The sequence below is a fragment of the Xenopus laevis genome, chromosome 3L, assembly GCF_017654675.1.
Source record: "Xenopus laevis strain J_2021 chromosome 3L, Xenopus_laevis_v10.1, whole genome shotgun sequence".
Taxonomy (NCBI): Eukaryota; Metazoa; Chordata; class Amphibia; order Anura; family Pipidae; genus Xenopus; species Xenopus laevis.
The window spans coordinates 66,521,645-66,783,903 of NC_054375.1; the positions used below are offsets into that span (position 1 = coordinate 66,521,645).

The window sequence follows — 262,259 nt, forward strand, 5'->3', positions numbered from 1 at the left end:
CCTCTTGGTGCGTCTTGATGAAGAATTTGCCATTTAAGGTATAACTGGCTTGCAAATGAGTTGCATAATTTTATATTTATCAACATTAAATTTCATCTTTCACCTAGCCCCCCAGATGTCTGTTCACATTCTGCTGCACGGGTTCCACATTTTGGATAGAATTAATTCTGTGTCATCAGATAATACAATACACTGCTTATAAGCTCCCACTGTCTTCCTAAAGTTGCAAATTGAAAGACTTTTCCTTATTCTTAGAGTGTAGATCCCTAAAATCACTCTTTAAAGGGGTGGTTCGCGTTTCAGTTAACTTTTAATTTGTTATAGAATGGCCAAGTCTAAGCAACCTTTCAATTAGTCTTCGTTATTTGTTTTTTTATAGTTTTTAATTATTTGCCTTATTTTTCTGACTTATTATTATCCCTTATTTTTCAAATCGGGATACAAATACTCTATAAAGCTACAAATGTATTGCTATTGTTACTTTTTATTACTCATCTTTCTATTCAAGCATCTCCTATTCATATTACAGTCTTTAGTCAAATCAATGTGGCTAGGGTAATTTCGATGCTTACAACCAGATTGCTGAAAGTGTTAACTGGAGAGCTGCTGAATAAAAGCTAAATTACTCAAAGACCTATGATTAAGGGATTCATTCCCGAAACGCGTAAGGTTCTACAGCAGTAACCCCAATAAATCCTATTCCAGAAGTGCCGTCTTCTTGTTTCAAGTTCACTAAATTACTCAAAACCCACAAAAAAATTAAAACCAGTTCAGAATATCACTACTGTCTACAAAAAGCCATCTCAAAGGTGAACAACCAATTTAAGGTCTTTTAGGTCCATCTACCATTCATTTTGTCATTAGTACTAATATGTACTGTTTGGTCATGCCCAGCCCCACCCAATAAATTGTCCACCACATCAACCACATGCCAAACCCTGACACCAGGAAAACAGCACATTATTTGGTTGTAGCGATATGCATGACAGATCACCCTATCTGCATTTCTTAATAAATGAATCCAATATAACCACAATCTGACTAGGCCTAATACTGTTCATCTCCTTTTAGAGGGAACATAGTGTAAACACATGGTGAGTATACAGCATATTATCAAGGGATACAAGTATTGAGCTGGTATACTGTAGAGAGATGCCACATCAGCGAATTGTAAAGTATGATGATATGTTCAAGTGGGATGTGGATTACCGTCTATTGCATGTACAACTATGGCAATTAAAGATACACACACATTTTGAGAAAGAATCCTGGCAACTTTAGGTTTATGAAGGAGAAACTGTACTGGGATAGTATGCACTGTTGCTGCCATTTATTAAGCAGAGCTCTCTAAAGCCAGGTTAAATTTTACCCTAATTCTTCTGGTGTTTGTTAAGATCACAAAACTATGCCGTTTCCATGACTGGCACGTCTGCTTCTTCTTTGTGCTAATTATAATTCTCAGATGTTCTAATCTATTTTATCCTTTTTCATATTTAATTGTAAATAGTGCCAGTAGGATTCCAGGGAAAAATACATGTTGAATATTTTTGAGTATACTACTTTATATTTCTCCTACCTAAACAACAGCCATTGCATTTTTTTTCATTTGGGAATGCTCTCAACAAACCAAGCCAAATTCCCTTCTTTGCATGACCCTTCCTGGAGGAGATCGGCCCCAGTGTTTGAACTGAAGGGTAATGCAGTGCATCTATTCTTTCCTGCATTCAAAGCCCAACAAAGATCAGATGGAGAGTGAAAGTTTTATTACTGATAACCCCCCCAAGAGATTTAATTCATCACTTAACCCTTAAAGGCCCAGTCAAAATCACTTTCCAATTGGTCTTCATTATTCCTTTTTTATAGTTTTCAAATTATTTGCCTTCTTCTTCTGACTCCTTCCAGCTTTCAAATGGGGGTCACTGACCCCATCTAAAAAGTAAAAGCTCTTTAAGGCTACAAATGTATTGTTATTGCTACTCTTTATTACTCATCTTTCTATTCAGATCCTCTCCTATTCATATTCCAGTCTCTTATTCAAATCAACGCATGGCTGCAAGGGTAATTTGGACCCTAGCAACAAGATTGCTGAAATTGCAAACTGGAGAGCTGCTGAATAAAAAAAAAGCTAAATAACACAAAAACCACAAATATTAAAAAATGAAAACCAATTGCAAATTGTCTCAGAATATCACTCTCTATATCATATCAAAAGTTAACTTAAAGGTGAACAACTCCTTTAAGTTCAATCACTACTTGTAGATCATAATCCCCATTTTGGTTTTTTCTTCACTTATGTCTTTTTGCAAACTCATAACTTCATGATATGGTATTGGTGTCAATACATCCATTTTCATGTTCGGGTTTTGTGCATCAATCAATGCATACATGTGTATTTTCAGTATCTGGCATTTGTCTGTGCCCAGATTGACTTCTGTTACAGATAGGGATAGGGACTGTTCGGCGGTGAACTTGTTCGCGCCCGCCGCAAGTTCGCGAACATCGTGCGACGTTCGCCAATAGGCGTTCGCGTCAAAATCGTTCGACCATTCGACCATTCGATCGCTAAAATCAAACGATTTTCGTTCGATTCGAACGAAAATCGTTCGATCGAACGATTAAAATCCTTCGATCGTTCGAATCGAACGATTTTCGGATGTTCGAAGTTCGCGAACTGTTCGCGAACTGTTCGCATTTTTTGCCGGTGTTCGCGAACGGCGTTCGCGAACATATTATCGGCGGTTCGCTACATCCCTAGTTACAGATCCTGCTGAAAGCGTTCTTTCTGAGTAAGCCCCCATGCCTGATTCTAGACCTTGAAATATGCTGTCGTCTGTCCTGACCTTTGTCCTTTTTTAAGATTTGTTGTTAGCTGCCTGTCCAGATATAATCCATTACTTTTGATTTGTCTATATTTTACACTTTGTTCTTTGCCACCCAGCTCTGCTTGATGTCACTGGTTACTGCAGGGGTTTAAGATCATTGCTGGTCTTTAATCAGAAAAATCCACATCCCCAAATCCCAGTTGGTGAACACCATTATTGTCAAATCTTTCTAGCCTTTCCAAATGTCAAAAGCTGCTTATGCCCTTCTGCCTCTGGGATTCTCCCCTTGTTAGGGCACTGGAAGGTTTAAACCAAAGGAATCTAAACAAACCAACATTTGCATTATTATTTTTTTACATAGCATTTATAAGAGTTTGCAAATTTTTTTTATGAAAATTTTAATAGATGATGCTCTAAAACAGATGTAGATTAGTGTGAACAAAATTAAGTTATTTATTACAACAAAAAGTAGTTAAATTATATTGCAATGTGGGAAAGCTTAGGCTGCTTCTGTACTCAGCTTATTTAAATAGCCATGATTTCTATATAGAATATTGTATCTCTTACAAAGGAAATGAGTCAGAAACTTAAAGAGAAGCAAAATATATTTTAGTATTTGGAGTAGAAATTAGGACTCGTGGAGCAAGGTTGCTACAATGTTTTAGATATCTGTGTTGTTGATGTTGGTGCATTTGCCAGCATTTTGGGGTACTCTGTAATATTTAAATTACTTTTTTACAGTATACTTAACCAAGGGTTCCTCCGCAATCATGGGGGGAGGTTTCAGATGTCAGCTGTCCAGCACCATGGACAGTGGAATCATTTGTGAACTACTGCTATGCTATAAAAAAATCACATCTTACATAACTGCAAACAACAATATTGTAGTTTCATGGATGTTGCAGTAATTCCCCTCCAGAAAATTTTAAAATATATAAGAAAGATCACATTTCTATATTTATGGATCTTTAAAAATTCTGGAACTCATTTTAAAGTGTCAACTTCACCTTACACTAAGTTGAAAGAGATAATGGATATATATAATAGCTTATAAAAACAATTGAACCATAAATTGGTAAGAGGGGTGGCCCATTTATTGAAAATTATTAAAAGATCAGAATATATAATATAGAATGTATGAACATTCAACAGAAAAAAATGCTGAACGATGCACTAAAAGATACAAACATCTGTAAAACCGATAATAATTTGAGTTGTTCGAACAATTACTAACGAAAAAAAATCCAGTGTTTCTAACAGTATATCTCCAATCTTAAATGGGCAGTTGTTTATACTGGATGTCTTTAAGACTGAGCTATAAAGAATTCGATTTTTAACTTTATAGATTTTTTAAAAGGATATTACATATTACCCTAAATACTATGTGGGTTATTTATCAAAGGGCAAGTTTTTGAGGTTTTTTTATACCTCGAATAAAAACACAACTAAAATGTTTTCTAATTTATTAAAAAACTTCAATGTAAAGAAATTAAATCAGTGTAATCGGGTGAAAAACTCGAATACTCACAATTGATTGAGTTTTTGAATGAAAACCTCAGAAAAAACCTGAACATCATAAAGTCTACAAACATTTTCAAATTAATTCAAGGGACCTCTGTCACATGACCTCAACAGGTTTTAGCTGGAGTATTTTTTGGATTTGAGCTATTTACTACTTCGGGGTATAATAAATCTTGAAAATTTGAGTTTTATTCTAAAAAGTAGAAAAATGTCAGTTTTTTTTTCACCCAATATTCAAGTTTTTACTGAAAACTACCCTCGAAATTTTTCTTAAAAAAAAACACTCCGCCTTTATTAAATAACCCCTTTAATATCTGAAACCTGAAGAATTTTGGATAAAACTTTCCCCAACAGATTGGAGACAATAAAAATATTGAATCCCAAATCATAATTCAAGATTGCATTTTTTTGCAATTTGAAAAAAAATGGCAAAGAAATAAGTATTTTTGAAAACGCGAATAGTTATGATTTATTTAAGAAAAAAACACTAAAATTAGCATGAGAACAACTCAGAAAGAAAAGAGTGTAGGTCATTTATGAACCCTATATTTGCACCTGCATAATAACCCATGGCTACCAATCAGATGTTTGCTTTCATTGATCTTTCTGCAGCTGGCTGAAAAATGCACCAATTGTTTGCTATGGATTTCTGCCCAGATGCAAAGTAGCCTAGTTTTTATAAATAAGCCACATTTATTAATGAGGACAGTCAGTCAGTTTCACAGTCCAACTGCTTTTCTGAATAAATTCTTTTGGGCATAGTAATTGTTATTAAGGCAAGCTTTGTAACATCATCCCAAAATGTTGAGTATGTGTCAGAATGGGGGACCGAATGCCCATTCCAAGAACATTGGGTGAGATGAGAGTAGCACAGAGACATCTAGGTCTAGGAAGTGCTGAATGGAAAGTGAAAGTAATTGACTGTCTGCCTCTATGCCTAAGGCATATAGGAGGGGCAGTCAATATATGATTGACAGCTCAGATTTTTAAATACATTTTTTAAAGTTTGGATGTTTAAATTAAAAAAAAAGAATTTGGGTTTCATGGTTAATTGGCAAAACACTTTTATTATATGGAGATCAGTCTCTATTAAGGAGATACATTTTTCCTAATTTTTAATTGAATCTGGCCCATTGTTAGAAAATATATTTTTCACCAAAAAAATACCATGTTCGTTTTACAAATTTTGGCAGGGTATGGAAACTATGAGCACATTTCTGGGGCCATGTTTTATGTGTTATTACAGTTTTGCTAAAAGATGAAATGCCCTTGAAGCTGCTAGTCTCAGTTTTCCCAAGAGACCTGTTTTTCTTAAATAGTTACAATTGAATCTTTGCTAGTGATGGGCGAATCTGTGGTGTTTCCCTTTGCGGGAAATTCGCAAAAAGGCGAAAATCTTTTTGCATGCCACAAATACAGAGTAGCAATAATTTAAATAAATACACAAGCCCCTTACCTATGGTTCCTTTATTTTTCTGAAATAATAAAATCTTTTATTTACAGATACAAAGAAATAATAACTAATAGTGGCTTGCCAATTTTCCAGTTATTATTACTGTAATGATCAATATAACTTCACTGTACTGTCATTATAATATCTTCATCAAGAAGTATTTCTTTAGTGGAAGTGACATGATATCAAAAAAATTATTTTGATGACAACCACGTCATATCTTATTTTTACTTCTGTCCTTCGGATTTTATCAAATAGACAGTTGGAATCTCAAGACCCATAGGCAGTTTGCTTATTTTGGCTCAAACATAAAAAGCCAGTGGAGTAAAAGTAAATCTCAGAGATGAGTATAGTTTAAATAAACACTTCTAATAATTACATAGTTAAATCGGGTTGAAAAAAGACAAAGTCCATCCATCAAAGTTCAACCCCTCCAAATGAAAACCCAGCATCCATACACACACCCCTCCATACTTTCACATAAATTATACATACATTGACAGTCTACCCTCATAATCTAGGTCTTCCGTCCCTCTAACCAATTTAGTTGCATGTCTCTGCACTCTCTCCAGCTCATTTATATCCCTCTTAAGTACTGGAGTCCAAAACTGCACTGCATACTCCAGATGAGGCCTCACCAGGGACCTATAAAGAGGTATAATTATGTTTTCATCCCTTGAGTTAATGCCCCTTTTTATGCAAAACAGAACTTTATTTGCTTTAGTAGCCACAGAATGACACTGCCCAGAATTAGACAACTTGTTATCTACAAAAAACCCCTAGATCCTTCTCATTTAAGGAAACTTCCAACACACTGCCATTTAGTGTATAACTTGCATTTATATTATTTTTGCCAAAGTGCATAACCTTGCATTATCAACATTGAACCTCATTTTCCAGTTTGCTGCCCAGTTTTCCAATTTAGACAAATCACTCTGCAAAGTGGCAGCATCCTGCATGGAACCTATAGTTCTGCACAATTTAGTATCATCTGCAAAAATAGAAACAGTACTTTCAATGCCCACCTCCAGGTCATTAATAAACAAGTTGAAAAGCAAGGGACCTAGTACAGAGCCCTGCGGTACTCCACTAACAACACTGGTCCAATTAGAAAATGTTCCATTTACCACCACTCTTTGTAGTCTATCTTTTAGCCAGTTCTCTATCCAGGTACAAATACTATGTTCCAGGCCAACATTCCTTAATTTAACCAGTAACCTTCTGTGTGGCACTGTATCAAATGCTTTAGCAAAGTCTAAGTAAATCACACTACCATCCCAGAATCAAGGTCCTACTCATAAAAAGAAATTAAGTTACTCTGGCAAGATATATTACGCATAAAACCATGCTGGCACAAACTCATAGTATTATGATTTGCTATGAAGTCCAGTATCTTATCCTTTATTAACCCTTCGAGAAGCTTTCCTGCCACTGAAGTCAGACTAACTGGCCTATAGTTTTGAGGCTGAGAACGGAATCCATTTTTGAATAGCAGCACCACATTAGCAATTCGCCAGTCTCTCTGCACTATGCCAGACCTCAAAGAATCCTGAAAAATTAAGTAAAGAGGTTTGGCAATCGCAGAGCTAAGCTCGCTAAGTACCCTGGGATGAATACCATCTGGCCCTGGACCCTTGTTTATCTTAACATGTTCTAGTCTTTTTAATTTCCTCATGTGTGAACCATGCGTCATTAGCTGTATTAATAGAATTGGAACTATGAAGAAGGAAACCTTCATTAACTGGTTCCTCATTTGTGTAGACAGATGAAACATATGATTTCAGAATCTGCGCTTTTTTTTTCAACCAGCTGACCCCCCTCTGATATTAAAGGTCCCACCCCTTCCTGATTCATTTTTTAACTATTAACATATCAATTTTAGCTTGCCTTATAGCTTTTATTTAATGATGTATGATTCCCACTTAAATAACAAGCACAAAAAAACAATCTGAATTGTTATCTCACTCAGTAAAAGATTTATTACCTTGTGATAATGTCCCTTTCCGTTTTCCATGAATGAGGTTATAGTGAGGTTATGATAAAGATTTTGTGTGCGCCTCATTTATCAGCTCAATGGCTGTCCACATACAGACAGTTTTAGTGATGGAAAACATCCTTATCCCTATATAGTTTGGTGACATTAAATGTCATCATATACAGTCATATGAAAAAGTTTGGGAACCCCTCTCAGGCTGCATAATAATTTACTCCACTTTCAACAAAAAAGATAACAGTGGTATGTCTTTCATTTCCCAGGAAAATCTGAATAATGGGGTGTTTTCTGAATAAAGATTTTTAGTGAAGCAGTATTCAGTTGTATGAAATGAAATCAAATGTGAAAAACTGGCTTTGCAACAATTTGGGTACCCCTGTAATTTTGCTAATTTGAATGCATGTAACTGCTCAATACTGATTACTGGCAACACCAAATTAGATGAATTAGCTCATTAAGCCTTGAACTTCATAGGCAGGTGTGTCAAATCATGAAAAAAGGTATTTTTAAGCAACTCTCAAAAGATCTGACAACAGAGACTGTTCATGTTCCATGTTCATCATGGTTTAGGGGAAGGCTACAAAAAAGCTATCTCAGAGGTTTAAACTGTCAGTTTCAACTGTAAGCAATGTAATCAGGCCAAAAAAAATACAGGAGCGGCATATGCAGAGGATTGTGAGAATTGTTACAGACAACCCAAAGATCACCTCCAAAGACCTGCAAGAACATCTTGCTGCAGGTACAATATTCTGGAATGGTCGTCACAGTCCCCTCAGCAGCCATCATATTTAACTGAACTGATTTTAAATGGACGAATGGTCAAAAATACCGCCATTCAGAATCCAGACAGTCATCAAAGGCTATAGGAGGGACATCTAAAGGCTGTTACATTTGCAAAAGGAGACTCAACTAAGTATTGATGTGATATCTCTGTTGGGGTGCCCACATTTATGCACCTGTCTGATTTTGTAATGATGCATATTGCATGTTTTCTGTTAATCCAATAAACTTTATGTCACTGCTGAAATTCTACTGTTTCCATAAGGCATGTTATATATTAAAAGGAAGTTTGCTGAGTACAGTATGGGGATTATTTATCAAAATCGGAATTTATCAAATTTTCTGAAATATGTTATTTCCCCTTATTTATGAATGCATTTTCCCAAAAAATTCCAGTGCAGAAGAAATCGTGAAAATCAGACAAAAATTCGGATCGTATGATTTTTTTGGATTGTCTGCCAGAAAACTCAAAATTGTTGGGATTTTTCCCACAAACTCTTCGGATTTTTGCACGAAACTCAGTGCAGATCTATATATCTTTGGAACTTCTCCCATTGACTTATATACTACTTCGGCAGGTCTGAGAAGCGGATTTTCGGATACAGGCTTTTCCCATCCTCGGGGTATAATAAATCATGAAAAATTCTTGCTTTTTTTTCACTAAAAACTCGGATTTTATAGTAAAACAAACCTCTAGTTTTACAAGATATTGGCATTAGAACTTTAATAAATAACCCCCTATGTGTAGCATGTGGTTGTTTAATGGTATAGAGGCATATTTGCATAATTTGCTCAATCCTATTAAAACTGCAGCAGCGTGTAACTAACATTTATCTCAGATAGAGTTGTTTACTATATTTTGATTATATGATAAGAGGCTCTCTCACAAGTTGTCCCAACATGTTTTCAAGGGATAAGTGGTTGTAAGAAATAATATTAGTTTAAGGGGCCCATTCACTAAGCTCGAGTCAAGGATTCGAATGAAAAATACTTCGAATTTCGAAGTATTTTTTGGGTACTTCGACCATCGAATGGGCTACTTCGACCTTCGACTACGACCTTCGACTTCGATTCGAACGTTTCGAACGAAAAATCGTTCGACTATTCGACCATTCGATAGTCGAAGTACTTTCCCTTTAAAAAAAACTTCGACCCCCTACTTCGGCAGATAAAACCTACCGAAGTCAATGTTAGCCTATGGGGAAGGTCCCCATAGGTTTGCTAACCTTTTTTTGATCGAAGGATTTTCCTTCGATCGTTGGATTAAAATCCTTCGAATCGTTCGATTCGAAGGATTTAATCGTTCGATCGAACGAAAAATCCTTCGATCGATCGAACGAACGTTTAGCGCTAAATCCTTCGACTTCGATATTCGAAGTCGAAGGATTTCAATTCGAGGGTCGAATTTCGAAGTATTTTTAACTTCGAAATTCGACCCTTAATGAATCTTCCCCTAAATGTTTAGGTTAGTGTGTGCTACATTCACATAATGATTATTAATTTCCTGGATAGCAGCCTTAATTGGTTTGGAAATGGTTTTCAGAATATAGACTTGCCAGGATGTTATATGACCTTGTTTGGGTAATCCTTTGGTGTACAAAAATGCACAGTTAATGAAGGTGCAAAAAACTTTAAACATTTCAGGAAGGAACATTAGAACTTGGACTTTCATTGAGTTCATGTTCAGTTTGTGAACAGTTTATCCACATATGATAAAATTTGCAAGAACTCTCCATGGATTTTTTTTAATTCCTATTGTTTGGGGTTCTGTCCAAGATCTTCTAGTCTGATGTACTTCTTTCCTTTCTCCTGCATCCAGCCAGAGAGATTTCTTAAAGGATTTATGACAGTTTGGCATACAGACTACAAGTGTTGCATGATCACTGGGAAATCTTTATTTTTATCTTTTTGAACTTAAGTGCAAAATAAGCTTTTTAACTTTCATATGGGTGTGCTCCCTGGACGCATTAAAATGCAACTTTGTGCCATGTCTTTTCCACTAATGTGTAGATAATATGAACCAAAAAGGTTGATAGATTAGAACTCTATGAATACTTTGAAGGGAGGTGGTCAGTATTCCCTATTACTTCAATTCATTTGATGATGCTAGCAGTCACCACTGGAGTGGCCAATGTCCTCAGTAGACCTGCACCCACAAATGCTAAGTGCACTATTACAATTTCTACTGGGAAATGGGGAGAAGCTCAGTTTCATAGTTCGTCACTATAAAAGTAGCCCGTGAGATGACCTTGGTGATTGTACAAAGTGACTAAAAATCAAAAGGAGATTGCAGTGATCCTACTTGGCAAATTCCAATAAAATGTTTTATAGTACTCAACAAATCACAAAGGTTAAACAATCCAACTAAATATAATTCCCTAGTAAAGAATAAACAATACAGTTCGCCGATTGTCTTGTACCCTTCACATCTTGTACTCCCACAACTTTAATACATATATAGTGAGAGCCCCATGCAGAAAAAATAGCTGATATGCTTCAATGGTTCTTATAAAATGAGAAAAAGATAAAGCAAAGTATATGTGTGCTCATATCCACACACTGTTAACTACTCACAGTGTAGCATCTTACTTATAATGTATATTTCCCATTTACTGTTGATAGTGGTTTTAGTCATAATTAGTACATGTAACATAATAGAGAAGAGGGAAAACTGCATAAAGGGGTCACTATGAAAGCGACAATTTGTTCTTTACTTGCCCTGCAGCAAGTCACTGGTCTTTGCACTACAGCAGTGATCCCCAACCAGTAGCTCGCGAGCAACATGTTGCTCTCCAACCCCTTGGATGTTGCTCCCAGGGGCCTCAAAGCAGGTGCTTATTTTTGAATTCCAGGCTTGGAGGTGAGTTTTATTGCATTAAAACCAGGTGCACTGCCAAACAGAGCCTCAATGTAGGTTGACAATCCACATAGGGGCTACTAAATGACCAATCACAGCCCTTATTTGGTACTCCAGAAACATTTTTCATGCTTGTGTTGCTCCCCAACTCCTTTTACTTCTGAATGTTGCTCACGGGTTGTAAAGGTTGGGGATCCCTGCACTACAGAATGGAGTGAAGGACTGTGCTTTCCCCTTTAGCACCAAGGAATGCCCATTAGTGTTCTAACATTTGTTTTTTACTTCTTTGTTCTCCATTAAAGCAACAGACATTTTACATTTTTGCCATAACCTCTAGTTAGCTATATTTATTGAGCTTATGTGTAGAGTATGGTACAAGGCTCTGATTCAGGGAATTGAATGACACAAAGCAGCGCAGTTCAGATTAAATATAACTGTTCACTGTGAAGCCAAAGCCAGAGATGTTCTTTTCCATTTTATTATGAATGTGAAACAACCTTGTGTTTTGAGTTAAATTTTGCAGTTACCAAAAACAGAACCTTTTTAACTCTGAACACAAAATGCTAAATGGTGTAGAAAGGCTGTTTGCCAAAGCAAAACAAGTTGGCCCAACGATATACTGAATCACTCACTGAATAAATTCAAGTTGTTGTAGGAAAATGTTGATTCAGTGTAATTATGGTGACATTTAAGGAGAGGTTCACATTCTTCCTCCAATAACTTAACCAGAATAGTATAGTGGTGCTAGGCCCCTGGATGTATGGCAACGTCCCATCAACAATTTAAAAAAATAAACCGCACAGCACTTTTGGAGGGTGTCAAAGGGAGTTATGGTTATATACTAGCACAATAAATGGGGTAGGTGACCCTGCCTAACTTTAAGGGGCCTACATATCATGTTGTGTAAAACATTCCAGAAAGACTCACCAGTGACCAATCAGCATTTAAATTTCAAAAGCCACCTACAAGTTCGAAAATAAATGCAAATATCTGATTGGCAACATCACTGATATTTTTTTTCTCCAATGTGTTACACAGCATGATAAATAGGCCCACGAGTGTTGTGCAGTCCCATTTTCTGCATTTAAATTGGGAGGGGGTCATTCTTCCTTTTAATAAAGCACTGACAATGCCCCATCTAAAAATATAATGTGCATTTTTGGTCTCCAAAGGGATATTTCCAGAAAAAAAAGTCTAGAGAAGAGTGACAAAGTTGAATTTCAGTTATGAGGAATGATTGTTGAGTTTCGACTGCTAACGCTGGAGAAGGGGCCGTTAAAGGACCAGTAACATACAAAAAAATTAAAAAATTTGTTTGCAAATTTAAAGTTAAAATTTGCAAAGTCTTTATTAAGAAATAACTTACAGATTCTCCAATTATGCTCCTCTTCAGAAACGGCGACAAGGCAACGATCTATCATGCGGTGCTCAATTTCTCCTCCCTGCCTTCTATAGGAGATAGCCAAGGAGGAGAAATCAAGTGCCGTGCGATGGATAGTCACCCTGTCGCCGTTTCTGAAGAGGAGTGCAAGCAGAGAATCGGTAAGTTATTTCTTAATAAAGGCTTTGGGAATTTAAAGATAAATGTGTACTGGTGGGTTTTTTTTTCGTTTTGTAGAAACGATTTTTTTTTTTATGTTACTGGTCTTTTAAAGGGATTGTTCACCTTCAAACAACTAATTGGTTTCAGATAGTTCACCAGCAATAATGACTTTTTCCAATTATGTTCTCTTTTCTATGTGTCACCGTTTTTCTAATATTGAAGTGTAAAGTGTAATTTTTCACCTTCGAAAGCAGCTCTGGGGGGGTTGCTGACCCTGTAAACTGTTCTAAATTGATATATTTAGTTGCTACATCTTTGTCCCTGCTGAGCAGAATCCCTGGGTTTCAGTACAGGCAGCTGTTGGAATTGATACAATAGTTACTAATACTCCAGAGATGCTGCTGAGAAATGTATCAACTAAATGTTGCAAAATTGTAACAGTTTAGAATCTGCACCTGAATTACTGAGCTGCCAGACTCAAACCTTCGTTCCCTATTCCTCCCTAATCCGACTCAAACACCAGAGACAACAACATTCAACTTTAAACTTAGATTTTGAAAAAACAGTAAAAAATAAATAATGGAAAGTAATTGTTAAAGGTATTTATTTCTGGGTAATAATCTGAAGAATACTGAACTGAAAAAAGTGTTTCGAAGGTGAACAACCCCTTTAAGGGGAGATATGATACTTATATAAATATATATAAAAATATTGAAATGGACCACACAACAAATTTTCTAATGTTTTATGCTTTATTAACACGTAGATCCTTCCAGCAGACAAGATTCAGATGAGAAAAAAGGAGCCTCAAACTCAAAATGCAAAAAGGGTTTTTTTCCAGCAAGAGTTGTGAAGCTGTGGAATGGAATGCGGCCTTAAAGGGGGTTTATTATATTTTTTAAACACATTTGTCTTTCAAATCCCTCAAAGTTATTGAAATGAAAATAATTTTGGTCAGTTTAACAAAATATTCCAAGGAAAATATACTGCCTACTAAATATATACATTTTATATAATGCTCCCTTTCTATACTTTATCTGGCAAATCAAGAGAAAAATATACCAAGAAAAATATTATTCCAAATGTAATAACACTTCAGTTTATAGTGCAACTTTCATAAGTCATTTCTAACACATTTTATTAATATGTTGGTGAAGCTTATACATAATGGATTTGAAATGTCATTTATAGACAAGAAAAAAAGTTGCACATCCCATGAATGTCTCCTTAAAATGCATCATATTACATCATATTGTAAAAGGTTTTGAAAATATATATTGTAGTGTTGTAAAACCTAGTTATTCTATTAAAAAGTAGCACTAACAGTAAGGGGGTTATTAACTAAAACTCTAATTTATCTAATAGTTTTATTAAACCAATCTCGACCAATCTCCCATCCATGATTTGATTTTATTTATCAATAAAATAACTCAAAAAAAGTTGAGTTGGGAAAAAACTCGATAAAATCCAGTGAAAACCCGCACCATACAAATTTTTTGGATTTGATACCTGAATCTCTCATTTTTTTCGGGTTATTGTCCAAAAAACTCAAATCAGACAAAACCCAGTGCAGATCTGATATCTTTAAATTGTAAAAGGGACATCTTCCATTGACTTATACGTGACCTTGAGAGGTTTGGGATGGGATGGAAAAATTTGTTTTTGCCCCAAAAAATACTGGTTTATTAAATAACACCTAAATATGTAGCCTTACAGAACATTTGTTTTTTTAGATGGGGTCAGTGACCCCTATTTGAAAGTTGTAAAGATTAAAGAGATACTGTCATAGGAAAATATTTTTTTTCAAAATGAATCCGTTAATAGTGCTGCTCCAGCAGAATTCTGCACTGAAATCAATTTCTCAAAAGAGCAAACAGATTTTTTTATATTCAATTTTGAAATCTGACATGGGACTAGACATATTGTTAATTTCCCAGCTGCCCCAAGTCATGTGACTTGTGCTCTGATAAACTTCAATCACTCTTTTCTGCTGTACTGCAAGTTGGAGTGATATCTACCCCCTCCCCCCCAGCAGCCAAACAAGGTAACCAGATAGCAGCTCCCTAACACAAGATAACAGCTGCCTAGTAGATCTAAGAACAGCACTCAATAGTAAAAACCCATGTCCCACTGAGACACATTCAGTTACATTGAGAAGGAAAAACAGCAGCCTGCCAGAAAGCATTTCTCTCCTAACGTGCAGGCATAAGTCACATGACCAGGGGCAGCTGGGAAATTGACAAAATGTCTAGCCCCATGTCAGATTTCAAAATTGAATATAAAAAAATCTGTTTGCTCTTTTGAGAAATGGATTTCAGTGCAGAATTCTGCTGGAGTAGCACTATTAACTGGTGCATTTTGAAAAAAACATGTTTTCCGATGACAGGATCCCTTTAAGAAAAAGGCAAAGCCACACCTTTCAATATATTTAAAGGAGCAGGAAAGGTTAAGTTACTGGGGAGTTATCAAATGTTAGGCACCCCCAGTGACGATAATCACTTACCTGATACCCCAGGCCAATGCTCCTGTTAGCAGAAACCTGCACTGGCCTGGGGTACTTCTGCAATACTCATAAATGTGTACAATACAGCTTCACCCAGCAGGCAGGCCACAAGTTAAAATCCCAACAGGATTCTGTGGTCAGAACTTTAGTTAAAAAAGGCTGCAGCAGAAATCATCACTTTATTAACACCTTAGAATTATAACTTCTACCTAGACAGCAGTGGAAATAAGCTAGTAAACAAAGGGAACATAGTGAACATCGGGGCTGATTTACATCAAAAAAGTACTAAACTCCTGGAGAGCAGCGGTCCATGCAACCAACCAGAAATTTGCTTTAATTTTCTAACTGGTAGTAAACCGATTAAGGGTGAGGGTGAATGTTAAGATTTGTCACCCACGATTAAATCAGTGCTTCCATGGGCAACAAAAACATCCAAAAAAGGTATTCCATAGCTTAACATATAGGGGCAATTTACCACCACAGAAAAATGCAAACCACCCAGCTCTAATCTCCCATTTTGATAAATGTGCCCCTAAAATCGCAATATGTAAAACCTATTACTCTCTGCGATCTGCCTTAATCACAGGAAATGTAAAAGTAGTAATTTCCTGCGATTGTGCCGGAGTGCCACGAGTAATATGTTTTATTGGTGGCAACCTTAATGTTATGCAATGAAAAGTATTTTTTGAGAGATTTTTTCCAGATTTAACCACAGGCGACAATTCCTACTGTGTGCCCCTAAAGCAAATTACTGATTATTCTTTGGTGTTAATCCAGTTAACGAGAGGATCAGCAACGTTATAGCCCTGTTTCCAGAAGCGCTGGAGTTTCCCACATGGACATTAGTCTTCAACATTGTTTAGCACAAGTATCATAAGTAATCTGAATTTGTATTCAGCATGAGTTACCAACAATGGCTAATTTACAATAACTACACACAATGCTAAGCACAAAAGTGAGTGCACAATTGTACCTATTAAAACAGCATACACCTGTTTTGTTGTATAGCTCTACCTAACACCTGGCTAGAACAGTGTAGGGCTTCCTTTTCATGTTCCGACTTCAATCCTTCTATATTGTGCCACTTTAATCATTGGCAAAGGAAGTTCCTGGAAGTGCTTAAGTGCTGTCCCCATGCCACACTTTCCCTCATATGCTCTAGTTGTATCCAATTGCTTAAAATTTCTTATTTTTTATTTTTTTTGCACTTCCAGTATTTGGCTCACTGATGCCTGCAATTTTTTGGGGATTTTGGTAAATATTGTTGTATTGTGGGTAAAATAAAAATTAGCATTCTGGGATATTTTGAATGCTTGAGGAGGCTGATGATCTTTGTAATATAGGGTCCAATTTATAAAGCATTGATGCAGTAATGCTTTCTATTTTGCTTATTGTGCGTCACTAGTTTACATCAATGTTTTAAATGTATATTTATAAACCAGCAAAAGTATGTCTCATATTCAAAGAGAGGTGGAAGTAGGTGATGATGTACTAATGAAGGTTTAGTCAAAGCAGTAACATGGTAATGAAATCCCATTATTTCAATAGCATTTTAATGATTACTGCAAAATGATCGATGGCTCTCAAAACATCACTCAGAACTTCTCAAAACATGTCCAAAAGAAGTTCTTTATCCTACAATGGGAAATCATAGGATTTGCCCAGGTCTGCAAAATATATACAAGGATATTCTAGGAATAGGCCAAAGTAAGTCTAACCCCTTAAGAAAAGCACAATAAATGTATCTAAAAAATGAAACACTTCTGTCAAAGCTTTACAAATAGTTCATGGTGGAAAAATGCAATATTTTCAAACATCACAGTTTTATAAATATTCTCCATGTGATGCCACACCCTTAGAGATAAAGGGATAAATTTGAAATAATGGATAATCGGTGCCTCGTCCACATATTTATTAAGAACACAGATCATACTTATTTTCAAATAAAACTCAAAATACTATAGGCAGTAAATAAGTGACACTGCTTGGAATAAAAATCCCATCTATTTTTAGAGTTCCTCAAGATTTTAGAATGTTTTGTTGTGTATGTCACAGCCTAGCCTCATTTAGATTAAACCAGAAACACACTATATGGTCAATAGTATCCAGACAACTGCCTAGCTAACATTTCATTACAAAACCCAAAGCACTTATATGAAGTTGGTCCTGGCTTTGATGCTATAACAGTCTCTACTCTTCTGAGAAGGTTTTCCAATAACAGGCCAGATTCAGTGAGAAAAGGGTTTATCATGTGAAACTCATGGACGAGATTCAATTTGAGTTGCAATTTAAATTGAGAAGACTTATCCTCTAATTGAATCTCATCTATGAGTTTTCACGGGATAAACCATGAGATAACTTTTTCTCACTGAATTGAATCTAGCCCCTTGTTAGAACATTGTTAGTGAGATCTGCTTCCATTCAACAATAAGAACATTATAAAGGTTGAACATTGAAGTTGGGGATCAATAGGGCACACAGTAGATACTCCAAACTACAATACATCTAACAGATGTTAGGTTGGTTTGACGGCACAGCTCTATGCAGGTCAATCAAGTTCTTTCATTCCCATTTCAGCCCATTCTTTAAGGACATACAGTATATATTTTTTTTATAACAATTTTTGCAGTTTTACATATCATTTCTTATGGGAACGTAAAGGGAGAGGGAAATAAAAGAGGGAATGAAGAAGAGTAGAGAGAAGGAGTACTAACATTGCTCTTTATTAAAGTAAGTCATGTATTAGATTATGCATTTAGTCCAGATTTTGTTACTGAGATTTCTTGTACATATTTTGTGCAGTTTTCTTTTTGTTTTCTCCTTATGACCTGAGCTGGTATTGGGTGAATGTTCTTTCATATAATTGAATGCGTTCTGCTTCCTTTATTGTTTCTTTTTGTGTTGGTAGTGTACTTTTTTTCCAGTTTTTAGCTAGTAGGCTCCTGTCTGCTAGAAGTATTTGCATAGTTATTTTTTTGGAGCTTTTGTCCCCTTGGTGGATGTCCTGGCCAAGTAAAGCCAATGAAGGTTGAAGACTTGAAGTGTAATATGTATGTATGTATATTTTTATTTGTATAGCACTCCTTGAGGGCAAAGCACTGTACAGCAAAACAATAAATTAAAAGTAACAAACAAGGGGTCATTGAAATAAAAAGCAACAGTAAGTGCATCATTTAAAATACAAAACCAATTAAGTGCTCACTGTCAAGGAGACAAAAGGCTGGAGGACCCTACCCGTAGGGCTTACAGTGGGAGGGTAACAGACAGACACTATTCGGAGGGCTATTAAAGTACTGTAGGTTACAGTTTGTATGTATGTTCGTGGCTTTCCCTATAAGTCAGTTAACACATTCCCAGAATTTTTTTGCAATTGGGCATGTCCACCATATGTGCAACAGGATACCCACCTCCTGCTGACATCTGCAGCAAAGGTTCGGTGAGTTGGGAAAGGCTTTGTGTATCTTTTTCTTTATACCATCTGCACATGAGCTTGATAGTTAGTTCATGGTGGTTAAGCGCTCTAGAAAACTTAGATGGTCGCATAAAGAGGCGGTGCCATAAATCCATGTTTAGTGGTATTTGTAGATCTTCCTGTCATCTTTCCATTGCTACTAAGGGTTTTTCTGTGTTTTTTTCCAGTAGTAAGTTGTAAATAATTGTGGTTCCTTTTTTCCTTCCTGTGGATGCCCAGCACTTAAGTTCAAATCTGGTCGGCTGATGTACCCCTATCCATTTGTTCGTTTGGAGATAGTGTTGTACCCTTCAATATGTGTAGAGTTGGGCGTCTGGTAGTTTATATTATTATGTGGTGGAAAAGCAACACCTCCTTCCCTTTGTGTGCCAGTCCCGGGTCCATTTGCACGTGTGCCCTGACCCGTTGCATGTTTCCCGGTGTCAGCAGGGGTCTCCTGCTTTACTAAAAATCGTTTTTTTAAAGCAATCCCAAGGCTCCTGATTAAAAGTCACTCATGCAAACCTATCTTTTTCAATTCTTGAGGAACTGTTGCTTTAAAATAAAACTCAGCAGTAAGGGGCAGATTTATCGAGGGTCGAATTTCGAAGTTGAAAATATTTCGAAATTCAAACCATCGAATTGAATTACTTCGACTTCGAATATCAAAGTGGAAGTTTTTTTCATCGAATTTGGCCATTTGCAGTTGAAGTAAAATCAATTTCAAACCCATAGGCTAACATAGCACTTTGGCAGGTTTAATTTGGCAAAGTATTGAATTCGACGTTTTTTTAAAGAGACAATACTTCGATTATCAAATGGTTGAATATTCAAACTATTTTACTTCGAATCGAATTCGAAGTCCAATTCGTAGTATCCTATTCGATGGTCGAAGTATCCAAAAAATTACTTTGTATTTCGAATTTTTTTACTTTGAAAATGACCTCGAATTCACTTCGACCCTTGATAAATCTGCCCCTTAGTGTTCAATCTGAATCTATGCAATGTTTATGTAGAGGGGTTGTTACTAGAGGCCTGACAATTGGCTGGCACACCAGCTTTAATATTCTTCAGCCACATGCATTCCAAACTAAAGTCCTTTGGCACCTATATTAATTCACATATTCTGTTTAACACTGAGACTGATATGTACAGTGGAGGGAGAGATGAAGGGGCCGATTCACCAAGGGTCGAATATCGAGGGTTAATTAACCCTCGATATTCGACTTGGAATTAAAATCCTTCGTCTTCAAATATCGAAGTCGAAGGATTTTAGCGCAAATAGTTCGATTGAACGATCAAAGGAATAATCCTTCGATCGAATGATTAAATCCTTCGAGTCGAAGGTCGAAGTAGCCCATTCGACGGTCGAAGTAGCCCAAAAAACACTTCGAAATTCGAAGTTTTTTTACTTCGAATCCTTCAGTCGAAGTTAGTGAATCGGCCTCCAAGTGTCATACATGTGTAATTATCCCCTGCAATAACAATGGGCTGAGCCCAACCCAGTTACCTGTTAGTGTTTTGGACACTGTTCATTTTTGGGTGAAAATGCCCAAAAGCGCAACTCCCCTTTGCTGCCAGTGGTACATGAGCTGTAGCTGTAGTTTGGCTGCCACAACAAGCAGAAGTAATAGAAAATGGCCTGTGTGTCTGCAAATACTAGTCAGTAGCGCTAATGCAGTGCAAAGTTACAAGGCAGGTGTAAGGAATAGAACACTGGCTTTGGCTAACCGAGAATGAAGAGGTTTTCGTTATGCGCTTTACTATAGAGCTGCTGTGTCTGTGTCAGGTATAAAGTGCAAGTGTACGAGTCCGACTCCGGTGCCAGGGAAGTCTCCCCTCTCCGCGCGCAGCACAAGCTCCTCTAATAAGTCGAGACGTGACGTCACCAAGCGCGCAGCCTTTTGAGCTCTTTAAAGCAGCGTGAGATGCTCCGGGCAGCAAAGTGAAGGAAGAAGCACAGAGAGAGTGAGAGAGAGAAGGAGCAGCAGTACTAGCAGCGATTGTGCAGCAGAGTTTCGTGCGCGCACCTCCGATATCTTATATCGACCCACCCCCCGCTCACCCCATACTCTCCAGTGTTACCCCCCGAGGGGCGATGCAGTTTAGTCTGTCCCATTAGAGCAGCGCCGCGCACACTATCCGGGATCTGATCGGCACCATGGACACCTCCAGGACCAGCTTGTTCTTGTGCTCGGTGCTGTACAGCTTGCAATTGGTCGGCTCTGCTCGGCCGGGGAAACAGCATAGAAGCTGCCCGACTCCATGTGAGTGCGAACAGGACGGGATGTTGGTGAGAGTGGACTGCTCGGACCGGGGGCTCACTGGGCTGCCCAGGAACATCAGCATCTTCACGTCTTACCTGTAAGTACAGCCGGCGGCTCCGGGCAGCATAATTATACTGGGACAGGTGAAATCCAGTACCTGCGCCCAATACATGATCCAGGTATACGCAGGATAGCAGTTCTCTGATGGTAGGGCATATGCTGATATATTGCACTAAGTCCTACAAAGTGTGACAGCATTGGCATGTTCATGATCAGTGCTGAGCTGTTAACTTGAATGTTCACTCTTCATCCTGCCAGCTCACTTGCACTGCTGCCTCTGCTTACCTTGCACTCTCAATGCACCTAGATCACTTCTACTCTTCTTATACACCTGGGGATCTATATGTCCAGTAGCTCATACCATCTTTATGCCTGACTTATTGCATATCTAACCCGCAGCTGTGCCTCTGTAGCTGAACTACACATTTAGTGCAGCAGCTGGAGGTGGGCACACTAGGCATGACTTATATAATGGGACATAAACCTGATTTTGCTTGTATGTCAGAGAACTTACTAAATCATCAGTGGAAACTTGTTTAAATTCTCCAGCGACAGGAGAGGATAATTGTTTCTTATACGTTAAAATAAATTGTTTGACTTATACCGAGATGCCGCTTGAAGGTGGTTTATTTATATTAAATCCAATAACAGACCCGTCAGCTGGTGCTTGTTTTTAACAAGAGAGGTTTCATATTTTGCACAATGACTAGAGAGTAAATTGAGTTCTATCAGATTTATACCTTTACTTCTCCAGTCACTGGTTATGCTTTGCTGTAAATCCCTTCTTATTTTTGTATGTAGCAACAATAAAAGCACTAAAGTGGCACCTGTATAAACAAAAGGAATTCTATTGTAAGCTGTGGGGAAGCAAATCTATAAGTCTCATTTACCTGCAGAAAGGACTGCTCTGGAGAGCCACACAGTCATTACTTAACACAGCTGTTGGCTTTACTACCCAGGTATTTGCTAGTACTCCTATTGGCTATGGACCTTAACACCCTTTCCTACTTTCCAGTTTATATAAACAACATCATCAACTTAATCTGTGATTTTAGATGGCGTCGTTTCCTTTCAGATAGATTCTAGCAAGTTTACTACTGTTTACTGCTGAGCGGTTTAGCCATTATTGTTCAAACATAGCTTCAAAGGGAGAGTGATTAACCAGTTCTGCTGATTATTTAACACTCCACAAGCAATGTTATCGCAAAAGGGGCTGATTTATATCACGCTTGGGATAATGTGGCTGTCCATTCCTCACTCCAAAAAGTTCTTAGTTAATAAAGCTATTATTATTTTTATGGAAACAATGAAACTAAGGTGGACTTTTCTGGCACTAATGAACCTGTCGCTTTGTTGATGTTTTACTGCAGGGCAACAACCATTACAATTAACGTTAATGTAAATGTTTATCAACACGGCTGCCCGCTTGCTGTGACATTCTTGACTGCTCTGTTAGCGATTCCTCAATAAGGATAATATTGCATTTAACTGGCTGCATATCTAATGTATCATAGATGCGTTGAAATCCTGAAAAGGTCCTTTTAGGATCAGACCTTTTTGGATGTCCCTGTAAGATAGTTTGTATATATATAGAGAGAGAGAGAGAGAGAGAGAGAGAGAGAGGGAAGGAAATACTGTTTGGCATTGGCACCAAAGGCATAATTCTAAATCTACAAGGCATATTTACTACACAACAGCTGCCCCAGTAGGTCAGGGATAGGATCACAAAGCAGATTCAGGAGGAGTGTTTGATTAAACTAGGAACTGGTCAGTCACATCAAGAGCAGTTTTGCTATAAATCAAGAGATCAGAGAGTAAAATAAATAGGCAAAAGCCCATGTGTAAATCAAGTACCAGTCAGTCCCCAAAATCAGGAAGATACGTGCTGTATGGACCACTTGGATAATTTAGCTTGTCACAGTTAAAGGGGGCACGTACTGCATAAGTTACTGATCATCGGTCAAGTTCACTAGCAGCCCCAGTGTAAATAAAGAGGCCATGCACAAATCAAAAATAGTCACATTTTCCACATTCAAGTATTTCTGCAATGATAATGACTCAGGATTTAGTGATTGTTGGCTGTTTGTGAACTATTTAAATGCCTCTTACTTTGGACATATTTGATATTTTGGGGGGCAGAGTTGCATACACTTATATTTATATATATTATAGGGTTATTCTTGTGGGGTTGTGCCTTTTGATTTGTGTTTATGCTTTTATCAGTAAAGGTTATTTATGGAATGTGAGCTGCCAAATAAATAAACATGAAAATGGACGAGAGTATGAGGGATGTAAAGGGTAATATTGTCTTGCTGTTAATATGTTCTTAATGACTTTAGCAAAACCAACTTCAAAATGTTAAAGTGATGTATGTACATGCCATTTATACTTATCCAGAATAAAAAAAGAGACCTAGAGGTATATATACTCTGCACAAAATACTTTATAAAATACTTCCACACCCAATTCAATTGTAAAGGCTTTGTTGGGGGGGGTTAAGATAATTTATAAGAAATTGTATTTACATTGACCAGTTATGTTGACTGCTAAGTAAATGATTAAAGTTTCTTCTCTACCCATCATCCTCAGAAACCAAAGTACTGTAGCATGACAGTTTGCTATACGACTGTAGATCCCGGGTGTGTGCTCATGAGACTGGTCTGTGAGCTGCACTATGGTGTCTCCTTGCCAGGGTTATATAAAGTGAGGCAAGAGGAAACATTGATTAGAGCTGCAACGTGTTTATCTGTACCTTTGGTTTATTGAACAAGGCTTTGAACTGTGGAAGTAATATTTAACTGAGTTAGGAAGAACAAAGGCTGAATTGAATGTGCAGTGCTGTAAATCTGGCGGGAAATAAGACCTGTATTTAGGAAATGCAAACTCGGTTGTGAAATCTATCAATCTGTGGCAACAACTGGGCACTATCAACTTACCAAGTTCCAGTACCTATTGTTATATTTTTTAAGTAAATAAGGCTTTTACCATTGGTTCAGATGCAATGTAACTATAGCTCCTAGCATGCTTTAGAACAGGAATAACCACTGACTCTCCAGAGAATGCAGAGTTTACCCTCCCAATATATCTTGAAAAACTCCCATAATTTGCTAGAGAAATCCTGGGAGTTGGATGCTATAAATCAGCATTCATATGCCTTAACAATCAGGAGGAAGACCAAGTGGCTTATGTAATAAAAGTGCCAAATTCCCACCATGTCTAGTAACTTATAGCAACTGATCAGTTATATAGGGAATATAAAATAAATTTGCAAAGAGAAAAACAATTCGTACCAATAAGAATAAAGATTCGCATTTCGCCATGTAACATTCTTCCTTAAACTGTTATTGCATTGCGCACTTTTAATAAAGTGTAATCTTTTGGTGCCAACATAACTTTTAAAGGAAGAAGTTTTATTACATTCACTGCACATTGGCAAAAACTATAAATTTTGCAATATTTCTTCCACTGTCGGAAAAGGGCGCTAAACAGTTTCCGGGTTTGCAAAAGTCATATTAAATCTGCATAAAGGAAAATTTGTTCGCGCAAAGGCATAACTTTTTGCATTGCTATTAGTTTTTCTGTTACCGAATTTTATTACATTCCCCCTATAATCTTTTAACAGGTTACCAGGAAATGCAACTTGTTGTTTGGTTGCTGTTGTTTACTAGACTCAAACTTTGATTGTATTATCCCCATATTTCTGCATTATGTTTGTTGTTGCCCACCAGTATATACTGTAAGTTCAGTAAACTACTTTGTAAAGGTTTATTTGAGGAGCTGTAACTTTGTTGTCTTCAGTAGTTTTCTTTCACTCACACCCATAAAGCAGCACATAGAATTGAACTTAACATTTAGTAATATATTTCAGCTAGTGTGAAAGTTTCCCTTCAGGAGCCAATTGTTATGTAATTCCAAGGAGCCATGATATCAGAATGTCTTAAAACGCTCAAACTGATAACTAGCAGACGTAGAAGAATTGGAATTTTTATTTGGTGAAACATGAAGATACACAGAATATTGAATGCATCATCACCATAATTTCCATTCCCTTTATCCTAAAAAATAAACCTTGCTCTTTTGATTCCATCCCCCTTCATATATTGTTTAAATCTCTTTTTCACTTTTATTTGTTCAAGTTTTGTTAAAAGTCAAATACACTTTTTGGAAAAGTGTTCTGTATTGTGCATTTTTGGCCAGCAGATACAGGCTGAGGGTTTTCACTGCCATTTCTACTGTTTTATTTTGCCATCAGTGCAAATGGAACTGCAGTGATTTCCAGTTATTTGCCAGTACTGAGTAGCAGCAAGCCCCAGGAATGATGGAGATTTGTTACTGTAACCCCCGCACCTAATGAATGCAAAGAGAATATTTGCTGCGTGAATACATCAGAGGTTTTCAGATCCTGAGTTCAAGGTCCCCTTTGACGTTAAATAATTGTTCTGCCTCCCACCTTACCTAAAAGCAAACCCACAGGTTTATGAATATATGGTTTTAACAGTCATTTCGGTATGGTTACAATATTATTTAATTATAACCCAGTAGTATCTAAACCAATATGCATTTCATCCCTTGTTTTCATGCCACATAGGGAGGGGGTTAGTGACAGCGTTTGAGGGCCATGGGGCTATATAAATCAGACTGAAAACAAGAAAGGGTTAAAGTAACATCTCAAGTACCTTAATCTTATGATTACAGGTCAGGATTATGTTTGAGCTGTTGGTATTTATTCAGTCTTGCACCTACCCTTGTTTTTTCAGTTACAAAATAACTAAATCACAATGTACATAGCTAGCACTATACAAACAGCGTTATATATACATATATGCAAAGAGACTTCAGCAGGAACCAGCCTGTCACACTTGCACACATAGTAGATCATTTGTATAAGGGCTGTCCAGGGTGGGCCAAGGATCAGATGAGGCCCGCCAAGGTTTTTTTTCCCATGCCAGCACACGAAAAACATGGACTGTGCAATGTGACATAATTTTACTATAATCTAGATAACCCTTTGATGTATAAGATATTCAGCCTCTATTTACAAACATTTGAAAAACAATGACCTACAATATATTCAGGACAGCAAGCAACCTGTACTTTATTTTCATTTGAACTCTTCTGCAATAGAATCTTGCTGCCAGTCCCCGTCCCCCCTCCACTGTGCCTCACACACATACACACACACACACACACACACTCACAAAAACAAGAGTTTGTATGTTCTCTCCATGTCTGCATGTTTTTTTCTTGCTAATCTGGTTCCCTCCTACACTCAAAAACATAGCAGGTTAATTGGTTCCTGATAACATTGACCTTACTGTGTGTGAATATGATAGGGACTAAAGCTGGCCATACATGAACAGATCTGCTCATCTGGTAACATCGCACAAACGAGCGGATGTTTTACCGATTTGCCCACCACCTGGAGGGCTATATTGCGGTAATCTGAACATTCGGCCAAAGGGCCGAACTATTGGATTACAACGAGGAGGAATGGGCTCCGGTGGGTCGGTTGACTGAAAATTTAAACCTTCCCGATCGATATCGTGGCCAGATATCGATCGGGAAGACCCTTTGGAAGCCCCCATACACGGGCAGATCAATTGCCGATATCAGCAAGGACTGATGTAAATGATGTATAATCTTTGTAAAGCACTACATAAATGTGTCTGTGCTATATAAATTACAGATTATAAATAAATAATAAATAAACCCAATTCTCCCCCTTTTCCTTATTGTTTTCACTTACTCAGTGGTCTGGTTCACTAACCAAGACTGTTACCTTATCCTTCATTAGGAAGTTCATTTCTAAGTACTCATTCTCTTGGGATCCATAGGCTGTCTGCCATCCCTGTGGGAAGGGAAGGGGAGTGGAGCGGAGGTAAGGATGCTCCACTGTTCCCAGCATGACTGGAAGTGCCATTTCCACATAGACTGGTTACCAGTCCATATACTATATTCAGGTTTGGATCCTGAGCTGTTTATTATATTAAAGTCTGCTACAATTTGCTGAATACACAACGAGAGGTCTGCAGTTTTTCTGCCTTGTGCTGTTTCTCAAACGCCACTGGACACTACCCTTGAGATCTTAAGTGCAATCAGGCTGTCAGCTCCCTGCCTTCATGCATGTGTGGTCGCTGCTAGCATCCTATTTAAATGCTGTGTGTTTGTTTTGATTCCCTAATCCTACAGTTCTGTACTTTTTTTTCTTTTACTGAACAACTTTGAAAAGTCCAGATGCTGTGGCTTCTTGTTTATGCAGGGTTGTTTCATTTCTCCCCTTTTTCAATGGGAGCTCAGATGAGCTGGTACAAAGCCTAAGGAGGGCTTTCATTAGTCAGGACAAGAAAAACAGTAGGCAGAGTAAATATGAGAGTAAATAAGAGACCTTTACTTACAAATGGATCAAAGTGCTTTAAAGATACTCAGGTGTCTCTATAGACATTCTTCTTTCCTAAAGGTATATTATAGCTGCCATGTAAGCTTGTATAAATATGCCAAACAGCTTTTGTAACACTGAAATGATTTGCTGTCTCTACCTGTACTATTTTAGATATAGTATTGCAAGCAGTACAGGAATAAACATTTAAAACAATCTGTGACACCACTTAAATAATGAAATATGCGATTCAGTTTGCAGATTGATATCTATTGTGGTGTCTAAGTGACAATCAGCGTCAATTTGCATCTTTATTGATAAGGTTTCAAAGTAATGTCTTGCAGGAATTATGATTACTTTCTGAAAAACATGCTCTGAGCCTGCTTTTAATTCTCTTGGATATTTCTCCCCCAGGAGACAAATTCACTTTCAAACAAGTCTTATTAAAGAGACAATTTACTGTTTTTACGAAACCGACATGTTGTAGAACTCTTCCAACTAATTAAAATAAGGGAACTGCTATGTCTAGGACATGCTACATTGAAAAGTTATTGCATCAGATGTTTTGCCTGCAGTAGAATTTTATTCTTTGGAATTGCCTCCCAACTATATACAGTCGGTGACAAAAAGTCAATTGATTTTATATATATATATATAGCGAAAAAATACCGCACTCAATAGGCTCAGTTAGAAGATAGAAAAACAAACGAAAGTCCAACGTTTCGATCACATCATAGTGATCTTCCTAAGGGGAAAAAAACTAACCCCGAGAAAGAAAACTATGATGTGATCGAAACATTGGACTTTCTTTTGTTTTTCTATTAAAATCAGTTATTCTAACTGAGCCTGTTGAATGCAGTTTTTTTTCTCTATTTTGATATATTCACAGTCCACAGTATATATATATATATCCTGGAAAAAGGCGAGCATTCACAGGTCTTAAGATGCAAAAAAATCGGGGCTGCAGCATTATAGGTTGGACAATCCTGCTAGGCATCATCACCTAGCGATGGCCCATAAGCGGTACCCAAATACACGGATTTCTCTATAACCACAAGAGAATCCTTCTCCATTCCTAAGAGGGAACACACTGTCTTTCTCTAATGTTGACCAGTAAAACCTGACAGGACAGTGGACCTCCAAATTTGCATTACCTGTGCTGCTGCACCTGCAATAACATCAGCATATAAAAAGAGATTCCTACCTTAAAGGATATCAGGTGCAGATTAATAACCAAAGCCTGCAGCATTTTATGAATCACATGAAGCTGACACTGGGATTAGTAGAGGTGAAACTGTAAATCAGTTCCTTTCCTTGTGTAGTTAACAATCACTAACAAGACAATCCCTCAGACTGAATGTAGATGAAAGTTTCTATACTATCATAAAAATACCCCTTTATTAGCATTAGTATTTTTCTCCAGTATGGGAAAATGAGGTACCAGGTAATAGGGAAAAATAGACAAATATATTCAATAGTCTACACTATAAATAAATTGTTGACTTGCTTTTTTGTCTTGTAGTCTGTAATGTTTAGACTTAGAATATCTAGCTGTAAGTGGAGGAGGAACTCTTGTGTGTATACTATCTCCCCCCCCCCACCAATGGAGAGGGCAAAATGGAATGGATCACCTTTGCACAAAATATTGTACTCTGCATTTGTATCAGCATTCAACTGAACTTTTTGTTATAAATCCAACCTGATATAAAACAGCACAATACAATGAGTATATGGTACATTTGAAGGTCTACAAGAGAAAACATATACATGTCTGGGAAAGCTGAAACATCTCCTGTAAAGCTGGTTTTCTTTAACATTCTATCACACGTGAATGCTGAATAACCTTATTGGAGGTCCGATGGCCGACATTGCTTGTTTGTGTTGGAAGGAAATTTGTTGTATTCCATGTTTTAAATATCACTCATTCCCAAACAAACATCGCCTGCCTCACTTTTTTTTCCAGAAAGTAGATGGTGGTCAGATTCAGTTTTTCCAAAATAATCTGTTTCTACTCGCTGGAAGAATGTATCTGCGTTACTTAGAATTTAGCACCAAACCCAAAATAGAATCAGTCTTTGTCACTGAAATGGAAACTGACAGCACAAATTCTTCAGAGCCTTGTGTGACTTTCAGAGGCATCAAATCTTAAAAGCATCAACGGGCAGATTATTTAACCTCTTCAGTCCGACATGGTGCTGCACAACTATATAACTTTTCCCCCGGAGTAGCATTTCATTCTGTTACCCATCTAAAGCTTTTGCACATTGGATTTTATTGCAACCGGTCCTTATTGCACAGGTATGCTAAAGTAGACAGGCTTGATGTAATTTTATTTAACTTTTTAGGTTATTACCTTCAAATTATTACCTTCAAATTATTACCAGGACACATAAGGGGCACACACACCCTTTAGTGCTCATGCCATGCACGTGCACCCTCATGTTCTCTGCACTTTGCCCTGAGCGCTGGATGGAAAGATCAATAATTCACATGCTGCATGGCTGCTCAGATACATGCTACAGGTTATATCAGCCATACTCCATGAATACATTGTCCCATCTTTTCCAGGACAGTCCTGAATTTCAGAAAACGCTAGGGCTTATTTATGTCCATAAGTGCAGTTGCGCTCACGCAAATTTCCCTGCAGTCAGTGGTGTGTAGAACCCCATTAATTAAAGGTACTCACATCAAAATGTGCTCCTCTGCCTTCCTGAATTGAGCACTGCCATACCTGATGCAGAGCAACTCTGGAGCTACCACAACCATCAGACCTGGTGGTAGCTCCAGGGTTCGTTCCCTCAGTGCCCTGCCTCAATGGGCATACATGTGTCTAAGTAATTACGCTCAAGCACCAATTGCACTGTGAACACCACAAATACAACACCAATCATTCATCTAAACCATTCAGCACAATTGTGTCAATTTGCGACAGAGTGCCATCGCAAGTTATGCTCTTAAAATAAGTCATACAAATAGGTTCACAGAATCTTATCGGGCATTACTCAATATAGGAAGTCTCACTGTGACATCTATTATGTTCTATCCACGCCTTTTAGAGCCCTGTTCTTTGTGCAACAGCAGGCTCAAATTCTATGTTCTGCCAAAGTGTGCTTTAAGCTGCTTTTTGTTTGTATATTTTCCTCCGGAGCTCACGGTATTCATAGTAAGTTGCATAATCATTTACTTTGTAGTATTTCCATGTGCCTGCTAAGAGTAAGGAGAGGCTCGGCAGGGTTATTGATCATACTTCTAAATTCAGAGATTACTGTTAATGAATGACAATTTATTGCCTTGTAGAAAACAGCTTTTTTTTCAGATGGCATTGCAACAGTACAGCTTTTTTCTTTTCTTGCATGCTTTTGAGAGTTGCTGCCATAGCACTAATGTGTTGAATGTTTGAAATAAATGAAATGAATTCTTCCTGACCTTGTGCAGAAAACTGTCATACTGCTATGTGTATATTATTTCACAAAGGGCAAGCATATTATTATATTTCTAACAACTGTCCAATTAAAAAGCACATGCCTAAAAATATGTCCACCAAGGCATGGAGCTGAAATGTTTTTTTTTATTTATTTGTTTTAGTCTTGCTTTTTTATTTTGATTATTCTGTTGTTCTCTAAACTTCACCATTACCTAAACTTTTTTAATGTCTTTCATTTTTATGGTTGCCCAAAACTCTACCCCATATTTAAAAATAGAGCCTACACAAATGATCTATACACAGAATTATGAAACAAAAATTAAATTAGATGGCTGGAAACCTAGTGTTCCAGGTGGAATTGTTTCAAGCAAGTACAGCCTGAATAGAGCTTCGCAGAGATGGATACTCTGCATTTTAGCAGGTACAAAAGGGGTGTTGCCTTTATATGGATGGCAGTCTCAAATCATATTTTTAATTCACACTAGGGATGTCTTTGGTATCGTATAGTATCATACGATACTATATCTTAGATTCAGGCAACATGAATGCTGCAGGTGAGTCCAGATCATTATGAGGTATGGAAATATTCATCATTCAAGCCATTTCCCTAAAAGTGAGAGCATTTGGATAAAAAAGGTGGAAACTATTTTTTTGTCTATATAGGGACACCCACCAATTACTTGCAACAGGGTTGCAACAGGGTTTTGCTCTGTAGAAAGCTTGGGTGGCTTGGGGGAAGATATAGGGATACGTTATTATAAGTATTACTTACCGGATACATATTCAATCCACATGCTCTAAATGAAATTAGTAATCCTTGTAGATACATGCTGCACACTGTAGCGGTTTTTGAGTAACCATGAAGGTTGTATCTAAATACATTGGTAATTAACCATGCAGGATACTGATTTTATGTTCGGTTTTAAAGAGGTGATTTATCAACCCATTTAGAAAGGCCCTCTCTTTCATTTTTTTAAACTAATACAAAGCTGTTCATAAAATAGGACATTTCCAAGCCTGGAGCTTTTTGATATTTTTGCTTGTATATTTTAATGTAAGGAATTCAAAAAAAAAAAAGAAAAATCTCTGCTAGATAATGAAACTTTTTTTTATTTTTTATAATTACTATATATTTATTGGCAGTTGAGAATTGTAGTAAATAAGCCAAGAAAAGTCTTGAGACGGTTAGTTTATTTGGCAAATTGGGACTCAGATATACTTTTGTTAAGGTTTTGGGGAGTAAGATTTATTCTTGGCTCTAGATGTAGATTCCTTTTATATGCAAATCCCTCTATCCTTTGATCTTTTTAATACCTGATTGTGCTATTTTCTGCACATATAAAACATACTGTATTTTGCTCATGTTAAAGGTATATTTGTGAAAGGGAGAACAATCTCTATAGAATGCTCCTATTCCCTTAGTTAAATATGATTCTTAGCATTTTCCCCTAGTGAATACTAATGCTCAAAATGGATATTAAATAAACTGGAGAAACTTGAGGCCTGTTAAAAAGTTTTAAAACCAACGTCATCCATCACCTACTGACAGCCTTCACCTGTGGGTACGATGCTGGGTGTTGTAGTTCTACAACAGACAGTCAGAGAAAAGAGTAAAAAAATATAGAGAAAGTAGAATCAAAGCCTGAGCCATTGCTGTAATATAGCTAGGCTTTTATAGAGATCTAAATGATAGGGGGGACATACTAATTAACAGCAGATCAATTTTTATGTTTTTATATCCAGAGCAAAGATGCTTTGAGTTTATATATCTCCAAAACTGATTCAAGCAAGATAATTGTTTTAAATCTGAGAATCTGAGAATTATTCTGTCTGGTTTTTGTGGAATGAAGGTCTGATCTAACTCAAGCCAGGCACAAGCTTGTTTCATATGGCTTTGTGCTGTAAAGCAAAAGCGTGAACTATAAAATACATATATTGCAGACATAATTATGGCCTGTTTGTATCACTGAACTGTCCGTTTCAGAGGTTGCATGACAAAAGGATAATTAATCTGTTTTGGGCCTTAAATTTGGAGTACATTTCCCTTGACGTAGGGTGCCTGCATCCAGCTGAGAACGCGTGCACCAAGCTGACCTTTTCAGTCTACATGCCAGCTAAGATTAGGCTGTAGTAACATGTTTGCTTGTTAACTTAGCTTTTTGCAAGCGTCTATTCTCTATGGCAAGCCAGGCTCTTCTTATCCTCACCTCCTTTTCTTCAAGATGAAAGTAATGGATTCAGTTTTATAGGGTAAAACTTTCCACAATTTCATGATAAACTCCCTCTAATGTCCTAAGTGAAATAATGACTTACAGGCTTTAGAAAATATTCAGCGTACTTCCCAAACTGGCAGTATAACTGAAATAGGTGCTGCCTGCTCACATTGACTTGTGCTTGCTTTGAAGATTTGCAAATGCCACTGTTCGGCGTGATTAATGAATAGAACAGAACATACACAATGCACATTGTAAAATAAAGAAATGTGTGCTGCACCCAGACAGATAGCCCTAAGGCAATGTTAGCCATATTTTGTAGATGATTTTACTTGCAAGAGGAGAGGACCAGTCAAAACCACACATGTACAAATTGAACTGAATGCCTGATAGGGCACACATTGACTGATGGTCATTTACGCACTGACTTATTTAGATTCCCCGGTCTTCCTGTGTTTGGCCATCTCCTTTAACATGAGAATTTAGTTAATGTGTTATTCCTTTTACCTGTACAGTAAGATTTAAGGGATTTTGCACATATTGATCTTAACCAGATACTGCCATAAGGCAAGTACATTGTTTCATGGCAGGGACAACCTTTAATAGTAATTCAGTTTTCAAATTTCTTAGCAAACACCTAGATCTATGTCCACACTACATCAAAATGTAAACCCTCAATATCACCTAGTTCTCTTAATTAGATGACCAGAGAGGATGCTAATTACTAGTGATGGGCGAATAAATTCGGCAGGCATATATTCACGGCAAAACAACCGTCAAAAAATGTTGGATGCGCGTCGGAAAAGTTGCTCAGATCAAAACCGTTGTGTGTCAACATTATTCGGACACCCATTGACTCTAACTCCAGCATCAACATTAACGCGGACATCAGAATTCGCAAATTTTTCACAGTTTCGCAAATTTTGCTGTCAATTTTTCGCCGAAGTGTTACGAGACAAATTCGCTCATCACTACTAATTACCAGCATGTTGTCAGTTATCTTGCAATTTTATATGCAGAGATTATTGTGTAATTATTGTTCTGTTCTGTTGTTTTTTTGCATTAAACACTGATAATATCTTACTTATGAAAGTATGTATTGTTGGGATTTGTAGCAATAAATCTGTAACGTGGGGCTGAGGAACAGTGTAAAGATTTAATTTAATGTTTATATAAATCCTTTACTAAAATGGCTGTATGGCTCTTCATCCCAACAAATACATCACATGGGCTCCTGTGCTCTTTGCGAAGCCAATGTGATGGCTTGTAAAATGGATTTCAAAAAGGTAAACCAGGGCTCTCCAATTAAAAGACATGTGTGGCTGAGGCCTACCAGGGCATTTTTATGGATTAAAATAGCCTAGTTTATTGAATAAAACACAAATTAAGCATAAAGCATATGATTTAATGAATGAATAAAAATGGATACTGTACCAGAAACAGGTTCAACAACACCAGTCAGACCACTGACCATTGGAATCATTTTAAGGAATACTTTACTAGAATATTAGTTAAACACTAAAAGATCTTACTTTGGAGACACACTAAATACTTTGCCTGCAATGTTATTTTCAAGATGGTAACAGTAGACTTTATAGAACGTAACAAGCAAAATGGGAATGTTTCAATTATAGGGACACTTGAAGAAAAATAGTAATTTTCAGAATAAAAATAAAATTACTATAATTTATCTCTAAATATATTTGTCCTAGCTTGACATATTTACTCCTCGTTTCTCATCTGCTCTCTAGCAATTTCTTGGTTTTTTTTCTTTTGCACAAACTGTGTTTCTTTACATTCTCTTTATGAGCCCTATGTGTTTGTTTTTAGAATGTCGTCTATCATTTGTATATAAATCTTAGTATATATTTTTCTTATTTGTTTGCTGCCTTTCCATTTTTCACTTAAAAAAACATGGACTGGGTTTTGGGATATATTTATTTGGCATTGGATTTTTTTTTATCTTTGTGGGGTGTAAGAATTTGCTAATGTAAATAACTGTTATACTGACATGAGTATACACTGCTTTTATAGGAGACAGCTCCACAAATGGGGACTTACAATTTATTTATATTATGTAGCTCAGTGGAACCATTCTGGCATCATATGTTCTTAAATTAAATGGGGGGTCCTTTCTGGAAGATGGATGATTGAAGGGAATTACATAGGGCAGGAGAAGCCTAACATGTATTGTGTCCTTGATTTGTGTGTGAGCACAATGCCTTATATGAGCCAGAGGGTGGACTTTATTTTAAACATTAGCAGTGTTTTAGTAGACATGCACACTACTGCCCTTGTTTCTACATGGATACGTTTATAGTGAATGTTGACCCGTGGGTTGGGTCAGTTTGGTCCGACTTCCACATGGTGTTCTAAGGCCACGGACCTCTGTCTAAGGTCGCCACCTGTCCGGATTTCACCTGGAAATCACGGTTTTTGGAAGGATTTCCAAATTAGGAAATGTGGACAGGACATTGACGTTAATGGAATGGCGATCAGCCAATAGCTGTTCGCCATGTCATCAGCCCCACCCCCGATATCACTAACCTACCCCCAACGTCATCCGCCCTGCCCCCCTGCCTATTTTTCCTAAATGGAAAAGGTGGCAACCCTACCTTTGTCCATCCAGCCAGTGACCTTCTACGGCCCAATTTCCACCTCCATGCGCGCCTTTTTTATATACTCGTGCCCCACCCCTTCCGTGACATCACAGCGGGGCAGGACCTGTGTGGGTATATCAAGAAGGGAGCAGGCAGGGTTAGGATAGGGCGCTGCCAGATCGGGCTAGGGTCAGGTGTGGGTCAACTAATATTAGTCGACCCACACATCACTATTGTATATCCATATGCAGTCACTATAACATTTACTTTAAAAACCGATTCATAATTTTTATTTTTAACGACTTTTGCTGTGACTGTAGTCACATAGGCGTGGGTAGTTTTGTGGAGTAATTCTCCTACTGGTCCTGTTCACTGCGAATGAAAAGAACGCGAGTGCCACTGTCAACTCTGCTTAGGTGATTTTGCCAGCAACACATTAAATTGGGTAACACAAACCAGCAACAGCTTTTTTTATGCGAGTGCTAGCGCGCTGTTTAAACACTTGAAATGTCCACATGTTTTTTCTTTTAATCTTAATGGTAGTGTATTTGGAACAATTAAGGATTGCTTGGAACGCTTTCCTAAAGATGTCATAGCAGGAATTAGTGAAAGGAATCTTACAATTAAATTATTGGGAGCAACTCTGACAGAATTGGTTTCCAGCTCCCTTTATACATTAATAAATATGTATAATATATAACTGCAGTCTGCTAAATGTCAATTCTCACTAATATTCAAGATACCTGTATTTGGGTAGATTAAAAAAAGATTCTACATTGCTAACATTGGCTTACAAAGCACTATAAATTCAAGTGATGAGCGGCCAGCCTCAATAATGCACCCATTAAAAGATTAACAAATAGTTATATAGTAGTGGAGGTTGACATAAGACTTCCATCAAGTTCATACTTTTGCTCAAATATACATTACTTAATATGTAGTTGATCAAGAGGAAGACTACCTGGATGTACTGTGACACTTTCACTTTATTTATAAAAACTACATTCGTTCATACTGTAAATATTCTCTAGACTTACAAATAACATTTTACACAATACTTGCTACATTTCTATGATACCATTAATTAATTTTTTCTTATGTGTAAGGTAACTGATGTTTTAACTACAGTCTATAGACCATAATGTCAGGCAAATATGGTCAATTTTCATTCATGTAACAGCTGTGGTTTCACTGGGCGTGATTCAGTATGGTGATTCAGTATAACTGTACCTTATTATATTGACAGATATGGTATCACCTCTGCAGTCAGGTTTGTATATGCACTGCCAAAGCCAGTGGTGGTGTGTATTTTTAGCAAAAGTACATGGAAGCCAGCAGGGCATATATAAATTAGTTATTAATGATTCTAATTTAGTGCAGGAACATAACACACAAGGAACTACATAACATTTAATCACACTCACAGCCTTTTTACCCTGCCACTCCTCTTAGCCATCCAGACTTATCTTACTAAAACACACATACACACAAAATTGAGTTTTTTTGTTAAAACATGCTTATTGAAATTAGGGTCTCCACCCAGAGGGTATTTTGCCTGCATAGCTGGCAAACCAGTTGTATCCAACAGTTACATTATATTATATATCATGTCCCATAAACCTGGCCCACTTAGTAATGTTCTTAATCCACTCAGCTATACCCCTCGACAGCCATTACCCAAATATGCCCCAATCTCTGCCCCCTTTATGTTACCACCCACCTCCTTCAATCACTGCATCAAATATAAATCTCTTCTAGTGTAGCCTCCACCCATAGCATGGTTGCTTTGATAAGTCTGCTTCCAGTTAGAAAAGGAAAACAAAAATCATATTGGTAATTATGGGCATTTGCACTGATGCAGTCTAGCACACATCTTTGTAAATCGGCCCCCTAGTGTCATAAGGCCATACCCCACTACTGCATTTTAGCTTCATACTATTAGAGATTTAATGACATTATTACATGCTAACAGGTTTGTTTGGTTTGGAACCAAAAAACTTGGCTATAGCTTTATAAAAGTCAACAAAAATCTATTTATTTTAAAATGTTAAGGTGACCATAGACGTGCAGATTTACCTTCACATCGGGCGAACGATTGTTCGGTGCCATCTCTCAACCTGCCACTAACCATTCAGATCAAATAAAGCAGCCGATGTTCTGCCCGTCACAGCAATCGTGCATAAGTACGTCCGACAAATTCTACTGGGAATCTCACAGCGATATCGTCAGATCGGCAATACATGCAGAGATATTATCGTCAGCCGACAGAAATCTTTTAACCTGGTCGACCATCCAAACGACCGATCTCCATGGGGAAAAAAACGTCGGGACTCTCCACACCCCCTCCGAAAATCGTCTATGGCCAGCTTTACTCTTCTATATCAATCTTCAACAGATTGTAATTGATTTGTTTCGTTAAATATAATTAAATGAGGCATTTAAATATTTATGGATTCCCCCACTACAATACTGTTTGCTTGATTGTCTCTGCCATCCTTAGAATTAGTGTAACCGCACCCTGACGTCTGTGTAAACCTGTTTATATAGATTAGTGATCTGCATCAGATTTGCTTGGCTGTTAAATAGTGGAAAAATGCTACAATTGAAAACATATTGCCGCAGGCTGCCATCATATTTCCTCAGATAAGAGGAAAGACACAAACCAGACATTCTGCTTAGTTCCCAAGTTGGTGTTAACATCAAATTACAAAAACATGAGCAAACAAGCATCGCTTGTGTGGTCCTTTTCATCTTCCATTGTGGGTCAGTTCCGTGCTTAGCAGTCGATCCACAGGTGACACAGACAAGGACGGAAGAGGTTACAGAAAACAACTTTATTTTCCAGCATGTTTGAAAAGCCAGTCATTTATATTTAACACTAAGTTATGAATGATGTATTAAAACTAATAAATGGAGGCTGCCTGTTATCTTAACTGTTAAGAACAAGCAGTAAAGCACTGTGTGTTAACTCTAGACATTTTGGGGGCCTGAAAATTAATTTACTGTGGGGCCCAGTAATATCTAGTTACGCCACTGCCAGCATTTTACCTGGTGTTTGAAAAGTGTTTTGCTGTGTGACATGCTGCACCTTGTAATATATAGAGTGCTACACACAGGGTGGCAATGGTGGAGAGAGTAGAGACATTCCATGGGCCAAATTAGTATTATTATCTCTTATTTATATAGTGCCACTTTTACCCAGTGCTTTAATATAAAGCTTAAAATCTAGGATCCCTATCACACACACAAGGGTCAATTTTAATTCAACCAGAGTAAATGAAGGACACCCTTTCAGATATGGAGAGAGCATAAAAATGTCTAAAAATCAAATTTAGGGGCCCAGCTCTGCAAGGTAGAAGTGCTAACCACTAAACCACTATGCTGCCCAGGTCCAGGGTCATAACTACAGAGGAAGAAGACCCTTCGATTGCAGTGGGCCCAATTCAAATACAATTTCAATAAATCTCTAGACATTTTGGGGGATCTGAAAATTATTTGCTGTGGGGACCAGTAATATCTAGTTACGACACTGCCAATGTCCATTCTCGATAGGTTAAATTGGAAGAAGATAAGGAGATGTTGCTGATAAAGAACAAGAAAAATGGCACAGAAAAGACAAAACAGGCTTCAATCAATGATAGAAATTTAATTTTAATAGATCTTGGGAAAACAGCAATCCTTTTACCTAATCCAGAGATTATTTAAAAGTGTTGAAGGAATAGCAAGTTGCTCCTAGATAAAAAATGTTTTGTACAAAACTGCGCATTGTCAATGGGCATTTTTTTGTGTGACAAGTTTTTACGCGGGCGTCAATTATTCTCTCCAAATGCATTAAAGTCAATGGGCATTTTTTCTTATGGAGACTTTTTTGTCAATTGCCGTTTTTTCTTATGGCGACTTTTTTTCTCCAAATGCAGTAAGGTCAATGGGCGTATTTCCTTGTGGCGACTTTTTTGTGAAGACATTAGGGTGGTGGCACACGTGCAGATTCGGGGAAGATTAGTCGCTCAGCAACAAATCTCTTCTTCGGGCGATTAATCTCCCCAAAATGCCTTCCCGCTGGCAAGAATGTGAATCACCATCAGGATGGCATACGGATCGATTTGGTTTTCCAAAGTCGCCCGAAGTTTCCTGGTGAGAAGAGGAGATTTGTCGTAGGACGACTAATCTCCCCCGAATCTGCACGTGTGCCATCACACTTAGGGGCCGATTCACTAAGTGTTGAATATCGAGGGTTAATTAACCCTCGATATTCAACTAGGAATTAAAATCCTTCGACTTCGAATATCGAAGTCGAAGGATTTAGCGCAGATAGTTCGATTGAACGATGGAAGGATAATTCCTTCGATCGAACGATTAAATCCTTCGATCGAACGATTAAATCCTTCGATCGAACGATTAAATCCTTCGAATCGAACGATTCGAAGGATTTAAATCCAACGATCGCAGGAATATCCTTCGATCAAAAAAAGTTAGCCAAGCCTATGGGGACCTTTCCCATAGGCTAACATTGACTTCGGTAGCTTTTAGATGGCGAACTAGGGGGTCAAAGTTTTTTTAAAGAGACAGTACTTCGACTATCGAATGGTCGAATAGTCGAACGATTTTTAGTTAGAATCCTTCGATTCAAAGTCGTAGTCGTAGTCGAAGGTCGTAGTAGCCCATTCGATGGTCGAAGTAGCCCAAAAATTTTTTCGAAATTCAAAGTTTTTTAACTTCGAATCCTTCACTCGAAGTTAGTGAATCGGCCCCTTAAAGTCAATAGGTGTTTTTTGTTATGGGGAATTTTTTTCTCCAAATGCATTAAAGTCAATGGGCGTTTTTTTTAATGGTGACCTTTTTCTCCAAATGCATTAACGACAAAGGGCGTTTTTTCTTATGGCGACTTTTTCCGTCCTAATGCATTAAGGTGGTGGCAGACAGGGAGATTAGTCACATGGCGAAATTTAAAATCTTGCCTGGCGAATAAATTCACTCATCACTATTCTAGAACAATCAAAATTTCTTTGTAAAAGTCTAAATTAAATATAAAAACCTTTTATAAACCCTATTGGTTTTCCAAGGATTGACAAATTACCTTTTTTTCTCATATTGCTACAGGGAAAGCTACTCCCTCCTGGCTGATATTGTCGTAAGGCTCTAGTCAAATATGACTGAATAATTCATTTAACTATGGAAAGGAAGTCTTAACCAGTTTAACTGTCAACAAGTAAAAGGGGAAAACTTTTAAAATGCAAATGTAATGTCTGCAAAGACATGAAAACGATTACATAAACAATTATGAATGTTACCAAATACTTTTTCTCTGAGGGGCAACATGTTCCTTAGTTTTTCTTTCAAGGTTATAATTGTATTCACAGATGATTGATGTGTGTTTTTAATACAGTGGAGAAAGTTTTAGCTGATAATTATTGTAACTCGTATATTATGATTAAAGAACATATTGTTTCTTTACGTGATTAGACCTCTCACACCCACATTTTACAACTATTATTCAAGTAAATAAACTATGTAATTCATACTTCCCAACATTCGAAAATTGAAAATGTTATAGTACGCCTGGATTTGCCATGTTACACCCAGACAGATTTCCCCATCTGCATAAAGCTCCTTCTTCCTGGGCTCCACAATTGGGGCCATCTATAAAGCTTTGTTTGTGTTAATTCATTGAGACCAATCATTTTTTGGAAGTTTCCATTGTTGTACTAGAATTCACTACCCACAACATTTATATTGTGATGCTAGTGGAAATTGACAGTATTTTCAAGCCCTGTTGATCCCCATTCAGTGTTGGACTGGCCCACTGGGATACCAGGAAAACTCCCGGTGGGCCCAGGTGTCAGTGGGCCTCTTGCTTATAACCATTTGGCCTATTTTATGGTCATTCCCTATTTCTTTTTGGGTACAAAGAGGCTTAATAATGGAAGAATAGAGTATAGTATGTAGAGAAAAGAGACTAGGAGAATGAAGAGGTTGAGTGAGGAGAGGAGGTATAATAGTGTGTAAAGCAGGCCCTCAGCCTAAGGTTTTCTGGTGGGCCCCTGGCATCCCAGTCTGACAATGTCAATAGTATTTTTTGCTGAAATTGTGTAAAATTAAAACTCCCTTTAAACCTGGCAACTTGTTTTTTAAAAAAAAATATGAGAAACGTGTGCTGTACTTAGATGACTATTAACCCTATTATCCCCAGATTCCGTACAGAACTAGCTAAGGACCAAAAGGTCTTTTAATCTACATGATTTATATACAGTATACAGACCAAGCTCCAAAAGAACAATTTATCTTCATTTATAGGAACAAATTCAATCAGTTGAAAATAACCATTACGGTATATTCATGGCCTTGTATTTTAAGAGCAGTGCTAAAAGTCATATTGCCTACTAGGATGAGTTTGTAAACTGCTGCATGACCGCTTCTCATAATTTTCCCAGTATTAGCTGTGGTTAAATGGATTTTGTTTTCATTAAGAATAAGACATATTAATTAAAACGTCGTACATTTGAGGAATTGCTAAACCTTTGCTCAGACTATTAATATCAGATGTCTATGTGGGAGATACTTTTTGCAATTCTCCTCCAATAAATAGTGGCTGCACTGAATCGGAAGGCTAGTACAATTTGAATATTTACAAAAAACTCTGTATAAAATCCAGCTAATGATTTCACCCTCTGCTGTGTAATGTGTCAGTTCCTGGCCTATTTGTCATTCTGAAATAAGCTTGGACCCTACACAGTTTACACTGCTATGCTGTAGTATGAGTAGTCTGTCTAAGGAAATTAGGATCAGATAGCTATCTAATCCAGTACAGGCCCTGACATGAATACAGCTGACAATGAGCATACTATAAACACAGACTGTAATGGAAAAGATTTGCACTTTTATACTTGTGGGCAGGGGTAAATCCACTATGGTATAATCTATAAAAAATGTATTATTTCGTCACCCTTAATACAAGAGAATCGAATGACTGACTGTGGACGGTGGGAACTTTACTTAAAGAAACACAATATCATATTTTAAGCAGAATTAAAACGCTGATATGTACACAATAATTGTCTGAGCAATGAAAACTCACACCTTTTCATGTGATAAAATCCACATTCTCATGCAAGTCCAAATAATGTTTGCAAACAGAGATATTGATTTTCCAGTAAGTGCTGCTTAGGATCTTAACTTCTTTATCTGTAGCTTTAAAGAGACGCTAAACCTACCGTTTTTTCTCAGTTTGATTTTACATGGAAAATATCTGAAAATCTGTAAAGGATAATCTATGATTATTTAGCAGATTCGGTCTTGCACAAGACTACCTTGTTAGTTGTCTTCTTGTCTTCAACTACATAAAAATACAAAAACGACATTACATCACTTGCGAGAGAATCTGATATGACCTGAAAGTAGCCAAGCCATGTACAGACCATTAGGGGACCATTATCTAGTAGTAGAGTGGAACCCAAGACACCCTGTTTTTCTTCTGCAGGTTCAAAACACACACCATCCACAGTGTGATAGTACACACAGCTAGTGAAACATGTTGTAATAAGGCCTCAATAAAGGGTGAATTGCAGACTAAAGTACTGAGGTTTTCTGCTTCATTTCAACATTGTGTTCTGGTTGTCAGAGGATGACTGATAATTAATTGTCATTGTTACATTCATTGATTTTTTTTAGTCAATTTCTGTAACATAATGGCCCAAAAATAGCCTAAAGGTGGCCATAGACGCAAAGATCCGCTCGTTTGGCGACATCGGCAAACGAGCGGATCTTTCCCCAATATGCCATTAACGAGCATGGCTATATCGGGGGTAATCTGAAGATTCGGCCGTATGGCCGAACGATCCGATTACGATGTGCAATGGGCTCCGACGGGATCAGTCGGGTCAAAATCAAACCTGTCCGATCGACCAAACGACCGATCTCTGCCGGACGAAAGATGTCGGCACTCACCACACACGATCCGAAAATCATACGAATCCTTGATTCGTACGATAGGATCTGTGCGTCTATGGCCAGCTTAAGGCCTGGTTCAAACAATTGACAAATAAGTTCCTTTGTCCCAAAGCAGGGAAACAATTTATGAATTTTGCACCTAGGGGGAGCATGTACTGCAGCAGCAGGGGTTTCATTCAGTTTGATCTGTGCTGAGTTTGTTTTCTCTGGAGAAGAGTTGCTTGAAAAATGATATGGTAATGCTCTGCAAATATGTTAGAGGTCAATACAGACAACTCTCTGGAGACGTATTCAGTCACAGAATTGTATTAAGAAAATACCTTATGCCTTTAGAACACAAGCAAGTCGTTCTGAACTAGTGGCATAAAATGGATTTTTTTGTGAAATCCTCTGTAGTTTGGTGCCAGAGTCACCTCAGAATGACTAATAGAAAAATATATGTTTTTTCAATTTTGGTTTAAGCAAAATATTAAGGACTACACTGATTCAGGAGAGACGTATTTTGCTTTCTTCTGGATCAATAGTGCAAGTTGGTAAAACCTCATGGATAAAAGGGAAAGTAGACCCTTTTGGGAACATGTTTCTCGTATGTCTTTATTGCCAAAATAAATATTTTGTCAGTTGTTTAAAAAAAAAAAATGCCCTCTTTGTTTAAACGTTCTAATAAAAAATGAACTTACAAAATTTTAGCATTCTGCACTGTCCTACTGGAAGAGACGACTGCCGACGTTTACCTTTACTACCTTCAGGCAGAGTTCAGCAGCGTTTAGTCCAGGGAGCCTGAATCCTTTGCACAACCCTTCTGATCCTCACTCATTTGAATAATTTAAATCATATTGTCATTCAGTACAAATAATGCTATGCTAAACGTGAAGACATAGGCTTTATGATACCCTGACTTTTCGTGGCTAAGGGGGACATGAGTGAATCTGATTAGGGTAATTTTGGCATTTTGGCTTAATTTGGCATAATGACTTGTGGAAACGATGTTCCCAAATTATGACCTTTCCCTTTATGGACTTTCTCTACTTTAACTATGAACATGTAATAATGCTACATTTGTGTATTATAGCCCCTATGCCATTTATTTTTACTTTGTATTTCAGTCAAAAATATTAACTGGTTTGCAGTTTTAGTATTGTTTAAGATGCTTAGTCTTCTCTAATTCTCAGAAAATGTCCTCCTACTCGTAATTCTCTAATAAGGAGGCAGAAGGGATATGGCTCTAACATAATTTTATGTGTGATGAACAGAGCTATAAAAAGAACTATTCTTAGAAGCAGCTAGTCTCTGGGTTTTCTCAAAGGTATCATAAAAGTGATCTAGCAAATGTTTCCGAAGTAATATTGGTGTCCCTTTTCGAGAGAAACCTACGGGTTCCCTTGTTATGCTGTAGCCCCTAGTGTGTCAGCACTTGTTCATACCCTTTTGTAAATTAGCCCTCTAGTATTACTTGTATTATTTGTTCATTACACAGCATATAGGCATTCTGGCACTCCCTTGTTTTCCATATTGTAGTGGCTTTCTGAAATGGTCACTCGCTGTCCAGAAGAGCACTTCTTGTCATGTAGAATGTTATATGGTTTAAGAGCCTAGTCATTTCTGTAAGGTTGGCTTCCTAATCTTAGTGTAATTGCACTGCTTCATGTTTATAAGTGCTTTCATTTTGGGGGAATGCAGTTGCTCGCTGCAAAATAAAGAAAGCTTGCATAATTGATGAAAAATAATGCAACCTTCTTAAGGGCTATTGGACACGAGTCTGTGACTTGCAAGTAGACCTTGGTGGGCGATTGTGACTCAGAGACTTGCTGTGAAACATTTGGGGTAATAGGCACATCATGTAGGAAGAGATCAACAACCTGGAGCAAACCACAATGTTTTTAGCAACAGAATACCTAGTATTTTTCATCCTTCTTGAAGGGGAAGTAACTTTAGTTATTGAGGTGGAGGAATCTATAAAGCATTTACCATAACTATTTAACTATATGTACATATGTTGCTTTTTAAATTGTGCCATCTATTGCTATGCTCCCATAAGAGTAACATATTTATTATATTTTTTTAAAAGATGGATTGGGTTTTGTTTTGTTTCCTTCTTTCGTGCCAGGTTGATTTTTCCCCTGCTCTTTTAATATTTACATTTTGACAGTTATTCCAAATGACTTCATTTGTTTTTTTCATTCCCCGTACTCCACAGGTAGCCTTAGATGTCTGATCATTTTGTTAACATTAAATCAACAAGCAGAGCTTCTGGGCGTCTTACTGTGGCTAGGGTAATGGATTTTGGCAGGACTTGTACAGCTAGCAACACAGCCTCTCACTGGGAAAATGAGCAAGCTTCACTTATTCCCAGTGGTGCCATCCTCATTACTATATTTTCTGTTTTAGGCTTCAAGGTAATGGCTTCATGCTGCTACCTTTTGCAGTATGATACTATGCCCTGGGATCAAATATTGTTTATATATGCATAAATAAACATATCCAAATCAAAGCATCAATTCAACAGTTATTTCTGGAAGATGAGTTCCGGCATTACATATGAATTGACCCTCTGAATTAAAAAAATAACGTGTTTGACAGCTATAAATGATCATTATCTGCTGAGAAGTAAATGGGCATTAACAGAATACAAAAGATATAGGAGCATGTGGGACTACCACCCCTGCTCTTTATATAATGAGTACACAATGAGGCTGTATTACAATATATTGTAATGTACTGTATTCATATAGTTTGTAGCTGTAAAAAAAATCTATGACATGATCACAGTATATAAAGCAGAGCTGTGTGTGTACTGTATTTATAGAAGCTCCAGTATTAGATTATGAAAAGATTTTCTGGCTTAGCAAAGGTTTTGTAGAAATGTGTACCCCCCTTCCACCCATATCTGTGGCCAGTGTGCTGGCCTAAAATCCCAGTTGCACAGATCTTATGGAACACTAATGATGTGGTTGGCCATTGACTTTATAAACAGTCAATGCAGTCGTTATAAGAGTTAAAGTCTAGGTTTCAGTTAAAGGAGAAGGAAAGGCTTGGTGCACTTGGGGGTGTCAAATGTTAGGCACCCCCAAGTGATTGTATTGACTTACCTGAAACCCTGGGCCTGGGCTCCTATCAGCAGAAAACTGCACCGGCCTGGGGTTATACCAGTGAGCACCACGGAGCAATCCTCTTCCGGCTTTTTCTTTCTTCAAATTTCCCAGGGCTAACACATTCGCAGTTGAAAGAAATAGCCGACTTTTTAGTTAAAGTTCGGATGATCATTCTACTGCACATGCACAGTCGTGCAAAGAAAGAGGAAGACGGAAGAGGTCGATTTGTAGTGCTCACTGGTATAACCCCGGGCCAGTACAGTTTTCTGCTGGCTGAGGGTTATACCCTGAGTGCATCAAGCCGTTCTTTCTCCTTTAAGGGGTCAGATAGAGAAGGTCATTGATTCTAAGTCACAAGCACAAAGAGCTTGCGGGATTCATAACTAGCATTTTTTCAAGCAATGAAACTGTGAACAGTCCTTGGCTTTGACAAGATGTATGACATTGATATGCTCAGATAGCAAAGTCTCCTCCTTGTGAACCAGTTGAGATATGCACCACCGTCTGTATAGCCAAGGGGGAATATCAGGGTCCCAGAAGTCCACTGGTCACTGCCAAATGAAACCTGTATTAGTCTTCCATATAGCCAATATTAAGATGAAAATAATCTTTATTCAGTGATCACATAACATAGTTTTTTGGAAGGTGGATTTACCCGCAAAATAGGTGGAAATATAAAGCATACACAATTAGTACATGAGAGAAAACTTCCATAGCTGAACTCGGTGGAGAGCTAAAAGTTCTGCAAACGAAACTAAAAGTACAACTGAGGATTGACGTGCTAATTGCATTTTAGACACTTGCATACCACCTTATGCTATTTCCATTTCATTTATGGGGGTCAAATATAAAAACGATATAACTTTATAAATGTTATAGCCCCAATTTTACCTGCGTGAAAATTGTGTACCTGTTGTGGGGTTCTGCAACATCCTACTATCACGGATGTGGGTCAATTTAAGAAGAAGAGCTTACAATCTAAAATATAATAGTATATGTTTATAAGTTGTTCCATGTAAAGTCTCCAGCAAATTTAAACTCGCTGTTTAGCAAGCTAAAAAATACAAACACAAAAATATATTTACATATTCCATTGAAAAGAATTTTAAAAATCGGAAGCTAAAGTTTGCTCAATCTGAACTCTATATTCAATATGGGGTCATATGGCAACTGTACTAACTGGCCTAACATGAAAAAAAACTGTAATAAATAAGCTCTTATCTATTAACAAAAGTCCATCTAAAATACTAACCGTTGCCTTTGCGCACCTTCTTAAGCCAGAGTTACAGACCCCACTTATGTGCTGAGATTGTGAAATCAGTGCTTAGCAGAAGTGGTTAAAGATTTTAAAAGCAAAGGCTACAAAAGCATTGAGCTTGCTACAAAAGACCCGCTGATCAAAATGGTGTTAAACACGTTACCACTGCTACAAACACACTCTTTTTTATTAGATTTAGCATGTTTTATTCTTCAAACCCTGCAGAAGCTAGTGTGTATTTTGTGAAGGACATCTTGGCAGGGTCGTAGACTTTGATTCCCAATTAACACCTTTAGTGTAAGAAAAAGACAAACAGAAATACCATAAAATGTTGCCGGCGCATTGTTATTCCGCTTGGTTGGTTTGTTAAAAGTCAGCAGCTGAACTAAAAAGCTCAATAGATGTTTTGTATGGAGCCTGGGGATGTGAATAAAAGGCAACAATTTAATTTTCAAATAGGCAGCTGGCAATGGTACATTAAATGGAACGAAATGTAAGTTTGCTGTTAATTTCTAGTAATTGATTATAAATAAAGGTTGTGCTAATCTAGACCACATCCTTTCGGCAGAGGTACAAATACACTGGGCCTGAGTGAGAGGGGCGTATCATTTTTGTGGGCTTTTTACAACATAAAACGCTGATGTTGCAGGAAACATTTTTCACTTATAAAAATATAATGGTCCCATGTGTGTTTCACAATGAAACAAATCATTAATTTGAGAGTAACACTTTTGCGGACAAAGGTAAACCAAAATCTTTCTGCTTGCCAGACGCATGCTGCACACTCTACACCACCTTCCATTGAATTAAAATTGCCACTTGCCCTTGGTTTTTATTTGTTGCTAAACTCAGGCAATTATGATGTCATCCTGCTGGTGACTGTAGTATATCCATTACCCTATTTGTTCAGTTTTAGTGCGGAAGAGGGCATTTAACTTTGCAGAGATAAATCTTACATTTAAAAAAAAAAATGCAATAAGAGGAATATGTAAATCTAGATGTTTCATCGAATACTGGCTAAAGGGTTAGCAGTTCTTTCTTTATACAATGACTGAACTAAAGAACTTTAGTGTCTGTAAGCACCATTGTCTCAAAGGCAGAGTTTGTTGGAAGCAGACCCCAGCCTGGCCGTGGGAAATACCTACATATCTGACAAAAGCCCTGTTTTTGAGAGAAAAGGCGGCAGAACAGAGAAAGTATGGAGATTTTACTGTTGCATTCTAATCAGCCATGATCTGCGCAATTTGCTTTGATCAGGAAGATAAACTCATTTTGCTATATGCTGGATCAAAGTAATTAGCAACCCAGTGCTTTCATGTTGCTTGAAAAGAGTGCAGAAAGGGAGAGTAGGAATAGAAATGGTGGGAGCAAAGTACATGTTTTTCGGCTCATCTAAGACCTTTGTTGTTAGGAAAAAGCATTACGTTTGAGACAAAGTAGTCCCAAGCTGTAGCCCTTTCCATGTCCTGGCACACAGTTTAAATGAATGATGGCCTGGTTATAAAAATAGGTTACGTTTATCAAAATATCCTTTCAAAACTCCTAAGCAGTGTGATTATTTATGGGTTGTTTTCTAAGTAAATAAACGTCTCATTTGGACGAATAATATAAAATGTCAATGAGTTCAGTTGACACAACACTGGCATTGCAAATAATAGCACTGTATGCTAAATGGAAATCCATGACACAACCTAAGAATAGAATTTCAGAATATAAATCATGTATGTCTGCCAATCAGTTTACATAGACATTGTTTATTCCATAATTTAAAAAAAAAAAAAAAGCTTTGATTCTTTGTTTGTTTTTGTTATTGAATTTTCCAAGTCTCCATGACCAGAGGAACCCTGCAGCTACCTCCTCCTCAAAGGTGGTGGTAGCTCCAATGTTCCCACAGCAGCCTGCATCAATAGCTGCAGTTGTATCTAAAGCATATTAACACTGAACGCCTGAACAATGACATGCAATCACAAAAGTGTTTCAGCACAACTGCTTTGCATTAGAGTGCACCGACAATGTTTTAATGCATTGGCTACAAGTGCATTTTGGGCATGGTCATCTCGCATCTGCACTGATGCTGGAATTATGGAAAAGACAATTTACTGTTGGTAAGAAACATGTTCGCTTGCACATTGCTCAATGCACTTGTGGTCATAAATGACCCGAAAAATGTTGAAGTCTTCCAGCAGTGGCAAATGTAGATAGTATTTCTCCAAGCAACATGCATTCTCTTTCTCATTTCACGTTCAACTCTCCACTCAGTACTGAGCACTATTTGATTTCTGTAAGCAATTTACTTGCCTGGCAAAAATGCCTGCCCATTTTTTTTCTTATAGAAACCTTCCTTCCACTTCCTTTGCAATATTCATTTTCCAGTTCTCTAAGTAACATTTCAATTTCCTAAACAACTTTCAGCTTCCTGAGCAGCATTGATATTTTGCTGATCAACTTTCCACATCAGGAATTCCCTGGGCAGTTTTCTACTTGCTTCTTTCCATTCTATTATCCTGAGCACAAATCAATTTCCTGAGGAAAATTATGTTTCTCTGTTTCTCTGTTTCTCTGACCAAAGTCAAATTCTTGAGCAACATTTATTTTTCGTGAACATCATTCAACCTAATGAGCACAAAAAGGCACATAGGCACCCTTGGACAAAGGTTATCAAATGATGGGGCTATGACTACTTTGCAGTAGAAAGTTGTGAGCTTTTTATAGTAAGTTGAGCAGATATTATAGATCTTAATAGTCAATGACATAATGTGGTTGAATCAACCTATTTAAATGAAAAGAAACAGCTGTGCAAAGGGAGTAAAACTGTATTAAAATATGGTCTTATTAGATATGGTGGTATAGTCTTACAATTTTATGTGTTAAATGTTTTGAACTTTTGCTACTATTACTTTCACCTGACTAACACTAAGGAGCAAGTTTTTATACCTCTTGCTATGCTACTTGATTTCATAAAAAGATAGAATCAAGCTACATTAATATTTATAAAACTCTGCAAATTACCTAAAATAATGTTTATGAGAATTGAAACAAGTTCGTATGTGTAGGTCACAACAGCAGAATGTAGTAAAGAGAAGTAATGGGAATGAACCCTGTGAGGTTATTGTGATAAAGTGTTCCTAATTTCTGTGCTAACAAGGCTGAGTCAGGCAACAATTTCAAACAGTCTTCAGAGTGAGCCATAAGAAGGATTTGAAGCATTATGCATGATACAAAGTGATCAACTGCACGTATTAGCATTCCTTCAATTGAAAATAACTGATCTGGAACTCCTGTAGCTGCTCTTAAACCTGTTTAGTGTGACAGAGCCTATAATGCATTATTCAGAAACACACTGAAGAACTATGCAAGACTGAAAAATGGGTACTGACCTTCACCAGCAGCAACAGACATTGAGATGTCTATCATCTGTTAAATCCCCACTGGACTAAATGCCTTTGAGTCTTCCTTTGGCACAAATGACAGAGAAACGAAAGCCTAGGCAACATGACCATGCCAGAATTCTTTGTGGCATATAATTTTTTTCTATCTCTACATTTCTCTTTGTTGGCACTAGTTTTAGGGTCATACTGGGGTGCTAAAAGAGTAGGCTTTAGATAAATGAGGTGCCTCCATTCAAGGCTAAGAAAACATTTAACTAGCAGTAATTACTATACCCAATTTATAAGACAGTAAACAAAACTATATACATTCAGTAAAATGTACTACTAATAGCATAAGTAGTAACGCAATAGTAATACAAAGCAATTAAGTGAGAGCAGTAACTATTCCCATAATACAAGGATTAACCACAAGAATGGAATGTTGGGTCGCCTCTAACACACAAATGTCCAAGGTCCCTTTAAAAACTCTGTGGACACTGGTGTCTGCACATACTGTAAACTCTGCACTGTCCTCTGATTACTTTTCCCAGTTTGATGTAGTAACTTTCTGTAGGCACTCCAGAGCTTTTACCCCTCATATTGTTGTAACTAGTCCTAGATCTATTGAGACTCCTGTCAGCTGTGTAGATTTAAGAACCATTTCCTATGACTGGGGGAAGAGCTCAAGAGCAATAAGGGACACAAGGGCAGTAAGAGGCACTAGAGCATGCCCAACATATTAAAGTGGTGTTCGGCCACACGAGGTCAAGCAATAACAGGTCTGTGATATCTATAGACGTCACGTGAGCTACACTCAACAGTGTATTTACCCCTCTCCAACAGGTGTGGATAATTTACTGAACTTCATTCATGAAAGCAAGTGCTGATTGCAGTTATTTACCTTAAACAAGGGCAATATTGTGGCAAACAGGGTATGGACATGTAGGGCCATCTGTGTAATGTTTTGGAAAAAGGGAAACAAAATCCAAGGGGGTTATTTACTATAATCTGATTTTATCTATTTTTTTAATAAAGAAAGCTCGACCAAACTCCCATCCACAATTTTACCTTATTCATCATTAAAATAACTAGAATAAACCGGATCATGGAAAGACACGTTAAAATCGAGCGAAAAACGCGAATCTTACTATTTTTTTAGACTTGTCTCCCATGTCGCTCAATTTTTTCAAGTTCTCTGGAAACCCCAAATTTTTTGGATTAATGGGCTAAACCCAGGGCAGACCACGAAATCTTAAAATTGGGATAGGGACATCTGCCATTGATTTACACATGACCTTGACAAGTTTGAGATGACGGATTTTCGCTTTTTGCCGCATCGAGGTATAATAAATGTCGAATAATTCAAGTTTTTTTTCCACTAAAGTTTTTAGTTTCTGCCCCAAAAAGCACAACCAGAAAAATTTGAATTTTACTAAATAACCCCCTAAATCTGTAGAAGAGGATAGCAGTATGAAGAAGATACCAAGTTATTTCTCCTATAGACATTTCATCTCAGACACTAAAATGGGGGGATCCAAAACATCAAAAAAAATTTGCAACTCTTCACTTTATCAAGTCCTGCAAGTATATAATTTTATAAGTTCCACCATCAACTATCTATTTTGTATTTTTAAACCTGTTCTACTTTGTCCCATTAATAACATCTTAAACTCCTAAATTCTTATTCAAAGCAATCTGTAATAAATATATAAATACATTAAAAAAGATCTTGTGTTCTTACTGGCATGTTATCGGATAAGAGGAGATACTCATGCGTCCTTTAAAACTGGTGTTTTCTCTGGAATATTTTCATTCTGTCTGGATGCCTTGAATAAAAATGAAATAAGAAAAGCTGAGAGATGAGAGTGTTCAGGTTTTACCAATTCAACAATAAATGTATCTCCTAGGCCTTTGTTTGAGAACATTGTGTTTGTAGCTCTGCCTTCTAGTTAAAATAACCCGTCAATGCCCCTGATAAAATGGCAATATACACAAGGTGAATGCTAAAGCTTTGCCTCAGAAGAGGTCTTTAATCCAAGCATTATGCTGTTTTCAGTGGCCTTAAGTACAGATGGAAGGAATAAGCTTGGACTCAGAACAAAGCAATTTTCAAGGGAAAATGTTAAGGATTCTCTGATTGTGAGCAAATGTCATTTCAATGCTATCAATATGCAATTGAAAGGGATTGTGAGGAACACCCACCCACTATAGAAAAAAGACAACTTTAAATAAAGAAGTAGCTTCTTTTCACTGGCTCCCTTCAGAGCATGGGATTCTGAAACATGTGGCTAGGGATAATGAAGATAGATCACTGGCCCTATGAAGGTTGTACTGAGAGCTCAAAAAGTACAATTGAATGCTGTAAAACAAACGGTCTAATGTAATATATTCTAGTGTAAAATGATGTATGCAACATTACATCACTCCCCGTTTAAGGTCCTAAAACATACAAACACATATGCTGATTTTTTAAGGTTCTGTCTTAAAGGAGAACTAAAGTTCAACTAAAGAAGTAAGCTAGAAAGGTGTTACATTATGTTTTGTGCTTCTGTACCAGCCCAAGTCAACCACAGTCCTTTAGCAGTTAAGATCTGTGTCTCCAAAGATCCCCCAGTAGCTCCCCATCTTCTTTTCTGATGATTCACTGCACATGCTCCGTGTTGCTGTCACTTACTGAGCTTAGGAACCGACACAATATACAATACACATCGAATATAAATGTCACAATATAAAGCTGATTAGTAATTAATACAGATAATTACTACATGGCAGCTCATAAACCAGTGCAACTAGCATCAGAATTTAATAATCAGCTCTGTAGCATCAGTTTATATTACAGGTCAACTTCATTTTCTGCTTGATTTCATTTAAACTTAGCTTAGCTTAGAAGCTTAGCTTCTCAACAGCTGTTTAGAGCCCACTGAGCATGTGAGTGTCACAGACACTTTCCAAGCTGCTGACCCCCTGTGACAAGTCCTGGATAATTGTTGCAATTGAGAAGCTGAAATTTTACACTGGTGCAATAAGTTCAGTGTATAAAATATGGCATTTTTAGCCATATTCATTTTTAGGGTTTAGTTCTCCCTTAAAGGAGAAATCAACCATAAAGTAAAAAAAGCCCTACCCCCTTCCCTACATAGACCCTCCCCCCCCGGCAAATGCCCCTAACTATTTACTTAGCCCTTGGTGCAGATTCTGCCAGAGTCACGGAAATTGCAGAGCGCAGCTCTCATTCCGAAGATTACCGTAGAGCAGGAAGATGGCTTCCGTGTACTCCACTGGACAGAATCTGCACCGAGGGAGTAAGTAAAGAGTTAGGGGCATTTGCTAGGCTGCGGGGGAGGAGGGGTCTATGTAGGGAGGGGGATAGGGTTTTTTTTACTTTAAAGTTGAATTCTCCTTTAAAGGTGTCCTCCACCAAAAACGATTTTTGCCTCACAAAAAATATAATAATAACAATATACAGGTATGGGACCTGTTATCCAGAATGCTCGGGACCTTGGGTTTTCCATATAATAGATATTTATATAATTTGGATCTTCATACCCTAAGTCTTCTAGAAAATCATGGAAACATTAAATAAACCCAATAGGCTGGGTTTGCTTCCAATAAGAATTAATGGTGTCTTAGTTGGGATCAAGTACAAGGTACTATATTATTATCACAGAGAAAAAGGAAATAATTTTTAAAAATGTGGATTTTTTAAATAAAATAGAGTCTATGAGAGCCTTTCTGTAGTTCAAAGCTTTCTGGATAACAGGTTTCCAGATAACAGATCCCATACCTGTACATTGATTCAAATGTTTTAATGGTTTTAACGTGATTTGTAAATATAATTGCTATTACAAGTAGGATCTGTTAGTGGCTGTGCAACTGGTTCTGACTTTGGAATTATTTCTAGCAAAACTGAGTAGCTGATTAACATACATCATTTCAGCTCATTGTATTTAATTTTAATAGGGCAAAGATGTGCACAAATGAAAAAAATATTTCCCTTAGACCATTGGAAAGAAGAATATAATTATGTGTTAATACAAAAGTTAAAATGTCTACCTTTGGCAAAATGGGTTGTATGGGAAGCACAGACTTTTCACAAACTTGCTGAAAAGTAGAATCCAGGGACCTCCGTTTACAGTGTAATTAGAATGACTTACTGACAAACAGGGCATACCAGCGCACTCATTTGTTATATTGCTTGCCCGGTAAAGCAATCAAAAAATGTTTTTTTTTGTTTCACAGCACTACACTGCAAGTGATGATTGATCAAAGTCAGGGAGGTGGTTAATAAAAGTTACATGATAGGAGGCCTGTTTTTTGTGAATGAGAAAATACACCGTATTGTGTAAACTCTCGAGCTTTTTTTTTTTTTTGTTCGTTTCAAGACTGAATTGCCTCTGGAGTTTGCCAGCGCTGAAGAGCTGTCTGTGTTCTCGTCAAGCTAATGATGAACGATATCAGGAAATGAAGCTAAATGTGTGCTTGATCCAGGCTGACCATTTTTTGATCTATTACAGTGTTTGTAGTATATTTAAGAATTTCCTAAACTGGTGAACTTTACAGTAAAAACACAAAGAAGTTTTCTAAGTAGGCTTGCCAATTAGTGTTCTGTGAGGAAGATCTAATAAAGCTAAAATGCCAGAGTTCTCATTTATTAAAGGAAGGCAAAATGCAATAAAAAAAGCTGCACTGTTGACCATGTTTTTTTACCTGTAATACAACATTCTTCCCCAGAATTCCAGCTTATTTGCCAGTGACAACTTGTCTGCATGGGAAGTTGTGAAACTTGAATGGGACATGGGCATGTTCCCTGCCCTTCACATGCATGTTGTTCCTCTCTATTAGTGGGAGTTTACCAGTTGTGCCTTCTTTGTCCATAAGTTGCAAAGCCCAACAAGTACTGGCCCAAGTTCATTGCTCTCTTGCATGTTGTACATATAAATACTCAGGGCCCAATTTAGAAATACTTGAATATTTGGCTTTTAAAAACACTATATACGAATACTTTGGCTTCCTGACGATCATTTTTTTCTCCCGGAGAAAGTAGTGTAATAAAAGTTTCATAGTTTTCTATCAGTAGCAACCACTTAACAGGTATTATTGATTGGCCACCTGTTTGAAAGCATACAGCTAGTTGATTTAATTATTTAATTAGATTCTTATATAGTTAACATGCAATACTGTAGAATGTTTATTCCTTTGTTTTTGTACATTGTCAGGAGAGAACTAAACATGACCACTTCTTTACTCATCATTTCTTTTCTTCCCGGCCTTAATTGTTTGCCTGCTCCCTCTACTGGAGTCTTGGCTCAACTAAAAATTAAAATTAAAAAAAAAAAATCTTCTTCCTAAAGATGAATTAGTTAGGTGATATTTACCTTGCAAATAGATCTTGATTCTGCTTAGACTACTAGCTCTTTGATGCAAACAAGTCTTTCATGTTCAAAGGGAGTTATTTTTTCTCCATTTTAATGGTTTTTACAAAAGGTAAACTGTGCAGTTCTTTGCAAAGTCAGACAGTTTTATGGGGTTGCTTTGGATCGGCTGTAGCTATCAATGTCTGAAAAACAATTTATATTTGCCAAGTGGATGGAACTCTGAAGAACAACAGACTAATTCCAAGGAACGTTCAGTGCCTTTGTATATAGCAGGTATTTCATTGCAAACAGGGCCGACCTTAGGGTTAGTAGTTGTGCCTTGTGCAAAATGGTGAGCGTTCCCCAACAAAAGCCAATAATGTAAGTACTCTTTTATTTACAACCTGCTTGAAAGACATGCCAAGGCTGGCTATAATAGAGGGGGAGGGGTTGCTTCCTTTATAATTACACCACTGTAAGGATTAATTATATCTTAGTAGGAATCAAATATAAAGCACTGTTTTATTATTACAGAGGAAAAGGAAATTATTTGATTAAAATGGAGTCTATGGGAGATGGCCTTCAAGTAATTCCAAGCTTTCTGGATAACGTGTCTCTGGATAACAGATCCCATACCTGTACCAAGTTATGTATAATGTAATGTTAAGCATGACCACAGGAAACTGCAAAACGAATGGCTGATATACTATTGTATGTGCCTTGGAGTCTGGCAAGTTTGTATAGTAAAACCACAAATCCAACCACTGGTCCCTCTGCCCAATCTCCCTTCCATGATTTCAACTCATGTATCAATAATGTTTCTCAAAAAAATCAGAGTGGCAAAACGTCACAACAAAAATTGAGCATCAAGTAAATGATAAGGATATTAGAAGTCACTGAGGGGTTCTGTGACCATATAAAGATGCAAGGCTGCAGGCTGATTTATACAGGGAGCTCTGAGTATCACTAATGTATTATAAGGGATAATGTACCCCCTCCTGTAAATGATATGGCTATTAGAAGTCTGAGGGTTTCCATGACCATATAAACGCACAACGCTGCACAATCTTTAACATATTTTACATGAATTACACTTAAGTGACAAAGGTAGCTCTCTATATGCACATCATATTTTACAGTTCTACCCCAAAATATATGAGTGGATGAGTACAAGACCATCGCATGTTTATATGTGGGTTGTTTTGATTTTTTTTGCCTGGGCTGCTTTTTACTCCCAGTTCGGCCCTAACATAACTTAATAGACAGTGGCATAACTACCATAGAACAGAGCTCACAATAACAGGATGCAGGGCCGTGCCAAGGTATTTTGACACCCTAGGCAAGGCCCTTTATCAATGTCCCCCCACTCAGTCCTACATTACCATTTCCCAACTTACCATCTATATTGCCCTCTGTACTTGTGCCAGCAGCCATAATGTTGCCTCATGTACCTGTGCCAGCATATTACCCCCATTTGTACTTGTGCCAATGGCAGTCAATCCCTCAGATTGCTCCCAAACCCCCAATATGTACCTGTGCCAGCATAAGACAAAACATCCATCATAATGTTACCCCCAGTCTGCAATTATGCCAGCGGCAGCCAAAAAAATCATATTGCCCCTAATTTAAACTTGTGCCAGACAAAAATCCATCATAATGCCCCAAACATTTGTGTACCTGTGCCAGCAGCTTTCATATCACCCCCATTTGTACCTGTGCCAGCAGCAGCCAGAAAATTCACAATATTGCCCCCAAATATTTACTTGTGCCAACAGGAGCCAAAAATCCACCATACTGCCCCAATTATGTATCTGCCAAGAGGGAGATGGGGAGTGCCAGCAGTACAAATCAAAGGCAAGAGGGGGTTGGAATAGGCGGTTTATAAAATTGAAAAACTATTAAAGGCCAAGAAAACTAGGGTTTAAAAAAAAAATCCCCTTTAAAACTGTGCCCCCCCATCATGATTGCACCCTTAAGCAGGTACCTACTCTGCCTACCCCTAGTTCCGGCCCTGACAGGATGACCTGAGTACACAGGAGCCCTGATCACTGGTTCAGCCGTATTTTAGTTCTCCCTTCTGTTCTGCTACAAACTGTAAACTGTTTTGCCACAAAATGTTGAACAAAGGAAAAAAATGGGTTTTGCGATAAAGTAATATACTAATCAATGGGAAAACATAATAAAAGTTGTCTGCGAAAGGAATATGTGTAAGCTTAAGGAAAAAAAATGTAAATAATAATTTTACAGTTTAATATTGTTTAAAGTGCTTTTAAGACCTGTAAGAATTGGAGTGATTTTTTTTAAATGAAATACCTTTTCCAACTGAATTTTGCTACATACACAGCAAATAGGAAAACACAATATCCAGGGCAAATACTTAAAATATTTTTGGTTTCAGAAAACATATGACATGTTCTAATATGCAGTGTTTGTACACTGTCCTAATCATTATAATGTTTCTTTCTCTCTTCAGAGCTCTGTGTATTGATATTCCTAGAGAACTGTACATAACCTGACTACACGTGCAGCCATTTCTGTCCTGCAATTTTCAGTTTGACAACAAAACTTCTGTACGCAGCAAGGGTAGACATATTGCCTGCAGCATGTGCAAACCTTTGATGGGAGATATTTCTGTCCCACAAACGTTGCAGGTCTCTGTTTAAAGTACTTAATCTCCTTACAGCTGTGATTAAGGTGTATCATTTCTGAAAATAAAATAACATTGCTGAGCCTATTTCACACAAAAAAAACAGCAATTTAAGTTTTTGGAGATCTAAAGATACCGCTAGTATTCAACAGATGATCATTTTATAAACATTTAATCAGAAATGATTTCATTGTACTACCCTGGGAACTTTCAAAGATTTAAAAAAATAATAAATAAAGAAATGGGGAGTGAGGTTCATTACCTCTATTTAATGTTTGAATTCTGTTTTAGAGCAAGATGGAAAATTGCGTATTATTATAAAGTATGGCATCCAAAAAGATGGCTGTATTGTCCAGTGCCACAGGGTCATCTTGCTATATTTCAAGACAGATTTGGTCTCATCTTCTTCAGTCACGTTCCAAAAATATAACCTAAATGAAACATTATTGTAATCAGATTGGTCAGGATTATTTTCCCATTGCTAGAGTTTTCAGTTATGTTATGTAACAGCCTGAAGAAGAGATCTGACCTGCCTTAAAAGACTGTAATGTTACCTAACGTGGTTAATCAGTATCACCCAGTCCTACTCCTTTCTCATCTATTCCCACCAACAAAGTACAATCTCATACCTCTATATTAGGCACATTCTCATTCTTTATGTAGGCATATTCCATTTCAGTGCCATGAAAAAACAAATTGTTGTGAATACTTTATTAACGCATTTCTTTTATTTTCATTGTTTTTACATCTGACTGTATTGTATGTGTTTCAATACAGGGCCCTATGTTTCCTATGAGAAAAAAATGTAAAGGAATTGTTTCCCATGTATCTATATGACACATGAGATAAAGGCGTGGGCTCTCACTGCATGGGTTTGTAAATTTGTAATTTTGCCGTTTGGGAAAAAAGCAGAGATCTCACAGTTGAAAACTAATATTGTTTTTTGTAAAAGAAATATCATCGTGGACCAAATGTCCACTCTTTTGAATATGGCTCTGTTTTGGGTGCAGATTAGGTTTCACTAATGAAGGAAGAGTGAAACTGATATTTTTTAGCTGTCCACCTCTTTGTAATTAGATTGCCCTGATAGAGTGTTTGCATTCACTTTGGTATTGTCCATACTGCCGCCTAAAGCTCCTTAAGTTTCAAAGGCCTACACAAAAATTGCCAATAGCACATCCTTTTCCATCCGTGGGATTGGATATCAATATCTCTTCTATATAGAAATACTGTAATTGATGTGCTTTCTAATATATGGGCGTGTTTAATGTCCTGCAACACATGATATTCTCTTTTTATTTTATTCCAGGATTATATATATAAAATAAATGATGTACTATTTAGTATTACTTATTTATATTATTATGACTTTGCTGGTTAATATATGACATACAAATGTCACACCATCCTGTTGTATATAATTAGTGATGGGCGAATTTGCGCCGTTTCGCTTCGCCGAAAAATTCGCGAATTTCGCGCGAAATTCGCGAAACGGGGAAAAATTCGCGAAACGGCGCCAGCGTCTCGTTTTTGACGCCGGCGCCCGTTTTTTCGACGCCGGCGTTTCGCGAATTTATTCGCTGGACGCGAATCGCGCAAATTCGCCGCGAATTCACTATATATAATAGTAGGGTTTAGAGATCTAAGGAGATAGGATTAGCAAGGATTAGATTCTAAGGAGTCATAAATGGGCAACTGAAAAAGGTGAAGTGGCATGTAGACAAAATAATAAGGAAAGTGACTGGTTATTGCGAAAAATAAAAGAATAGTTAAGGGCAAATTGGGGTGGACGAGGTTGAAAAGTGAAAAAGTATGGATTTAGTAATGGAAAGAACAAATATGGGTGAGTGAAAGCAAATGAAAACATGATGCTGTGGGAGGGAGATTTCTATAATGGGAATTTAGGGGCAGATGTATTAAGGGTCGAATATCGAGGGTTAATTAACCCTCGATATTCGACTGGCGAATTAAAATCCTTCGAATATCGAAGTCGAAGGATTTTGCGCAATTCGTTCGATCGAAGGAATAATCGTTCGCTCGAACGATTAAATCCTTCGAATCAAAATGATTAGATGGATTTTAATCCATGGATCGAAGGATTATTTTTCGATCAGAAAAAACTTGGAAAGCCTATGGGGACCTTCCCCATAGGCTAACATTGACTTCGGTGGCTTTTAGGTGGCGAACAAGGGGGTCGAAGTTTTTTCTTAAAGAGACAGTACTTCGACTATCGAATGGTCGAATAGTCGAACGATTTTTAGTTCGAATCGTTCGATTCGAAGTCGTAGTCGAAGTTCAAAGTAGCCCATTAGATGGACGAAGTAGCCAAAAAAACACTTCAAAATTCTAAGTTTTTTTTCTTCTATTCCTTCACTCGAACTTAGTGAATGGGCCCCTATGTGTTAGAAAGAAAGGACATAAATCAGATTGTTTGCAGGGGTTTCACAATGAGCAAACATACTTGAGTAGGCTATTAAGATGACTAAAGGTGTAGCAAGGAAAATATGAAAGACTGATCTGGTATTAAACAATGGTATGAACATGTATAGGCTAAACAGTTTTTACCCCCTTAACATTCTGATGGGTGTGAAAATGGTGTTAACATAAGGACAACTTTGGTCAATAACTGGCTTACCCCAGGTTAGTCCTACTAGATTAATACTCATTGAATTGACATCACATTTATGAATCCTTGTTGATTCATAATCCATGTATACTGAGCTCAAGCCTACACTATGTTTTAAACTACCAAAATGATCCTAGTATGGACTTCTACATATCCATGCGTTTGTGAGAACCCAAACACTCCAACCAACAATGACTTCTATAATTATTTATCTAGGAATCATAGCAGTAGTTTAGTTACAAATTCAGTTTTTTTTGTTGTTGTTGAAGACCCAGTCACATTTTCCCTACAGACACATCCCCAGTAAATGTAACCATTCACGGCACAAATAGTTTTGTTCTCGCTAAAATAAATACTTCTTTTCTCTAGTTACCAATTCACTATCATTTTATTATATTTGTATGTTACAGTTTATAAAAAGGATTCTGTAATCTTCATAACAAGGCAACAAGGAGAAATGTTATTAGAGCAGCACTTGTTATAAATGTTGTTTAACAGCAATGGATTGTGTGAGCCATGAGGTTATTACTTATGTTACAAGACAGACGGAGTGGGAACTCTTCCAGAAAACACGGAAACAGCTAAAATGTTGTTTCAAGGAACCAGGTCTGAACCAGAAATTGATTGAGTTCTGTGGAGAGAATAAATGGTTTCCCTTGCCAGCAACTACTGTTCAGCCCCATCAGGAAGTGTGTTCCAGAGCAGGATCTCATTACACTCTTATTTTATGGTTCATTTCACATTTTAAATACAATCTTAAAAAACTGCAAAAAGAGCAGAGTTAAAGTGGGAATATAGGTCAGTGCTCTTTTGGATTTATAGAAATGATGTTAGAGAGGATTTCAAAAAGTACACCAATAAATGATAAAACTGCATGTTTAACACAAAATCCCATGTTTTGATGAATATATTAAGAAATTCATTGTACAAAAAAATCATAGTTTTTGCTTACATTTATATCTAGAGATAAAGGGTATAGCATTTTGCAGCCAGCTCTATGTGGTTCTCATCACATGATTTCCTAGAACGAAAAAGATTCATTACAGGGTCTGAAATTAGACAAGAGAAATATCTGGACCAAACTTCTGTTCTGTCACCATTCTAGGCTTTATGGGTGAAAATAAAATTGCTGCCAGTTCTTTCTCCTTAGAGAGTAAGGGGGGCTGTAACTTGAGTACAGTAAAGCTGCACTGCGTCTGTCCCATCTGCTTTTTTCTCCATCAGATTTGTTTGCTTTCCTCTTGTCCCATTTCTTTTAAACTGTGTTTCACATTTTGCTTTTCTTTCTTCCCAAACAAATTATGTTTTCCAGTCTACCCCTCTTCCTTATTTATCACTGAGATACACTCATTCCGTTTCTGCAACGAGGTAGCACTCAGGTTCTGATTGTGCTAGTGGTTTGTTTGGTTTTTAAAGGGAACTTGTCACCAGTCTTTTTTTTATTCAAAAATCCATACCCGTTATAAACTCATCATATAATGCAAAGCAGGCAATTACTTTTACTTTCCATTCTGCCCTTTCTTGACTTTCTGACTCCTCACATTCCCCTTCTCTCCTCATCATCTAATTGGTTAGCCAGTGCACGTACCTGGACATCAGGTGCATAAACAAGATTTGGGAACAGGGCCGGGAACTAGGGGTAGGCAGAGTTGGCATGTGCCTAGGGCGCAAAGCTGAGGGGGCGCCAGGCACGTACCTGCTCTTTCGCCTACCCCATGTCCGGTCCTGTGTCTCCCTGGCTGCCGCTGGTAATTTGCGTTTAAATGCTCGTAATTTTGCGCATGCGTGCTGGTGCGTACTTTTGCGCTGGCACGTACTTTCGCGCATGCACAATTGAGCGCACACTAAGCCGGCGCCGTCTGGGAATGATGAAAAACTTGCCTTAATAACAATGTCCACAAAATGGCACCTGCCAGCTTCATTTGATTTCGAATTCCAAAACTAAAAGAAAAAAGATTTAAATAATTTATAAAGTGTAAGTGAAGTTTATTTTGCTTGACATCATAAAATAGGATTTGAAATTATTTCTTTGGGTGACAGGTCCCCTTTAAAGTACCAGAAGTGCTTTGTTACCCCAGTGATGAGCTCAACCTATGCTTGACAAAGGGGTTACACACCCCGAAACGTTGCATCCGCAATAAATGAGCAAGGGGTTTCCCTGCTAGAAGTAACCCAAGTTGTGCCAGTGTTTTCTTGCTTTTCTCAACCTATGCTATACCACACACACACACATATATATATATATATATATATATATATATATATATATATATATATACAATACTTCAAGATGGACAATGCAATAAAAGGATTTAAGTGTGCTGTCCATCTTGAAGTATTATACATAATTACTTGAGCACGCAGGTACTTTTTGAAACGTTATATATATAGATATATATAGATATATATATATATATATATATATATATATAATATATATATATATATATATATATATATATACAGTGGCGTAACTACCGGGGGGCAGGGGGTGCGATTGGGCCAGGGCCCGCACCCCCTCAGGGCCCCCCGGCAGCTCGCGTGTCACTGACTCCGGCGGCAGAAAATGACGTACGGAGGGGGGCGGGGGCCCGGTTGCACGTCCCGCGCCAGGGCCCGCCCCCCTTTAGTTACATTACTGTATATATATATATATATAGTGTTTGTTCGATTATATTGAAAAAGCTTCTGTAAATCTGATAAACTTGTGGAGTTAGTTTTGTTACACTCTCTGGTTAGGTGTCCTTTTATTAATTCTAAAGAACAGATACAGTAGACCAGAATATTGACAATCATCTACTAAGATATTGTTTACTCAGCAGTTACATATCATAACCTGCTATACTAGTTCCCAGGCAGATCTAATTATGAGTGTGCTCTTTTATTCTTATATATCTTAGCTACATGTATTTTTATTGTTTGTGACACTTGGATTGAACCACTCTTGACATATTGCTGCTGTGGGCGAATGCAAAGTTTTACAAAGAAAGGAAGGAAAAAAACATTGGATAGATGACACTTCAAAGTCTAGCTTTGATGATGGTTTAAAGTTTCATATAATTCTTATCCAACTGCTAAACACAGCATAACACATGTCTTTTAACATGTTCCCTTTTTACAAAACGGTCTTATTTTTTTATTGTTGTTTTTAATTCTCCAGTGAATAATTGAAGTGTCAGTGTAAAATTATATTCTCCGGTTCTCTTAATGGTTATTGCTGTGATTTCCAAAAGCTGTTTTACAGCTGTGTATCTAATTTCCTACCTAACGCTGCTTCCATGTACTATATAAACCAAAAAATGGGAAATAAATCAGACTCAGTAAAAAAGGGATCTGTAATAAATATAAATTCAAAAATGTAAAAAAAAAAAACATATTGAAGAACAAGGCAAACTATATTGTTTTTCCCTAAATGTAACATGCTGCGATTCCATTTAGCAGGCAGTTTTCCGACCATGTTGTTTATGTTTGTATAATGTTCCTTACAAGAACACAACTTTTTAAGCTAATGTTTTCCTCCTAAACTGATCATGCATACATCAAAGAACTGTATTATATAAAAAAAACTGTATAAATATTAAGTTTTGTATCTCCAAAAAATGGTAGCAAAGTGTCATTCTTAATTGTAATGTTTTCTTTTGCCCAACAGTGATCTAAGTATGAACAACATAACCAAGTTGCCTTCCAATGCACTGCACAACCTGCACTTCTTAGAAGAACTGTAAGTAAATCTTTAAAATCTTCTTGGCTTTGGTCTTGTACTCATTCTTTGCTAGTCATGCAAACATTACATTTAAATTTGATGATAAAAGCTGGAACTGAATTAGGAGAAAACCATAAAATAACTTTTTGTCATTGATTTGAACCTGGCCTGACATTCTCTATCACATTTACATACTAGAGGCCTATTTATCAAAGGTTGGATGTTTAGGGGCAGATTTACTAAGGTGCGAAGTGGCTAACACTAGTGACAATTCGCTAGCGTTGCCACCTGCAGGGACATCGCCGATTTACTAACAGACGCAGGCACCAATTCGCTAGCGTAAGAGACCGTCCGTCGCTAGCGGTCATTCGCAGTCAATTACCAGGCAACATTTTTGCTCTGGCGAACGGACGTTACTCCACAAATTCACTAAAATGCGGATTTTATAGAAAGTTACCTCTTTTGCCAGAGTTGCCTTTGCCACCTCAGACCAGGTGAAGTGCTATAAAGTAGCTAGAACTTCCTCCAGTATAGGAGCAAACAGGAGTACCCAAAGGAAACCCATGCAGACATAGGGAGAACAAAACTACTCCACAGGATGATTTCACACACGTGTTGCCTCCAATGACTTTTATGGCAATTGCCTGAAAGCACTAGTGCTAGTGCATTCCAGATGATTGTTGACAGCATTTCCAAGTGACAGTTTTCAAAAAGCGCTTCTACCTAATCTAACGCACTGAAGTGACTATTACGTGTTTGGGGTACTTAAAAATTCGTCAATCAACAAACCTCAAATTTACAAATGTGGCATTTCATTCAACTGCAAAAAAAACTGTCAGTTAAAATGGGGACCACATTTCAAAATGATGGTACTTGCACTGATTGCTTTTTATGAAAGGTTCAGGGAATATAAACATCGATTCCAGCTGAAGCATATAAGGTTAACTGAAAAATACAACGTGCAAGTGCGATTTTCAGGCACATATGACCGTTGTTTTAGCCTGCATTTGTTCCAGAATTCTGACAACTTTTTAAAGGAAAACTTGACTCCCAAAAAGAATACTTAAGCAACAGATTTCTATCATATTAAGTGGCTTATTAAAGAATATTACCAAAAATATATATATCAGTAAAAATTAAACCTTTTACATCTTTACCATGAACCACCATTTTGTGATATTCTTTGTGCTGCCCCAGAGATCACCTGACCAGAAATGCTGCAGCTCTAACAGGAAGAAGTGTAGAAGCAAAAGACAGAACTTTTAATTGGCTCATGTGACCTAACCTGTATGTGTCGAAGGAGGCATTGGACAAATTGCTAGGAGCATGTATGGGCAACCATTCCTTTGTCAGCATTGTCAGTGCATTGTAAATGAATATTATATATATATATATATATATATATATATATATATATATATATATATATATATATATATATATATATATATAGTTAAGGATATTATAAGTTATCGAGAAGTTACATGACCATATAAAAACATGAGACCGAAGGGGGGTACACTTATTACACTTATGTTTGAGCTGACCACATACATTTTTTAAGGGAGTCTGGACATGTAATGGTTTACATGCATGGCAGCCATAAAAGGGTTAAAAAGTACAACATCTTTGAAAGAGCATTTTTTAAACTCCTATCTACAGTGTTTTTTTCTTCTCTCCAAACACTGTCCTTCCAGCATTTCAATGTTAAAATGAAATCCTTGAGAATTATTCCTTCCCTATGAAGTAAGTGAGTGATTATGGCACAAAAGGTTGTATAAACATACCATAATAGTTCAGACCATCAGTCATTTGTGCAACTGATATGGTGAATATGATTGCAATATGAGAACTAACAAATGGATCCTATGTGGCACTTCTCTTTCGGTTAAATTAAATAAAGGATTAATTACAGTAGGAACAGCCCTCGTGTCATGGAGGGATTTATTGATTTGTGTAATTAGGTTTGTTTTATCAAAACTGAAACAGAAGAATCCCACTAGCAGTCTATCTGACTTCCATAAAATTAAAGATTCTCTTCCAGATGGTCAGTTAAAAGGGAGCATGACAAGGCCTTGCCCATGGGTTTGGATTAGACTAATGAGCTTTTGCATCATATAAGGTGATAAGTCAGTCTGAAACAATTTCTTGTAGACAACACAAAATATAGAGAGATAAATGCTTTTGGTTCGTACACTGAGCTCTTTTACTACTGTTTGTTACTGGAATGTATACAACTTAAGAAAGCAAAGCTTCTAATAGAACTTGGAACCATCATCTTAATGATGTATAACTGGATACGCAATAACTGTATCAGCTTAATCAGCTTTCATTATTGTTAAAGTGAGGACAGTTTAGCTAAATTTCCCCTTTTTACTATAAATATTTCTGTTTCATTTGTAGGCATTGATTAGCACTTAGTAGTCTCCTGTTACTATATATATTGAGTTTTTCAGTGTTATTTACTGTAAGACTGTCCTGAGCTGTTTTTCTTTTGGCTTCCTAAGCATTCTCCTCTCAATCACTGCTGTTAAATCAGAATAAAAGTCAAAAGCATGATGCTAGAAACAGAGGGTTTCAGATAGGATTTGGGCCACTGTGGTCTGAATGCAACTTGAATCTCAGCCATAAAGCATTACAGAACTGCTGATTAGGGCACAAGAGCAAATACAACTTTAAAATTATTTTTATGTCCATGTAAATCCCTAAAATATGTTTATGTATAATAGTGCTTTGCAGCAAACAATCAGTTAATAAGAAGTGATTAAGCTAGTTATGCATCCGTCTAACTTGCTCAGAAAGTGTAAATGGCAGGCTATTTTTTGGTCAGACTAGAGTGCACTTCTTTTTCCTTACGTTGGCTTCTTTTCTGTTCTTCTCAAACTATGCTTGTTCACAAGTTCTGCACTTGGGATTACTTTCTGTATTCACATGTGGAGGTTTCGTTCTTGTATCACTTCTGGAATGAGGCTGTGTTCTGTGATCCAGGCATAGGCATCAGAACTTAGAGGCCCCCAGAAATATCCACCCTGGTTCCAAATATTGATGTGGCAAGTGGCTGAGTAGCTGGGAGAAAAAAAAAAGTTCTGTGCCATAGCAAAGCTAGGGGCCCAATAATTTTTTTCCCCCTGGGCCGATCGATGAGCCGACCAATATCCAAGTCTTCTGCCAATATCGATCATCTCGTCTCCCACCATACACACGCGAATATTGTATGAAAATTTGTTTTGTACAATATTGTCAGTGCGTCTATGGCCACCATAACAGCTGAAATGATCTTTTGTGGTGCCTGGATCCTGGTATTCTTTTTAGTACTTGCAATGTCCTCATTTTGGAGATATAATGTGGCTATATCCCATTCAGTGCTCACATAGAGCTGGACAGGGAAGAAGGAAAAATGTACCAAACTTACTGTGGTTTTCCTTGGTAGACTTCATGTTAGCAGATTTTAAATCCTTATGTCATGGTTTATCTTGTGAAAACTCCATTGAAGCCTATGGGGAAATTTAGAATCAGGATTAAGTTATATACATGAGTACTGAGTATGATACAATTTGCTTGATAGCAGGCTCCAATGATTTTTTTTAGCTTTCCATAATTTTCAGGCCATACCACGTTTTTTTCATGCCAACCAGTACAGGTATGGACTTCTTTATTCAGAAACCCATTATCCAGAAAGCTCCAAAGGCTGCCTCCCATAGACTCCATTTTATCCAAATAATCCAAATATTTTTTAAAATGATTCCCTTTTTCTCTGTCATAATAAATCTGTACTTTGTTCTTGATCAAAACTAAGATATAATTAATCCTTACTGAAGGCATGGCCAGCCTATTGGGTTTATTTAATGCTTACATGATTTTCTAGTTAAGGTATGAAGATCCAAATTATGGAAAGATCCAGTATCTGGAAAACCCCAGGTCCCGAACATTCTGGATAAAAGATCCCATACCTTTTATAGCACAAGTTGCTATGTTATCAGTGCAGTATCATAAGCTGATTATCCTTATACAGTTGCATAATGTTTACCATAGAATATTTTTATTTCATGAGAAAATGTGATGTAATCATACAGTGAAAGCCCAGTTTCCAATTTCTGAAGAACATTTGGAATTTTATTCACACTGAGCTGTTATTTTTTTTCTTTCCGATTTAATGTGTGAACTTATCAAATCACCTGAAAAATATCATGGAGTACATTCCGGGGCACCAGTTATTTTACAGTATTAAAAATTTTGTCCTGGTTTTTTTGTGTGTGCCTTGAATTACTGTATTTATCAATTAAGTTGAAAACATGCCAGAGAGATATCCTTTCAATACCAGATTCCTAGAGCTAAATGACCTGCAGTTAATCACTAGATTATACCAGAGCCCTTAAATAACATTTTCTTAAACGGAACACTTTTCATCAGTCTGTTTTTTAAAAGCAGCACTCTGGTATACAGTTGTCATGAGGAATTTCACAGTTCCCAGCATTTTCGCATGCTAGTGAAAGATGGCATTTGTGTATCAGAAGTAAACGTTCTTACATATTTTAGAATTCCTCTGGAATTTATTAAATAATTCCAAATAATAAGATTTTTTGATTGTCATTAGTGAGTGCCATTGGTACCTATATAAATGTATACAGGTTTTCTGGATTATGGATTTTTCCATAATTTGGATCTTCATACCTTAAGGGTAGGACTCCACAATCGATTTTGTCGCAATCCGACTCGCTGCGACAAAATAAGGTAAAGGTAAGATAGAATTGTCGCATGTGTCGCAGCGTTGATCCGACGCGACACGACTGTCGGATGCAGACGCTGCACCTGCATCCGACAGTCGCGTCGCATCGGATCAACGATCATTTCATTTTTATTTTAAAAAAATGACATTAATTGAATAAAAAGGAGTCTATGGGAGACTGCTTTTCCATAATTCCAAGCTTTCTGGATAACGGGTTTCCGGATAACAGATCCCATACATGTATTCTTTTACCCCTTGTAAAGAGCACTCTTTTTTTAATTCAGGGTAGCACCAGTTCTGTGTTTGTACACAGTTTGTTTGAAGCTTTAAAGGGGACCCGTCACCCAAAAAAATTATTCAAAATCCTATTTTATCACATTAGTCAAGCAAAATAAACTTTAATTATACTATATAAAATATTTGAATCTTGCTTCCTTCAGTCTGGGATTTCAAAATTATAGCTAGCAGGCAGCAGCCATTTTGTGGACACTGTTATTAAGACAAGCCTTGTATCATCTCAGAATCTTATTTGTGCACCAGAATGGGGGACCCGATGTCCATCCCCATGCCCTGGCTACACAATTAAATGGTAAAGAGAACGGGGGAATGTGTGGAGAGCAGTGACATGTAGGAAGTGCTGAATGGAAAGTGAAAGTAATTGTCTGCCCCGCCTCTATGCCACTGGCATAGAGGAGGGGCAGACAATATTTGATTGACAGTTGAGATTTTTAAATGAACTTACAACAGCTATGAATGCTTTAATAAAAAATAGAAATTGGATTCCATGTTTAATTTGAACAGGACTTTTATTATACAGATTTTTGTGTCTGGGTGACAGGTCCACTTTAATAATTTAGAAAAGTGTATTGTGTGTGCAAAAATACTTTTATATTTTGAATTACCTGTTCTAAAATGACGTTCAGTCCCTAGAAATCAGCTAAATAGTGTACATTCCCCTGCACATACTATCCACCACCATCACCACAAAGTTTTCATATAAATATACACTTTTGGATTTGGTTGGTTTATGTTTTATACAGCGTATTTTTTCCAAAAGGCAGAGCATTGTCAGAAAACAGATTTTCTACAAATATGTAGGCCCATATGACAACATGTAGCAGCATATTTACTAAACGTCAAAATAGGAAAAAACTGGAAATTAATATTATTCTCCAGACTATCATTAGTGTTGGAGAATTAGTTGAGACATTGATCAAAACATTTACTGCTTTGATCAATGTGTCAGATTATTTTAATTCTATTCTGTTCTATGAGATTTTATATTTTAGCAGAAGCACTGAGATTAAGGCCAAGGAAATTATGTGTGCTGTTGAAATGAAAGCAATACTAGTACATAGGGTGCTTGCCAATTAAGTACAAATCATTTTCCGTGCTAATATGAATCAGTAGTTATGTGGGGAATGACCATAAAAAAAGTCCTACTTAAAAATAAGTCAAACAGTCTGTCTTGATGCAGACAATATTCACTAGAAAAAATGAACATGTGACCAGATACAGGTATGGGACCTGTTATCCAGAATGCCCAGGACCTGGGTTTTTCCAGATAATGGATCTTTCCATAATTTGGGTCTTCATACCTTATCTTATCTTCATATTAGTCTACTAGAAAATCATGTAAACATTAAATAAATCTAATAGGCTGGTTTTGTTTCTAGTAAGGATTAATTATATCTTAGTTTGGATCAAGTACAAGCTACTGTTTTATTATTACAGAGAAAAATGAAATCAGTTTTAAAATGTGGATTATTTGGATAAAATAGAGTCTGTGGGAGGCGGCCTTTCTGTAATTTCTCTGTATAATGGGTTTCTGGATAACGGATTCTATACCTGTATAATATTATTCATCACTAGAAATCCAAACAGTAGGGATGTAGCGAACGTCGGAAAAAAAGTTCGCGAACATATTCGCGAACTTGCGCAAAAATGCGAGTGGTTCGCGAACGGTTCGCGAACCCCATAGACTTCAATGGGAAGGCGAACTTTAACATCTAGAAAAGACATTTCTGGCCAGAAAAATGATTTTAAAGTTGTTTAAAGGGTGCAACGACCTGGACAGTGGCATGCCAGAGGGGGATCAAGGGCAAAAATGTATCTGAAAAATCTGCCTGTGTGTGCTTGGAAGAGATAGTGTAGGGGGAGAGCTGTTAGTGATTTCAGGGACAGATGATAGTAAGTTTGCTGGCTAGTAATCTGCTTGATACTGCTCTGTATTGGAGGGACAGAAGTCTGCAGGGATTTGAGGGACATTTTAGCTTAGGTAGCTTTGCTGGCTAGTAATCTACTGTTCTCTTTAAACAACTGCCATACGTTGACCTTGTAGGCATTGTTTGCCCAGTTTTTTTGGACGCAGCCACTGAAGCACAGTTGCCAGAAAAAATATGCCATATAAATGCTGAAAATAGTCATTTTTCGCCATACGTTGACCTTGTAGACATTGTTTGCCCAGTTTTTTTGGACACAGCCACTGAAGCACAGTTGCCAGAAAAAATATGCCATATAAATGCTGAAAATAGTAATTTTTCGCCATACGTTGACCTTGTAGACATTGTTTGCCCAGTTTTTTTGGTTGCAGCCACTGAAGCACAGTTGCCAGAAAAAATATGCCACATAAATGCTGAAAATAGTCATTTTTTGCCATATACGTTGAGTCAACGTATGGCAAAAAATGACTATTTTCAGCATTTATATGGCATATTTTTTCTGGCCTCTGTGCTTCAGTGGCTGTGGCCAAAAAAACTGGGCAAACAATGCCTACAAGGTCAACGTCGTTGACCTTGTAGGCATTGTTTGCCCAGTTTTTTTGGCCACAGCCACTGAAGCACAGAGGCCAGAAAAAATATGCCATATAAATGCTGAAAATAGTCATTTTTTTGGTCGCAGCCACTGAAGCACAGTTGCCAGAAAAATTATGCCATATAAATGCTGAAAATATAAATTTTTTTGGTTGCAGCCACTGAAGCACAGAGGCCAGAAAAATTATGCCATATAAATGCAGAAAATATGCATTTTTTTGGTCGCAGCCACTGAAGCACAGTTGACAGAAAAATTATGCCATATAAATGCTGAAAATATAAATTTTTTTGGTTGCAGCCACTGAAGCACAGAGGCCAGAAAAATTATGCCATATAAATGCAGAAAATATGCATTTTTTTGGTCGCAGCCACTGAAGCACAGTTGCCAGAAAAATTATGCCATATAAATGCTGAAAATAGTAATTTTTTTGGTTGCAGCCACTGAAGCACAGAGGCCAGAAAAATTATGCCATATAAATGCAGAAAATATGCATTTTTTTGGTCGCAGCCACTGAAGCACAGTTGACAGAAAAATTATGCCATATAAATGCTGAAAATATAAATTTTTTTGGTTGCAGCCACTGAAGCACAGAGGCCAGAAAAATTATGTCATATAAATGCAGAAAATAGGCATTTTTTTGGTCGCAGCCACTGAAGCACAGAGGCCAGAAAAAATTAAACCAGTAGGGTTTGCACCCTAGTTTGTAACGGTGGCGGAGGGAGGAGGAGGACGCTAAAGGACAGCTGTGTGTGGAGTCATGAGGCTTGAAGAGAAGGACAGCTGCATAGAAGTCAGAACAAGTCTTCCGGCGTGCAGTAACCCTCCGAGATCCACCCCTCATTCATTTTAATAAAGGTCAGGTAATCGACACTTTTGTGACCTAGGCGAGTTCTCTTCTCAGTTACAATCCCTCCTGCTGCACTGAAGGTCCTTTCTGAGAGCACACTTGAGGCTGGGCAAGACAAGAGGTTCATGGCAAATTGTGACAGCTCTGGCCACAGATCAAGCCTGCGCACCCAGTAGTCCAGGGGTTCATCGCTCCTCAGAGTGTCGATATCTGCAGTTAATGCCAGGTAGTCCGCTACCTGCCGGTCGAGGCGTTCTTTGAGGGTGGATCCAGAAGGGTTGTGGCGCTGCCTTGGACAGAAAAACATTTGCATGTCTGACGTTACAGACTGGCCAAAGGGCTTTGTCCTTGCAGGTGTGCTCGTGGCAGGATTACTGGCACCTCTGCCCCTGGAATGTTGATGAGTTCCTGAAGTGACATCACCCTTAAAAGCATTGTACAACATGTTTTGCAGGCTGGTTTGTAAATGCCGCATCTTTTCGGACTTGTGGTATGTTGGTAACATTTCTGACACTTTATGCTTGTACCGAGGGTCTAGTAGCGTTGCGACCCAGTACAGGTCCTTCTCCTTAAGCCTCTTGATACGGGGGTCCTTCAACAGGCATGACAGCATGAAAGACCCCATTCTCACAAGGTTGGATGCAGAGCTATCCATCTCCGCTTCCTCATTATCAAGGACTGCATCATCCACGGTCTCCTCCCCCCAGCCACGTACAAGACCAGGGGTCCCCAAAAGGTCACCACTAGCCCCCTGGGAAGCCTGCTCCTGTTGGTCCTCCTCCTCCTCCTCCACAAAGCCACCTTCCTCCTCTGACTCCACTTCTGGCACCTCTCCCTGCGTTGCAGCATGTGCCTGGGTTCGTTCTGGTGATTCCGACCAGAAATCGTGCGCTTCCAGCTCCTCGTCACGCTGGTCTACAGCCTCATCTGTCACTCGTCGCACGGCACGCTCCAGGAATAAAGCGAAGGGTATTAGGTCGCTGATGGTGCCTTCGGTGCGACTGACCATATTTGTCACCTCTTCAAAAGGTCGCATGAGCCTGCAGGCATCGCGCATAAGCACCCAGTAACGGGGGAAAAAAATCCCCAGCTGTGCAGATCCAGTCCTACCACCCAGTTCAAAAAGGTACTCGTTGACGGCCCTTTGTTGTTGCAGCAGACGTTCCAACATAAGGAGCGTTGAATTCCAGCGAGTCTGGCTGTCAGAAATCAAACGCCTGACTGGCATGTTGTAGCGCTGCTGAATGTCAGCAAGGCGTGCCATGGCTGTGTAGGAACGTCTGAAATGGGCCGACACCTTTCTGGACTGGGTGAGAACATCCTGGAATCCTGGGTACTTGGAGACAAAACGTTGGACTATTAAATTTAACACATGTGCCATGCAGGGCACATGTGTTAAATTGCCTAGTCTCAACGCTGCCAACAGATTGCTTCCATTGTCACACACCACTTTTCCGATCTGCAGTTGGTGTGGGGTCAGCCACCGATCGGCCTGTGACTGCAGAGATGACAGGAGTACAGATCCGGTATGGTTTTTGCTTTCCAGGCACGTCATCCCCAAGACAGCGTGACAACGGCGTACCTGGCACGTCGAATAGCCTAGGGGGAGCTGGGGGTGCACAGGTGTGGAGGAGGAGAAGGAGGACCCAGCAGCAGAGTAAGAAGAAGAAGAAGACGAGGTAGAGAGCGATGGAGGAGTAGAGGTGGTGGCAGAACCGCGTGCAATCCGTGGCGGTGACACCAACTCCACTGTTGTTGTTGAGCTACCCATTCCCTGCTTCCCAGCCATTACCAAGTTCACCCAGTGGGCAGTGTAGGTGACATACCTGCCCTGACCATGCTTGGAGGACCATGCGTCAGTAGTCATATGGACCTTTGGCCCAACACTAAGTGACAGAGATGCGGTAACTTGGCTCTGCACATGTTGGTACAGGTGTGGTATTCCCTTTTTAGAAAAAAAATTGCGGCTGGGTACCTTCCACTGCGGTGTCCCAATTGCTACAAATTTGCGGAAGGCCTCAGAGTCCACCAGCTGGTATGGTAAAAGCTGGCGGGCTAAGAGTGCAGACAAGCCAGCTGTCAGACGCCGGGCAAGGGGGTGACAGTCAGACATTGGCTTCTTACGCTCAAACATGGCCTTCACAGAAACTTGGCTGGTGGCAGATGACTGGGAATGGGAACAGGTGGTCAAGGTGGAAGGCGGAGTGGAGGGTGGTTCAGACGGGTCAAGGAGAGCAGAGGTAGAGCAGTAAGATGCTGGACCAGAAGGAGTGTGGCTTTTAGTTTGCCTGTTGCCTTTGAGGTGTTGCTCCCAAAGTGCTTTGTGCTTGCCGCTCATGTGCCTTCGCATAGAAGTTGTACCTATGTGGCTGTTGGGCTTACCAAGGCTCAGTTTCTGACTGCACTCATTGCAAATTACAATGCTTTTGTCAGAGGCACACACATTAAAAAAATCCCACACTGCTGACTTTTTGGAAGTGTGCGATCTGGCGGTAACAGTAGAAGTTGGCGGAGTTGGCGGTATTGGCGGCAATGGCGGGTGCGTTGGCCGGCTGAACACAGGTGCCGATACATGTTGTTGCCCTACTGATCCCTGCGGGCTGTCCTCCCTGCTTCTTCTAAGTCTTATTCTCCTACTGCCTCTCTGACTCTCCGTCTCTCCATCTGAACTACCCTCCTCTTGCTCTCTTCTACTAGGCACCCACAAAACATCAATCTCCTCATCATCATTCTCCTCAGATGCATCAATTTCTTCTGACACATCACAGAAGGAAGCAGCAGCGGGGACCTCCTCCTCATCACTCATTATGTCCATCTCTATCGTGTTCTCTGCCAGAATTAAATCTGGTGTAAGGTCCTCATCTCCTTCATCTTCTTCTGGCAATAATGGTTGCGCATTACTCAGTTCAAGAAACTCATGGGAAAATAACTCCTCTGACCCCAGTGAAGAAGGGGCACCGGTGGTGGAGGAAGTGTTACGTGGGGTGGCCATAGCAGTGGAGGATGAGGAGGATGTTGTGGTAAAGTTAGAAACGGTAGAGGATGGGGTGTGCTGTGTAAGCCAGTCAACTACCTCTTCAGCATTTTGGGAGTTCAGGGTCATTGGCTTTTTAAAACTGGGCAATTTGCTAGGGCCACAGGATTGCATAGCAGCACGGCCCCTAGCACGGCCTCTGCGTGGCGGCCTGCCTTTGCCTGGCATTATTTTTAAAAAAACAACAACAACAACAAAAACTCAGTTGGTTTTTCTGGAAACGATAATACACACAGCTAGATGGCGGGTTGAAGAAAACACTGTGCAAATAATGCCTACAAAGTCAACGTATACACTACTACAGCGGTGGATACGGATTACGTAAAATATATGAATGCTGCTTGAAAAAAAGTAACTCAAGTGGTTTTTCTAGAGACGATAATATTATCAATATTTAGACAAAATGTGAACAAGGTCACACAGCTCGATGGCGGGTTGAAGAAAACAGTGTGCAAATAATGCCTACAAGGTCAACGTATACACTACTACAGCGGTGGATACGGATTACGTAAAATATATGAATGCTGCTTGAAAAAAAGTAACTCAAGTGGTTTTTCTAGAGACGATAATATTATCAATATTTAGACAAAATGTGAACAAGCTCACACAGCTCGATGGCGGGTTGAAGAAAACACTGTGCAAATAATGCCTACAAGGTCAACGTATACACTACTACAGCGGTGGATACGGATTACGTAAAATATATGAATGCTGCTTGAAAAAAAGTAACTCAAGTGGTTTTTCTAGAGACGATAATATTATCAATATTTAGACAAAATGTGAACAAGCTCACACAGCTCGATGGCGGGTTGAAGAAAACACTGTGCAAATAATGCCTACAAGGTCAACGTATACACTACTACAGCGGTGGATACGGATTACGTAAAATATATGAATGCTGCTTGAAAAAAAGTAACTCAAGTGGTTTTTCTAGAGACGATAATATTATCAATATTTAGACAAAATGTGAACAAGGTCACACAGCTCGATGGCGGGTTGAAGAAAACAGTGTGCAAATAATGCCTACAAGGTCAACGTATACACTACTACAGCGGTGGATACGGATTACGTAAAATATATTATGGCTGCTTGAAAAAAGTGACTTCGGTGTTTTTTCTGGAGACGGTAATATTATGGATATTTAGACAGAATGTGAACAAGGTCACACAGCTCGATGGCGGGTTGAAGAAAACAGTGTGCAAATAATGCCTACAAGGCCAACGTATACACTACTACAGCGGTGGATACGGATTACGTAAAATATATGAATGCTGCTTGAAAAAAGTGACTCCGGTGTTTTTTCTGGAGACGGTAATATTATGGATATTTAGACAGAATGTGAACAAGGTCACACAGCTCGATGGCGGGTTGAAGAAAACAGTGTGCAAATAATGCCTACAAGGCCAACGTATACACTACTACAGCGGTGGATACGGATTACGTAAAATATATGAATGCTGCTTGAAAAAAGTGACTCCGGTGTTTTTTCTGGAGACGGTAATATTATGGATATTTAGACAGAATGGGAACAAGGTCACACAGCTCGATGGCGGGTTGAAGAAAACAGTGTGCAAATAATGCCTACAAGGCCAACGTATACACTACTACAGCGGTGGATACGGATTACGTAAAATATATTATGGCTGCTTGAAAAAAGTGACTCCGGTGTTTTTTCTGGAGACGGTAATATTATGGATATTTAGACAGAATGTGAACAAGGTCACACAGCTCGATGGCGGGTTGAAGAAAACAGTGTGCAAATAATGCCTACAAGGCCAACGTATACACTACTACAGCGGTGGATACGGATTACGTAAAATATATGAATGCTGCTTGAAAAAAGTGACTCCGGTGTTTTTTCTGGAGACGGTAATATTATGGATATTTAGACAGAATGGGAACAAGGTCACACAGCTCGATGGCGGGTTGAAGAAAACAGTGTGCAAATAATGCCTACAAGGCCAACGTATACACTACTACAGCGGTGGATACGGATTACGTAAAATATATTATGGCTGCTTGAAAAAAGTGACTCCGGTGTTTTTTCTGGAGACGGTAATATTATGGATATTTAGACAGAATGTGAACAAGGTCACACAGCTCGATGGCGGGTTGAAGAAAACAGTGTGCAAATAATGCCTACAAGGCCAACGTATACACTACTACAGCGGTGGATACGGATTACGTAAAATATATTATGGCTGCTTGAAAAAAGTGATTCCGGTGTTTTTTCTGGAGACGGTAATATTATGGATATTTAGACAGAATGTGAACAAGGTCACACAGCTCGATGGCGGGTTGAAGAAAACAGTGTGCAAATAATGCCTACAGGGCAAATAATGCCTAAAAGGTCAACTTATACACTACTACAGCGGTAGTAAAATAAAAAAAAGTAAAATAAAAAAAAAATGAATATTAAAAAAAAAAAATTAAAGTTGGTGCTGCTGAACTACTAGGAGCAGCAGATTAGCACACCAGTCCCACTCCCCAACACTGCTAGACTAATAGCACTGGGCTCTTATAGTAGTAGTAGTAGTAGTAGTAGTAAAACAACAAAAAAATAAATAAAAGCAGTCCTTACAAGGACTACTGTTATTGCAGCAGTCAGCAGATGAGATCAGAAGCAGGACAGCTGCCCACTGCAGCTACATACAGAGCACTGCAGTAGAAGGTAGATTACTAGCCAGCAAAGCTACCTAAGCTTAAATGTCCCTCAAACCCCTGCAGACTTCTGTCCCTCCAATAACAGAGCAGTATCAAAACGATTACTAGCCAGCAAACTTTCAACTGTCCCTGAAATCACTAACAGGCAGCAGCTCTCTCCCTACACTATCTCTTCAGCACACACAGGCAGAGTGAAAAAACGCTGCAGGGCTTCGGTTTTTATAGGGAAGGGGAGTGGTCCAGGGGAGAGCTTCCTGATTGGCTGCCATGTACCTGCTGGTCTGGGGTGAGAGGGCAAAAAAAAGCGCCAACAATGGCGAACCCAAAATGGCGAACGTCGCGCGACGTTCGCGAACTTCCGGCGAGCGCGAACACCCGATGTTCGCGCGAACAAGTTCGCCGGCGAACAGTTCGCGACATCTCTACCAAACAGTCAGTAAAAATGAAATGATCATTACTATGATCAGTTTTTTTATATCTGTTCTATTGTCTTATCACACTGTGTAGTTGAATTATATGCAGAAGGCTGCTTCACTCCCGGTAGGCATTTTCAATTATGTTTTTTAATTTGCCTTTTTCTGACTCTTTCCAGCTTTCAAATGGGGGTCACTGACCCCAACTAAGAAAACACTCTGTAAGACAACATATTTATTGTTATTGCTACTTTTTTTACTCATCTTTCTATTCAGGCCCTCTCCTATTCATATGCCGGTCTCTCATTTAAATTGATGTATGGTTGCTAGGGTAGTTCGGGCCCTAGCAACCAGAAGTTGCAAACTGGTGAGCTGCTGATTAAAAAGCTAAATAACTCAAAAACCTCAAACAATAAAAAGTGAAAACCAGTTGCAAATCGTCTCAGAATATTAAATCATTACATCATACTAAAAGGTACAACCCCATTAAATATTAGCATTTTTTAAAGTACTCTATTGAGTAGTTCTCCAATACCATGGAATGCTGCAATGTCATTGGTCAGATAGATAAATGGAATTACATAAAGCTTTGCCCAGGAAACTAATCAGGTTTGCAGTTTAATTGGCTGTATAACCAAGCTCAGCACTCTAGTAAAACCCCTGATATGACACAATATCTGATGGTAGTTTGAAGCTCAGCACTTTTCAAACCCTTTAGGTATATGTTTTGTCCTTTGCCACATTGCACTGCCTGAAAAATCAATATTACATATTTAAACTAATAGAATTACTATGGAATTCCACAATGCCATTGGGCAGATATGTTGGTGGGCCTGTACCAAGCACTGGCATGGGTATTAAACAGGTTTGCAATCCTACGTAGAATGATTTAATCCCATTGGACAGATTAGAAAACCTGTTGTTTTTGGGTACATGAAAAGTAACTGCATGAAAGGTTGGTCCCTAAAATTGGACCATTGCATGTGGCATGGCAAATTGAAACTACACACCTTTTAAACCTCTAGATACATGTTTTGTCCTTGACACAATGCCCATGCCCCTCAAATACTATGGAATAGTGCAACCTTATGGACAAGATTGGCAGACCTGTGGTTTTGGGGTATTTGTAAAGCCCCATTAGCACCTTTAAACACCCCTAGGTTCTTATTTTGGGGCAATGGTAAATCCTTGACTGGCAGCTTTATATCAGTCAGGCTGTGTAGCAGCCATCCATTTTGTTTGAGCAGATAACCACTCAATGATGCTCAAAACAGATTTACTGACCTTGTCTGAAAATGTTTTGTGCATTAATTAATAATATATTATAGACTCTATTTTTATTGTGTTCATTGTTTCTGTTATCATTGAGACCTCTTTTTATCAACTTTAGATGAATTCTATGCATGTATTGCAGTATAACCATTGTATATATGATCTTATTAAATTAATTACATCTTTTCTATAATGCTGGAGCTGATCTTTTTAAAAATGCTAAAAAATTCATTAGCAAAACTTCAGCTTGAAATCTGTACACATGTTATATCAATAAAAGGTCAGTAAAGTGGGACCTCCCCCCTTCCAACAAATATACTAAATTATCCTGAATAATAATACGTAAAGCATTGTAATGGGTGTTTTTCAGATCAGAAAATAAGTCTTTTACTTTTGTTATTATGTGTTTAAAGAATTTATTGTTTAAATATGTGGTCTCCCTGAATACATATAATATATAATATGCTCCAGTTACACTGAATGCTATGCGTTGTTCATACATGATATCTCAGGGGATGCGCTAGGCCTGGAAAGTATAAACGGGTCTGGGTACAGCACAATACAAAGCCAGTTTTTTTCAATAAAACATAAGATTAATTTTTGAAGCACAGTGAAAGAACAGTCCTTGAAACGTTGGTTATTCAGAGGAAAATAACTCTGGGCTTCTTTAACAGCCCAATGCACCCACAGTCCTTTAGCAGTAAGGATCTTTGCCTGAAGAGGTCCCTAATAGTACTCATCTTCTTCTCAGTTGATTGACAGCACATGCACCAGGCTGCTGTCCATTACTGCGCTTAGAGGGTAAGACCCCTAAGCTTATCTTAAGAGATGCCCAGAGCACACTAAGCATGTGCAGTGTCACTGACACTCAAAAGATGGGCCTAACAAGATCCAAGATAGGGAGCTCCTGTGGATAATGTTGAAGGCCTTGATCTTTGCTGTTATAGAGCTGCTGAACCTCTGGGCTGGTACAATGTATAAAATACAGTGTTTTTTGAGATGTATTTATTTTTAGGTTTTAGTTCTCCTTTAAACTCACTAAAAGTTCTTAGAAGGGGTGCAGCACTTAACTGGGCCTTGGGCAACAGTAGCAAGCACTTGTTTGTACAGATCTGGTGTTGTATGAAAATTCTTTGTTTCTGATGTTTAAACAAAGCGCTGATATCCTGTCTGATTAGAAAGGCGCTAGGAAGAAAGGTGGAGGAAAGACTGCCCGAGTGTTTCCAATAGTAACTGAAACTTTGAAACACTGCCTGCAAAAAGCTTGACTAAGGGAACCAGAGTATCTGTGAAGTCCAGTGGAGAAAGCCAAAAGAATATGCTGCCAAAAACAGTTGAGCATTGTTCAAAGGGGACATATCCTCTTTCTTCTGCGATATTGAAGAGTTTGTTCTGCTTACACAAAGGTAGGGCGCAGCTGGCAAGTCTCCAGTCGATTCAGTGTTCTTCGTTGCCATTGTTTAGTTGCTAAAAGCAGGTGCATATACAGAACAAGAGAGATATGAGGTGAAAAAAACATGCTCCTAAGAGGATCCAAATAGGTGGTGCCACGAACAATCCTGATGCAAATTCACTTCATTATAGTTCCAAATATCACCCTTCTTATATTATAAGCAAGATAAGAATCACCATTTAATCTAAATTGAGTGCAGGTGCAGAGAAATCTTTGAAGCTGTTATTTTAGGACGATGGAGAGAATTACTCAGTCAAAAACTGCCTAATTTGGCCCGGCCTTACGGGACTCCTAAAGGAAATCAGCCTCTTGCACCAAATAAAAAGCTTTACTTGCTTTTAGATAGTTTGCTGATGTCTCTCACATCATTAAATACAACCATTGAAGTTATTTCACTTCTATGATAATGATTATAATTTGCTGTTCTCCTTCTCATTTGTCTGGATTCTAAGGCCCCTCAACATTTCCAGACTGGGCTTTTAGCCAGCCAGGAGACTACTGGGGAGATGCTATTTCTATTACTTTTTTCTGTAGCCAATCAAATAATTCTCTGTTTATTTGTCAAGATTTTGTCTATTTGTCAAGATTTGTGCAGGAAACAGGTTCACAGTGGCCAGTAGCGATAAAATGACCACCGCTTGTACTGGTGTAATGTGCTAGTAATTATTCATTAATGAGTATCTAAACACACTGTACTCACACTGTACTCTGCACTACAAATCCCAGCATACTTTATTATAAAAGGGTTATTGGTGACAGAAGCTCCAAAAATTAGTAATCACAGTGCAAAATTGCTGCTTATGAAGCTTTGCAGGGTTTTTCATGGCCTCATAGTTAATTCTCTACAAAAACTTTACCATAGAAAATTGTAGAGCTCTATAAAAATATATTGCATAAAACAACCTATATAAACCATTTTCATAATAATGAACTTTTCTAGTAGTATGTGCCATTGGGTAATCCTAAATAGAAAATTGACATTTTAAGAACTAAAGGCAGTCCCCTGGGATCCTATGATTCACAGTGCACACAAACCAAATCTCCGCTTGCGCTCCTCTTCAGAAAAGGCGTCAGGGTGACGATCCATCTTGTGGTGCTCAATTTCTCCTCCCTGGCTATCTCCTATAAGTAAGGCAGGGAGGAGAAATCAAGCACTGTATGATGGATCACACGATCGCCTTTTCTGAAGTGGAATGCAAGCGGAGATTTGGTAACTTATCTCTAAATAAAGACTCTACGATTTTAAAGTTTAATATGTGTTGGTGTTTTTTTTTTCGTAGTATACAAACAAATTTTTTTTAAAACATTTTTGATGTTACTGATCCATTAATTCGAATTTAAATTTGGTCAGCCTTCCTGACTTGAGTTTTTTAAATTATAATCGAGTTTTTCTTATTCAAGTCAAATTCGATTCGAGTTTTCGGGTCGATTCAATTCGTCCGAGCTGAGAAAATGTAATTTTATTAATAAACTTCGATTGGTCGAATTTCGAATTTATGAGAGATTTAAAAAACTCACATGAATTCGAAATTTTACTCTTGATAAAGTGCCTCTACGTAGATAAACCCAATAGGCTGGTTTTGCATCCAATAAGGATTCATTATATCTTAGTTGGGATCAAGTACAAGCTACTGTTTTATTATTACAGAGAAAAAAAAAATCATTTTTAAAAATTTGGATTATTTCAATAAAATTGAGTCTATTGGAAACTTCCCAATTTCCATAATTTGGAGCTTTCTGAATAACGGATTCCCGGATAACGGATCTGTACAGAGTATAGTCTATGGAAAATTCAAGAACTAGACAATATATTTTTATAAGCAATATAAAACTGAGCTCATCCTTTTCAGACATTTTAAATAAGATACTAGAATAAGAATTTCTAATTCCAGTGGGAAAATATATACAACTAGTAATTGTATAATTGTATAATGCTTTGTACAAAATGTATTTTGAGAGATAAACATATTTTGCCTTTTAAAGACAACTTTCTCCACTGTGTTTTGGTATGTGTGGCCTGTCAGTACAGTTATGAAAGGAAAGATACATTCGGCATCTCGGAGAGTCAGGCCAGCATCCTATTAAAAACAAATCAAGAATTACATTTCAGAATTCTTGCGGAGCTGTTGAAGGCTAATGAATAGGTTCCAGATCATTTCTGGAAGACAAATGCAGTCCTTTGGACTCCAGCAGATGACTTCATCTGTTAGGACCAGTGAAGAATGAGCAGATAATATCTTTGCATGTTGCGATGAAAAGTGTTCCATTAAAATGTCTTCAGATTTATCCAGCTGCACGTGACTTAATTTTCATCTTTTTCCCTTCTATTTTATCCACTTTATATATCTGCCTTTAGTACAGTACTGTAAAGATTATTTTAAAGGAAATCCTCCTGCTAAAGTTGCTGTACCATACAGAACCTAGGGTAATTTTTCTGACCATTATCCCATTATCAAGAAAAGGCTGAATTACAGTACAGGTATCTCCCATAGACTACATTGAATACAAAACTTAAGATATCATTAATCCTTAATGGAAGATAAACCAGCCTATTGGGTTTATTTAACGTTTAAATTATTTTTTACTGGACTTAAGGTATGAAGATCTAAATTACAGACAGATCCGTTATCTGGAAACCCCAGGCCCCGTGCATTCTGGATATCAGGTCCCATACCTGTACTACAGTTAGGCCCATAAATCTTTGGACAGGGACATATTTTTCTCTAATTTTGGTTCTGTACCACAATGAATTTTAAATGAAACAATTCAGATGCAGTTGAACTGCAGACTTTCAGCTTTAATTCAGTGGGTTGAACAAAAAGATTTCATAAAAATGAGAGGAACTAAAGCCTTTTTTTATAAAACAATCACTTCATTTCAGGGCTCAAAAGCAATTGGACAATTGACTCAAAGGCTATTTCATGGGCAGGTGTGGGCAATTCCTTCGTTATGTCATTATCAATGAAGCAGATAAAAGCCCTGGAGTTGATTTTAGGGGGGTGCTTGTATGTGGAAGATTTTGCTGTGAACAGACAACATGCGGTCAAAGGAGCTCTCCATGCAGGTGAAACAAGCCATCCTTTAAGGGATACTGCCATGGGAAACAAGTCACATGACTGGAGCAGCTGGGAAACTGGCAATATGTCTAGCCCCATGTCAGATTTCAAAATTGAATATAAAAAAATCTGTTTGCTCTTTTGAAAAATGGATTTCAGTGCAGAATTCTGCTGAAGCAGCACTATTAACTGATGTATCATTTGTTCAACCCACTAAAGAGTTAAAGCTGAAAGTCTGTAGTTCAACTGCATCTGAGTTGTTTCTGTGGTAATGTCCAGAACCAAAGTTAGAAAAAAAAGTTGTCTCTGTCCAAAGATTTATGGGCCTAACTGTATGTAATAATGTTTTTTAAATCATACACCATGTATTTCAGAGTGATTGACTGCTAGGTAATATTCATATGCAGTATCCAGTTCTTTATTTTCCTGTATAAGAAAATAAACAGCCATACTTACTATTCCCAGCCATACCAGCTAACCAATGAATAGGGCTAATGGTTTAATGAATTTATTTTAGTATAGAACGTCTTCCCTGTTATTTAATCTTGGGCTCCGGAATGTTGAGGATTTAAAACTCCCAGAAGTCCTTTTTGTTTAATTTGCTGAGCATTTAAGCATTTTTAATGGTAGACATTGTATTGCAGCAACAAAAGTTAAGAATCCTTGAGTACATGAGCACCTTATATTTTTAAAATATAGTAGTACATGTATGGGATCCATAATCCGTAAACCCGTTATCCGTTATCCAGATTTCCCTTTTCTCTGTAATAATAAAACAGTACCATGATATAAGCTGTAATTTATCCCAATTAGAGGCAAAGATCTAAGAAGAAGTGTGGAACTAAGAAATGGTGACGTTGCAGCCGAGGCAGAACCTAAAACATTTTTTAGAATTATATTTATATAATATAGGGAACTAGGTTTGCCCAGGAGCAGTAACCCATGGCAACCGATAAGATGCTTGCTTTGAAACAGGTGCCCAGTAAATTCTGCCTGCTGATTGGTTGCTATGGGTTACTGCTCCTAGGCAAACTTAGTGGCTTTTATTACTTAAACCCATACCTAAATAAAAATTTGAAACCAAAAGGAAATTATAGGTGCATATGCTTTACATTATTTAGAAAACGAATGAATGCCTCCATTGACTGAATTATTTTTATTTCACTGAATCTGTAATATAAAGGCAGTACCTGTCTGCTTAATTTCTAGTTAGTGCAGTACAGCTGTACAGAGAAACAAGCTAAAAAACATATAGGAAATTTCTTCCAGGCACAAAGTGCCATGCTTAAACATTGTTCTTCTTTATTTGAGTCTTACTTTTGGCGTGCCTTGAGAGTGTACATGCTAGGCGATATCATTCTGCAGGCAGAGAGCCAGACGCACATTGTAAATTCTTTCATCATCAGACAGAATTTTGCGATAATGCAAGGCAGTGCCCCACAACTTACTTTTTTAAACAGACAAGATACACACAAAATCCCTTGCTAGAAGAACAAGACAGTCATTGTTCAGTTAACCACCCACTCATAAAAGAAAATGCTAACCTTTGTATTCATAAATCATCCCATGCTATGTCTGCCAATTAGCATAGGCTGGAGTTACACATCTAGAAACAGAATATGTCATGTAAAATGCCTCTCAATGAAAGACGTGATGGCATGAGCCTCCATCAAGAATTATCTATTTTTATCTACAGTGCATCAGCTTAGAGTTAGAAGTATGTGTTTGAAAGGAAAAGACCCACGAAATCGCCTATTACAATTAGTTTGTATAATTTTCAACATGAAATACGTTGTTTGCTAAAATTATTTCCTTTTCCTCTGTAATAATAAAACAGTACATTGTACTTGATCCCAACTAAGATATAATGAATCCTTATTGGTGGCATAACAATCCTATTGGGGTTGTTTAATGTTTAAATTATTTTTAATTATTTTTAAGTCAGTTTCATGCATGGAGACCCCTTTTATCCAACATTTTGGATAACAGGTGCTGTAGTAGTAACAATGCGTCGTTTTTTGGGCTGTACAATGACCATTGTAAATAGTGTTATTATTTTTTTTATGGGTAATAACTAAATGTAACATAATTGCATACCTCCCAACTGTCCTGTTTTTTGCAGGACAGTCCTGCTTTTGACAGCTCAATCTGCAGTCCCGCATTTGTACTGAAATGTCCCGACTTTCTATTTGATTTGAGCTCCTGCACTGAACAGCCAGAAAGAGATACAAAGTTTCTAACTTAATTGGCTTTTGGCAGAGACCCCTAAATAGATAGTTAGATACTTTTGTAACAGTTTTAGATAAGGAGGTCTCTTGGGAGAACTAAGACCCATATCTTAAAGGGCAATTCACCATCATTAGCAAAACTGTAATAACACATAAAAACCACAGAAATGTGTTCAAACTTTCATAACCTGGCAAATTTTGTAAAATGGAAATGGTAATTAGGGGGTGTAGCCACAAAATGGAAGTGGTCAAAAAATTTGCGCAGCAAATCTTTTTGTCCCTCTTTCTTTTTCCAAAATGTTGGAAAATATATCATTATATTCTTACAGTGATATATTTGTTAAATGATAGGAACTCACATATAAAATTTAGGCCACTTGCCATTTATTTAAAGCCACAATTTGACTTATTTCGTGAATTCTACATTTTGCGGGGGGGGGCACAGCTTGCACCATCGCTAAATGTCTGTAAAAGCTAAAAAGCAAAAAAAAGTAGAATCCTGGTTTAATGAACCACTATTGAGTCCTCTAAAATATCCAAAAAGGGAAATATGGGGAAAAAAAAATGCCTGTTAAATCATCACATTAAAAACTCAGTGGTGCTCATTTATAAACACTGGTCAAATTTGCACCTGGGCAGTAACCCATAGCAACCAATCAGTGAGTGGCTTTTTTTCAGCCAACTGCAGGTTGAGCAATGAAAGCAAACATCTGATTGGTTGCTATGGGTTACTGCCCAGGGGCAAATTTGCCCAGTATTAAATAAATGAGCCCCAGTATGCCATGTAACATTCATCATATTTATAATGCAGTGCAATGATTTTATGAAAAAAAATATTGTTTTAATATATGTGTTTTTAAATATTCCAATTAGGTAGTTATAATTGACAATTAGTAGATCAGATGTTCCGTCCAGTCAGACCTAATGTGATTGGAAGGGATCACGGGATACTGTGTCCAAACTTGAGGGTGCTATAGGTGTATCAATGGTTGGGCAGAATAGCTGAAAACGACATTGTTATATTGGTGCATATATGGCCAACACTTAAATAAATAGCCTCTAAATGCTGTAAATGCGTCACTTCAATTTAGAAAATGGTTTACCCCTATTCCATTGTAGCTCTCATGCCATGGAGTTGGTAACAGTCACTGGGTTCAATTACTGTACCTAATAGTTTACACACTTTGAAAAATAATAACCAATATTCAGTGACTAATGTATTGTTTGTAATCATTACACTTTATATACCATTGCTGAAAAAAACCATATGCTACCTATTTCTGCATTTTATGAGCTCTAGGTTTTCATGAGATATTTCTCATGTACCTTTTTTTTTGCAAATAATAAGATTTTTCTTTCCTAACCATTAGTGACACGGTGGGAAAGAGGTTAAATTTCACAAGTTCAATATGATTGTAAAGTTGTAGGCACATTGTAACCAGACATAATAAAGCTCAACTGTGTAAAGAAACAATTCCCTTCCGCCATAAAACAAACCAGGAACAATATGCCTTTTACAATTCAATCATTTGCAGCTCACACTTCTAGATAACTGCAGTATTCAAAAGAAGGTTTCATTCTCAGGAAAGATTTAAAATTTAAGACTACAGATACATTTTCCCACATTTTTTTCACTTTGATATTTTACATCTGTCTTTGTTGAGAACTGAAGTGGAAACCAGTTCCAGGGAATCAGAGTGATTCCTTACACAAACCTTCATTTCAAAAGTGGCCAGGTAATTTTTTTCCTCTGCTGCCTTTCTGCTTATTTTTGTTAGGTACACAATGTGATTGGGAGTAATTCTTTTAATGGGATTGGTTGTATGTTATTTATGGGTTGAATAGGTTGGAGAGTGCTGAATTAGGGAACACGGTGAACAAACATTTATATGATTTGTTATAACGTCTGCAGCAATATCAATAGGGATACCCAACTGAAATTAGGGAACTGATGCATTCATTAAAGCAGACAATTGGGACAATTTTTGCTATGTGGGCTGTTAGAGCTCAGGAGCAGCACTGAGATCTAACACCCCTTTAAATCATTAATGCCTGGTTCAAATTTCAAGTGGAGAATAAGGATTTTGACGATTCTTTTCAGTGCCAGAAACAAATGGTTAAGCCTAAAATGCCTCAAAAGTCTAAAATAGGACCTTTTTCAAGACTCTTGAAAAGGGTCCCAATGGGGACCAAAACGTCCGTTGTACATAGTATGCAATAATATATATTTATTTGACACTGCAAGACCTTAGTTCTTCAATAGCTTGAGGCCCACCACTTGGCCATTCATGCTCCAGATTCAGCAGAATGGCTGGAACATATCTGTATTATTTGAAAAATGCTAAAAAGCATTGATGTGAGATTGTTATTGTCAGATCTTGGGTCAATTTCTGTTCCTAACTTGTTCTGTATTTGAATTAGCAGCTGTTTTATCCAGTCGTTCTATTAGCCGAGGTCAAGTTAGGTTGAGAAAAACAATATGCTTGGTCTAGATCCAAGTTTGGACTCTTTTGCCCAGTGTTAAAAATTGCTAGGATTTTGAAAGACCATGTGGCACGGAACAAGTTTGCTTTTATAATCTTCAAACAAAACCATTTTGAAATTCTACAGCTCTGTGAAAGTGATGAAGTGGGGTTTGAAAAAAGTGATAAAGTATGCACAATACTGAAATCACTCAAGTAACAACACGGGCAGCCCTTAACAGACTTTTCCCACACAGCTCCGACAATACACGCCAATAACTGACCAGCAAAACTCCCCAAATGTTCAGTAGAAATTAGCCAATGAGTGCTGGCTGCAAACTGTGCTGAATTGTGTCTAGAGAAAACGAAACACTTGTGAAATCGTTTTGGTATTTAACAAAATAGCCTGGGAGAACCTTCCTGGAATAGCATACCCATTTATGTATGTAGCATGAAAGGCAATGCAGTGTTCATCGATGTTTATTACTCCAGCTGTAATTAATGCCATATTGTTCATTGTAATTTAATCTCTTTAAAACCTGGAAAAAAATTGTTGATTTTTAACAATGATGTTCCTGGGATGTTTTAATTGTGTAAGGTACATAGATAATCAATTTAATAGACAATTAGACTGAAACATTCAAAATGTTAATGTATTTTAACAGGAAGCTAAAATATGTAATGTGAAAGTGCGCCATGTTGGGTTACATTCTATTTTTTTCGGGTACAGAACAATCCTTTAGAGAATATTCGTATTTACACATTCAAGTGGAATCAGAATTTACAGAAGTGTGGGAACTGCCATAGTGTCACAGCCAGCTAGTATACTCTCTGTTGGTTGCATTCAGTGGTCATAAGAATATACTGCAACTGTTTTCTGTTATCAGTGGCGTAACTAGTTAATGCTGGGCCCACAGCAAATTATTTGTCAGGCCCCCAAAATGTCTAGAGGTTGACCTGTTTTACCAATATATATTGAAATTGTATATGAATTATGGCCTCATGGGGCCCTTATAACTCATGGGCCCCCCTGCAGCTGCAGGATCTGCTTCCTCTGTAGTTACGCCCCTGTCTATTATTCCTCTCTCTTTACTAAATTATAAGTAAACACTTGTAAAACAGTAGTGATGGGTGAATTTGTCCTGTTTTGCAGAAAAATTAGCGAATTTCCCGTATAATTTGCGAAACGGCGTTTCGATTTTGATGCCGGCATCCATTTCTGGATGCCGCCACACGCAGGCAAATATGCACCCGCGTCCAAAAAAACTGACGCCGGCGAATTTCTGTTACAGTTTTGAGAATTTATTAGCCACCAGCGAATCGCGGAAATTCGCTGTGAATACGCGCCTGCCGAATGAATCTGCCCATCACTAGTAAACAGATAGTTCCATGTAGACAAATGAATCTGTGACTTCAGAACTACTTAAGGGAAATAAACTCATGTAAACTTCTGTCTATGGACATATTTGTCTTTATGTGACATTTTTATATGATTATTAGACTTACAATTTACACACTTTTTAAGTTTTATCTTGTGTTCACTAGCCATGTACATGCACCTGCTTTGCAGCACAACAGAAAAACAGTCATAGATGATTGAAATGTTAAGTGAGGCTTTACGAGATCATTTTCCTTTCATCTGTGTCACATCAGGTTTTGGAAGGTGTAAGCGTTTCTTCACTTCGGTCTGTTTGAAATCTATTCACACATTTACTCTTATAATATGATACGGCAAATCAAAGTCTGTTTCCTTTCAGTGGAAATCAACAGTCCATTCAGACTAAGATCATAAGCAAAATGAGCTCTGTTTTCTAGCCTGCTGAGGACTTAAGCTTTACGGCTCATTCAGTGAACATGTATACTGTTCATGTCCATGTGTAAAACCATTATGTAAAAGCAAAAAAAATAAGAATGGACGTGAAGTAGGAACAAATGGAAAAGGAAAAAAAATAAATTAAAGATAAATAAATAAATAAATTAAAAAAAAAAAATATATATATATATATATATATATATATGTGGTGTATAGATACTGTACTGATAAGAGAATGCAGAATAAGAGAAGTGTCATTGTATTGATTGTAAAACCTGCAGTCATCTGGTTAATGTTTGATTGTGAGAGAAATAGAAGGTTGTATTACTCGAGCAGCGAGCCAAGTTAAAACAAAACATCACTATTTTGTTTCATAAGAAGAGGTATCCCAACACCTGCCTTCACACACCCAATGCACTTTAGCCCCCAGCAGAACCTAATGTACTATTGTATGGATTGCCAGAGGTAAAGTGATAGCCAGCTAAGGCGTTGTGCCCTACAGATGCAGCGGGAACAGTAAGATTTAAACCCATAAAACAGCAAGGTGCCATTGGTTTAACCCTTTGGAAAGCTAATTCAGTTCATCCAGTTTTAACCAAACTGCTCAGTATGGAAATGGACCACTGGGTCAATGGGAGAACAATAAGGGGCAGATTTATTAAGGGTCAAACTGAAAATTCGAATCGGAATTTTCCAAAAAAAAATTATCAAAACTCTCAAATTCGAATTGTGAATTATCCAAACTCGATTCAAGTTTTAATTCGAATTTCGAGATTTAGCATACTTTGGCCCTTTAAGAATTCGCCTATTCGCCACCTAAAACCATGTAGAGTTCATGTATAAATCATTGGGAGACATCCAGGGACCAATATGGACATGTTAGTAGCCTTCCTGACATTCGAGTTTCTTTCGAAGAACAAACTCGGATCGAGTTTAGTCGAATTCGATTCAAATTTGATTCGAGTTTTTGAGCTGGTAAAAATTAGTACGAGTTTTAGATATTCTATTTTTTTTATAAATAACCCCCCAGTCGAATTTCGCGTGTATTCGAATTTAATAGAATTGAAAAAACTCACATGAATTTGAAATTCGACCTTTAATAAATGCGCTTCTAAAATCTTTAATTTAAATGGGAAGTTTGTAAAGATTTACAGCTACTATAGATGTTAACTAATATAGTTCAAGGAAGAAATTGTTTACTTATTGGGATCAGGGAGAAATGTATTTTATTCCAAACTGGGTAAGTAGCTTATTGTATCTGAATGGACATCAAAAATGTATTTTGGGGAGGGGGTGGTTGAATGTCGGGGAGTTAGGGATTCAATCAACTAGCAATTTGGGGATTTCAATGGATAAATAAGCCTTCATAGACAATTCAATCAATACCAATGCAAACCATCATTTCAAGGTTTGAGCGCTGTTAACTAAATCAGTGCTGTCTGTTAGCTATATAGTGGGTCATTATTCTTTTACTACATTTGGGGGCCAGATTATCATAAAATAATTATGCCATCCAAAGACCAAGGTGTCATCAGTGGAGTTCTTAATAATTCTAGAGGCCATATCCATAACAAAGAGGGCCACATTTAGTCTGTAGGTTGGACAGCACAGTTCTAGACCATAGTGATAGCTGGAGAGCCAGCGCTTGGCTGCACATTTTCATTACTTGTGATTAGAGAAACTCTTCATATATATATATTGATATATATGTCTTGAAATTTGTGCCACTCAGTCTCCTAATCATGGCATCCCACACAATGATATGCTGTTTTACCAGTCCCTTGGAATCTATGATGAAACCACTCATTTATTTTACAATTTAGCACCACTTGTAAATGCTGCAAAAGAATTTGAAATTTGGGGAGATGATTGCCAATCACTCATCCTTGAAATGCTCGCTGTCTGCTGCAGTGCCAGTTCTAGCGGAGTCAAACAGACTTCTTTTCCTGGCACACATTAAAAGGCTGCATGTTGCTTCACAGAGTTCCAGAATTACAGGAAGCCTGAAACATTTACATTTCTGAGACAACTGCTGAGCTAGCGGTGCGATTTTCTTAAAATGTATTTACGTCTCTCTTTTTTTAAAAGTAACAAAACAAGACTGTTAAACAATTACCCCTGGCATGTTCGGTCAGTATATAGTCATGCTGTATTGAGACGAATCTTGTTTAAATGAGTTCCACATGATGAGAAATGCATTGACTATTTTTCTTAATTCAACCTTGCAGACGTCTTGCAGGAAATGACTTGACATACATCCCCAAGGGAGCTTTCGCTGGGCTCGGCAGCCTCAAAGTTTTGTACGTATACTAAGCATTTGTTGTCTATATTTCCATTTACTGTTCTCAATTCCTTCAGGCCACTAATTAAACTGTTATTGGGGGGAAAAAACTGGACATTTCAACTATAGGTGTAATAGTACATTTTTCAATGTTCTAAGATGTAAATCTTAGCTTCTGAATAATATTAATGCTGAACGCAGAAATTTGGGTGGAATATAAATTGTGCTGTTGCTGATCTACACATTTTAATAAAAAAAGACTTAAAGTGGGTCTATCATAAATAAAACAATCCATGCCGGAATGGTCTACTAACATGCATCATATGCAGAGAATAACCATAGATGGGCAGCTAATAAAGTAGCTGCTCATTGAAGCACAGTCCTGCTGTTTTTATTCCCCTTTATGGCATGGCAGCAAGAATTCACATTGGCAGCTGTTCACTTTGGCTACCCCAATAGCTGCACAACGTAGCTCTTTTCAGTCTTCTAAGATTTAGGATGATATATCTTCTCGAAAGGGGATCTAACCCCAATAAAAATATCCCACTGTGCCCCCCTAATTCTATAAAGTGGCAGATGCAAGAGAAATCACCAGGGAGAATGCTGCCTACCAACACTTTATAAAAGTTATTGGAGAATGTTGACTTTATTAAATGGCACTGTATTTAATCATCAGAAGGGAGAAAACATTGAAAATACAGGTTTTAGGCTAATGTCTTAAATAATGTTGGGGCCCCCATCTGTACCTTTAGCCGTTGAGGGTGTGAGGTGGGCACATATATCAGAGTGGGCATGAGATCATGGGCTCTTCTCCATTGTAGCTACACACTGTATATATCATTTCTTGTTGCCTTTTGTTGTACAATAAAATTCTTTGAGGAGGTGTTTTAGTGTATTGTCGTAAACATAGAAATAATCCTCTTTGATCTTTATTTCTTGCTCTTTTCTTATTTAGAATGCTACAGAACAACCTGTTAAGGCAGGTACCGAGTGAAGCTCTTCAGAACCTGCGCAGCCTTCAGTCTCTGTAAGTGCAGAATACTTGTCAAAGCTACTGGGTGGTAACTTTAGATGTGAAAAAAAGCTATTTTAAGCATAGTAATTTCATGTCTGCGCTCATACAGATGAAAATATATTGTTTTATGAATAATTCTCTATGGACTTTAGTAGTGTTATCTCTAGTCACATGTGCTTATGGTAAATCCAAGCATCCTTCAGCAGCTCTAGGAGTGAAGAATTCTACTACATAGAACTGCCAATGGGATTTGTTATCTGAAACCCGTTATCCAGGAAGCTCTGAATTATGAAATGGCCATCTCCCATAGACTGAGTTTTATCTAACAATTGAAATTTTTAAAAAATGATTTCCTTTTCTCGGTAATAATCAAACAGTACCTTGAACTTGATCCCAGCTAAGATTTAATTCATCTTTATTGGACGCAAAACAATCCTGTTGGGTTTAATTAATGGTTAGATGGTTTTTTAGCAGACTTAAGCTATGGAGATCCAAATTGCAGAAAGACTTCTTATCTGGAAGTCCCCAGGTGCTAAGCATTCTGGATAACAGGTTCTGTACCTGTAATAGAATCAAGGAGGCCCATTACAACCTGCCATGTATAAAATACCTGTATATATAGGGACATACACTGTATGCTTGGAATGAGTGGTTAGCCCTTTTGCTTCAGAGCAAAGTCTCTAATATGCACACCGTGTATCTTTCAGTGTAATCATTTCACAAAACTGCAAAATATATTTTCAGAAGCTGATCCTGTGTAGCTGATAACTTACTCATCTCACGTTGCGACCAAACAAAAGTGATAGTGAATTGACAAAGTTGCCTTTTATTTCTTTTTTTTATCCCAGTCCCTAAATATGTCGATATCTTGTGGTCTCGTATATCAAAACCATTCACTTAATGAAGTGGTGGAGAAGAAACCTCTTTAGTTAGTTAGTCAGCAGAGTTAAAAAAAATAGCTATTGAGCACATAGGAAGCATGACAGCTCTTAATGGTTGCCTTTAATGACTGGGAATCCGACATGAGATGGGATGATAAGCAGCAAGACAGAGAGGGCACTATGGCCAGGCAAACACCACTGCGACAAATGATGTCTTTGAGCAAAAGAAAACTAGGATTTCTTTGTTCATTCGAGCCGCGCTGTGCCCTTCAGATAAAGGTGTGCTGAATTTTAGTTTCCTGTTTCATGCCGTCTAGCAATTTTCTGTTCACCAGGTGTCTCCTGCATTTCTGATTTACACACGGAATGCATTTCTGAAACAAGTTAAACAATTAGGAAGACAGTGGATGGGGTTAAGGGCTTTAAGGCAACAAAGTAACTTTCACAAAGCTTTCACCCAAATGGAACCTTTTGTTCCCATCAGCATTTGAAGTCGGTAATGTTTTGTGTCCATTGTGAATTAGGATACATGGAGATCAGGTAACTTTCTTTAAAAGGCAAGAGCAGCTGTTAAATGGGAAATGCTGACAATAGTCGATACCTCGCCACCGCCACTATCTTGTCTGCTATTAAGAAACTAAAATTGCTTGAACCTTTTCTCCATTATAGAGGGAAGGAGCAAAAACATTCTGAAACACTTTACCTAATAGAGCTTGACTGTGGCCGACTCTGAAGCAAGTTGCTGTCTACAGTCATTCATTATTTTAAAGAAACATCAAAAAGTGAAAGTTTTAAAGTACATGTATAGGATCCGTTATCCGGAAACCTGTTATCCAGAAAGCTTAGAATTACAGAAAGGCTGTCTCCCATAGACTCCATTTTATCCAAGTGATTTCCCTTTTCTCTGTAATAATGGTGTTTTCGCTTATCCACTATTTAACCTGTGCCTTTTTTCAATTTCCGCCATAGCTCCACAGCAGCTTGTTTATATGAACTATAGTAGTGTTTCTGAAGCAAATAGATCCGTTTTACCAGTGCAGGGCAACACTACATGATTTTTTCATTACTTTAAAACACTTTCATTTTTTGGAATTACGGTTCTTTTAAGCCCTTGTTCTGGGTTTCAGCATTTCATTGCTTTCGTTTGTTTGTCTGTTATAAAATGCCTAGCATGTTTAAAAGCACTTCTTTTATAATTATTCTTCTTAATTTATATTACAACATGATGAATCTAGAACTTGCTTTAAAAAAAAAAAGAATTCAGAGGATTAATAAAGGCAAAAGCAGAGCATTGATTGACAAAGATTGCATTTTTACTCTATTCAGAATTTTGCAAACCAAAAACTTAATTATGGATTCAAGATAATTCACCAATGAGACTTGCCTTGCCTTACGTCAGCAACATTATTATGAAATGTTGGCTTTGTGGTATTACACTGTAATCAAACATGATCCAGATCAGTTGAGATTCTCATTGGGGAATTATTTTGCAGGATAACTTAGACACGAGTTCAGGAGAGCTGGGGAAAAATTATACTAAGTAATACTGCTTTAAGAATACAACCCTGGACTAGAGCTGTCAGCATGCGATAACCCTTGGAATTATGTTGCACTGGTTTTCTAGTGCAGCAACAACATAGACAATTTGAGCAACAGTTTAATCAGTTAACAGATCTGTCTACAATATGCCCATCTGAGGAAAAAGAATATTTTGGAAAGAACCCATCAGCTCCTTAAAAATTCAGGTAAAATGTGAGCTTAATTAGCTTGCTCATATTCATTGTTTAGAATACATGTAGACCAACCTTCTAACAGTTGGCCCAAAACATCATGCAAAAGTCATTACCTCAAATGAAAATTGTCTTTGCCTCAGGGTTAGTCTAATGGAAACATGTACTGTAAACATTTCAGGCTTTCTGTTTGCTGATAGAACTTTGACTTGTTTAGCTTTATTTTTCTGAATTTTCATTGCAAACATTGTCAGAATTTTGACGCCTACATTAGAACTGCTGGCGAGACCTTGTGAGCTTTCCAGCCATACAGTGTTAGATTGTCTGTATGGCCAGCTGTATTTCCTTAAAACACAGACTTCCTAAAAAATGTAATTGTTTAGTTAACCTTGCACTATTTGATTTTGTTTTGCTCAAGTTCTTCTCTAGTAGCAAAGGGCAATTTGTAACAATGAGCTTGTGCCCTGTATAATCCAGAAGATAGGTGACATCATTAAGCATGCCTGTATAATGGGTTTTATTTTTGTTTATCTGATAAGAAAGAAATTCATGAATAACCTGCAAAACAAAACAGTAATGATTTCATCAGTTTGTTAACTTTAAAGGAAGTAATTGGTTATAACACCTGCACTATGGTTTTGTAGAATAGCATTAGTTTCAGCCTCTGTGAGCTCTAAACCCCATCATTTCATAACCCCCTCCTCATGCTGAATGGTGCCTCAGGCACACAGTCTTGTATTTCCACTGGCTACACAAATCACACATGCCTAAGATACTGATTTAAACATGTCTAGGAGAAAAGAATGAACTTAGAAAGATTCTGAGATATTGATGGACTAAACAGAAAGCTACCATACAACTGAGACAGTATAGGTATTCCCCTGTACTAAGCATAATTAAGCAGAAAGATCTCAGGATAAAGTCACTCTTTGATGTGAAAGACAAAATGCTTCCGACTTTAGGCAAAAGAAAAAAAAAATAATCAGTATGCATGACTAATATCCCTATTCATGTTAAGACAAATCCAGTGACACATATTCTGATCTAATTTCTTGCCAGGACTAATGTCATTACTTAGTTGTTTCTGAATTCCATCACTGCTTAATGGGAATACCATAGTGAGATGCTTGGCTCCACACCAGAATTATCTTTTTCCAGTCTCTGAGCCAGACTTGGATGATGGTCCTTAGATGTAGAAGAAATATATTTTTGGAATTTACCACTGGCCCATTCATGGCTACATTTCTTACAGACAACAAAAGCCAATCAATGTGGATAAAATATAACACAATGCATGCAACTTATTGAGAACATTTTCTTCAAGCTCTTTAGCAATACTAATGTAATATGTTTTTTGGTTTTTTTTATTAGGCGGTTGGATGCAAACCATATCAGCTATGTTCCACCAAGCTCTTTCAATGGTTTATTTTCCCTCCGTCACCTCTGGCTGGATGACAATTCTTTAACTGAGATTCCTGTGAGAGCCCTTGAAAGCTTGTCTGCATTACAGGCTATGACCTTGGCACTAAACAAGATTCATCATATACCAGATTATGCCTTCGGAAACCTTTCAAGCCTGGTAGTTCTGTACGTTTAAACTGGGTTTGAAGTTGTTTATATGCAAATTGAATTATTTGCTTCAGAATATCACCTTTGTTTAAGGGAAAATATCACTTTGGGTGAATTATATGAACCATACTAAGTACAGATGCACAAATGAAATGTTTTGCTTTAGATACCTACCTGAAATAAAACAATGACTTCCAAACTTCATGGCCCCATTTCACCCACCCATTAGTGTAAAAGCACTTATTCTTATACACTCACGTGTTCTCTGAGCAGTTCTTTACTCCCTGCTTAAAGGGATTTCTCATCTTTCCATGAACAATGCAGGTTGCATATATTCTATTTCTCTTAATAACAGGGCACAAAGAAAGGACACAAATGAAAAAAATACTTTTTTATGCTGTTTTATATTTCTTACTGATTATTTTAATATAGCTTCCTTTTACTATTTATACATAGTATGTCACCATTCTCGTTGTCAGCCAGATGGGTAATAGTCACCTGTCCTGTACAAAAGCCTCACAATAAGTATAGTCGGAAGAGTAAGCGGAATGCTGGCTTCCTTACAAACTAGAAACCAATTCCAAAAAAAAGGAAGCACAGACCACTTTATTGTTAATGCAATGGGTGGATGCTTAAAAAGTATTCACCGCCACAAATTGTCATACCTTTTGTCTGCTTTTTCTCTAAGTAAAAGTGCTTGCCCTAGGTAATAATGCAAATATTGCAGACATGTGGCCAACATAATTATTTATCCAGACAGTCTAATTGGTACAGATATTCGTAGGCCCCTGTGGAAAATATGATCAGGTGTAGTCAGCCATACTGTGTAGAACCCTAACAGTTTATGCAGTTATAGGCTTGTGGGCCCAAAATCTGTTCCTTCCATGACCCTTGAGCAGATCATATAATGCATGGCCATCTTTATTCAGTCTGTTTTAAAGGCATACTGTCACAGTTAGGAAATTTCAGCTGTGCCATCCTAGTATCCTAGTCTTACACTTTTTTTGTGAGGGTGGGCAGCAGCATGCTAGGGCTCTAGCCCTTAAAATATAAGGCTTTGAACAAAAAATGTCTAGGAAGAAGATATCGGCACACAAGGCATTAGCGTTGCAGGGAGCACCCTGCTTATTGTGCAGAATGCAACGTTTCTGGGACATGCCCTTTGTGGGGGCGTTTCCCCGAAACGTTGCATTCCACACAATAAACGAGCAGGGTGCTTCCTGCAATGCTAATGCCTCGTGTGCCGATGTCTTCTTCCCAGACCAATTGTGAGGTTGCTGATCCTCTAATATTGTGCACCAGGCTGATCTCTCTAAGGGTGTGCGATTGTTCTAAATTGCTTATGTGAACAAAAATGTGGCATCCACCAGATATCCGTTCCTAGAGACAGCAGAATTTTCCAAATTGTGTTAGTCTCATAATTGGAAATACAGGGTCTACAGGAACAAAACTAAGCATTATGACTTAGCATAACAATGTAATTTACATTATGATTATTATAGTTTGTGAAAGCAACATTTTAGCCCTTTTGCAGGCAGTTTGGTGTGTTTGGCAACATGATATTTTCACGAATGTGTGGATTATACATCATCTCCATATATAGTACAATATAGTTAAATGGGCTATCATAATAATGATACAGGCAAAATACAAATAAAATTATTTTACAAAACGTAGTTCAGCATAAGGGTCTGGATATAATTCCAATTTCTCATTCAATTAAATCTTGAACATTTACTAGCAAACAGGGAATTCCAAGGAAACCACTGACAATCATAAGATAATGAAAACATTGCTGCTTTGACCAGTAAAATGAAACTGCACCTTCAAACTGTCCTGTCTAGAACATGTTGGCTTGCAGAATATTCTGCTTTATTTTAAATACAAAAGCATTTCTCGGCTTTCAGGAAATTGTATGTCTAGCAGGAATTTCCATCTCTCAATGGCGGAAATAGTCCACCATGTAAAATGTGCCGCAGGCAAATATTACATTTGGAATTTTATTTTCATCTCCTTTCTCATATAAATTCCCAATATGTCTTGTTGTAGTGAGTCCCACGAGGCACATAATAAGTCTGTGTAGCTTTTTAACATGGAATAACAACATTTCCTCTCCGTGTCCAAATAACATAACAGAGTATTTTAACACTTGACTTTAATAAGTTCTTAATAAAAGAGGCTGAGATTGGAAAACCAGACACAGTGTTGGATCGTTAATGAAGTGAATGAGCTTGTCTTTTCTCTAAGTGCTGCTTTTTTTTATCTAAATACTATTTAAAATGTATGTTCAAGGGAGAAACTATTTAGCTAAAGTCCTTTTTTTTGTATAATAGTTTTGGCAGAGTAAATCATGCAGCCATGTTATATATAAAAATAAGTCTTCTGTTTAGTAGGTCTAACCCCATGTGAAATTCTGAATAAACACATAGATCTTAATGTAGACAAAAACAGTAGGAAGCCCAAAATACCTAAAATGTGAGCTCACTAGTATCCTGATTTCTGTGTTCTTGTGGTCATCTGCCTTCTGCTTCATATGCAACATGCTAGTTTACCTCTTTATCAAAGAAGTGGCTGAAAAACAGAAGACATTAAAGGCATCTTATGCATTAATTCCTGAACCATAAAACAGCTGCCAATCTTCTTGCCGGAGGAACGTTCAAGTCTGAGGTGCATGCCCTCCAATAAATTCTTTGGCAGTGCTTGACTTGTATACAATAAGTGCATGCTTGAAAACACGTTTCTTTAGAAGCATCCATTGATGAAGTTTGCATAGGTTCACCGTGCGCAGCATGCTTTCTGACTGTGCTTTTAATGTTCCCCTGCAGCCATCTCCATAACAATAGAATCTACTCCCTGGGAAAGAAATGCTTTGACGGGCTCCACAGTCTGGAGACTTTGTGAGTTGACCTCTTATTTCTTTCAACCTTTTCACTGTTTTCATTGATATTCAAAAAAAGAAAAAAAAAGAATAAAAAATAGCTCAAAGGGCAAATGTGCTTTCTGGCTTGTCTAATTGCCAAGTGTTTGGTATGATTGTTCATATGATGACTGTATAAAACAAATCCTACCTATTCACAGTACCTCTGCCTTCTCTAGCCATCTGAACCATTATTCATGCTAAAGAAGGTCCATTAGTGCAACAAAAACCCACATACAACTATATACATTTCCACATAATTGCCTTTTCTTTGCTGGTGTAAACGAAGAGTATGTTACATGTTAGTACTCTTTTACCTATTAGCCCCATGGCGTGTGACTAATGGGAAAGTCAATACACTTGTTGTCTCTGTTGCTAATTCCATTAGAGGCTTATGTTTCAAAAAGTTAACCAGTTTACAATGCTTTATTCTTTCTGCTCTTAATCATATGATGAGCTCTTCGAAAGGTCTATCAAGGCAAAAGTAGAAACATTATACTGTATTTGTATACTTCAATGAGGTGCTGGAATTCAGGGAAAATAAACAAAACTTTTTCACTGTAACAGTATTTGCCTGTTTCTCATCATATGAACAACAACAAGGTTTTAATAAATGGCAATGTAATTGAGTATTTAAGGGATAAGATATGCTATAAATTAGATTATGTGTTAGATAGATTAGACATATAACTTTACGAACCTTTTAATAATGTACATACAACTGTTTGTTATGCTGGAACAGATGAAGGGACACTCACATAAAATGCTCTGTGCCAGTATTTATGTAAGTAATATCGATTTTCAGTTGCTGAAATGATTTGTCTATATTTTTTGTTAATTGCCTTGGGCATATGAAAATAGAGTCCATTACAGATCACCATAGGGGAACTCTCCAGCTCCCTGTTCACCTGTATAGGGGTTTTCAGGGTTTATTTATAAAAGGATTAAAAGAAAGCTTGCTCTATTTTCACCCTTTATGAAATATACCCCTAAAAATCCTGTATTGGTAAATAGACAACTGTGCAATTTCACTCTAGCAAAATGTGGTGAGCTCTGTTTTCATCCTTTGATATTTATTACCTATATATACCTTTGGAGGGGTATTGTACATTCTGTGTTATACTTTAACTGCCATTTTCCTTATTATACTCTTTCTGCATTTTTTGCTGTATACTTGCAGACAATAATCCCTAAATCTGCACATAAATCGAACTTGCCTTTTTTTTTAAAAAAAAAAAAAATTGCTATTTATAACAGTACAATTGTGTAAATGCGGCAACAATAACTAGAATTTATTATTTGTCATTTTTAAAAATCTCTATATAGGTCAGAACTAGGGGGGTTAGTGTAAAACAATATATTTACAACTGTGAGGTCAGCCTCTTATATTTCAAAAAGAGACATCACAGTCTGCAGAGGCTCCAACAGTAAATCAGACTTTTGTGAAAAGAAATTATACATTGTATACATTTTACACTTAGAAAAAACTGTTATGCAGAGAGGATTTCTGTGATTACCCTTGACACCTTCTATTATAGTTTGAGAAAACTGATTGATTAATACTCCATCAGTTTAATATACTGACACTTTAGATACATGCCTGTGCTTTTGTATCATTATTCACATTAAAAATGCATAAAGTTTGTTCCTTTAGCTAGGATAACACATTAGTTGCCCAATGTGAGCCTGTGTCTGGAATCTGTTTTGTGAGAGCCATGGCACACAGCAAAAACTGTCATTTACGTGAATAGAATCATCAGTGTTCTGGTTTTCACGCTAGTGACTGGCAGACTTCATATAAGCTGCACAACCACAAACGGGCATATCTACCCCATATGAAAAACACACCCCATCCGCATCCACAAAAAATGAGCAGTGGGTGTGCAGGTACACTCAATTCCATTTGCCATGTTATTTTTATCATCCTCTGTCCTTCTTGTCTGACTTGTTTTCAGTGCTGGCCTTTGACTGGCAATTTTTAAAAAAAATTAAAAAAAAAATCCTTCTATTGTATGGAAAATAGACACGTGGAATTTGAATACATTTAATATCTATAATTGGGTCTGTCTTGCAATCTGGCACCAGTAAGCTTAGAAAGGTTTAACAAAAAGTACATATTTTGTTTATTTGGCAACTTGTCCTCAGTTGTCACATTTTTTTCAGAGGAGTATTCTGCAACATAAAAAAAAAACATCTGACAGTTTTTCAAGGCCTCTGACAGACTTTGAAAAGTAATCTTTTTAACCATGTTTGTAATAATATGTTTGTTAAATCCAGAGATGACTAGTGTTTTCCTGTGTAGTAAAAATATCATGAAGCCAGCCAGAAGAGAAGAAAAAAAAAAATTACAGGGTTAGTTTTGGTCTTCAATTTCCTTATGGAGCATATGGCATGCTTACTGTACAACAGGAAGGCTTTATGTAATATTAGAGACTTCAAGTCTCTAACCTAAAATTAGCTGAAGCAGGGGGAAAAACAGTGTAATACTGATCTACAGTACTTGCAGTTTAATCCTGTATTTTATAAATAATGCCCCACAAATCTTATACCCTCATATTTATTTTAAAAGCTTCGTAAATTTGAAGGCAAACATTTTCATTTCTCCGTTGTATGTTTGTTCATTATAAAAAAGACTAGAAATGGTACAATACCCATTTCAATACTTAAGTGCAGTAATTCAGGGAACAACAATAAGCTGAAGCCCGGGGATTTGAACCCCATTTAGTAATTCAAACTGCTAAGATCATCAGAAATGAGAGGCGATATATATATATATATCCAATATATTCATTTTGGAGATCATATCTACAGACATCCAAGACAAAGTTACTAGTATTGTGCTCAGAATATATATAATTCCTGTGGGATTTATCAATATAATCAAATCTAACAATGTGAATCATCAGCCCTTCAGCTTTTCTCATGAAAACACTCTATCTAGTGCTGCCCCCAACAACCTCCTTATGTTGACATGGGAGAGGCTAGTTTAGCACTCATACAGTAACATTTGGAACCTTCATGCTCCTGAGACGCAGATATAGAAAGGGGACAACTTGAAAGAGCATGCCCATAGGTAGAACTTAACTTGCACAAGCCTGCTTTTCTTATAGATTATGGTTATGTACCAAAAAGCAGCAGTTACCAGCTTTTGAGTTTATTACACTATCGGCCAATGATGGGTTTGAACTTTACTAACTGCTTGTTTTATTGAGATAATATACTGTTTGTGTTAACAAAAAAGCATATTCAGGTATAAAATACGACTCAATGTCTGCTGATTGTGCTCTTTCACTTTGTTTTAGAGACTTGAACTACAATAATCTAGATGAATTTCCTGCTGCCATAAAAACCCTGAAGAACCTTAAAGAACTGTAAGTGTAAATTACAAAACACATTGTATATTATGCAGCACAGGCCTTGATGTCAGTTATAATATATTAAACATAAATAAAACACTATTGCAGAACATAAAAAAACTAGGAACCGTATCGAAAATAGAGTTTTTATATACAGTATTCATTATTTCTCAACATATAACTTTGCTTTCATTGATTACCATCCATCTTTTTTTTAGGGGATTTCATAGCAACAACATCAAATCTATCCCTGAACAAGCATTCATTGGAAACCCTTCTCTGATTACAATGTAAGTTAAATAAAATATAGTTGGAATTAATGTAGTTTGCATCTATGCAGTATTATAAGTATATACAGTAATCTATTTTCTAAACAAAATTGGAAACTGCAGGTCCTAGAGCCTTCTTTGCCCATGATCTTCCTTGAAATTCACACGTTTACCTAGTACACAGTACAATTCCCCACAACACAGGGCACATGTCTCATTTACACAGGCACAGAAGGGAACAGAAGGAAACTTTAGCAATTTCCCCAACTAATATAGAAGAATAAAAAAAATGATGTGTAAATAGTAAATAAATAGTAAGCAGAATTTGAATTAAAACACAAAAAGAGGACCACAAAAGAGAAAAGAGAAAGGGACAAAGGCAGCGTAAAACGCCCACTGCCTACACCTGGGGTGGATCCTGTTATTTAAGTTGAATTTGGCTCCAATTATAAAAAAAAGGTTGTCTAAATAGACTGTCCCTGCAATGCTCCCCAGTCTGGACCATGACCCATTATGATCAAATTCTATCTATTCTTTAGTATGCCTCATCCCATTTTTTGGGTTATAAATCTGGACCTTTTAGGAGTATGCATCCATTCTGATCCACCAATGAAAACTGACCCAAGAGGATTCACTTCCCCCATCTCTGTTCTTTGAACAGAGAATAGCAGAGGTGGGTAGAAAAAGGGTTTAAACAGGGAAGGATAATTTGGAGAACATAAGAACTGCTTACAGAAGTACACTTAAGTGAATATGAACATTTGTATATTTGTTCAGCCAGTCCAGTTGCTAAGAATTTGGCTCAGTATGGAATATCGGGCACAAATGCAGAGCTTTCTGGAGATAATGATAACTATATCCCTAGCATATGCCATAGGTTAATCCAACCTACAGTGCACCTAAAATGCATTAGTGAACAAAGTTTTATTTTTTTTAGGAGGATTTTAGTCTAGGTATAAAAAAAGGGGTTAAATAAGAACTTAACTGGCGTACAATACAAATAGGAAATACAAATGGTAAATTCAATGTAGTCTTAATGACAATAAATACATGCTTTGCATTATTCATGAACACAACCCTAAGAGACTGAGACAGAAACCAAAAGAAAAAAAAAACAACAAATTTGCCTTAGTGTGGCTGGATAATCCTATAACCAAAACCACATTCCACACTGGAATGATTAGACAATTGAGCAAGACATAAAACAGTTCACAATACTGGTAAATCAAAGAAGAAAAATTGTAATTCAGATGCTGAACAGCACATGATGTTGAAAAGTATAATCCCAAGGTCAGAACACCCAAATGTAAAGTCAAAAACATTTTAACCCATCAATACAAGGGCTGCTATTTATTTTAACATAAATATACCCGTGGATTGCATATTGCTGCTATGTTAAATGTCAACAAAACTAATGTATGGCCTGGTGTGCAATCATTTGGTGAGACTCAGCTTGCAAAATAATGTACCCACACTCCAAAGAAGGGGATGAGACCCTCATGTTTTTGAAGTCAATCCAGAATCAAAGTACAAATGGACGTGTGCCTCTTCATCAGGTGTAGTCTCTTTCAACTTCACGGTACTAAAGCAGAGGTTTCCAAACTTTTTGCAACAAAGGCCACATTTGGTGAGGTGAAAATGTGTGGGGGCCGACCATTCAGCCTGACTTCCATTCCGAGGAAGCTAGCTTAGGAGGTGGAGAAGTGGAGTCTGTTTGGACTTATTCTCTGCGCCTCATTTAAACAGGGAATCGTGTAGCCGTAGCAGTAATATTTGGGCACAATAGTCATTAGTGAAATGATCTGGCACTCGGTCTATACTGCTGCCTGTGTGCTGAAGGTGTTAGCAATAGACACGTACTGGAACGTAGCGACACACTGCATACTTCTTTAGTTTACTGTACTGGCACATCAGTACGTCTATTGCACCTTCAGCCCTAAAGAAGTATGCGAGAGCAGCGCGTCAATACGTGTCTATTGCTAACACCTTCAGCACACAGGCAGCAGTATAGACCAAGTGGCAGATCATTTCACTAATGTGCCCAAATATTACTGCTACTGCTACACGATTCCTGATTGCACTGTGCTGGCTGGCCACAATATTATGAATTTCATGACGGAGCCTGTGGGCTGGTGTAAATTTGAAAATGGGTCACGATTGGCCGATGGTCCGGACTTTGGACATGCCTGTACTAAAGAATCATTAGGCTTGATATTGCATTCTAATTTTTACAGAAGTACTGTAAAGGTTTAAAATAGTTAAAAAAAAATGGCACTCCCACATTGTATCTTATGAATTCCATCACCTGAGAGCTATCAAATAGCAGCATTCCGGTCATGCTACAGCTGTCAATTCTCTCTGCACCCTGTCTTGAAAAAAACATTCCCCATTGGAGATCTTATGCATGTGCTGATATAAATTCTCAAAAGTAAGATGTCTACAAAAATAAAGAAGCAAAAGTATGTACATATTATAATTCATGAGCTTTTTTTCAATTTTGCCACCATGAAAATATTCTGTGAAATTAGCTTCTATGGATTTTCAAGCAATTTGATTTATTGGTATGCCAAATTTGGGGCCTTCTTTAATAATAATATTTTTTTTTGTAGTTAAGCTATTCTACTGTATAAATGCAGTTATAATATTCTACAACTTTATCAATGTCCACTTATGCATACACACTAACAATAATTATGCCCATGCTTTCTATCAGAACCTTTTTTTTTATACTTATCTTTATACAGTAGCTGTACCTACCTATGTTTTATCTGATTTTCTCCTCATTTTTCAAATGTTATGATCGCATAAAATATAAATTTTTGAGAAGCACTTGATGAAGCGACTTGCTCCTGAAACGTTTGCTCGGATCTTACTTCAATAAAAGAAAAAGACGTTTTCGGTTTTTGCAGAAGCATTGTGTGGAGTGTGCCTTTGTATCAATTTTTCTGAGTCTATGGTAAAAAGGCCTTTGTTTTGCAGCAGGACCTGCATTGAGCACCTCCCAACAGGAAACAAACAAAATAATTTTTTTTCACTAAAGAGCGCAAGAAAGAAGTTAATTGTTTTTTGATTTTTGAGGTTACCCATTTTTTCCTCAATAGCCTACACTCTTGCGTCCAACATTGGACATACCCTAAAGTGAATATTGAGGTTCTGCGAAGTAAAGTCATATCTAACAGAGCTCAGTACAAACCATGGAAAATTTGGAAGAATAAAAGAAGCAGTTGGTCCTTCTAATGCAGTTTTAATTGTTTAAAGTTGTGTATATTCATCACGTGTATGCACTTGAAGGAGATTAAGGGGGTTATTAAGCAAAGATCTAATTTTATACCTTGCATGAACTTGAATGAACTCACAACTCAAGCAGTTTCTAACTTGAATGGAAAAAAACTCCAATCAACGAGTTCGGGTTGATAACCCAAAAACTTGAGTGAGTTTTTGCCGAAAAAAAAACCTTAAATCACTCAAATTGATCACGTTTTTGGGCCAAAACCCTCCAAAAAAAAACTTATGAAGGCTATTAATATCTTCAAATGGTTTAAGGGACATCTGCCATTGACTTCTACATGAAGTGGATAGCTTTTATTTTTACCCAAAAAAAAGATTTTTGACTCAAAAATAACCTCGAAAATTGTTGTGGAAAACACAACTCAAACATTAATAAATCTTCCTCTTAGTGTATTTACCTTGATTTCAAAAAGTACTTTCTTAATAGTGTATTTTAATTTGTATCCCTCCAATATAAGGTTATGTTCCTTGGTTCTTGCAATTTTTCTAATCCTGAAAATGCTGCCCTTTCAAACTCTTGTCATATAAACTCTCATACTTTTCTCTTATAAGTTTTACATGTTATGCTCTTGAAGTTTTTCATGATATAGTTTGTAACCCATAACATACATGAAGAGCAGAAGAAGGCTCTGCTCCCATTCAAGGAAAAGAGGAAAGTTATAACGTGTGGGTTGGACACGGTGGACATTTATAAAAGTGCTTTTAGCTGCTAAACACTACTTTGTCTTTCATAAATATTGTAATAAAGCTCTTTCATGAATTGCAAATTATCTTTTTGAAAGCATTTACGGAAAACATCATAACCAACCATAACCTTTTAATATTAAAATATTTTTTTGTTACAGTCACTTTTATGACAACCCTATTCAACATGTGGGAAGATCAGCCTTTCAACATTTGCCTGAGCTTAGAACTTTGTGAGTTATTATTCTAAATCATAACATTTGCTAATGAAGAGCTAACACTTTTTTATTGTTATGTTATTGTGTTTTCTTAAATAAATCCATCATGTGGATTAAGCCCCAAGGTGCTATAAATGATAAACAGGATGTCCATTTGTTGTTGCCTAATAAACAAAAAAAAAAAATAGGGTCCATTGAACATTTTGACGTTTTCACGGCACTTCATGAAGAACTATGGCAGCTTCTACTGGCAGTTTCCAATGTCTCATTCACTCTTCTACAAATGAAACTTATGGGTCTCAGGTGTTAAGAAGAACCTAGTGGACCATTCCAGTGTGTCATATATTTTAAGAGAGATTAATGTAAAGCAAGTGTACAGTCTTTTCACAGTGTACTATTAAACATAAATAAATAATCAATACGGGGTCTTTAACACCCTTTTCTAAGCTTGGTGTCATGCCCTGGACTTCCAGAACTTTAACCTGTGCCCAGCATATATTGATACGTTTTTTATTTCGCACAGCCTGTCTATTTACCCAGTTTTCAGTTTTATACTGAACAATAGTGATGGGTACATAAATTCGCCTGGCACAAATTCGTGGCGAATTTCCTCATTTTGCCTCCAGCGAATACATTTTGCGAATCTCCTGCGAAAATTTGCCAGCGTCAACAAATGTTGGACATGCATCCGAAAAGTCACTAGTGTCAAAATCGGCATGCGTCAACACTATTTGGCCGTCCATTGACTTTAACGCAGCGCCATAATTGACGCAAACTACTTTTTGGATGTGCGTCCAAAATTTGCAGGCGTCAATTTTCTAGTTTCACGATTTTTCCATATATTTTTTGCTGTTCCGCGAATTTTGCCCATCACTACTTAACAATTCTTTTAACAGAGTAAGTAAAAGTGGAGTCAGAGCATCTTCCTTGTTAGAAAGAGTGGAGTCAGATGATCACTTAGGCTCAACACTTTTATAGCATTACCACAGCCACAGCACTTGGGGTAAAGGACGTAAGGTCAGCGGCATAATGCTCCAAAGTATAGTAATCTATGTGATTTTTTTTTTCCAACACATCAGTGAGGAATTCTAAAGGATTCCATATTAATGCTTTAGATATACAGGTATGGGATCTGTTATCCAGAATGCCTGGAACCTGGGGTTTTTGGATAAGGGATCTTTCTGTAAGTTGGATCTCCATACCATAGGTCTGTGAAAAAATAATTTAAACATTAAAAAATCCCAATAGGATTATGACCTTCCCGTTATTCAGAACTTTCTAGATAATGAATTTCAGGATAACAGATCCCAAACCTGTACCAACATACCGATCAGATTTGGTATTGACACAGAGCAACAGCTACTCATCTCCACTATTTCAAAATGTAACCATTGGGTGCCCATCCATCACTAGGGTTAATGCATCAGCATTCCAGGTGACAGCACTACAAAGGTAGTTATTAAAATGTCTTTTTCTTATTACACTGATGCTGCCTATTGTACATACGTTGAGCAAAATAATGAGTTGAGTCGTATGCACCAGACAGTGAACATGTACTTTCCACATGTTTTTTCAGTTTGAATTAATTAGGTCCACTTGCCTATAATTAACACTACAATTATTATTCATCCTTTAATTGAAAAAAATGTTGTTTTCTGCTTTTTTTGTATTAAGGATTCTTAATGGGGCTTCACAAATCACAGAATTTCCTGATCTAACTGGAACTACAAGTCTGGAAAGTTTGTAAGTTATTATTTCTTCATGTAATAAAAACAAAAGGGAATATAAAGTTGATATAAGTAATTTCAGTTGCATTCCCTGTCTTTCCACAGGACTCTGACAGGAGCTCAGCTTGTGTACCTCCCCAGCGCAGTCTGCAATCAGCTGCCTAACCTTAAAGTGATGTGAGTTTCCTTGAGAAAATCTTTACCAGTGAGCTAATGGATGAGAAATGAGCCCCATGTTTTTAGTGGCCTCTTATTCCAGATTCTGTGCAAACCTGGAGTCAATTTTAGGAATAATGAATAGTAAAAGTAATCTGAGAGTATATTCTAGCATGAGTTGCTTGTGCTTCTAATAAAAATTAAGGGCTTATTTTAGACAGTAAAATTCTTGCTACCTGATAAAAAAACGAAAAAAATCTGATTCAATTTATTTGACAAATGGTTTGATGTGAAATCTTTTTTCTGGCAATGTGAAGTTGGCATATGGGCTACACACGAGTGGGGGGATCTGTTTTGGGTGCAGGTTGTCTTTGAGCTTCAGTGATGAAGTTTTATAGAATATCTGCCCTCCATTAAATGCTAAGCCCTACTACATGCATGCAATGTCTCCGTGGAGCAGGGAAATCTTTTTATGGATTCTGTCTGTGCTTGTTAAGATACGGTTCAAAGGCAATGAATGGGCCAAGAAATGTTGAGAGCAGCTATGAAAGGACATAACTTGTTCTTTCTTCCAAGCAATTAAAAGGAAGAAAATTAGTAGCGCAGGATGCAGAACACTGAGTAGCTCATTTACTGGAGACATATTGTGTGCTAAAGAGCATTGTGTATGAAAATCATTGACTGTTACTGGGCTTTCTCCACATCATAAAGTTTTCTTTTTGTAACTTGTTCCATGGTGAAATTTGCTATTCTTATGCAGCAATTAAAATTCTCTGGGGATTCGGCTTTCCAGCTGCAGAATACATATAAATATATTCGTCCTAAATGAACTAGTATGTTTTAGCAAGTATGCGAACATGAAACATGCCCTGGCCCATGGATTATGTAGAGAATTGTGCCAGAGGTTCATGACCATTATTTAAGCACAAATGGGGTTACGTAATAAAAGACACTAGAGTTCCACAACACCTTCCCCCATATATATAGTAAAATGCATTCATTTGCCCAGGTGCAGTAACCCAGGCAACATTTACTGGTTACCTCTTTAAAAGCAAAGATCTTATTGGTTGTTATTTCTTACTGCACATAGGCAAACTAATGCCTTTAATACATATGGGAGAAGGTGTCACTGAACTCGGGCTAAATAATCCATATTTGTTGTTTGGCACAAGAGGCATTGGTAAGCACAAATTATAACGCATTATATGACTCGAAATGCTTTATTATATACATTTAATGCTGAGTTGGGCTTCCATCAAAGCAGCTGTGAATCCATGAAAAATGCAACTGTTTAAAAGTGCTGTGAAGAGCACTCAACATATTGCTTCTATTGCTCAATAGTGGCAAATATTTATGGTTTTAGATTGGTATGGGACACAGACATGCATAGAGTTTTAGGTAGACCCCTGTCCTTCCTCAGTTGGGACAGCTGTCTCTAGTGGAGAAATGCATGTTATAATAACCTTGTTTTAAGTTAACAGTGTCCATATTGAATAGAATTGAGGGCATGTATGTAATTGGGGAATTGGTTGCACTATGGTCTATTTGAACAGGTGTGTTGAATATGTTGCAGTTAAAGGGCACTAGCATAAATTGCATTTTTGCAATAATTGGTTGTTTTAGAAATTTTAGCTAAATATTATTTTAAGTATGTTAGATGGGTACAGAGTTGCATGGTGTGAGATTGGGCTGATTTCTGTCTAGGAAAATGGCAAAAACATACTGTACTATATATACAGTATGTATTTTTATACATCCTTGATAAAAGCCCCAACGAGGGCCGAAATGTTGGATACAATAAATTGTTTGGAAATAATCGGTGTGCTGGTCCATCACTAAGCACTGAATATAACCAATGACACCACTAAGCACTATTTATAGATCTATATTTATAGAACTATTTATAGTTCCCTGTGTTAGTTGGCGCACTTGAGCAAGATTGGTGCAAGTGTGGGAAGTTTGTTTAGGTGCATGTAACTTTAATAAAATTAGAGGTACATTGCGTGACCGCAACTGTGGCTGCAGTTGTTACTGAACCCTATTATCTCATGAGCACATTGTTGCAACATTTTGCTTCTGTTAATTAATTTTCCTTGAAAACATAATTAAAACCTGCTAAAAACAGCTTAATATATTTCTCATGCAATAACTTTAAAAGACATCTGTTTTTTATTTAATGTGCTTGTGTGACAATTGATAGCTGTATATAGACTTGACATCTAAAAATAATACACTGCATAATTGTATTGCATTATTTTACACTGCATTATTCAGGTGCAGCACTGATGACAGATGATAAAAGATTATCCATTGGGTTTCAGTCTCTTTATTAAGCATTGTACAGTTATGTGCATTACAAGTCTGTTTCAGACCCAGCTTTCAGTAGATTGGAATTGGGATTGGGAACAGTTGGGATTGGTAGGCCACCATACAAGCGCCAGAAACTGTATGAAAGGAAATACATGTATAGACAATTTCAGTCCTGATAGCTTGCAATTAAAATAACCTCAGCCAATAAAAATTATCCGATTTTTTCTGTTTTTAATGACCGTCCCTTTGCAAAAAATAAGATTTGCCACAAATTCAAAACATGTTTCTAGATAATGTCAACAGATAATCTACATGTATGTAAGTTTCAAACTATAGAAAATCTTCTCTGGTGACCTGGATTTGGGAACAAAATGGGAACACTATGTACTTGGGTATTTCAGTACAGATGACGTTTGATAAGAATTAGACATGCATTACTAAAGCCTTGATATTCTATTTAAACCACCAAGAGTTAAGGCTTAGTTGCTCTTTAAAATAAAAATTGTAATTTATAAAAGTAACTATTAGATCATAGCAGAGGTATTTCTTTACTTAGCGCTCAGTATATTAACACTTGATTACAATTTATTGCTTTATTACCAATGTGACTGTTGTAAAAACTTTCCACTAATATACCATACACAGTTCTTTTTTATGGGAATGTTTTATTTATAGGCTTGCAGTGGGTTTTTTTTTTCCTTGTCTTCCGCTTGTATCTGAAGGAAATGTAAGATGTCTCTTTTAAATTCCATATCCCAAATCAAAAACAAACTTTGTAAATAAAACTGTAAAATGAGACGAATAGCACCAGTTAGAAGTGTGGAACGTTCACAAAACTGGGAAAAGTTGGGAGGAGATCATAGCCCTGCTTTTTAACTTTATTGTCTAGCTCTCCTTTTAAATAACGTTTTTATTACTGATGCCTTTTATTATTATTTTTTTGCATTTCCTGGCAGATTAAGTTTTCTTGTTTTCATTAGCAGTATTATGTTGTGCATATACCATATACAGACAATCATATGTTGGAGCAGTTTTTTGTTAGATTTATGAAATAATAACATGCAAAATGTTTCCAGGTCCAGTGACCTAGAACAAGCAAGATCTTTGGTTTTCAGCATTCTAAGCTCATCACAGTATATTGCTGATGAGTAAGAGATCACCGCCTGGGGAAAGCATTTTAAGTGGTGTGAATTTAGTGTGCATTTTTTTTTTTTGAATTGTGATGTAGGATAGCTTGGAAAATCCCACAGGCCTGGACCACATCTCCTGATGAGCCTGCATGGCCTTCCTATGTGATAAGACAAAAATTGGATTTGGCCCACCACGTGGGCTGACCTTAAAAAGCTCTCTGTATGGGTAGCTTTACACTTCAGATGAATGCAATTCTGACCCTTAATATTTTGGAAACCAGCAGGGGCAGCCGGGCATTTACCTCTTCTGCCTTCTACCCCTGTTTTAGGCGTTGTCCCCCTCACTGCTTGCTGGTAATTCTTGGCACTCTCTGGTCATTAGTGTGAGAGCTGGAGCCCTAAGCAACCGTTGTTCGTCATATTCTTTATCATGTTCTTGCTACTGTCATGTCACAATGATACACCCATCATGTCTGACATTTAGCATAATTTACTTAACATATTACATCTGCTGAGTGTGCACTGTCTTGTCCTGTCCCTGCACTATACTGTCCTGTCTTGCAGGAGTTGCATATTTTTGCACTTGCACTTTTTGTCTGGTACATCTATGTTGTGTGTAGCACCATGGTCCTAGAGGAATGTTGTTTCGTTTCACTGTGTACTGTACAAACGTATATGGATGAAATGACCATAAACTCACTCTTGACTTGACCTCTGCTTGTGTGTGCTTTGCCAAGATTATATAGACATTTCTGTTAAAGGGAAAGAGTCCGACGATAAAGGCAAATAATTCAAAAACAGTAAAAAAATTAAATAATGAAGGGCAATTATAAAATTACTTACAGTAGAATTGACCATTCTATAACATACTAAAAGTTAATTTAAAGGTGAACCACCTTGTTACTATCCATGAAAAGTTATCTAATCCATTAGTTATGAGGCTATTTTGTCCAGCTGGTATGTTATGCTATTCCTGCTGTTAAATATGAGGATACTGTCATTTACAATAGAATGATCATGAGAAAATAATTCCATTTCAAATAATTTAATTTGTACACATCGTATTATAGTATTTCTACATTTTGCCAGTGTAGTGAACATAAAACAAGTGACAAAAATATTTTAACTGTAATAATTTGAAGAATGGTAGGCTCCTTGCTTTCATGGGCTTCAGGAGCTTAACACCATATGTTTTTCATATAAAGTGATGCATTGTATCTGATATTTTGACCCAGATGAGATCAAATGCTGTTATTCTTTGCTTCATGGCAGTTATCAGTCATGTGATCTTATGAAGGCCAGTTACCGTGTATACAATGGACATTGTGTAGAAGTATTGAACTTCTAGTGTGGCACTAGATTATATTCCATGAAAAACACAGTTGCAATTATATTTTTTCATATACATTTTTTATCATTAACTATTGAGCATTTTCTCTCTAATGGAGTCCAAATGAAGCTGTAATTTGTTCAACTACACTTGTCTGACCAGTTTTCTATAATATGAATTGATTTGGAAAGTTATGATTTGCCATATATTCATTAGGATAATGACTTTCCAGTGATGTTACTCAACATCTATTAGAAAGACTGACTCTTGGTGCAAAGGTAAAGTTAAAGTGCAATGTGAGCTGGAGGGAAAGAGATTTAACATCTCTAAGCTGGGAGAGGAAAAGTGAGATTTTCTTAAGAACATAGCTTGTCTTAAGCCCCATATGGATAACACATGGATAACACATTTCACTTGTAAACCTAAAACAATCTGTCACTGGAGTAGAAACGTATTATTTGATTAAGAGTTAACAGCATACACAAAATATTCCTGGTAACATAAGATCATACAGAATCAAGTTCTTAAAAATGAAAATAAATCCGTGTAGAAGCCATAAATTGTCTAATCTGAAAAGTCTGTGTCATTTTATTTTTTATTAAAACAATGTAAAGTAATATAGTCCTAAAAATACAAAACCTGAGCACTTAAGGATAACAGTTGGAATCGACACCAGCCTATTTCCATTTCTGTTAGTTGTTATTCTAAAATGTTATTTTATTATTATGCTTTATTTATATAGCGCCAGCATGTTAAGCAGCGCTTTATAAGATACTGTTCATTCACACCAGTCCTTGCCCCAGTAGAGCTTACAATATAAGCTTCCTAGCACATCACACATCACACATAAGGGTCTAATTCATAAGGAACTAGTCAACCTGCCTTTGTGTTTTGAGATTATGGAAGGAAACAAAAGTAACCAGAGGAAAACCACACAGGGAGAACATACAAACTCCTCGCAGATATTACCCCTGACAGAATCAAAGCCCAGGACCCCATCACTTCAAGGCAATAGGAAGATAGTCTCCATTTCTTGTATTGATCAGAAGGCAGGTGTTTGCTCCCCAATTTCTTCCCACTAGTTTGTGGGCTGAGGACCCACAGTGCATCACATTCAAGTGAGTGATTGGCAGTTGGGGATGAACAGCAGCACTTTGATCACCTCTACAAGTAGCAGCAATCAATACATCCTATACATTCTGTACATCTAGCTTTATGGCAGCCATCTCAGAATCAAAGCTAGCATTCCACAAGACAAAGCAACATTAATCACATTGATTGGTTCATGACCATTGACTATACTACTGCATGGAGATATCTGTGGCTGCTTTAACAGTGAGAGTGAATGGGATGAGGCACAGAAAACCGACTCATTGTATAAAACAATGAATATAAAATATCTGAACATCTACTGTGACAGAAAATAAACATTATTAAATCTTGTAAATAAAATAAAAAGTGGAGTTACAGAAAAAGGCATTTATTATATAATGAGAAACAATTAGTTAATTAGTTCAAATATATATTGTACCAATTCATTTTGTAACTGGTTTCATGCATTTTGTATAGTACATTTTTGATATAAAGCACAAGTGTGACTTTCTTATTGGTAAACATTTTGACTTCAGATTTTCCATTTTTCCCATAGTACCTTTATTAGTGTTAGTAATGCAATTTTGATTCTTGGTACATTATAATGCAAATCTCCCTGTACATATCTTTTGTTTTAGAGACTTGTCATATAATCACATAAAGGATTTACCAAGCTTCTCTGGTTGTCAACGACTGCAGAAAATGTAAGTAATACATAGTGTTCCATATGTGTACTGATGTGCAACTTACACTACCGAGAGCTGCCGGCATTTCGAATGGAGTCCAGCACCAAACATTTTTTTTATTATATAAATCTGCAGGTGTTTTATTCATATAGATATTTCAGTCATTTGAAGTATTTTATGCCGGATGGCTTTGAAAATGAAACCTTTAAATTGCTTCATTTTGATAGGGTTTTTAGGACTTCAGAGAATTGCACATGGTGGGCCTTTGTCTGGGGTCAAATTATACAATGGTTAAAAAACAAAAGGATTGTTTTGCTCTTTAAAAGCCACAGAATTTCCTGCAATTTGAACTATTTCATAATGTTTCTGTCTATTCAGAGATCTGCGTCATAATGAAGTTTATGAAATTAGATCCACCACCTTTCAGCAGCTGGTTGGCCTTCGTTCCCTGTAAGTGCTCCACTAATCCCAAGTTTTTTTGATCCTACTATCGCTCCTGTCTCCTAAACACTATCATTAAATGTTCCATGGGTTAGTACAAAGATATTATGCTGCCTTTGTCATGTAAGCACAGTTCCTCTTATTCTACATCTCTTCTATGTAACAGCCACATTGTTTTTAAGAGGAGTATATATTAGGGCATTTTATTTAAATAATAAAGTAACATTATCAGGTGTTGATATTGGTGTCTGTAACTATAGAATGGACTGAGAAAACAGTGCAAGATATTTACTAATGACCAAGGCATCAGGCTTGCACTTTGCAAAAAACACCAAAAGTAAATGTCTCACCAAAAGTTTTGCCCCACCAAAAGCAAAGGACCCCTAGCATGGTACAGTATCTCCCATTTATAGATAAAGTAAAAACAGAAAAGAAAGATTTGGCACACATGGTGAGCTATGGCCTTTTATTTGTGTTGCCTTTGATACATTTTCACTTCTATTCTGTTGTTACCAGTTGTCTTTTTATCAAAACAAAAGGGAAACTGGACTTCTGTTAGTTCCACCAGGCATCTTAGAGGAAAACTTTACCCCCAAAATGAATACTTATTATTAATTAAAGAGTATATTAAAGAATCTTAGAAAACTGGAATATATATAACTAAATATTGCCACTTTTACATCTCTTACCTTGAACCACCTTTTTGTGATGGTCTGTGTGTTGCCTCAGAGATCACCTGACCAGAAATACTACAACTCTAACTGTAACAGGAAGAAGTGTGGAAGCAAAAGACACAACTCTGTCTGTTAATTGGCTCATGTGACCTAACATGTTAGCTTTGTTTACGTGCACCATAAATCCTACAATCCCAGGGGACGATCCTTATTTTTTGAAAATGCCAATTTTCTATTTATGATTACCAAATGGCACATACTACTAAAAAAGTATTTTATTATGAAAATGGTTTATTTACATGAAGCAGGGTTTTATATATGAACTGTTTTATGCAATATATTTTTATAGAGACCTACATTCATGGGTATAGTAGTTGAATATTACCGCTCCAGTGAATCACTTAGTACACAGCAGCTTTTCCCTCTGCCATGTTGAATCAGCTCTTTTAAATGAATGCATGTCATCATAGCCGAGCAGCACAGTAACTCTGGCCTGTTTTAGATAATTACACAAAACATGCAGGAGGTGAAGATTATTGTCTGACCTAAAATATTACCACTTTGTGGACCTGACAGGATGACAAATGCTGCCCTCTTATTATTTATTGGGTCTGCTTCACCAAGGCTCTATACAATACAAAGCACCAGTGGTGTCCTTTCTACTACGTTTATAACTGATAACTGACATGGCACTTAATATATTGCTTTCTTTTGCTCTTGATTAAATTAGACTGCTTGTAATGTATTTGATTACACCCATTTTAATCAGCACAAATGTGCAATCATTTTTTTGATCCTCAGAGACTTGGCATGGAACAAGATTGCTGTCATCCACCCCAGCTCTTTTTCTTCTTTGCCTTCCTTAATCAAATTGTGAGTAATCAGGTTTCACTTGTGCAAATTTACAGTCTTATAATTGTGTTTTGATTCTGTTTCTGCTTTTCATGTTACCCTAAAAGAACATGCATGAAAAGATAGAGCTTATTGTGAATTATTCACCTTTTTGTTATTACTTATTAAATATGTTATAGTTGGATGCATTCTAAGCAAGTTTTCAATTGTTTCTTTTACTATTGATTGTATAGAGTTTTCTTTTAATTAATTTCACAACTTCTAACTAGTTGTTACATTAGCCCTACCAACCAGATGGTAGTCACAATTCCAAGCCTGAGAGTTGCAGTACCTCTATTTACAGAGGAAAAACATTTGAACTGCAACCTTGTAACAGGCAGTTGACAGACGACTGTCGCATTTTCAAGCAACAATCACTTGACTCACTAGTGATCCACGACTGCATGCAATTGGTGTTCAAATCAATGGGGGAGTGATTACAAATGCTTTGATGGCTGCTCATGGAGCTATTATTTGTCTAGGCAACAAAATGCACATTTTTTCAACAAACATAAAGAAGCACCTGATCTGTCTCTCTCATGCCCATAATCATTCATTTTCTCACATAACTCTCCAACAGACACACAGAAGAATATAGATTCTAGCAAGAGGGTAGATGTGAGAATTGCCTTTAGGCAAAAGAGCATCAAATACTTCAGTGCGATTATATAGTTTAAAAACCTGGGAAATTTCAATGAAAAATAATAGCCTGGATTAGTTTTCAAGACTTAAACTGTCCTTATAAATTAAGGATGACATTTTGTCAGCATGGAAATGATCTGCTTTGAAGCATAAGTTTGCTGGTTAGGCATAGCAAAAAATCTACCATTACTGACTGCCTTCCGTGCATCACAAGTAGTGAGGTCTGTTGTATCTCAATGTATCTCCTGCTGTTAAACTCTTATATTTTATAATATTATATAAGTAATAGTAATAGCATTCATCTTGGAAAAATGTCACATAGCTGGTTTGAAAGCTTGTATTGGTAGTTTTGTTAAATTTTATAACGGTGATCGGCGCCTTTAACAAGGTTGTGCTATTTCTTTGTCTACACAGGGATTTGTCATCCAATCATCTGACCTCATTCCCTGTGACAGGCCTTCATGGTTTGACTCATCTAAAGCTAACCGGAAACTCAGCCCTTCAGGATCTGATTCCATCTGAACATTTCCCAAAGCTCAGGTAAACTTAATATTAAAGAAATCTTTTTCAAACAAAGGTCTTTTAGGGGTGTGTGGTCTTTTATAACTCAGGGTAGCTCTCTATAGCGGAATACTTGCCTTTACATACCATACCCTCTATCCCACAATGCTTACTTAAATGTCACTGGTGAAGACAGATTAAGAGAAAAGGAAAGAGTTGTATGTGACAACAGTTACATTATTTAAAAGTTGTACTTAATTTACATATTGAAGCTGCAGACACTAGCCTACTAGGGGTATATTTATCAAAGAGTGGAGTTAGAGATCACCAATCTAGAGTAAAATTCCGCCATTCTTCATTAATTTCTATAGGATTTTTAATATAGTATTTATCAATGGGTGCAAGTGAAAGTTCATCCTTTGATAAATATGCCTTTCAAAATCCCAACGAAATGATTAGAGAGTAGCAGGATTTCACTAGAGGACTGTGGCGGTCTCTAACTTCACTTTTTGATAAATATACCACCTAGAATCAACTTCAAGGTAAGGGAGGACTTGCCAGTCTAGGTGGGGGAAGACTATCTGAAGAATCATGTATGTGAGTGTAACTATGAATGTCATGGAATTAAAGAAAAGATCAGAATAAAAAAGTATGAATGGAAAATAATGTGCTAAAAAATACAAATACCTCGAAAACCTAAAAATTTTCATTTTTCCGACAATTCCTAGCGATAAAAATCCAAAAACCTCTAAAATTGATTTAAAAAAGGATCAAGTAGGATAGGATCAAAGCAGTTTGACAACTTTTACGTGGCAAAGTTTTTTATTATTGGTTTTCAAGGTTTTTACATTGAATAAATGTCACATTTATAGAACTATTTAAAAAATATAGGAAAGCCACTAATTTTTAGAGATTCGTGAAAAAAACTAAATTTGATTGTTAGTAAATGGGCCCCATAGTCTCTGATGTTGTCGATTCTTGAGCACATGCATAATAAAGGTATATACTGGAGCACAATATTCTTCAATTATGTAGCCTAACATTATGAAGGTAATAAATTGTGCTGCAAATGGTACAATGGATCAGTCCAGTTATGCAGTCTACCTGGCTGGTTTCTATGAAAAGAAAATAAACAATAGAGTGGAACTATTCCAGATAGAAGAAAAGCCAACAACTATAGGCTTGAATGGTTTCTCATAATATGATTTGTAGAACACCGTTAGAAAAAAAAAAAAAAAAGTTTTTTTCGATAACATATACTTTTCATAGAGCTGTCATCTATTTATTTATAGTCTCATTCTAAAATATACTTCCTTAATAAAAAGTAATTGTCTAAACACAAAGCACAAAAGAAAAAGATAAATTCTTGGCGCCGGATTTTAAACATTAATTAGGCAGTCGCAAATTTCATCTATAACTTCAGCCTTAGGGTGTGCTCAAATTGGCGGTTTGCTCAGTCTGATTTCATTGGACCCAAAAACCAGATGAATTAGGTAAAACGAAACTTCATTTAATTATTCACTTTAGAAATCCACTCAGTTTGTTCTGCTTCCAGCATTGATGAGATCAAAAGAAATATAAAAGAGTGGAATGTGACCCACATAAAAGTAGGACTTTTTTCAGCCTGAATGGATCACTGCACATCGCAATACAAATAAATATATTTTAAAAATTGATGGAAATAAAATCAGTATTGTTTTTATACTATAAAACTGAATGTACCCTTAGGTGCAATAAATCATGCCATAGCACACTAGCGCTGACCATTTTACTGTCCTTGGCAACCTTTTTTATTTTTTTCCACCAAGCTACCCCAAAACACACAATCTCAAACTCAACCCTGAAAATCATAGTATTTCACAATGTAGTGTTTTGTTTGTCATCCCCATTGATTGATTACGGAGTGGGGTGGGGTGGCTTCATGCAAAAGATAAGCGGTTAAGGTTAGGAAAAGTGGGAGAAACTGCAACAAAGCAAGTGGAATGTTCTTCATTTACTTCCCACTACTGGCTTTTGAAATTGTAACAAGTATCCCACACCTGCAGAATTGTCATCGAAAACTGTGGACACTGATCCACAATTCCACATGTTTTTTTAGCAAAAGGCTGGTGTGACATTAGTTGTGTGTTTGTTCAGTATTTATACAAGTACAACTTATACTAAACAGCCCTGATTATGATTTTTTCTGCTTATCATACTTTGGCACCTTATCTCCTCTTTATCCAACTGATCTCTCCAGAATAGCTGGTTGTTAGCCCTTTACAAGAGACTGGAGGATAACAGTTATTTTTGTGGGAAAAATCGATGTGAAAATAGAAGTATTCTTGGACCCAAAACTTAATGTTCACTCTAGTCTACAGGCATTTATTCAGCTTGGTCACATCTGATTCAGATGAGAATGTAATACCGTCTTTCAGACTAATGAATCCAGACTGTGTTTCCTGATGAATAGTGTGAAAAGATCACGCAAAGAAATTGGTGTGTTTTTTTGCATCTGCCTAAAAGGACCAACTGAGAGATCTAACCAAAATGTACGGCAATATGTAAAGTGAACGAGGCCTTATGAAGATCCAGATTTTCTTACAAAGTTTGTTTTGGCTTGGATATCAGTAAAACTTAAATTCCGGTTAAGTTGCTGCCAAGTGCTCCTTTGCCCTACTTTAAAGTCACAATACATTTTGTTTCATAAACTGCAGAAAAATAGTTACTAAAGCTGCAACAACCATTTCTGAAAAGTTATACACTGTAACATCAGAGCCTTCTGGTTCTTTCTACCTAACAGCAAACTGGGTTTGAGACACAATTAAGATTGTTCAAATATTAGTTGAGGCACGTCATCGTCCTTATACATATTAAAAGCAAGAGAGACTATTTTGTAACTTTGTAGTTTTAGAACAATTTCTTATATATCTGTGAGCTAATGCAGTTAAAACATTTATGGGTTCTATTTTGCACCTAGTCACACAGGGAAAATAGGAACTGGAACACTCCGTATATAGTGGTTTCCTTTTATTGTTTGAGTTGCTGTTGCTGCTCTTTACTAAATTGCCACTTTAGTTGTTGTGCTATTATTACATATCCATTAAATAAACTATTAGTAGTTTAAAATTATTACAATTATAAAGTGCCTAGAGATTATATTATTGAGGAATGCAATGAATTATTAAATCCATAAATGCGCTAGCCAAAGCTTCTCTTTGGTAATCTACAGGCAAAACTCTTTCAAAAATGGAAACAAACGCTAGAGAAATGCATTTGCAATGATGTGGTTAATCTATTGAATAGCTCACTGTTCTTGCTTCAGATAACTCCTGCCTGAATCATGTGTGATAGTCCTGCAGCTTATAAATAATGGTAACGCAGAAAAAATAACATCAGTAGGAGAGGGAGGGCTTGTAAAATCAGAATAATTGCTTCCTGTGTCCATTCATTGCAATTATCTGATCTGACCCATAATTCAGAAGAGGAATGCAGCAAGAGTGACATATTCTTTCTGTGGCTTTGTACATTTAAGTAAACGATGGTACAGTAAATCAGCCACTTGCTGAAAACATGTAAAAGATAGGACTGAAATTTATAAGAGCTTGAAACCGGAATAGCAGTTATTACAGCTCTTTAAACCTAAAGATGACATAAAATAGCTGCAATTAAAAGGGGCATATGGAAGTCACAGTTTAAAAAAAAACAAAACAAAGGGGAGGCTTCACGTATTCTAGTGTGGGGAAACAAACTTGGTTAGAGAAGTCTATACGTTTCTTATGTCCATTTATTTTAAGTATAGCAAACTCTACATCAAAACCATCACAAGGAGCAGAATAACAAAATACTTTACTGTATATAATCCAACAATATACGTAGCACTTGTTGTACAACCAAGCAGGAAGCATTTACTGGCCATTTATGGTTTAATAAAACGGTAATTTGTATATCACTTTTTCACATTTAAAATGTTTTATGATTATAATGCCATCAAAGTAACTTGCTTACTTCCTATTCAAAACATAGTTTTTCCATATACTGAACTTGCCCTGCACTGGTAAAACTGATCTATTTGCTTCAGAAACTCCACTATAGTTTATATAAACAAGCTGCTGTGAATCAGTGGCTGAAATTGAAAAAAGGCGATATGGCACAGGTTAAATAGTGGATAACAGATAACACCATTATGTTCTACAGAGCCTATCTGCTGTGTAACCTGAGCCTTGTCTCCCTTGAATGGCTGCCCCATTGCTACACATCAGCTTAATTATATAAACAATAGTAGTGTTTCTGAAACAAACATAACAGTTTTACCAGTGCAGGGCAACATTATATTTTTATAACTTCAAAACACTTTCATTTTTTGATGTAATTGTTACTTTGCATTGATAGTGTTCAAGCCCAACTAATGTTATTCAGGTGTGTTATTTTTCCCTTGCCTAGTGAAAATAATTGCCATCATTCTATTGACAGGGTCATGGAGATGCCCTATGCCTACCAGTGTTGTGCCTTTGCAGTTTGTGAAAATCTAAAGCATTCGGGGCAGATGAACAAAGATGAAAACAGTAGTGCTGATGATTTCTATCGCAAAGACATAGGGCTGCTGCACCTTCAAGGTAAGATTTAAACCGGTTACATAGTCACATAGTAGATTAGAATTAAAAAAAGACAGAACTCCATCAAGTTCAACATTTTCGGGGGAATGTAATAAAAATCGCTAATGGAAAAACTATTCGCAATGCGAAAAGTTATGCCTTTGTGCGAACAAATTTTGCTTTGTGCGAATTTAATATAGCTTTTGCGAGCCCGGAAACTGTTTAGCGACCACTTCCGACAGTGAAAGACCGTTTGCGAATTTTATAGTTTGCGCCAATGCGCAGTCAATGTAATAAAACTTCTTACTGAAAAAGTCGTTATGTTTGCTCCAAAAGATTACGACACCTTCAAGCACTTCTTATGACTGCGCAATTAAAATTCGCAATGCGCAATTAAAATTCGCAATGCGATAACAGTTTAAGGAACAATATTACATTGCGAGATGTGGATTTTAAGTTTTATTGGTGCAAATTGTTTTTCTCTTTGCGACTTTTATTACATTCCCCTGTATATGTCTATATATAACCTGCCTCTGCTCATTGATCCAGAGGAAGGCAAAAAAAACCCCCCATCTGCAGCCTCTCTTATTTGAAGGGGGAAAATGTTCCTTCCTGTCTCCAAGAGGGCAATGGAACCAGTCCCTGGATCGACTTTATACTAACAGTTCATTTCAGTAGCTCTGTCTGTTGAAAGTAATAGGTTTAGAGCTGTCTTACATCTGCTAATGCTGCACTCTGCACTCCGCACAGTATTAATCCTGGCACAAAGTGAAGCATTTATTTAGAACCAGGGCAGAAGTGCTCTCTGAAGGGGCAATAAGGGGAGTGTACGTTTGTATTTATTTGGCTAAGTAATTGATCCCTGCAGTATACGAATAGTGTTTTGCACAATACATGGTGCTTAAGGGTTAATTATAACTCAGTTGGGATCAAGTACAATGTACTATTTTATTATTACAGAGAAAAAATAAATCAATGATAAAAATTAGAATTTTATGATTATAATGGAGTCTAAGGGAAATGGCCTTCCTTTAACTTGCAGCTTTATGGATAACGGATCCCATACCTGTACCACAAAGGGGGATATCCAGGTGAAATAGTATATAAACCTCTGCTATTTTGGTAATAGCTACTGTAGTTTTTGGCATTAACTGCATTAAGTCTGCTTGACACCATCATTGTTATGAAGATTTTCAGCAGCTCCACAATCAGACATATTTTCTTAGTTGCTCTGGTTGAGCTCAAAGAAGAACAATACAGGTGGATCTAAAAGTCACACAATGTAAGAACATGGCATCGGTTACTGTAGACTATGCCTTGCAAACAATTTTAGTTCACAATCCACATTTTAAGGTGTTTTCCATTATGTATTTGAACAAGTATGTAAGGTTGTGCAATGCAATTTGTCACTGCTATTTGCGCTGCAATCTAGTAAATGATTGTGCTGTCAGAATGGATGGTTGCTGAATGCTGTGATGTGATTATACATATTGCCCTGGACTCTCATTTTTTCATCTATCATTCTCTGTAAATATGTGCAACATGTTCATTTTAGGCCCTCTTATGTTATCCATTCAGTTTTAAAAAAATATAACAATTGCAGAAATACTGTACCTGCATCCTATAACTGTAAAATTGTCCACAGCTTAAGTCTGACACGCTTGATATTCTAACAATATCATATGCTCATTCCACTTATCTTTCACTTTTACTGTATAGCTGTCACAGGTCTGCTTTTACTTATGTTCTCAGATGTGAAACTTTTCTTTAGATGAGCCTGCTTTGGGTTTCAGGTCAAGGATTACATTAAAGTCTGTTGAAACTTCAAGGAGGAGTAAATAAATGGCAGCATTTCTATCTTTTCAGATGACAGAGACTTTGAGGATTTTTTGCTTGACTTTGAAGAAGATGTAAAAGTGCTTCATTCAGTGCAGTGCACACCATCAGCAGGTAAACAACGCATCTGAAATATACATACCGTATATACTCGAGTATAAGCCGAGTGTTTCAGCATCCAAAATGTGCTAAAAAAGTCTACCTCGGCTAATACTCGAGTCAGTGGGCAGTAGCTGAGATTGCAGTCACTTTTAATCATTCCTATACCAACAGTTCGCTTGGGGAGAGACTGCAATATCACACAGCGCCCTCTGTTGGTTATATGAAAGAATAGCAGTGCACCCTCTGTTGGTTATATGAAAGAATAACAGTGACTGCAATATCACACAGCGCCATCTGTTGGTTATATGAAAGAAAAACAGTGACTGCAATATCACACAGCGCCATCTGTTGGTTATATGAAAGATTAACAGTGACTGCAATATCACACAGCGCCATCTGTTGGTTATATGAAAGAATAACAGTGACTGCAATATCACACAGCGCCCTCTGTTGGTTATATGAAAGAATAACAGTGACTGCAATATCACACAGCGCCCTCTGTAGGTTATATAAAGGATTAACAGTGATGGCAATATCACATAGCGCCCTCTGTTGGTTATACGAAAGATTAACAGTGATGGCAATATCACACAGCACCCTCTGCACATGGTAGTGGGACAGTGGGACAATTTTATTATTAACATGTATTTATATAGTGCCAACATATTGCGTAGCACTGTTATGCACACAGTAATCCGTTTGGCAATTCTCTGTCACCATAAACTTTGCAAAGATGTCCAGTTGATCGCTGGGGGGGTCGCTTTGGCAGAATGTGCGCTGCTGGGAGACAGGGCTGTAGTTGTGTCTAGGCTTATACTCGAGTCAATAAGTTTTCCCAGTTTTCGTAGGTAAAATTAGGTACCTCGGCTTATACTCGGGTCGGCTTATACTCGAGTATGTACGGTATGCCAAGTAGAAAATTTAAACATTAGTAATAAAGGGCCAGATTTAATTTCATTGGAACATTTTATTTTATGGTTTATCTTATGGGCAAAATTAAATTTAAAGAGAAAAATAAACTTTTCCCTAATTCAGTTCCATTTTGTGCCATAGTTTTCAATAGAAGTTTCATGTGATAAACAGTGAGATAAGTTTATACTCATTGAATTGCCTTTGGTTCTATGGGACTATCTGGAATTTAATTAGAAGACATGCTCTTCTCATCAAATTTATTCTGGCCCAATGTGTCAAAAGTAAAGGCTAATTTCAAAATCTTTTTATACATTGCTTAATTTTTGCAGTGTCAGACTAGAAAAGGTTTTCCCCATGCAACACATACCATTCTCAAAATTATGGACCTTGGACCCCAGAATTTGCTACAATACTGAACTAAAGCAAAGCTACTGATTAAAAAGAACATTTTAAGCATAGTCAATAAAGTTGTCATACAAATATGGTTTTCTAGCACTAAACATTTAAAAAAGTCATTTTAAATGGTATGCGTTACAGTAGATGAGTTACATGTAGTATAAATTACATATAGTACTATTTACTTTTTTGACTTGCAAAATTACAAATTCTCATTTATGAGAAAAATATAAGTACTTGTGAATATTCTTGCAAATATTGTCACTACCGCTTGATAATTAAAGGCTTCTAAAGTCAATTGTTTCCTTTTCTGTAGGACCTTTCAAGCCTTGCGATCACCTTTTTGGAAGTTGGCTGACCCGAATTGGAGTGTGGCTTATAGTGCTTCTATCTTTTGTTTGTAATGCTTTGGTGATTGCTACAGTCTTCCGGCCTCTGTCATATGTTCCTTCCATAAAGCTTCTGATTGGCCTAATAGCCATAATAAATACACTGATGGGCTTGTCTAGCGGTGTGCTAGCAACTGTTGATGCCTTAACCTTTGGCAACTTTGCTCAATACGGTGCCTGGTGGGAAAGTGGTGTAGGCTGCCAGATAACTGGTTTTCTGTCAGTTTTTGCAGCTGAGACCTCAGTCTTTCTTCTTACTGTTGCAGCATTAGAGCGGGGGTTTTCGATTAAATGTACTACAAAATTTGAAACAAAATCTTCATTCCTGAGTGTCAAACTTTCCATTGTCTTTTGCTTTCTCCTATCCATTATTATTGCAGTTTCACCATTGATGAGTGGAAGTACCTATGGGACTTCTCCATTTTGCTTTCCCTTGCTTTTTGGGGATCCTTCTTCTATGGTCTTTATGGTAGCTTTGGTTCTTCTAAACTCATTATGCTTTCTTGTCATGACAGTTGCCTATACAAAACTCTACTGCTCTCTAGAAAAAGGCGAATTGGAAAATGTGTGGGACTGCTCCATGGTAAAACATATAGCTTTGCTGCTCTTCACAAACTGCATCCTATACTGCCCTGTAGCCTTTCTGTCTTTCTCCTCACTCTTAAATCTAACATTCATCAGCCCAGAAGTAAATAAGTCAATACTCTTGTTGATTATCCCACTCCCTGCATGTTTAAACCCTCTGCTCTACATCCTTTTTAATCCACATTTCAAAGAAGATATTGGAAGTCTCAAAAATGGAGATATGCTGTGGAGTAGATCTAGACACACAAGTTTCGCCTCAGTCAGTTCTGAAGATGCGGAAAAGCAGTCCTGTGATTCTACACAAGCTCTTGTAACCTTTGCAAGCTCCAGCATATCATTTGATTTGCCAGCAACCAGCTCCTCATCGTCCTATCAAATGTCTAACAACTACAAACTTTCAGCCGTGGCATTTGTTCCTTGTCACTAAAGTCATTTGTGAATTTCAAGAATACTTTTTTCTTAGGTGCTCATGCTAAGTATAATGGATGCCATGCAGAAAAGTGCCTGTTGATACCATTGGGGGAAAAAATGATCAAGTACCCTTTTTTCTTCAATCCGTCATCGGTAAAATTGGTTCTCTGTCTGACACCTAGAATATTTCACTGTTTTTCTGCTTTAGCTTGCGTTTCACCACACCAATTATAAACTCTAAAAAAAGCAAACCAAAAATGAGCTCCAGACAATGAATAGAACATATTCAACTGATTGATTTTTATTTTTCTGGGTAGAAGAATAACGGTGTAGCAACTCCAGTGTTTTTTTTTTTACTTTTCATATTCTCCAGACCAGAATGTGTGGACTTTTTTCAATATATAATAAATAAGCTTAACACTACATGACTCTACATACACTAGGGTCAGGAACCCATAATAATAATGAAAAAAAAATCTTTTTGATTAAATTAGCTGCATCCAGGCTTGTGAAAAGACAAAAGTACAAAGTTGAGTGAGTAATAACTGTCTCAATTTGTTTTACAAACAGAGAGGGAGTTAGTCATTCAAAATATAATTTAGTAGCAAATTTTACTACATAGGAGTAATAAAAACCTTTCAACTTACAGTAAAATTATAAAACTCTCCCAGTCCTTTTTAAACAGTATAGCACATTTCAAAGCACAGTGGTTGGAATTAGAGTTCTGGCTGCTTCTTTCACAGTCATGGGCCTGAGGTTCAAAGAGAAGATTTACAGGTGTTCATCATCCAGATCACATGACCCTTAAGTGTTTATGCTAGACTAGCACAGAACCAATGCAGGAAGTGTTGGAACACGAGTTACGGTGTACTTGAAGGCTCTTGCATTTGGCAAAACACACCTGTGAATATGAAGTCTTGGGCCTAACCCAAACTTACACAGCAGGTCAGGGAACTCTCTGTAAAGAATTTTCCAGGTGTCTAGGCTATTTGTGATTGAAAATAGGCTGAAAATAGAGCAAACTGTTTTCACACTTTGATAAATAACACTAAAACAAATCCTACATAAATGAATGAGAGCTGTAAAATGGTGAAATTCTCATCTTTTGATAATTGGCATATTTATAAAGGAAAACATTATTTTCTGTTTCAAAGTTGTATAATGTTATTTTAAAAGATAATGGTGGATTAGAGAACTAAACCACCCAGTGGGATAAATCCCCATTGGCCCCTTTCTGCTTACCCCCCTCCCTGTCTCCCCCCTGCACAGTCTTACCCTTGAATTCTTTCCTCTCTAGAAATAGCGACCGCAGTGGAGCTCACGGGCGCCAGCTTCTTTTCTTTGGTAATCTACATAAAATTAGCAGTGTATTGGCGCATGCGCAGTTCGAGCAATCTTCTGGTTCGCAACATGCGTCGACAGAGATGCAAATTGCCGAAGGGCAGGAAGAAGACATGAAGATTACCGTAGAGAAGAAGATGGCGCCCGTGAGCTCCACTGCGCTCACTCTGCATGTGCTGTCTCTATTTCTAGAGGGGAAAGATTTCAGGGGTAAGACTGTGCAGAGGGAGGCAGGGAGGGGGCCAGCGGAGGGGGGGTAATAGGGACTTATCACAATGGGGGGTTTAGTTCTCCTTTAAGTTTTTCCAGGAACAGTTATGCATAGCAAACAATCAGCAGGTAGAATTTACTGGTCATCTGTTCGAAAGCAAACTTATTGGTTGCTATGGGTAATTGATCCTAGGCAAATTTAGTGCCTTTTATCACATAAACCCATATGGATTTTACAAATACTAAAGAGGTTACATCCATTTTATGCATTCGTTAGTGAAATTCATTTTTGAACTGTGTCCGATTTACAGGACAACCAAAATGACCACATACAGAATAGCTTTGCTTTCCACTTAACTTTCTGTGCCTAACTGAACATGCTTCTAGAAAGAATTCTGGATAAAAAGTGGGCTCAACAGATCCTTGCACAAATGCATTGCTGTGTTTGTTTAGTTTTATTTTAACGTGGTCCATCTGTTTAATATGCGATAAGTTCCTTTTCAGCTGCATATTTCAAATCTTTCAAATTTGTATAAATAATAAGGAATGTGGCATGATCATATTCACATTCCTCCTTAATAAGGCGTGTTTACCCAAAAAAAGTGCATTTCATAAATGTTTTGAATAGGATTAAAGTAACAACAGTTTTGGCTTTTGAAAATGGATGCCTCCGATTTCAGACTCTTTCATCTTTACAATATTTACAGAATGTTTCTATTTAATTGTTTAGATATTTGCCCAGAAAAAAATTGGAGCAATCTGATGTTATAAAGCTAATTAATCTTCACTGGTTAATTATTAACACATGATATACCAAATATTGGCTCCACCAGTTTGAAAGACACCTACATCTTTTTATATACAACTTTGGAGTTGTTGAACTCTGTCCACTGGTAACAGTAACATTCAATGTAGTTATGAAATCATGCCTTGAGGTATCTAATCACTGTTGATCTGATTTTATTATGCTTATGACAGTAAATGCTTAAGATCGTGTTTTATTTTCTTTAGATCCCTTAAAGTAACGTTTAGCTGTACATTGTATTTTAATCCTACATCATGTACCATAATTCTGGCACTGAAGAACTCACCAATGCGACAAAGCTTTCATTCCTATTTTATCTCATGGATCTTACTAAATATTTTCCAAAAACACTTTTTATTGAACGTTTAATGTCAAAACCCCCTGGGCTCATGGAATGTCTGTCCTTGGTAATGTTAGTAAATTGCCTGTAACCAGAAGTATTTTATTGTTAGTATAAACAGAATGCAATTTTCAGTGTTTAATGTCACTCTGTAAGCTACAGTTATTGGAGGGTGGTGGAACATACAATATGAGTTGGAATTATTGTGGCCATCTGGCATGTCATGCATGGTTGGAATTTTAGATGTTGCTGTATTTTTGAGCAAATTTAATTATTTTCCAATGTCAATGACGATAGGCCATCTACTTCATAATATAGCACTGGAATAAGTGAACTCACAGAGACCTTATAGCATGCTTAATAAATTCTGCAGTGGTATAAGTCAAAGCTCTGTGTTGCCTGCAGGCCAGATATTCAATTTGGAACAATTTCCATCTGGAACCCCAATAAATATAAGGACAGTACTGGAGGATTTCCTGTTTGACGCTATACAATCCCATGCTAAGGGATCATTTAACATTTTACTCCATGTAAACAGGATTAACTTTTTGTAGAAACATGTAAATCACTTAAAGTCATACCACACTTTAAGCTCTATTCATATAAATAGATACTCTAAGGTTTTATTTTTATAAGCATGTTTGAAATATTGTGATTAGATGTTATAACAAAAAAAATGAAAAAGTCAGAATTTTTTTTATGGAATTTGTAAATATAGAACTGTATTTATTACTTTAATAAAGGTACAATAACATCAAAAGACACACATGGAACTGATATCTTCACAATGTTGTTCTCTGTTCGGTCATTCTTGTTGAGGTTGTTATGTGTATATGTTGTATATAAGTCTAGTGGCTGTACATAGGTGATATGCTTGCTTGCTTTTTTTATTGGATATGACAAATATATACAAATTTATAATAAAATATCTGATGAAATAATGAGTTTTTCTTCCTGACTCCTACAAGACAATACAAATACCTGTACTCTGTTTTCAGGACTACAGATATCTATTAATGTAAAAGTTGATTTCTGGTGACTACACAGTAGTATTTCTGATCATATATTATTACATATAGGGGGTTATAATTTTAAGTCAATAAACAGATGGATGGCTTTTAGTGATGGAGTAAACGTACAGGACCTGTTATCCAGAATGCTCAGGTTCTGAGGTTTTCCTGATAAGGGATCTTCATACCTTAAGTCTACTAAAAAATCATGTAAACATTAAATAAACCCAACAGGCTGGTTTTGCTTCCAATAAACATTGATTATATCTTTGTTTTGATCTAGTGCAATGTTCTGTATTATTATTACACAATAAAAGAAATAATTTGAAAACATTTGGAATAGTTGCATAAAATGGAGTCTATGGGAGAGGGCCTTTCCGTAATTTAGAGCTTTCTGGATAATGCATTTCCTGATAACAGATCTCATACCTGTATTGTGTAATCTGCTGCTTAAGGCCTTGCAATATGTTAACCTCAGTCTTCTGAGAGGTGCTCTTCTGTACTCATATGTCGACTCATTCATCAATGGACCTTTGGCAAACCCTGTTAGACTGCCTTCCAACCCAACTTGAGTATTAACTATATTTTGGATTTATTTTGGATTTATTTTGGATTTATTTTGGGAAGGCAGGGCCCAGCCCCCAAGGCTAAGCAGACAGGACACAATACCCAAACAGAACTAGAACACAAATCTGATGAGTACAGGTAAAACAATTTTGCAATATGGGCTGTTGAGAAAGAGGAGCAAACGCTGCTGTGCAAACAAACTGCCAGCTGAGACAAGGTAAGGCTACATTCATTGGCACATTTCCCTATAAATTTCCTATTCATTTTTAACAGATTTATTTGGGAAGCTCACTGACAAAATAAAGTCACTTTTTACAAAGGCAAAAAAAAATTGCAGCTAAATAATTTTCTTTACACAGTTTTGTATCAGTTATAGATTTGATTACATTTCTGGGCTTATTTATCAAAAATCGAATTTGTGAGTTTATTTTCTAAACTCACAATTTAAAAAAAATGTAATGTTTGTTTATTTATTAAAAAATTAAACTGTATAAAACTTGATTGATTACAATTGTGGAAAAAAAACTGGATTGACTACAATTGTGGAAAAAACTTGAATACTGCATATTTGTGAGTTTATAAGCTTGAGAAAATCTCAACTTAAAAAAACGCTTGAATTATGCCTAGGACAACTCCCATTGAGTTCTACATGAACTTGCAAGCTTTTAGATGCTGAGGTTTTACATTTGAGTATTCTGTCCTTAATCAATACCAAACATTTGCATTTAAGAAAATATCAAATTTGTGAGTTTTTATGCAAAAAAATTTGAATCATGGCAAGAATCCCAATTTGAACCTTGATAAATCCCCTCCTTAATACTGGTGGTAACTTGTTAAAACATATTGTTATTACTATTGTTTTAATTCATAAGACTGTTGGTAAGGCTATAGTATGATATGGAGGTGGAAAACAAAAGCAAGGCATTATCTCACAAAATGATTCCCTTCCATCAGACATTTGCACCACTCACCCTGGTTTCATTTACAAACGGTTTAGCCTGCTGACCATCATGTGGTGTACAGCTGACCAGACATAGGAGCTATTAATTATCCTCCACTAGAGCATGACAATTGTTGATATACTACAGAAAATGTAAAAAAAAACCCACACACACACATTATATAATAGTCGACGCCGATGACATCACACACATCTGGATGTCATGACACTGCTGTACTGTAACAGAAGAAATGATTGACAAATAATGATTAAAGAGAGTGCTTAATTGCTTCAGGCTCTCTTTTGTTTATAAGAAAAGATTTACCTACACTGGAGATGACATCTAAAAACTGGTGATCCCCAACCAATTTTTAGGTACCGCACCCTGAATTTTAGGTTGGCCTGGATATATATTTTCTGAATTAATCCCAAAATTTTTTGTAATTGCTGATCCTTTTTTTACACATCCAGTTTTCCAGAAGAAAAAAAATATATAATGATTTGTATTATATAAATATTATGTTTATGACTTAAAATATTTGCACTAGTGTATACATAAGGGAAATCAATAGAGAATGCAATAATTCAACCTATCAATTGCCCTTACAATAAAATTACAAACTACACTTCATCTTCAATAGAAGCACTGCCTGGCTTGGCAACACATTGAAATCTTTTAGTAAGTTCAAAAAGATTAAGTAAGGATATAAACGAAGCAATTCTGAAGTTGTGTTCCTTATGTTTTATATTTACCCATATGTTTTCTGTTAATCAACCTACACAATTCTGCAATATTATAGATATGTTTCAAATAATGGACCAGATTTAATTTGATAAGAAAACTTTAATTGATTATCACAAGCTAACACAAACTCAGTTGGTCTATGGGAAAATCTACAACTGAATTAGGAGATAAATCTTTCTCACCTAAATGAATCTGACTCAATAACAGGCATCATATTGAATAATGATTTCTGATGCAAATAATGTTTCTAATAATTACTGATCTGTGAAATGCCTTTCCTGGTATAACAATAAACAAGAGAACAGACTTAGACATTAGAATAAGGCTGCAATGGGGTCCCAAAGAAACTACAGGTATGGGGCCTGTTATCCAAAATGCTCAGGACCTGGGGTTTTCCAGATAAGGGGTCTTTACGTAATTTGGACATCAATATTTTAAGTATTCTAAAAAATAATTTACATTAAATAAGCTATTTAAGGGGAAGAAGCACACCAATTCACACAGGCTTAAGCCTTCATCTTGTTTATTGCAGACATTGTGGCACAAGCTTTAGGGACCAACCCCTTCCTCAGGTGCAAATACACAGCAGTGAACACAAATCAAGTTTAAATACCTTACAACCCATGTGGTAGAAGCATGTGAGCCATTAACTCCATCTTAGCCGCTTAATTAATCACCGTCCAAAAAACAATTTTCAATTGTATAACAATCTAATGCATACTGCTCCTTGTGTATCTTTATCTGAAAGAATGTAACAATAAATAAAAATGTCATTGTTAAAACCAACCTATACAAAGTATGCAATAAAGAATTGCAACCGTTATAAAAATTGCAATAGCTATAAAAAACATTTTAAACTGAAACTTGAGGGGAAAGGGAATCCATTCCTTTATTGAAAGTGAAAAAATGGTCAAAAAATTCGTACAGTGGGGATATAATCAGGGAGAATTAAATTAAGAGTAATGTAAAAAAAAGGTTAAATGCAATGAGCTGCTAATAAGAAAGGAGAAGGTCATTAAACCTAAAGGTGAGAAAACAGTATTTGTCTCAACCTTTGGCACTCTAACACTGCAGGTAAAAATAATTATAATAAAGAACTGGAAAATATTACAACTATACCGGGAACTGGGCAAAATCTTCAAGGGTACCCCCTTATTCTCATATAGGTGAGGGGAATCAATAGGAAGAGTCTCAAAGAATCTTTTATGTAAAGATAAAAAAGTGGTCGTTTGGCACCATTGAGAATGGGTACCTTTGGTTGTAGGGAGTGTACGTTTTGCGCAGGGATCATTCGAAGTGACAGTATTGTCCATCCCACAAAAGCTACACCAATCGTAATTAGGGGACATTTTACATGCAATAGTTCTGGTGTTATCTACCTAGAGTAACATACGGAACTATTCCCCTGAAAAAGAAAGGAAGGGAACAGTGAACAAAAAAGTACATGACTGAGTTATCGGTGGCTAAACATTTTTTATTATGCTAAACATGCAGTATCCCAAGTAAAGGTGGCCATACACGGAGAGATCCGCTCGTTTGGCGACCGGATCTCCCCCCGATATGCCCACCTTGAGGTGGGTAATATCGGGCTGATCGGATCGTGGGCCCTAGGGCCCAACGATCAGATCCTAACGATGCCTAACGGGCGGTCGGATCGCGGGACCGCATCAACGAACAGATGCGGCCGCGATCCGATGGGATTTTTAGTCCCTTCCGATCGAGATCTGGCCGATCGGGGAAGCCCGTCGGGGGCCCCATACACAGGCCAATAAGCTGCCGGCTCGGCCTGACGGCAGCTATTATTGGCCCGTGTATGGCCACCTTAAAATGGGCAGTACTAGAACATATTAACTCAGTGAGAGGTGGTAACCTAAATCAACAATTGCTTAAAAAAGATGCAGTCTGGATTAAGAGAATGGATTCCGTTTCCCCTCAAGGTCTAAATGAAAGTTTCAGTTTAAAATGTTTTTTAAAGATATTGCAATTTTTATTACTGTTGCAATTACTTATTGGATACTCATTGTTTTAACAATTACATGTTTTTATTGTTACATTCTTTCAGATAAAGATACACAAGGAGCAGTATGCATTGGATTGTTATACAATTGATTGACATTAAGCCGTTTTTTGGACTGTGATTAATTAAGCTGCTAAAATGGGGTTAATGGCTCACATGCTTCTACCACATTGGTTGTAAGGTATTTAAACTTGATTTGTGTTCACTGTTGTGTATTTGCACCTGCGGAAGGGGTTGGTTCCCAAAAGCTTGTGCCACAATGTCTGCAATAAACAAGATGAAGGCTTAAGCCAGTGTGAATTGGTGTGCTTCTTCCTCTTACATAGCTTGGATACTATTGGACTTAGAGGCAGTCTGGGAATTGAATGCACCTTTTGGGGCCCATTCATTAAGTTCGAGTGAAGGAATAGAAGAAAAAAAACTTTGAATTTCGAAGTGTTTTTTTAGCTACTTCTACCATCGAATGGGCTACTTCGACTTTCGACGTCGAATAGTCGAACGATTCGAACTAAAAATCGTTCGACTATTCGACGATTCGATAGTCTAAGTACTGTCTCTTTAAGAAAATCTTCGACCCCCTAGTTCGCCACCTAAAAGCTACCGAGCTCAAATCGATCGAACGATTATTCCTTCGATCGAAGTATTTGCGCAAAATCCTTCGACTTCGATATTCAAAGTCGAAGGATTTTCATTCCCCAGTCGAATATATGATTGTCTAATTGTCAAAATCCTTCGACTTCGATATTCAAAGTCGAAGGATTTTCATTCCCCAGTCGAATATACGTTGTCTAATTCTGGGCAGTGCCATTCTGTGGCTACTAAAGCAAATAAAATTCTGTCTTGCATAAAAAAGGGCTTTAACTCAAGGGATGAAAACATAATTATGCCTCTTTATAGGTCCCTGGTAAGGCCTCATCTGGAGTATGCAGTGCAGTTTTGGACTCCAGTCCTTAAGAGGGATATAAATGAGCTGGAGAGAGTGCAGAGACGTGCAACTAAATTGGTTAGAGGGACGGAAGACTTAAATTATGAGGGTAGACTGTCAAGGTTGGGGTTGTTTTCTCTGGAAAAAAGGCGCTTGCGAGGGGACATGATTACACTTTACAAGTACATTAGAGGACATTATAAACAAATGGCAGGGACCTTTTTACCCATAAAGTGGATCACCGTACCAGAGGCCACCCCTTTAGACTAGAAGAAAAGAACTTTCATTTGAAGCAACGTAGGTGGTTCTTCACAGTCAGGACAGTGAGGTTGTGGAATGCACTGCCGGGTGATGTTGTGATGGCTGATTCAGTTAATGCCTTTAAGAATGGCTTGGATGATTTTTTGGACAGACATAATATCAAAGGCTATTGTGATATGAAGCTCTATAGTTAGTATAGATATGGGTATATAGAATTTAATTAAAAGTAGGGAGGGGTGTGTATGGATGCTGGGTTTTCATTTGGAGGGGTTGAACTTGATGGACTTTGTCTTTTTTCAACCCAATTTAACTATGTAACTATGTAACTATGAATTTGCCCCTATATGTAAGTACGTGGTGTGCAGCAGTGAATTTTCATTTATTACATTAAATAAGCGGAATAGGATTGTTTTTGAGGAAAAGGAATCCATTTTTTAGAATGTTTATTGTTTGATTAAAATAGTCTTCATGGGAGATGGCCTTCCCATAATTCGGGTTTCCAAATAACAGATCCCTTACCTGTATTCCCTAATACTCAGCAGTGGATGGCATTCCTATTCAGTAGCTCTTTCCTTCTTTTTGGCAAAAGGGTACAGCACCACTTGAATTGTTTCTATACCTTAGTTTTTAATTTTGTATTTGCATATTAAAAGGTGAATATGTAATTATTTTACATTTCTTTGTAAATCTGGAATAAATGAAGGGAACTGGTTTAGGCAGCAGGCATGTCAAAGTCACTTGACTACAAAAAAAGAATTTTGAAGAATTTTTTGACTTCTTTGCAATCATGTCATAAGGAGTGATGCTTAGTCTGGCGTAAAACTAAATACACGTCCTTAGATATACACAGATTAGCTCTTTGTAATGGATGGGTTCCATAATCACAAAGCGTGGCATTAAATCACATGTAAGGATTACAAGGGAGCTTTATAAAAACATCAGATATTGTGCACGAATGTTTGCAAATCATTTTACACAGCTTTATAAATAGGCCCCTACGTGTGGTACAGCAGAGATGTCAGTGAATCTAACCAAATGTTTGCAAACTTTAGTTTTATTGCATGGGATCAATCCTTTTTTAACATTCATTCATCATGGAAGGCATTCAATGCATTTTCTTTTTTTCTGATTTGATAACCCCATTAATATTGATGTAAACTTAAATCAAAGTACCTTTAAGTGTATTTAGCAACCAAATATATACAGTAAATCAGTTTACTAATACAAGTTCAGAGTATCAAATTATTAACGGCGACAGTGTGATATATAAACCTGCAATAATTAAAGAGCTTAAGCAAGGGCACGAATAGGACATTCCCTTTTTAAAATGATGAAACGGGGATCATTGTAAATGTATGAAAAGCCTGTCACTAAGATTTACCCCAAAACAGGAAAAAAGCACTCAGTGGAAAAACATAAATAGCAATTTTCTTTGTTTTGTCTTTGGGAAGATGGGATCTAATATCAAAAAGTTAATTATCGCAGTGTACCTTCTCACTGATTCTTGCCCGAGGCATACTTGTTTTGAAAAATGATGAGAATTAACTTGAAGCATGAAATTCACTTTGCTTTTACTGGTCTGTTGTAGCTTGTAAAGAAAAGGCTGTAATTTATTTTGAAAGTAATCTTAACAAGATGAATGAACTTCGCTAGAGGTGTGTTTCACATGTATCTCACATACTGTATATGCTCTCTACTCATCTTAGCTAAGAGAACTTGCCATTGCTTTTATATTTGGCTTCATATTATTTTGTCTGTTTGTGCCTCCTAAGTATAATATATGTTGTTTCAATCCATTTATCATTCCCCCTCTTGTGCTTTTATCATATCAGCTCTAACCATCTTTGTTTTAGCCTTCTCTCTGTACTTCTTTGTTACAGGACCTCCAAGGTGAGCTACAGTCCAAACTGGTAGGAAAGATCTGGGCACATATAGGATGATCAGTCAATCAGTTTACCATTTCTATCTCTGCTAGATGTGCTTGGTATTATTTAAATGGGCAGTTTTAAATCAGCAGTTGCAGTGCTGTAAGTTAGCATATGTACAGGCCATGTCTGGTTGCACAAATGCAGGATGCAAATAAAGGATCAGAGTTCATTTTCTAGAATGTGTGATACTTGTATTTGTGAGTAGAATGTAGGTTTTCTAATACAGGTTTTTGGTGCATGCTACAACCACAATACTTCTTTGTAGGTATGCCTTATCTACATGGGGTTGTGTCTGTGGTGGAAACCTATACTGCCCTTACCTCCAAAAATGATATACCTATATAGTAGTAACAGTAATGCTGTGATAACATTATGCTATAAGGCTGTCCTCATCAGGGACTGAACACTTTGTTAAAGAGTGAGAAGAATGGAAGGTGCTGCCAAAGTAAGTGCTGCCAAACATCCTGTTCAAAGCCTTGGGCAAAAATGCATCTTTGAGCATGTCAAACGCAAGGCCAATGTAATGCTGGAGTGATTCAAAAGCCAAAAAGTGTCTCAAAAGACTACAACAGTCTGGACAAAGCCCTGATCTCAATCAGTCAAATAATCTATTTTAGGGAAAAGCAGCATGAAAATAACCTAAATTAGACAAGGTGTATGTAGATTTATTATGCTATTTATTATGTTAGCCGTGCCTGGGTGCAGAATCCAAAAGCAGAAATATAACATGGAAGAAGCGTCCGCACACACAGGACGTACAAAAACAGCAGTAATTGATTTGTAAGCCCTGTGTGCACGGATCCTCCTTCCATGTTTTTATATATATATATATATATATATATATATATATATATATATATATATATATATATATATATATATATATATATATGACCAATTAAAAAAAGAGCCTAAGTTCTCAGGATACAACTCCCCCGAGCTACAGAATACCATAGGGTCTGTACGTAATTTTATTAATTTTCTTTGACATAACAAACTTTCAAGAAGGAAATGAGACTTAATTGCATATCTATTGCCAATGGATATATTTACATAGTGCATCATATAAGTTATTTACTGTAAACTAGCTTTATCCATTGGATGCTGAAATTATCTTCTGTCAGCTGTGCCTTGATATGGTAAAGGGGGGTCAGAAGAGGGGAAAGTGACAGCTTGGTAGGGGGAAGGGGGAGAATAATAGTTGAAGAGAAATAAAGGAAGGAAAGGAGAGAAAAACAAAAATATGCTTCTCTGCTTTCTATGTACATCAGCTGAGAAATTCAGCTTTTGGGTTCTGTGTATGGTACCTTATGTTATATGTTAGTCCCCTGGTGCAGGTGTTCCAGGTGCTGGGCCCACAGATACCACTCCAGTTCTCCCTCATAGCTTCTATCCGGTAGTGCATCTCTAATAGATTCCATTGCTCTGGTCCTTAGTCCTCTGGTTAATGTTTCCTTTCCTGGGATGTGTTTTTTACCAATTTGCTGCTAGTAGGGATCTTGCTGCTGTTAGGATGTGTGTGGCTAGTTTACGTGAGCTATGAGAGAGCATTGCTCTGATTCTCATGCCTAAGAGTGTTTTGATAGATATTTGGGGTGTGAATTTCTTGCTAAAGTGTGTCTCCTGCAACAGCAAGATGTCTACTCTGAGTCTAAAATAGTCAGCAAATGCCATTGTGTGCTTTTGAGGTGTGTTGAGGCCGATAACATTGTGCGAGCCTACCTTTAGGTTGAAGGAGGAGGGGTACATCACGAGTCTGCCTGGGGAGCCTGGAATTATTGATGTGCTACATCGAAGCTGAAAACAGAGAGGGTAGAAATTAAGAAAATTTCAGTGGTTAGGTGTTTGTAGTGAGGTTCTTTTCCAACCAAGAGAAGAAGGAGAAAAAAGAAAACAAGGGTGAAGAAAAGGCAAAAAGAATAATCCCAAGTTTAACAAAACTAAACTTTCGTCCTCACTTGTATGTATAATGACTTTACGTATCTTTTAACATGAAACTTTGAATAAACTTTTTTGTATTTTTATGAAAGAATCTGTGTTACAGTATACTCTTCTTTTTTGATGGGATTCAAATTTGTGTTGTGTTGATTTCTAGCTGTGTTTTGTTAGCACTGCTTGTAATATCATTAACCTCAGCCAACCCCCAACCTATTTCCATAATTTATGAACAAACACAATTAATGCACCCAATATCTTGACAATACACTGTAGTTCCTGTATATACTATTTTTTTTGAGCCTACATAGGAAAAGCAGTAGAAATTCACAGTGGTACATTGCAACCAGAAGTGCTTATTTGTCCCTTCATAAACTAGCCCCAGAAATCTATTTTCACTTTCATAACTTTATGACTTTACTAAAAAGTCAGAAACCAGGCAATACCAATTACTTAAAGTGCAACCATAATGACTGAAATACTAACATTTTCCAAAAGCAGTATTTCACACATTGCCCCCAGAGTATTTAGAAGCTGAAGAAGAAAAGTCTTTAAGTAACCAGGAGAGGAAAAGGGAAAATATAATTTCCCTGAGTTTAGCCTGTGGTAATTGGGTACAGAGTGACTCACCTCTTCATCCTTGCAAATTGCACTGTTCCTGAGGGGCGAGGCAGTTCATGCACTTGAATCAGTCCTAAACATTTACAAATCAGAAGTTTTTCCCATAAAAGATGAAAGGATTAACTTCAATACAAGATTAGAGCAAAATCATGTTGAAATGTTGTACATTAAAAAGTGCTAAAAGAACAACTAAGGATTTATTTAACAATTAACCTCTCCTTGTGCTCTTTTAGTTGACGTAACCGTATAGTTTGTATAGTGACTTGGCAATGGTTTGAATCAGAAACCAGTTCCCAACAATACAAACCTATGGTTCTAGAACCAGCTACAACATCAGGTCAGTGCATATCAGCAGGGGTGTGGCTCTTGATGACATCAGTATAGACATTATTATAGGCAGTGCATGTGCTTTGGGGTCTGCTTTATTGATTCAGCAAGAATGGTGTGACGTTTTAAATATACTTTGATCTGCAAATAATCTTGTTTTATCCACCAAATTCAAATTTGAGTCTTATATGAGTCTAAGTTCAAGAACAAAGCAGATGATTGAACTGATTATTGAGATTACTTTTGCTCATGGGCTATAGTAGCTCTGTAATATGTTAATTCTACTGATCTAATGCAGATGCAGCATCGTTCATATTAAGACGTTCCTTAGTAATGACCTAGCTAACCTGTAGGAAGTCTCTTCTGATGGCAGCCACATTTCTATTGTTACACTTTAGCATGTTTTTCTGAAACGTTATTAGGAAAAGAACAAGGAAAGGGATGACACTGCCAGCTACAGTATGAAGAAAGATAATGGTTGAAAGAGAAATAATAAAGTAGGCAAAATAAATAAAAAAATAAATAAATAAATAAAATAGCCATAATTAAGGCTTTTCAAAATAGGCAAAAAAATGTGAAGGAGAAGAACAGTGAATGCCAGAATGATCCTACATTTGCTGTATAATAACGGCATCTATAATAGTTCGTGTAAGGCCTTCTTCTTAAAGAATGATTGTTTGTGTCCCAGAATTGGGCTGTTTGTCATTGTTTTTGTTTTCATTGAACCCTAGACTCTGGGAGAATTTATGGTGACCTGAATAAAGCTTTTTAATTTGGAGGTATGTTGGAGCTGTAAGGTACCTGAGTCCTCCACTATTTACTTTTCCTTAACCAACATTACTGAAAGCCTGGCACTCCAAAATTACATAGCTATTTCATCCATGTTTTTAGTGTCTGATTATGGACCCATAATGCTTGGGACCTGGGGTTTTTAGATTAGAAGTATTTCCATTGGAATGGTTTCCCTACTGTAGATGCAGGCTTTGATCTTCTGTTGGGTGCCTATTTCCATTGTAGGCAGCCATACTAGGAAACACACATGAGAGTAGTGAGGGAGTGGCCCAACTCCTCTGAGGGCATAGGTTCTACAAAAAAAGTAACATTTAAACTTTAAAAATTCTGGTGGGTGGTGGATCAAATCTAAATGAGTATATTATCTCAATCCACCTCAAATTACTTTTACAAGAGCCATCATTGGTCAGTTAAACAAAAAGGCAACAATATTATTGTGTTATGCAAATAGACTCTTTCACTTTCACAAGCCAAAGAGCTGAAACATATAAAGGTAGAATTATCAAAATGTAATTTTTTTTAAATGATGAAAAATGAAAATCTGTAATATGCGCTTATTTAAAAAAAATCAGAATAGCAAGAACTTGATCATGTTAAAAATTTTAAAAAAAAACAACTCAAAATCAGTGAAATCACATTTGACCCATCATTTTCAAATAGTTTAACTTTAATTTAAAAATAGCTGTACTTTTGCTAATTAACTCTCAATGACTTCTTCACTTCCAGCTTTCAGATGCTGAATTTTTATAATTGAGTTTTCCAGCATTTTGAACCAAATAAATCCTGAATATTAGATTTTTTCCATAAAAACCTTGAACCATGGCATAAATGATAAATCTGACCCTAAGTACAGTGGTGTAACTATAGAGAAAGCAGACCCTGTGGGTGTGGGGGGAGCGGCACTGCTTCTTCTATAACAACTCTAATGCCTGAAAATTTTTGCATCCATTGCAAAATATTCGCAGCATACAGATGCATGCACAGGAGTGGGCAGGAGCAGAAGGCCATGTAGTTCTCTGTGTGCCTCAGGCCCCTTCAAGATTTTCTTGCCAGGGGACCCGGGCCCATATCGTTATGCTGCTGCCTAAGTATAAACATGTAACTCGACCACAGTGTTGTCAACAGCAGCTTCGTTTTTTGAATTCTTTAATGGTGATGAGTCTCCCTCTAATTGCTTTTTTTTGTATGAAAATTCAAATACAATGTTGATATAAAAAAAACAGATTGCTTTGTCATCTGCATGGATTGTTGATGGTTTCTCTAACATCTAGAAAAAGGTACAGACTTATTTTTACAGAGAAAAAGCAATTCAGTCAAATATAGCGGGGAATGGAGTTCAATGTTTTCAAAAAATTTTCTGTATATTAGACCCGATAAAATACAGATTTATCATTTCAATTAATTTCATAATCTTGCACAGAATAGCAGAATTGTTGACATTTCACATGTTCCCTTTAACTTTGACTATGTTGTCATGAGTTTTGGGTGCCAAGCGAAATCCTTAGACACTTTACCTGTGACTTTTGGGGGTTTATTTATCAAGGTCAGAATTTATGTCAGTATTTACTGAAAAAAAACTCAGATCAAATCCGCACGGTTTTTTTTTCGGCTTATTTATTAATACACTTTCCCGAAAAATATTTTGCAGGAATTTATATTATAAGAATGCGAATTTTACGACTTTTCGTCATTCGGAGGTTAGTAAGTAACCCCCTTGGTGTCAGTGCAAATATAGTCCAAATGAAAACAGAAGTACAGAAGTGGATAACTGTAGTGAGAATTTAAGAAAAAGCTGTTTTAACTTGTGCCAAAGATTCCCCCACATTTGAGCTTTTCGTTTGAAACTCTCTACTACAGAGCTCCACTTGTGCTCCTTTTTCTATTTGGCCAACATAAGATGCATTAGAGTCTGCTTCATGTGCCGAGAATTTCTAGACACTCTTGTTAGCACAAGCTTCTAAAGGTGTGAGGAGAAGAAATACTAAGTATAACCCTGGCAGCCACAGCTGCTTCTCAATGACATGCCAAAAAATAAGTGCATGCACAAATTTGCCAAGCATGAAGTTTACAGAGATGTACTGTATATACCATGGGATGCAGCTTTGCTCCATGTAGTACTAAGGAACCCAGGCTATACAGAAAAAGTATCTAAATATTAAAGCTCCTAAAATAAGAAGAACTGCTCAGATATTTGCTCAGATAAGGTAAAAGCAACCAAATAATTCTACCAATTATGCTCGTTCCCACGGGGAAATTTCATATAAAATGTCGAGTAGACTAATTACAAGTACTTTATATTTTCTACTGGGCAATTTCTCTGCATCACCTCATGAATATCTGGATCTCTTTCATATTTTTTATTTACATTATCAATATTTTTTGTCTGACACTCTTTTTTATAATCTCTTCACTAGAACAGCACAGAGCAGCCACGGAAATAACCTTCATGTTTCCAAGATGATATTTCTGCTTCAGTTCATTACTCAATATTTCTGGGAATTTTGACACAGTAGACTTTTAGTAATTCATATTCAAGCTGTACACGAAACTGGATTAATCCGATACTTTTTCTGTAGAAGATTTAAAAGGAGCAAAAATGTGAATGCTCACCATTCTAAATGTATTATTTCTACATGCATCTGTGGCAACCTACAGTGTGCCAACTAGCTCTGCTATTTTAAGAATGCCTTAATGCAAATATCATGAAATGAATGGAATTGCACTCCCATGTAAGAAAAAGTACATAACTTTCAATTGTGGGCTTAATTATTACAATTCATTTAATGTAAATCTATATTTACAGTTTTGGTCAAATAACTATATCAATTGTTTTTTGATGAGTTGATTAGAAAAATAGAATTCAGAGGTGTCTATGCCTAATTATAAAAGTACAGATTCGGGGAAAAAGCTTAATGATAAGTTAACATGCTCATTGGAGTTCTCTAGTAAATAAATCATCAGCCACCAGATCAAATGTATGGCAAAGCTCCACCTACACATATAATATGTTCCCACTATGGCCTAATATTATAACAGGAACAGGGGTGACTACAGATTAATAGATTGACAAAGGGATACACTGGTTCAGGCAAAGGAGTCAAACTAGATGGATATGCAATCTTATTTTAATCTCATTTACTATGTGAATATGTACAGTAGTTAGATATATGAATAGGCACAGGTATTCATTTAAGGCCTATTTAATATTTTCCACAATGTATTACATAATTTATGTATCATTATTTTCTATAGTTCATAGATTATGCTAAAGCTGCTGCAAAGTAACCCTGCTGAGATCTACCTCTCATATGATCTCAAGACCTTGATCTACTGTAAACAGCCCTCCTTAAATGATAACTGGGCCATAGAGCTTGCACTGCTATGTGTGTATCCAACATTTGCCTCTTTATATTAGCAATTGTACTTATGAGCACTAGAAGTGCAGTTAGAGGCCCATAGGCAGTGCAAGGCCCATTTATTACTGTCTCCATAGACTACACTTATATGCTGTACCTTGTGCTGTTTTTATCTTCTATAGTGAAAGATCAAATTCTTTTTTTCCAACTTATGCACAATCTTTGCAACACTTTTGTAGCTACAATTGTTGTTTTTTTTCTACATTAACAGTTTCCAAAAAACTTTAAATTTCCTCAATAAGGTTTATTATATCTTTATGATAACTGAAGAAATAAATTTCCAGGAGAACTAAAGCATAACCAAAGAAGTAGGCTAGAAATGTTGTACATTAGTTTTGGGCTTTGTTTGGGCTTCTATATCAGCCCAATGCAACCACAGCCCTTTAGCAGAAAAGATCCGTGTCTCCAAAGATGCCCCAGTAGCTCCCCATCTTCTTTTCTGCTGATTCACTGCACATGCTCTGTGCTGCTGTCAATACTGAGCTTAGAGACCAACTCACAATATACAGTACTTATAGAATATCAATGTCATGATATAACTGATTAGTAATTAATACAGATAATTATTACATGACAGCACAGAAACCAGTGCAACTAGCATGAGAATTTAATAACCAGCCCTGAGGCATCAGCTTATATTACAGGCCAACCTCATTTTCTGCTTGATAATTTGCAATGATCCCTAAGCTTAGCTTCTCAACAGCTGCTCAGAACCCACTGAGTATGTGAGTGTTGCAGACACTTTCCAAGATGGTGACCGCCTGTGACAAGTTTGAAGTCCTGGATCATTGCTGCTATTGACAAGCTGAAACTTTAGGCTGGTGCAGTATATAAAATATGGCATTTTTGGACCTATTCATTTTTAGGGTTTAGTTCTCCTTTAAAATCCCAATATAACTCTCTTATATTACCTTAAATGCTTTGGTTGTGCTTTCATATTACTTTATGTTTAAGGTTTCCTGCCATTATTAAACGTATATGATGTACTACAATTTAGTACTTGGGAGAGTCTCCTTAGCAGAAATACATATTTTGCTATACTGCCAAGGTACACAAGATTGTTGCCTTAGAGAAATAAGGAGCATATTCAATATATCACAAAGGATAAAAATAATTAAATGCTTTCTTGGCCATTCATTGAGCTAATTTGTGGTGTCAAAATGAAAAAAATTAGAATTGTAGAATCACAGCTAAATTAAACTGAGAATTGCAGATAATCACAGCTTGATTAGACTGGCAATGGTAATGGTAATGGCAAATACATTTATGGATGGGAATTCTAAAACCAACAGTCATAGAAATGTTGTGATCATAAAATTGCAGGTACCCTTGCACATAATATGTACGGTAGATTTCTTCCTCCAGTTATTTTCACATCATTTAAATTATTGCCAACTGGTTCATTAATACATATATAAGTATTAGTCTTTCCCAAGGGGTCTCTCTACCTTACACTGGGGATGCACCGTATCCAGGATTCAGTTTGGGATTCGGCCTTTTTCAGTAGGATTCAGAACTGAATCAGCATGTGCAAATTAGGGGCGGGAGGGAAAGTAAAAAATCTTTTCCCCGTCCCACCCCTAATTTGCATATGCAAATTAGAATTCAGTTTGGTATTCGGCCGAATATTTTGTGAAGGAGGGGATTCAGCCAAACCCAAAATAGTGTATTCTGTGCATCCCTACTTTACACTGTGCATATGCAAATTAGGATTTGATTCTGCCGGGCAGAAGGATTCGCCTGAATCCTGCTGAAATAGGCCGAATCCTGAACTGAATCCTGTATTCATTGCATTCCTAGTTTTGGTATTATTGGCAATAATTCTGGCACTTGTCTTTAGGAAACGTTCAAAACAATGTAGGGAGTATAGATGCCATAATAGGCATATAATATATTCCAAAAAAGTCTTCGATGACGGAAGTGATTGAAGTTTAGCAAAGCCCCTTTAGCATTCTCCATGGAGCAAGTCATTATTGTCATCGATCACACTTTAGCAAGCGCACACCTAATTCAAATGCGATTAGAAAAACTTTATTTTATATATCAGGTTAACACAAGCTCTAATATTAGCATAACTAACAGAAATGGTTCTCATTAGCGTATCCAGTAACCTAGTAAATAAAAATGAGCAAAGAGAAAGGTTCCTATTGCATGTGCAGCAAAATCATTGCCATATGTACTTTAAGGTATTGGGCCATTTTTAAAGAATTTGTTCTTAGTTCAGTTTCAGTACTAAATTGACAGCTGTCCATGTCATCAGACCACAGTGCCAGATGGAACCAATTTCGTTCCATAAATGGGAAAAAGCAGTGGATATGAAGGGAAAGCTGCCCTCATTATAAGGAGGTTCAGTCACCATAATGAATCTGCACTTTTTCCTTATTTCTTTGACAGATGTATAATACTTGGTATCAATGTTTTACAGATGCAAAAACTGTCAGTCTTGCAAAATAGCATTATCCACTCTGTTTTCAGTACATATTGCGATATGTTTGTTAGCGCTTTTAACATTCTAAACTTAGCTGAAATGTAAAAGGTTTGGTAAAACATTCCGTTCTTTAGTGAAACAGAAACAGTCTAAGTAAATGGTGGAATATTTTCCTATTGACAGTGTGCCTTTGGCTGCTCCTTACACCTTGCCAAGAGGCTCCATCATATTTTAAATGGTAACTTAGTTGTTAAATCTAGTTTTCTAGTTTCTAAAGAGACTTTTAATGCAGTTCTGTAAAAAGTGTAAGATGAAAAGGCTAATGTTCCAAAGTTTGGAATTGCGCGCCAGGAGATAATGGCTTTATTCAGCCCTATCAAAATTCTTGGTTTTATGCCCTAAGGCTCAATTACTTATTCAGCAAACATTTTTACACTTCCAAGTAACTGTCTGCAGATTCCAGATGTCTTTCAACTTTATCATCTTCAGGTAGGCTCATTCTGGATATTTAATACAGCTAAATTCAAAGATGGGTTTTCAAAGATTTCCATATATACAATTATTTCTGGAAAACTTAATTCTGGATGCAAGTACATAAACCAAATGTATAAGCATCCAAGGTATTAAAAATGGGTGTTTACTAAAAAAAAACAAAAAAAAAACTGAAATATTTTATAAACAAACTAGTAAACTGGCACAAACTTTCCCAAAATACATGGATATCAACAGATATATAGGCGGTGCTTGCAATAGAAGCCCTAAACTCTGATTAGAGTTTTAGAAATGTATCCTAATCCTTCTGACTCTATAACAGGCATTTAGGTACTAATCATTGGGCGGGATTTATTTACAGGCTATACAGCAACAGTGCTCTGCATAGCACTGTGTTTCTAATTGATGGCCAGGCATAAGGCAAGTTACCAAGTCCCAGTAGAGAAAAATCAAGGCAACATCATGCTCCTAAAACAATTTTTGCCAACAGAAAAACAGATATATAAACATTGGTCAATTTTAAAATAACTTATTTGTTCAAGGCCAGAAATTGCCTGAACCACATTAAAGAAAGGGGGTGTGGCTCTGAATAGTAAATGTGCTTCATAGTCATGTATAAGATTAGGTGGATATATTGGAATAAATATAATATATATCGGAATCTATATATTCCAGTATGTGTTATATTTAGTTTACAATATTCAATTGATGACACAACATATGCAGTATAGTAAAAAGTCATTCAGCTGTGCATATACTGGTCTAGGATCACCAAAAGGATTCCCAAGAACCAAGTAAAATTGTTTATGAACCAAAATACATAAATTGTATCCCCTTTCCAGTTAGCAGTTTAGTTAATAACAATGTGCTGGCTTAGTAACTTGTTTGCTTAACCCTGCTATTAACGGCCACAGAGAGCCCTGTAACTACTGCCATCCTTTCGCAGATAGGAGTGCACACAATTATGGATAAGGTGCAAACTAGCTGTGGATAACAAATGATACAACAGTCCATGCTAACAGAATGCATCATCTAGAACAGGGATTCAGAGGTAGAGACCAATATTTAACATATTACACCATAGAAAACACAATAGTCACAAATATTTGGCATCTGCCGCTGCTCAAATTTTGCCTTCCAGGAAGGCAGTCTGTCAGTAGTTTGTGTTGCAGGTTCTCTGATCTATGAGCCACAACTTCCCACCCTCTATTTGCAGAAATACTATATGGTATCAGTTGCACTCCCAGATAATATATTTTTTGTTGCTTCCAGGACTGATTGTGAACATTGACTCGTACATTTATCTTTGAATCAGATTTAATGTAAAGATATATTTGAAATTAGGTTTTTGTTTAGACCTGGTGTTCACACGTTGTGTAGCAATGAGGGGGCCCAAACTGAAAGCCTATTAGTGCACAGCTACCCGAGTGTCTTCAACGCGATTCCGGCGGATCCGACACAGTGCATCAAACCTCAGGCGTCAAGTCAGATGCAACGGAAAATAAGGTAAGATACAAATGTCGGATGGTGTCACAGCGTCTGACAGTTGGGTTGAGTCGGATGAACGCTGCAACACCATCAGACATTGCTATAGCTTAGGGTACAACTACATAAGCGTCCGATGCGACACAACTGTCGGATGCAGACGCAGCATCTGCATCGGACAGTCGTGTTGCATCGGATGAATGCAGCAACACCATCCGACATTTGTATTTCTTACCTTATTTTCCATCACATCCGGCTTAAAGCCTGCGTTTTGGCGCACTGCTTCGGATCCGCTGGAATCGCATTGAAGACACTCGTGTAGTTCTACCCTTATAGCGGGGCTAACAGCGGAGACCGTTATTTTATGAACCAAGAGGCACCTGACAATGTTTTTAATTACTTCGACTTCAACCAAGAGAGTTTATATATCTGTATGGATGTATCAGAATTTCTTGTGCTAGATGAGAAAAAATACTTGGTACCACTAATATAGAGACTAGTGCAAAACCTTCATGAAACTGAATTAAATGGTAAAAAGCTTCAATAGCTGAGCACTCCCATTTTTGGTTGATTATTTACCCAGATGAATTTTATTTAATTTATGTAGAATTCATAAATCTAAAAAGCTTTGGGAACAGAAAAGACTAATGCAATTTTAAAAAACGCTAGCTCTTTTTAATTACATTCCCACCTTAATATATGAATTTTTTTTAATACCTGTGTGAGCATCCCCCTGACTCCAACTCGACTCATTCCACCCCCAAAGCTCTATCCAAATCCTCATATTGCAAATACAGCTTTCAACTACTACATTCTCTAAATTAATAATTATTTATGATGGGCTAGGCAATATGTGCTATAAGTATCTCAGAATGCAGGGAGTTGTCACTTAACATATAGTACAGGCACCAATTTACCATTGTTACAACTTGCACAATGAGCACAAGATGATTTGCTACTACTCTATCTACTTTTTATGATGCTTTATATTACCTATTGCTTTCCTGATCAATTTCTAGCTTTATATCTAACTTTGTGCATAGACCTATAATTACCCGTTGGTACTGAACTCATTTAGTATAGTAAACCAAATAAGCTTTCCTTGGTTACAGCTAATGTAGTGACATCAACAAATCTATTACTAAGGAGTAAGTAATTGTGTACAAACATGTCAGAACCTCAGAACGTTCATCAGCCAGGAAGTCAACAGAATATATTGAGTGAATTAATTCTCTTTAATCAATGTGAAATTCATAGTGCTTGTATGTTTCCAGATGAGGTCCTTTTAGTATTGAATATTTTTATAATCTCTTTCATCTGACCTTTATGTGCTCTGTAAGTGTGATACACATTGCCCGTTTCTGTGTGTTAAAAGGGAAGTAGATGACTATCTACTATGATGACAATCTTTTAACTTTACAAAGGAAGCACTGATTACAGCATATAAACAGGCTGTGAATAAGGTTGTATAGAGGCAAGAATAACTAAAAGCCACATACAAAAACCGATATATGGAGGAAGCAATGTAGCCCTTTAAAATCATACAAACTGAAAGCCTTCACATGATTTTTCTTGTTTCCTGGCATATCAATTTTGATATTGACTGACATTTACTTTCATCCCTGGGTACTAGTACTCATTCCCTCGGTTTAATGCAGTTCCACCTTTTAAAGTATTTCCTGAAATGCATTTCTGAAAGCGCAGAAAGCCTCATAGTGGAAACATTGTTAATTTCATAGTATATGATCACCTTTAACCAACTAATGTTCAAATACATTTGGCACAACAATCAATGTATTTGAGAAGTTTGATTTAGAAAAATGGAGATTGAAGGGAAAGAAATTTAATGGTCCATACACACTTGGGGGGGGGGCATAGAGTGACAGTGGGGTATAGCTGCTACCACTCTTATAAATCAAATACTGGGGGTACAATCTAGTCCTTCTTGGGGACTATGAAAAAAAATAATAGTAGGCTCTTAAGCATTCTCCAAGGGAAACAGGAGTGATAACTACTGTTTGGAGTAGACTGGAGATAATGTTTTGAAAGGGTGAGGGTGAAATAGAGGAGAATTCCAGATGGCAACCCATATCTTATATAGCCATAGCAAAACATCTGAGAAATGGCATAGCCTTCCTCCAAAGGCCATGTGAATTCATGGTAAGAGCACGTCACATACTAGATTTCTCTGAGGGCTTAGAGGTGGGTTTGCAACTTTCCCTGGTGTCCCACACCTGCCCCTGTTAAGAGAAGGTCTCCTGTGAAAGTGATGGTCTTAAATTGTTGCTTGCTGTGCCGTGACAACATTTTCTACTGAGACATGAAGAATGGGTCTTTGCTGCAGGAGCAAAATGAATCCAATTCTGTACCAAAGAGAAGTTTCCACTTTAAAGGAATGTAAGTTAAGGATTTATGAGAGGAAAGATACGCAGACCAGTTTCATCTAGGCAAAACATTGTGCAGCAACTGCCAACACAGAGATTTGGCTGACAATTTGTGTGGTGCCAAGATGGCTAATAGAATTGTTCACTTCCCTGATTTTAAAAGCTCTCTGGATGAGTTTATGACGATGAGCCCCCCCAAGAGTTGCCTGAAGTAGGGAGTCAGGCCAAGAATGAAAGGCTCTGTTGACCCAGACCATGGTAAAGATGGGGCAAAAAGACATGCCTGATACCATATAAAAAAAAAAAGAGCGTAAAAACACCTCTAGCTTTTTATCTATGGAATCAATAAATGAGGATGCACCATTTTTCTATACTCTCTTGGGACATTATAGAATGAAGTATCCCTTAATCTGTGGGTGCTATATAAAATGTATAATAAAATGTGTTAAGTAAGCACTGCCACGATTCATTTAATGCATGCCTTCCTCTCCTGAGGCTTGTTCCTGTGTGAATTCCCTCTGGGTACTCCAGTTTCTTCCCATACTCTAACTAAAACATACAGCAAAGTTAGTTGGTTCCTGATAAAACAGACCATATAATGTCTGACTGAAAATTATTTTTTGGACTTTGTCTGCATGCTCCATATCAACAGGAACAACTGGGCTTGAGTCAAATAAAATTTAGCTGACCCCAAATAAAGATAATATGAAGTCAATTAGATATATGAACATAAGTGTTAAATTGCACAAGTGATGTCACAACCATTCAACAATTTGTTTTAATTTACAAGGAAAACTCCAAGGGGTTTCATTTTTCAAATAGTAAAACTAGCTATACAAGGTAGAGATTTCTCCAGTCCACACTTTATTTAATTCAAGTAAACAGAAAATGTATCCTACTCCCCGCACCTTGTCAAACACTTGCATTGCATATAAGTGTGTATCTAGAATTTCTAGCACACATTGAAAGAGACTTATGCATGCCCTAAATTCACCAGACTGTTTGTTTTTGCCTCTGTAGTTTAGTGTTCCCCATGTAATATTATAGCTAGGGATGCACCGAATCCAGGATTCAGTTAGGGATTTGGCCAGGATTCGGGCTTTTTCAGCAGGATTCGGCTGAATCCTTCTGCACGGCCGAACTGAATCCTAATTTGCAATAAGGGCCAGGGAGGGAAATTGCGTGACTTTTTGTCACAAAACAAGGAAGTAAAAAAATGTTTTCCCCTTGCATATGCAAATTCGGGTTTGGATTCGGTTCAGTATTAAGTTAAATTTAAGTGCTGTTTCAGTGAATATTGTCGGATCCACCCCATTCTAATCAGAATTACATTCAGTAATGGGATTCAAGCCTTGGTACTTTGGTCAAAAGCTAGAGCATACTCCGTCTTTAGTTTGACTTACCAAAGGTTTTAAATAATAAATGGATTTAACATCACAAACAAATTCTGAAGTAGTGATTAATATGAGCTGGTTGGGATTAGGAGATATTAAAATCTTAGAAGGATGAAAGACTAAATAAGGCATTTAAAAGGAATACTATGTAAGTGTATCTTTGAATTGTACATTGCCACAAACATATGGATTAACAACACTTGATAGAAAGAACAAAAAATAATAATGCACCACAGCTTTTTCTTTTTTTTAAAGTAATTATATTTAAAATATTGTATAAACACTTTTAATACTACGCAAGGTAGTATTATAATACAAAACATTTTCATTATATACTGTACTTTAAACTGTTAAACTTTATTATAAATAAAACTTCACAAAGAAAATAATTGCACATTGTAATTGACCACTCTTCAGTTCTGATGCACTGGCATTTGCAATATCTTCAAGTTTAACAGTCTCAGCGGAGTCCAAAATGTAGAAATGGGAAACATAATAAAATAAATAGAAAAAAAGAAACAACCCTCAAGTGCAATTAGCAGACTGACGGCCTTAGCAGAGAGGTTTCCCGTACCACCTGCTGCTCTTTACTTTAACTACACCAATATATGTATCTTGAATATCCCACCCTCATTCTTTTTTAAATGTGAACTGACCAAATCGTGAATGATTTTGAATGAGAGACCGATTGCTTTTGTGGTGTAAACAGCAGCCTCTGTAATTATTACCAGACATGAGGTCTAATAGGCATCAGTGAGAGAGTCAAGTAAGTTAGAAACAGCACAACAAAGAGGGTTTTGCAAAATAAATGGATAGGGTAGGGAGGAGAATAAACACAGACAGAAACAATAAAACAGCAGTCACTGATGAACTATACTTACGTAAATGATGTATAGAGAATCTTGTTGGGCCTAGAAGCAGGCCGAATTCATTTCTCCAGTTTGATAGTGGAAGTATACATTTTCTGGGCTACCAAAACAGGCTTGAACCGCAGCAGAATTGCCTTGCAAACACTTAAATGCTAATCCTTATCAATCTGGCATTTAAAAATAAGACTTTGGCCTGACTGCACCCAGTGTTCAGCGACTCCTGCTTTCTGTGTTTATATTTAAGAGCTCATCTAGGCTGACTCCAACCTCTTGGCACTTGGAAACTAGTTTTCTCAGGTTATCTGTTTTACCTCCTCCTGATGCTTCAAACAAGAGTTGCTGAAAAAGAGGGGGAAGGCAATATATTATTAAAGCTTAATCTGAATTTCACAACATTGGACATTGGCAATCACAAGCCATACCCCCATAACCAAAATGAACAAGCAAAGACATTACATCTTTCCACAGGGCAGCACACAGAGGCATCTTCTGCAGGGCTCTTTGATAAAGATGGTGGACCTGTAAACACGGTGCATTTTAGATAAGGAGGCAAACAACAAATCAAAACTTTGATTACACTGCCAGTGAGATAGAAATAAATGAAAAGATGGCCAGTAAATGATTGAATATTGAATTGATTAAAATAGATTGAATACAGCTGGCACACAAACACACGCATTTATATATACAGATCTAATGAATACATACAATGGTGCAGATTAATTTTGAAGTTATTATAAAGCAAAGCAGTTTTTATATTTTTAGTCTATATAGCCTAATCAATGTAAAGTGTCAAAATCTTTTTGCTTATAATTGTTAGGGTATCAAAGAAAATGAAAAGCACGTACAACACACAGGTGGATAGCCCGTAGTATAGACTTGTTAAAGGGATTCTGTCATCATTCTTACTGCGTACTTTTATTTCAAAATTACACTGTTCACATTACAAATAATTCACTACCATATAAAATGTTATACTTGAATCAATAAATGTAATGTTGGTGTGTAGACAGCCACCTCAGGTCATTGTGCATGATCCTGTGCTTTCAGAAAGAGCCAGCACTTCACAATGGAACTGCTCTCGGATAAGCTATTGTTTCTAATACTCAATGTAACTGGAGGAGCTGTGGTAGGGCTTGGATGTTTTACTATTAAGTGTGATTCTCATATGTACCATGGTGGGGCAGAAAAAGATTAAGTTAACTCTCTACTTCATAGTCCTGAAATGGAAAGCTGCTTCTATAGCATGCAGAGACAAGTATTAATCTCACCTCTTTATGTCCTTTTTGAAAAGTTTCCACTGCAATGGCTCTATTAATAAAAGAAAATAAACACATCAAGGGGCGTGTGAGATTATCTGTGTATTTCTATAATGATAGCACTTCATTTCATGAATTAAATATTGGGAAAGAAAACACAGAAGGATAACTATATAACTGCATGAATACACCAAGTGCAAGTGCTCAGTGGCTGAAAAACATTAAAAAAAAAAATCTACAGCATATCCCAACAAGCCTCCCCCCAGCCCCACAATTAGTTTAGAGATCATTACCTGCATGCTAAAAAATTAATGAAGAAAAACAAAACACACAAGGAATTTGTACATTACATTTTCCAGATGGGCAGGCACATTGGGAAATTATATGTAAACATCTTGGATTGCATGTTCACATTCTGATTATTGTTCTCCTCCAATTCCTGTTTTAGAACCCTGAAAGGGAAATTACATTGATTGTGCCAAAGAAATAAATATATAGATAGATAGCAAGAGAGAGAGAGAGCACATCATAAAAATTTGCCTACTTGTCAAAGAGTAATAGAATACGGAATGAATACATGGGTATAAAGATTTATTTGGTTCAGGTGAATAAGTTCCATCTATGGTTCCATATGGTAACACCAAGCTAGGAACAAGGCAGGATCTCGCACACCCAATCAATAACAACGGTATGCCTGGTGCACAATGGTAGAGGTTTGGCAAGCCCCACAACAGAGTACAGCAAAGGAATTCCAACGGCACACAGGACTGTAGGAAATCTTCAAAATTTATTTCAAAGCGGAGTGCGATGCAACGTTTCGGGGAGTAAAAGGGGTTTTACTCCCCGAAACGTTGCATCGCACTCCGCTTTGAAATACATTTTGAAGATTTCCTACAGTCCTGTGTGCCGTTGGAATTCCTTTGCTGTACTCCATATGGTAACAGCCCACATGGATGGCCAATAAATAATGATCTGCAAATTACGGTTGGTGGTTAGGACGAGCCAGCAATAACCACAGTGAGAGCCTAAGATTTCTTATTGACCAACAGAAAGATACAATAAAATTACAATAAAAAAAAGTCTGCTAAAGAAATTCTGGGTATATTCCAGACAGTTGCTGAAAAAAACTATACATCTTGAACTTGTTGAGAGAATGAAATTAGGAGTATGTTGGGGTTAAGTAGTGCTAAAACCAGAGAAGCTTTAAGTCTACCTGGCACATTACTGCATGTGTACCACTGTACAAGAAGTTAGAACTAATGTGATAATTCTGTAAATATGTTAAAAGTAAAACAGGACGGAAACTGTGGTACTTATTGCAAACCATGATTTATACAATGTAATACATTTTACATAGGAAGGGTCATTTACACAAGTCTAGAAAGGCTGACCTGAGTGCAAGTCCAAGATTTGAAGGCATCATGGTTAAAAGTTGTTCCAAAATTTTTGAATGCTGCGCCTTTGGGATACAACTCAAGTAAAAGTAAATAACCTGCAAAAGGTAAAAGAATAACTATTGTAAATGAAAGAGAAGGCAACATGTATTAAAGGCCAGTTATAATACCACTTCCTCTGAAATTTTGTTATCCTCCATCTAAAATATAGCTTAATTTTTTTTCCCCTTAAGGAATATGTAAAGATTGGTAGCTGAAATGTATATAAAGCATAACATGAATATTTTCCCTTTAATGGTACACTGCTTTGTTCATGTCAGTAAGCATAACAATGCTTACACTGCAACACACTTTGCATTACTTACTTATGTGGGGTAACAAAGTTTTGTGTTCACTACACATACAGGTCAGTGAAACAATGTAAAGAATGTTAGTGCAATACTGCCATGCAATCAAGTGATAAAGTGCAAATTACGTTGTGCATACCCCCACCAGAAAGACGATCCATACAGACTGTACCCCTATTTCATTAGAGGTACTAAGAATAAAGTAGCTGGGCATTCAGAGGCTACATAGGCTTCCATCAAAAGAACCAGGCAGTGTTTTTACCCAGTATGTCAAGTTTTTAACCCCTAAAAATCATATCCAAGAGAACATTTAATCTTATCCTTTAATGTATTAATAAATGTTCCACCCCTTACCGAATTATGAAACTCATAGTTGGTCCAGTAATCGGATGTGCTAAAAGGAATGAGATGCCTTATAGGAACAGTCATCAGACATCTGTTAACTAAATCCGAAAAATGTTTAGCTTCTTGAACCTTACTTTTGGCTCCCACAATTTTTCTGTTAGTAAAAACAAGATAACTGGAAAGAAAAGATATCCATTAAATCTCATGGCATATTTATACACAGACACTTGCCTTTAATAAAGAAAATGCTATCTATATAAAATACTTACTCCATCCAAAGTCTTTGCAGCACCTCCTGTTGCATTACAGCTCCCAGTGCTGCCTCATAAGCTTCTACACTCTCTGCAGTGCTCGAACTAATAGTCTGCCATAAACTGTATATAAGAAGGAATGCTCAATATTAAATTAGCTCATTTGTAATGTACACACATGGGTAGACACAGATAGGCGGTGTAGTGTCTACATGGCAAAACCTGTTGTTTTCAAATTTGTTAATGTATATGGCAGCTTTGTCTAACCGAGTGTCCAGATTCCATTCACTGCTTCAAATTTGGGAAAAATGTTCTTTTGCCCAGCAGCTGAAAGAATGCTTAGTTAACAAGCCTATATAATAAATGGAAACACACTCACCAAAACACAAGCCACATGTATGGCATTTGCAGAGCCGACACATTAAAAGATTCCTTTATGGCTGGAGCTTTGAAATTTAGAGGTACTGAAAAACTTAGAAGGTATCTGGGGAAGGAAACACACAAAGGTGAGGAGGAAAATGAATCTGGGGTTTGCTCCCTTCTTGTATTTGCCATAGAGCTGTCTATTTCTAATGGCCTACAGCAGCCTAAATTATTACTAAACAGCAACCAAAAATGTTGTGTGAAATTATTAAAACAACTCTTTTTACCAAGACTTTTTACTTTATTGAAACAGGCCACCCTATAATGAGCAATATAAACAGCAGCTGCTATCGTTGGCAAAGTTCAACCTGACGTGCTCATGCTTTACATTTAGTCATCTAAAGGCAAAATAACAGAACGTTGATACACTAAATTACCCAAGATTTTAGCTTTAGAGTACTTTACACATCTTATCATGAACATTCTACAACTTCATTATACAGAGAAATCTGGAGATGGTTGCAAATGTGGGGAGTTCTGTTCTATGTCAATTGTCACAGTCAACATTTTATTAGAGAATATACAACATACCTCAGAAGGTCTGTAGGGCTATGTTCCTCATCAAAAGTATCAAAGAATGACAAGACAAAATCTTTCATGATGGAAGGAATTTGGTCTATATGATTCTGCAAAAGAAATAATTATGTATTCAAAATATAAGTTGCAAAACTAATAATACTGGCCTAAACAATAAAATAATGTTTAGCACTAGCGCCTCAATGCCGGCATTTCGTGCTTGATTCTCTATACATATTCCTATAAAGAGCTGCTTATGTTAGCACAGTAGACATTAAGTGAACAACATAAAGAGGGAACGTTTAAAAAGACAGAATTAGATAAATATAGTAAATCATTACCAAATATCTTCTCTTTACAGTAGAAGAACTTACATGTGAAACTAAGAACTTGCATGTATAGTAGAAAATCTTAGGATTCTGTATGTTATTTCTGAACGCAGAGATCCAGACATCCATGGCTTTCTCAGGTTGTGCCATCTTTAGGTACACAGAGCACAAAGCTTCCAATATGTCACAGTTAGCCATAGAAGACTGCAGCAGCTGCATACATAGCTCAACTGCTTCATCGGGTCTTAAAAGAAGAAATACAAATCAGTGTATTACATCCATTTATTAACTGCTTTTATTTAGTAGAATCCAGCATATCTTTGGGAGCAAATGATTTATAGCCCAAGTTATTGCTTGATATTCTGTGATTACAACATTTCTCAGGAAATACAGAAGCAACATAATGCAGGAAATTGCTGCAGAATCGCTTCCTGCTGGGGACAATGGGTATAATACAAAGAATGGCACACCTGTGTGACTTCAGCACACAAATGGCTGCTTGTTTCTAGGAACTACAGCAATTTTCCTTTTCCTCAATTGGAAAAATCAGTGTAGAGGAGACCCCTGTGTCTGATGAGAAGGATAAACTAGAGTTCATCCTGCATACTTTGGTTTATTTAATTAAAGTCATCCCTACCACTTTTAGAAATTACCCTTTTGCCATTCCTTTTCCCATTTACCGATAAACAAGCCCTGGCAGGAAAAAAAGAGAAACCAAGGACCACTAACAACTTAGCATGTTTAGTGTTTCAACCCCTAGTGTTTCTCTTGAGACACTCTTGTCCTGCATTCCCCAGCAGATTACTCCAGCTAGTAGGTACATTTTTTATCATATCCCAAACTAAGCACGGAGTTTGGCAGGACAAAACTGCACTAGCACTTGCAGGCCCCTTTGGTAAACAGTACACATCAACCCAGCTGAGCGAAAGGGAGCAGCCTGGTTTTCTATTGAAAGTTAGATGTCATTTTAAGTAACTTTACTGCATGCTCCCTATGCAAAGAAATTGAAAGTTGAGTATAAATGACCCTGTTGTTCTCCTGCATTTGAGAAGTCCAGCATTATTTTTGTACAAGCAGATCGTACACACAGATACAAAACCAACATAAGACAAATTGCTACAATAAAACACCTACAATTGCATAATGATCACAAATATAAAAATATAAAGGCATCCCTTTCTCACCTGTTCAGCAAAAGATATAACTTAATCATATTCTTATAAAGAGGTAGACCAATTTCTATTGCATCCTCAGCTGTCAAATTCTCATCACAGCAAGATGACACGGCAGCTAGAGGTAGAAGCAATTAAAAGTCAGCTAAATTTGTATATAAACAGAATAGCACTGATTGTATCAGCTTGATGGATTTATCAATAGGTTAGAGACTACAGGAAACCAGGCTGTCCCTGAAAATAAGCTTGAATATCGTTAAGGCTTATACCAGATGGGACTGAAAATTGGCCTGAAATACACAGGCCAAGAATCAGCCACTATGCCATTATTAGCTTTATGTCCAGCCTGCACAATGAACAATTGTAAACCCGGGTGCAGGCACTCGCAGCGGATTATGGTGAGAGAATGCAAATGCTCATGTTTCTTCTAATCTGGTAAAATAGAACATAAAATTAAAACATAAAACCTGCTAAATATGAGATAACTGTAAAGGGGCAAACAGTTTTCTTCCCAGAACTGTATAAACCGTACCTAAATTATATTTATTATTGAAGGAGCAATATTTTGCCAGCTTTAAACTAGTGAATCTAGTCTAAGTAATGCTGAAAGATGAAGGGCTCAAAAACTTACCAGTAAAGCAAACCAATGGGGTAACTAACTATAGATATATATCGAAATTAAAAAATGAAGAGAGAAAAAATACCTTATTATCATAAGGTATAAACTGCCCACACATGCTGTGAAAAATATGACCCACAGTTATTACAATTTTACTTTTATTCATATAAAAGAATTAAGACTGCACAAAAGTCAAAACAAAGACACACCAAACACGTATATTCAAGATCTCTGGCTGCAGCTACTTTATGATCACTAAAAATGTTTTCATAGCCTGTTCTGTCTCCTATCTCCCACTATGCTACAGTATAAACTAAAAGGAATGATCCAGGGTGACACTGCAATTGAGCACATTTGAGGAATTCTAAAATGTTAAGGCTAAATATTTAAATATGAAACGTTTGCAGAAAAGCAAACCCGTTCTCCCCTAAGTACTACTGGAAACAGCTCTTTAAAGGAGAAGGAAAGGTAAAAACTAAGTAAGCCTTATCAGAAAGGTCCATCTAAATATATCAGTAAACCCCCAAAGTAATGCTGCTCTGAGTCCCCTGTCAAAAGAAACACAGCATTTCTTTCCTTCTATTGTGTACACATGGGCTTCCTGCCTTCAGCTTAAACCTCATTGCCCTGGGCAAGAGCATGCTCAGTTTGTTCCTGTTCCCCCCCTTCTCTACTGTAATCTGAGCCCAGAGCAGGGAGAGACTCAGGCAGGAAGTGATGTCACACCACATTAATACTGCAGCTCCTATACTAAACAAACAGAGAGCTTCTAGAGCTTTTTACTCAGGTATGGTAAAACATTCTACAGAATAAATATAGCATTCTAGCTTGCATTATGGCAGCTAATCTATTGGCAATAAAATGCCTCCGTAGCTTTCCTTCTCCTTTAACAATATGCTTTGTGCTCTTAATGGTGTTTAAAAAACCAGTTATTGGCGTCACTAAAATAATTAATTGTTGTTATTATACATGTGTAGGCAGCATTAGGTTGTACCAATAAGGGTTTTTTTTTCTCCATTCCTTTCTAAAGAGAGACTTGTCTAAGTTAAAGGATTCTTATGTAGCTTTTTTAACACAAGATAGATATATATTGATCATTATATAGCAGCAAGTAAAAATTATGACTAAGCATGCAGAAAGTTATTTTTAAGTTTTAATAGCAAAGTACATATAAAAAGAATCAATTACCTTTGTAAAATTTTAAAACAATGTAACAAAACAGAAGACAAATGCATGCAGATAAGCTTTTTGACAAACCTTCAAAAACAGCAAGCAGCATGGCAGGATCAGTCGTCACACTTTGGGAATTCAGCCAAGGTATTAAAAATGGTTCCTTGTTAACTATTCTTGAGGGATTTGTATTTGTTGGTTCATGGAATTTAGCAGGTAGACTACTGAACTCCATAAGGTGAATGTAAGAAAGCCATGCTAAGCAGCGATCCTGCAGGGTAAGGTGATCTGCTATACTCTTCTTGTTAGCACACTTTAAAGCATTCTGTAAAGCATATTAAAACAGAAGCGTTTAAAATTAATTCAAATAAGGTAAAAATTTGAAAAAAAAAAAAAAAAAAAGTTTACAAAATAGAAATCTTAGCGATATGCATAGATGAGTAATTGCCTCCCATTGGCAGCAATGGAAATCAAACGCAAAGTAGTAGACCGTACATCTGTGCTTTTTTGTGTGACATTTGTAAGCTAAGGACACCGAATCACCCAGTATGAAGCACTTCTCAATGGTTTGATAAGTACTAATAAAAATGGGTGATCAGTGCTGGAAAATGTAAGTCACATGAGTGCAAATATATGAGTTTGTCCTAATAATGGAAATGTACCTTCTTTAGATTTTGGTACAGTAACCATAGAACCAGTGGAGACATTTCCAATAGACACCTGAAAGCGTTTTTGAAAAGCAAGCTTTAAGCAGGAACATTTTATAAAAGATGGCAATGAATACATTATAACTTTGCATTTTTTTTTTTTTGGCTTTTGCAGTAGTCCCTTTTCATTTCATCTGACACATAGAGTAATCCAACATTCATAGTTTAGTCTGGAAGCAAATACTTAACTTGCAAGCAATTCACACATACAGTACACCTATGTACTAACCACATGGGCCAAAGATCCTCCAGCAAGATAAATATTTGTCATCTAAAATGGGCTCTCCATATCCTACTATTAGGAAACATGGCTATTAGGAAACATGGCCTATTAAGATAAAACCCTGCCAGCTAGATGAATGCTCATAAAAATGAAAAAAACAAAAAAAAACAAACCCTTCTGCGAGGCTTTATCCAGTTTCCTCCACACTGTCATGTCTTCAATAGCATCATCTAAGAAGGATGGGCCCTTAGATTTACTCTTTTATTATTTTAAACGGTTTAGAGACTTTTATTGCTTTAAGTGGTTCTAAGCACTTTTGAGCACATTTCCCGCCAAAGGGATTTCTGCTTTTCCCACCCCAGGGGGTTTGTGCTAGATTACAGAAATCAATTAGTGAAGTACTTGGTTACTTCTGAAAAATCTTACTGTAGAAGATCTTCCTCCCAACTCAATCAGATGGCAGTGGCCAGAGCTAAAGCTATGGTGGAGATGACCCAGCCACTGTAGGAACCCAAAGACCTTGGTTATGCATTACATGTAATTTTTTTTTTGTTTTTAAAGAGCCATAGCTTTGCCTACTGGGCCCATATGCTTTAAATAATACATATTTAAGTTCTGAATATTATATTGGATTGAGTGTGCCTGAAATGGCATACATTGCTGAACTGATGGCCACTGGTGTCCACAATGACAACTCATGGATACTGTAAACAGGGAAAAAGCTACTGTAGCAAAGCGCTCTATTGGATCCAAATTTACCAGGATTCCTTCTGACAGGCTGACTCACATCTACATCCAGTTTCCATTTACCTCTGTAACTAGAAGATATACAGCACACAAGTGCAAATCTCTTTACAACTCTCTGGATGTGGCCATCCTGCGAGTAAGGCTGATAAAGGGCTCAGTTCTTTACTACCTTATGGTAAGGAAGTCACTCTTGATCATTGTTTGGAGACAGTTGGCCCTGAGACCTAACATCAAGACAATTTTGCAGAATACAGCCTAGAAGGTTCCCCAATATACGGACCTTGGACTTCATGTGGAATAAAAATGGAGAATCCAGGAGGATCTCTATGAATCCCTAGATTCATAGAGAGCATTTTTCAGGTCAGAAGGATGCTGGAGCTTGAAGCTCTATCTTGTTTGTGTCCATTTTTTATTTTGCCTTAAGAACAACCTTAGTCCAAATCTGTAGTTTTCTAAAGTGATCTCAGAGATTTAACTTTTCCAGAAACCAATAGTTTCATCATTCTGCCATGAACCCAACATCTTAGAGAGGATGAAATTAAAAAGTTGCACTGCAATACTAAATTCAGACAAAATCCGCTGGACAGAATCTGCACGGAGGGGTAAGTAAAGAGTTAGGGGCATTTGCCTGGGGGGCAGCTAGGCTGAGGGAGGGGGGTCTATGTCGGGTAGGGGGAAGGGGTTTTTCACTTTACGGTTTATCCTTTAATCATCAGTGCCATTAGTGCCCTAAGAGGCTCATTCCTGCGTACTAGACAGTCAGACACAAAGAGTCACAACAGATATGTTGGGCAACTATGCAGTCAATCAATCACATTTTAGAGGCTGTAGCTAAAACAAGCTTCAGAAGGGAAGGTCCTCCAAGCTGAGGTCACTTGGGCCAAAGGCAGAAACCACAGCTCATGTGCTGGAGTCTTTGAAACATTGCCATTTAAAAATTCTGTGAGCAACATCTGAGTCCCAGCCCCCCCCCCCCACCACCACAATATGTGGAATGTTTAACTGTCAATCAAAGTCTGACTATAAGTCCTGAATGAAGGTCAGATCGCCAAGTGGAAGATAAAAAGACCATTTTTATTTCAGAAATGGTACAGAATTAGTTATTGAATATATTTAGAAAGTTTCTTTTTTCCCCACCAGAGATGGAGCTTATATTAAAAGGTATTCATAAGTCATGATTTTTATGGTATAGTTTTTATTACTAAAATTAAACTGTGTGCATTGCAGGTACTTAATTCCATCATTTAAAATTTTATTTTTGAACCAATTTTTTTTTCAGTTGTAATATTGATGTGTATGTAGCCATCTCAGATAATTGTGCCTGGTCATGTGCTTTTAGAAAGAGCCAGAACTTCACAATGGAATTGCTTTCAGATTAGCTATTGTTTCCCCTGCTAAATGTAAGTGACGAATTGGGTTAACCCGGACTTGAATTTTTACTATTGAGTACTATTCTCATATCTACCACTAGGTGGGGCATGGGAGAATTTTTAGCAATGCAAGTGTCTGGGAGCTGTTATATAGTTACCTTCCCATTGTTCTGTTTGCTCTTTTGAAAGAGATTCTACTCAAGGAGTATTACCTGATGCATTTTGTAAAAAAAGAAAAATGTTTTCCTATGATAGAATACCTTTAAATTTCCATTTCCGCAAAAGCTTCCCTTTAAATACTTCCTAAAGAATGGAGTAATTCTTGCTACTTAATAATAGTCACTATACCACAGGTTCAATAATATGTATGAAGAACAGCATTAGCAGTTACAGGGAAGTAAAATACACAAACCTAAAGTAACTGTCAAACAGATGTCATACAAACCTGAAAAAGAGCAAGTGCATTTTGCAGCCTTCCTGTGATCAGACTTAGATGTACCCGATACAGCAATGTCTCTAAAAGCTGCAAAGAAAGAAGATCTGACTTTTTCTCCTCCTCTACCCTGTCCATCAGGTACTGCAGTGTTCTGCTGCATACAGAATCCTTCCCATCAAAGGAATTTTCCAAATTTAAATACTGAAATAAAAAAAATAAAAAAATGGTAAAAAAGAAAAGCAGCTACCGTAAATCTCTGACAATTCTACTAGGGTATGAAAAAAAGTTAACAGGAAGGTTAATAAACACTCTCCATTAACATTCTGGAAATTGCCATTTTAACTGGCCCCATAGACAAATGCTCTTCCAATGACAATACTCTAGAATAGTTCAACTACTTGTACAGCGGAGATAAGATTTCTGGGTACATGCACTGCATAAAGACAGATTTCCAACAGATACTTTCTGTGCGCATTTCATCCTTCAACCTGAACTCCTCATTCACAGGTACCTTGGGGAATGACATAGGATAGCTACTCTACCAGGACCATTTTCTACCAGATAGAATTATTTAAATAAAATATTCCCACTTGCAAAGGCAGAGAAAAGCCAGCATATGACTGCTTCTAGGAAGGGAGGTTCTGTGTGCCATAGATGATTCAAGAGGAAAGAAAATTTAGTGGCGAGTATCAAAAAATACCCTTTTCTCTTATAATAATCTGTGGGACCCAGGAAACATGAGGGCATACCAAAACGGTCTCTCAATTAGCAAAGCCAATAGCATAAAATCATCACCACTACCTTCTTGTCAAAGAGAACAGTTTCTGCATACTAGTTCACCAGAGGCCTCAGTTCCCGAAGGCACAGGAAGAACTGATGCCCTTAGTAGAGTGGGCTCTGATCCTTAGTGGATGAGTTTCCCCTTGGCCTACTTATGTATGACAAATAGCCACTCTGATCCACCAAGAGCCAGGGAACCTTTTTGGGCCCTGGAATGCATTATGGAGGGTGAAGTTCTCCAGCATGGTCAAGGTAGAACTTGAAAACCCTGACCAGGTCTAAGAAATGGAATGCCACTTACTTGGGTTTGCACGGGAGTGGACAATAGAAAAGGATATTGATTTGTGAGAAATTCAAAGACCACTTTGCGTGCCAATGTGATTTTGATGAGGAAGACCACCTACCAAATGAGAGAGGCAGGTTCTACTTTTCCTTGTACCGGACTCCGGCACAATGGGAAGTGTTTGAACAGTAGTGACTGCTGTGGAGAGTCAGGATGGTGACTGGAGCTACCCTGTAGGATCTGTGGCATATTAGTCCAGGGTGTGGAGGTAAAGGGGAGAAGGATGCCACTTGGGAACAGGGATTAATAAGATCCCGATACCCTTGAGGACACCAGAAGAACTAGTTAGTGGTTCACTAGTGATATAGCAGCTGGGGTAGAAGTCTTCTACTTCTTTTAGCATCCTGTCTCCTGGTGGTGGAAGATATAGCTAGGATTCACATGTCTGTTGCAAGTGAATTGGAAACTAAAGCCCAGTGTGAATGCTGCTCACTACCTGCATGTTAAGACTAAGGCAGCAAAAAGCAGGGACTGCTGTGTATGACTGGTTCTTCCAAAGAGCACTCTGAAATAACTGCATTTGGTCACAAATAAAGAATCATCATAATTATATGGTCAGCCAGATATGTGGTGCAGGTAGTGGTGATGGGAAAGAAAGTACTAAACATGTAGAGGAGTTAAAGGCAGGCTGAGTAAACTGAAAAGCATAAAATCTATCCTAAGTGAAGAACTACAGGTATGGGGTCAGTTATCCGGAAACCCATTTTCTAGAAAGCCTAAGAATAGTCGCCGGCGTCCAAGAATAGTCTCCAAGAATATTCGCCGGCATCCAAGAATGGTCACCGGCATCCAAAAACGAGACGCCAGCACCTCCAATGGGAGCAGAAACCCTCAATTTTTTGATTGAAACTTACCAGATGCTGCTGCATTTTTCACCCTAGACTTATACTCGAGTCAATAAGCTTTTCCGGTTTTTGGAGGTAAAATTAGGTACCTCGGCGTATACTCGGGACGGCTTATACTCGAGTATATGCGGTACTTATTTCATCCTGCACAAACATGAACGAATATGAGTAGCAGCCACTGTATGGGGAATGCAGGATTCTTTTATGAAATTCTGTGCATAGGCTATATGGGACATTTGTGTGATATGGACAAAGAGGATGCTTTGCTAAAAAGTTGCTGTCCATAATAAGTTCAAAAAGCACTGAAATAGTGAAGCAATTCAAATGTGTTTTTGTAGAGACAAAAAGAAATGTAGGAAATACTTACAGTCCACCAAATGTCATATGAGGAAGCATATTCAACAGCAGTTTCACACATCTCTTGCACTTCTTCTCTAGAACCCCTTTTAGAGAACAGCTTAAGGTAATGACGCCAAATCTCTGAATTTTCTCTGTTATGTTCTAGCGCACGAGATAGCACATTTAATGAGGAGTCTAAACACTCTGAAGGAGAGCTGTGCAAGAAAACAAACACCACTAAATATACAAATGGAAGCCAAATGGAATAAAAATACATATATAGTAGAATATCCAAGTCAAAAAGAACAATTACAGAGATTCCAAACAAGCAATATAAAACAGTGGAAGTAGTTATCAATTCACATGTGTGAAAGGGTAGTAGAAGCATTAAACACTATGCCCTAGCAACAGTGCTATTTTCTTGCATTCACATCTTGGCAAACAATGTTACAGACTCACAAAATGGCCCATGAACAGTTGCTTTTAGAAGAGGATCTGGATTGTGTCAATACCCAATAAAACACACTGTGTAAATTTGGGAGTTTCACCTTTAAGTTCAACTTTAGTATGTTTAGAAGGACTAATTCTAAGCAACTTTTAAATTGGTCTTCATAGTTTATTTTTTATGTTTTTTTTCTTCTGACTCTTTCCAGCTTTCAAATGGGGGTCACTGACCCCATCTAAAAAACAAATGCTCTGTAAGGGTTACTACTAGTTTTTATTACTCATCTTTCTATCCAGGCCCTCTCCTGTTCATATTCCCGTCTCTTAATCAAATCAGTGCAAGATTGCTAGGGTAATTTGGACCCTAGCAACTAGATTGCTGAAATTGCAATACTGGAGAGCTGCTGAATAAAAAAAAAAACTCAACTCAAAACTAACAAATAATAAAAAAAATGAGAACCAAGTGCAAATTGTCTCAGAATTTCACTCTCTACATCATACTATAAGTTCATTTAAAGATAGACAACCCCTTTATGGCAATATATGATCAGGGATCAAGGAAGGGAAGATAATATTTTGAGTGCCTTACTACTTTTTATGAAGCCACCTCATTGTAAGGTGTGGCAGCTTACATTTCTGGTGAATCAAAGCATCCTATTGCCTTTCTTTTAATGTTTGGGGTTACTAATTTGGCAGTAAAAGATCTGTATGGAACTAGACTATCGGCCACAAAGTATTGGAAGAATACATAATTTTTTTTAATCAAATTTTATATTTGAAGGACACAAACTACAAGGCATTGAAACATGTTTTAGAATACTTTTGTCTACCTCACATTAAGTTAAAGCAGACCTATAACCCTGAGAAATAACTCCAAATTATTTTCTATTGGGTTTTTCAAGCAAACAAAGTTCATTCACACTATATATCTAAATTATTTATATTGTTTTGGCAGGCAGACGTCATTTTGTGAACACTTTTATTATGGCAAGCTTTGCAGGATGCCAAAATCATTTATATGGCCAAGAATTTGGAACCTCATACACATACCTGTACACAGTGGCGAAAATGGAGGGAGGAAAGTGAGGAGGGTTGCAACATTTAGGAAGTTGCAGAATTAAAAGTAATTGCCTGTCCCACAGGGCACAGAGGTGGGGTAGGCAATATATAATTGATAGTTTTAAATTCCTGTATAACTGCTATGGATGTTTTAAAAAAATAATTGGGTTTTAGGTTTAATTTAAAAAAAAAAAATTATTCTACAACGCTTTATGTCTGTGTGACAATGTTCCCTTTAACTCCTCCTTGGCTATGTGCACACATTTGTGCCCAGGGTCAGAATAAATACAAATGTGTGTTTTTACACAAAAATACTTTGGGCACACCAAAATTTGTTGTGTGCACTGCTCTCAAAATTTGTGTACGCACACAGCTTATAGGGAATATTGGCGATAGGTCGCCTTTAATTTTAACCATCCATTTAAATGTAATAGCCAAAGGAGCTAGCAACAATTGTCTGGTGAATTGGAGACATTTACATTAGACTGTTGGTGGGAAAATGCAGAGACCTCAGATCCACCTACAATGGGCCAACACTGCAAAAACACAGAAGCAAGGAGGCAAAGACTCCTTTCAGCTTCTTGCCAAAACAAACGACATTATGCAGGCTCATATCAATGGAAAAAAATAGTCCTGTGCAGTCTTAGCTTAATTACAAGTGTTTAAAGCAAGCAACTATTATTAAAAAGCAGAAGTAAAATGAACAGTTGCATTAAACAAAATACAACTGTGGTCCAAAAAGTAGATTAATCGTTTATTCTTCATTCATGTAGAGTGACATATTTTGGCATTAGAAGCAGCTGTGTAATTTATTACTTTCAAATGCAGCCAAATTACAAAACAAGATATAATAGGTAGTTTCTCCTGGCTGCTCCAATACAAAGAAGTGCTTGTACCGTTTACAAGATAAATTAAGGAAAATAAAGAGGCACTGGACAGCAGAAGAAAGACTTTCATTCACTAGGTGAAATTATTCTCCCACTTACAAAGGCTGCTAGACTAGAAAGGTATGTTAAAATAAAAAAATACCTACCTTTCACTCTGGTGCAAGCATTTGTATGCCAGCTTGATCCAAAGCTGGATATCCTGAGGATTTTCCAGCACACTTGCTTCCAGGTTGATAATGTTATCTGTCTCATTAGTGAAATACCTAACATCGTCTGGAGTGACAACAGCATCTTCAGGGAGCACCCTGGTTTTGAAATTTGATGAATGCGCTAGATAAAACAAACATTCTCTCAGATAAAGCAAGGGGAGAAAATACATTTTATAATTTACACAACTTATAAAACAGAGAAGCACAATTTAATGCAATCATAAAAAAAGCCACAACAAAGTGCCTTTTTTAACATAACCCCCTTTGAGTTTCTCTAAGTTTGCCCAGGAGTAGAAACCCATAGTAACCAATAAGATGTTAGCTTTTAAACAGGTGACCAGTAAATTTTGGGTTACTGTTGGTATTGTGAGGCGTTTTAAACATGAAATATATATATATATATATATATATATATATATATATATATATATATATATATATATATATATATTATATATATATATATGGAAACTATACAGTGCTGTTCCACACTTTCCAAAACGTTATGTATAATTTGGGATTCAAGTTAGATTGATTTATACCCATTTAACAAGTAAGGTACTACACATTCCTTGTGGATGGGGCATTATTAGAATATTACAGTGGCAGAAAAATATCAGTTTCCCAAGCAGAATTAATGATTATTCAGAATGGATTTGTTAGCATGTACCTTGCCTTCTGAGAGGGATGAATGGACCTAACCTACTGTATGTCAAGTAAATGTCTTTTCTGTCAATGCTATTCTAGTAGTCTGATCCAAACTACACAAAAGAATTAACATGAGGCAAAAATAGTAAACATACATTCTTTAAAAAAAAAAAAAAAATCTGCTGCTCTGAAGCACATATTCAAGAACATGTTGAGGAATTACTGTTGCCTCTGCCAACTTTAACATTCCTTAACCACTTGCTGGAATTTAGTTTGGTTTAGTAAATGCAGTATTATCGTTTACACTTAACGGCTAAAATAAAAAACAAATCAGGGATACCAATAAATAAACGTTTACCAGAACTATCTGCTTTTATGGTCTTCTCCTCCTCATCGCTGCTGTTACTGTCTGAAATCGGTTTTCTCCAGTACACTGGCCTCCATTTTCGTTTTTCTTTATAGGTGGTATGAGGTGGCACTGTAACACACCAAATTGAAACCTCAGTTTGAACAAATAAAGAAGCTTTATCGCCTTGTCAAATCTGTTGCTATGAATATTTGTAACCCTGAAAAAGCTGAATGATCTAATAATGATCAGTAGTCAATCATTATTTAAAATGCAGAAAATGTACACACAGATTCTGCAGTGGTAGCAAGGAGCATGATATTCATTCTCACCTAGTAATTTAGCATAGCGTGCACAATAATTATATATGGTGACATGGTGACAAATAAACACCTACAATATTACCCTCTGGATAGTACTGTTGTATTACCAAAAGAATGAACACTCACTGTGCTTGTTGCTTTCATTGACATAACTAACAAGAAGAACAGACATTTGGTCCATTGACATTCGATCCCAATTAACACCAAAAACTTTGTCAACATATTTCTCTGAAAAGATATAAACAATAAAGAATTCAAATTATACGAGTAAAGAAACAAGTTCTTATTTGCACAATTTCTTGTTAGTTTTGTTATACTAAATAATGGTACATTAAGGGGTACATTTACTTAGCTCAAGTGAAGGATTAGAATAAAAAAGGAGATTTTGTGTACTCACCGTTAAATCTCTTTCTCTTCAGTCGCTTGGGGGACACAGGGACAGTGGTTATAGCTGGAACCACTAGGAGGCAGGACACAATAAAAAAATAGAAACTTGACCCCTCCTCCTCCTGCTATACCCCTCCTCTGTAGGCAGAGACACTCAGTTCGTACCAAAGGAGAAACAGGAGGTTATCAATAATCAACAGAAAATCTGATAACTAATTACAAGAAGAACAGTCTGAAGCCAAGAGAAGGCCTCTATTCAGGGAGGGAAGCCCTGTGTCCCCCAAGCGACTGAAGAGAAAGAGATTTAACGGTGAGTACACAAAATCTCCTTTTCTCTAGGTCTGCTTGGGGGACACAGGGACAGTGGGGACGTACCAAAGCTGTCCCCTGAATCTAGGGCGGGAAGTAGAGGCCTACGTGGAACCAGCCACTGCAGCCTGAAGTACCTTCCTGCCATAGTGGGTGTTAGATGCCACAAGGTGCCAAACTGGTAAAATTTGGCAAAAGTATGGATCGAAGTCCACGTTGCAGCCTTGTTCCGCTGAGGCTTATTTTCGAAAAGCCCTCTGGTGGAATGTGCCCTGATTGATCTGGGGGAACCTGACCCTGTGATGAATAGGATCTCTGGATGGCCTGCTTTATCCATCAGGATATGGTGGTCTAAGGACAAGGAGTCCGATAGACGGATGTCCTCAACCCGGTGCAGGTAAAACTTGAAGGCCCTAACGGGGTCGAGGGTGTGCAGTGCTGCTTCCTTCGCATTGGAAAGGGATGGGCAGAAGGTAGGAATCGTAATTTCCTGGTTGAGGTGGAAAGTGGAAACCACCTTGGGAAGAAAAGAGGGAGAAGTATGAAGTACTGCCCTGTCGTTCCGGAAGGTCAACAGAGGAGACCTACAGGATTGGGCAGAGATCTCAGATACTCTCCGTGCTGAGGCAATAGCCAGCAGAAAAAACTGTTTTCCATGTGAGCCACTGAAGTGGAATTGTAATAAAATAAAAATAAAAGAGCAAAATAAATAGTAAAATACTCCTGAATGCAGGAGACGGTCCTAACCTCCTGAGGACACAACGAAACTGAGTGTGTCTGCCTACAGAGGAGGGGTATAGCAGGAGGAGGAGGGGTCAAGTTTCTATTTTTTTATTGTGTCCTGCCTCCTAGTGGTTCCAGCTATACCCACTGTCCCTGTGTCCCCCAAGCAGACCTAGAGAAAATACTACAAAGGCTGCTAGACTTTTCAAAGTATTTTTTTGACTACTTCGACCATCGAATTGGCTACTTCGTCCTTCGACTACGAATCGAACGAGTCTAACTAAAAATTGTTCGACTATTCGATAGTCGGAGTACTGTCTCTTTAAAAAAAAAAAAAAACTTTGACCACCCAAAACCTACCGAGCATCAATGTTAGCCTATGGGGAAGGTCCCTATAGCCTTTCAAGCCAATTTGGGATCGAAGGGAAATCGTTTGATCGATGGATTAAAAACAATTTTTCCTTTGAACGTTCGATCTCAGGAAATGCGGTCAATCCTTCGACTTCAATATCTGAAGTCGAAGGATTTTACTTCGACGGTCGAATATCGAGGGTTAATAACCCTCGATATTCGACCAATAGTAAATGTGCCCCTAAGTGGTTTTGAAACCTTATGGATGCATATACAGGTATTCTACATTTTGACTAGGCTGTAACAAAACACCGGGATAGGATTGTTTTCTTATATAGTGTTGCAAGTGAATGTGAGCAAATATTACTTGAAACCGGAGAATATTTTATGTTTTAATGTGCATTTCCCATGACTTCAACAATAAGCAATCGATGCAATAGAAATAGCACTAGATGATATTGTGTATCTAGATAGAGATGAATTGCTACAAATACTTGAAGAAAGTTTTTTAGGTAATGTCATAAGGATTAGCGCTATTCGAAATAAAATTTACCAGAAGCAACTTCAATTTCTTCATCTGTACTTTTCTCAGAGCATCCAATCAGGTCTAGGTTATATGAGAGGATGTCTTGAAAAAGTTGCTTTCTGCTGAGGGTACAATCCCGCATATGTTGCCTAGATAACAAATTCAACAACCCAATGAATTAATATACTTTCTCCAATAATTGCACTGGTCAAAATGAAAATAAGTAAGAGGGAAATTTTTCAAAGAATAGGAAGAAAAAAACCTCACCATGGACAATCATCGTCATTACATGTGCCGGTTAGATCAAAATGACAAAAAAAAGTTTTGGGCTCAATCATATTACTGTGGGATACTGAGCTTAGAAGCAGCTTTTCTTTTGTTCGAAAATATGGACTGAATCTGCCAAACAAAAATCAAATTTTACTTTTGTATAGGTAATATAGCATTTGCATTAAACAGATTTGAGAATTACCAATTACTTAGACTGGGACACAAAAAAAAAAAAAAATCGAGGGAGAAAGAGGGATTAAACAGGAAAAATGTGGGTAAATCCATTTCATGTACCCTCAATGAAAACAATTGTTCCGGACATTATACAGTCACATATAAGGCATTGATTTCTTCAATAATGAGGAAGACAAAAGTATACTAAAAAAAAATGGTGAAATAGCACCATCTTGTGGTATTACAGCTCAAAGTTAATGATGAATTATGCATAACTTTAAATGTTAGCCTTCCAAACACTTTTCAGGTAAGGTTTCAAATAGTACACCAGAAATAAAGACTTTCTAAAAATGTACTGCTCCTCTCTGATGTTTCAGGCTGTCAGTAATCCAGGTGCAGAGCGAGCTGTAACAATTTTCTACATTAGTTGATACATTTTTCAAGAGCATCTGTGGAATGTTACCAACTGTTGCATCATAACAAATGCCTTTAAAAAAACTCAAAGACCAATAGATAAGAAATGTATGCACTAATGTAGAAGACAAAACCGTTTACAAAGTAAACATTTAAAATGAAAATTTAGCATGCCTGCAGGCATAAGATTACAACCACTGCAGGTGGCTTTCTACAACTGAAGTCTGAATCTGTTCATGCAATAACTACAAATAAATCATTTCTTGGAAATAAATAGTTTAGCATATATGAGAACATTTTCCATGTTAAATGAACGGAACATCGTGATCTTATTGGGCAAGAACTGAAGCACTGTTTTGAGGAACATATTTAAGGTGTAATAATTCATGTATGTTTTATTTAAAATGGACGGAGGACGTCTCGCATCCTGGGCTAGAGGAGATTCATTTTTCTAGTGAAAGGTAATGTTATTGACCTGTGTGCGGGTAGTCGAACTTGTTTCCTTTTTTTCGGTTTCAAGAACTGAAGCACTGTTAACTGCTAACGAAACAAGTGACCTAGGGCTGAACCCCACTGCACAGAATGCAGCATTTTCATCCGACAGTCGGATACATGTAGTTTGTACCCGCGATTTCCCATTAAAGGAGAACTTAACCCCCATAGTGATAAGTCCCCACATCATCATCGCATTCCATGTGTCGGATGTAAGCACGCCATGGGGTTCAGTCCTTATACCCCAATTTCAATTTGAATAGCTGCTCCCATGGCTGTATAAAAACCCCTTGAACTTTTTGCTTTGCTGGTCCCTAAATACACAAACTGAGAAGGAAATGAACTTTGATATTCAAAGCGATGTCTTGCCATGTCGTAACTATAATGAGCACCAAGCAATGCAAATTTGCCTTGTCCTAACCTCCTTTATAATCCAACACTCATGTTCTGTGATAATACACAAACTTGTATCGTAACAGCTTAATCCTACCTGTAGGATTTAAACACAAGAAGGGGACTTTTATACGGTTCAAATGGCAACGGCCGAGTGTCTGTCTGCTTTGCAGGAAATATATCCACATCAACAGGTATTTCCTAAAGAAAGGATACAAGTGTTAATATAATTCAGTAAACTACATTCTACTAAGGGGGCACACAAAACTACAAAGCTATACTATATCCCGCAAAGCACAACTTCTTACTTAACATTAAAATCTCATGAAAGTGTCGCTATGAATGCAAGAACCGATTAAAAAGATTTTTAAAGAATACAAAATTACCTTCCCTGAAGCACACTTTTCCTGAGGCAACATTAGCTTGCTGGACTCTAAAAGCAGTTCTTCCAAGTTATTGGTGTCGGAGTAAAGGCTTCTCAACTCCTCAATTTTCAATCCTAAGAAAAGTTCTGAACTGTCTGAATTTATTATGGAAGGTTTATTTGAGCTGTCCTTATTGGGAGTATGATCGGTATGCCTCAGGTTTGGTTTTGTAAAAGCGTTGTCTCTAAATGACCTTCTCCTCTCTTTAACACACACAGTCAAGTCTTCATCCTCTGCATCATTTTCCTCTGCACCAAGGGTTATTTTGTCCTGTGAAAGGTCAAGAAGCGAAGGCTGTGGAATAACAAATTCAGGTGTTTCTTCTATCACAGGATGGTGGTGAATGGGCTGCTCTTTTAATTTCTGGGACTGCATTCCTTTCAGTTTTTGAATCTTGAGGGCATATTCCTGCTCCAGTAGCTGCAAGCGCTTTTTTTCTTTAGCAATTGCCTCTGCAGACTGCCTACCAGGACTGTTGGTTAGGGTATTTTTGAAGATTTTATTTACCTAAAAAAAAAAAAAAAAAACACAATTGGAACAAAAAAGCTATACCATATAACAGATGGCTGGCTATTTAAAAACAAAGCATGAGCTACATTATTTGTTTGACATACAAAACACTAGGGATGCACCAAATTCAGTATTCAGCCTTTTTCAGCTGGATTCACCCAAATCCTTGTGTCATGTGACTTTTAGTCACAAAAACATTTTTAGCCATGCACTGGGCTCTCTTTTTCCCCCCTACCTGATGTGCACATGCAAATTAGGGTTCGGAATTCGGCCGAATCTTTCACAAAGATCCAAAATAGTGGATCTGGTGCATCCCTACAATCCACAGAACTAAAATAACATATTAGACAAAATACATTTAATAAAAGAAAAACAAACTTAAGTGGCATCCTGAGAAATTGCTGCTGCTAAAACTCATAATTTTAACATAGAATTTCAGAAACAATGAAATGACAGTCATGAAAAAGAGAGATTTCAGAGCTTTGCCAAAACTGCCTGAAGGCGTGTCAGTACAACAGACTTTGTTACCTTTCCTCCTGAAATAATTTTGTAGTTCCACATTCAGATGTGAAAAACAAAGTCTGTGAATTTCCATTCTTGAGTGTTTTTGCTCAACTCTCAAAATGTAAGATTACAGATCACCACAGAAAAACTCACACACTTCCTATTCACTGCTATGGAATTTTTAGAATCGTATTTATTAAAAGGTGAACGCTGACATTCTACCATTAATAACTACACTTCTAAAAATTCCATAGGAATGAATAGAAAGTGACTCAATTTTTCTCTAATTTTTACATGCCCCTTAGTCTATAAACATGAACCCTGTAGGAATGCGGCCCTTAAAGGGGTTGTTCACCTTTAAGTTATCTTTTACTATAAGTAACTTTTTAGTTTGTTTTTTTTTATTTTTTTTTAACTTCTTCTGGCTCTTTCCAGATTACAAATAGGGGTCACTGGCGCCATCAAAAAACAAATTGTCCGTAAGTCTATACATTTAGAGGCACATTTATCAAGGGTTGAATTTTTAATTCATGTGAGTTTTTCAAAACTCCCATTAACTCTAAATACGACCTATTAAAATGTATTAATACAATAGAATTTTTAAAAGTTAGATGAATAGAATTGACCCGAAAACTCTAATCAAATTTAAATCAAATTTAAAAAGCTTGATTCATGTTTATTTCTCTGAAAAAAAACTTGAATGTGAGGAAGGCTGCAAACCACTCCAAATTGATCCCTGGGCGTCTCCCATTGACTTAAACAGCAATTTGGCAGGTTTTAGATGGTGAATAGTCAAATTTGAGTTCTAAAAGGGGCAGTATGATAAATCTCGAAAATGTAATTACATTTTTTTTTTAAAAAAACTGGAATCAAATTTTAACAACTCCCTAGTCAAATTTGGCAGGTTTAACCCTTGATAAATCTGCCCCATAATGTTATTGGTACTTTTCATTCTTCTTTCTATTCAGGCCCTCCCGGTCCCTACTCACATCCCAGTCTCTTATTCAAATCAATGCATGGTTGCTAGTTTAATTTGGACCCTAGCAACCAGCTTGCAGAAACGGCACACTGGAGAGCTGCTAAATAAAAATGATAAAAATGAAAACTAATTGCCTCAGAATACCACTCTCTACATCATACTAAAAGTTAACTCAAAGGTGAACAACTCCTTTAATGACATTTTTTGGCCACCAATAGGTCTTCATGATATTATGTTACATCATTTTATCTGGCCCATGAGGATAGTTTAGTATACACAGAACAAATGTTGAAAAGAAGGGAATACTGCTCCTATAAATCTGTAAAATTCATATATCTTGTAAGTAACAAAAAATATATGTTTATTTAACTTGCATAAAGTAGTAATGTATTTTCATTGTTATGGTTTTGCCATTTTCTTTTGATTAATGGAGAATTACAAAACTTACGCCAGATGTTTTTTGCTCCAGCTTTCGCTTTCCTATTTCTTGACTAATCAGTGCCTTTGTACGAGCAAGTTCCTCACTGTATTTCAAAGCAAGGGTCTTCTTTTCCTGAACTCTGAGCTGAACTCTGGTAATCTATGGTGAAAAAACACATTTAATTAGAACATTAATGTTGAGGAGTGGGAAACAGTTCCTTGAAAGAATCCCATTGAACAAACCAAAGCTGTACCTGCTCTTGAAGATTCTTAAGAAACATTCGATTTGCATTAAGGAACTTTTCAGTTACTTGCATCTGCTCGGTAAGTCTGGTAACCTTAAGCTCTGCTGTTTTAATAGATTCGTTTTTCTTAACCTCTTGCTGCAAGAGATGCTTAAGGACAGACTCATCTTTCAGTAAGAGCATCCTGTTTTGAAAAAAAAAAAAATAGACTTATATAGACTTAATTAGGGATGCACCAAATCCAGGATTCGGCCTTTTTCAGCAGGATTTGGCCGAATCCTTCTGCCCGGCCGAACCGAATCCTAATTTGCATATGCAAATTAGGGGCGGGAGGGAAATTGTGACTTTTTGTCACAAAACAAGGAAGTAAAAAATGTTTTCCCCTTCCCATCCCTAATTTGCATATACAAATTAGGATTCGGTTTGGTATTCGGCCAAATCTTTCACAAAGGATTCGGGGGTTCGGCCGAATCCAAAATAGTGGATTCGGTGCATCCCTAGACTTAATAGACTGCAGCACCAAGTTATCAAAGAAAACTCAAATTTTTTCCTCTGTACTCCACTCAAAGCAATATTTCCTCATAACAGATACTTAAAGCGGTGGTTCAACTTTTAGTGAATTTCTAAGCAACTTTTCAACTGGTCTTTATCATTTTTTATAGTTTCATTTTTTTGACTTCTTCTTCTGACTTTTTCCAGCTTTCAAATCTAAAAAAAACAAATGCTATGTAAGACTACAAATGTATTGTTATTGCTACTTTTACTCATCTTTCTATTTACAACTATACCCTACTATAGTACAATGCACTGCAAAGTCAAGGTTTAAGGCCCTGCAAGTCTTATTAATGGACATTTCTCCTTTCACATGAAAACACTACAAACATTGTAGCGTTTTCATGTAGCAATAACAATACATTTTTTTTATTCTTTTGACTTCTTCAAAGGTGCAGCGAATGGCCTACTCCAAGAAACTTTTCAGATGTCCTTAATTAAAACCAATTGAGAATATTTATCTTCAGATTAGTCTTCTTCCAAATTAGGTCACTGACTGACATAAAACTATTGATCTGTGAGGCTACAATTTTATGGTTATTGATACTTTTTATCACTTATGTTTCAAGACAGGCAATCTCCTACATCTTCTAGACTCTTATTCAAACCACTGCCTGTTGCTATGGTAAATTGGGCCATAGGAAGCAGATAGTTGCTAAAATTCCAAAATAGAGAGCTGCTGAGCTTAAAGCTAAATATCCCAAAAACATAAAAAGGAATAATTACAAATTGTCTTGGAATATTACGGTTTAGATTATACTTACAGTTAAATTAAAGGTGAAGTGGCAAGCATTGTCCTACAATACAGCAATTTTAAATTTGTTTTGGTTCATATGGGAAATATTACTATTATGGTTTATCCTGCAGAGCGAGACTTAGCTACTTGCACATTTACATTTTTATTTGTGACACCCTAAAAACTAGTTTCAAATTAATTTCTATTGTGTGTGTCAAGCAAAATAAACTACTTATTCTATGTAAATTATTCAAATATTGTTTCCTCCAGTCTTGAAACTCAAAATCACATCAAGCAGGTAGGCGCCATTTTGAGGATACTTACTAAGGCAAGGTTTGCATCATCCAATAGCAGACCCCCCCCCCGCCATGTTTTAGTATACAGACTTTTAAGCTTGGGTGATAGGCCCCCTTTAAGGCCAGATCCATACATTGTAGCTGTTTTTATCCTGATATCACTGCAAATCAAGAATTCACAACACCTGGACCAGACGGTATTGACTGGAACACAAAGCTTCAAAATAGCTAAAACAAACTTTCTGTAAGAAAACATCTGGATAGAAGACAAACTTAAAAACACTTACATATGTCTCTTATGTTTTGCTTCAGCTTCCAAGATCTTTGGATTAACTACTGGTTTTCTACTCCCTTCTACTTCCATGTCAGAGTCAGATGGAGATAAAGACCCTTTGGACTGTTCAAATTTTAACAGTTTCTGTTTCTCTCGACTAAACAGACAAAAGAGGAGATTAATATTCTATGATAATACAAAATTAAAATAACTGAATACCGTATGTATCTCTGCCACTGCCAATTCCTATTATTAACTACAAGTTACAATCTACTTTCAAATGTGGTGGGCAGCTGCATACCATAAACTACTTAATAAGTAAGCATTATGCAAATACATTAACATATATATATACCCTTACAGTGTATAATTTAGTTGTGATGTTCTATGTGTCACTTACTGATCACCTCAAAATAATGCAGGTTCCAACTGTAAACAGGAAGACGTGTGTCGAAATAAAAGACACTCTGTCCATTGATTGGCTGCTGTAACCTAGCATGTATGTGTGCCCTTAATTTGTGTGAGCTTTTTATGAGCCAGAGAAATTAACTTTAGAACTTAAAGGGGAACTATAAATAGTGTGTGTGTGTGTGTGTGTGTGTGTGTGTGTGTGTATATATATGTGTGTGTGTATATATATGTGTGTGTGTGTGTATATATGTGTGTGTGTGTGTGTATATATGTGTGTGTGTGTGTGTGTGTGTGTGTGTGTGTGTGTGTGTGTGTGTGTGTGTGTGTGTGTGTGTGTGTGTGTGTGTGTGTGTGTGTGTGTGTGTGTGTGTGTGTGTGTGTGTGTGTGTGTGTGTGTGTGTGTGTGTGTGTGTGTGTGTGTGTGTGTGTGTGTGTGTGTGTGTGTGTGTATGTTCTCTTCAGCAGTCTGTGGGACACAGGGAGCATGGGGTTTAGCTTCTATCATCAGGAGGCAGGACACTAGAAGAAGAGCTGACTACACCCCCTTCAGCTATACCCCTTCTCACCGCAGGGGAGATCAGTTTTGACAAACCAAGAAGGAGACTTAACTCCAAAACTATGTACAATAAAACCACTTAATGGCGAATAAGAGTCTGAGGAGTCGCTTCTGTGTCCCACAGACTGCTGAAGAGAAAAGGATTTAACGGTGAGTACACAAAATCCCCTTTTCTTTTGCAGATATCTGTGGGACACAGGGACCATGTGGACCAAAGCTGTCCCAAAGTTTAGGGTGGGAGGAAGCGAGGCGCAAGTTTTTAAACTACCACGGCCTGTAATACCTTCCTGCCGAAGCGTGCATCCGATGCCGCAAAGACCTCAAATTTATAGAATTTTTTAAATGAATGGATGGAGGACCATGTAGCGGCTCTGCAAACTTGTTCGGCTGAGGCGTGATTCCTAAAGGCCCATGAAGTGCTGATACCTCTCGTTGAATGGGCTTGGATGAGTGTTGGAGGAGTTTTACCTCTGGCCACGTAGGCGCGGCGAATGGCTTCTCTTATCCATTGGGATATGGATGTTTTTTGATGCTGGAAAGTCTTCGCGTATTCCAGAATGTATAATGAACAATGAAGATGATTTACGAAATTCCCTGTCTAGGTAGAACTTAATGGCTCTCACAGGATCTAAAGCATGCAGAGCAGTTTCCTTTGGCGATTGTGGATGAGGACAGAATAATGGCACTGTGATGTCTTGATTGATATGAAAGTCTGAGACCACCTTGGGTACAAACGAAGGAATGGTGTGAAGAACTGCTCGATCCTGATGAAATGTCAGGAAGGGTGGTTGACTTGAGAGCGCACTTAGTTCTGATACTCTAAGACTAAGTGCTGAAGAGATAGCTAGTAGAAACGCCACTTTCCACGAAAGCCACGCCAGTGGAATCGAGGCCGTGGGTTCAAATGGTGGACTTTGTAGTGCCTTCAGCACTAAATTAAGGTCCCACGGAGGAAGTGGATCTCTGTTTGGAGGAACTATACGAGTTGCCCCTTGTAAGAATGTGCGAATATCCATATTAATTGCTAGCTTCCATTGAAAAAGAATTGATAATGCTGAAACCTGGGATCTTAGAGATGACGGAGATAGTCCCTTTTTCAGCCCAACTTGAAGGAATTCGAGAATTAATTATTTTCAGAGAGCTCTGTCCCTGGTGCCTGCCCCCTTCAGTGCCTTTTCCCCAGCCCCTAGCCCCTGTGTCTGACTCTGTCACGTCCCTTGCTGCGTCCAGGACCTGCGTGTCCGGTTGCTATGTAGATACAACTGGTTGCCAACGGGAGCTGTCTGTTACTTCTGTCAGCCGATATAAAGCTTTTCTCTTAGGAATAGTTTTATGAGAAGGCCGAACCAAGAACCGCCGCTCAAGACTGTGCTGCGCACTTCACTAAGGAGCTGGCGGAAGTGACGTTGCTTCTCTATGCACTAACCAAACACAAAATGCCGGCGTTTCCGATGCGTTCCGCAGTTTCAAAGAGAGCGCGATTCTCTTCACTGCGCACATCACAATATGACATGGATAACGTTTCTATATTACAGTGGATTTCGCCCAAGTCCAGGAATAGTCAGGCACAGCCCGGGGCCCTATTTATCAGGCACAAAAGCACTCTAAGTCAGAATAACGCAAGCTGGCATGCTACTCACAGCGAGGCGGCCAATACTCACAGACCTTGGACATCCATATATCACATCGAATGTCCGCATTCCGTCAACTGCTATGGACAGCCCTGGCTCATGTTACATGAAACCTTCGTATGCTGTGTGGCTCGCTCCTTGAGAGACTTACTAGCCCCAGTGCAGGTATCCCACGAAGGGGGAAACCCAACGGGAGATTCTTCTATCAGAGAACTCCAGGACAACCCCTGGTGCCAAGAACTAAGTCTGGCCGCAGAAAATACTGACATGGATTTGCATTCTGTCTCCTTGAGGACACTAGAAAAACTGAGCTCCCCTGCGGTGAGAAGGGGGTATTGATGAAGGGGCGGAGTCAGCTCTTCTTCTAGTGTCCTGCCTCCTGATAAAAGAAGCTAAACCCCATGATGATCACATGATGTTTTAAATGTTTGCTTCTTGGATGTTCCGTTACACTTGACAAAATTTGATCCAAAAAAATAGAACAGAGTTTTTTTCCATTCTACTTTTTTCTTAAATAAGAAACCATTCAAGTTGTGAGTTAATTTGAGATTAAAAAAACCTGACATAGCTCTAAAATTCGACCTTTGATAAATAACCCCTTAAGTGTGTTTTAGCAGAGACAATTCTCAGTATGGTCTATGGCAGGGTATTTTCGGGCATTTTGTATGCCACAACAAATAGCTGACTTAGTGGCACAGTGAGTCATAGCCCTTATATAACAATATGTATTCGGTTAAAATGGAGTCTATGGGAAGAAAGCCATCCCCGTAATTCAGAGCTTTCTGGATAATGGGTTTCCAGATAATAGATCCCATACCTCTGTACTACTGTCCAGATTATGGCATGGAGCTCAACAAACTATACCCCAGGCTTTTTAAAGGGTTAGTTCGTAAACCTGAAAGTATGTTAAAAAAGGAAGACTAGTTGATGGATGCTAAGAATAGGTCATTGTATATTTCGTTTTTTCTTCTTCTGCCTCTTTCCAGCTTTAAAATGGGGGTCTGTAGGCCTACAATTTTTTTTGTTACTTTTATAGTTTATGGTTACTTCTTATTAGAGGTGGAGATGGTGCAGATTTATAGCAGGTTAGCATACAGGGAGACTTCTGTACAATAGCTGTTGCGGCGGGAGCAGTGGAGGGGGTGGAGGAGCAACGGAGGATGGGTGGGGTTTAGGTCTCCTTTAACTGTCCAGTAACACCCATGTTTAAAGAGATACAGTCATGGGAAAACTTGTTTTATGAAAAACGTTTGTTAATAATGCTGCTACAGCAGACTTCTGCACTGAAATCCTGTTTCAAAAGAGCAAACATTTTTTTTTATAATTTGGCATATGGCAAAAGGTCCTCAATGTCCTTCTTCAATTAAACACAGCTCTTTGAGATAAAAACCTGGTGGCCGGTCAGAACCAAACCTTCAGGGAAAGAGTCCCTGCTTTCCCAAGGAACTTGGAGGCAACTTCTAATAACTAATAATAAAGTGCAACAAGGTGTACTTTATTTATTATAATAGACAAGTTTCAGTGAGTCATGCGACAAAAAATAAGTCACTAAGCTCCAATTATAAGGATATTATTTACAGGATATTTATGGCTTTTGTACGTATATTATATGGGTAAAATACCTGGCAATCTCTTCTTTTAGTAGTCTATATTCTATCTTTTTTTCATCAGGTAGAGCATCTGGTGTCCTCATGGGGTCATTTTCTTTTTCAGATTTTGATTGTGCTTTTGGCATGGAAGCCTAGACAACAAATACATTTGATTTACTTTGATTTAAAGACTTTCTATAAATTTACAGATAATGTTCAAAGGATTTCTTAAAATGGTAGTCAGAGTTTGACCTTATTTTAAATTATGGGATAAAAGCCATTTAATTTTATTTACCTCTGCCGTTCTTCTTGCTTCTTTGATCATGAACTCAAGTCCTCCAAAAACACTCTGATTTGTGCCGATAGATTCTCCATCGGATTCACTGTCATCTGAAGCATTTAGTGTCACAACTACTGATTTGTGTTTTGGAAGCTGGAATTTGAACAGAAGGGAAAATATTAAAATGTGTAAAGTTCCACAATAATGAAGCAACCATATCGGTAAAATTAACAGTACGGTTGTGCCTCTCTACCTTTGCAAAAATAACAGCTTTCTAAGGTGTAATGAATGAAAAGGTTCTTGATTAAGGTTCTTGGTTTTCTGGGCACATATAGACAAACGGATATGGTTGGGAAGTCAGGCCATTTTAAAAAATCAAAATTACCTAGTGGAGCTACTTACACAAAATTATTTATTAACAGGTACAACAGATTAATTTTTAGACATGGGCATGTCAGGTCAGTTTGGAAGAGTCTGAACCTAACTTGGAAATCCTCTTAAATGCAGATAATTGCTTAAAGCAAAGTCAGAACTGTAATGTAAGGTGAACAGAGAATTATGCCATTCTGTGGCATTAAGCATAAAAGAAAGACCGACAACTAGTGCATCACTTCCCCAAACACATTTATCAAGTAAATTAAAGTGTACTAAAAGGAGTAATGTCCCTGTCTCCATTTCACTACTAAATGTAGGGGCAGATTTATCAAAATGTAAGATTAGAGCTCACCACAACAAAATTCACCTAATTTCTATTCATTCCTATGCAACTATACAGAATATTTAATGAATGTATTCTGGAGATAAGGTTTTTTTTTAATGGAGAACCTGGGGGGCGGCTTCGTTTTTGACCTTACAACCCCTCTGCACTATAAGTCAAAGCTATTATATTATAAATAAACTGGTTAAAGATAGCAGCAAACTGTAACTGTGGAATACAGCTAAGATGGCTGATCATTAAAACTGTGTGCTGAGAGGCACAAATTAACTTGATTGCCAGGGAGATGTGCAACAGATCTGCAACCAACTATTGCAAGATTAAAAAAAAACAAAAAAAAACTTCTTATGCATTAAATGGCAGAATGAAGAATTGCATATAAATTCTCTAGTAATTAGAGCAATTATGTTCACAAGTGTTGCTGCTGCAACTTTTTCGAAAATAATAGTGCTTTGAAGTGAACAAAGTGGCTGATCAGACTTACTGATTGAATCCAATAGAACTGAGCATATTACATTATTATTGACTATCCATAGTAGGATCACTGCATGGCAATTTATGTCACTTCATTAACAATTTGGACCATTCCTTAACATGCTTTGAAGGAATTATGACCTCCATTAGATTTTTGTGAATTATAGTCATGTGTGTTAGGGTTTTGCAATTGAGGGGACCTCATTTAATTTGGTCTGTTTTATGATTATTGGGGTATTATGAAACAATAAACTGTGAATATTAGCTTAGCCAATAACTTTACATTCAATTGGCAGTTTTAGCACCATTTCACCAGAGGTTTTATTTTTATTACATGACTTTTCCAATATTTAGTTGCCCCGTACAAAAATTTTTTTGAAAAGTGTTGCTGCCATCAAATTCAAAATGAGCATATATTTTTCAGAAAACAATAACATTTTACAAATTAAACACTTGATATGCTGTCTGTACTATTTTAATTTAAATATAGGGTTTAAATAATTTGCAAATCATCCCATTCCTTTTCTTTTAATATATTTTACAGTCTACAACCCCATTTCCAAAAACATTGGGATAATCACTATATACAGAATCTTTTATCTAAAAACCTGTTATCCAGAAAGCTCTCAGTTACAGAAAGGCCATCTCCCATAGACTACATTTTATCCAAATTTTTAAAAATGATTTCCTTTCTCTCTGTAATACTAAAACAGTGCCTTTCACTTGCTCCAATAAAGATAAAATGAATCCTTATTGAAAGCAAACACAGCTGATTGGATTTATTTAATGTTTACATGATTTTCTAGTAGACTTATGGTATAAAGATCCAAATTATGAAAAGATCCATTATTCGAAAAAGTCCAGGTCCCGAGCTTTCTGGATAACAGGTCCCATACCTGAATTAACACTAGAAATCATTTGCTTTTTAAGTGATTTGCAACAATAGTTCCCAAAGTAATAAGGGTGGTGATGAAAGCAATGTCATGTTATAGAAGCAGACCCTGACAGGGATTGTTATTTAATGGATTATTAATATTATTATAAGGATGTGACAAGATTATTATTTGATGCTTATACAGAATGCACTGTTTATTAAGTTGAAATGAAATGTAAACCTAGAATTACTTTTATTGTATATACAGTGGAACCTCAATTTTACATCTCTTGATTTTATGTTTTCCCTCATTTTACATTGCCTAGATTGTGGGACACAGTCACAATGGGATGAAGATCCTGTTGCTTGGAGAAAGGACAATAAAAGGTTAAAGTGGCTCCTCCTACTGCTTTGGGCTTCATCCCCTGCCTACTTCCTCTAACCTCCGTTTTCTTTTAGTGTCCTCAGAAGGAGGATGGACACTACGTGGCTGGCAGCAATGGTACAGATCATTTAGGTACCATTCCATTACAGGGGTCAGTGTTACTTTTTCAGAACCCCTCCAGCCAAGGATTTCATCCCTGGAGATGCTCTGTAGCCTTCCCACTCTACGGAGGCTGCAGGCTGGGGGGCTCCCCCCACTCTACCCTAGGTAACTGATTTCCGCTCCCCAGAGGCTGCACCAGCAGCCACCAAAAAGGGTACAGATATGTGAACATATTGGCTTGCTAAGGAGGCAAGTAATTTCCCTCCTCCCTCCCCACAACAATAGTATCGACTCTCCCTCTCTCTCACTTGTGGTCTGTTTGTGGTTCTCTGACAGAATCTCCTGGAGAGAACCCACTATAGCTTGCAGTGTGGTCCTGGGCCAACTTCCTGGCATTTCTCAGCGCCATTTTGCGTCGCTTCTCCCACATGTGCCTATGTTACCTCGCGTGCATCCACACGGGCGCCTGGAAATCCCCCATCTCTTCCGGTGGCCATTTTGGATCCACATCATCTCCAGCATAGAGTGCATCTTCTAAATCTTAACTACCTTGGCGATCAGGTAGATATCATAACTCTCTACTCTTTTATACTAGACAGGGGGATTAGAACTCATTCCCTCGATCTATCAGGGGTAAACAGGGGGGTAGTTACATTACTCTCCCTCTCTGTCTCCACAGATCTCACTCTAAGGGAGAAGTGGTTCACTCCTACACTCCTCTGGACTCCTCTAACATGGCCGAGTATCAGGGCAAGTGGAGCCTAAACACAGAGGTACACCGGAAGTCAGCTTAATGGCATCCAGGTACAACAACAAACTCCCAGGGTTCATTGCAAGAAACAACAACCCACTAGCCTTGGCAGTGGATGCACTGGTGGTACTGTGGCAGTTTCACCTAGCATATGTCTTCCTGCCACTGGCACTTCTGCCAAGGGTAAACAAGAAAATAAGACAAGAAGGGGTAGAAACAATCCTAGTGGCATCCTACTGGCTATGCCACACTCGGTTTGCAGAATCATAAGCTTAGCAGTGGACGCACCATTCCATCTTCCAGATATGAAGGACCTGTTATCTCAGGGACCGATCCTCCACCCGAGTTCACCACGGCTGGGTTTAACGGCCCTAATCCTACCTAGATCAGGAGTTCCACAGGAGGCCATACCTACTTTTACTAAGGGCCAGAAAGCCCTTATACCTTACTAGGTGTAGTCCAAATTATATAATAATATATATATATATATATAGTGATCGCTCGAATATTCTTCTTCAACTTGAAGTCTTTTGGATAAAAAAAAGTTAAATACTTTGGCCCCTTTAGGTCTTAATGAAAATTGTCCTTTAACATGCTTTTGGCAACAGAGGTGAGAGAGTAAAGGTGGCCATACACGGGCCGATAAAAGCTGCCGACAGACTGTGTCGGCAACTTATTGGCCCGTGTATGGGGGCCCCCGATGGGCTTCCCCGATCGAGATCTGGCCGAAAGTCGGCCAGATCTCGATCGGATGGGTTTAAAAATCCCGTCGGATCGCGGCCGCATCTGTTCGTTGATGCGGTCCCGCGATCCGACCGCCCGTTTGAGAATGCTAGGATCCGATCGTTGGGCCCTAGGGCTCACAATCGGATCTGCCCGATATTGCCCACCTCAAGGTGGGCATATCGGAGGGAGATCCGTTCGTTTGGCGACATCGCCAAACGAGCGGATCTATCCATGTATGGGGACCTTAAGTTCAGTACTACAAGGTGAACAATCCCTCTCCTTTTCTTTGTAACATTTTTCTTTGTAATAGTTTTATGTAACATTTTTTGTAACATGTTTTGCAACAGTACGTAACCACCTCTGCTATGTAGCAAGATGCTTCTTTCTTTTCTCTAAATAGTGACACTTAGTACGTTGTATAATCCGTGCTCTGCCTTTTCAAACTGGTCTCTTCAATTAAGTTTCTAGGTGGGTCTGCAGTCTGGTAAGTTTTCGGTAACTTTTGTATCAACATGCTATAAGCTTTTAAAATGTTTTTATACTGTTTTTTCACAGTGTTTCAACACCTATATGGTTAATATTTTACATGCTGGTGAGTGGGCTTTCCCTGGCGTTCACATGACCTTCACGGGTTTACACGATTGGGTGAGTGTTTGTACGTTTGTCTATTTAAGATGTTAATTTTAAACAATCATGGTCTTGATAAAGGTCCTAGGGGGACCGAAACGTTGTCCTGTTTTTTAATTAACTTAAATAAAATGAAGTTTTAAACAAACCTATTGAATGGTTCCCAGTGTGCACTCACTACTAGCGGACTGTTATATATATATATATATATATATATAAATAAAATGTCATCAAATTTTTATGTACATCGTTGGAGATAACCCTAACTCATATCTATTTTCCCTTTTTTATTTACTCCAATGTGACCCCTCAAATGCAAATTTATTTATGAACCAGTTTCAAAAAAATTACATATATCCAGAGTTTTCAGACATTATTTTACTGGATATAAATTGATGATATTTTTATTATTTGGCATGAGGATCACATTGGAGTCCAATAGTTTGTCCAATCACTTAATTCATTACCGACTAAAGTTAAAGCGATACTGACACGTTCCTATAAAAGTCATAGGAACATGTCAGTATCAAGTATGTGAAGCACCCGGAATATTTTCCTTTTAAGCCCCCCTCAAAGCCGCTCCCTCACCATTGCGCAGCAGACCGCTCACACTAACTGATCTTCTACCTTGATTCCGTGACGCTGGACGCAGAGCGATCCTTCCATAGGCTGAAGTCTTGTTTTCATTCGTAATTAGCCTATGGAAGGATAGCGCCTCCCTCAGCACTGCGTTACTAAAACAGCACAGAAGGTCTTTCAACAGTGTCGGAGGGTTGGGTCAGTGGAGGTGCACCTTTGAGGGAAAATATTCCAGGTGCAGCACATACTTGATAATGACACATTCCTATGATTTTTAAAGGAACGTGTAAGTATCGCTTTAGGTTTATTTGAATTTTGATTAAAAAAACTGTAGATTTTTTGGATATTCAAAGTTTTTGTGATGGTAAGGGGGTTGGTACAACTCTTTTCCAAAAAGAAACAGATCGCAATACAATCCTCCGTGCACATAGATTTCATCCTCCTGCTTTATTGAGATCTATTGCATAGTCACCATTTTTCCGAGTTTTTGCAACAGTTGAAATGTTGATGTTGCTCATGAACAAGCAAAATACATGGTAGAGAGATTTGTTGCAAGAGTTTATCAACGTACACATTTAAAAAAGGAACTATGTAGAGCATGTATTACTGTCCCAGACAATGTAATACAGGATAGAAAACAGCGTAATAAAGGGCTAACTTGTGTTTCAGATTCAGGGTAGCCATCAGGGGGGGACAGGGGGGAGAGTTGTAGGGGGCCCGAGGGTAAGGGGGGCCTGGCCACACCACACTAACTTGATTAGCCCGGCCCCCCATCTTTCTGAGAGCTGCTGACTTCGGGAAGGCATGGACGTTTAAGGGGCCCTGGCCACCAATTTTCTTATAATGTGGGGGGAGGGGCCCTGGCCACCAATTTTTTTTTTCTCATGTTCGGTCCTAGCCATCAATATTTTTTTAATGGGGGGGGCCCTGGCCACAAATGTTTTTTTATGGGGGGCCCTGACCACCAATATCTTTTTATTTTTTATTAACATGTGGGAACCCTAGCCACCAATTTTTTTTTTTTTTTTACTGTGTGGTGGGGAGGGCGGACCTGTAGCTGGGTGCAGCCCAGGGGACCCAGGAAATTTTGTCGTACGGGGCCCTGCAATTTCTGATATCGGTCCTGTTCGGATTACACACCTAGGAGTAAAGCTGTTAATGAGGTGGTCAAACGAATTGGCAAATTGTACAAATGGATTCTAATTTGCCCTTTACAGACACACCATCTCCAACATTTCGTAAAGGGAAATCGCTGCGGGGACCTATTGGTGATCACTGGTTTGACAGATACTGCTAAAAGCACAAAAAAATGGTTGCCAGGTTTGAAACTTGGGTGCTTTCGATGTAATGGATGCCGAACCTGTAGTTTTTTGTTGACAGGACAATCTTTTCCACATCCTTTGACAGGGACATAGCTAATCAATTTGTAACAGTTTTTTAGAATGCCAGAAGATACACGAATACATGTAACATTAATATTTCACAAGTAAAGATAAAAATGGTGGATATGTAGTTTTTTTAAAACTAATTATTTTTTAATGTATGTATTAATTAAGATAATTGGCATAATGCACTATACTCACTTTGACTACTCAGTCTAATTTTACATGTGGCACTAGTGGGTGGGAGTATTTAAGTTGATTTAATGTTCTGGTCTGTACATCCTGACAACGGTCCCTAGCGGATCGAAACACGTAGATTTTTGCCGATATGTAGTAAAAAGTTGCTTGAGCTTAACTGTTGCCGTGAGTGCTTTCATTTTTCCACTGGATAGATAGATAGACAGATAGATAGATAAAGATATTACGCATAGACATCTAATTTCTTACCTTTATTGCACGTCTAATTGGTCTCAGAACTCGGACTATCTGAGTTGTTGTTTTACGGTGATGAGAGGCAATGTTAATACTAGTGGATGTTAGTGTGATCCTTGGCACAGGCATAATATTGTTGAGAAAAGTTGGTGAAGAAGGCTGGCTGTTGCCAGTAGGTTCCTAATAAAAAAAAGATTAGATCATTAATATTTGCAAAATATTATATTTAATCACAGGTTGCAAATCAACTTGTTTACAAAATCTAATCGATTATGAACTTGCACTTATTTAAGAGGTACAAAAAAATCTTCAATTAAAAAAAAAAAATATATATATATATATATATATATATATATATATATATATATATATATATATATATATATATATATATATATATATATATATGTTTATATATTGTAAATGTACTACCTAACAAACAAGTTTTTCCACAATTAATTTAACTGATTGCCACAATTGGTCTCAAATTTAAGATTACCTCTGGTTTGTAAGTCCTTTTAGTTTCTAAAGACTTGATTAGCTCTTCACGTAGCATCATTTCTTCTTCCTCTTCTTCATCTGCAAAAGGAGGTTTTGGGGGCTGCTCTGGTTCTTCTGCTGGGAGTGGAGGTGGTGGTACAGATATTTCAGAAGATCCACTAATAATAGCACCTTCCTGAAATGTGCTCTTTGACTCATGAGGCTGTAAAGGCAACACAAGCTTTTAAGGTAAAGGTCTTGTAAAAGTCTGCTTACATACAGTAAGGATTTACAGGTTGCAGGTTTTAAGAATACAGAAGTGCATAGATCAGTTTAGGCCTAGGAACATTCTTGAGCTTTAAGCTTGGTGGGAATAGCTCTGATACAGAACATATGAAGGGATTCTTACAGGGTAAATGCATCCACCTATATGTCAGCCAATTTTGAACAAACTAGTGCCTAAAAACTGTTAGTATGGGAAACTAATTCCAGTCATACTTTTTCCCAGATTGGTAAGAAGCAAACCGTATTTTTGTAAAACTGATCAACTGACTGCATATGTTGCAGTAAAGTTTATCATTCAAGTAGCCAAAGGTCCAGATCCAGTCATTCTGCAATTCTGAAGACCACCGGTATTGACTAATTATGCCAGCTTGAAGCATGAAACTCTAGTAGATTGCAGATTTCTAAATACTTTTACCTTTTACATTAGCCAGCTTTAGTTAATGCATGCTCCGACAACTACTATTTTTTCTGAGGTCTCTTTGTGGCTTTAACTGAAATCTATGCTTTCTAAATTACTTATGTAAATACTGTACTTATTAATTCTTATATAGTGAATACAGTACCTCCTCTTGTAAAATACAAGGATATTATAAGTTACTGAGGAGTTCCATGACCATATAAAAACACAAAGCTGAAGGCTGTTTTTATACAGGTCCTGGAACTGCAAAGTGACTTCTAATATCATAATATTTTGCAACAGGGGGTACTTTATTAGAATACACAAGTTTCAGTGAGTAATGTGACAGAAATGACAACACTAAGCTCAGACTATAACCGATGACATCACTAAGCACCGTTTAGGATATAATTTACAGGATATTCATGGCTCGTGTATTATAAGAATTATATTTAAATACCAATGGAAGAATATTTGTTATTGTAAAAATAATTTTTCTGAATATTAGGTTTGTTTATAACTGTAGAAATAGTGGGAACATTATAAATGTTGGATTTACCAATATTCCAGAAGGAATTTTTTCAGTTAGACACAATACTGATGGGACATATCCAATAACATGATCACTAGCATATGGAAGTCGTCCAGGTGATGAGTCTATTTAAAAAAAAAAAAAAAGAGTTTGGATTGTATTCTTATTGATAATCACAAACAAAACTTACTGAAAATGGCAAAAAAATTAATGCACAGAAGAAAAATTAGAATATGAAGCAATTCAATTTACACGAGTCCTGCTTATGGTCATGTTTACATAACAAAGGTGCAAAATACCTCCTTGTTCAACATGAGTTGAATAAATAGGGATTGTGCCAAACATACGTTTGCTCCAAGGGTTAATGATGGGGGTTAATAATCCTAACACCGACCTGAACACAAGGCATGGCCTTGAAGCAGGTTAAGTAAGCTCAAATTCAAGAACGAAGTCATGGAATCATAAAGGGGTTAAGATCAACAAAAAGGTTTCAGTATTTCTTTAGTAGGAGGCCAATATACTAATGAAAAAAGCTTTCAACCTTACTTACTAGAATAAGGAATTAATTATAAAGCATGCTTGAAGTAGACTTAAAGTAAGTGTACCTTGAAAGAAGGCTGCTAAAATTTTAGCACTCCCCAAGTCAGTACAGGGAGGGGACTGTGTGTAGCACTGAGCACCAAAACTCTTCTGGCCAATAAAATTGCCACAAGAAATACAACCTTCTAGGTGAGCCACTTGTCAGATATGGTCCCCAGGGGCTCGAAGGAAGGATCCAGTAGTGACTCAAGCACCATATTATTAAGATCCCATCATTGGATTGGAGGACAAAATGGTGGTACAACATGAGCTACTCCCTGCACAACGGTATGGACATAAATATCCAGAGCAAGTCGTGATTGAAAAAGGGCCGACAGTGCAGAGACCTGTACCTTCAAGGAACTCCGTTTGAGACCCAACTGTAGGCCCTGTTGTAGAAAGGACAGAATTCTTGGAATGTTACACTCAAGAATGGGAAAATCTGCATCCTTACACCAGTTCCAATAGCTGCGCCAAAATCTGTGATAGGCCTTAGATGATATGGATTTTCACAACTAACATCGTGACAATAAGTTCTTCGGCTATGCCTCGCTGTCTCCAACAACCATCCTGTCAAAGAGAGTAGGCCCGGATTGTGATGGCCTATGGGTCCCTAAAGGAGAAGATCGCTTCTGGATGCTAGACAAACTATTGAGCTATGGAAAATTCCAGCAGGTTCAAGAATTAGGTTCTCCTGGGCCTGGGTTGGTTTGTCCAGCGATCAAGGGCCAATCTTACTGCCCGGTGTTCCAAAATGTATATCGGTAGTTTGGCCCCGGAGGGGGACCATGGCCTTTGTACTGATAGGTTGTTCCATGTTGCCCCCCAACCTTGTAGGCTGGCATCTGTCATTATCACGGTACAGTAGGAATCACCCAAGATTGGCCCCATGATAGATTGCCTTGATGTAGCCACCAGTGGAAAAATTCCCTTGTCAGAGGTGAGAGGGTGACAGAGGTCCTTCCTTCCATTCGGAGAGGATTTTGGCTTGAAGGGTGCGCAAATGTATCGGTGCGAACGGAACTGCCTGCTTCGATGAGACAATCAGTCCTAGTACTCTCATTGCTAGCTGTAGGTCGATGGGTGCCGAATCACAGGGTGACCTGGTTCCTTATCCTCATCTGTTTGCCTTGGGGTAAGCTCAACTGTTGTGCGACAGTGTTGAATTAGAGACACAGGAATGTCATCTGGTTGATGGGGATTAGCCTGGACTTGTCCCAGTTCATAGTCCAGCCGAAGTTCTGGAGCATTATGATCGCTTTTTGAAGATCCGCTCTGCCTTTTTCTGGGGTGGCCAGATTGGTACTTGCAGGTAAGCATCCTTGATGTTCAGAGACATCATCCATTGGTTCGGTTCCATCCCGTGTATTACTGATCGTAGGATATCCATTTTGAATCAGACTGATCGAATGTACTTGTTGAGGAATTTCAGATCCAACACAGGTCTGAAGGAGCCGTCCTTCTTGGGGACCAGGAACAGGTTGGAATAGAACCCCGAGAATATCTCTGAGGAAGGCACTGGAATGATCACTCCACTCTGTTCCATTTTGTTGACAGTCTAAAAAGGCAAGAGCCTTGGTCGCACTGGTAGGGAGTCTGGACATGAGAAATTTTCGGGGAGGGTAGGAAGAGAAGTCCAGGTGGTAGCCTTCTGAGATGATCTGACGAGTGCTGGTTCCAAACCTCCCAGAATTGCAGCAGCCTACCCCTGGAGGGAAGTGCCCGTCAACCTGAAGCAGGCTTGTCAGCTGAGGTCTTGCTATGGAATTTGTTGGTCTTCCATGCTGGACGCCCCTTATCTACCAGTTTGGAGCGAAAGTTGGAGCGTTGTGGAGGACTGTAACATCTGGTAAATCGACCAGACTGGCCTCGAAAAAATTTACCTCGCCGGGATGGTGCAAAGGATTTGTTTTTGGGCTGGGGAAGAAATGTGCTTTTCCCCCCCTGTGGCCTGAGAAATAATCTTCTCAAGTTCTTCACCTTTAAAGGGGAGCGACGTTAAGGATTTCTTGGAGCGAACGTCAGCTGCCCAATTCTTAAGTCAAAGTGTTGGACGAGCCGCTACTGATAGGGCTGACGTACGTGCTGTGATCTGGTTCGCGTCTAGGGTGGCGTCACACAGATAAGCCGATGCCTCCCCTATCTATCGTACTGATGCCAAGAGGTCTTGGATATCTGAGAAAAGAGATTCGGCCCATGCTTGTGTGGCTCTGACCATCCAGGCTGAAGCTAGTACTGGACTACTGGTCTATCCAGCTGAGGAATATACTGCTTTAAGAAAACCTTCGAGACTCCTGTCAGAAGAGTCCTTAAAAGCTGCAGCATCAGTAACTGGCAGAGCTGTGGATTTTGACAATCTGGACATTGGGGTGTCCACTGTTGGGGGCATTGACCACTTGTCCACCTGATCCCTAGCGAAGGGATAGGATTTTGAAAATTTTCGAGTGGCTTGAAACTTTCGTTCCGGAGAATAACACACTTCCTGGATTATACTGATCAACTGATGGGAAGCAAAGGGAAGATTTGTGTTCTCTTAAACAGGCTGGAAGACAGACTTCTCCGTTCGAAGGAGTAACCTTAAGTATGTCCATCACTCCCTTGATGATTTTGGTCGATGTCATGCTGCACATCATGGCACTTTGGAAAGCTGAATTGCCCACAGGGGGGCCGGAGGTTCTGTGGAGGGTCCAGGAGTGTTCTCTCGTGGGGTAGCCTCCGAGGGAGGTGTCCCAGACTGAGCTGTCGTGGGATTGGTATTACCTCCTGAGGCAGAGGAGGTGGACAGCCCCTTTGAACATATCTCCCTGCTGTTTATAACCCGCTTCTGCATGCTGAGGATTGTTAAGGAAGGGACGCAGTCCTGCCCCCTGGGGAGTGGTGCTGTGCCTCCTTTCCGTGTGCCCCCTTAGGCTGATTGTGGCAGCGGAAAGAAGAGCGTGGGAACCAAGATGGCGGAGATTGTAGAACCGTCTCCTGTAAGACGCGCGAAAGTCATGCATTCCAACGCATGACGTGCCTTCCCACTAGCGCCGGAGAACCTTGTACTAGGGCGCACATTAGTTTAAACAGCAAGAGGGAACTTGCGCATAGATGAAATGCTGTCGGGAGTCCCAGATTGATAGTCAGTCCAAGCGTGCGGTGCAGCAGAAGGGACAGGGGACCCGTGGAGGGATAAGAGACCCGGGGAACAGAAGAGAGGTTACAATAGGGGGGAGCAACCAGGGTATAGAGAGAGTGTGTTTCCTTTTAGCAGGGGCTATACTCCCAGTCCTGCGGAGGAGGTGTACACCAACATAATACAGGTAACCCTGATTCTGGTAACACCCGATATGTCAGTATTCTGATCATTTTCTTCCGCTGAATATTTGTCATCCTCCTTGGACGCAGGATACTTAAAAACTGGATGGTTTGGTGTCGAATTAAGCCACTATACTGGCAAGCCCCTTTTCTTTTAAATTATCTAAGTGTCCTGCCTCCTAGAGGGTGGAGCTTAACCCCATCTGTCCCTGTGTCCCCCTTGAGACGACAGAGAAAGAAGTGAATTTAGCAACTTCTTTGAACTGAGGTCGGCTACACAACTCTTAAGTCATAGTGTTCTATGAGCTGCTACTGATAGCACCGATCTGGGGACTCCCTCTTGGATGTCTCCGAGCAGGGATTCGGACCATGCTTGTATGGCCCTGGACACCCAGGAGGAGGCCAATCCGGAGCGCAGGGTACATCCGGCCGATGAATATAATGCCCTAAAGAACCCCTCGAGATGTCTGTCAGATGGGTCCTTAAACGCTGCAGTGCCTGTGAATGGTAGGGCTGTGGTCTTGGACAGTCTGGATACTGGCGCATTGACCGTTGGGGCATTGACCACTTGTCAACATGTCCTTGGGGAAAGGGTAGGATAATTGTAGTGTAGCCTGAAGCTTCGGTTCTGGCGAATTTCCTTCCTCCTGTATGATATTGAGAAGCTGTTCGTGTGATGGGAATGCTGTTGAGGACTTGTGTTTACATTTGAATAAACTAGCAGTTTGCGATTGCTGATCCACGGAGTGAGTGTTTTTTAAGACTTCAAACTCATGCTGCACCTCGTGGCCCTTGAACTCCTCATTATCATTCTCTTCCCCCAAGGAAACCTCGGATGGCGGCAGCTCACCCTCCAATTGAGAGGAGTCCGCTCAAGCTGAGGAGCCCTTTGAGGGGGTATGGTTGGAATAATCCCCTTTAGAGGTTTCTGGTTTCTTTTGCGTTTAGCACTGGGTTTCTGACCCAGCTTGGCTAGGGCTTTGCCCAGGTTGTCCGCTATGCATGGTAAGCTCTGCGGTGATGCTAGTGATTGCAAAAAGTGGACTGCCCAGAGGGGGGCTGGTGGCTCTGAGGAAGTGCCAGCGACGAGTAGGTTTTCCCATGAAGGGGAGCCCCCCCAATGGAATACAGGTATCCCTGCTTCTGGGGAACCCCCTTGTGCCCCTCTAGGCATCCTCCTAGAAAGCAGGACACTTGAAAACTGAATAGGTTGGCTTTGCGCGAGGTTAAGCCAGACTCCCTGGCACGCCCCTTAGTTAATCCTTAACCCCAGTGGTTCGCTATGTCCCCCTGAGATGACAAGAGAAATTATATTATTTTGAATGTTTTTCAAATGCCTTTCATATCGAAGTACTGTTTGTGCCTCCCAAACTGTACACCTGTACACATTTGATAAGTTTGATAGGATCAGGCAGGCTTTTTTCATACAGCTGGACTTCAAAACCTTTTGCTAACAAACTTAGAAGCAATAATTTACCTGGGGAATTTGTTTCGCTGTCAGTGTCCATTGCAACTTCCTCATAGTTATCATACTGGTAGATTCCTCCAGCACTCTCTGCACATGGTTTATCAGGTCGCCTTTGGTCTTTATCTAAAGACTGAATGAAAAAAAGAATGAATTCTGAAACGCTAGTTAAAAACACATACAGCAAATGTGTACGGAAATGCTGAGATACATTTATATGCAGCTCCAAAGCTTGCCAATCACTGCCACATGTATAAATGAATGCAATAGTCCAAGTGAACTGCAGTAACACAGGTAACAAAAGGGAGCCAAAGGGAAGTTAAATGTCCCAATTACTGGTAGAAGATATTTTGTTAGTTGGGGCCTGTCCTCAAAATAATTAATTGTGACTGATTCATAATTAATTATTAATGATATTTAAAAATATTCATGTTTTTAATATCATTAAATCATATTTTTAACTGTTACTCCCTATTATCTCCATTCTGTTCATTGCCTCCCAATTCTACTACTGTCTAGCTAAATCCTGTTTTGGTATACTCGTAATTTTAGGTGTGGCTATTGCTGACCTTGCTACGTCGGGCTTTGCCTCCTACAAGCTTCATGAAACGGTTATACTGTTCCTCTTGATTTGACAAATCTCGAATCTTTCGAATCTCCTCTTCTCTCTTTTTACGTTCCTCTTCCTCAGCTTGCTTTTTTCTTTCCTCTTCTTCCACTCTGCGTCGCTCTTCATCTTTCTGTTGTTGCAACTTTTTCCATGCTTTCGTCTTCTGCCTTCGAATCTCCTGTTTAGCTTTATAGGCAAGATTCAAAATGTATAAAAATATGCAATTTGTCTGTACAGCAGTATTGCAATATGAATGCAGTAGAAAATATGCTCTCCATACCTGCATAACCTGGACTGTTAATTTTCTTTGCTATAGAATTTGGTACACTCTTATCTTTTTGAATTTCTGTTTTGGGCTTTGTAAGCTTCTCTTTGCTTTCTTTCATAACCACTTGTTCTTTCTGTTGCCATTTTTTACTTGCAGACTGTAAAGCAAGTAATCTTAAATGGAGCTCTGATAACTCTTCCTCCTGCTCCACAGGCTTCTGCAAAATAATATATTTGTGGTATTACATGGTAACAAGGGGAAAACTAAAGTAATATGGATAATCCATATCAACAATGGCTTTGAGTTATACAGCAGCATACTTCATGGAGCTCAGCTCCAAGTTAACACAGCTGCACTGCTGCAAAATATATATAACATATCACACAATTAATTGCAAATTAAAACAGCCATAAACAAAAAAAAAAAAAAAAAAAAAGAGCTACAGAACAAACAGTAAACAGAACATCGGGACATAGGTCACTGGAGAGCCAAACTTTGACAGCTTCAGATGTCAAGGTAATACCCCACTTAAAGAAATATTGTCACAGTTGACAAAATTATTAAAGTGACAGAATTCCAATACATCTATGTGACCTGTTATCCAGAACGCTCGGGACCTGGGGTTTCCTGGATAAAAGATCTTTCCGTAATTTGGATCTACTAGAACATCATGTAAGCATTACATAAAACCAATAGGCTGCATTTGCTTCCAATAAGGATTAATTATGTTTTAGTTGGGATCAAGTACAAGGTACTGTTTTATTATTACAAAGAAAAAGGAAATAATTTTTAAACATTTTGGATAAAATGGAGCTTCAGGATATCCATCTTTCTGGATAACGGGTTTCCGGATAATAGATCCCATACATGTACTACCAGGTATTGACAAAAGATTTTTACCTGGAATGAACAGAATATTCAACATGATTAAAAATGTTCTTTCCTGTAATTCAAGTTCTATATACTACTCTGAAGGTGTGGTCTTGTCAAACATACCAGCCTCAGTTATGCAGCCAGAGGCATCCAAATATTAAATTACTTTAGGCATTTTAATTAAAAAAAAATTCTAGTTCAGAATTCTAGTTTGAAAAATTAAGCTATTTTGTAAATAATCATGATGTTGTTTTGTCTTGTAAATGTTAGAGGGGCAGATATTAATTCTGATCAGTTATTTTACCATGTATTTTTTTAGAATTGCAAAGGTACAATATGCCTTTACTGTGCTGAGCGGACTTAAAATAATTTAAAAACCGTCTTGCAGCAAATAACTGGAGGGAAGTGGTGGAACTTAAGAGATCACCCTTTACACATGCTCAAAACTATTAACACAATACTACGCAGAGAAACTATAAATCTAAAGAGCGCAAATCTGAGGAAATGGGATATACAATGTCTGCAAGCATTAGTAGTGTTCTATATTAAATGCATGTGCCCTTGTAGAGGAGCAATATAAAGTTTAACTGCATCTTGAATATCCGCATTCTGAGCACAATCTCCAAAAACTAAAGAAAAAGAGCTATGCATAGGGAAATTCTAAGGGCCATGGTAGACAGGGTATTATCACCCATGGAAAATCTGCACTACTGCAGGTGACAAATGTCCCGAAAATACCACCCCTTCTTGAACATATGATTCACTACAAGTAAATAACATTACTCTTGGGAAAATTCAATTTTTCTCAATAATGTGTTTTATGCAAAGATATTTTTATTTTCCAATTAATATTAAAAAATAAGAAACAAAGGTGATTATGTCTAAAACCTTTGGTTCTTTTGGAATGTTGCTTTCACAGGAAACCGTTAGTTCCACAGCAGAAGAATCTGAAAGGAGAAACAGAAAAGCATTTTCATTGACGTAAAAGGACAGTATACCCCCTTCAACATCTGTTCAATGAATGGGGCTTGTTGAGAAACATTTTGCCTATTGCTTTAACTAGGAAATATGTATGTTTTTTGTTATTTCTTGCACTACACAGAGCAAAATCTGAAACGGAAAGCCAATTTTGTGACTCGGGGGAAATCAAAACAAGTCAGCAGTCTGCTGAAAAATATCTGTATAATGAGCTGCTCCTTATCTCAACTACTAAAAAGGGGTTTACACACAGAGTTTCTCAATAGAGTGCTGGTTTGTTTGGGTTGGTGAATTGGTGTGTGGTCACATTTGGCACATTCATGGTAGTTGTCTGGTTTAGCCACAATGAAAATACAGATGGCCAAGACTAATACAGTCACGACTTTTCATGATCACACTAACTGTTATCATAGGGATTACACTCAAATCATCTTGATAAGGCTCTCTCATGAAAATACCATCCCCTTGGAGGGAAACTGCCTATCTTTGCATTTTCCTGCAATTAAAGCATATTGCTATTTGAAATAATTACGTACATTGATTCTTAGGTTAGTGAAGGGGATGGGATATTTTTTGGGAGAATTGTCATCGACTGTAGAAGATTTTTACCATGGGCAACAAATTTCCCCATGCCATTGCCATTACACTACTGGGAACACACAAGCCAAATTCTTCACAAGGGAGAGAGGGGCAAGATGGCAGTATAAAAGTAACTTTCAAAAAGTTACACAGGCAGGGATTATTATTTATTATCTGTGCTCATTACAAAGTGGAAAAAAAAAAACTACCTTGATTGGGTTTTGTGACATCATTTGTGATTTCAGTCTCAACTGTGTCTTCTTCGACAACTTTTTGTTTCTTTTGCTCCGTAACAGGTTTCAGTTTTTGCCCAAAAGCTTTGATTCCAAAGGCCTGATAAGTTTTCGCTGGGGGTTTATAATCTTTAGGAGTTATGGCTTCGGAATTTCCAGCAGTACTTTTCTCTACATGCACTGGAAGCTCCACAGTGTTTTCTATCACATTGTGCTGCCCTTTAACATGGTCTTCTTTTAAACTCAAAGCTAGCGTCTCATCTTTCTTAATTGATTCAAGTTCAAGTTTTATCTGTTTGTATTTTAGTAAGAGATCCTCAAAGCTTTCCTCTCCAGCATTCTCATTTCTGGATACATGACCTGGTTTCCTATTAGGTGATCTTACGGTACTTTTAGCTGAAAAATTTGTTAAGAAAACAGCTAGATATGTATAGAACTTCATCCACTACACTGTTCTGCAATCCCTGATTATATTCAAGGAAGAAATGTGTTTTTTCAAAATGTTAGTAAACAAATAACTACCCTATAAATCTTAAGGACATACACCAATGAAGAAAAGGCCATTTCCATTCCCGTCCACCCTGTCTTGGGAATGCACTCACAGGCATAGGATCAACCTGCTAGCATGCACATGGGGTAGATTTGGTGCAGAAACAGGAAAAGATGTATTTTTGCACCCAAATCTGTACTGAAAGACAGAAAAATATATGCATTTTTTCTATTGGCATTGACAAGATCTAACACATATCTGATACCAAATGTGACACAGGTCTGAAGGACCAGTCCACTGCTTAAAGTGCCCAGGGAACACACATGCTAAAAAACGCATAAGAGGTTAAATTATTTAATTGTTTTAAAAGTTACAATTGGTGTTTTATAAAAGCAAACAATTAAAAAATGATGGACTTTAAAATTAGAATAGATTTTCCATCAAAAGTCCCAATTACTGTGTTCGGTATTAGCAAGAGTGTTTCATAGGTTTTTAGCTCCCCTTTAAACAAAGCCATTCACTTCATTATTTGTTGGCATCTAACCAGCTGGCCCCCCAGTTATTGAACAGGGAGAACAGCCTTTATACAGCCTTTATACATTACATAACTATATTGGAAAGATGTTTTATTTCGCAAATTATTAAACTCGTTTTTATTTTTACTCTGAATTCCTTTAACAATGTTCTTGAACAACTCCACTGCGCTGCTACTACTATACGAAGGATACGCTTTCTCGGAAACGGATCTCCCCGGGCAGAACTGCTACTCGGCCTTTGCCCACTAGGCTTGGCCACTCTGTCTCTCCAACCCCCATGCCAGAACCGTCCACCTCGGGCACGACCTGCCCAGCCCCGGGAGCGGAAACGATCCAATGTATCGTGGCTGCGTTCCCAAAACGAAAGCCTTTGGTTGCTGTCTCCTTGCTGCTGCTGTTGAGCACGGAGCGGGGGCCGGTACTGCTCCTTGGGCCTATAGCCGTGATGCAGCCTCTGCGGGCGGGGCCGGTGTTGGTGAGAGTAGCCAACAATGCTCGGTCTGTGCCTGACTGGTAAAGGGCTGTCGGGTCTAACGCTGTCATCACTTATTTCTCCGTCCTCCAGTTCTCCCTCCTCTCTGGGGGACTTTGCTCGTCGCACGGGGTCGGACATGGCAAACAACCCCTCGAATTAAGGCCTACACTGTAGGCACCGCTTCTCGTACAGTTTGTTCTTAGACTCTGTACTAGTGTCGCGAGATTTGGTCGCTCGTTTTACGTCACGGACTAAACCTAGAGAAGCGTGGAATTCCCTTGCCAAAACCCTTGTCACGTGATCATTTGGCCCTCTGAGGTTATTGAAGAAAGCCAGGAGTGTGATTAAAGAAGATTCAGGATTTTATTGTCAGAACGAGTTTGATGTGTATCTATTTTTACCATATCAGTATTTATACCCACCCCCCCATGAGAGGTTAGGTAACAGTCCCTGTTGAACACAGCTAATGATTTCAGAATTGCATCAGTTTAGTTATTGATTTGCTGGGCTGCGCATTGTTGGAGCAGAACAGTCGCGTGTTCTTATTTGTCTCTTATATGGGACTAGGGTTGCCACCTGGCCTGTTAAAATGATGGTTGATCCCAATGTTATTAATAAGGAAAAAAGATAAATATATAGGAAGGCCGGCATTTTTATCTCAAAAGGTGGCAACCCTAACGGGACCCATATTCCTAAAGGGGTCCCTGTTTGCCCTTTATGTGAGAGCCCAATGCAAAGTAGGGCAGTAGGGTGGACAGTACATTGTCAAGAGTCTACCCTGCTCTGATGTCAACTCAAACAGGAGCATGAGTGTGCACGCGTCTGGTTGGTGAGCACGGTAGTGGAGGCTAAAGACAGGAAGAATGTGGACAAACAGGAAGCTATATACCCAGGCCCAGACTGGCAATCTGTGGGCTCTGGCAAATGCCAGAGGGGCTGCTGTAAGATGCCAAAAACAGTCACTAGGTATTGGGTCTGTGTGCCTGTTTGGGCCTCTGTGTACTTGAAATACCAGGGCCTATTTTGATTCCCAGTCTAGACATGCATCTACCTCACTGAACAGCTCAGCATGGGGCCATGACATAAGACAGAGTAGGAGCCCCTTTGGGAATTTAGTTGAACATACAAACTCTTTGCAGACCCTAGTGCTGCAAGCAGGGACCCTATCAGTGACAGTTGTTCTAGGCCTGGTCAGATTCTGTGCTACATGATATCAGTAAAATGACTAGATATTGGGCCCTACAGCAACATCACTGGGCCCCTAGACTTTGGGAACCTGAATTTTCCATAAACATACATTCCAGCTGCTTATAGGTCCATGTTCCCCCACGCAGCAGCGTCTGTTTCCTCTATAGTTATACCCTGCTTTTCAGTAAAATAATTTTGGAAATTTGTATCACATCATTTCTATAGTGCACACAAGGACTGTGGTTAGAAATGTGGCTACTAAACACTTGTGTTCATAGGGGGGGCCCTAGTAACTTATAACAAAATATAAATAAAAACAATGCAATGATTTGTAATTCATTTAAACCATGTATTTAATAGCAAATAGTAGAAAAAATACATATCAAATACTCTGAAGGCTTCTTGCTACATCTTGGGACAGCTGAGTTGCTTGTGGGTCATTTCTCTGCGACTGATCATCCTTATTTGTGACAATATCCTTCACTTTGTGCAGCATGTAGAAGCTGCTCACTTATTGAAGAAACTCCAAGGAGCTTACTTGTTATGCTGCTTCTTGAATCACTGACCAGAATCCACATCATGCCTAAAGCAACACACGGATAGTGCAGAGGTAGTATCTGCACCCACCCTACAGCCAAACTTAGAACAATGATGAACAGAGAGCAATGTGGGAGCACATTTAATGGTGGAGACAAACTGGGTTATGGTGATTGAAAACAAAGCAAGTTCAAGTATATGAGATGTTATCTGGAGAAAGGGGGAAGGAGAGAGTAGAAGAAAAAAATGCTAAACTGGTTTTAATTGAAAAGAGGGCAAAGTGGAATGTGAAAACTGAAAACCAATAAGGAAAGTGGGAGCACAGCTAAAATTGGAAGTGAGTAATTGAAAACAGAAAGAAAAGGGGGCAGAAAACTGACACCTAACAGGAGGAAATGTAGAACAGCACTAAAAAGAAAAACAAGGGGTGGAAGAGGAAGAAAGAGAATCAAAAGAAAAAGTAGAAGTTCCAACCACTAACCAACTCTACCCCAGCCTGTAAGTAACAATCTGGGTTAAAGGGGTTGTTCACCTTTGAGATAACTTGGTTTTAATTTTTTATTATTTGTGTTTTTTGTGTTATTTCGCTTCTTATTCAGCAGCTCTTAGATTTGCATCTCAAGCAATCTGGTAACTAGGGTCCAAATTACCCTAGGAACCATGCATTGATTTGAATAAGAGACTGGAATATAAACAGGAGAGGCCTGAATAGAAAGACGAGTAATACAAAGTAGCAATAGCAATACATTTGTAGCCTAACAGAGCATTTGTTTTTTTAGAAGGGAGTCAACGATGCCCATTCAAAGAGTCAGAAGAAAAAAGGCAAATAACTATAAAACTATGAAAAAAATAATAATGAAAACCAATAGAAAAGTTGCTTAGACTTGGCCATTCTATAACATACTAAAAGGTACCTTAAAGGTGAACCACCCGTTTAATTGACAGCTCTTAATGATGTATCAGATCTGCCAAGCATGTCTGAATTATATAGCACACTCTTATAGGTTTTAACCTTTACTGTCTTCAAAGGTTTGCAATTTTAAAAATGGCATGTTTGCCCTTCGTTCTGATATACTAAGAAGTTTGGCATATCTGCTACTCAACAAGTAATGCTGGTACATACACAAGGTGATCTAACATGTCATAGGGTAGGAGTACATCTGTTATGGATGTCTGTTTTAATACTCAAATAAAGCAGGATTTTACTTTAATCCGTACTTGTGGATTGTTTTTCTCAACCACTATATCCCTGGTACATACACGAGCCGATAGTCTCAGCCTCTAGAAGCTGAGCTGTACTCTACACCTGTTGTTTAATGGTATTTCCTCGACCGGAAGTGGCGCGCGAGAGACAAGCTGCATCCCGGAAGCATTCTTTTTGGCAAGCGACCCGGCCTGGGGCATGTAGCGGATAACGATGGGTTTGGTTTGCGCTTCTTTCTCTGCTGTGTGGGGCTGGGATGGGTTTTAGCCTTAGACACGGCCCGGGTTGTTTCCGTGACAGGAGGGATATATATACCGCTAGCAAGGTACGAAGAGAGCGCCACAGTTCCAAGCTTATCAAACCTGCACCTGATCAGGTACTTTGACCTGTTGTGTTTGTCTTTTGCTTATGGTTCAGCTTATACTTTTGCGCTGCTGCGAGAAGGCTTTATAACATCCAGGCTTTCTTATGTTCTATTCCTTTATAAACTTGCCAAGATCAATATTGTAACATGAATCCTTTTAGATCGTTGTTACATTACAGCATGTGTGTGTGCCATCACAGCTTTTGCCTGAAGCACTGCTTTGAGTGCCAAGGTTTAGTCAGTGTATACTTGTGCTCATCATAGTAATGATCCTCTCTCACACCCTCCTTCTCATTTTAGATTGTGAGCTCTATTATTATCATTATGGCTACTTTGTCAGTTGGGATTTCTATGTAATTTGTAAAAGTGGACTACATGCTATAGATGCACCGAATACAGGATTTGATTCAGGGTTCAACCTTTTTCAGCAGGATTCGGACGAATCCTTGTGCCTGGCAGAACCAAATCTGAATTTGCATATGTAAATAGGGACAAACAAGGAAGTAAAAATGTTTTCCCCATTTTTTCCTTCCCTGCCCCTAATTTGCATATACAAATTAAGCTGGCCATAGATGTTGAGATTTTTAAAAGATCAGATCCTGATCGTGAGACCACGATCTTCTCAGAACGATCGTACGATCGTACGAATTTACCATCAACTAAAAAGACCAATTTACCAGGAAAACAAAGGGGAGCTGCCTGCTTGGCCCTGCAAACATAGAGAGATTGCACTGGGACCGACAAAGATTTTTTGACCTGGCCGATCAATTTCCCGACAGATGTCGGCCGAAAAATCGTAAGATGTACGATCGTTCGAATACCACTAACCGCACGATAATTTCGAAGGATTGGTCGGGCTTCCCTAAAATCGGTCGTTCGGCAAGAAGAATCGTCGCGTCTATGGGGACCTTTAGGATTCTGTTTAGTATTCGACCAAATCTTTCACAAAGGATTCGAGGATTCAGACGATTTGGTGCATCCCATACTATATACTCTTCCATTGCGCAGCACTCCAAACTTTGTTGGCGCAATATACATATGTATTAATATAATACACAGATATATAGGGAAAAAACCTATTGGGATGTGCCATTCAGGGGCTCATTCATGAATGTAGCCACAACTGTGATTGCAAAGAATGGATGCAATTATTGCATGCAGTGCCTCCATTCATTTAAGTAACTTGGATCCAACTCCATGCACTCCAATAGTTAGCACCAGTGCATCTGTTCCACTTCTCTTCTGAATCTTTCATCAGTGTGCCTATTGACGCAGGGGGTCCCTGGATCTTCTGACACGTTCAAACTGGCAGTAACGCCTGCATTCCCTCAATGGGCCATGATAAAAATCAACTACAAGCATCATTATAAAGCCTAGCAATAATTACACAATAATTACTACTTTAAAAGTTGGGATGCAATTGTGTCCGATTTATTAAGATATGCACCCACCATTGTATTCCTTTTGATGCATATGGCAGCTTCCAACTTGTCCTTAATTGCATTTTAAATTGTGTTAAAGGAACAACACATGCACTGTTTCTCCGCTAGCACTCGAATTTATAAAAGAGCCCAAGAACAGAGGTATTCTCCCAAAATCTCATGCCAACTATCATTTAGGTTGCCCACTTGCCAACCACCACTCTGTGCCATCCCTGAAAGATCTGCCCTACATTTTGGAAATTGTTGCGCTACAATTAATCTGAGAGTGATGAATTCCCGTTGGTTGCTTCCCAGCAGGCCTGTTGGTTTTTTCAAGGATCCTGTTGGTTTCCAGTTTAGTATTGGCAATGAAAGGGTTGGATGATTAGCGTTTAACTTGCTAAAGCCATGCATGATTGACCCATATGATTTTACACAAGAAACACAAATTGTCTATTGATAGTGTGGAAATATTGTTAGCAAAAAGAATGTGAGCAGTCAGGCTACAAGGGTCACAAAAATAAAGAGAACTTTATTCAGGCTACATTAAAATAGTAAACATCTCCACCCATGGCATTTCATGCCCTACAGGCTCTTCCTCAAGAGCCACTGGTCCTAACAAGCACACAGGCAGACTATCATGGTTTCCTTTCAATCTGTGTAATCTGGTATGTCTGTTAAATAATGATATGGTATCCGTTATCCAGCAAGCTCTTAATTATGGACAGGATAATCCATATAGTCCATATTTTAAAATAAATTTCCTTTTTTCCAGTAATAATAAACAGTACCTTATACTTGATCCAAATTAAGAAATAATTAATCCTTATTGGAAGCTAAACCAGCCTATTGGGTTAATTTAATGTTTACATTATTTTCTAGTATACTTTAGGTACGAAGGTCCAAATTACAGAAAAATTTGTTATCCGGAAAACCCCAGGTTCTGAGCATTCTGGATAACAGATACCATACCCCAATACAAAGAATAATGCTAACAGGTCAAATTATATAAAAAAAAAATATAAAATAAAAAATTCTGGACCTTTAGTTCTCCTTTAAGGCCAGCCATCCAGTTCTATTTGCCTGTCAAATTGATTATTCCTAGTCATTCATTCTTTTCTCAATTGCACGATTCATCTGTTAAAAGATATATACTGCTTTTTTAGACAAGAGTTTGTCATATTATTAATTTTTAGGTAATCGGTTGAGTTGCTCTGATGCTGTTTATTCAAGACGAGTTGTACAAGGAATATGTGAAAATGATGATGAATATTGTCATTCTGTGTATGATCCTCTCCATATCTTTGTCCTTCTGGATGATTTCCATCACAGCAAGTACCTACTCTGGTAAGCATTATACTTATTACAGTTTTTACTGTTAAAGTAAAATATTTCAAAGAGACTAGCTTATGTACATAATGTAAAGGCGTGACTTTCTGTGCATATCTGCCTTAGCTCAAAGGATAACTGATTTGATAACTTTATCTATACTACCTTATTTAATCATAGAATACTTTTGCAAAGAAAATTAGTAGGGAAATAATAATAATAAATAATATATATTTTTTTTTTTAGTGAACACCACAGTGCATCCTTTATTTCTCCAGCATTTGCATCCATAAATGACCGCTCAAGTTTTCATGGTCAAGTTAAAGGGGACAATGTATCCCTTTTGTTCAATAAGAGTTTTGTTAATAGGGCTTGTGAGGAACATACTGCCACGAAAATTGGCTACAAGGGGTTAAATGCTCAGCCCTTCACCGACAGTGCACACAGATCAGGCAAACGGCAGATGCCCCAAAACATACCAACACTACGAAAATCTCAAATATTAAACTGCAAAGTCAACATAGTTAATATGCTAGTATAGTATTTATCACAAGCCTAATTCATTGAACTTATGTTGAACAAGTGGGTGTACTGCAACTTTAAAGTTTTTTGTAAAATATAGAATTTCTTATGCAAGTTTCCACAATAAGAATATATCATATATATTTGTTATATAGGGCTTTATACCAAAATTGTTTTATATTTATATTTTATTTTTTGCACAAATTCAACCGAGTTGGAAAGCCTCAAGTCTCTTGCACGTACCAATACCAGATATGTATAGTTTTATCAACATTTCTGAAATCTATAGATCAAAAACTCACAGCAACACTACAGTAGAATACGGCTTACTTTAGATTTTAGAGCCAAAAAATTCTGGAACATAGGTTTACCCCAGGAAACCATATATTTTTGAAAAGTACACATTCTGCTGAATCCAAAATGGGTTATGTCTTTCTACTCCTCATTGTCAAACATCAAAGCTTTTCTGAACTTTGTGGTTTAAATAAAAATTTGAGATATTGAAAAATCACCTCAAAACCAATTGCATGTTCTTATCTCCTGCATAGCATTAGGCATCAAGAAAAACATCCTAAATATGAGTGCCAAGGGTCTACTCCCCATTTGGCATATTATTACCAAAGTATCTGGCATTTAGAGACCCCAAATGACTGAAGGCTTTCCCAAAATTGGCAGTTTTGATTAAATACATGAACATCTCCTCAAAGCTTCCACATTCTAGCATATTATTTCACACCCTAAACATGACCCAAAACATCCTACAAATGAACACCAGGGGTCTACTGAACAATTTGATGGCCAGTATGCATAGGTTTACCAAACTATGTGGTGTACAGAGGCACCCAAATGGATGTATAGCAGATAAAATTGCAAGTGTTTCATAGCCTAATGCAAGCAGAGACCCTAACCTGGTTAGGGTGAGATGGGCTAAAAGAAGCCAAAAAGCCCTTCACGTGCAAAACATGCAGTTTGCATTGATGGCTCTGAACTATCATTCTGTATCTGTGCTATTAAAGCAGCTCTTCTAGATGCACAGTTGACCAACGGGACATAAAGCAGTGATTTGCATGTCTCTGCCCATAATGTCTTATGTGAGAGTTAAACTTACATTTTTTGGTGTTAAGGCAGTGCTATGTATATGGCACAACAAAAGTAAAAACCTTCTGTTTTCAGAAGGATTTTTTGCTGCATGTTTTGCATGTAAAGGTTTTTTTGGCTCCTTTTAGCCCGTCTCACCCTAACAAGGCTAGGTTCTCTGTTTTCAGAAGGCTTTATGCAGCCTAATACAAGGAAGGGCTGTCCTCCTTAAAGTCTCAACATTTCCCCCAGATTGCATTATTTTTACCTAATGACATGGATTACAAATATGTGGATAACTCTTATAAAACTGCAATTTTATTTCTGAACAGGTACATTGCGGCCTATCTCTCCATGGCGTTGGCTTGTATCTTTGCTGACCCCAATCATTATTGTATCCCATGGCATAAAGAAGAGGAGCTTGGATAGCAGTGGTGCTCTTGGAGGTATTCAGTTAGCAATTTTATTCCTATTCCTTTTCCATTTTGCCTGCATTGAAGTTTGCTTTTAGCATTATTTATTTATTTTACATTATTATGTGTATAAAATGTAAAACCCAATGCTTTAATGTGGCAGATAGTAATGGTAAATGGGCACAAAACAGTTGTTTTGTTGTGGCAGATATAACAGGATAGAATTGTTTTCTTTGTATGACTTCTGTAATGCTCATACACACTGTGAGCTTTCATCACCAGTAGGAGTAGGAAACCCTACGGTTCATACCACTTTAAAGACGGACTAAACATAACTTCACAAAGAAAACAAATATGGCAGCGTCACTGAAATATGTAAGGGGCTAAACAAATCACTTTGCCATAGATAGCATTCCCTTCTAGTTATAATAAACCTAATAGGTTTATGGTGTTTGTCATGTGGATAGTGTTTTTAACATACTTAATTTGCGTTTGGCATTCAAGTATAAAAAAAAAAACCGTGTCAACTTAGTAGAAAATTTAATAAAAAAGATATGTTCCAGATTTAGCAGGCTATTTGTTATGTCATGCAAAGGATCATATTAGGGATGTGCACAGCTAGCGGTTAAAATATTTCTTACTTCCTTGTTTGTCTGACAAAAAGTCACGTAATTTTAAAGGAGAACTAAAGCTTAACTAAAACTAGAAATGTTGTACATTATGTTTTGGACTTCTGTACCAGCCCAAGGCAACCACAGCCCTTTAACAGTGAAGATCTGTCCCTGCAGTAGCTCCCCATCTTCTTTTCTGCTGATTCACTGCACATGCTCTGGGCTGCTGTCACTTACTGAGCTTAGGGCCCACTCACAATATACAGTACTCCTAGAATGTCACAACATAAGGCTGATAAGTAATTAATAAAGATAATTACTACATGGCAGCACATAAACCAGTGCAACTATCATCAGAATTTAATAATCAGCCCTGTAGCATCATCCTATACTACAGACCAACCTCATTTTCTGCTTGATAATTTGCGACACACCCTAAGCTTAGCTTCTCAACAGCTGTTCAGAGCCCACTGAGCATGTGAGTGTCAGACACTTTCCAAGATGGTGACCCCCTGTGACAAGTTTGAAGTCCTGGATCATTTCTGCTATTGAGAAGCTGAAACTTTAGACTGGTGCAATATGTCCAGTATGTAATATTTGGCATTTTTAGCCATATTCATTTTTATGGTTTAATTTTCCTTTAAGTATTCGGATTTGGTTTGGCCAGGAACTTGAACTTGGCCGAATCCTGCTGAAAAAAGCTGAATCCAAGTCCTTGGGAGAACCAAATCCGAATTACATGACTTGGTGTCATACAAAGAAGGAAGTAAATAATTGCTTTCTGTTCACGAGGTTCTCTTTTGCTTTTCCTCTCCCTAATTTACATATTACAAAATTGTCAAGCACTCCGTGCTCCACTCGTAGTTAAAATAATAATTTTTTATTCCAGCTTGTTAAAACCAGCAAACATCCTGACGTAATATGTAATCATAGCATATGCCTTTTTGAATCCATTTACTGGAACTGACATTAATTGATTTACTCCAATTAATATTAGCTAAATTGCCAACAAACTATGTGTGTAATCAAGATAATCATTAACATATATTTCAGATATGCGATTTCGCTGAAAAACTTTAAAGTCCAATGCTTTCAGTAAGAGATAAAAGACTTCCGTTTCATCATAAGCATAATGCAACATTTTGTTTTTATTTATCTCTTATTTCATTACATGTTATATCAACAAACGAAGGAAACAGTAACATGAATCAGCGTAATTGATATAGCTGTTCATACTTATTTCATTATTTGTAACCCTCGTAATTCAAAATTGAATCAGGTGGTTTAGCTTAACTTTTAGGGGCCGATTTACTAAAATTCACATATTGTATTTTTTTTTCTGTAAAAATATGTGTGGGGGGGTTTTATTTGTAAAATGAGAGATTTATTAAGTGTAAAAACTATTAGAACCTTTAATACAAAACTTCACCAAGTGAAAGCAGTTGAGGTCCCATAGAGGTTTTTGAATTTTTTTCCTCTAATAATTGTACAAAAAACAATATTTTTAGAGATTTTACAGATATTCATATTTTTTTTGGATTGTTACCTTTTTTTTGTTCGCACTTTTTATATTCATATCTTTTAATAACTTTCATGGCATTTGTGGTTTTAGACAAATAGAATTTAATTGTGTTTTCAAAAAGCTCTAGCAATTCAACCTCTAATAAAGGGCTAATTCTGAGCAACTTTTCAATTGGCAAATAATTTAAAAACTATTAAAAAATAAACCATGAAGACTGTCTTCTTATGACGCTTTCAATTGGGGGTCACTAGCCCCATCTAAGGGAACATATGATCTGTAAATCTACACATTTAGGGTCATATTTATCAAGGATTGAATTTCGAATTGAAAAAACTTCGAAATTCGAATTCAAAAAGACCATCCAAAATTAAGTATATTGTTCTCCACATCATACTAAAAGTTAATTTAAAGGGGTGTTCACCTTCCAACACTTTTTTCAGTTCATATGGTTTCAGATTGTTCACCAGAAATATAGACTTTTTCCAATTATTTTCTATGTTTTTCTGATATAGAAGTGTAAAGCTGACCATAGACGTGCAGATTACAGCATATGTCAGACTGATCGTCCGTGCCAATCTTCTGAACTGCAACTAACCATTCAGATTAATATAAAGTAGTAAAGAAAACAAATCACACAATGCTTAGGCCATTAATTGACAGATAGCAATTGTACAAAAGTCGTTTCGTGCAATTGTATCTTTGCGTCTATGGCCAGCTAATTTTTCACCTTGCTAAAGCTGCTCGGGAGGGGTTCACGGACTCTCTAAACTGTTCTAAATTGATACATTTAGTTGATACATTTCTTTTCTTTGGCCCTGCTGAGCAGAATCCCTGCGTTTCATTAAAAGCAGACGTTAGAATTGATACAATAGTTGCTAATACTCCAGATAAGCTACTGAAAAATGTATCAACTAAATGTTGCAAAATTGTAACCGCATAGTAACATAGAATCTACACCTGAATTACTGAGCTGTCAAACTCAAACACCAGAGACTGGTTTTGTAAAAACTGTTAAAAATGGAAAGCAATCGAAAAACATTTTTCTGGAGAACAACTTTTGGATCTGAAAACAACTCAACTGAAAAAGTTTTTGGAAGGTGAACAGCCAATTTAAAGATGAACAACACCTTTCACATGACAAGTGAAAGGATTAGGATTTCTGTTTTTGTCAAAGGCATTATTTTGCAAAAGTACTATTTCATATTTTAAAATCTTAATTTAATAATTTGGGCTACATTTGGCATCATTATTACTCATTATTAGTGTAAGTATGTGACGCAGCACTGTACAATAATTTATATCAAAGGGGTTTCACCATCACGATCAATAAACCATGGTTACAGAATACAAATAGAATCCGAGGATCCTGCTCACAAGAACTTTCAGTCTCAAGATCATAAACTCATCAACATGGTTGTGCAGGCTTTTGTCTCCGTGATTGGGTTTCTGATTTTGAAAAGTAAATTGCTTCTTAGGTTGCTTCTGTTCAAATAATACTGCTAGTACAAAAAAAATCTAAAATTTGCCTTGCAGGACTGCTGGTCGGATTCATCCTCACTATAGCCAACTATAGCTTTTTCTCAGCCTTGCTGGCTTTCTTCTTCATTTCTTCTAAACTCACTAAATGGAGAGGTGAAGTTAAGAAATGTTATGACTCAGAATATAAAGAAGGTAAGTATTTAATTCTCCTTTGTATTCGCAAAGCAACTTGTATTAATGTAGTCTGTTTGATGATTTCAAACTTTTAATATACCTGTACTCAAGATCATTTTTTTTTTTGCTCAAGATATGTTTTATTGAGAACAGCATATTTTGAACAGTTACACACTGAACAGTGCACAATTGTATTGTAATGGTACATAATACAAGTTTACAATTGTATAACATCACTTTTTACGATCCTTATCATTACATTACTTTACCATTGTATCAAAGTAGCCTGCACATGTATTAAATATACATTTAGCTAACCACCAAAAGCGAGGGTCTGGGGACATGGATCCCTGTGGGTTACCTTGATCAATTTGTGTATCTAGCCACAATTGCCAGCTTCCCTACCTGCTTTGGATTTGACCTTTCCTGGTAAATACAAATTTTTCTTTGTTACATATGGAGGTAACTGCTTGGAGCCAGTCTGCAATGGCCGGAGGGAACTACATTTCCAGTTTAATGTTATTTGATGCCTGGCATGGAATAGGACCTTTGAAACCAGCTGTCTAAGTGCCACTGGTACATCATTTTTAATCCCAATGTCTGGCAGAGTAGTGCCTGTTAGTTTAGATAAGTGCCTTATAATTATTCCCTAGTGTTGCTGTAGGCTGTGCTTCACTATTGGCTGGATTCCACGCGGGAGAGACATTGGGGTACTTCTTATTATTTAATTTAGCTATTGTGTAGTATGCTCTGTGTACCATGTACAGTTGTAATAGTCTTTGTAACTGAGGGAGATGTGCAGGGGCTTGCAAGGCCTTTTTCCATCAGTTGCAGGTCCTTCTCCCAGGCATCCCTGCCTTTGATATGGTTATTGTTAACAAGGGATTTCAGTAGCCTTTGGAGGGATTTCAGTGGGAGGAAGCTAACCTGATGGGTTTGTGCTTCGTTTGTCATCTCAAGGCACTACTAACTTGCAAATATACAAGCCATTGTGTGTTAATAAGTTATGTTGAGATTTCAGTGTAGCAAAGTTTTTAGGTGAGCCGTGTGTACACGCATCTGAGATGGTTGTGATCCCATTAGTTAACCAGCACCTTGCTTGAGAATATGAGCCAGATGCGGGAATACCACATTGTTCCTATGCAGTATATTGATTGAAGGCCATTAGGGTCTGGCCACACAAGCAGATTCGGGGAGATTAGTCTCCCCAGTTACAAATCTCCTCTTCTTCCTCCTCCTCTTCTTCTTCTGCCTGCCCTCTGCCGGCTAAAATTCAAATCGCCTCACAAGGAAACGTCTGGCGACTTTGGAAATCGAAGCGCTGCAAGTGCATTACCGCAGGTGATTTTTATTTTAGCTGGCGGAGGGCAGGGGGAAGGCAGTTTTGGGGAGATTGTCGCCCGAAGAAGAGGAGATTTGTAGCTGGGGCGACTAATCTCCCCGAATTTGCTTGTGTGGCCAGACCCTTAAAAAGTGGACTTTTTGCAGAAATACGGAACTCTTTAAGAATTTGCTTGAGAAAGGGCCATGCTGCTAACTTTATTTTTTTTAATACAGGTATGGGGTCTGTTATCCGGAAACTCAATATCCAGAAATTGCTCCGAATTACGGAAAGGTTGTCTGCCATAGACTCCATTATAATAAAATAATCCAAATTTTTAACAATGATTTCCTTTTTCTGTGTAATAATAAAAAGTACCCGAGCATTCTGGATAACAGGTCCCATACCTGTATTGTGCAATTATTCTTTACTAAAAGCATATTAAAATGCTCCTTTACTGCATCGCTTCAAGATATTTTCTTAAAGTACTTGTATATCATCTACTGCATTATATTAAGATCATAAACTCCTTTAAATCTAAGATTTTTCGCAGTTCCACACAGGCTCTGATTTTGTCTTTACATCGTTTGGCTGCAGTCCACTGGCTAAAGTAAAATTAGGAAATCCATTGTACATAACGCTCTCTGTTAATAAGTAACTCCAAAGACTGTGCAATTTCAACTAAATGTTTTATTTGTTTAAATGTTAAATTTATTATGAAAGAAATGTTAATTTGAACAGGTATATGTAACTGTTCTATGACAAACATCTTTTTTTGTTTACGCTTTACAAGGCTGAATTTGACATAATGTCTTTGGTCTTAATGGTCCTTACTATAATTTCTTAATTTAACCCAATATCATTATGTAATACCAGAGATGTTCAGGTATGGGACCTGTTATCCAGAATGCTTGGCATCTGTGTTTATCCGGATAACCGATCTTTCTGTAATTTGGATCTTCGTACCTTGTTTGCTAGAAAATCATGTAAACATTAAATAAACCTAATAGGCTGGTTTTGCTTCCAATACGGATTAATTATATCTTAGTTGGGATCAAGTACAAGCTACTGTTTTATTATCACAAAGAAAAAGGAAATCCTTTTTTTAAAAATTGATTATTTCGATAAAATGGAGTCTATGGGAGATACCTTCCCGTAATTGAGAGCTTTCTGAAAAATGGATACCATACCTGTACCTTGCTTTGCCTCATACAGGCATTATATGGCAACCTTGTGTTTACTGAGATAATAGGAAGTTGTAGGTTAAAGGAACAGTAACACCATAAAATAAGTGTTTGAATGGAATGACAATATAATGTAATGTTGCCCTGCAATGGTTAAACTGGTGTGTTTGCTTCAGAAACACAACTATAGTTGCTGCTGTGTAGCCATTCAAGCACAGTATACTCCGTAGATAAATAATTTCTGAAGAATCCTACTGTATATTACAGAACGTATCTGTTATCTGCCTTTTCTCTTTTTCAAGCTTTGAATGGCTGCTCCCATGCCTACACAGCAGCTTGTTTATATAAACTATAGTAGTGCAAAAACACAAGTTGTACCAGTGCAGTGCAATCAGTACATTATATTTTCATTATTTTAATATTTAATTTTTTGGTGTTACTGGTTTTATTTTTACCATCTTTTTTAAATGTATGTAACCATGGTTAGTAAAAAAAAAAAAAACTTTCTTTTTCAGGAGGACAAAGGAATTGGGTTCAGGTGTTCTGCAATGGTGGCCTCCCTGCTGAATTAGCTCTGCTCTACATGATAGAAAATGGACCTGGAGAAATACCTATAGATTTTTCCAAAGAGTACACTGCATCTTGGATGTGTTTGTCCCTCCTGGGTGCTCTGTCATGTTCTGCTGGAGATACATGGGCTTCTGAGATAGGCCCAGTACTTAGCAAAAGTGCTCCTAGATTGATAACAACCTGGGAAAAGGTACCAGTAGGTAAGCTCTTTGGTCTCACCAAACATTTGATTTCTTCTGTAAAATAAAGTTTGATTTCCTCTTTATTAGCAGTTCAGGTTTTTGTTAAGCCATAATTATTGATTCTATTGTCTTTATTGTACAGTGTCTGTACATAATTTTTTTGGTAGAAGCAATAAATTACATTATACTTCTCTTTATCAACACCTAATTACTACTAAAACTGTTGTAGCCTAAACAGCTTATAATAAGCTGAAACGTGCTTATGAGAATGTCTAGTATGACCAATAAGTTATGTATAACAATCCACTTAGATCGGTTTTACATTTTTAAAGTAAAGCAAGGTCCTTGCTATAGGGAGCAATATCTATGAATTTATACATATATTTCTTTCTTTCTTTCTTTGTAGGAACCAATGGAGGTGTTACTCCAATAGGTCTGATTTCAAGCCTTCTTGGTGGCATAAGTGTGGGTGTAGCGTATTTTGTTACACAACTTGTTTTTGTAGATGATTTGGAAATCGCCGCCCCTCAGTGGCCCATCGTCATATATGGTGGAATGGCTGGTTTACTTGGATCTTTAATAGACTCCTATCTAGGAGCTATAATGCAATATTCAGGTATATTTAAAACTTCTTTCCATATTTGCCATATGATGCATTGTTTTAGTATTAATACAGACGGAAATCTTCCACCAAAAACCAACAGTGTTGTGTATGCATGTGTGTATAGCTCTAAAAAGTGTGTTAATTTGTGTATGTGAGTAAATGTGTGCAAAAGAAAATAAAGCCAGGAAAGGAAAAAAAAAGCTACCTTTAGTAAAGTGTGTATGTCTAAATGCATGTAGGTTTGTGTATATGTGTAAAGGAAGGGCACTTACCATTTCGTGTGCGTGTGGGGTCCTTGGCAGCGTTGTTGGGTCCAGGATCACAGAGTCTGTGCAGCAGTTCTGCTCCTGCTGCGGTGAGGAGGCAAAAGGCATATATTTCCATGTGTAAGTTAAGGGGTTTTATTCCCCTTGTTCAGCATTTCCATGACTTTTGATATTTCTTGTACTATGAAAAGTACTTTCAGTTTCCAACCTACAGGTTTTTTTGTTCAGTTAAATTGGGGGAATAGAAGGTAGTCAGGCAAATTATTATTCCCCTGATAAAACCCAAGTACCTGTATAATAAACTCCTCCTACTTATTTGTAAACCCAAGATTCAGTTGGGGCAAAGAAGCTTGTATACAGAGAGCATGTTCCTATTTTTATTAGGATGCCATACATCTGTTGTGGCACTGTATAGGAATATTTGTCAGGATATGTTTCACAGTAACTGAAACACTTGTAAAGTTTGTGTTTGGGACCTTAGGTCAGTGGTGTTCAATTCACCCCTTTGGGATCCAGCTATTGTTTAGGGTTTCTCTTAGGGTAAGGGCATACCTAGAAAATCGGGGAGATTTAGTCGCAATCGCATCTTCTTTGGGGCGACTAATCTCACCAAACTGCTCCCCTCACGAGTGAACTTCGGGCGACTTCTGAAATCGAAGCACCGCAAGTGCATTGGCGCAGGCGTTTTTTCATTGAAGCAGGCGGAAGACACAGGAAGCAGTTCGGGCTACTAAATCTCCCCGAATCTCCAGGTGTGCCCTTAGCTGATCATAAGGTTACTGATAAGAGAGGATTTCTAGATCAACAAATCAGTGCTCATCTTAACGCTAATGAACCTTTAAAGTGATTGCCATGATTTTTATGGTGTCGTTTTTTATTTCTACATTACATTGTTTACACTGCAAATAATTCACTCTACCATATAAAATTTAATTCCTGAAACGGTAAGTGCAGCAGGTTGGGGATAACATAGGGAGCTGTATTTAATATAGGTTGGAACTGCTGGCCAAGGGAAGGGAATCGGCAGCCCCATGCCTTTTCAGGAAACAAAATAATGCTAATTGTGTTGCAGGTTTTAGTTTTACTTTATCAAAATGCATCCGTTGAGTGTGTTCTACTAGATTACATTTCCTTTTGTTGCCTATTGTGAATATATGAAGTCTTTTTTAGCATGAGGAGTGCCATTTCTCTATTTCACATTTGTTGGCTGATTTAATTTCACAAGCAAAATACAAGAAAAAAAGTTCAAAAAGAAATGCAGACAACAGATGTATACTCCAACCAGGGACTCCCTCAGGGACACAAAATGAAACGTGCTTGGTGAGACTTTAAATAACCCAGTACAAAATGGAACCAAAAATTATGACTTTATCGATGATACAGAAAACACAGTAAGATAAATGCATAAACAATCTGAAAGATTTATTAGGCACCAAAAACTCCAATTAAAACTTTGGCATCTAAAAGCTGCCGAGTTCATGTAGAAGTCAATGGAAATTGCCCTAGGATAAACGTAAGTGATTTTTTTTTCCTTTTTTTTTATTTTTGGAATTTTGTTGAGGGTGTGTAGACCCATTGAAAATGATTGGTAGAATACAAATTCAATGTAGTAAATCATATTTTTTTTTTTTTACTATAGAATTTTGTAATAAATAAGCAAACATTCGTGTTTAGTAAATAAAAATTCAGAGTTTTTACGAATTCGAACTTTGATAAATAAGCCTCCCCATGCCAGTTCAGTTTTCCAGTCATTTACAGCTCCACTAAACCACCACCAGTTACCGAAAGAACATTGGGCAATTTGTAATTATATAGTCAATTGTAATGTAACGTTATTATCAGTGTTAAAAATAAGTAAATAAACGTATGAAATAGAGAGACGTACAGGTCCTGGCAGACCTAGGTGCTAACCAGCAAAGCTACAATAGCAGCCTTACCTCAAGCATAAAATGAATCACCATCTGCCGTTATCGGAACACAAACGTTAGTAGGACCACAATGGCCTGGGTGAGGTTGATGCTAAGCAGAATGTCAAATAATAAGTTTGTCAACCTTATCTTTATAAGTTTGATCAATCTTTTTATTGGTTTAGTTGCCAATGTCTGCTCTCATTCCAGCTCTTCTATGTCTGTTTTGAAGATGGGTTCCCAAACCTTTACCCCATATTAAAGATATGGGCCAAACAAAGGTTTATACTGAGGTAGAATTACTGTATGCTTGCATCCCTTATTATATTATGTAAACTTGTTAGCTTATGTAACCTCTGCCTGGCAATGGTGATGCAGATAAATGTGGCTAATATGATTTTACATTATTTTCATAGCTTATTTACCTCTGTATAGTTGCATGATTCTATCCACAGTGAACTTCTATTTCTGTCTTTTCTTAAAATGATTTCTGTAGTAGGTTAATGTCGCTCTGATTAAAATTCTTTATGAAGCAGGTGTTAAAAATAGCAATATCAAAATATCGCTTTTCGCAGATGTCCTCCTAACACTTGGTAACCCGCGGGTGTCCTTACCCAATTTACACAACACCCTTTCGGATTATAGTAGAATAGCAGGATATAAAATAAATTGGGCAAAATCGGAGGCACTCTTGTTCCACACTGAGGGAAATGTACGGAGGGCACTCCAAGACAGTTTTCCTTACAAATGGCAAAAATCCTATATAAGCTATCTAGGAATTAAATTAACGCCTCATTATCACCAATTGTTACATGCAAATTTCTCCCCTATGGTGAAACAAATTACAAAAGATTTGCAGGATTGGACACAGCATCACATCTCATGGCTCGGGCGCATTGCAGCTATTAAAATGACCATACTCCCTAAGCTACTATACATGTTTGAAACTATCCCACTCCATATTCCACTTTCTCAACTGGGTCATATACAAAAACTGATATTTAAGTTTATCTGGGGCTCGACGAAAGCTAGATTTTCACGTTCAATACTTGTGGCAGGGAGAAATCAGGGTGGTCTCGCTGTGCCTGATATTGGTAAATACTATGAGGCTTCCCATCTACGTCAAACCCTGGCTTGGCTCCAAGCTTCGCCATCCACTAAATGGGCCCAATTAGAGGCCACTTGGATTTCCCCCTTTCATATTAGTAACTTGATTTTACCAGATAAACCCAAGCTGCAACTTTCTGATTTGGCCCCGAAACCTATGAAATTTACTTACACTATCTGGAGGCATTGCCAGAGGAAATATGGGATTAGCAAACATCCATCGGCCCTAACAATACTTAGAGGGAACCCTGATTTCCACCCTGGACAGCTACAAACATTCCAATCTCACTGGGAAGCTTATAACTTTGTGAGACTTATCGATTTCATAAATCCACTTAGTCGGAGGTTGTATACTTACCAGGAACTAACCAATAAATGTAACTGAGAGTCAGGAAAGGAGATGGAATTTCTCCAAATCAAACACTACATCACCACACTCCTTGGGCAACAATCCCAGCCGCAACTTACCCCATTTGAAAAAATTCTGGGAGTCTCCTTTCCTTATAAGGGTTTAATTTCACAGTTGTATGCGTTAATGAACGCCCTACCTGATGATCCCTTTCCTGCTCATACATACATGCATTATTGGGACTCGGTTTGGGATCATGGTTTTCCTATATCCCAATGGAGCAAAATGTGGGAGAACGCTCGTACGATAACAACATGTGTCCAACAAAAAGAAAGTGTTTATAAAGTTATGATGAGGTGGTACTTAACCCCTGATAGACTCTCCAAAATGTACCCACAAAGCAGTCCCTTATGCTGGAGAGGATGTAGCCACAAAGGTACGCTACATCATATTCTCTGGGCTTGTCCCAAACTGACAAAGTTCTGGCAGGATGTTGTGAACCTGATAATAGCGGTCTTTAATTCCCCAATGAATATTACAATGCCTCACTTGCTATTAGCCCTACCTATCCCCAGATTGAAAAAAGCAGCCCAGAAGTGGGTTAATCAGATATCCACAGTAGCCAGACTGGCAATTACCTCCAAATGGAAGACTCCAATAATCCCCACCATCCAAGAAATAACTCTTAGACTAGAAAGCAACAAGAAGTTTGAGGAAATGACTGCCCGCATCAATAATACGTTAGATTTGCATAGCAATATCTGGGGCAACTGGGACCATTACATGTTGACTAGAACCGATTGCTCTTAAATTTTTCGGTAATTATTGATAGGCTACAGCTATGATATATGTCCGCGAGCTTCAACTCCCCCCTCCCTCTGTTTTTTTTTTTTTTTTTTTTTTTTTTTTTTCCCTCCCTTGTTTCTCCTTATGCAATTGTTGTACTGCCTTACAATTACTGTTGAATCCAATACTTAGACGTAGTCTATTGCTATACTTAGAGGTTTTGGATGGAACAGCTTGCACTCTATGAAATGTTGATGTACCTCTTACTCTGTTTTGTCTGCTTGTTTATTTTGAAAATTAATAAAAATGTAAGTTACAAAAAAAAAAAAAAAAAATAGCAATATCTGCAGTTAAAAGTTGCAGTTCTATTCATAGTATATACAGTATCTATATATGCAGTTAAAACAAAGTTTATTGAGTCTCCATATCGACACGTTTCGGACATGGGACCGTCATCCGGATAGATCCCATATGGACCGAAATGCGTCGATATGGAGACTGAATAAACGTTGTTAACTTTTTTTGTGAAAACCTTAGTGCCGTGAGTGCTTTCTACTATTGGACTCTATATTATTTGCTCAGCACTCGGCCAGTGTCAAAGTGAGTGGTTAGTGCCGATTTCGAGTGAATATATATTAGCAGTGTCAGCAATCTGGTTGCTAGGGTCCAAATTACCCTAGGAACCATGCATTGCTTTGAATAAGAATATGGAATATTAATAGGGGAAGGTCGGAAAAGAAAGATGAGTAATAAAAAGTAGCAATAACAATAAATGTGTAATTTAAGAGAGGATTTGTTTTTAGATGGGGCCAGTGACCCCCTTTTGAATGATAGAAAGAGTCAGGATAAGAAGGCAAATAATTCATAAACTATAAATATTGAAGACCAATTGAAAATTTGCTTAGAATTAGCCATTCTATAACATACTAAAAGTTAACGTGAAGGTGAAGCACCCCTTTAAAGCTATCTAATGTGTTAGCCAGTACGACTGATTCAGGGAGAGATTTCCAAATCTTCACAGCTGTCACTGTAAAAAAAACCTCTACCGAATATGTAGACTGGACCTCCTTTCTTCTAATAGAAATGGGTGCCCTTATGTCAGCTGCAAGGACCTACTGGTAAATAAAGCATTTGACAGATTATAATACAGAAGGCACCGCCCAGCGATTATAAATTGCAGTCTCCTTTTAAACTTCTCTGTGGGGTGGAGGTGTTTTGACTACATCAGAGCATTCTTCAGAAGTCCGTGAAATGAGACAAAAGTCGACCCGCACCAGGCCCTTACCTGCCTGCTCCCAACCCAGCTTGTCACTTATATTTATAGACCCACGCCTATGCCTATAAATAGAGGCTGCCAGAAGTGAAAGCTGGGCAGAGGAAGGTCAGTGGCATGGGGCAGAAGGGAAAGTGCAGCCTGAACCCGCCTTTAAATCAAGTGCGAATGTCGGCCTGACCTGTGGGTAAGCCCCAAAGGTCCCGCAGGTTTTGGCCAGGCCCACACATTACTAATTACTACATTACTAATGGGTTGTGTAAATGGTGTAATACATTTTGGCAATTTGCAAAACTACCATGGGGAATGAATACCTCACCATGACCTTGATTTGCTAACCATTAATAATGCTTTTCAGATCATAACTGGTTTTCATATTCGCACAACATAAAATGTGTAAATCTCAGCATGCAAATCTTAGAATGTGGATTGCGTTTAAAAATTGTTAGATTGAATTAATTCCTATATCATTTACCTACCAACATTCTTGTCATTGCTTCCTTATTTTTTTCTTTTAGGTTATGATGAAAGCACTGGTAAGATTGTCAATCACCCAACAAAAGATGCAAAATTTATTTGTGGGAAGCCAATATTGGACAATAATGCAGTGAATCTTTTCTCATCAATTCTTATTGCTCTGCTGCTTCCAACTGCTGCTTGGAGTTTTTGGCCGAGACTTTAAAAAGTGGGGAAACTACTATTTTGTAATACTTAATTATTCAAAGATACATATTGTTTAGCAGGCTTGCACTTAATTATTGATGTTTTCTTTTATTGTAGCAATTATTGAGTACAGTTTTTTTAAAAATGTGAACAAATACACTTTTAAAATGTAGAGAATTCAGTTTGAAAAAAATGAACCTTTTTCCCCCTCAAAAAAGATTTTCTTTCCAACTTTACTCCATGGATTTCTGACATCTCCCTAATTGCACAGTAATTTGTTTGGAGAGTTTTAACACTTTATTTGTGTATAATGAACAAGATACGAACTTGGAGTTTATCAGATTGTGAAGTCTACATGGTTGATAACACACTAATAAATTATGTACTCGACATTTATTTAAGGGCAGAGTTCGCAAAATTCCTTTTACATCTTTATTGAAACATCTCACATATGTGAATAGTCAGGAATGTTTTTCACTGCTTTTTCTTGAGTATTTATCATTTGCCGCATGAGGTTTCTTAAGTGAAAAATCTTGGAAATTTCTCATGCGTTGGGTTATATTTATCGTTGATTGAAACTAGAGCTTGCCACAATTGAGCACTGTGAAATTATGCCACACACTATCACTGTGAAATTATGCCACACACTATTGCTATGGGATTTTTCAAGCAATATTTGTCAAGGGGTGAACGCTAAGCTTCATCCATTGATAAATATGCTCCCAACAATCCCTTTGAAATAGAGAGTGGTGGAATTTCACTCTGGTGAACTGTGGCAATCTCTAGTTTTACTTTTTAATAAATGCCCTTTTGTGTCTTGAGAAAGCAGAGTGATAGCAAGAATTCCATTCAAACACATGCTGCTGTGTCTTTTGGTTTCAGCTCCCATACAAAAAAAGGATACAAAAAGGCACTCGAGGGCCCTGCTTAAGGGCATCTCCTGGATGCTTATATGGTAATAAAACATTTTTGCAAAAAAAAAAAAAAAAAGAAAAAGCTCTTCCACTGAATACTTTCCTACATTACACACATTCATGTTATATCATGATGCTACTTCCCCCAACACCATTGCACATTAGATGATTGGTACACAGCATTCTGGAGTATTTTTTGCAAATTCCTCCAGGCAGATTTTTAGCTGGGTTATTTTGGTTAGTTTGATTCGTACTCATTTCCATTTACAAGCAGTGCAGCGATTTCACAAATGAATTGAGATCAGAACACTGACTGAGCCATTGTAGGACATTCACTTTTGTTCTGCAGCCGCTCTGTTACTTTGGCTTTTTTGTTTAGAATCATTGTCCTGTCTGAGAGATGGACAGGTTTTTTTTATTTATTTTTTTTACTTTTTCAGGCTAACAATACACTGGGGTATTTGACTGTATTTTGCATTATCCATTCTTCCTTTTATATGATCAATATACCCAGTACATGCTAACGAATAGCAGGATGATTCTAGTACAGGTATAGATCTATTATCCAGAATGTTTGGGACCTGGAGTTTACCAGATAAGGAATCTTTCCATAATTTTGATCACTGTACCTCAAGTAAACATTTAATAAACTAATATTATAATAATATAATACTAATAAACATGCAGCATGTAACTATCAAGTCCAAGCTATGGTTGTATTATTACAAAGGACATTTGAATTACTTGATTAAAATGGAGTCTGTAGCAGATGGCCTCCAAAGCTTTCTGGATACCAAGTTTCCACCTAACTTGACTTTTGCTTTGAATCGAGAGCAGTTGCCTTTATGAGTGGGTGGCACAAAATCTATTTCTCAGAAGCATATGGAAGCACCTTCTCCCCCCCCCAATAACAGCATGAAAAGTAACAGTAGAAAGGCTAATGAAAATAAAAAGGTAAATGTCCTAAAATTCAAAGTCAAAGCCCTGAATGTAACCCATTTATAGCACTTGAAATTTGAGGTGCACAAGTGTCATCTAACCTGATCAACTTGGAGCAAATCTTCCTAGACAAATAGGCCAAAAGCACATGAGTACAGTGGTGCATATTTAACCGAAAAGTGGTGTGCTAGTTTTAGAGACGCCTCTAAAGTATTGAATTGCAAATATTTCATTTTCAATGCTTTGTAATAAGAATATGACAGAGAACAAAACTTAAATATAGGAGTTTTCATTATTATTCAGTAAAATAAAAAAGTTGAAGGAGCTAAATACTTTTGCAAGGATATGTATGCATAAGGCATTCTTTGCTTTCATTTTTCATATGTTGCTAGTTGTCTTTTGAGATGCGCCAGCAAAACCTTCTTGCAGTAAGTGTTAAACCAAGAACAGTGATGAATCGGCACTTTGCATTTTAGTTCTGCATTCCTTGTGTATGTGAGAATACATTCGGTATGCGAACTAAGTAACATGGTGAGCTATAGTGATACTTTACAGCATGTCAACTGTTATACTGTATACGAATCTTGGAAGTATTGTTGAACCAACAGTGATCATTGATGCCCTTCTACTTAACAGTGGCACAGAGTATTCTGCTCACTGCAATTTGTAGCAGCAATGCAAACACCACTAGGCAGTTATTAGTTTAAGCTTGATAAAAACCAAACATGTATCTTGCAGTTTTGGGGTGTGCTCGGCACCCTGCATTTGCTATTGATTAATATTGAACCAGAACGGGGTACTATGCCTTGAGGGCCATCTCTGCTGAGGTCCGTGCATTCTACATTGCTGTTCTAGACAGCCCACATGTTAATTTTCAGATTTTTACTCTATTGCTCATGTGCTATACAGGACAGCACAAAGGCTCACTGGGACATAGACAGAGATGGCAGCACGACTCTCAAAGAACTTCTGAGTAAATATGAATGCTGGTCTGTTGTAAGCGAGTATATTCACTGCCCACACACTGACATGCCCCAGGGAATTTGACTTGACTTGTCCTTTAAATAACTTTTTTTTTTTTAAGCAGCTAGTATGGTAACTCCACAGCTGTGTAGGTCAATAAAGCACCCCATACAGAATGATTTAATGGGCAGTTATAGCTGTTTTATTTTAATGTACATTGAAAAAATAGTTCATCATGGGCATTGTTTGACACCAGGCAAAAAAGTAAAAAATGTTCTATGATGGTCTAACTGACATTGGTAAGAATTCCCGAGGTACTTTCTGCTTGGTCTCTTAAAGTCTCTAGCCCATTACTTCTGCTGTGATTACTGACATTGTGAAATTTGTTTCTCAGCCAGTATGTAAAATCCAGCTCTTAAAGCTCCAAAAGATTAGACTTTTTTTCTGTTTGACCAGTCACAGGGTGTTTTGTATTTGTAAGTGTCCAGCACTGACCTTAGGTCTGGAATGTAAATATTCCTCCCCACTATAATGTTATATATGTTGCCATTAATGTAAAGTTTACTTACAGACATACATTATTTTGCTCTGATCTCTCTCTTATTAAATGTAATAACTCTTTGTTTTTTTTCTTAAAGGTTTGCTATATGTTTTTTCAAAGTAACTATTGGGTTTTTAGCCAAAAACATTTAATAGAATAATATTAAGATTGTAAAAACAGAGCTTATTGCTAATTTTTTACTGATAATAAGCTACAGTTTTTTTCTAAATAACACCCCCACGCACACCGCACACGTAATTATCACCAGATTATAATTTTACAATATTTATCTGTACAGTCTGTAATAAATTGTACTTGTCTGAAATATTATTTTAAAATGTATAATAAAATATAATAAACTTAGTATATTGATTTTTTTCTTAAGAACTGAAAATGTGTTTACCATCTACATGCTCTTACAGTGTTAAGTTCCATGTGTGATGTTTTAGTTATCATACCTTAATACAGTAGAACCCCCATTTTACATTTTTCAATTTTTTTAAAATGTAAAATCAGGGAACTGTATCATGCATTATATATATATATATATATATATACGTATAAAACCTATTCGTCCCTTTTATAAAATGTATAATTAAACCATAGAATTCTTAATGAATCAGATGAAAATTGAGCATAGGACTGGCCAGATATGGGATGACTTTGACGTAGTTGGCCAGCTTAAATATATTGCAATATATGGACAAACAATCCCTGTTTTGTTTAAAGGGTAAGGCATTTTTCAGTAGCAGTATGCACAAAATGTCTCTGTCTTAAATATATTGATAATGGGTTGAGTGCAGAGGAATCTTGTATTTATTTATATATATATATATATATATATAATATATATATATATATATATATATATATATATATATATATATATATATATAACCACAAAACAATGTAAAATGAGGGAAAACAATTCTGTGGGTTTTTTTTTAAATGTGTTTATAACAGCTTTGCAAATGGTGAATTTCCCTTTAACTGTGAGTCTAAGTTCTCCCAAGAGACCTGCTTATCTTAAACTGAACAAAAGTATCGAAGTATCTATTCTGGGTTCTCTGCCAAAAGCCAATTAAGTTAGAAACGTTATATCTTTTTCTGGCTGTTCAGTGCAAAAGATCAAAGAGAAATTCGGGACATTTCAGTAACAAATCCAGGACTGCAGGCTGAGCGGTCAAAATCTGGGAATGTCCAAAACGGGAAGTTAGGAGGTATGGAATAGCGAGGAAGTGGTCTTCTTGCCCTGGGCTTTTAGAATTGCCTATTGAGGGAATCTAATATCAACCAGGGGACTGCTGGAATGGCTACTATCAACAAATTAGAAAATCATAGGGTAACCATCCAGAATGTGCCTGATGACCTCCGTTTTGGGTTGGATTTTCTGCATAAAAAAGAAAAAAAATTTAACATTTTCCTAAAACTTGAAAAATCAGGCTTTATGCACTCCTGCCTTCCAGTATTTTTACCGTCCAACATCAAAACTGTATTCTGAAACTCCTTAATGACGGTAAAATTGAATAATGTTCTGATATTGTTCTAAACTAGGCAGCGTCAGACTGGGCCAGATGGGCCCCGCTGGCCTAGACCCCCTCTGCTCCTGACCTCTGGCCCACTTCGCCCACCTGGTCCGCCCAAGTGCACAACCTGCTCATTCGCTCCATGAAGTAGGTGTGCTCCGAGGGGGACGGGAGAGGGCAAAGGGTGGTTTGCTGGGGGAAAGGACTGCGACTGGGGCCCTTGGGCGTGCGAGGGCCCTGATGTGGCAGCCCCGGTGGGCCCTGACCACCCCCCCCCCCAGTCTGACTTCTGCTTTCCCTTGAAAACAGCATTACTTTCCATATCTGGGCAGTTTATGGCCTTATGGAGAACTCTTGTTCAAAGTACAATTTATGGACCACCTCTTTCACCTGAGAAGGGAGACCAGAAATAGCACACAGTCTATTGTAGGAGCAATGACTGTTACCTAGTTGCAGAGCCACAAAGCACTCTAAAGGAGTTTACCAGATAATATTGCTCCAAATATTGCATAAAACAGCTCATATGTAAAACGCTGCTTTAGGTAAATAAACCATTTTCATAATAATATACTTTTTTAGTAGTATGTGCCATTGGGTAATCATAAATAGAAAATTGGCATTTTAAAAAAATAAGGACCGCCCCCTGGGATCGTATGATTCATGGTGCACACAAACAGACCATACAGGTTAGGTCACATGATCCAATTAACAGACAGAGTTCTCTCTTTTGCTTCGACACTTTTTCCTGTTACAGTTAGAGCTGCAGTATTTCTGGTCAGGTGATCTCTGAGGCAACAAACAGACCATCACAAAATGGCAGCTTAAGGGAAAAGTTGGAAAAGAGCAAAATTTATTTAAATATATATACCGTGTATATATACACCAGTTTGGTAAGATTCTTTAATATGTCACTTAATATGATATAAACTATATGTTGCTTAAATATTCATTTTGGGGGGAATAGTTTTCCTTTAATAGCAATAGATAAAACTCTAGTCCATATGTAATCTACGCTGACTTAGCATTTGACCTTGAAGAGTCAGGGTTACCAGATGCAGCTTTGCCATCTTAAAAGTAGTTAAAGGGATACTAATGCATGGTGAGACTCGCTGAAAATAATGAATTAAGCAGAACTGCAGGTTACTGGGTTAATTATATATATATATATATATATATATATATATATATATATATATATATATATATATATATATAAAAAAGCAAGAGTTGCTCTAATCCTCTCATCCTTTGCTAAAGTTCAGTAGACTTTGGAAAGAGGCATACATTAAAGGAGAACTAAACTCCCATAGTAACAAAAGCCCCCCTTAAGTGCCTTCCATTGGCCTCCCTCCCTGCAAAGTGTATTATACAGAAAGGTATTATACAGAAAGGTTTCTATTTGAAACTTGAGCCTAAAATGCAGAGCAGTGTGGTGGAGTTTCCCAACACCATCTTCTGCCCATTCACCTCTTCTTTGGGTCTCTTCACCAACACAAAGCCTGCAGGTTAGGGCTAATCACAAATCTGCTTCTACTGCGCATGCTGCAGGGGTTTAGTTATCCTTTAACACCTAGCAACCCCTAGTAGGTGCAGATGAGTTTCTAAATATATGTCCCCTAAAACCTGTCTGGAATCACCAGCTCTGTAACTGCTAGGAGGAGGAATTAACGGATAGTCCGGTAAGCGCTTCTTCGTGTACAGTACAGGACTCCCCACATATTAGCGACATAACTCTCCTCCACAAATTTAAAACATTATTACACACTGAGCTGGAGGAAATGTCAGCTTATATAACTGCGCAGCTTACGCGGGAGATCCGAGAATTGGGCCACCGCACAGATCAGGTTGAATCGAAACTTGATGAAGTTGTTGTTCAGGTTAATGCACACGAAGCCTCTATAGTCCGGCTATCTGCCCAGCATGATGATTTGTTGGAGAGGCTGGAAGACTACGAGAATAGGTCCCGCAGAAACAATATTCGCATTAGGGGGCTCAGTGAAGATGTCAAGGACTTACATACAGCCATTCCTGCGCTACTGGCCACATTGGTCCCTGAACTGCCTAAAGACCGATTAGAGCTGGACAGAGTGCATAGGAGGAGGAATTAAATCTGTTCCTTTACTTTTGTTAGTGTGGGTGCATTAAAAACTCAAACTGTAAGGCAAACATCACCTGGAAAACTAGTTTTGTTGAGGCCTCCTAGACTCTAAACTACATAGAATGTGATATGCATAAAATCATTTCTTCTGACTTTTTCTGTGGATGTATGATAAAGGGGAGCAATAGTTGCATAAGTGTAACCCTAACATTTGTAGTGATAAAAGGGAAACAGCAAGCTCCTATTTTTGACTCTTTTCTCCAGTGCTCATTCCCTCCCCTGCTCCTTCCCCAGTCACATCACTCTCACTGATAAGTCAGCCATTCCTCTAACTGCCCTAGAGACTAACCGGAATGGCAGCTGTGCGGTTTGGCTGCATCATTTTCATGGGCTTTATCAAGGCAATTGCCGACTACAAGCATGTGCACTGGAAGTTAATCATTTGTCCTAGACCTGCGCACATGCTTCTGCCTACCAAAGGGAAATGTGCAAAAATTATAGGCTCCAACTCCTCTACGCAGTGTGGTACTTTGTAATGGTTAACTTTTGGCCAGCGGGGGTGATGGGATTTTGGCAGGGGACAGCGTTTTCCTTTAAATGGATGAAGCCTGGGTGTTTACTTTGGTGTGCATGAGAGGCATTGGTACTCAAAGTGACCCATAGATGTAAAGTTTACAACAAAAAGGCAATATTGCAGGAATTAATTGCTCAGATTCAGTGTTTATTGCCACACAACATGTTTCGAGCCTAGCGCCGTTTCGCAGGAAAGAGCCGCCTGAGGCGGCTCCTGTAATGCCGCCCCCCCATCCGCTTACCTTTCCGGGGGGGGAGGCAGCAACATTAGTGCAGAGAGAGAGCAATATCGCTTTCTCGCACTAGTAAAGCCGAATTTCCGGTTTAAAAAATGGAAATTCGGCTCTTAAAGGCACAGGAGCAGCTTTTTGCCGCCCCCCTGGCGCTGCCGCCTGAGGCAAGTTGCTCAACTCACCTCATTGGCAGAGTGCCCCTGTTCGAGCCTAGTGAGGCTCTTTGCCAAGTGTACAAAAGACAAAGAGCCTGACAGTAGTAGTCGAAACAAAACAGCTTCAGGCAGTAATTTTAAACTGCAAAGTGTTTTATTATAGCAGTGTAAGCATGTTTCGGGCATAACCCTTTGACACTTGACAAAGGGTTTATGCCCGAAACATGTAGTGTGCTTACACTGCTATAATAAAACACTTTGCAGTCTAAAATTACTGCCTGAAGCTGTTTTGATCCAACTACTACTTTTTTGGATTACGCATTGAGGTGTAACACAGACACCTTTAGAATCCAACAGCTGTAACTAGTGAAGAACTCTGGAAACTGAATCATACCTGTTTATAAAGAGCCTGACAGGGCTCGACACATGTGTGGCAATAAACACTGAATCTGAGCAGTTAATTCCTGCATTATTGCCTCTTTCTTGTAAACTTTATTCTTTGGACACTACTATTGCATCCACGGCGGAGGTGCATACAAGGACATTGGCTAAAAAAGTTTTTTCCTGCTATTTGGATTGAAGGTAACAGTCAAACTCACATTGATTCTGTATTTAAAGAAACCCATTGCTGTAAATGAATTGTGTATCTATTATTACTGCCCCAGGCTTTCCTATGACTGTGCATGGATCTTCAAATCCTGGTGCCAAGTCTCTGCTTGACCCATGGGAAGAAGCACTAGTGTGCCATGGGCTAGGGAGTCCTGGGTATTTGACCCAATATCTATGGGTATTGTGGATTGGGCAATCCAGGATGAAATTTGTGCGACCATTGTGGGTTTGTGATGGCGCGGGTCAGACTGGGGAAAAGCACTCTTCCTCTCCCAAATTCCCTGTCTTTGAAACAGAGGTAACATACAGAGCAGGAAGTAAACATTGGGGAGGTTCCTACAGTGGAATTTTTTTGGTTAGGAGCAGGTGCTACTTGAGTTATTACTTATTCCACACATAATCCTCCTTGGTTTTGAATGGAAGGAGGAGCCCAAATCTGAATACAAACCTTTGTGTAGAACGTACCAGGGTTGGCAGGATTTAGTACAGTATGTGAAATATTGGAAGTCTACAAAACCTGTGCAACTTCCATAGGTTGAAAAAACTTAATAGAGATCATCATTTGCATCGTTCCCTTACTACAATATTGGTAGTGTTTCCGTGCAGTGAACACTACGCGGAACAAACTCCAATCCCGCCAATTAATATTACGAAATCCGTCAACTGAACACACCCATGATGATTATGATTTTTCAATCACGCCTTCCTGTCAGTCAGGCTCCAACATTCGGCATCACACTAACATCACGTGGTGGTGAGTGACGTAAGAGGAAGAAGTCGCCATTAGAGACTAAGGCGGATAGAAAGCGCTTGAGCCTTTGGCCTGTCACATATTCAGGACCATTGATAATTGTTTCTAGAGGGCCGCTTTCCCAGGCCACGAGCCCGGTGCTGCGTGATTGATTCGGTGCGGCCTGGGCTCCTTGTGTCGGTGGCCTTAGTGTCTCGTTTGTGTCCATGGCGGCGGCTGGCGGAGGAGGAGGTGCGGGGGTCAGCAAGACTTACTCGTTCAAGGTGGTGCTGCTCGGAGAGGGCTGCGTGGGGAAGACTTCGCTGGTTCTGCGTTACTGTGAGAACAAGTTCAACGACAAGCACATCACTACCCTGCAGGTATGGACGGCGGCATTGTCGTGCTTGTCAGGCGCTCACACACGGGTCAATCACACTTGTTTATCTGCTGCTCCAGTGCTGTCCTGTCACTCTTTTATACTTGCACGTCTACAAAATAGATCATTGCTTGCTTGGAACTAGTGCAGTAGAAGTAAAGTGATGTGTAGCATGCAACTCTCCAGTTGTATCATCTTCACTCATCCTGTGGCAGCTGCTATCACTTGTAGGAAGAACACATTGCTGTTTACTTTGTACAGAACACACACAAATCTACATCTAAAGAGAGAGAGAGTAGAAATCGTACATGCAGCAAGTGTATTATTATAAGTGTTATATATATATATATATATATATATATATATATATATATATATATATATATATATATATATATATATATACACACATAATATAATCCAAATTCTCGTTCAAATCAATGCATGGTTGCTAGGGTAATTTGGACCCTAGCAGCCAGATTACTGACACTGCAAACCGGAGAGCTGCTGAATAAAAAGCTAAATAACCACAAGTAATAATAAATAAAATGAAAGGCAATTGCAAATGGTCTCAGAATATCACTCCCTACATCATACTAAAAGTTAACTCAAAGGTGAACAACCCCTCTATTAATTCATTAATTAAAACAATTAGGGCCGTTTCAGTGTCAGTAAGGGTTAATTATATCTCAGTTGGGATCAAGTACAAGCTACTGTTTTATTATTACAGAGAAAAAGGAAATCATTGTAAAAAAAAAAAAAAAACATGTTGAATTATTTGATTTAAATGGAGTCTGAGATGGTCATCCCATAATTGGGAGCTTTCTGGATAACTGATCCTATACCTGTACTATGCTATCTGTAGAGCAGGGATCCACTGTTGCATGCCAGCTCTATTGAACTACATCTCACCTAGTTCAACAACAGTCTGGGGTTGCGTATTTAAATATTGCATGTGCATGTTGTTTCATTTGTATGTCACTTAAATACACACATGGAGCCTTGTAATATAAGGAATCCTTCATGCTACTGAATGCTACCTTATATCACAACAAGGCTCCATGTGTGTGTATTTAAGTGATTTATATAGTGAATAAAGTATCCCCTATTGTAAAATATAAGGATATTATAAGTTACCGAGGAGTATCATGACCATATAAAAACACGAGGCCGAAGGCCGAGTGTTTTTATACAGGTCATGGAACTCCGAGGTAACCCTAATATCCTCATATTTTACAATTGGGGGTACTTTATTTATTATAATACACAAATTTCAGTGAGTCATGTGACAGAAATGACATCAGAACTCACCGTTTATAACTGATGACATCAGAACTCACTGTTTATAAGGATATAATTTACAAGATATTCATGGCTTTTGTGTATTATACATGTATATTTTTATTTATATAATGCTACACAGGTTTGTACAGCAGAACAGTAGATTAATAGAACAAGCAGGGGTCATTACAATAATAGATACAAATAAGTACCAAGTCACATTAAAGATTAAGAAGTGAATGTCAAACAGACAAGAGGAAGGAGATCCTCCAGTTCTCTTGCTAGTGTTGAACAACATGCCCCCTGCATTTAGAGATCATAGTGAGTTTCGTTTATGAAGAGGCAGGAAGGTGCAGGCTGAAATGTCATGCTGTTCAGAACATGAGCAATCCGGCAGTTCACATGACGTGGCTTGAATTTCACTTATGTATTTCAGATTATCATGTGGTGGAGTGAAAACAGGCTTTGTTCATTTTTCCACAGCTTGCAAACCCCAGAGATAATCTCTGTTTAAACTGGAACACTTTATTTCCACTGTTTATTCTCGGTAGTTTCCAACCCAAAATGTTGCAATACTATTTTTGTTTTTGTTTTTATTTCCCATTTAAAATGGTTCTCTATAAGGCTTAAATACTAGTTGCTTAATGGATACATTTGATACCTGCTGGCATATAATGTCTAAATAATTGTCATTTTGGTTGCAGTTCCAATATACACTTTGACAATCTGTATACACTAAACTGCTGAATTATGAGCACTTTAATGTGTCTAGATATAAAGGTTTAATCATATGAAACTAGCAACTTTTTTTTGTTAAAGGAGAACTTAAGCTAAACAATAAATATATACCAGTCCAAGGTGACCGCAACCCTGTAGCAGTGAAGATCTGTGCCTCCAAAGATGCCCCAGTAGCTCCCCGTCATTTTTTTGCTGCTGATTTTCAGGACATGCTCGGTGCTGCTGTCCGTTACCACAATATAATGCTAATTAGTAATCCAACCATATTCTCATTACTTTACAGCTCAGAAACAAGTGCAATTTGCATCAGAATTTAATAATCAGCACAGTAACACCATCTTCTATGAAACACAAATCTCATTCTCTGCTTTGTCATTTGCGACAACCCCTAAATAAGCTTCTCAACAGTTGCTCAGCATGTAAAGTGTGATTGACATGCCTAACAAAATCTAAGATGGGCACACTTGCTCACTTTTCTCAAGTACGCCATTCTGGGCCCGAAACATGTTGTGTCAGTTAGTCTGAAATAAACCTCACTTTAGGAGTTAATCTGCTTGTTGAAGTGCTCTCCTTTCACCTGTATTAGCATTAGGGCAGAGACGCACTGTGCTATTTCGGGAGATTAGTCAGCCAGCGACAAATTGCTTCTTCTTCGGGCGACTGACATCCCCGAACTGGCTTCCCGCCAGCTAAAATGTAAATTGCCGGCGGGATGGCACTCAGATCGATTCGGCTTTCCGAAGTTGCCGAAGTTTCCTCGTGAGGCAGCTTCAGAAAACAAAGCGCTCCAATCCTGCCGGCAATTTACATTCTAGCTGGCAGGAAGGCAGTTCTGGGAAATTAGTTGCCTGAAGAAGAAGCGACTAATCTCCCGAAATAGCAGCGTGAGTGGAAGCGGATGGTGGCGGTTTGGTTACCAAATCCGTTGCAGAATGGAAGGTGTAGCTTGGGACACATTGCATATCACTGTTAGTGCACACATTCTGCTCATTTACTAGTATAAAGGGTAAATATACAGAGCTGCAGTAACCCATACCAAATAAAACAGTGGGAGCTAAAATTGCTCGGTTGCAGTTGCTAGGGGTCACTGCACCAGGACAAATGTGCCCATCGTTAATATTGAAGCCCTAGTCGCTCACAAGGTTACATCTTTGAACTTCAGAATGCAACACATGCAAATAAAAAGATAGAAAGCTTTTGGTACCTTGACAAAAAAAAATCATATTTTGCTAGGCAATCTTTGGGGGTGTGGCTTTGGGCAGAACATGGGGTGGGACGTTGGTCGGGGCTTAGGCCGGTATTTATTTTCTAGAAAAGGTGGCAACCCTAATAACAGGTCCCATACCTGTAACAGAATTTTTAATTCAGTGCTAGGAAGTCAGTGGTCCACATTCTGAGCTCTAGAACAGTGCAACTTTGTCCATGCCCAGTGTTGTCATCTTGTGGCATATTTAAAAAAAACACATACAAGCCTAGATAATAAACTCTGTAGGAGGTAGTGATTAATTTCTGTTCATGGCATAGCATAAAACAAGTAGCTCAATAAATAAATTGACATTGTAAAAACATAGGTATTCTGAAAGCAAGAAAAGTCAATTAGCTTTATTGCAAAATAATGTATATCAGCAGCTGTTTCCTAATGGGCATACAGGTATTGGATCCGGTATCCGGAAACCCATTATCCAGGAAGCTCTAAATTATGGAAAGGCATTCTTCCATAGACTCCATTATAATCAATTAATCCAAATTTTAAAAATGTATTTCCTTTTTCTCTGTAATAATAAAACAGTACCTTGTACTCGATCCAAACTAACATATGAATAAACCTTATCGGAAACAGAATCGGCCTATTGGGTGTATTTAATGTTTACATGATTTGTTCGTAGACTTACGGTATGAAGATCCAAATTACGGAAATATCCATTATCTGGAAAACCCCAGGTCCCGAGCATTCTGGATAACCGGTCCCATACCTGTACTAAACTTTCTGGCATTGATCACAGATCAGGATATTCTAGAATGCGTGATAAGTCATATGGCATTCACAAGATGTTGGTGTAAACAATTTGGCTTTATAACTAGATCTTGTCATGCATTGCAAGGCTCAATATTCTGCTTGTTATGGTAAATTAAGGAAGTTGTTAAAACTAGGAAAATTAGATCTTGAATTGGGTAATGGGTGTATTTCACTTGCATTAAAATATGAATTGATATTTGTTTTTACATTGGCATTGCCTTCTGTTGGGACATATAACTGTACCGTGAAACAAATATATATATGTATGTATAAAGCAAGGTAGGCATTTTGCATTGCTGATTTTTGGTTGCAAAAAACATTGATCCCTGTCGTGGTCATTTACTATTCACATAATCAAAGAGAACAACCGGTTATACATGCTTTTGCAGTACAGGTATAGGATCTCTTATCTGGAAACCACTTATCCAGAAAGCTCAGAATTACAGAAAGGCAATCTCCCATATACCCCATTGAATCAAATAATTGCAATTTTTAAAAATAATTTCCTTTCTCTCTGTAATACCGTAATAAAACCATACATTTTACTTGACCCCAAATAAGAAATAATGAATCCTTATTGAAAACTTCTATTGGTTTTCTTCAATCTTTAAATGTTAGTACACTTGGTATGTATATCCAAATTACGGAAAAATCTCTTTTTATATGGGTACCGCAGCTCCTTAGCATTCTGGATAACAGGTCCTATACCTGTAATAGAAGGTAGCCTGCTTCTAGAAGAGGAGGGAAAATAATAACTATCAAAGATTTCTATAGTGGTACTATATAGTCATGTGCGAAACCAAAAGTAATTTTATCATTTTCCATAATGAGGGCTCATGAAACTCTGTTAATGCCATAGCACATTAAGCTCTGGTAACTTACAAACACTTCCATATCTCAATAAACTGTAGCCCAACACAACAGCAGAAGTGACAGCTCTTGCATATATTTAATAAGTTCTGAGAAAAAACAAAAAAAACATTTTTTAATGACATGCAAGTGCTGTTGCTTCTACTGTAGGTAGTTGTCTGTATTTATATACAATATATAAATATATATGGTATGAATGTTGTAAAACGGCTAACCATTTAAAATAGGGATTCACCAAATCAAACCCTTAAAGGAATTGTTCAGTGTAAAAATAAAAACTGGGTAAATAGGCTGTGCAAAATAAAAAATGTTTCTAATATAGTTAGTTAGCCAAAAATGTAATGTATAAAGGCTGGAGTGATTTGATGTATAACATGCCAGTCAGAACACTACTTCCTGCTTTTCAGCTCTCTTGGTTTCCACTGACTGGCTACCAGGCAGTGACCAATCAGAGACTTGAGGGAGGGCAACATGGGTCATATCTGTTGCTTTTGAATCTGAGCTGAATGCTGAGGATCAATTACAAACTCACTGAACAGAAATGTACCATGTGGCCCCCCCTTCAAGTCGCTGACTAACTCAGAGTTATAGAGCTGAAAAGCAGGAAGTTGGATTCTGGCTGTTTTATTAGACATCTGTTCACTCCAGCCTTTATATATTACATTTTTGGCTAACTCATTACATTAGAAACATTTTTTATTTTGCACAGCTTATCTATTTACACAGTTTTTATTTTCACACTGAACTGTTCCTTTAAAGTCAAATGACTGTAAAGCGCAGGACAATTAAGAACCAACATTTTTTCTCAGAATTGAATGTGCAAATCAAGGTTTGGAGTTGGTTTGGTATTCATCCAAAACTCTAGTGGAAGATTTAGTATTTGGCCAAATTAAGAAATAAAAAATATGTGTACATTGGCATGGTTTATGTATGATTTTAACTGTTATTTTATGTATTCTAGGCATCGTTTCTCACAAAGAAGCTAAATATTGGAGGAAAAAGAGTGAATCTTGCAATTTGGGTATGTTTTATTTTTTTTGATGAAATTCATCAAAAATTTCTTATATATAGAAGCTAGGAACTTATTCCAACCCCCTGCCTTTTACCACTTTAATGGGATTTCTATTCCCCCATCACAGGGTTGTCATGGTATTTAACTGGATATAATCCGTTTTTATGCCATGTGTCAGGCACTTAAGAGCCAGTATTCACCAGTGTAAGATAGCTATCTTGGTAGCACTCATTGTGCCTAAACAACTCTGTGTAGATTGCTGCATACAGTTATAAGTGTATTCTAAGAAAAATCATGATAAATAGATAAATGTAAATTCTTTTTACAGTAATTACTCCTTAATGTGTCTGTCAGTGTGGGAAGAGGAATATTTTGACTTAATTCGTATACCAAATAAAGTGCGGAAACAAGCTTTGTTACCCAAATATTCGTTTACAATTTAGTATTGAAGATCAACTGAACTATATATATTTTTTATTGTATTATTTTGTTTTCATTTTTCCATGCATAGGATACTGCAGGCCAAGAAAGATTCCATGCACTTGGTCCTATCTACTACAGAGACTCTAATGGGGCTATATTAGTTTATGATATTACAGATGAAGACTCATTCCAGAAGGTATTGTCTGGTACTGTCCTTGTAGTCAACTGGGGCTCTTTCATTATTTTTTATTTAGCAAACAAAACAGTGCACTTTCCCAAAAAGGTGATCTACGGGGTAACCTTTAATTCACCTATTTTGGAGGATTGTGTACTATGAATTGGCAAAGAAATATATTGGATACTTATGTACATACTTTAGCAACCCATTTAGATTTATTCATATATTATCCAGCTCAATCTACAAAACCTCCTCATTAGAGAAAGGCAGGTTTGCTTTTTAAAAATGTGTGGTTTCTAAAGCTTGTGGCTATGAGTACATCTTTCATATTTGGCCAATAGATATGTAAAGGTAAATTCCAAAGTAAAAGCTGGCAATAATATACACATTTTGCTCATGTAAAAGAAAGCAAATACTATAGTGGTTGTGCTGTACTGTAGCAGGTTGTTCACATATATATTTATTTTACAGTCCATGGATTATCCATCCATGGCATTGTGTGGTTGACCCAAAATGTAATTCTTTAAAGAAATAAAGGGCAGTTCTTGTCAACACTCAATCCAATTTTAATTTGCATTTGGTTTGTTTACCTAGAACTTAATTGTAGGTGGATGCACAAACATGAAAATTAAGCATGCAGGATAGTCTCCTCGAAAGAATATTTTTGCTCTTCATTACAGGCAGTGGGAGTAGTAGCTCTGGTAAAATGAGGCAGTTGCAATTGTTTCTAAACTATATTAAGAGACACTCTTCCATTAACCAGACAAGCTTTTTCATCAACAAAATAATTCAATATGTACACCATGTTTTTGGAAATTCTTTATTAGATACGTATTTTTTCAGGTAAAAAACTGGGTGAAGGAACTGAGGAAAATGCTGGGGAATGAGATCTGCTTGTGTATAGTAGGTAGGTTGTAGATTAAATTTTTTACCTTTTTGTTGGTAGATTGTGTACATTACTAGCTGCATTAAAAGGGAAATAATTTTATATAAACTGCAATATACTGAAATAAGAAACTTTGTAAATACAATCAATTAAATATTCTGCATAATTTCTGAAATAATTAAGTTTATCTTCACTATCCCTCTCTGCATCTGTTTCTCTTCATTCTCTCTTCTTGCAGCAGTTGGGTGTCCGATATTAGTTTTTTTAAACAGAAGAGAAAAACAAATAAACAAGAGTAACAATAAATTAACAATCGTACTTAACATTTGCAGAAGAGACTGGGTACAGTGGTTATCATATCGCATCAGAGGGCACAAGGCCTCAAATAAACTCATATCTCAACTTGCATTTAGAGTTTAGTTATCTGATAACAATACCTGGGGATTGGCATCCAGCTGTGTGTTCCTTATTCTCTCAAACTTGTCGGGAGTTCCCCGATAGTTGGGTGCGGGTTTCTTGACCCACACCAGACCCTAACTCGCCCCCTCCTGAACCGCTCCTGCCCTCTTTTTTTATAGACCCGCCCCACTGTGACGTCACAAAAGGGGCAGGCTATAAATTCCGGCACCGGAAGCCCGCGACACAAGATTTTGTTCAGGAGTTGGCCCGAACCGACCCATGGGTTTCGGGTCGGCCCGCACATCACTATTCCTCAAGTATTTTAGGTCATCTTGATTAGGGATAAAGTGGCATTTATTAGATCAATCCACTGCTGGAGTGTGGGGACATTAGGACTTATCCATTTTATAATTACCAGCTTTTTGGCATAAAACATTAGGGTGTCAGATATTCATTTATGATTAGATCCAATATATTTTATAGGGGGGCTTTTTTCAGATGAATGAATAGCTTGCTCAAATAACTGATTGCAGTACAAACAAAATCTAAAAAAATAACTGCCTTTTGCACAAATTCTGCATGTAGAGAGACAGTGTCTGGTGATTTTAATGGTGTGAGCTCTAATACATCTTCTAGGCAAAAGGTGCCCCCCTATAAATTATATTGGATCTATCTGTCGAATATCTGACACACAACTCCTGCATGAAGATAGAATGAAGAGAAACAGATGCTGAGTGAGGAATAGTGAAGATAAACTGGATTATTTCAGAAATGGTACAGAATTGTTATTTGATTATATTTGGAGACTTATGATGAATCTTATATTACATTTTTATTTTCGCAAAATAGTTCCCCTTTAAGTAGTTTAACAGTTATCCTGAAATTTCTTCTTGGCTGCAAAAAAAGGATTAGTATTGGCTTTAGGCTCCTGTTTTCATCTGAATTAAGATTATAGATAATGTAAAATATAGCATTATCAGACATCCTACAATACATAAAATCTGTATATATAAGAATATCTAGGACAATTAATCAATATTCATCTCCAATTTGTATCTCTATATGCTTCTGTGGCCTATTTAGTGGGGCAGCATAACAGTTTCAGGTATTTTGGCTCCCCTGCTATTGGGACCTGGATTAAGTTAATGGCACATGGTGTTTAAAATAGCCACTGCTGTCTGACAGAAAACAGAGTTTATCAAACTGCCCCTATCACTAGTCATGGCTACATAATTGTATCTAATGTGCAGGGACTGTGTGCCAACATCATGTTATCACTGACACCCGAAAAGTTAAGGAACCCTTGGAAAAAATCTTTAGTTGTCATTAAGCAAATATTGATTATGTGGTATAGCTAATATTTAATATACTCTTTGGGCATAGGTCTACTTTTTGTAAACAGAATAGCAAGGCAACCAGTGAGGAACAACCCATATTAAGTATAGCCAACATCATATTTGGAGAGGAAGGAAGTGTAAAAGAAATGTAGTTTTAGGCAACTCTCTGAAATGCATTCATTTACATTTTTAGTGGTTATAAGGTTTAGGATGTAATTGCTGTTACAAGGAATATATGTCTGATGGTTTTGTTCTGTGCATTTCTGGCCCCTATTCTTTTAACATTATTGCAAGCCAGCTGATTAAAAGGCTTGGAAGTGAATTGTTGTTACATTTTTTATGACCCAAAGAAGAGACAGGGATAAACAAATACTGGTTTCAGTAGCATTTACATTTACAAAGACTTTTAAAACCTCTAAAAATCTTTAAAGGACCAGTAACATCAAAAATTTTAGTTTAAAAAATTGGTTAGTATACTCAGAAAAATAAGCACCGACACAAATTAAACTTTTAAATTGCAAACCTTTATTAAAAAATAACTTACTGCAACTCCACTTCCGGTCCTCTTGAGAAAAGTGACAAGGCGACCATCCATCCTGCAGCAGTTGATTTCTCCTCCCTGGCTATCTCTCCTGGCCGCCCTATGCGAGGAATTGTAAATTGTATCCCGGATCTGCCAGCACTTGCACACAGGAAAAAAAAATCCAAAATCACATGGGGTAACTCTACAGACCTTGCTCCGGCTACCAGCTAGGTTGGTATAAGAGGGATATATATATACCAAAAACTGACCGGACAGGAGCACACCCCCAACCCGACGCTTTATTGTTACTAATGAGCAAATTGTGTGTGTCTATCTCCTGTGCACAAGTGATGGTAGATCCGGGCTACAATTTACAATTCCTCGCTGTAATGTGTGTCCTGTTCGCCGTATAATCCGTGTCAGTCTCCATGCTCTGAGCGACAAGGGAGGAAAGGAAACGTCTCCGCTGGGACAGTCAGAAGGAAATCGTCCTGATCCTGCAAAGATGCCATAGGCCAGCACACGCCTATTTTGTGCCAACCACGACTGCCCCATAGACCAGTACCAGTACTGCCGCATCAACAAGTGCCTGGAGGAGAAGAAAAAGCTGGCTGACAATCTTGCCAGCAGAGAAGAGCGCGTGTTGGTGTTTATTTCTCGATGTATACTAACCAATTTTTTTAAAAAAAATTTTGATGTTACTGGTCCTTTAATGAATGAATTTTGAAAAGTTGCTTAGAATTATATTTTTCTTTTATTATGCAAAAAAAAAATTAGTAGTATGCACCACACACATTCTACTTTTCTCCAAAGCAATGTATGGGTTGTGTACTTCAAAGCACAGCAGAAACTATCACACAAAATTATGGTGAAACGTCTTGTGGGATTGGCTCTAGTCACTTTCCACTATGAACAACTGTAATCTCCTCTAGTATTCAGGTATTCAGGTTATAAATAGTTGTTATTGTAATTACTAGGAAAGCCTAATGAACAAAATCATAATAGTTTTATGCTTGTCTGTGGCCAAGCCAGAGATTGAAAAATGATTTTTATTATATAGGTAACAAAGTAGATTTGGAGAAAGAGAGACACGTCTCCATTCAAGAAGCAGAAGAGTAAGTTTCTTTTGCATATGGTTGTATCTGGATATACAGTCCATATCCGTTTACATGCTTCAAATTAAACTGGCTTCTTCCTCTACTGTTTTTTTTAAAGGTATGCAGAATCTGTCGGAGCAAAGCACTATCATACTTCAGCCAAACAGAATAAGGGTATAGAAGAATTATTCCTTGATCTTTGTAAAAGTAGGTATACAAATGTATTTGTTTTCTTCCTGACTGTGCAGCTCAAATATTTATATTTTAATCTGGTTTATAGTGATTGCTTCCTTAAATGGTGTTTTATTAAATTTTGAGGGGGAAAAAACACACAAAAAACCCCTCTCACTAAACACAAGCACATTTTCTTATTGCTATCTTATTTATGAATACACTGAAACCATATAATCCAGTTTCTACCATATATTTTTAATGAAGCTGAAAAACTTGTTAGAGAATAGTTCCACGGGTTTCTTTACAATCTTGCAAGCTTTTACTTTTTGATTTTTTTCCTGTTTTTCCCCCCTTTAATAAATCCCAACTAGGCAAGGTTTTAGAAAATACACATTTTTTTCTCCTTACTTTGCTTTGTTCTGACTGCCTCATTGGTCTCTTCTTCTCTCTGGACCTCAAATCCCCCCCCCCAGCCTTTTGGGAAACCCACAGTAATATCATGTGACACCAGCAGCCTTTAGGCTTTGGGCACTGAACTTCTTTTGGCTGTCCAGATCTGGAAGCTAGTTACACCTTGCACCTTGTACCATTGTGCTGGTTGTGTCTTGTTCTGTGACTGAGGTGCAAGGTGTACTTAAATCTGTCTTGGGCAATCGGTAAGCATAGGCTGCTTTTCCACAGAACTCTTTTGTGCTATATATGTGAACGCTTATGTCAACGTCCACATAACTGCTTCCCATATTGGGGGTGCCATTGCTCACAAATAATTATATTATTAACTGGTGCAAAATCTGCTGCATTCTGTGATGGAGAGGTGGCAGAAATTTTAGATTAACACCACATAAGCCCTGTGACCAGACTAGCTTTGTGGTTTTGCCTTTTAAAATGGACCTGTCACCCAGACACAAAAATCTGTATAATAAGAGTCCTTTTCAAATTACAAAAAGGTTTATATCAAAAACGATATAAGTCCCAAGGCCTCTTCAAATAAAAAATATTAATTTATTGTAATTCACATTAAAACAGTAGCTAGTACATACAACCCCACATACCCCACCTTACGCGTTTCGCACCCTCCGGCGCTTAGTCATAGGTGTATCTGTCAGTAAGGGGTCAGGCACAGAATTTAAACCCAAGTAATCCCGCCCCTTTTTTGTTTAAAACCAATCAAGGGTCACAGGCAGTTATCCCTGCTTCGTATTTGTTAACCCATAATGCTTTATACAGGGTGTATGTACCATTTCAGTTACATAATAGTTTAAAGTTATACATTGTATTCAAATTATTCACTAGCCACACAATCTATAAAATTAGTTATTGCACAACATTGTATTTTAGCAGTATATAAACGTTTACACATCAATTCGTTAATCTCTAACCTTGCACAAACTCCATTATTACCAAAATTATCTCGAATGTATACACTGTCATTATTGTCGCTGCATTCCATTATTAGTATTATATAATAAGTATATTCCTTTGTCTTTATAAACATTCAGGTGTAACACGTCACGTCAAATTCATAGTTAAGTCCCAATGGCAACTGCGTTCCCAAATGGAAAATCCAATAAACCTCTCTCTTTTCTAGTAGTTTCTGATGATCCCCTCCCCTTATTCCTAATCTCACCCTCTCTATCCCCTGTATGGAGAATTGATTTACATTCCCTCCGCTGCATATCGCAAAGTGCTTGGTGACATTACTTTTCTCCATCATTTTGGGGTTCTTTAAGAACATGTTATCACCTAGTTTGTTTAAAATGGAATTTAAAGGGATACTGTCATGGGAAAAAAAAATTTTTTCAAAATGAATCAGTTAATAGTGCTGCTCCAGCAGAATTCTGCACTGAAATCCATTTTTCAAAAGAGCAAACAGATTTTTTTATATTCAATTTTGAAATCTGACATGGGGCTAGACATTTTGTCAATTTCCCAGCTGCCCCATGTCATGTGACTTGTGCCTGCACTTCAGGAGAGAAATGCTTTCTGGCAGGCTGCTGTTTTTCCTTCTCAATGTAACTGAATGTGTCCCAGTGGGACATGGGTTTTTACTATTGAGTGTTGTTCTTAGATATACCAGGCAGCTGTTATCTTGTGTTAGGGAGCTGCTATCTGGTTACCTTCCCATTGTTCTTTTGTTTGGCTGCTGGGGGGGGAAAGGGAGGGGGTGATATCACTCCAACTTGCAGTACAGCAGTAAAGAGTGATTGAAGTTTATCAGAGCACAAGTCACATGACATGGGGCAGCTGTGAAATTGACAATATGTCTAGCCCCATGTCAGATTTCAAAATTGAATATAAAAAATTCTGTTTGCTCTTTTGAGAAATGGATTTCAGTGCAGAATTGTGCTGGAGCAGCACTATTAACTGATTCATTTTGAAAAAAAATTTTTTCCCATGACAGTATCCCTTTAAGAAACAGGATATGGGACCACTTATGTCTGTGGGTAATTACAGATGTGGTAGTCGCAGATGTGTTACCTGTACGCATATGAAAGTGTCTAAGAAGTTTAAATCCACAGTGACAGGAAAAGAATTTGTAATCAAAGGATATATTAATTGCAACACTGCATTTGTGATCTACTTGATCACTTGCTTGAAGTGCTGCAAGCAATATGTCGGGTGTACTGGTAGAAAATTGAAGGAGAGAGCGAGGGAACATTTGAGTCAAATTAAGAACCCCAAAATGATGGAGAAAAGTAATGTCACCAAGCACTTTGCGATATGCAGCGGAGGGGATGTAAATCAATTCTCCATACAGGGGATAGAGAGGGTGAGATTAGGAATAAGGGGAGGGGATCATCAGAAACTACTAGAAAAGAGAGAGGTTTATTGGATTTTCCATTTGGGAACGCGGTTGCCATTGGGACTTAACTATGAATTTGACGTGACGTGTTACACCTGAATGTTTATAAAGACAAAGGAATATACTTATTATATAATACTAATAATGGAATGCAGCGACAATAATGACAGTGTATACATTCGAGATAATTTTGGTAATAATGGCGTTTGTGCAAGGTTAGAGATTAACGAATTGATGTGTAAACGTTTATATACTGCTAAAATACAATGTTGTGCAATAACTAATTTTATAGATTGTGTGGCTAGTGAATAATTTGAATACAATGTATAACTTTAAACTATTATGTAACTGAAATGGTACATACACCCTGTATAAAGCATTATGGGTTAACAAATACGAAGCAGGGATAACTGCCTGTGACCCTTGATTGGTTTTAAATAAAAAAGGGGCGGGATTACTTGGGTTTAAATTCTGTGCCTGACCCCTTACTGACAGATACACCTATGACTAAGCGCCGGAGGGTGCGAAACGCGTAAGGTGGGGTATGTGGGGTTGTATGTACTAGCTACTGTTTTAATGTGAATTACAATAAATTAATATTTTTTTATTTGAAGAGGCCTTGGGACTTATATCGTTTTTGATATAAACCTTTTTGTAGTTGAATGCCTTTCTGAACTGGGGCGAGTCCCTTGGGCCTGGCTGATTAACTATATGGACTCCCGATTTTGAATTGAAATATGTGAGTTCCTTTTCAAATTAATCATGAAATCCAATTTCTATTTTTTATTAAAGCATTCATAGCTGTTGTAAGCTCATTTAAACATCTCAGCTGCCAATCAAATATTGTCTGCCCCTCCTCTATGCCCTGGGCATAGAGGCGGGGCAGACAATTACTTTTACTTTCCATTAAGCACTTCCAAGATGTCACTGCTCTCCCCACATTCCCCCTTTCTCTTTACCATTTAATTGTGTAGCCAGTGCATGGGATGGACATCAGGTCCCCCATTCTGGTGCACAAACAAGATTCTGAGATGATGCAAGACTTGCCTTAATAACAGTGTCCATGAAATGGCTCCTGCCTGCTTGCTATAATTTTGTATTTCCAGACTGAAGGAAACAAGATTCAAATAATTTATATAGTGTAATTAAAGTCCATTTTGCTTGACTGATGTGATAAAATAGGATTATGAATATTTTTTTGGGGTGACGGGTCCCCTTTTAAGTATATAAGTAATAAAAAAACTGATACATTACACAAGTTTCTATTTTCATTTCTATAAAAATGATTAACCTGTACTGTGTCTCTTTCTTAGGAATGATTGAAACAGCACAAGTTGATGAAAGGGCAAAAGGCAATGGCCCTACCCAATCAGGAACTTCAAGACGAGGAGTACAAATTGTTGATGATGAACCACAGGCACAGAGCACTGGTGGATGTTGTTCTGGATAATTACATAAACTGTGTGGATATTTGCCCCATCAGGAAGATTGCCATATACCGAGTCACATATTCTCTTTTCATTGGAATAATAGAATTCAACAGTGTTTTAAAAACCCATAACAAAGCAAAGACAGAGTGCTTAAACTAGCAAAGTTTGTGACCAGAGAATTGGTGTTTTCTACTGAGCATTTACCAATGGCCTTTTTACATATGTTTATTTTTCTTTAATGAGGAATAATATGCATGTAGAAAAGCCCTACTTAAATCTTCATTCATATTCTTTTTAAATTGGTTCCTTATTTAATAACTTATACACATTGTTAGGATGGTATGCACTTTTGCAGGCCTTTATTTTGTTGAAAACTAATTGTATTTCTTCTAAAATCCATTTTTTTTTTATTGTCAGATACCATAATACTATTTTTTTTATTTGCAAGGTTTGCACAAGTCCTAACTATACACTTTGATTATACTTTATCCATTTCTGTAGGCTCATCTCGTAAATGTGCACTGTACATTACATATTAAATATTTTATCTGCTTTTCTGTGTGCAGAAATGATCTATAATGTGAGTCTGAATCTATAGTCTCTTGTTTTCTTTCTGTATTTTTTTTTCTTTTTATTGTCCTAGATGTAAACACATACTTGCTTCCACATTATGTAATTAGTATATTAATATCTGCAGGCTTATAACTTTGTGGAAATGGCAAACAACCAGAAGTTCTGGTTTCTTACTACCACTAGTGTATTTGTTATTCGTTCTAGAATAAATCATTCATAGCAGAGTGATAACCCTCATTGTAATGAAAGGGAGTGTGTGGTTTTTGTGTGGAATATATCAAAATGCGTCATACATGAGCTATACCATAAAGTTGGGACACACTGCTTTTCCAGATGATGGTATCATACCCTTTTGTCCTTGTTCTCTATTTCCTTTTTCTTGCATTTCACTTTTTCCAAGTTTACTTTTGTTCTTCCTTTAGGTTTAACGTTAAGTCTGCTTTATCTTCTTTCCCTGCTCTCTTCTTCTTTTCCTCTTAATATATTTTTTGTCCTTCTCTCACTTTTTTTTACATTTTCTAAATTTTTCCTTTAACCCTGAAATTTTTTTTCTCCTTCTCCATTATATTCTCTTTCAAACTTGTTTATTCCTTCCCCATTTTAACCACTTCTATTATAAATAAATTTTTTGTAACCCGAGATTTTGCATTTTGAGCTGAAATCCACCACATCTGCCTGTATCCGAGCGGAGGTGATATTCCCTGGTGCAGGCACTGCAGCAGAAGAGGAGCAGTGTGTAGTGTGGCCCTAGCCTTTATGTTTTCCTCCTTCTTAATTAACCTGTTTCTGCACTTTAATTTCCTTTAGCTTCTCATTCAGCCTGTTTCCTGTTTAGTAAGAGTTGAGTTTCTTCTGTGCTTTCCACTCTCTCTCAATAGGAACTAGCTGCACACTCATTGCTGTCTGGCAACTATCCAGTCAGAATGCAGCATGTTTCTAGTCGGAGTAGAAAGCACCAAGACTGAACACTTTAAAAGAAGCTAAATGAAATACCCAAGCAAGTGAGATTTGAAATATAGACACATTATTAGGGGACAAGGTAATACAACTTTTCAAAGCACTGAGCATAAATGCAAAACGAAAAGGTAAGAATAGATCTGGGTTATAAGACAGTCTGGTCAATTAAGGCTAGATTAATTTGCTAATGAAGACGATTTAGTTATTTTCATTAGTATGTGTTTAACTGTGGTCCTGCTTTTTACTGTGTTCTATGTAATGAGCCTCACAGACTATGCCACGTATCACGATTCTTGTTGTTTTGTCACAAGGGACAAGCCACTCAGACTAAGTGCAAGAGGACACCTCATCTGCCATTAGTCCTTAGCGTCAGCAAATTAGTGGCTTTATAAAAATATAATATTTTAAATTTAGAGAAGAAAGGGAATCGAGGTTCCACACCCAGGGAGAAATCAGATGACCTTGTTCAGATCTAAACTGCAAAAAACAAAGTTGGTAAAGCATTTCACTTGAAATGCAATTATAGTCTCATCTAAAAATTAGACAATATGAAGGGAAAATAAAATCTCAGTAGCAAGGAAGAAATGTTGAATTGTGTTATTCAGGCATGAGCAAGGAATTCAAAATGTCCTGAGGTAGATACTGAAAAAGAGCAGGGCAACTGCCACCAGCAGTCTACAGAAAAGTATCCGTAATTTTCAGATTTTAGCTTAAATGTAGCTTCCAACATGCTGCCACAGTGGCTGCCAAGTATAAATGAGCTTCTTATTGCTACTTATTCTATACCCATGTTCACCCTGCGTTGTTATTTATTTGTACTGTACCTGTAGGGGTGTAAATGGCAACACTCCAGTGCAGTTCCTTTTCTAATCCAATGTAGATTCCCCCAGTCAGTTTTTCAATATACCTTTAAAACAAATCACAACATGGTAAATCCCATGTAAACAGAAACAGAGACTTTTGATGTGAATGGCCTAGTGCACATGCACAGCAAATATTTTGTGCGATTGTAACAGCATTCGGAATCATGTCATTAGACCACACCCCCAAGTTTGAGGCCTGCTTAGCGATTTCAAAAGTTGACAGCTCTGTGACAACTTGATATAGATGTCATCAATATTGTTCTATTTATCCACTCGTAGGGGCAACTATATCAAAATGTGAAATTAGCATTTACCAAAAGCATCTTTATCAAATGAACTCTGGGTTTCACCCACTGATAAATACTCTTATAAAATCCCACAGGAGTGGGTACGTTTTTCTGTGTTAAACTTTAATCTTACATTTTAATAATTTTGCCCCTCACTGTAGTGATGTAGCTTCACACATGGGGACTTATGAATATAAGTAAATTACATTTCAAAAAAGCATGTATCTTACAGTGGTGTGAAAAACTATTTGCCCCCTTCCTGATTTCTTATTCTTTTGCATGTTTGTCACACAAAATGTTTCTGATCATCAAACACATTTAACTATTAGTCAAAGATAACACAAGTAAACACAAAATGCAGTTTTTAAATGAGGGTTTTTATTATTTAGGGAGAAAAGAAATCCAAACCTGTGTGAAAAAGTAATTGCCCCCTGAACCTAATAACTGGTTGGGCCACCCTTAGCAGCAATAACTGCAATCAAGCGTTTGCGATAACTTGCAACGAGTCTTTTACAGCGCTCTGGAGGAATTTTGGCCCACTCATCTTTGCAGAATTGTTGTAATTCTGCTTTATTTGAGGGTTTTCTAGCATGAACCGCCTTTTTAAGGTCATGCCACAACATCTCAATAGGATTCAGGTCAGGACTTTGATTAGGCCACTCCAAAGTCTTCATTTTGTTTTTCTTCAGCCATTCAGAGGTGGATTTGCTGGTGTGTTTTGGGTCATTGTCCTGCTGCAGCACCCAAGATCGCTTCAGCTTGAGTTGACGAACAGATGGCCGGACATTCTCCTTCAGGATTTTTTGATAGACAGTAGAATTCATGGTTCCATCTATCACAGCAAGTCTTCCAGGTCCTGAAGCAGCAAAACAACCCCAGACCATCACACTACCACCACCATATTTTACTGTTGGTATGATGTTCTTTTTCTGAAATGCTGTGTTACTTTTACGCCAGATGTAACGGGACGCGCACCTTCCAAAAAGTTCAACTTTTGTCTCGTCGGTCCACAAGGTATTTTCCCAAAAGTCTTGGCGATCATTGAGATGTTTTTTAGCAAAATTGAGACGAGCCTTAATGTTCTTTTTGCTTAAAAGTGGTTTGCGCCTTGGAAATCTGCCATGCAGGCCGTTTTTGCCCAGTCTCTTTCTTATGGTGGAGTCGTGAACACTGACCTTAATTGAGGCAAGTGAGGCCTGCAGTTCTTTAGATGTTGTCCTGGGGTCTTTTGTGGCCTCTCGGATGAGTTGTCTCTGTGTCTTGGGGTAATTTTGGTCGGCCGGCCACTCCTGGGAAGGTTCACCACTGTTCCATGTTTTTGCCATTTGTGGATAATGGCTCTCACTGTGGTTTGCTGGAGTCCCAAAGCTTTAGAAATGGCTTTATAACCTTTGAAATTCAACTCAGGTGTGATAAACCACAGTTGTAATTTTTTACAAGGGGGGCAATCACTTTTTCACACAGGCCCATGTAGATTTGGAGTTTTTTATCTCCCTTAATAACGTAAACCTTCATTTAAAAACTGCATTTTGTGTTCAATTATGTTATCTTTGACTAATAGTTAACGGTTTTTGATGAGCAGAAACATTTAAGTGTGACAAACATGCAAAAGAATAAGAAATCACTGTAGACTTCCAAAATAGGTTTGTGGTTGTATATATTTTATTTTATACAACCAACACACTGACTGCCCAGTGTCTGTTTCAGTGCTTTTGCTTTTTTGCTGTTCAAGTTTAACACTGGCCTTATACTTTTTGGCTTTGACTAATCTTATAAGCATCTGCCAGTAAGGATGGGCGAATTTTTTCGCTTTGTTTCACCGCGGAAATAACGCCCATAGACTTGTATAGCGTTCACGCGTCAAAAATGTGACAAATATGATTTTTGCATATATTAGTATATAACCAGAACACATTTTTATGCCTACCCTTGAGATTTTTGTTGGAAATTCATTCTGTTTTCTCCAGGAAGGCCATGCAACAAAAACATTCTCCATTAATGATTTACAAAGAAAGTGGCTACTAGTTCTCTGGGAGAATCTCTATCTGGAAAACAACTCTCCAAAAGGCTAAGTGCATGTGATCATAAACAAAGCAGGTTTTGTGATAAACTTTGAGTCATTGTTTGTAGTAAACTAAACACTGTATACAATACAATCTGTAATTAATGGCAGGCATCTTCACAAAGATCAGGTCTGCAAGTAATTTGCCAGATTAAATAATTTAAATTGGTACGTGGGCAAAGATGATAATCAGAAATTCAAGTGAACCAACTTTTGCCTAAAGTGGATGACATAGTTGCAAAATCCAAAGAGGCTTTTTGACCGAAGTAATACATTTTTGTGTTTATACATGGAATTTAGAGGCATATGTATATACCTTATATACCTTTGTCCTTTCTGTCTTGTATAAGTAAATGTGTTCTAAAATATACAACCAAATCATAGCATATTTTTTAATATGGGTGTAGACAAGAGAACTGGACACAGACGAACGGGACTTTTTTCGCATCACTTTTCAGCCTTGACTTTTTTTTTTTTTTTAAATTACTTTTTCTTTCCACGCATTTAGATTTTGACTATTCAGAGCTTATACTACAGAAAAAAAGATTGATTAAAACCATAGGTTTGGGTCTAAATGCTCTTGTGTACAGATCGTAAGATGCGCTGGTAGGTACTGTAGATGATATATGTATGGGACTTGTTATCTAGAATGCTTTGGACATGAGGGTTTCTGGATAAAGTATATTTCTGTAATTTGGATCCCTATACCTTAAATCTGCTTAAAGGAACAGTAACATCAAAACCCTGTTCGGTTTTGACCCAAACAGTTCGGTTTTTGTAAGGCCTGTTGGGTCTGAACTTTCTGTTCGGTTTTCAGCCTTATGAAATCCGAACAATAATCTGGCCAATACTGTACATGAAAAGCATTTAAATACTAAGGTACTCACCTCAACATGGCTTAGTTACTATCAAGTGCAGTTTATTTTGTATTATTACAGATGCAAAAAAAAGCAAATCAATCAAAAATAAGAATGTTTTTTTTTTCTAAATTAGCATTGCTGTATTTCAGAGCTTTCTGGATAACTGATTTCTCTATAATAGATCTCATACCTGTAATTAAAGTATTGGGCTTAATCATCAAGCAAAATATACATTAGGGTTGCAGTATTTTGAAGGGCTTGCCGGGTCAAAACTTCCTGCTCAGTTTTCCAAATTAGGATGATTGACACAGTGATCGGCCAATTGGCGCGTCATAGAACCGCCTCCTACACCACGACCCGCCCCAACCATATCACTGCCCCCTGTGTGGTTTCCACAGGGTGAAAAGTTGACAAAGCTTATATATCTGGAGATAGGGTTGCCACCTGTGTGGTTTTGAACTGGGCATCAACACTTTGATACATTGCAAAAACTGGATAGAAATCCAGCCAGTTGCATCTAAGTGATGCAACAACCTTGACCTAGTGTCATAACTCCACCAACTCCATCATTGTGCCCACCTCTAATGTCATCATGCCTGTTCCTACATCACTGCCCCACTCCCAATTCTATCTGCCCCGCCCCCCGTATTCAGGTTTAGCCATCAAAGGTGGCAACCCTATCGTTGCCTCCAACAAGAATTAGTTATATCTTAGTTGGAATCAAATACAAGGTACTGTTTCATTGTTGTATATGATACATGTATCTGGTTGTTGCAGGGCCGCCATCAGGGGGGCACAGGGGTACTCCTGTA

The 262,259-nt window shown here is 37.6% G+C and overlaps 4 protein-coding genes across 5 annotated transcripts; 3 read left to right on the plus strand and 1 right to left on the minus strand.

Moving 5' to 3' along the window:
• Nucleotides 1-20,939: 20,939 nt before the first annotated feature.
• On the plus strand, nt 20,940-131,879 carry lgr5.L (leucine-rich repeat containing G protein-coupled receptor 5 L homeolog). The gene is given in 18 exon segments (NM_001199223.1): nt 20,940-21,287; nt 65,805-65,876; nt 94,869-94,940; nt 95,877-95,948; nt 99,919-100,134; nt 102,942-103,013; nt 106,336-106,404; nt 106,608-106,679; nt 110,792-110,863; nt 112,523-112,591; nt 112,681-112,752; nt 119,232-119,297; nt 119,658-119,729; nt 121,196-121,267; nt 122,342-122,467; nt 126,881-127,023; nt 128,869-128,952; nt 130,565-131,879. Coding segments are annotated over 18 exon segments (2,709 nt in total). The 5' UTR covers nt 20,940-21,084; the 3' UTR covers nt 131,650-131,879.
• A 26,453-nt stretch (nt 131,880-158,332) lies between these two features.
• On the minus strand, nt 158,333-209,237 carry zfc3h1.L (zinc finger, C3H1-type containing L homeolog). Of its 2 annotated transcripts, XM_018252470.2 has the most exons (35): nt 208,685-209,235; nt 207,443-207,862; nt 206,565-206,623; nt 204,816-205,020; nt 204,495-204,721; nt 203,938-204,058; nt 198,612-198,709; nt 197,390-197,593; nt 196,906-197,070; nt 189,859-189,996; nt 189,597-189,715; nt 185,390-185,533; nt 183,528-183,702; nt 183,302-183,433; nt 180,822-181,367; nt 180,533-180,636; nt 178,960-179,091; nt 178,720-178,841; nt 176,523-176,624; nt 176,086-176,205; nt 175,017-175,200; nt 172,509-172,695; nt 170,183-170,374; nt 166,778-167,015; nt 164,914-165,019; nt 163,775-163,973; nt 163,416-163,510; nt 162,841-162,945; nt 162,480-162,584; nt 162,220-162,385; nt 161,516-161,616; nt 160,475-160,576; nt 160,137-160,176; nt 159,322-159,384; nt 158,333-159,204 (listed from the first exon to the last, which is right to left on the minus strand). In XM_018252470.2, the coding sequence occupies exons 1-35, from the start codon at nt 209,103-209,105 to the stop codon at nt 159,076-159,078; spliced, it is 5,766 nt and encodes a 1,921-aa protein (XP_018107959.1). In that variant the 5' UTR covers nt 209,106-209,235; the 3' UTR covers nt 158,333-159,075. The 2 variants fall into 2 exon arrangements, 1 of the variants encoding a protein (XP_018107959.1); XR_005966283.1 differs by lacking the exons at nt 158,333-159,204; nt 159,322-159,384; nt 160,137-160,176; ... (4 more) ...; nt 162,841-162,945; nt 164,914-165,019 and having other exon boundaries at nt 208,685-209,237.
• A 2,838-nt stretch (nt 209,238-212,075) lies between these two features.
• tmem19.L (transmembrane protein 19 L homeolog) lies at nt 212,076-231,416 on the plus strand (the record flags this gene model as incomplete). Its single annotated transcript, NM_001091565.1, is given in 7 exon segments — nt 212,076-212,272; nt 214,878-215,028; nt 216,942-217,055; nt 220,689-220,826; nt 223,829-224,083; nt 224,472-224,681; nt 230,876-231,416. Coding segments are annotated over 6 exon segments (1,011 nt in total). The 3' UTR covers nt 231,040-231,416.
• Nucleotides 231,417-240,376: 8,960 nt separating this feature from the next.
• rab21.L (RAB21, member RAS oncogene family L homeolog) lies at nt 240,377-256,655 on the plus strand. Its single transcript, NM_001089933.1, is given in 7 exon segments — nt 240,377-240,681; nt 246,545-246,604; nt 247,107-247,214; nt 248,040-248,103; nt 251,402-251,456; nt 251,557-251,645; nt 255,729-256,655. Coding segments are annotated over 7 exon segments (666 nt in total). The 5' UTR covers nt 240,377-240,528; the 3' UTR covers nt 255,866-256,655.
• The last annotated feature ends 5,604 nt before the right edge of the window (nt 256,656-262,259 follow it).

Coding starts and splice junctions, on each gene's coding strand:
- zfc3h1.L (XM_018252470.2), bottom strand. CDS start 209,105: ATGTCCGACCCCGTGCGACGAGCAAAGTCCCCCAGAGAGGAGGGAGAA. Junction 181,368..183,301: donor TGGAGCAAAAAACATCTGGC/GTAAGTTTTGTA, acceptor TTTTTTTTTTAG/GTAAATAAAATCTTCAAAAA. Junction 172,696..175,016: donor TGCTTGCACCAGAGTGAAAG/GTAGGTATTTTT, acceptor TTTCTTGCACAG/CTCTCCTTCAGAGTGTTTAG.